The sequence below is a fragment of the Balaenoptera physalus genome (assembly GCF_965194825.1).
Source record: "Balaenoptera physalus genome assembly, chromosome: 11".
NCBI lineage: Eukaryota > Metazoa > Chordata > Mammalia > Artiodactyla > Balaenopteridae > Balaenoptera > Balaenoptera physalus.
In genome coordinates, this window is record NC_138896.1 from 71151407 (window position 1) to 71426603 (window position 275197).

General features: G+C 54.1%; 13 protein-coding genes and 1 long non-coding RNA gene across 85 annotated transcripts in view; 4 read left to right on the plus strand and 10 right to left on the minus strand.

Moving 5' to 3' along the window:
- Nucleotides 1-2837: 2837 nt before the first annotated feature.
- Nucleotides 2838-32054, minus strand: PLXNB1 (plexin B1). Of its 23 annotated transcripts, XM_082411936.1 has the most exons (38): nt 29863-30156; nt 24925-24977; nt 22746-23858; nt 21834-22016; nt 21427-21555; nt 21200-21300; nt 20772-20904; nt 20351-20507; nt 19936-20044; nt 19751-19859; nt 18656-19336; nt 18332-18451; nt 18018-18140; nt 17632-17725; nt 17374-17546; nt 17077-17228; nt 15165-15270; nt 14852-14988; nt 14366-14542; nt 13968-14139; nt 13539-13781; nt 12693-12869; nt 12467-12615; nt 11872-11972; nt 11558-11775; nt 11243-11421; nt 11024-11090; nt 10662-10808; nt 9662-9830; nt 9279-9382; nt 9120-9204; nt 8707-8879; nt 8402-8562; nt 8164-8311; nt 6204-6268; nt 5987-6062; nt 4896-4970; nt 2838-3580 (listed from the first exon to the last, which is right to left on the minus strand). In XM_082411936.1, exons 3-38 carry the CDS (start codon nt 23850-23852, stop codon nt 3476-3478), a joined length of 6405 nt encoding a protein of 2134 aa, XP_082268062.1. In that variant the 5' UTR covers nt 23853-23858; nt 24925-24977; nt 29863-30156; the 3' UTR covers nt 2838-3475. The 23 variants fall into 23 exon arrangements, 22 of the variants coding, with proteins under 22 accessions (XP_082268062.1, XP_082268071.1, XP_082268073.1 ...); XR_014250517.1 differs by lacking the exons at nt 24925-24977; nt 29863-30156 and adding exons at nt 4210-4332; nt 29236-29472 and having other exon boundaries at nt 8707-8891; nt 11558-11972; nt 22746-23681; XM_082411945.1 differs by adding an exon at nt 31924-32054 and having other exon boundaries at nt 8707-8891; nt 11558-11972; nt 18332-19336; nt 29863-30008.
- A 103-nt stretch (nt 32055-32157) lies between these two features.
- On the minus strand, nt 32158-60620 carry CCDC51 (coiled-coil domain containing 51). Of its 7 annotated transcripts, none has more exons than XM_082412002.1 (5): nt 60095-60620; nt 47926-48073; nt 34883-35202; nt 33673-33837; nt 32158-33131 (listed from the first exon to the last, which is right to left on the minus strand). In XM_082412002.1, the coding sequence occupies exons 3-5, from the start codon at nt 35192-35194 to the stop codon at nt 32376-32378; spliced, it is 1233 nt and encodes a 410-aa protein (XP_082268128.1). In that variant the 5' UTR covers nt 35195-35202; nt 47926-48073; nt 60095-60620; the 3' UTR covers nt 32158-32375. The 7 variants fall into 7 exon arrangements, with proteins under 7 accessions (XP_082268128.1, XP_082268125.1, XP_082268127.1 ...); XM_082411999.1 differs by lacking the exons at nt 47926-48073; nt 60095-60620 and adding exons at nt 40042-40099; nt 40446-40562; XM_082412001.1 differs by lacking the exons at nt 47926-48073; nt 60095-60620 and adding exons at nt 40042-40099; nt 40341-40469.
- On the plus strand, nt 40550-42702 carry TMA7 (translation machinery associated 7 homolog). The gene is made up of 4 exons (XM_082412030.1): nt 40550-40680; nt 40775-40830; nt 40913-41000; nt 42483-42702. The coding sequence occupies exons 1-4, from the start codon at nt 40665-40667 to the stop codon at nt 42515-42517; spliced, it is 195 nt and encodes a 64-aa protein (XP_082268156.1). The 5' UTR covers nt 40550-40664; the 3' UTR covers nt 42518-42702.
- On the plus strand, nt 45800-62590 carry ATRIP (ATR interacting protein). Of its 2 annotated transcripts, XM_082411982.1 has the most exons (13): nt 45800-46186; nt 48032-48162; nt 48844-49014; nt 50586-50704; nt 52093-52250; nt 53508-53603; nt 53921-54050; nt 54236-54925; nt 60615-60751; nt 60913-61004; nt 61460-61540; nt 61760-62012; nt 62424-62590. In XM_082411982.1, exons 1-13 carry the CDS (start codon nt 45940-45942, stop codon nt 62489-62491), a joined length of 2373 nt encoding a protein of 790 aa, XP_082268108.1. In that variant the 5' UTR covers nt 45800-45939; the 3' UTR covers nt 62492-62590. The 2 variants fall into 2 exon arrangements, with proteins under 2 accessions (XP_082268108.1, XP_082268109.1); XM_082411983.1 differs by lacking the exon at nt 61460-61540.
- A 155-nt stretch (nt 62591-62745) lies between these two features.
- Nucleotides 62746-64547, plus strand: TREX1 (three prime repair exonuclease 1). The gene is made up of 2 exons (XM_082412020.1): nt 62746-63228; nt 63541-64547. Exon 2 carries the CDS (start codon nt 63562-63564, stop codon nt 64504-64506), a length of 945 nt encoding a protein of 314 aa, XP_082268146.1. The 5' UTR covers nt 62746-63228; nt 63541-63561; the 3' UTR covers nt 64507-64547.
- A 242-nt stretch (nt 64548-64789) lies between these two features.
- SHISA5 (shisa family member 5) lies at nt 64790-86443 on the minus strand. 4 transcript variants are annotated; one of them, XM_082412023.1, is made up of 6 exons: nt 86256-86443; nt 82701-82857; nt 72742-72825; nt 66406-66521; nt 66042-66254; nt 64790-65131 (listed from the first exon to the last, which is right to left on the minus strand). In XM_082412023.1, exons 1-6 carry the CDS (start codon nt 86323-86325, stop codon nt 65061-65063), a joined length of 711 nt encoding a protein of 236 aa, XP_082268149.1. In that variant the 5' UTR covers nt 86326-86443; the 3' UTR covers nt 64790-65060. The 4 variants fall into 4 exon arrangements, with proteins under 4 accessions (XP_082268149.1, XP_082268148.1, XP_082268150.1 ...); XM_082412022.1 differs by having other exon boundaries at nt 64790-65960; nt 86256-86440; XM_082412024.1 differs by lacking the exon at nt 72742-72825 and having other exon boundaries at nt 64790-65960; nt 86256-86439.
- Nucleotides 86444-96521: 10078 nt separating this feature from the next.
- COL7A1 (collagen type VII alpha 1 chain) lies at nt 96522-171938 on the minus strand. Of its 16 annotated transcripts, XM_082413532.1 has the most exons (121): nt 171621-171938; nt 171365-171436; nt 170871-171020; nt 170495-170580; nt 169844-170024; nt 169036-169195; nt 168857-168950; nt 168603-168764; nt 168274-168437; nt 168067-168196; nt 167848-167964; nt 167599-167745; nt 167397-167513; nt 167172-167321; nt 166961-167089; nt 165810-165953; nt 165596-165721; nt 165351-165494; nt 164622-164741; nt 164323-164466; nt 163840-163965; nt 163593-163739; nt 163207-163332; nt 162709-162855; nt 162347-162481; nt 162115-162261; nt 161897-162033; nt 161493-161619; nt 161261-161407; nt 161001-161173; nt 160868-160903; nt 160757-160783; nt 160617-160661; nt 160481-160543; nt 159963-160034; nt 159832-159867; nt 159652-159687; nt 159398-159469; nt 159220-159297; nt 158945-158971; nt 158809-158862; nt 158605-158667; nt 158454-158513; nt 158301-158336; nt 158057-158101; nt 157942-157977; nt 157540-157584; nt 157423-157458; nt 157269-157301; nt 156886-156918; nt 156662-156715; nt 156526-156585; nt 156395-156430; nt 156217-156297; nt 156081-156116; nt 155839-155883; nt 155530-155601; nt 155241-155285; nt 154966-154992; nt 154750-154779; nt 154539-154619; nt 154427-154462; nt 154316-154351; nt 154145-154225; nt 153852-153887; nt 153381-153443; nt 153059-153103; nt 152401-152436; nt 152293-152328; nt 152086-152181; nt 151942-151977; nt 151820-151855; nt 151656-151703; nt 151289-151324; nt 151035-151157; nt 150756-150956; nt 150630-150665; nt 150496-150549; nt 150244-150312; nt 150124-150168; nt 149948-150010; nt 149755-149799; nt 149393-149428; nt 149222-149257; nt 149030-149074; nt 148779-148811; nt 148639-148701; nt 148513-148548; nt 148353-148433; nt 148148-148216; nt 147970-148005; nt 147848-147889; nt 147648-147692; nt 147514-147558; nt 146959-146994; nt 146816-146875; nt 146567-146674; nt 146318-146389; nt 146128-146163; nt 145852-145911; nt 145685-145729; nt 145418-145453; nt 145270-145305; nt 145139-145195; nt 144931-145002; nt 144301-144372; nt 144022-144057; nt 143649-143729; nt 143346-143399; nt 143204-143257; nt 143067-143129; nt 141951-142013; nt 141730-141846; nt 141470-141547; nt 141319-141372; nt 141100-141148; nt 140367-140399; nt 140132-140218; nt 139815-139904; nt 139529-139732; nt 135913-137042 (listed from the first exon to the last, which is right to left on the minus strand). In XM_082413532.1, the coding sequence occupies exons 4-121, from the start codon at nt 170577-170579 to the stop codon at nt 136852-136854; spliced, it is 8994 nt and encodes a 2997-aa protein (XP_082269658.1). In that variant the 5' UTR covers nt 170580; nt 170871-171020; nt 171365-171436; nt 171621-171938; the 3' UTR covers nt 135913-136851. The 16 variants fall into 16 exon arrangements, with proteins under 16 accessions (XP_082269660.1, XP_082269659.1, XP_082269673.1 ...); XM_082413540.1 differs by lacking the exons at nt 170871-171020; nt 171365-171436; nt 171621-171938 and adding exons at nt 126112-126208; nt 126368-126484 and having other exon boundaries at nt 136928-137042; nt 170495-170696; XM_082413542.1 differs by lacking the exons at nt 170871-171020; nt 171365-171436; nt 171621-171938 and adding an exon at nt 126931-127668 and having other exon boundaries at nt 136928-137042; nt 170495-170696.
- Nucleotides 121520-124707, plus strand: LOC309638072. Its single transcript, XR_014250995.1, has 2 exons — nt 121520-121730; nt 121823-124707. It is a non-coding gene; the product is annotated as an uncharacterized lncRNA (long non-coding RNA).
- A 2876-nt stretch (nt 171939-174814) lies between the features above and the next one.
- On the minus strand, nt 174815-184203 carry UQCRC1 (ubiquinol-cytochrome c reductase core protein 1). Of its 2 annotated transcripts, none has more exons than XM_082413580.1 (13): nt 184045-184203; nt 183651-183794; nt 182013-182099; nt 180776-180905; nt 180386-180584; nt 179725-179804; nt 177364-177479; nt 176982-177125; nt 176681-176841; nt 176473-176558; nt 175873-175961; nt 175451-175526; nt 174815-175007 (listed from the first exon to the last, which is right to left on the minus strand). In XM_082413580.1, exons 1-13 carry the CDS (start codon nt 184111-184113, stop codon nt 174943-174945), a joined length of 1446 nt encoding a protein of 481 aa, XP_082269706.1. In that variant the 5' UTR covers nt 184114-184203; the 3' UTR covers nt 174815-174942. The 2 variants fall into 2 exon arrangements, with proteins under 2 accessions (XP_082269706.1, XP_082269707.1); XM_082413581.1 differs by having other exon boundaries at nt 183651-183791; nt 184045-184202.
- A 44-nt stretch (nt 184204-184247) lies between these two features.
- TMEM89 (transmembrane protein 89) lies at nt 184248-192745 on the minus strand. Its single transcript, XM_082413595.1, has 3 exons — nt 191594-192745; nt 191035-191216; nt 184248-190454 (listed from the first exon to the last, which is right to left on the minus strand). The coding sequence occupies exons 1-3, from the start codon at nt 191885-191887 to the stop codon at nt 190334-190336; spliced, it is 597 nt and encodes a 198-aa protein (XP_082269721.1). The 5' UTR covers nt 191888-192745; the 3' UTR covers nt 184248-190333.
- Nucleotides 192746-192868: 123 nt separating this feature from the next.
- SLC26A6 (solute carrier family 26 member 6) lies at nt 192869-204334 on the minus strand. 15 transcript variants are annotated; one of them, XM_082413557.1, is made up of 21 exons: nt 204217-204333; nt 202205-202363; nt 201983-202122; nt 201629-201739; nt 200917-201080; nt 200555-200719; nt 200324-200476; nt 199925-200007; nt 199693-199840; nt 199307-199420; nt 199059-199136; nt 198630-198725; nt 198432-198538; nt 198194-198263; nt 197124-197216; nt 196934-197038; nt 196522-196614; nt 195542-195718; nt 195280-195334; nt 194888-195024; nt 192869-194666 (listed from the first exon to the last, which is right to left on the minus strand). In XM_082413557.1, exons 1-21 carry the CDS (start codon nt 204237-204239, stop codon nt 194652-194654), a joined length of 2286 nt encoding a protein of 761 aa, XP_082269683.1. In that variant the 5' UTR covers nt 204240-204333; the 3' UTR covers nt 192869-194651. The 15 variants fall into 15 exon arrangements, with proteins under 15 accessions (XP_082269683.1, XP_082269689.1, XP_082269687.1 ...); XM_082413558.1 differs by having other exon boundaries at nt 194408-194666; nt 202205-202326; nt 204217-204323; XM_082413563.1 differs by lacking the exon at nt 195280-195334 and having other exon boundaries at nt 199307-199372; nt 204217-204334.
- Nucleotides 204335-205330: 996 nt separating this feature from the next.
- On the minus strand, nt 205331-232778 carry CELSR3 (cadherin EGF LAG seven-pass G-type receptor 3). 4 transcript variants are annotated; one of them, XM_082413528.1, is made up of 36 exons: nt 228266-232778; nt 226060-226710; nt 225406-225631; nt 225058-225173; nt 224629-224717; nt 224364-224521; nt 223659-223822; nt 223279-223404; nt 223019-223188; nt 222392-222577; nt 221719-221835; nt 221163-221334; nt 220868-221009; nt 220649-220769; nt 220148-220331; nt 219736-219837; nt 219502-219516; nt 218303-218397; nt 217873-218082; nt 217439-217634; nt 217017-217172; nt 216519-216693; nt 215751-215918; nt 215400-215526; nt 215106-215312; nt 214725-214899; nt 214380-214492; nt 213502-213581; nt 212840-212963; nt 212288-212404; nt 212035-212183; nt 211649-211764; nt 211187-211345; nt 210439-210639; nt 208757-209645; nt 205331-207107 (listed from the first exon to the last, which is right to left on the minus strand). In XM_082413528.1, the coding sequence occupies exons 1-36, from the start codon at nt 232005-232007 to the stop codon at nt 207080-207082; spliced, it is 9966 nt and encodes a 3321-aa protein (XP_082269654.1). In that variant the 5' UTR covers nt 232008-232778; the 3' UTR covers nt 205331-207079. The 4 variants fall into 4 exon arrangements, with proteins under 4 accessions (XP_082269654.1, XP_082269655.1, XP_082269656.1 ...); XM_082413529.1 differs by lacking the exon at nt 219502-219516; XM_082413530.1 differs by lacking the exon at nt 212288-212404.
- Nucleotides 232779-241568: 8790 nt separating this feature from the next.
- Nucleotides 241569-252326, minus strand: NCKIPSD (NCK interacting protein with SH3 domain). Of its 2 annotated transcripts, XM_082413550.1 has the most exons (13): nt 252012-252197; nt 249330-249439; nt 248903-249107; nt 248640-248730; nt 247896-248386; nt 246462-246632; nt 246231-246317; nt 246004-246142; nt 245839-245919; nt 245519-245647; nt 245319-245411; nt 245020-245192; nt 241569-242475 (listed from the first exon to the last, which is right to left on the minus strand). In XM_082413550.1, the coding sequence occupies exons 1-13, from the start codon at nt 252180-252182 to the stop codon at nt 242272-242274; spliced, it is 2145 nt and encodes a 714-aa protein (XP_082269676.1). In that variant the 5' UTR covers nt 252183-252197; the 3' UTR covers nt 241569-242271. The 2 variants fall into 2 exon arrangements, with proteins under 2 accessions (XP_082269676.1, XP_082269677.1); XM_082413551.1 differs by lacking the exon at nt 245839-245919 and having other exon boundaries at nt 252012-252326.
- A 1887-nt stretch (nt 252327-254213) lies between these two features.
- Nucleotides 254214-275197, minus strand: part of IP6K2 (inositol hexakisphosphate kinase 2) — a 26637-nt gene continuing 5653 nt past the window's right edge. For 4 of the 6 annotated variants that reach the window (XM_082413585.1, XM_082413586.1, XM_082413588.1 and 1 more), the window contains 5 exons: nt 262764-263091; nt 260640-260862; nt 259115-259290; nt 255424-255614; nt 254214-254985 (listed from right to left, as the gene is read on the minus strand). In XM_082413585.1, the coding sequence (XP_082269711.1) occupies nt 254485-254985; nt 255424-255614; nt 259115-259290; nt 260640-260862; nt 262764-262965 (1293 nt within the window). In that variant the 5' untranslated portion in view covers nt 262966-263091 and the 3' untranslated portion in view covers nt 254214-254484. Of the gene's footprint in view, nt 254986-255423; nt 255615-259114; nt 259291-260639; nt 260863-260953; nt 261724-262763; nt 263092-275197 lie in introns of those variants that run through there. The other 2 variants (XM_082413589.1, XM_082413590.1) reach the window with 2 other exon arrangements.

Consider the following 275197-nt stretch of genomic DNA (forward strand, 5'->3'; position numbering starts at 1 on the left):
GCCCGCGTGCAGCAAACTACAGAACCCACATGCTCTGGAACCCACGCACCACAACTACAGAGCCCACACACCTTGGAGCCTGCACACCACAACTAGAGAAAACCCGCACGCCACAACTAGAGAAAAGCTCACGTGCCACATGATCCTGCATGCCTCAGTGAAGATCCCGTGTGCCACAACTAAGACCCAACACAGCCAAAAATAAAATAAATAAATAAATAATAAATCTTTTAAAAAAGTCTACAAATAATAAATGCTAGAGAGGGTGTGAGGAAAAGAGAACCCTCCTGTACTCTTGGTGGAAATGTAAATTGGTGCAGCCACTATGGGGAAAGGTATGAAGGTTCCTTAAAAAAGTAAAATAGAGTTACCATATTTTCCAGCAATCCCACTCCTAGGCATATATCCAGAAAAGATGAAAACTCTAATTCGAAAAGATAAACCCACCCCAATGTTCATAGCAGCACTATTTACAATAACCAAGAAATGTCCATGAACAGATGAATGGATAAAGAACATGTGGTATATATATACAATGGAATATTACTCAGCCATGAAAAAGAATAAAATAATGCCATTTGCAGCAACATGGATGGACCCAGAGATTATCATGCTGAGAGGAGTGAGTCAGACAAAGACAAATATCATATATCGCTTATATGTGGAATCTAAAAAAGTGATACAAATGAACTTATTTACAAAACTGAAATAGACTCTAGACATAGAAAACAAACTTACGGTTACCAAAGCGGAAAGGAGGGAGGGATAAATTAGGAATTGGGGATTAACAGATACATACTACTACATATAAAATAAACTAAAAGGACTTACTGTATAGCACAGGCAACTATATTTAGTATCTTGCAATAACCTATAATGGAAAGAATCTGAAAAAAATATATATATATATCAATCACTTTGCTGTACACCTGAAACACTGTAAGTCAACTATACTTCACTAAAAAAAAAAAAAGATATGGAGCTCCTGGTCCTCTAACTGGACAATTACTCTGATATTTAAGTTGGTGAAAGTTCACTTAATGAAGCAAGTCACTCCCTAATCTCCTTAAGGTGTCCCCAGTGATGAGAAACGAAGGTCCTTTGCATACTAACATGTTTATGGGTAATGTAGTAGGTGAGGGCACTTCTTGCAGTCTTGATCAGAATAAAGAGATTGATCAACCTGAATGACAAATGTCCTACACTGAAACTGTGGCCAAGACCCAATTAGAATCCTTAAGTTCTGTCAGGTTTAGAATCTCCACTTGCAGCTGTGGTGTTTGAATGAAGACTTAGAAGTTCCTATCTTATTGTGCAGGTTTGTGTTCTTTGTATCTTTTATTAGAACAACATTCTGTGAGGGCTGAGACATGAAAGTGAATTACTCAGAACATGTTCAATAGTCACAGCTGCCAGGTGTGCAGGTACATAGTTTTCCTCTCCCCAGAGCCCTCACCTACCCTGTTATAGGCCTCCTAGGACCTGTAGGGGCCTGAGCCCTGAACAGAGGCACGAGTCTGTCACGGCCCCTGTGGTGTCAACCAGGCTCCCTCCCTCTCCGGGCCTGCTTGACGTCCACCCCAAACTGAATTCCCCATCAGCCCTGCTCCCTGAGACTGTCACAATGGGGGATCAACTCCATGGTTTGGCCAGATGAAGGAGTCAGACCCATTCTGAGCCACTACAAAGACCTGGCAGGAGCACGCATTTGAAGCACTAAAGCTCACACACCAGAATGACTGACAGTGCCTGACTGCTGGCTGACCTGTCTCTGACTGTGGTCTGGACATCAGGCAGAAATGAGGAGGGAAGGACATTAGAGCAGAGAATAGCAGTGGTGACTACAGTGGGCATGGACATACCAATGTGGCTCCTGCCATCTTAGGGACGAGGACCTTGAGAAGGCACTATTTAGGGCCAATAAGAGGGAGGGAAGAGGACTCTTCCTGGACTCATATTAGCCTGTGTCTCTTCAAACCCCCAATGAAGACCCCTAAGTTGGGGGGTGGGGCCTCTGTGTCAGAGGGGAAGGAAGGCTAGGGGGTCTCTGGGCTATAAGCAGAGAGCCATGGGGGAGAACCTTGTGAGGACCTGAAGGCTGGGGGGCTATCGACTCACCTCTGTTCAGTAGGCTGCCTCGACTCACCTCTGTTCAGTAGGCTGGCCTCCTGTGGAGGCCAAGGGTGGTCTCAGTCAAGGGGGCATCAAGCCCCAGCCGTGCAGACCCAGCCAGCAATACAAGATCCAGCTGAGACAGTCTCGAAGCTCACCTCCAGCTACAAATCAGGAAACCCAAACAAGGTGGCCTTCACGCAGGCAGACAGTTGGGTTATCTGCACCCAAAATACCTTGACTTAGAAGACAACCCAGTAACCAGAAGCCCCTCAGAACAGCCCAGGCTACAGGGGTTCAGGGAGTCTAGAAGCTACCGACGAAAAGGGCCCCAAGATCCACTCCGCCTGGAGTTCACTACAGTGATGGCATCCTTTCCCAGTTCCTTTCAAAACAAATGCAACAGGAAAGGAGAAATTTGAACACTCAAATTGCTGATAAGGCAGACCTGCTTGAAGAAACCACAGACCCCTGCACCTTGGGTTTCAGGCCCCCCAGCCCCGTCCTGGATGGGGTTCTCACTTCCTTCACAGCAGCTCTGACTCCAGCAAGCCCTGCCCAGGAGTCAAGGAGAACCCAGCCAGCCCTGTGATCTGGAGCATTCTGTGGGTGCCATGAGACCTCCCGGAGGCTGCAGATCCCACCTCCCCATGGTGCCTGCCAGGCACAGCTGCCACCCTCCAGCTAAGGGAGGGCTGGGCCAAGCCCACATCTCAGACGCCAGACAGTGTGTGATCCTTTAATGAAGAGCCGGGTCAGTAGGGCCACCATTCTCCCCGAGGACCCCCTGCAACAGACACCCCTCACTCCTGGCTGCCCCAGTGGCAGGGTGGCCCTGAAGCAGCCAGCCCTGCTGAGAGGTCAGTTTGCAGCGGCCTAGGAAAGGCATTCATCTCTCCGACCTAGGAACGTGGCAGCAGCAACATGGCCAGAGGCAGCTAACGAGGTCAGGGATGGTGGAGGAGGAGGGCGGGGCAGGAAGTGGGGGCTCTCCTCCTTCCTCTCTGAATCCCCTGGGATAAAAGCCAGTGTTCAGGAGCAGTACAGTCTCCCCAGGGGCTGGAGGCCCTTCCAGCCACTCTCTGGAAGCCCTTAGTCCCCAGTTTCCCTCAGACTAACGTCACACAGAAAGTAGCCCGCAGGGTCACTGGCCTCAGGGTCACCACTCCATCAGCCTCAAGGCCCCAGGCCTGCGAGATGAGTCCAGTAGGGCCCAGGCCAGAGCCACCAGGAGACTTGGAGCCACCTTTCACTAACTCCACTGGGCAGGCACTACAGGCATCTAAGAAGGTGGTCTCTCCCTCGTGGTTCCGGGGCTGCCCAGGCGGGGCTGAGGCACAGCAGGCCAGGGCTCTCCAAGTCCCTACAGATCTGTGACCTTGTTTTCTACAGCCGCTGCGATCTGCTGGAGCCGATAGCCCAGCTGCATCTTCTGGGCCGTGCCATCTTCCTCCAGGGCAGTGATGATCTGAAACACAGAGACCAACTCAGCAGGGGGAGACAGCCAGCCTGCCGTCTGCCTTTGCCACAGACTTCAATAGGCCTCCACAGCTACCGCAGCAGGTGTGGGTAGGGACCCGAGAAACCCTGTGAGCCGCCGCACTCACTTCCTCAGGGCCCCCTCAGGGAGGGGATGATGACAGCAGAGTCACTGTGGGGTTTTAAGGATTAGTGAGGACCTAGCACTCACGGTAATGCATATCACCTCCCCGGTAAAAATCGTTTTGAGTGGAGGCCAACTTCACCCACCATGCTGGTCTTCTCCGCCACAAACCCCCCTGGAAGCCCTGCTCCACCCATCCTGGCTCCCCCGCCCACCAGGCAACAAGCAGTTCCTAAATTCCTACGTGCCGGGTGCTGGACAAGGAGCAGGGACCCGGCCGTGATGACAGGTACGATCCCTGCCCTCGTGGGGCTCACTGGAGGGGAGACAGGTATTGACCAAACACGGACAACTACAAAACCACAAGGGGGGCTGCCACAGAGGGAAGGGTGGGAACAGGAGGGGCTCGCCGGCCACTCCTCCACAAGGGGACAGCTGTGTCACGCGGCCCCGCCTCCCCCACACCGGCACCCACACTGCTTGGAGCAAGACACCTGGACTTCACGCTTGCGCATCACTCCTGGGTCAAATGCCTGCCCCCACTCCAGGCCTGAGCCGCGAGGCAGGGCCCTCATCTCTCAACAGCAACGGCCACATCCCTGGGGCCACGCAAACATCTGGGTAGATGATTCCAGCAGGCACTCAGTGGGTTGACCGGTGGATGCTCTGATCCTGAGGCCCAGCCCAGGAATCCCCCAGAAAGCCCCCTTACCGGTTCTGTTGTGCCCTCATCTGCCCCAGACCCTGTACCCAGACCCTCCTCTCTGGCAGCGCATGCAGCCCAGCCAGGCCCACACCCCCAGAGATGGCCTGCACAGCACACTGCCACATGTGGTCTCAGGTGGGGCTCTGAGTGAGCGTAAGGTCGGGGCACAGGTGGCCGCTGTGTGTCCCTCCCAGCACATCCTGCACACCATCTCCAGGCCCTGGTAGATCCCCAGCCATCCATCACCACCACCATGCCCAGGAGCCCGGCTGAGGAGCCCGGATGGGGAGGGCGGCAGCAGGTAAGAGCCGGGCCACTACCAGGAAGCACACCTGAAGAACAAACACTTCCCGAGCCCAGGGCCCAGCCCCCCACCACCACCCTGTGCCTGGGGGAGACCCGAAGGCCCCACACTTGCGTCACAGAGCCAGTCACCCTCTCACATCATCCTGACCATGCCCAGGTTCTGCCCACCTGGTCATAGTATTTGTTGATATACTTGTAGAGTTCGTGCAGGGCCACTCGCACCCCCAGGTCTCCAGAGTAGTTCTAGGGAGGAGAGACAAGAGGTTACAGAGATAGGGGGTGCTGCCAGCCACCAGAGGAGGCCCAGGACCCCAGGCAAGGGGAGTGGGGAAGAGGGCGCTGGGAGGTAGAGGAAGGAACAGGGCCCTGCATTGGGAAGCAGAGCCCCTCCACAGACAGGGGATGCCAGGCTAGACGTGCTAAGCTGGGGACAGGATAGGACCAAAGGGCCTCCTTGGTGGAGAGACCCTGGATCTGTAGTTTCACCATGGCCTGGGGTCTCCACTGGGGCTCGGTGTCTCTCCCCGTCCAGGCTCCAGCTGGGACCCTCTGGCGTCCCAGGCAATCGCAGAGCCAAGCAGAATAGGTGCTGCTCACAGGCTGTGACCCAGCATAGTTCTGCTCTGACCTCATTCAAGTCTTTCCTGAGGTCACACCCAGGCCCCTCCATGGGGACATCTCTGAGCTTCAACTTCCTCTTCAGGACAATGGAGTTGACATCACCTAACTTGTAGAGCTTTTATGGGAATCAAATGAGAAGTAATCAAAGCACCCCACACACGGCAACACCCCAAAACTGTAGCTGCTATTGTTATTGTGGTTGTGGTCATCATCATCATGGTTTCAGATTTACATTGTTTATAAATTCCCTGGACTGGACTGTTTGGAGGCTGTTTTAGGAGTAGGTGGGGGCATGTCTATAGTGCCAAGGAAAGCAGAGCAGTAGGAAGACGTGGACAGGCTGACCCAGGCAGTCCTGGGGCTGAATCCCCGCCACCTCGCTGCCTTGGAACTATGGTCCACAGGCCCCGAGCGGCTGCAGACATCTAAACACCTGGCTGAGTCAGGTTAGGTGGCAGCTGCTAGGATAAGGCCCCTGCTGCTCTCTGATGAGACACTGGGAGCCCTGGTCTTTTACAGAGGCAGCGGGAACACTGTGCTGAGGCCCCCAGGGCTTCCCTACAAAGGAGCAGTGTGAAGGGGGCAGGACCCTTGTGGCAGAAGGCCTGTGCCCAACCCAAGAAGCAGGAGGGCCATACCCGGGACAGCTCGGCCAGGATGGAGTTCATCTCTTGATCACTGGCGGGGATGGTCTGTCTGATGTCTGCGTAGTACCTGCCAGAGATCATGGGTCCGGCAGCCGCTGGGGAAACAAACCCCTCCTCACCCCACCAGGCCCACCCCTGGGCCTCAGCTGTAAACACCCACCAATCTGTCTACCCATTATCCCCCAGATGCAGTCCCTTTCCCTTGTACCTTTCCACCATCCGTTTGTACCGGGGAATATCCCGAGCATACAGAAGTTTGTTGATGGGAGAGTCCTGGGTGCCAGCAGGTGAACAGTGAAAGGAAAAGAAGGATGAGAGCTTCTGTTAGGGTGACCAGCTGTCCCAATTTTCCCAGCACTGTTTCAGTTTTAAAACTAAGTCCCGAATCGCAGGAAACCTCCTCAGTCCCAGACAACCCGGATGGTTGGTCACCCCACTTCATTCCTTCTGTCACCCCTCCCCCAATGTCCCATCTCTGCTGTCATCACCTTGAGCTTCCCCCCCATCTCACTCCAAGGTCATCTCTCAGCTCCACGTGCCTCCACCCGGACCTGGCAGGGAACTGGCATGCAGGGTGGGAAGGGTGCAGTGCCGTGTGGAGCCCTAATACTGCTTCTCCAAGTGCTGTTCATTCCCCATGTAATCATTTTAAAAATCAGGAAACTAACCCCGATATTTAATTAAATTGCCCCAGACCACCTCACTCCTGTGTGGCTGAGCTGGGATTTGAAGCAGGTCTCTCAGACCAGGGCCCACACTCTAACACAGCCAGACACATCCTCTACCACCGAACTGGGCTCCAATCCCAGCTCTGTCCCAGTGGCTGTGGGCAGCACACTTCCATTCTCTGGACCTGCTGCCTCATCCTACAGCTGCTGGGAGGGTGAGGCAAGACTGCACTGCCCCCTGTGAGCAAGGGCGTGAGCGCTGGGCCTGAGGCAGGATGCCTGCTTCTCAGCAACTCTCCATGGGTGGCCCTTGGCATCCTGGTTTGCACTATTCCTGAGCTACCTAGGAAGCATCTGCAGTGCTGCTGGGAAGGGGAAGCAGTGTGAAGATCAGGCAGAAGAACCCAGCTACCATACAGCACACACCCTGGAGGTGACCCCTGTGTCCTGGTGTGGCTTTGTGGTTCTCGGCTTATCGCAGGCAGAGTAATGAGAGCAGGCAGAGCAAAAATGGCTTTCAAAAGACAGCACTACAGAGTGGAACTTTCCATCTTGTTTCCCCATGGAGATCTAGAGCTAGATCTCTCAAGAGGTCCCAGGCCCAGGGGTCGAGGCTAAGCAGAGTCCGTTCTCATGCAGAGCCACGACAGCCCTGCCTGCTGGGTGCCTGAGCAGTCATGGTGGTGACCCCATATCTGTTACGGGACTCTCTGGGTCCTGACCACTGTGACAACATACCTCCCCCTCTCTGTGCCACCAGGCAACCCTGACCACCTCTCCTCCATGCTTCCCAGCTCCCCTGTCAGCACATCCCTCCTCGCCTGGCCCTCCCCTGGACTCTCCTCCCTGTACTGCACGGGCTGGCAGACACTTCCACTGCCCTCGGGAATCAAATCTCCGAGGCAGCCTGGAGCTGCTCTGCGATCGTAGAATCCATGGGCTCACCTCCTCCAAGTCTCAGCTCACCACCGCCAGAGGCCCAGGGCGCGTAAGGAACCCCTCCTTCTTCCTCACCCCCATATCCAACCCACAGCTTCTGCCTGCCCTGTACCCTCTAGTCCCAGCTTGAACCTGGCCACCACTCGTCCCAGGGACAACACAGCTTCCTCTCTGGACTCCAGGCTCCAGTCCATCCACTGCACGATTGCCAGGAGGCTCCAGCTAACTCTCAGGTCTGACCACCCCCATCGCCCTCGGGGTGAGCCCTAGCCAAGTGGCCCTGGCCTCCTGCCGCACCGCCAGCACTCTTTGCTCCACTTAACCCTGTGAATCAGCACACGTGCCCCCTTGCCCTTGCTCATCCCTGAAGGCTGAGGCACGGCCACCTCCTAGGGAGCCCAGGGACAAAGCCTGGCCCCGGGCCTGGGGTCAAAGGCCTCCCATATCCTCGTCCTTGACATCCTCAAGAAAGCCTGGAGTCTGTGCATGCACAGCACTCTCCATCCCCAGCCACACTGCCCCACCCCACCCATGCCCTCCCGGTCCACCCAACCAGCTCACCCGGCCCAGCTTGTGGTCAGCCAGGGTGCAGGCATCCATGAAGGTCTGTGCAATGACCAGGAACACCGCATCCATGTTGTCAGATGTCTGCACGTCGAACACAAACTGCGGGTTTTTTATTATATTGATCCAGAACCTCAGCGGCAAGCTGCGGGCGGGGCAGGTGTGGCCAGTGAGTGTGCTGGGGAGACAGGAGAGAAGACCCCGCACATGCTAAGCCCGCCCGCCCCACCCCCACCTGTTGGTCTTCCATATATGGACAGTGTCCTGGTCCGCGATGCCATGCTGCTGGGCCTGCTCGTCCAGCAGGTCAAAGAAGTACTTCACAGCGAGCGGCACGGGACGGCTGGTGCTGAGAATCACCTGGAACAGGTCATCCACAAACTTCTGCAGGGTGCCCTGCGGAGGAGGGGAAGCACGAGATGCAGTCAGCAAGGGGACCTCAGCCCAGCCCAGCCTCAGACGCCTTGTGACACCAGGCCTGTGCGAGCCCCCCACACCCCCAAATCCCACTACCTGTCTCGTCCCTGCCCCCAGCCCCACCTTCATGGACAGCAGGCGGGTCAGATAGATCTCAGGGATGGCCTTGGCTCGCTCCCGCTCCCCGCCCCGGAGGCTGCCCCTCCGAGGCCTGGGCGGCTCCGGCTCCTCGCTTGGCTTCACCAGGTGCCAGGGCCGGATGCCCCCCTCGTCCACATCCTCCAGCATTGGGGTCCCTGTACCAAGACCTTACAGCTTGTTACCCCTCATCAGGTGCCCCCTGCCCTAGACCCCCGGGGTCCTGCCAAAACCTAGGAGTGGGGGCACCTGGTTAAGGGCTTCTCTGGGTGGAAGGGAAGTAGACACAAGCCCACCCTGCGGTCTAGGGAACCTTCCCCCATTACTGGAGACTGGGCAAAGCAAGGGTAGAGGACTGCGATGGCAGGGGCAGGGCAGGGGGGAGGGTAAGTACTCACTCTCTCCAGGGACATAATCCTGGCTTTCCCGGAGGACATGCTTGGTGAGGCAGGGGACGAGGGCCACAGTTGCTCCGTCTGGGACCTGTTGACCACAGTTGGTGACCCCTCCACCAGCCCACCCCACCACAGCCCTCCCCCAACTCCCACCCCTCCCACCTTGTAATGCTGCAGGGTGTTCAGGCGCCTCCACAGACCCTGGACCTCAGAAGTCACGTCCTCGTCGGAAAGAATGAGATGCCCGGCCACCCCAGACCGCCATTCTGCAAGGACAAGGTGGGCTTGGTCCAGGGCTTTCAGAATACCCTCCCTGCAGTGGAACCTGTCCCCTTTTCTACAGGGACAGTGGCCCCTCCATCAGGGGCAACCTCACCCAACTTCTCTGAAGTCCAGAAACAGGGGCCCCTCACCAGGTGACAGGTCGTCCCTGTAGAGGTGTTCCAGAGCCCACTTCCCCTGGGTGATAAGCTGACCCTGCAGAGCTGGTCTAGGGCCAGCCTAGCCCTGGGGGTCCCCAGACCACCCTTCCCCTCTGCCCTCACCGACGTCCAGGGTGCGGGGGTCTGGCCGCTGAGCAAGAGGCACTCCTTTATAAAGCTGGTCCAACATCTTTTCCTTGGCCTGGGAGATGGTGTCACAGTCCAGGACCTTCACGGGCACGCCCTGGGCTTCTCCCGCTCCAGGCCCCACGGCCAGTAGTGCATTCAAGGTCTATGCACGATACATGGGAGCATTCAGGGCCCACGCCACATGTGGGATGACCAAGATGCAAGGCCAGGGCCAGGGACAACCCATAAGGAAGCCACTGCCTCTGACCTCCAAGCACCAAGCAATCACTCCTTCTTGTCTCTTCACCCGCCTGCCTCCCCAGGGACAGCAGCTCCCTCCACTCTGTGGCCCCAGCACCTGGCACAGTGCACTAGTGTCTGCTGGGTGAATGGCAGAAAAAATGGGAGAGCACAAGTCCCTCTGAACTCTGATCCTCAGGCTCCTGGCGCAGACAGTTAGGCTGAGGCACCTGAGGAAGCCCGCATAAGAAGTGGGGTCTCCACTAGCCAGAGGAGCAGGCCTGGCAGAGCCTGAGTGGGATTTTCCCAAAGGAACTCCACGTGGGCCACGAAGGGAAAAGTTCCCCAGAGGGAAACAATGGGCAGGTCTGCCAGGGTGACTCCCAGCTTGGTGGGCACAACCATGCCCCTGGCAGGATGCTGAGACCATGATCAGGCAGACACTCAGGCCCTGACACAGCAAGGACCCGGACGGGCCCTGGGCAGGGTGGGCTGCTCCCTAGACTCTGGCTGTGGCCACCCTGACCCCACCCCAAACCTGGGGAACCTCTGAGGCCCTGTCTTCAAGGTCTGGCCCTCAAGCCCCTATCCTGCAGCCAGCGAGAGGTTAGGCTGGCTCAAACCAGATGCAGACCCCCACACAATCATACGTGGTCACCCTCCTCACCTTCATGGGAGGCTGACTCACCAGCAGGTTCTCTCTCTCTCCCCCTCTCTCCCTCTATCCCTCTCTCCCTCTCTCTCCCCCCCTCACCAGGGGACGGTACTCCACGTCCTCTCGGAGCAGGCGGTTGTCATTCAGGGTGTATTTGGCTTTGCCAGTCACGCTGTCTACCGGCCCCTTGTCCACTTGATGCTTAATTCCACGGAAAAGCATGTACAGAGGCTCCCCTACCGAGTCCTGGGGGAGTGGCGGGCAGTTAGGACGCCTGGGGCAGGGGACAAGCATGGGACGGAGGTGCTGGGGAAGGGGACAGGATGCAGGCTGCAGAAGGCTTAAGGTGACTGAGGACATGCTGGGCAGGGGTGCCCAAGCTGTGCTGGGGCAAGAAGCTGCGTGGTTCGGAGTCCTGACTCTCCCTGGAGGGGAGCCCCACCCACCTCTGCCTCACTCACCCTCACGAAAGTGTAGAGGCAGATGGACATCCAGTTGGTGAGCAGCTTCTCCACCACGGTCTCTGTCCTGGGATGACAGGAAAGAGGGGGCAGAGTCAGCAGGTGGGGACCCAGGGCTTTCTATTCTTCAGACCCCAGGCCCCAGAGGGCCTGACTCAGGTCTTGGCTCCAGATGTCCACGGCTGCCTGGCCCCCGTGGTGTCTGACGGGCATACAGACCTGCGCAGCATCAGTTTGGGGTTCTTGGCCACGTACTGGGCCACCAGGTCACTGAGCAGGGTGCGCAGGATGTCAGTGAAGTACTCAAGCTTCCCATGCAGTGCCACGGTGAGCAGAGATGCCACATAGGCGCGGTCCCGAGCTGAGAAGGTGCGCTGGCTCTCCAGGGTGTGGATGAACTGGCGCCAGGGAGAGGGAACGGGTGGGCGGGGAGGGCAGATTCAGAAACGGAGGGACTGAGAAGGGATGGGGCTGGAGGGTAGGGGGGCCCCCTCCCCACCCCTGGAGGGCCCAGATAGGGGGCGGGGCCGGCACCTTGATGAGGAAGAGCTTGCTGTTAAGCAGGTTGGAGAGCTGCCCCAGCCCTTGTTCCACAGTGGGTCGCCTGCTCTCAGGCACGCCCAGGTCCCGGTGCAAGGGCGACTCCTGGTGCCCAGGGAAGAAGACCCTCTCGGCATACACCTTGTAGTCGAGGAAGGGGATGCCGCTGCCCAGAAGGTCACTGGTAAGATCGGTCATCTCGGTCATAAGGTCTGTTGAGCAGAAGAAGCCAGGTTTGGGCGCAGATCCCAAGGTGATGGGAGCAGGCTTGGGCAGAGTCCTGGAGCGTGGGGTCTTCGCAGCCTCACCTGTGAACTCCTTCTTGCAGCGGTCCCGCACGCTGCTCTCCAGATTCTCCAGCTGGATCTGCACCTTCTTATAGTCCCTCAGAGCCTGCTTGCTCTTCCTCCTGCTCAGCGCCAAGGTCAGGGCAGGGATGGCCAGAGGAGGCCCGAGCCCTTGCTAGGTCCCACCGGGCCCAGGCCTGCCCAGGCCAGCACAGTCTAACCCCGCCATGCCCAGCCAAGCGAGGGCCTAGTCAGAATAATTAAGCCTGTCCCATCCCACGCAGGTCACACCCACCCACAACTTGTCTAGCCCAGCCTAGCCCAGGGATCAGCAAACTATAACACGGCCAAATCTGGCCCCTGGCCTGTTTTTGTAAATAAAGATTTGTTGGAACACAGCCATGCTCATGTGTTTATATGTTGTCCGTGGCTGCCGCAGGGCTATAATAGCAGAGCTGAGTCACTGCCACCAAGACCGCCTGGCGCACAAAGCCTGAAATAGTTACTCTCCTGCCCTTTATAGGAAGTGTTTGCCTATCCCTGGTCTAGTCTGCCCCTTCCCAATCCAGCCACACCCTGCTACCTGCCCAACCCAGCCACACCTGGCTGCACCCACCTGTACATGAGGACAATGATGATGACACCCAGAGCCAGAAGAGAGGTGCCCACCCCCAAGCCCACCTGGGCTGCCATGGGAAAAGCCACAGGGCTCTCGCCATCGTACTGCACGTGGCCCAGAGAGAAGCGTAGGTTCCCCATCTGCACCTGCACAGGGAGCCACCTGTGAGCAAGAGATCAGCACACGCCCGATGCCTGCCCCGGCCCAGGGCCTGCCCACTGACCGTGAACTCAGGCAAAGCGTCAGGCACCTCCCGGAGGGCATGGTGCCAGGGTAGGGGCTGCTCCACGGGGGGCTCGCAGTACAGGTGGTGCCGGGTCAGCGTTTTCACCATGCAGGGGCCGTCCCCTATCATGGCCACCACCTCCTCCTTGGACATCGCAAGGTCCAGATTCTCCCCCTGGAACATGGGGTCACTGATCGATCATTCAGAACTCTTCCTTAAGGGGAGGAGCTGATGGTCACTCAGATCCTATCTCCCCAAATGTGGGACGGATGGTCCTGAGACCCACCCCCAGGAGCAGGGCTGATGGTGCCTCAGCACCTCTTTTCCTGCACACGGGGTGACAGCCCCATGGATGTTTCCCAAGCTGCCCCCTGACCCTTTTCTGCCCCTCCCTATCCTCCTTCCTTGAGTCTAACTTCTCCAGAGCTAAAAATCTGGAGACTATAAAGCTGTCCCCAAATCCTACCCAGTGACCTAACAAAGCAGAGCCCCTGCTACTGCGTGTGTCAGAACACACGCCAAGTATGTGTCCACATGAGACAGGCTGCCAAATGGGCATCAGCCCAGGCGCCTATTGTGTACCTCGCCGCCACTGCGTGTGCCAAACTATTTACATATCGTTATTCAGACACCTGCCATGGAGTGTGTCAGGACCCAGACCACAGGACCTAAGCCCCAGCCAGGTGTGTCAGGCTAGGCACCCCGCCACCAGCCCCCTCGGCACTCGCCATGTCCATCCACTGGCCCTTGCTTTGCTGTCATGCCCCCTCTGCCACACAGAGCAGTACCATCCAGCAAAGTGAAGGGTCTTGGGACCCTGCCAGGTCCCTCTAGGAGCAGTACCTCCACAGAGAGCACACTCCCAGGCTTGTGCCGGAAGGGTGCGGTGGGGTCCTCAGGGTTGAGGGGCTGCAGAGTGGGGTCGGCCTCATAGGAGAAGGGTGTGGGGTTCAGTGTTGCAAAGTCAAAGACCAAGTTGTCAAGGATGAATTCCACACGGACCCAGGGGTCCTCAGGCAGGCCTGGGAGGGCCGGCGTGCGGCACGTGATGAGCTGGGAGGAGTTCACGTGGCAAGGCTCCTCAAACTAGGGCAGAGGGAGGGAGGACAGGGAGGGTCCGCTGAGGGTGCACAAGGGGGGGTCCAGAAAAGATGGGGACATAGCCTCCACTGGTACCCGCCACCCACAGCTGTCTAGGGGGTGGGGGGGATGAGGGGCAAGGTGAGCGATGGCTAGCCCAGTGCAGGCAGGGGATGCCCATGGGGGTCCTACGTGAAGGCCACCACAGGAGGCTCCGGGGGAGCACGCCGTCTCCGGGACCACGCGGTGCCTCCGCCCAAGCCCCTGGCCTGGCTCTGGCGCTCTCATGGCCACAGTCACTCGGATTCTTGGTGTCTGTACCACGTCCAAATTCTGGCCACGGACCCATATCTCACGTCCTCCACTGAAAACACAGCCTGTGAGCCACTTATGGCTTATGTGAACAAGGCTTTAAAGCACAGCCCAGTCCCTGATGTTAGGTCAGCTCCAACCCAAAGCCCCACGGCCCCTCTCCCCACCAGCAGCATGGGAGTCGAAGCCCCCCACATAGAGCCCTACAAACCCCCATGTACTGGAGCTGCAAAGACCTCCCGACCACATGCCCTGCAGCCATGCCCTCGGCCCAGCACCTGAGGAAGCTCTTGGCGGGGCCAGCAGAGGTGACATTGGGGTCTGATGTGTACTCGAACTGGCTGTGATGAAGCCTCCGCTCAGCAGCCCCAAACCACACAGCCACGGGGAGCGTGGCAGGCGTGGGGTGTGGGCTGGTCTCACACCGCAGCTGCTCCGCCTGCTGCTCCAGCAGCCTGAGAAGGGAGGGAGAAGTGGCAGGCAGGCCCGACTGGGCTGGAGGGGCATAGGAAGGGGGAAGGGGTGATTCCAGGACACGGGACCCACTCGGGCCGCAGCTCACTTCCCTTCAGTGCTGATTGCAGTCTCCACAAGTGACCCTGGAGGCTGCACTCCCACGAAAGCCCCAGCTTCGAGAGGGGCTGGCCACTTTCTGATGGAGCAGACTCGGCCCTCTCCCCTGTTTCTGCTCTCCCTAGTATCCCACCCCTCCATCTTCTCCCCGGAGCTCAAGGATATTTGCAGAATGAGGAAGCGGCCCTCACAGGTGACAAGGCTGGTCTCCAACTACCACTCGGATGTCCTCCAGTCGCCCGGTCAGAAGCTTGGAGCCGTGCAGGGTGAGGCTGGTGCCCCCGGCTCTGGGGCCTCGGGCCGGGAAGACGGAATGCACCTTTGGGTCCTGTGGGAAGGGGACAGGGAGAAACAGACAGGCATCAGGCCAGGAACAGGGAGGCAGGGGGAGCAGACAAGGAGGCCCTGGGGTGGGGAGCCCCAGGGAGGCGAACCAATGGGCTGGGAGGAGCCACCTAAGGGGGTGGCCCATGGGTAGCTGGTGGGGACTCGACAGTCAGGCACCTGGTAGGCAAAGTCATGCTCTGAGACGCCGTGTCCTCTTCCTGGCACCTCCACCGTCACAGCGCCTGCCACCTCCTCCCCGCTGGCCCCAGTGATACACACAAGGCTGTGGGCACAGGGCAAGCTGGGGTGCTGGGCCACACTGAGGGCCCCTCAAACTGACCCGGCCGCCCCCTCCCTGCCCCACTACATCAGGTGTTCTCCCTGGCTCCCAAGATTGACAGAGATCCTCTTGCTTTGGAAGGAATTCCTTAACGACTCACCAGAAGGCTTTGGCCTCTGAGAATTAATATCTGTGGTTCAATCATTCAAGTCCAACCCCAGAGCCCCCTGACGAGGAGAATTTCTCTCTCTGAGGGGCACAAGCCCTGGTAAGGCTGGTGGCAGGGGTGGGTTGCTGAGCTAATGAGTGGGCCTAACCGGCCACCATCACCGTGGGCACAGCACCAGTTACAAGGTGGTGGAAACTTGATTTCCTCATGAAAAAATGTTCCTGAAAGCCTCTAGTCAGGTCTGGGGATAGACGTGAAGGGAAAGTGAGCACTCTAAGGAATACTGGTTCTTAGCCAGGAAACAGAAGCTTGGGGCAAATTAACCTCCAGAATGTGAAGCCTGCAGTGGTTCGACTCTGTGACATTGTCACGGTCACTGCAAACGCCCCCAGAAAACAGAACAAGCGAAGTGTGAACTACCCGGGAGAGGCTTCAGCTGGAATGTATTTTAATCACTTTATAAATCAGTTCAGAAAGTACTTTAGTCTCATGGTTCTAGAATCATTAACAGTCACCTAAAGTTTTCAGTCATAATACATTCAGGGGGTAAACAACATGCTCTAGCAGAGTCTTGTTGAAAATAAGACTGTGGGGTACTTGCCTGGTGGCACAGTGGTTAAGAATCCGCCTGCCAATGCAGGGAACATGGGTTCAAGACCTGGTCCGGGAAGATCCCACATGCCGCAGAGCAACTAAGCCTGTGCTGAGCCTGCACTCTAGAGCCCGCGAGCCACAACTACTGAGCCCGCATGCCACAACTACTGAAGCCCGCGCGCCTAGAGCCCGAGCTCCGCAACAAGAGAAGCCACCTCAATGAGAAGCACACGCACCAAAATGAAGAGTAGCCCCCGCTCGCCGCAACTAGAGAAAGCCCGCACGCAGCAACGAAGACCCAACACAGCCAAAAATAAATAAATAAATAAATAAATAAATACATTTTTTAAAAGAAAGACAATAAGACTGTGGGGCCCCAACACGGGCCTACAGATCCAGACCTCTGCAGGAAGTGGAGGGAGGTGGTCTAAGGATCTGCTCTGGGGGGTTTTGGACCAACTCTCCAGGTAACCCTGACATTCGGCGGGTTGGAGACCTGCTGCTTGTGGATGTCTCCTTCGCTGTGTTGTGTGTGTGCACATTTGGGGCCCTGCAACTACCAGCCTTGTAAGCCACAAGCCCTGGGAAGGTGGGAGGGGTCCCAGGGACTAGACAGAGTGGCCTGACGCTCAGCAGGTGTGTCACAAGTCTATCCCCGTGAGGAGCCTGCCCAGGGCAGTGCTTGGGGAAGAAGGGTCAGCAAGTGGGAAGGTCAGCCCCAGAGCACAGCTGTCTGGGATCCAAGGAGCTTGCTACCGCAACTATGCCCGTGGTCACTTGGAAAGCGGGTGAGCACACCTAGGCAGTGCCAGGAAGCAGAGCCGCCTGTCAGCTCTGAGCAGTGACTAGACCCAGGCCAGAAACCTGCAGGTCTGTGCACAAAGCCAAGGCCTTGATAGTAACCCCAGCCCTGAGACACTGTGATCAGAACCAAGGAAAGGGGGAGAGGGGAGGGCAGACAAGTAGTGGGTGGATGGCCCTAAGCAGGAAAGCCAGCCGTGAAGCCCGCGGGGTGCCCCCTGCTCCTGTTAGTCCAGCCCACTCACCTGCTGGACACCTCGTACTCCTGAGCGTCCACAGCACAGGGCACTCCAGCCACCCTGACCGTGTCCTGCACGTCCTGCACATGTTGGCCCAGGTTGGAGCCCCTGATGGTGACACGGGTGCCTCCGTCTACAGGCCCAGTCAGTGGCTCCACCTGTTCCAGGACAAGGACGGCTCACCTCCATTCACCTGTTGACCTTTGGCAGCCTGGAGAGACAGCCCCAGCCTCCCACCTTTCGGCCCCCTGAACCCACAGCACCCCGAACCCCTTGAAGGGATGCACCAGCATTTCAACACACCGAGTGGATGAGGGGTGCCGGGCACTGGGTGACCACAGCCTCAGCCTCGCCGCAGGCCTCCCGGGCCGCGCAGCGTGGATGCTCCCCCCTGCACCACACGCAGCCGTACTGGGGCATGGCAGCTTGGCAGCGGCTGCAGTCCTCGTGTCCCACGGAACAGTCATAAAGCACCACTGGGGGTGGAGAGTCAAATGTGAGAGGCAGGCCTGGAAGAGCCCTGTTGCCACCAGCCAGTCCCAGCAGCCCCAGGTCACTCACCGTGCAGCCCATCCACACTGTCCACACGCAGATGGCCAGCCCGACGCAGAAACAGCCCCACGCGGAGCTCTGGCTGCAGAGCCTCATAGCTGAGCTGGAGAAATGGGAGTGGGGTCAGAGCCCGGGGTTAGGGGAGGCGTCAGGCCTGGGGAGAGGGTGGTCAAAGAAAGGACCAAAATGACTCATGGGAACACAAAGCCAGAGGTCAGAGCTGGGATACAGGACCCCATGGGGCACAAGGTCAGAGGTCAGAGCCGGGGTACTAGGACTCCCTCGGGGTCACTCAGTCAGAGAATGGACTGGGATGAGTGTGGTGCAGCCAGCTAAGCTTGGTAGCCAGCCTGTGGCCAGCGCGCCCTTGCCCACCCAGGACTCGGGATCTGTACCTGGTGCTGCTGGCAGGTGACGTGGCACCGGGTATCTGGAGGCAGCTCACATTCGACCCGGGCCTCAACCACCACCTCGTGGCCCTCCAGCTCCATCACACACTCATGGTCTCCTGGGCTGTCCTGGGGACAGAGGACACGGCTACGGGGGCAGCTTCAGGAGCCAGGCCTGGTGAGCCCCGCAGGGCCCCAGCACAGTCCCCGGGTTGGGATTGAGACCTGAGGCCGTGCCCTTTCCTGCTCCCTGGGACTCGCGCATAGTTTGCCAACAGCCAAGGAGACCACAGCAACAGCTGCAAAGAGGACGCACTCACCTGGAAGAGATGCAGGTTCCTGCCCAGCAGTCGCACTTCTCGCTGCACGTGGACCGGCATCAGGCTGGAGCCCTGCACGCTCTCCACACAAGGGCAGGAGCCTGGCCCCAAGGTCGTCTCCTGCAGGCACCAAGCGCCAGGCAGTCTATGGAGCCCACCTGCCGCCTCAGCCCTTTCCCAGGCAGAACCCCGGGGCCAGGCCAGCGTGAGGCAGCGGACACCCCCCTCCCCTCCATCCTTCCCCTGCAGAATCGCGAGGTGGCCAAGAGGCTGCATCTGTCCCGATCCCCTCCCCTGAGGCCTCCTTCCTGGGCCGGGTCTCACCAGCTCCCAGAGCCCAGGGGTGTCGTACTGGTAGTCAAGGCTGGACAGGAGGATGAGGGGGGCGGGAGGGCCCTCGTGCTCAGCAGAGTCTCCATCACCTGAGAGGAGGGTGGAAGTGGAGAAGGCGGGCGTGTCACCCCCTGTCCACTCGTCCGCCTCGGGCAGCTCGCCGCCTTCTCTCATGAGCCAGTCCAGAGCGGGCTTCGTGGAGCCAGCGGCCCCTGGGAAAGTGGTGGCGCGAGCCGTGCCGGGGGGCTGGTCCAGGGGTACCGCAGAGGGGAGAGCCTCAGGGCCAGGCTCTGCAAGGGCGGGGGGCAGTGCTGCTGCGTCTGAGGGCGATGGGTGTGAGGCCAAGAGGTCCTCGGCGGTGGCTATGGGTCCGAAGGCCGTGGGGGCAGGGAGAGCGGTTCCAGGCCTCTGGCGGGGGCTGGGAGGAGGACGGGCCTCATGGAGAGGTGAGCCCATGGAAGCCGAGGCAGGTGTGGGGCCGGGACCTGCCCACGGCTCCCGGGGGCTGAGCAGGGAAGGCCTGGCCCCGGGGGGAACATCCAAGGCTGTGGCTGTGGAAGGAGTGTCCACGGGAAGGGCGTAAGGAACCGGGGTGACCGTGGCCCTGGGGGCTGTGGGTGGGAAGGAGGTGGGTGCGTCTCTTGCAGGAGGGGCTCGGGAGAGGGGCGGGCTCTGAAGGGGGAGGCAGAGAAAGACAGGAAGGGCCGCTCAGCAGGCAGGTGCGGGAGCAGGCGGCAGGCAGGCAAAGGGTGTGTTAAGAGGAAAGGAGACCAAGGAAAAGAGAAACAAAAACAGCCCGTTAATTCTCCAGAGGGGAAGGGGAGGGCGCGCTCTAGGGGCGTCTATGGCATCTGTGCCAAGGTGGGGCACGAGGCCAGACCTCCCCTCCTCTCAGCTACAAACGTCCTCTCCCGAAACAGGTGGGACGTTGACAGCCATCCTCCAGTGAGTCCGTCACACACAGCAGCTCAGGTGCTCACGACAGAGCACCCGGGGCAGGCAGACACACAGACCCCGGGCCATGAGAGAAACCCTCACAATGGGGAGCCCGAACCCCCCTGGGGCCCGGCCAGGAGTTGGGCTCACCTGTTGGCTGACCACCATGGGCCCAGCATCACACGAGGCCTTGTGTGTGCACAGGTGCTGCCAAACACACCAGTTACACCCCCAGAGGCTTCTCACGCAGGCCTGGCACCTGCACAGAGCACAGCCATGGGGTGGGGATCGCCACGGGGCAGCCCAGGGGCTGGGGGTCGGGGTGAGGAACTCACTGTGCAGATGGGCGGAGCAAGGTGACGGCCATGCAGTCATAGAAGGAGAGGGAAGCCTCGGCAATCACGACGGTGCCAAACCTGAGCTCCAGGCTCACGGAGACGTGGTCTGCAGAGGGAGGAGCGGGCTGGGCTGAGGAGCAGGGAGGGGCACTCAGACCCCGAGCTGACGTCCGAGACCACACAGGGTGGGTTTAGCACTCCGACCAGGAAGGGGTACCCAGGGTCGGGAACACAGGCCACAGGGTAGAAAACAGGGACTTTAGGGACTGGGGACCAGAGGGGGGCCTCAGAGAAAGGCATCGCTTCAGGACCCTTTGCCTGGATTCACACCTCATCCTGATCACACCCCTTGGAGCAAGATGGGAGGAGAGTGGGGCTCCCAGGCCCCGGGCTGGCTCCTTCTCTCACCCACCGGCTTCTCTCGGCAGCTCTGGAGCCTCACTAGGGTCTGGGGAGGGGCACATCACACCAGAACTGGTCAGCAGGGCAGGACTCTGGTATTCCCCAAAGTGGCAGGAATAAGACTCCCCTGGCCACAGGGGTGGCAGATCAGGTACTGACAAGAAAACCTGCGAAGAGAGGCCAGGACACGCTGTTGGAGCCACTGGGCAACAGATCAGGGCTCCATTTACAGGCTCCCAGTGTGGGCAGGCACCAGCGGCCACCAGCCCCCAGTGATCACAAATACCCTCCAGCCTGGGTTAGTAACAGATGGAGAAAGCGCAGCCCCCAGAGAAGCGACTTGGGCAAGGCCATATGGTATTTAAAATACAAGGTTTCGACCCATCACCAGAGCTCCCCCCAGCCAGGGTTCCGCCTGCTCTGGTCTTCACCTCCCTCCTCTCCTCACGGCTGATGTTAGCAGGACTCAAGGCTGCCACTCGCAGACAGCCCACCTCAGGCTGGAAGCTCCACAGCCACCGCTCTAAGCCCCGGCCCCGAGAGCACTCGGAACGGCGACTGCACCTGGGCAAGAATGACCAGTGTCCACCTGTGACCCTCACGGGGCCACTGGCAGTTCATGGGGCAGGGACACCTACAATCCTAGGGACCTGGGCAGGATCCTCAAGTCGGCCACGACATGCCTGGCAAGTCAGGGTGGAGAATAGGGGTGAGGGTAGGGCGTTGGGGCATCCAGGGGTCAAGGGTTGAGAGTCAAGGGCCAAGGACCAGGAACCCTGGACAGGGTAGGAGAATTGAGGGCATGAGGCTGGGGTTGGGGTGGGGCTGGGGAAGGGGCCAGGGTCGGGGGAGCGCTGACCTGCCGAGGAGCACACACCACCCACAGTATGGGTCCCTGTGAGCCAGGCAAGATGCACAGTCCAGGTGCTGAGCACAGGAGGCCACAGGAACCTTGAGAAGCTACAGCAGCGAAGAGGACTTGAGGTCAACAATCCAAGCACCAGTGGCTCCCCACATACAGGCCCCCAGCTCCCCCGAGGCCCCTCCCAGCAGTCATGCCCTCCCTGGCTGGCGCGTGGCACTCACCGTGCTCTGGGTCATGACATACAGGTGCTCGAAGGCCCCATCAAAGATGAGGTCTCTGCTCACCGCAGACCCCTGCTGGATGATCCGTGTGGAGTACGGGTGGCCATCACTCCCTGGGCCCAAGTAGACCTGAGATCAGAGACCACAGGGTCTGAGGCCCAAGGCCCTCCCCTCTCACCCCAATAAAATAATTTACAGGTAGAATTTCCTCCTAGAGAGTACAGGTCACACCACCTGGCCCCAGAAAGAGGAGCACAGGTCATCTCTCCCAGCCAGGGCCAGGGGCACATCACATATCTCACATTGCAGCCCCAGGGGTCTCAGGAGTAGCTCTGCCCAGCCTGGGTCCCCAGCAGCCTGTCGCCTCCAGATCCTGGGGCAGGGCCCAGTACCTCCTGTGGACTCACCTTATGCAGCTGCCCTTGACTGTCACCCAGGAAAGCAATGGTGTGTCCATCTTCCACAGTGATCGCCACGGCTGTTAGCTGAACCCCTGGCCACTCCAGAACTGGCGTGGCTTCCAGGGGGACACGGCTGGCCATGGGGCTGGGCGTGTGGTCTGAGCCACAAGGGTAAGCATCCAGGGTGTCCTGCAGGCAGCAAGAAGCACAAATAAGGCCCTGCCTGGATAATGTCCCCTGGCCCCTCCTCCCTGGACAACCCCACCCCTTCTCCCAGCGTCTCTGCCAGCTCTTGGCTCTCCCACAGCTGCATCCTTAGCCTTGCCCCAGTGGCTTACCTCCACAGTCTGCAGCGGCTCTGTCCCCCTCTTTTGATCCCCACATGTCTGGGGCCCCACTTTCTCCCATCCCTGGCCTGGGAGCTGCTTCCTCCAGTTCATGCCCTCAGCCTTCTCCTGGACCACTTTTCCAAAGCCTCTCCAGCTTGCATCCTCCTCTCCAGGTCTACTAACCTGGGTCCCCTCCCACCTCTCACTGACTCAGTCCCCCTATATGTGGCTTCTACCCTTTTCATCCATCCTGAGACTAGAGCCAAACAAGTCTCAACCTCACCTGCCTCTCTCGCTCAAGAACCTAAAACAATAGATTCCATCCCCCCTACATTCTGGGTCCCTGCCCCATTCCCTAGAACCTCAAATGCCCTCTCAGTCCACCTACACAAATGCCATCCCTTCAGCACCTGGTCCAAACCCACCCCTGCACAGCTGGCTCTCTGTCCCCCTGAATGCCACTCTTACCGTAAGGTACCCTTCCATCGCCCAGACACAAAGGAATCACTTAACATCCATTGACCTGATCAGTAAATGCCTGGCCAGTGGCCTCAGAGACAGGGAAGGGCTGGGCGGTGCCAGGACTCACCACGGGCAGCTGAGCACAGTCGGAATTGACATCATACTCAATGTAGGCCACCTCGGCCCCATCCTCAGCGCGGCCCTCCCGAGTGTAGCAGGCATCGCGTGTGCGATTAGCAAGGCGATCCACCTCATCCAGGGGGAAGGCACAGAGGGCAGAGGCTCCAGATGCCCCGGCAGCTGCCGACGGGGGCCGGCCCACAGTGGGGGGAGCGGCCGAGGAGAAGGCTGCAAACAGCACCTCCCCCCGGGCCACCTCCGCGGACATGGCCACAGCCGCAGCCTGGATCAGCCCGTAGCGGCCCCCCTGACAGGCCAGAGGCAACTCCACGTAGGAGTAGTAGTGCTGGTCCCGGAGGCACACACGGGACACATAGGCACGGAAAGCTCGAGACTGAGCCTGCAGGTCCCGCCGGAGAAACAGGAAGTAGGCACTGGCCCCACGTGCAAAGGCGCTCACAAAGTGGTGGCTGTACTCGGAGAGGCGGCCCACAGCTAGCTTGGCCGTCTCCTCGTAAGAGAAGGCGGCCTGGGGGTCCAGCGGCCTTAAGGCACGGGTAGTGATGGGAGGGATGCCACCCCCCACACCCCTGCTGGTGTAGCCCCGCCCCACAAAGAGGAGGGGCTCCCCAGCCAAGCCCTGGGCCACCAGTCCCACCGTGGTGACGGCAGGGTCGTTGGCGGCCACATACTGGGTGTCCCCAGGTCGCTCTGGCCGCAGCAACAGCTGCCCGAGCTGCCCCAGGCGCCGCTGCTCACAGACCCCCTGGTGCACACTGCCACACACCACCAGGGCCCCAGGGCTCACCAGGAGCAGCTGGTTCGGGTTGTTGGTGGGCTGGGCCTGAGGGCACTCATCAGGCATCACAGGTGGCAGACAGTCCCTGCTGTCTAGCACAGGGCCAGTGGACACAGTGGCCTCCAGCTGCAGTTGAGGGCTCAGCTGGAACAGGAAGTTGGTGGCCCCTAGGTAGAGGGTGCCTGAGGTGGGATCCCGCGCCAGGTGCTGCAGATGTGTACCATTGGGAGTGAAAGCAGTCGGTGGTGGGGGCTGGAGGGTGAGGACCCACCCGGCCCAGAGTGCCTGGAGAAGAGCTGGGCCGAGGGCAGGCATGGTCACCTGGTAGGGAGAGAGGTTGAGCGGGGCTCATGTGGCCACCTGAGCACCGTGGGACCACTGGTGAGGAGTAGGACTGTGACACTGCCAAGACGCCCCTCCTAACTCAGGGAGGGGGGAGCAGGGAAGACCAGGCTTAGACAGCACTGTGGTTAGGATGACCCCAGGACCACACACTAGCAAGGGGTCAGGAGACACTTCAACACTGCCCATTCTCTGTAAGCACTACTCTCTCACGAGACCTGCACCCCACACCCCTCACCCTGCCCTGCCCTGCCCTATGTCATAACAGGGTCCAAGGGTAAGAGGCTAAAGGGGCAGAGACATGGGAAACATCCCATTCCCAGGGACTAGGGCCTGGAAGGGGCAGGAGAGCATGGGATGGGAAGAAGGGACCCAGAACCCCAAAGAGAGAAAGGCACCCTCTGCATGGATGCCAGTTTCCTGGGCAGAAAAAGGGAGGGCAAGGCCTCATGGGCCACCTGCATGTTAGAGTAGGGTAAGAATTGGATGAAGGGCCTTTCAGGGTAGGAATCCAGAAGGGTAATAACCACAGAACCAACAGGCCAGAGAGATGAGGGGGGTTAAGGCTGCCAGGGAGGGCTTCCCTGGTGGCTCAGTGGTTAAGAATCCGCCTGCCAATGCAGGGGACGCGGGTTCAAGCCCTGGTACGGGAAGATCCCACATGCCGTGGAGCAACTAAGCCCGTGCGCCACAACTACTGAGCCTGCACTCTAGAGCCCGTGAGCCACAACTACTGAGCCCATGTGCCGAACTACTGAAGCCTGTGTGCCTAGAGCCCCTGCTCCGCAACAAGAGAAGCCACCGCAGTGAGAAGCCCGCACACCGCAACAAAGAGTAGCCCCCGCTCATTGCAACTAGAGAAAGCCCGCGTGCAGCAACAAAGACCAAACACAGCCAAAATAAATAAATAAAATAAATAATTTTTTTTAAAAAAAGGCTGCCAGGTATAGGGCCTAAAAGGCTAGCTAGACCCCACCTTGGAGAGCCCTCAGCAGAGGTGGGAGTCACACTGCTCCCAGACACCTAGGTGTGAGGTCAGGCTCACCTGGCAAGGCCAGCTGGATCAGGAGACAACAGCATGCCCCGTGTGAGAGTCACCTAGCCAGGGAGAAAGCAGAGCATGAAGCTGGGGGCTCGGATGCAGGCATGTGGGCTCCCCACCATGGAGGCAGCACAAAGGTACCTCTCCCGGCTGCCCAGTCTGCTGGTGGAGCTGGGCCCAGCCTGGCCCTCGGCCACCAAACACATTCCACAGGGACGCCTCCTCAGAGCCCACAGGGAGGGGGAGGGCAGCAGAACCAAGCACCCTCAGGGCCTGGGAAAGGGCAGCTAGGAAGGAGCTGCGCGGCTGGCAGGGCCTAGTCAGGCCCCCACTTTAGTCCTGTCTCCCCTGCAGCCCGTTCTCGGCACTCTCCCATCCTCACCCTCTGCCCAAACTCTGCCCCATCAGGGTACCCCGGTACATACCCTCCACACAGGCCCGGGGCTAGCCTAGCCCAAAACCACCACCAGCACATAAGCAGACACATGCTCGCACACACCAAGAAGCATACATACCACCCACCCTGCATGCACACACCCACACACAAACACATGGGTGCGAGCACACACACAGATGCATGCACATACAGCCTGTGCATACCGCACGGAGACACATACCCAGAAACACAGGCAAACATCCCACACAGACACGCTACCCACCTGCACTTAGACACCTGCACAAAGACACGTCCACAGAGACAAACTCCTGACACAAAGAAACATGCACTCCACACAGGCACATCACACGCACCCACCCACCCAAGACATACACACCACCACCCACTTTCAGACCCCACACACACACACTCACGCACACTTCCCTGGTTTGAGCCCTAAGTCCTAGAGGGCTGCAGAAGCCAGGCCATCTCTTGCTATCTCCTCTCCTGCAGGTCAGAGCAGAGCAGGGCTGGAGGGTGGGGGGCAGGGGGGGTTGTCCTAAAGGAAGTCACCATACTAGATGTGCCCCACATCCCCAGGACCCTCGCAGGCCTTGAGTGCCTGCTCTCCTCACAGACCCCTCCTTGCAGGCTCCACCTGAAGCCAAGTGAGACCAGGAAACCATGACACCACCTTTCCCAGACCTGGATGGTCTCCAGCCAGGAGCACCAAGATTGGTAAAGCGCAGGGGACAGGCCATGCATCCCAAGCTGAGACACTTCCCCTACTTGCCTGTGCCCAGGCGGCATGGCCCAGCCCCTCCCACCACCCAGCTGCCAGTCTGCCTGTTCACTCTGTTCCCAGAGCTTCCCAGGGTCCAGGATGGCTCCTTCCAGCCAAGTCTCCCGGCAGGGTGCTCCTGAGGCTGGCCCAGAGTGAGCAGGGCTGGGCGTAAGGCTTGGAGGAGGGTCCAGCAGCCCGGTGGAAGCAGAGTACTGTGGCCACGGCCCGGCTGGGCAGTGCTCCCAAAATAGCTTGGGGGTTTCCATTTTTAGTGTGCAGAGAACAGGGCAGCTCTATGGGAGCAGGAACAAGGCAGCCTCTGTTTGACACCGAGGGGGTAGGAGGAGGGGGGCGGCAGGGAGAGTCGTGAACCCGGCGAGAAGCCCAGGACTGTGGCAAGGCCAGGCTTCCCAGGAGCCCCCCACCTTGTTTCCAAGGGATGGGAGGAGAAAGTTTCTTCCTCTGGGAAGACAGGGTCTGCCTGAGGATGGGCAGAGGCCATCTCCCATGCCCAGCCACTGCTCAGTCCCTCCTACCACCTCCCGCCTAGGGATGCGCCTTGGCAGAGGGTCTGACCCATCATTCGCTTACAAATATTTGCTCAGCGCCTACTTCAAGCCAAAGTTCTCCAGCCCTCAAGGGGCAGCAACCAAGACAATCCCTAAATGTAAAACCACAGCTGGGTCAAGTGGCCCACAGGAAGCAGATGGGCAGGATCAGAACAGCTCCTGGCAAGGCCACATAGGATACTGGAGGCTGACCCACGCTGGGAAAAGTGTCAGGCTTCTTCAATCACTGCCACAGGGCAGAGCAACCCTCGCCCTTCCCCGCATACCATGGGTAGGAGGAGGACAAAAAGAAGGGCAGGGCTTCCCTGGTGGCGCAGTGGTTGAGAATCTGCCTCCCAATGCAGGGGACACGGGTTCGAGCCCTGGTCTGGGAAGATCCCACATGCCGCGGAGCAACTGGGCCCGTGAGCCACAACTACTGAGCCTGCGCGACTGGAGCCTGTGCTCCGCAACAAGAGAGGCCGCGATAGTGAGAGGCCCGCGCACTGCGATGAAGAGTGGCCCCCGCTTGCCACAACTAGAGAAAGCCCTCGCACAGAAACGAAGACCCAACACAGCCAAAAAATAAATAAATAAATAAATAAATAATAAAAGTGTTAAAAAAAAAAAAAAAGAAGGGCACATATTTCACTTAACCTCTGCCACCGGCCATAGAGCAGCTCCCGGCCCCTCCAGCTTACCCCCTCCCACCTCAGGGGAACTCCAAGCAGAATCGGAGTACATCCCTCCTTCCAGAGTCTTTGGGGCACCCCAGGGCCCGGAGTATAAAGGTCAGGCCCTCCAGTCCACACGCTCTCCTGTGAGATCCATGCCAGTGCTCCCCCGCACATGCTCTTCGTTCCTGCCAGCCTGAGGCTGTTTAACACTCCTCCATGCCCACTCCCTCTCTATCCCATTAACTCTGGTGCCCAACCATCTGGTGCCCAACCATCGTGCCCAACCCACGCCCCTCACCTGCCCCGCCTGTTCGCTAAGGCTTCCCAGGGAAGCCTTCCCTGTCCCCCTCCCAGGCTCCTGAGGAGCCCACTGCACATGGTCGGTGGACATCCCCAGCCACCACCCTGGTGTATATTGCAGCTCTGCCTTGGGCTCTCTAAGCTTCAGGTTTCCCATCTGGAGAATGGGAGGCGGGACTGCTCTAACCATTTAACGTGATATGGTGTGTGCCTGACATTAGTGGCACCAACCAAGGCCACTCTTCTCCTTCTTCCACGCTCCCACTCTTGAAGCTCCTTAAAGGCAGGGAATGTGACTTTTGATTCAGAGGCCCCAGTAACCAGGACAGACGTTAGCACAGAGCAGGTGCTCCTTACATATTGAAAGAACCCTCATTTCACAGCCAAGAAAACCCAGCCAGCAGGGGAGATATGGAGCCCACAACCCCCTCCAAGCCACTTGGCTTCTTGAAGGACGACACAGTGTCAGCCCCACTTTTATTAATGACCAGGCCAGAGCAGACTGAAAAGGCTGGTTTGGAGCTGGGCCTCAGGTCCCCAACTTACACAGCTAGGATCTCTTGCCCATTCCCCAGATCTCAAGCCCCAGCCAGAGTCACAGCCAAAGCCTAGCTCTTCTGGGCCCACCTTTCTCTGGACCGCTTCAGCAGGGCCCAAGGCTGCCTAACTTCTGTCTGCAAAGAGCAAGCACCTCTCCCCGCCCTCCTGGGGCTGTCCTCACCAACCAAGAGGGCTTATAAACTCTGCCCTTCAAACTGGGAGAGGGTTCATATCCCAGCCCTCATTTACCGAGTCGCGGGGATTAGTGGGAAACCGGCCTTTCCTTTCTGCCCTCGCTCTGCTCCCAGGGTCCACCCAAGAGAAGTTACTAATTGACAGCGCAGGAGGGCACAGTGCTTACCCTGTTGTTTGTGTTGAGGTGGGGTGGGGGTGAGGGTCCACCATTTACCGGTGAGGACTCAAGGAGTGCTCATCAATCACCCACCGTCCGTTTACGGGGGGGTGGGGGGCTGGGGCTTCCCCTCTGGGGGTGCGTGGCAGGGGGATTACAGGCTGCCTTTTGTCAGTCGCGCCGAGCGCAGCCTGGAAGGGCTGTTACTACGTAGGGGAAGCCTCGACCTCCCCATCGACTCTTCCCCGACCCTCCTCCCTCCTCCCCGACCAGGGCAAGGACCCCACCCGTGGTCCTGGGAGGGCGGGGAAGAGGCCGGCCGGTCCCGGGCTGAGGCGGCGGCGGCGGCGGCGGCGAGGAGGGGGCGCGGAGGAGCAGCTCCACCTCCTCTGTCTCCCAATCGCGTTACAGGCGGAGCCGCCAGAGTTTCCCTTCGCGCGGAGAAGTATGGTCCCAACTCTCAGGACCGAAGCCGCCCACCACTCACACGGGCTGCCCGGGCCCGGCGGCAACGAAGCTCCAGGCCCTTCCATCCCGGGGATGCGCCGCCTCGCCCCGGTCCCACCGCCCCGGCCCCGGGCCCCGCACTCACCACCCGGCCGGGCCCCGCAGGACTAGCACGCGGAGGCGGGCGCCGGCCGCTCCGGGCTCGAGATCTGCGCGCGCGGCGGCGGCCTCCCCCCCGCCCCCCCGCGCCCCACCCCCGGAGGTGGGTCTGGCGGAGCCGCAGCTGTTACCCGGAGACCGAGGGGCGGAAAACTGCGGCCGCTGCCCGCCCCTCCCGCCGCGGCGCTGCCACCGCTGGGAACAAAGGAGACAAAGCCGCGTCGGCCGGGCCCGGCTTCGTTCCTTCCCCCCCTCGCCCGCCGGGCCGCCCTCCCCCCGCCCGCCGCCCAGGCCAGGCCGGAAGCAGCCGGGAGAGCCAGGCGCGCGGCCCCGAGCCGCCCGGGACCCCGCATTCCAGCCCGCCCGGCTCTGCACTTGCCGAGGGCGGGGGACTACACCCCTCCTTAGAGGGGTCGCGGGGGGGGCGGCGGCGGGCTGCACCACGGCGGTAGCCAGGGCAACGCGGACGGCGGCGGGAGGAGGGTGAGGAGCGGAAGCCCCAAGGACCGGCTGCCCCACCCCGCCCAGTCCCGCCGGGCCTCACCTGCGCGCCGCGCTGGAACCGGAATTGGGAGCCCTCCGGGATGGGAGGTGCCGGACCGGGGGTCGCGCTCTGCACCCCAGGTGTGGTGGTACTGCGCCCCGGCCTCTGCCTGTCTACCTGCCTGCCAGCGCCGGGTGGGACCCACGCCCCTCACCTGCCCCGCCTGTTCGCCAACCACCACCCCCGCTGTGCGGCGCCGCGAGCTCCCTCTTACCTGTCCAATACCTGGCTCCTGTGGTCGTCCTCCTCCAACTTGAACTCCTAGGCGCCTTGTTTCTCCCCACCGCACCAAGTCTGCCCACCGGCCCTACTCCCAGGACTCCCAAACAGCCGACCTCTCCTTCCGGCCCCCACCTCTGGCTGTGCGGGAAGAGCGCAGGCTTTGGGGTTGGGCCTGGGTTTGCGCCATCACTAAGCCAAGTAACCTGACCCCTGCCCCCCAAACACACACGCCTATTTGCTGACCGCCAAGTGGAGGTGATACCACACCTAGCCCGGCTGTTAAAGGAGGGCACACCGCTGCAACAGTGCACAAGCAAGGGCACATTTCCTTCCAGACCCGTACCTGGGCCCGCCCCAAGCTGAGAAGCCTTGGGCAAGTCAGGACTCCCTCACCTGCAAATACTTGGGCCTTCCAAGGGAGGAACACTTGGGTTCTCTCCTGAGGCCCAGGTGTGCCCTCTGCTGGGCCTTTCACACCCTGCCCTGCCCACTGCAAAAACTCAGGAGCCAGGACCTAGCCCATCCTATTAGGACTTCTGGAGCGCTTTGGCTCATGGCCATTGGGACAGCCTCTTGGGAGGCAAAATTTGTCACACAGAGATCACTCTGGAAGCCCCCAGAGCCTCCACAGGCTTGGGGGAGCCTCAATCATAAGGTTCAGGTCATCCACACTGGCTGCTGTCAGAAGAGCTAAATCACAGGCACCCTCTCCCCACCTGCCACCCATCAAGAGTCTGTCATCATTCTCATATACCCGACTCTGCCTTCCAAATTCTCCCTCCCCAACTCCTCGGCTCGCTCCCTTCCCTCCACCCTCTCTTCCAACACCTGGGTCCAGGACTCAGCACCTTGTCCACACCAGGATGGCACCCCTTCCCTGGTTCCCTCGTCCCTGGCCTCTGGACATCAGAGTGGCCCTCTGGGTCCTCCACTTCATTCTCTAACTTTATGCTCCACAACTCCCCAACACCCATCACCACCTCAGCCAAGCTGGTGTGCCTCAAGGCCCTCACCCACCTTGCCTCTCCTGGCTGTGCAGCTTGTGGGGGGCCCCCTCCATGTGCCTGGAATCCTCCCCTCCCCAGACCCATTCACTCAAGTGCACAGCCTTTAGGACCTACCTCACCGCAGAGGGGGACCTAGGACTTCCAAACCCCACAACACCCCTCACCTATACACAGACAAGTCACCTCCTACCCATCAGGAGGGTGAACATCCCAAGTGCAGAGGTCATTTCATCCCACACCCTCCTGGGGAATCCATTACAAAAAGAAAACAATGCCGTGGATAGAGTGACCAAATGATCAAGGGACCAGGGGCTCAGAGGTTCACATCACCCATGGGGCTACTTGGGCCATGCCCACTGCCCAGGCTTGAGCACAGGCTCCCAAGAGGGAGGGCATCTCATGGAAGCACTTCTGGCTCCACAGGCCTCTGCTGTGAGTCAGCTCTGCCCAGCCCACAGAAGCCCCTATCTGCAGACCCTGCACACAACCTCAGTGCACCCTGAAAGGAGGGTGGGTTCTCCAGACCCATAGTGCAAGCCGAGTGCCTCCCCACTGCTCCTGTTTAGTCAAGGACACACAAGGCCACCCATGGCCATTTACCCAGGAGGTCAAAGGTTGCTGTTCTCCACTGAAAAGGAAGAGGTAAAGGGTTCTCAGGGCAGTCCACCTCCATGCCCCCCCAACTGCACCTCCCACCTCTGGGAGGTCCCTCCCCATCACTGCCTCACCATTCACACTGCTGGTGGGCTGAGCTCTGCCCAAGGCTGTAGAGGTCATCCCTAGGCTGTGTGTGGGACGACACCAGCCCGAGTGGTGCTGCCCAAAGCATTCTCTGCACCAGGGAACCAGACTGGCAGCCAATCCCTGTAACTATGTCCCCAGCAATATTTACCAACCATTCCCCCAATCTCTCTTCCCTGCTCTCCTCTGATCATTCCTCCAGTGTTAAACAGGAAGTTTTCCCCAACATGGCAGAGAAAGTGATCCAGAAGAGGGGCAGTAACCATGGTCACCAATGGGTGGGAAGCAGGCTAGGTTTTACTCACTGGAAATCATGGGCCACGTGACACAGGAGGTCTGGGCAAGTGGAGGACAGGCCAGGAAATCCAAAATGAAAATCCAGGCCTCAAGCGGTAAGTACATCCAAAATGGTCCTGAACTGGGGGCAAGACCAAGAGATGAGAGAGGAACTAAAAGGGGGCGATTACCCTACTTCCAAGCCCAACCCTCGAGTCCCAAATCTCAATTTTCAATGGACAAAACTCAGTCTAACAAATTACTTTAAATAGGACAAACTTAAAGACATTTTAATTGGACATTAGCACAAATTTTCAATAGTTAATGTAAATGAGTGTTGCCTAAAAAGCAAAGTATGTCTGCTGGTGAGCCACACAGACTCAGGCTGAGGTTGAGTGCACCCCTGAAGGCTCACTTCATTGCTTCATTCTCTAATTAAATCTACATCCATACCTCCTCCCTCTGGAGGTGGGTCCAGGGGCTAGCTGGCCCTGAACAGCATATACAGCACAGGCAGGATGGCCACAAATGTCACGCAGGTGACCAGTGTGCCATAGATGGTGTTCCTGTTGACCTGGGCTTCTAGCCTCTGCTCCATGTCCGACAGCCCCAAGATCATGCTCCCCTGTTCCAGCAAGGACCCAGACAGGGCCCCATCTGCCGGCTCCACCAGGCCTGGGTGCGCTGCAGCCTTTGCAAGCTGAAGCACCCCAGCCACTTGACTCAAAGTCTCTTCCAGGCCATCAAGCTGCTCTCGTAAACCCTCTAGACATGAATGGACCTGCCTGGAATGGCTGAGCTGCTCTTTCAAGGCAGCTGAAAGGACATCTGTGTCTCTGTCTCGGGTGGGGGAAGTACCTGCCTGGGACAAAGAGCTCTGCCCAGGCCCAGCTTGCACCAGGTCCCTCAGGTCTGCCATGAGGTCATGGAGGTCCCTCTGCTGGAGGGAGTAACTGGACGCCTGTTCTCGGATGGCTTCCTGGAGGCTCACAGGCCCCTTCTGAGCCTCCAGAAGCAAGACCTTCAGCTCCTGTAGCCGCACACGGTTCACGTAGGTGGAGCCAGCCACACCAATCAAGGCCCCCAGGACTGACCCAATGAGGGACCAGTTCTTGGTCCTCTCAGCCCGAGTGCGCTCCTTCTCATGACTTTCCCGCACAGCTGCAGAGAAGAGGGAGAACTTTTCTCGCTCGGAGTCTTCGGCACGCAGATAGGTCATACGAAGCCTCTTCTCCTCCTGCAGAAGCAAAGCTGTCATATAGCAGCAACCTGGCCCAGCAGCCACCAGCAGATGTCCCACTACCATGTCCTTGGGGCTCAGCTTCACGCCTGGCACAGATTACATGTTCCATAAACACACTGAATGATTAAAGGTAGCATAAGCCTGGTCAGGAGGGAGGAGCAAAGGAACTGGGGGTGGTCAAGGTGAGTGGCACTATCCTCCCCAAGCAGTCCTGGGTCTGGCCGGACATGCAGTGGTGTCTACAGAATGTGTCTAACAGAAGGGAAGTGTCCGGCGCTCTCTAGGCCAAACTCCTGCACGATGCTCCCTCCTCAGTAATCTGGGGTCCAGATTATACTGTCCTGGACCACTGATCCCAGTACTCCAGGACGAAGTGCGTGGAGAAGCTCTGGAAGCCTGGGGCCCAGTCCCTCCACAGGGGCTTCTGGTTTACCTCCTCACCAGGTGTCTGACCCCCTAACTAGTCAGGGATCCCACCCTGCCCCTCCATGGCCTGCCAGGCTAGGGTCCCTCTCCAGATGAGGAAGGTGCCCACCTGCAACATCCTGTGCTCCAGAGTAGCCAGTTCCAGGTACTGGTTATCGTCTCTGGAGATGCGGTCCAAGCGGTCCCTCACCTCCTTCAGCTTGGCCTGCTGACCTTCCAAGTCCTCCCGAGCCTCCCGGACAAGCCCTCGAGCCACCATGAACACTTTCTCTGCCTGCAGAGAGAACAACAGAGGCCATTTGCCCCTTCTCTCCATGCCCGCACAGACTCAGCTCCATTCCCAACCAGACTGGGCTGAGAAGAGGTCAGTGGGGTGTCAGTACAAAGGGTGGAAAGAGAGTCCCTCAGACACATAATCCTGGCTCACCCAGTGGTCCTCAAAGTGTAGCCCCGGGCCCCGCCCATCAGAATCACCGGATTTGTCCGTTCAAGTGGAAATAACATGCCCCTGAGAAACCTGAAAATAGCTAAAGATGCATATAATCTGTGTCCACCAAACCCAGCTGACTCTAGTCTGACAAACCACAGCAAGGCCCTTACGTTCTTAATCGGCTTCATGTGTGTTACCTTAGCTACACCTCCCAACAACGCCAAACGCCATGACAGGCATTGCCCTGGCCTCCATTCAAGAGACGGAGAAACCCCAGCTCAGCCAAAGTGATGGCCTCCAAGGGGAGAGACAGCACTGTGCCTCAAAACCTCCGGCTAAGCCCCAGGTTCTTCCCACCCCACTACACTGGTCTGTGCCTAGGTGGGAGTGGGAACAGAGATGGCGGAACGCATTTCCACTGCCACAAGGGACTTGACAACCACAGGCAGCTCTTCCCACCTCACAGTCTGATGTTTCCCAGTGCTTCTACTTTCACGAGGGATGCTTCAATCACACATGGGGCTTTGAGGACACTGTAATGCAGCAACCCTCCAGGTAACTCTCACCACCAACCCCCAAGCAGTCAATGAAGGAAGTGTTTGCTGTCCTAACAGAAAGGATGTTAATGGCCTGGGACTCACTGGTACATAGCATACACAACAACTTGTTTTCATGGGAGAGAGGAGGGCCCTTCACCCCGGTAGTATCAAACCCAGGCTGTCATGTGAGAAACGAGTCAGATCCTTCTCCTAGTGGTATGTGTTCAAGAAAAGGCAAATCTGGACGTGGCCTCCCAGCATCTGTGGCTGGTAATTTACTTGTCAGGAGCCTCCAGGCCACACTGCCCAGGTCAGAGGGCAGGGCCAACCACCCCAGCTACCCTCCTCACCTCAGTCACGTTTCCCTGGGCCTCTCGAACCTCACTGAGTCCAACAAACTCTTCATATCTGTCCCACCAAGTCTTGGCCATGGCGGACGCTCGTTGCTGAATGCTGTGCCCCAGGGCTCCTCCCAGCGCTGTGAGGCGGTGGTACAGCCCAAGGGCCACCTCCTCAGGTCTTTTCTCACTGGGCTGGCTGGGGCCTGGGCTGCAGAGAGTCCTGGTCATAATGAGGTCCCTTCCAAGGAGGCCTCTCCGCACCAGTACGGGAGACACACCCACGACGTGCCGCATGGCCAACACAGGGCTGCACCCTGTCATCGGGAGATCTGTGGGGGGATGCCAGAGAGATCAGCTCACAGCCAAGAAAGGCTGGGCTTAAGTCAGAGCTCAAGTCCTAGGGACAGTTCTGAACTGAACAGTTTCCATTAGAAAGTCCAAACTGCGCAGCACTCTGTTGGGCCCAGAGATGGCAGCCACCAGGGTCAGGCTTCACCAGGTGCTCCCGGACAAGGAAGCATGTCAGGGAAGAGCATATTTAGGAGCTCAGGCCTTCCACCTCTCTCCGTGACGCCACATGAACCAGATCCTCCCATTCCACCCACCTTCCCACAACCCCAGGTCTCTGTTGTGATCTGCATGAGAATCCTGGTGTCCAGTTTTCTGATAATCTCAAAGAAAATTCTTAAACCTGCGTTGTGTCCATGCTAACAGAGCCCCCACAAAGATTCACAAAGACTCCTAGGGAAACTGGAACTGACTGAGGGGATTTGGGGGAAAGATTTCTATAAATGACTATCAAAACCAGCTTCCCAGACTCCCTGAGGGCTGCCTCAACCCTGGGGAAGCAGTTTCGCTTCTGTTCTAGGACACAGGTCGTTCATGTCCCAAGGCAGAAAACTCTCTCCTCAGCTCTCCTCTGAAAAGACAATTCCGGGGGAAAACAAAGCAAAACAAAACAACCCAGATTTCTTCATAGAGGACAGCTTTTTTAGGTTCACACCAACTTTCCTTCTGCCCTTCAAGCCCAGACATTCCGGGTGACCAACTCCCAGTCTCACATTTCTCACTTTCCATAAGCTTTCTTCCTTCTTTCCAACCTCAGTAACTGCCCAACAGGTTAAGTTTCTTTCATCTTTCCCTTTTCAACCTTGCTTTGATGTTTGGGCCCCAACAGTCCTACTTCTCTGTTACCTGAACAGCACAGGGAGTCTCCCATTATCCAGTCAGGCCTGGCCTGAGCCCAGGAGCAGCAGTGAATTCTGAGGACCCCGAAGAGAGGGCCAGGTGACCCATGCTCCCGGGGCAAACCTGGGCCAGAGCACCCTGGTCTGGCCAAACCACCCCTGCCCCCAAATACTGACTCTGGCTGTGAGAGTGACACCTGGTAGCCAAAAGACCAGGCCAGAGAGAGAGGTAAGCAAAGGGAGCGGGGGACAGGAAGACAGGCTAGAAGAGCTCCAGTTACAAAGAAAGGACCGTCCCTGATGTAAGGCGATGAGCAGCCCAGCCTCCTCCCCACGGTGCCATGCTTGGAGAAGCTCAGACCCTCTTGAAAACAAAGTTGCTTGGGTAGGGGCATGCCTCCTGGCAAAAGCCTGAGCTGAGCGCCACAGAAGGGGACATCTCTGTGACAGTGGTTCCAAGCTGGTGCTGCACCCAAACCCCTGTGCCCCTTGCCTAAGGCCCAAGGGAGCACACGCCACCCATGGCCCAGCAGTTGGGCCAGCCTCCTAGGCCTCAAGGCCAGTGACCACTGCACACAAGCTGTGGCCTCACAACAATCCTGCAGGTGTACCCCTCATCAAAGCAGAGCACCCACCCTCCTCAGCAACGCTCAGCAGAAAGGTGTCCCCCTTGTCCATCACTACTTCTTCAGCCCTCTTCTCTCTTGATCCCGCTCGACCACCAAGGTTGCTCTCCTGAAGCCCTGCAAAACTTCCACCTTGTCAGATCCAGCAGGTGCTACTCAGATTTCTTCTCCAATACCTCTGCAGCTTTCAACACCCTCTCATTTTGAAATCACCACCCCCCTCAGATTCCTCCGACCTTCTCAGCCTCCTTTCCTGGCTCCTCCTCTATCAGCAGTCCAATCTTGGACCCCAGGAAGGTCACTCATCCCTGGCAGAGAAGACAGCTACAGCCTCCTACGCAGTCATGGCTTCCTCCCCTGCCCCTCACAGCCGTTCTTCACGTGGCAAACAGAGGCTCTGTTATCTCGTAAGTCAGATCACATCCCTCGGTGCAAAACCCCCTGACAGCTCCCCGGTCACGTGGCATGCACACCAGTCCTGCCATTGGCCAACAAGCCCCGGTCCTCTCAGCCCTCATCCCCTTCCTTCTCTCCATCCCTGTACATACTCCACTCCAGCATCCTCACCACGCTAAGCACAATCCTGCCACAGGGTCTGTGCCCTGCCATGTCCTCTGCCTGGACCGCTCTTCCTCCACAAGTCCAGTTACCTCACACTTACGTCTTTGTTCACATATCACCTCTTGATAAGGCCTTTCCTGACCACTCCCTCCTTGGCCACCTTACCTGCTTTCTTTTTCTCCATCAGACACATATATTGCCTTCTTCATGTATTGCCTCGTCCCTCACTAGAACATAAGCTTGGAGACAGCAGGGACTTGGCTTCCTGAGGGGACACACCAATGAATCCCAAGTTGTTCCCCCACTCTAGTCCCTCCTCTCAGCCGCCCACCCCAGCCTGTCTCCTGGCTCCTCCCCACTTAGATATCTCACAGGCCCATCAACCAGCAAAGGGAAGATGTTCCTGGCACAGAGACAAAGTGGAACAGTGCTTGAAGTTGTCTAAAATCTGAAGGGTGACCTGTGCAGCAGAGAGGAGAGTGGGTGGAGAGGCTGGACAGGTGGACAGAGGGCCAAATGAGCAGAGGCCCTGCGCCCAGTTCAGGACGCTGCCCCTCCACATCCATTCTCCTACTCCATCCAGATGACTATCTCCTACCAACTGCCCTTTCCTCAAACCTCCATCACCAGTACCTCATCCTCACTCGTATAGCTGATGGTTTGCTTCATTTTTCACCAAGAAAATATTTTAAACTTGGAAGAGAACTTCCATAAACTCCTACCACACCTTCCCACCTGCCAGTGTCTGTCTCATCCCCACCTTCTCTTGTTCCTCAGGATGAATAATTCCTGCTCTAGGAAAGGCGAAGTTGTGCCCCAGGTCCCATATCCTCTCCCCTCCTCAGTCACTAATTGATTTGACACTCCCTCCAGCAACTGCCCCACTTCTCTGCTCCTCTTTACTCCTTGGCAAAGTGCCTGCACTAGCTGTCTCCAGTTCCTCTTCTCCCATTCTCATTGAGCCCCCCTCTGATCTGGCCTTCACACCCACCAGGCCACTTGAACTGCTCCTGTCCAGGTCATGTCCACGTGGCTAAACCCAATGATCAGTTCCGTCCTCATCTTGCTTGCCTTGTCAGCAGCCTGAGCCTCGTGATAGCTCCCTCCTTCTTGAACCACCTTCTCCTCTTGCCTTCCAGTCCCCACTCCCTTCCACAACCCCTCCACACAGTGCCCCAGGGCCCTGTCCTCAGGCTCCTCTCTTATCCAGTCCTGTGGCTTGAAAAATCATCTACAAAAAAGTTCTAAACTTGATTGTAGGGATAGTTGCACAACACTGTAAATATACTAAAACCACTGAATGGTACACATTAAGTAGATGAATTGTGTGGTATGTAAATTATATCTCAATAAAGCTATTACTAAAAAACAAACAGACAGAATCCTCTGGCAGTCCAGTGGTTAAGACTTGGTGCTTTCACTGCCAGGGCCGGGTTCAATCCCTGGTAAGGGAACTAAGATCCTGCAAGCCACGTGGCGTGGCCAAAAATAAATAAATAAATAAAAACCAAACAAACTATAATCGGACCTCTCCAGCCCACACCTCTCCTCTGAATTCCAGGCTCATTTATCGAACTGCTCACTCCATGTCTCTGCTTGGAAGGCTGATGGGGATCTTATCTTCCTCTCCCAAACTTGCCTTTCCCACAGCCTTCTCCATCTTGGTTGATGGAAACCAATCAGGCCCAAACTCTCATATCATCCCTGACTCTGCTTTCTCTCCCTCCTCACATCCAATCCATTAACAAATGCCACCTCCACCTCTGAAACTAAATCCAGAATCCCTCTTCCTCTTGCCCCTGTCACTGCTATCACCTGGTCCCAACGACCGACATCTTTTGTCTGGATTATCCTAAGAGCCTCTGACAGGTCTCCCTGCTTCTACTCTAGCCCCTACTGTCAATAGAGCAGGCAGTGGTGCTTTCAAAACACGGTCAGACCATGTCTCTCTCTGCTCAAAGCCTGCAACGGTTCCCCATTTCTCTCAAGGTAAAAGCCAAAATCCTTTCCATGACCTACAGGGCATCCACCTCCTGGCTCTCATTCTTCTCTCCTCTCACCAGTCTCCTTTTCCTCACTCTGCTCCAGTCACATGGACGTTTTTCCCCTGGTTTTTTTGAGATAAAATTGACACACAACATTGTAAAAGTTTAAGGTGTACAATGTGATGATTTGACAAATGTATATACTGCTAAATGTTTACCATAACAAGGTTAGCTAACATATCTTTCACTTCACATAATTCCCATATAATTCCCAGTTTTTTTTTTGTTTTTTTTTTTTAATTTATTTTTGGCTGTGTTGGCTCCTCGTTTCTGTGCGAGGGCTTTCTCTAGTTGCGGCGAGCGGGGGCCACTCTTCATCGCAGTGCGCGGGCCTCTCACTGTCACAGTCTCTCTTGTTGCGGAGCACAGGCTCCAGACGCGCAGGCTCAGTAGTTGTGGCTCACGGGCCCAGTTGCTCCGCGGCATGTGGGATCCTCCCAGACCAGGGCCCGAACCCGTGTCCCCTGCACTGGCAGGCAGATTCTCAACCACTGCGCCACCAGGGACGCCCCCAGCTTCTTTTATGTTGCTAGAACATGCTAGGCTATTCCCACCTCAGGGGCTTCACACCACCTGTTATCTGTACTGCTTGCTCCCTTCTCTTTTTCAAGTCCTACTCAAATGTCATAGCTGTCCACTCCCACCCCAGGACTCCTTAACCACTTTCTCTGCTTTATTTTTCCCCAGGCACATATCACATGACCCGTGGTATGCATTTCACTTATTTACTGATAGTCTGTCTCACCCACCAGAACGGCAGCTCTGCCAGGGCCAGCACTGTTTTGTTCACTGCTGCATCCTCAGTGCCTAAAGTACATACATATAGTACACACTCAACAAAAATGTACTGGATGAATAAACAGAATTTGCAAAATATCGCACCCCGGGCTATATTATAAAACCCCAGCTCCTTCCGGTGGCCTCCAAAGCTCTAGAACCAGGTGGTCTAGCCCCCGCCCATTTCTGCTGCCTCCCTCGCATCTCCCACCAGCCACACTGTAAGGAATGCGCCGAGCTTCAAGGCCTTTGCACAAACCCTTCCCTCTACCTGCAGTCCTTTCCCCGTGCACGGTCCCAGGCTTAGCGCTTGCGGTTAAAAACCGTTCGCGGCTTCTGGATCCTCCCCGGGCAGGACACCCCACCTTCCCAGTACCTGGTGGGCTTTGCGCCGGAGCCGCAACCCCAAAGGTGCGCCCGTCACTCAGTTGATCCCTGACCCTTTAGTGCCCGCCTCCGGACCGCTTCCGGCAGCGGGAGCGCAACTTCCGAACCAGGAGCCAATCTGCGGACCCGCATGGAGGTATAGGCTCAGGGGGTGGGACGGGAAGCTCCGCATCCGGTGGCAGGGTCTGGGGAAGGGGCGGCAGGCGCCATGTCGGGCCGCGAAGGTAAGTGTGCGGGGACGATGGGGTGGGGCGGGGCGGGGCGGAGAGGGACGGGACCCGGCGGGGGCCAGGCTGAGCGTGCTCGTGTCGCACGCAGGTGGCAAGAAGAAGCCCCTGAAGCAGCCCAAGAAGCAAGCCAAGGAGATGGACGAGGTGAGGGCTGGCGCAGAGGCGTGGGCGGGCGCGGAGGGTCTGAGAAATCCGCCGGGAGTGAACCCGCTCTCCCTCTCCGTAGGAAGATAAGGCATTCAAGCAGAAACAGAAGGAGGAGCAAAAGAAACTCGAGGAGCTAAAAGCGAAGGCCGCGGGGAAAGGCCCCCTGGGTGAGTGAGGGCGGGGTAGAGCTCAAGCCGGACAAACGCCTGAGCATCAGTCTGGATACGGGCCCGAGCATGTCCGTGTCCTGCCTCGTTGGTGAGTTGCGAGGTCTCTGTTGCTGGTGTCCGCTGCAGTGGACGGCCCTAGCCAGGCTTGGTTTCGCAGCAGCGGGAGAGGGGGCGGGAGCCAGACCCAGTATGGGCTTCTCTTGCTTAGGGAAGTGGCAGAAATGGAAATAAAGAAATTTATATATCTCAGACACACGTTCGTACAGTTGAGTTTGCAGATATCCTCTACAGCTTCTTGCTCCAAATTCGTATTTCACTGCTTCTTTGTTGCTTGTAACATTTCTTAATTTACTAATCGTATTGTTAAAACTAGCAAAATACTTTTGCATCCTGAGTCTTTTCACTGCTGGATGCGCCTAGTCTAATGGATAAAGTCCAAGTCTGTTGGCATATTATTGTGCTATATGTTTTTTAACTTAATTCTCTACGATTCTGCCTTTTCTTTGCCTTTGTGTAAGAGGAATTGATTACATATCAAAAGTTTTTTTTAAACCCGTCAGTCATTGTACTTTGTGCTTCTTAAATCCTGTTTACATTCATCAAAATAGGATTATTTTCTCAACAGTTATCTATACCTTATTGGATCACTGAGCCACCCTAGGAACAATGAAGGCTGGAATGGTGGGAGTGTCATTCAGGGTTTCCCAAGACCTCTATTCTAGTGGGTTTGAGTCATTTTTGTGTACCCACACAGCGCTGAGATTCTAGATATTGAGATTCCTTTTTGGAATGATGTGAGGTATCTTGCACCTTCCCTTAATCTGTGATTATGTATGGGGAGAAGGCCAACCCTTAGTGAAATCCTGTACTACTTGTTTCTTATTGAGCATCATCTACTTTTTTTTTTGAGTTTTATTTTGTCATAGCTCTTTAGGACTTTCATTTCTATATTAGGCATACTTAATTCTATAACTGTTTGTTAAATTACCTACCGTGTGCCAAATACAGTCATTTGTAAATTGGGTAAAATAAAGGTAGTGAGTAAATCAGATCCCAGGATCATAATATAGAAGTTGATGTGGTGTGACGTGGCAAGAGTATGGACTTGGAAGTCAGGCTACCCAGGTTGGAATCCTGGCTTTGTCGCATACCAGTTTATAACTTTGAACAACACCTAACACTGAGACTTTGTTATCTGTAAAATGGGTTGATAGGGGATGAGGATTAAGTGAGCCCGTCTGAAATACACAACACACTTGAGATCCAGACCAGTGCGCAGCCATTACTCGTGCCCTGCCTTATTCTCATTCTACTTTTGCCCAGAATAGATAATACTGGGGAAGCCCTGTGCATGCTTGTGTCCAAAAAAATGCCCAGTACATAGAGCTGGGCCTTATTAGGATCCTTATCAGGCCCCTGGGGCTTCAACCATGGAGCGGTCTTTTTCCCTGGATGAGACTTTTTTTTTTCCTTTTGCAGCCACAGGTGGAATTAAGAAATCTGGCAAAAAGTAAGCCGTCCCTTGTGCCTGAGGCAATGATGATCCTTAGTTCCATTCCTGTTTAAACATCTGGATTAAACATCTGGATTCCCTGCCATAACATCTGTTGCCACCTATAGCTAGAATGAAGTGTTGTCTTGGAACCTATTGTACATTTAAGAATAAACTTTTGTAAAAAAATAAATAAATCACACAGTGGCTCGTCTTTAGTTCTTCTCAGCCGTTTCTACCTTAGCTATGAGATCTGCATAAACGCAGCCCAGAATCCTGCCAAAGTGTGTTCTTAAGTTCTTGTTCTGTCCTGAATTCTGTACCACCTGGAATTAAACCAACTCATTTGAAATGGCTGTTGTTTTCTGTGTGGTTGTATACCCAACAGAATATATTACATGAGATTAGTGGAAGAATTTGTACTTTGGGAAGAAAATCTATCTTTCTGTTATGACATCCACATTAGTATTTGTTTTAATGGGGTTGTTCATCTGTTCATGTAAGGAGTCTTGCTTGTGCAAGCCGGGCATGCACCAGTGAACAATTCCTCTTGTCAAGGAACTTCTCTATTGTTGGAGGGGAGCAGGACAAGTACATATGATACGTGTTATGAAGGGAAAAAAGACAGGAAAAAGGAGAGATTCCTAAAAGTCTGTAAGAACTAAGCTTACTCTGAAGCCCCCAGGTCTGCATTTCCACTAGGGCTTCAGAAAGGTCCTTGCTAGGTTCCCATCTCTTATACTCTACATTCAACCCATCAGCAAAATTAAATCTGAACCCTTCATATTTACTCTTATACCACCAGACCTTCATTCTGACCCTAAAATCCCTCACCTAAATTATTGTAGTCACATCCAAATTTGTCTTCCTGCCCCTACCCTTGCTTCCCTACAGTCTAATCCTTATTCAGGACCCAGAGTGATCTCTAAACCATAAAGTTACATTTTGTCTCTCCCTGGTTGAGAATTCTTCAGTGGCTTCTTAGTGCAAAAAAACCACAAGTCCCTACAATGACCAGTGAGGCACTAAGGGATCTGGATGCCACTCCCTACCCTCTGGTATCTAGCGTTCATCCTCCTGATCAATTGTGAGCCACAGTGGCCTACATTCCAATCAAGCTCCTGCCTCACTGTTATCACCAACTGGAAACTCCCTTCCTTTAGAGTACTGAAATGTCACAGTAGTGAGCTCTTTCCTGACTATAGTGGCCGTCCCAGTGTCTCTTAACCCTGTTTCCTTTTTCTCTCCTGACATTTGTTGATTATCTACCACTTTTGACTCCAGGAAGAGTAAATTCCTGGAGGACAGAGACCATAATGTGTGCTAAATGCATATGTATTGAAACCATTTAGAGGCACAAGTCTAGATTTCCTCTCTAGGCCCTTGATACAACTATGGGAATAATGCTAATAACACTTCGCTTTCTCTGAGAATGTGTTTTCAATAAGGGCTCTAGAACCAGTCTGAGATTTTGCTGAGTCAAAACTGGAAAAGGTTTTGATAGAGTGAAGCCTGTATTATCATTCTAATGTACTTGATATTAGTAGAAAAAGAAAAACAGCCCACTTTGCTTCTCTCCCGGAAAGTTGCACAGCCAGCAGCATCTTCTTTGGACTTCAGGGATTCCCTGTTGGACCTTGCCAGCTCACACCCATCCCTGTGCTACTGAGAATAACCCTTCAGAGAGCCAGTGCCAGCACACCACCCTTGAGATTAAGCTACTGCTCTTTTATTTGGTGGAACCTAATCAGCATAACAAATGGAAGTATAATCCTGTCTCTTTAGGGGACCAGAGTCTTGGAGCAATTAAGACAAGCATTCAACATTTGGGCAGCTGTCTGAGGGAACCTACCAATTACCTCAAAAAACTAAAGCCAGGTATTCAAGACCTTCTAGGCCCTGACAACCATCTCCCTTTCATTTACTGCCTTCACAAACATTCATAGGACACTCACAGGCCAAGTTTGGCACTGAGCATTCAAGTATGAAAAGTCTTGCCCCAGTTACTCTCCAACACCCTGTTCCTGCTAACTGTCCTGCACATGACTGCTGCCCAGTAAAATCCTGTCAGCCACTCAAGTCCAGCTTGAATCCTTGCTCCTCTCTAAAGCCTTACCTTCTCTCTCTGCCATCGATAATTCCTACCTGGCACTTGTGTGGCGTCCATTTCAGTGTTGTGTTCTTGTCTGAGTAGTCTTGGTGCCATCCTCCTTGGTAACTCATTTTTTTTTTTTTAATTATTTATTTATTTTTGGTTGCATCGGGTCTGTTGCTGCGCGCGGGCTTTCTCTAGTTGCAGCAAGCGGGGGCTACTCGTCGTTGCAGTGCACGGGCTTCTCATTGCGGTGGCTTCTCTTGTTGTGGAGCACAGGCTCTAGGTGCATGAGCTTCAGTAGTTGTGGCATGCAGGCTCAGTAGTTGTGGCTTGTGGGCTCTATAGAGCGCAGGCTCAGTTGCAGCACACGGGCTTAGTTGCTCCGCGGCATGTGGGATCTTCCCGGACCAGGGCTCGAACCCATGTCCCCTGCATTGGCAGGTGGGTTCTTAACCACTGCGCCACCAGGGAAGCCCTCCTTGGTAACTCTTGATAACTTCCACTCAACCTGTAGGACAGCCCAGGTGCTGCTTCCAGGGGGCCTTCCGTAACTTCCTGAGTTTAATTCATTTCTAACCTATGACCGTCGCTTGGGACAAAAACACTCAAGAGCTCTCAGAGAAATGAATGAATATTAACAGCCTGAGCAGTTAGTTCCCACCCCCTCCAACACAGGCACACCATTCTCAGGATCACCCCTTCTCAGACCTTTCTTTCTCCAGACCTACCTCAAAGGTACACATTCAAAACATTTACTGTTTTCAAAGATGTGTGCTCACAACAACTCTATTCATAACTCCTCGCCCAGTCCCACTCTCCCAGACTCCTCCCCAAGAGAGCCTTGGGGTATATGAGAAGTGGGTCTGGCTGGAGAACAGCGAGCTCACAAAGACCAAACCCGTGAAAGCTCCCTGCCTCGATTCACATGTGCACGTGTGAAAATCAGGGCGAACTCCTCCAAGCACAGCTGTGTACCCTAAGTGATGCCAGAGAGCGGGCGCAGAGCCACCTGCGCAGTGGGGCTGGTGAGTTAGCCCAGGTAACTCGGTTCTCTCCTCTTAGACCACCCACCTACTGGGGTCCCAGCCGTCGGTACGAAAGCGCCAGGCGGGATGGTGCCCAGAAGGGCGGGGAGCGACCGAACTCGGTATGCACCCAGTTGAGCACAGCGGCGCGGTCTGATTACGTCATCCCTCCGCGCCCACCGACTGGCAGGTGATTGGCCCGTTGGCGCGGGGGCGTGGCCCCAGCGGCTGAGGCGAGCTGCGGCGCGCGAGCGGTTGGTCCAGCCCTCCGGCCTCGAGGCTACAGGCCGGACTCGGTGCCTTTGTATACGGCCGGCGGCAAGCATGGCTGGAATCCCCGCGCCAGGCAGCAGGAGGCGGAGCGGGCCCCCGGCACCCAGTCGTGGCCCGCCGCCCAGCACCCAGCACCCTCCGAGCAAGCGGGCCCGGGGCTTCCTCGCGACCGCCCCCCCAGACCCAGAAGACCCATTCGGCGCGCACGGGGATTTCACCGCCGACGACCTGGAGGAGCTCGACACCCTCGCGTCACAGGCCCTGAGCCAGTGCCCGAACGCGGCTCCGGACGTGTCCAGTGAGTGCGCCTTTTCCCCGAGGGTGGTGCAGACCTCGCTAGACCCACTAGATGACTGTGGCTTAGGAACCCCACGACCGCTGTTCCGGTGTCTTGCACTCACACTGCCACTTCACCTTTTAAAAATATAGGAACAGTTTGATTTAAGCAGCGGCGTGTCCCAAAAGGTCCTTTGATTTGGGAGAGAAATGTATCAGGAGTGTCAAACAGCCGATTTGGAATACCGAAAGCTAGGTTAACATTTTACTTTAGTTTCTATACTTTGGACCACTAAAGTTCTTAGTTCTTAGCAGAGATCCTTGCAACACGACTACCACCACCATCAGAATCATCACTACCTACACATGGGGACCCATCCTTATGACAGGTTTGGGAGGCTTTAGATCTAATAAAGACCACCTTTTCCCTTGGGCCGCATGAGCATAAGAGGGGCCTGGCAGAGGCAAGAGATAAGAGACTCATTCTTTTATACAACCAATAAATCGTACTAGGTGCCCAAACTTTAGGAGCTGCAGACACTTAGCAATAAACAAAAGACAAAAGCCCCCTCCTTCATGGAGCTTACATTCATTCTAGTGAAGTCTTGTGGGGCTCCCAGGAAGAGAAATCTCTACTTGGATGTCTTACATGCATCTTATATTCCACACAATCATTTCCTGGAAACCCAGTCATCCACCAGCATCTCCAGCATGGTGCCCGGCAAAGCATTCAGAAAACACTCAGAACATTTGATGACCAAATGTTTTGCATGGCAATGACTAGCACCACTCTCCATCATGTAGCACAAGGCAGGCAACAGCTCCCTTTCCTTGACCATGCATCTGATTCCTTTCCAAATCCTGTAACTTTACCTTCTTCATCTATCTCTGGAATCCATCCTCTCTGCATCATCTCTGCCATCCCCCTGATCTGTGTTACCATCACCCCTCCCCGGACAATAGTCTGCTAAATTGTTCCCACATTTCCAGTTATGACTCAAGTCAGACTTTACACCACAGCCAGAGTGATCTTTTCAAAACTAGAATCTCTGTGTCACACACAGATACACGTGAACATCCCTACTGAAAGCCTTTAATGACTTCACACTACTTCTAGAATAAAGATCAAAATCCTTAACATGGCCAGCAAGGCCCAGCATGGCCTGTCCCTTTCCCTCTCCTTCTGTGGGTTCTAGCCACACTAACCTTCCTTCATTCCTTGAATTCTCCCTGCTTCCTTATAATACAGAAACTGCTCATTGCTGTTTCTTACACACTGAGCGTTCTTTCCATCCATTCCCCATCGCCACTCATCTGGTTAGTTCCTGCTTGTTCTTCAGCTCTCCATTCAGTCATCACTTACCTGGGGAAGCCTTCTATTCATCGCGTTGGATCAAATCCCCTATTATAGGCTTTCCTATATTTGCTCTTCTCTGCAGCTCTTATAACAGTTGAAATTTTACATTTATTCTTGTGTTTTTGAGTGCCATGTAAGCTCCATGAGTGAAAGGACTGTATCCATTTTGCTCACCATTGTACCTTTCTTTAGAGGCTAAATTGTGCCTGGCATATTGTAGGTGCTCAGTAAATATCATTGAATAATAGATCACTGAGTTCTGACCAGTGAGATTCCCACAGCACCTTTCATCCTTTAGATGAGACTCTTAAAACTGGGTGCAGAATGGGGAGAGGGTGGCAGGATCTGTTATTTCCTGAGGATTGATTCATGTTCTTACGATGGAAAATACCTATAGTACTTACTAGATCTTTCTCTAATTTGCTTTCAAAAGTGATTGTTTTCAGCATTGTCTGGCGAAAGTGGGAAAATGTTGGGTCCTAAAAAGTATATGGGAACTGTTTTCTACAGATGTTCGTAAGGTCCCCAGATTAGATGGGATGTCAAAAAATCCTGCAAGGAAAAACAGAGAAAGTGTTCCAGTTAAAGATAATTTCGAATTAGAGTTACTTCAGGCACAGTACAAAGAGCTTAAAGAAAAGGTAAGTGATTTAACTTGTGGCTTTTGTAGTTAATTCATTCACTTATGCATGTGTTATAAAGCATTATACAATAAAATATATAAAAGTTTTAAAACAAGAGTCCAGATTCATCCCCATGAATTGGGGGAAAGAAAGCCAGAAAATTTTGGTTGAAACTAAATCCTGAGATTCCTAACAACCAGGGCAAGAAAGGAAACACTGTAAACCATATACAAAAAGATACAAACTTTCTGTTATAGCACTGAGATAAATTTATAGCCTATGTCTTATATAAGAAACACAACATCATAATGGTTGCTATTTTCATTAGCAGTTTTGCAAAAAAGCAAATATTCTTCATATGACTATCTGTAGGTCCCTAGAAAAAACAAGAACATAATGTAGAATTTTAGTTCTGTGAAGTGTGTGACCCAGATTGTTTAATACCTCTTAGAGCCTATAGAATCTGCATGCAGAAGTGACAAGTGTGTCCTTAAGCTATCTTGCTGAATATCCACTGTCCCAGGAATGGGCCTAGCAGATCATGGTGATGTCTGGTTGGTACAGATATATTTTGAGCACTCATTGGTCTGTTGGACATGTTTTAAATGTGTTTCTTCATCTCCCCAGCTACATGTTGAAACAAGTACATATAAAATTTTCCCTTACAAACTTTTCACAACATCAATTTGGGATTTACAGATGAAGGCAATGGAAGAAGAAGCGCTCATTAAAAATGGAGAAATTAAAATTTTACGGGACTCACTGCATCAGACAGAATCCATTCTAGAGGAACAGAGAAGATCACATTTCCTTCTTGAGCAAGAGAAAACTCAAGCACTCAGTGACAAAGAAAAAGAATTCTCCAAAAAGGTGACCCAGAGCATTTGTTTTGCTTGTACGGACATCAGCTTTGCCTGCTCAATGAGTTCTTTAGAAGCAATGACTAAAGTTGCTTATAAATCTTCCAGGAAGATTTCAACAGTTGTTTGTCTTAAATACTTTCGCTACCAACTAATTGCATGTACTTTTCTCCAGGCTCTGAGGTTTGGAAAAGGACTTAGATGAAACTCTGCTTTGCTGTGGTAGTCTAAGTTACTAGCTCACACTTTGCAGAAACAGCTAAAATTAGTGGGGTTTTTGTTGGGTTTTTTTTGTTTTTTGGCAGATCAGAAACTCAGTTGACCTAGCTTAGGCCAAAAGAAAATGTATTGGCTTCCATAACTAAGTCTGGGAAAACAGGTGTGCTGGGGCCTCAAAAGACTCAAGATTTGCCATGACTCATCTTTATTCTCTGTACTATTGATAGGCTCCATCCTTATGGTAGAGGATGTGTTCTCCAGGGTCTCCTGGGCTCTTATTTCATAGCTCCAGAGCAGACTGAAGACTTAGGGTTCCTTATCTCCAAGTTTTAAAATTCTGGGGAAGGCTCTAATTGGTCTAACCTGAGTCAGGTGCCTGCCTCTGAACTAGTCACTGTAACCAAAGAGATAATAGCTCCCATTCAAATCACATATTCAAAGGTAGGAAAATGATGTTTCTTGAGAGAGGGAGATACTGTTCTGGGAAGAAAAACAGTGGGTGTCCAGTATATACCACTTTCCTTCACTTCCCAAGGCTTCAAACTCAAGGACATGGGCCTTATTCTGCCATTACTTCATTCAGCAAACTTGGCAATCTTTAAAGAAGCACTGACCTGTGCCCAAGACTAACAGCAGTAGTTGCCTTTCCATATACATGATGAAGAGCAAGGGGTTTGCAATCAGACAAACCAGAGTTTGAATCTAGGCTTTATCACATTCAAGCAGTGACCTCAGGGTGATGACTTATGCTCTATGACTCATTTCCCTTATCTGTTCCAGAAAATAACCAGAAGGGCTGTCGTGAGACTTAAATGGTCCTGCCCTTGTGTCTGGTGCTGTGCCTGGGGAATGGCAGCAGTTACCATTGGCCAGAACAGCAGGTCTCCCCACACTGTACAAGGTTTTGGTAAAACTCTTCTAAATACTCAGCCCAGACCTTCAGGAAGACTTGGATTGTGCACCACTGTATTCACTAAAAGGTCTACATGTTACCATGAGATATGGTACCTTGTCAAGCTCTGTGCTGGGCATTTTACATTCACCATTCTTACTTAATCCCCCCAACCAGAAGACAGGTATTTATGTTACAGATAAGCTGGAGTTCAGAGAGGCTGAGTAAATGGTGTTTGAACCCTCACAAACTACCCAGCTATAGTTCAGGTCAAAATATCTTTCTAGAATACCATGCCATCTTTCAGGAAGAAGGTTAAAGCTTGCTATTTCAGGACATTTATGTCACAGCAGACTTTTATACTATCTCTCATTGCTTGTTTTTCCTTTACTAGCTTGAGATTTTGAAGCCCAGAGCTGTTTCTGTATATGTGATGAGGCCTCTATAAGTATGCTTCTTTTGCCTTCCAGCTCCAGTCATTGCAGTCTGAACTCCAGTTTAAAGATGCAGAGATGAATGAATTGAGGACAAAGCTTCAAAGCAGTGAACGAGCTAATAAACTAGCTGCTCCCTCCATTTCCCATGTCAGGTAATGATGGTGCTAGAGGGAGAATACAGTTTTGTATCGTTTAGTAAAAAGTCTGAATAACAATGTCAGGCTAGTCCTGAACAAAGGTCGTTTAGACTCTGCCACTGGGGCATAGATGCTCTTTCCTGAAGGCCTCAGAGATGGTTTGGATGAGACTAGAATGGTTTGGGGCATCATAGCATAAAGGCCCCGCACTCTAGAAGTGCTTCCTCCCTGTAGACTTTATAAACACAATACAACTCCTCGGGATGGAAAGAGGCTGGAAAGATGCTCTCCAAACTTTTGGAGTGGACCAGTCTTCATTTTTATGTAATTTGTTTCAAATAAATGATTTTCCCCAACTGTATTTCAGTCCCAACTGCTTGGAATATTTTTTCTCATTTGCTGTCCAGCAGTCCCCACATTTGCTGCAGATGTGATCAGCTTGTTAATGGTCTGTCCCATCCCCTGCCTGCCAGAGAAGTCTGGCACACTGTCAGGATCAGCCTTGAAATTTGAACAGTGTGGGTCAGGTCGTCTTTTTCTGGCATTCAACATTCTGCTGCCTTTGCTTACTATGGGCAGGGTGTGAAATAGAACACTTCTTGCCTTGAGTAGCCCAGGTAAGACAGGAGAGCAGAGGGAGTCCATCCTCACCTCTTCACACTAACAGGAGGGCCTCAGCATTATCTGATCCAATCAGAGGGTTAAGACTGCTTCTCTAACATAAAGACCCTGGCACCAAGGCACTGGCTCAGTTTCCAAGTTGCAAGACAAAATACACCTTTTACTAGACCCTCTTTCTCCTGAAAATCTTTTCATTCAGTCCCTGACTATTATAAAAGAGGTTGTTCCAAACTAGTGGTTACCAGGGGGGAGAGGAAATGGGAAAGAGGCAATATAGAGGGATAGGGGAGTAAGAGGTATAAACTATTAAGTATAAAATAAACTACAAGGATATATTGTACAACAAAGGGAACATAGCCAATATTTTATAATAACTATAAATGGAGTATAACCTTTAAAAATTATGAATCACTACAGTATATGCTTATAACTTATATAACATTGTATAGCAACTGTATTTCAATTAAAAAAAAAAGAGGTTGCAAACTGAAAAGATGTTTTGGTGGAATTGGAAATAGTAATGGAATTATAGCCAATACTTTTGGGTGATTGGAAGAAGGTGGAAGCAAATGAAAAGATTTTTTTTTTCAACAATTTGAATCAAAATGCCTTGAATTTTGCATTGCTGTCCTGACAAAGAATAACAAACGTGTAATAGATAAAACTTTTGGTCAAATCACCTAGACAGGAAAAGTTTAAAGTTTGTTAGAAGTTTTATAACCAGGTATTTTACATGGTGTTAGCAGAATCATTACTTTGCTTTCATAGTTAACTTTTTCCAGTCCCAGGAAAAGCCCTTCTGTGGTTATAAAGCCAGAAGCATGTTCTCCACAACTTGGAAAACCATCTTTCCCTACAAAGGAGTCTTTTAGTGCTAACATGTCCCTTCCCCACCCCTGCCAGACCGATCCAGGATATAAGTCCCTGATGGGCAAAGAGGGTAAGTCAGTCTATCCATCATCTGTTGCTCTATATCAGACTACTCAGACTTGAGCCTTGAAACATTTGAGTATTTATTTTCTCCTCGTTTCTGTGGGTCAGCAGTTCTGACAGCACAGTGGGGATGGTTTGTCTCTGCGGGCACTGAAGGCTTGTAGGGGGCTGGAGGATCTATTTCAAGGTGGCTCACTCACATGTCTGGCAGTGGAATTCCTTTCCACATGTGGGTCTTTCCACAGGGCCACTTGGCTGATCTCATAACCTGGTAGATGGCTTTCTCTAGAGCTAGCAAACCCAGAGCGATAGGTGGAAGCTATCCTTTTTATGGCCTAGCCTTAAAAGTCACATAGCATCACTTCTGCCACATTCTGTTTGTTAGAAGTGAGTCATTGAGTCTGGGCCATGTTCAAGGGGAAGAAAACTAGGCTGCACCCCTTGAGGAGAAGTGTGTCAAAGAATTTGCAGGCATATTTTAAAACCTCCAGTCAGCATCCTTTGCCATCCCAGAAACACAGCTAGTATGCAGGAACATGTGCTCCTTTCATCGCCCAGCTGAGTCCAGACTGAGGGAATGCTACTGCTTTCTAGAGAGACAGTCTAGCATTAGTAGGTTTTCACTCTGAGACTGTGCTATGCCAGTTTATCTTACAATTCAGATACATTGCCTTTCTTCTACCATCAACCCTTTCAAGTCATTAGCATCACGCCACCCCTGAGAACTACAGCTACTCACATTTTTGACATTTAGCAACTTCAGGAGCGGTTATCGGGTAGTGTTATGAGCCCGCGGTGGAGCCCACTAGCCTGGCCGAGAGTCCCAGTCACATTGCTTACTGGCTTGTATGATTTGAGCAAGTCCCTTAACCTCTGTGCCTCAGTTTTCCCATTTGTACAAGAGAGCCAATGATAACACCTCCTGGTTGGGTTGCTGTGAGGAACAAGAGAGCTAGCATGTATAAAGCTCTTAGAACAGTGTCTGGCACATAATAAGAATCATATAAAATGCTTTTATGTTATTGCCTGATTTTGAAGTGGGGCAAACAATTTAATTTTCTTTTCCTTTCCTTTCCTTATGCAAGTTCCTGTTTTATATGAGGAAGGCAAAGATGTGAAGGTTCTTGAGTTGCTTTGGCTCTTATTTTGATCCAAAGTTGAAGAAGTAGAACAATGTATGTTTTAAACTCATTACATTTAAGAGTTTCTGATACACTTGTGCTTTTGTGTTCCAGTTTTGATTAACATATTATCTGTTATTCAGAGAATAAGACCCACAGTCTGGGAGATGACCCGATAAAGCAAGAACAGTCCCAGAAAAGTCCTGTTGACAGCTGGATGCAGAGATCAAACACTCAAGGTACCAGAATGCCTGCTCCTTCTGCAGGAGGCCTGCCTGGGTCCGATCATCCTCTGTGATGCTGCAGTGGAATTGCCTAGGGAACTGTCCTGGGCTCAATCAGCACCCCAGGCAGTGCTTTAGAGGGTCCAGGGGAGTAGGAGTCTGTGACTTAAGCAGAAGACTATAAAATAGAAGGGACCAAGAGCAAGTATGCCTCCGAGCCTTCAGTACCCACGGGCGTCTCAAGGGAACTTAGTGGCAGTTTAGAGGATAGTTGGCATCATAGAAAAGCACTCTCATGTCAGAACCTTCTACAGTCACCTTGTCTTCTGCAGGCTCCATTTTGATAAACCTTCTCCTGAAGCAGCCTTTGATCCCAGAGTCATCCCTAGGTCTGTGCCACCTCCTGAGCAGTTGTTCTGAGGCTCCTACCGGCACCCTGTTCCAGCTACCTGGGCTTGGCAGGTAAGCATAAGACTCCTAAAAAGCTTGTTTGGAAGAAGTTTCCAGGAAGCAAGTCCCTATCTGGTCCTGACCGGCCTAGGAGGTCTGCTCTGGGCAGGAAAACTAGAGAATTTAGCAGGCAGGTTGTTTGGGTCCCTTGACCTTATCTCCCTCTCACACTTGTTTTCTTTTGTGTCTGTTGCTAGTACCTTGACTGGGATTTCAAGCCTGAGGACCACAGGTTCTTGTGATGGGTCATTTCCCCTCTTGGCCCTGAGAGAAGCACAGAACCTGGCACTTACTGGACTGAATCTGGTGGCCAGGAATGAAGGCTCCTGTGACAGAGACCCAGCAGAGGGAGGTGGAAGGGCCTTCCCACTCTGCCAGCTTCCTGGAGCTGTGCACCTCCTCCCCCTGGTACAGTTCTTTATCGGCTTACACTGCCAGGCTCTGCAGGATTTGGCAGCAACCAAGAGAAGCGGAGCGCCTGCGGACTCACCAACACATCCCTCCTGCGTGAGCTCTGGGGTAGAGGCCAGCCCTGAGGACTCACTTTGCAACCTGGAAGCCTTCTCTGTGGCTTCACTAAGCGTTCTTCAGCACCTGGTGTGCCACAGCGGAGCAGTCATTTGCCTGTTACTATCAGGAGCAGGCGCGGATTCTGCTCCTAGGGAAGGAGACCAGAGCCTGGTTGACGGACATGGTCCTGGGGATGTGACCTCAGCCCCAGCGGGGCTTGCCGGTGACCAAGGCCAGCATCCACTATTGAAGATGCTTCTTCAACTTTTGGCTTTCTCTTCTGCAGCAACAGGTCACCTTAAAGCCAGTGTCCTCAGCCAGTGCCTTAAGGTTTTGGTGAAATTAGCTGAAAATGCTTCCTTTGATTTCCTGCCCAGGTATAACGCAGCATGGGAGTCATGATTCCTTGTGGGTCTTACCCGGCCTCTTGAGGTCTGTCCTGTGGCCCCTCTACTTGTTCCCATCTTGACTCGTCCATACTGCTCAGCTCTAAGCCTTGGTTTAGGTTCTTAGCTAGAGTTCTGAAGTGATGGGAAGTGGGGCCAGCAGTTAGAAGAACCAAGGCAGTGGTTTATTTGGCTTAGTTCTGCCTCTGGATAGTAGGTAAGCAAAAGACACATGTGATAAAAGAAGGCTGCTAGTCACTATGGAAGAGTGTCCTGCCCCCGAAACAGACAAAGGCTGAGCCAAGAGGCCTTTGAACCTGGGACATGGATCAGGTGAAGACCAGATTTCACAGCCCCATTGAAGTTTAGTTTGGTGGGATTCCCTGAAGAAGCAGAGGGTGTGCGGAGGGTCTGCAGCTACAAGCCGACCTTGCTGGGCATCTGCCCATCATCATGGTGTCCACCACTGGCATGAGCCACAGGTTACTTGCTCTTCTTTGAAGGTTTGTTGCAGAACACTGTTGTCATAAATTCCTAGCTTGGGATTCCAGACCCTCAACACTGGGAAGGTAAACACCACCCAGCCAGTCCCCTCGTCCTGTAATCCCATCTCCCCCTCAGCATTCCACCAAGAGGCCAGTTCCTCTGTTGGATGTATCTTAAGCCTTTTTGTCTCTGAACTCAGAATACCTGTTTGCTAAAAACACTTCTGGATCCTGGTTTCCATATGAATATATTCTGGCTTGTCTGGTGCATCCTAAAGGTGGTGCTCAGAGCTAGACACAGTGTACTGCAGAGCAGTGTGAGCATCAAGGTAGGCGCGTTACCATCACCCAGGTGACTGGCAGGGGACCCAGCTCATGGTGGCTGATTGCTTCTTTTATTTATTTATTTATTTTTTTTGAGTCTTCTCTTTCCTTTTATTTTTTTAAATTCCATAGTGCTTTACAATTTTCAAAAGTTTCACACATGATTTCATATAATCCCATAACAATGCTTTTTTTTAATCCCCTACCCCTATATTGCCCTCCCTCCCTTCCCTCTCCCCACTGGTAACCACTAGTTTGTTTTCTGTGTCTGTGAGCCTGTTTCTTTTTTGTTTTATTCACTAGTTTGCTGTATTTTTTAGATTCCACATACGATATCGTACAGTATTTGCCTGTCTGACGTATTTCACTTAGCATAATGCCCTCCAAGGCCATCCGTATTGCTGCAAATGGCAAAATTTTGTCTTTTTTATGGCTGAGTAGTATTCCAGTGTGTGTGTGTGTGTGTGTGTGTGTGTGTGTACACGTGTACCACATCTTCTTTATCCATTCATCTGTTAATGGACACTTAGGTTGCTTCCATAACTTGGCAATTGTAGGTGATGCTGCTATGAACATTGGGGTGCATGTTTCTTTTCAAAGTAGTGTTTTCGGTTTTTTTCAGATATATACCCAGGAGTAGAATTGCTGGGTCACATGGTACTTCTACTTTTAATTTTTTGAGAAACCCCTATACTGTTTTCCACAGTGGCTGCACCAATTTACATTCCGCCAACAGTGTAGGATGGTTCCCTTTTCTTCACATTTGTTATTTCTGTTCTTTTTGATGATAGCCATTCTGACTGGTGTGAGGTGATATCTCATTGTGGTTTTGATTTGCATTTCCCTGATGATGAGTGATATTGAGCATCTTTTCATGTGCCTATTGGCCATCTGGATGTCCTCTTTGGAAAAATGTCTTTTCAGTTCTGCCCATTTTTTGATTGGGTTGTTTGTTTGATGTTGAGTTGTATGAGCTGTTTGTATATGTTGGATATTAACCCCTTATCGGTCATATCATTTGCAGTTATCTTCTCCCATTCAACAGGTTGTGTTTTCATTTTGTCGATGGTTTCCTTTGTCGTGCAAAAGGTTTTAAATTTAATTAGGTCCCATTTGTTTATTTTTGCTTTTGTTTCCTTTGCTCTAGGAGATGGATCCAAAAAAAAAAAATTGCTGCTATTTATGTCAAAGAGTGTTCTGCCTATGTTTTCCTCTAGGAGTTTGATAGTATCTGGTCTTCCCTTTAGGTCTTTAATCCATTTTGAGTTTATTTCTGTATATGATGTTAGAGAATGTTCTAATTTCATTGTCTTACAAGTAGCTGTCCAGTTTTCCCAGCAGCACTTATTGAAGAGACTATCTTTTCTCCACTGTATAGTCTTGCCTCCTTTGTTACAGATTAAATGACCTTAGGTATGTAGGTTTATTTCTGGACTCTCTATTCTGTTCCATTGATCTATGTGTCTGTTTTTGCACCAGTACCATACTGGTTTTTTTTAGCTTGAGATTTTAATTTTATTTATTTATTTATGGTTGTGTTGGGTCTTCATCTCTGTGCGAGGGCTTTCTCTAGTTGCGGCAAGTGGGGGCCACTCTTCATCGCGGTGCGCGGGCCTCTCACTATCGTGGCCTCTCTTGTTGCGGAGCACAAGCTCCAGATGGCGCAGGCTCAGTAGTTGTGGCTCACGGGCCTAGTTGCTCCGCAGCATGTGGGATCTTCCCAGACCAGGGCTTGAACCCATGTCCCCTGCGTTAGCAGGCAGATTCTCAACCACTGCGCCACCAGGGAAGCCCTACCATACTGTTTTGACTACTGTAGCTTTGTAGTATAGTCTGAAGTTAGGGAGTATGATTCTTCCAGCTCTTTTCTTCTTTTTCAAGATTATTTTGGCTGTTTCAGGGTCTTTCATGTTTCCATATAAATTTAAAATTTTATTCTAGGTTCTGTGAAAAATGCCATTGATAACTTCATAACAATTGCACTGAATCTGTAGATTGCCTTGGGTAATATAGCCATTTTGACAGTATTGATTCTTTCAATCCAAGAACAGTGTATATCTTTCCATTTATGTCGTCTTCAATTTCTTTCATCAGTGTCCTATAGTTTTTGGAGTACAGGCCTTTTGCCTCCTTCGGTAGGTTTATTCTTAGGTGTTTTATTCTTTTTGATGCGATGGTAAATGGGATCGTTTCCTTAATTTCTCTTTCTGATAGCTCATTGCTAGTGTATAGAAATGCAACAGATTTCTGTATATTACTTTTGTATCCTGCAACTTTACCGAATTCATTGATGAGCTCTAGTAGTTTTCTGGTGGCATCTGTAGGATTTATGTATAGTAGTATAATGTCATATGCAGACAGTGACATTTTTATTTCTTCCTTGCCAATTTGGATTCCTTTTTATTTCTTTTTCTTCTGATTGCTGTGGTTAGAACTTCCAAAACTATGTTGAATAAAAGTGGTGAGAGTGGTCATCCTTGTCTTCTTCCTGATCTTCGAGGAAATGCTTTCAGCTTTTCACCAATGAGTATGATTTTTTTAATTTTATTTATTTATTTATTTGGGCTGCGTTGGGTCTTAGTTGTGGTATGTGGGATCTTCGTTGAGGCATGCGAGATCTTTAGTTGCAACGCATGGTCTCTTCATTGTGGCATGCGGGCTTCTCTCTAGTTGTGGCATGTGGGTTTTCTCTTCTCTAGTTGTGCGTGCAAGGTCCAGAGCTTGTGGACTCTGTAGTGTGGCGCACAGGCTCCAGAGTGTGTGGGCTCTGTACTTTGCAGCATGTGGGCTCTCTAGCTGAGGCGCAGGAGCTTAGTTGCCCTGAGGCACATGGGATCTTAGTTCCCCGACCAGGGATCGAACCTGCATCCCCTGCTTTGGAAGGCGGATTCTTTACCACTGGACCACAAGGAAAGTCCCTACCAATGAGTATGATGTTAGCTGTGGGTTTTTCATATATGGCCTTCATTATGTTGAGGTATGTTCCCTCTATGCCTGCGTTCTGGAGTTTTTCTCATAAATGGATGCTGAACTTTGTCAAAAGCTTTTTCTGCATCTATTGAGAAGATCACATGGTTTTTATTCTTCAGTTTGTTAATGTGGTGTATCACATTGATTGATATGTGGATATTGAAAAATCTTTGCATCCCTGTTTCTTATTTTTTAAATGAATGAATTCCAGGAACCACATTTTTAGCAGTTCTCTTGGTAGATATATCATCATTCTATTCCTGTTGAGCTTGTCCACAATAACATCAAAAAACAGCCATTTAATGGGTGCTTACTGCAGGCCAGACACAGATGCCTTCTGTTCACTAGCTTGGGTGGCACCCTCAGAGCCCTGTGTCTTCACGCCCAGCACAGAGCCTGGCTCACTGTGAGCACTCAGTGTTTGTTAAATGAATAAACCCCATGTTGGGGTAGGGAAACTTGTCTGAAACCCCAGAGGGAATGTGCTAGATCAGCCAGTTAGGCTCCTGAATCATTGTTCTTGATCACTGTCTGATGCCACATCCCACGCAGTGCTTCTCTGAATTCCTTCATGCTTGCAGGCTGAACCCCATTACCACACAGCTTCTTGTTCCCCTTGAAGTAAAAGCCAGGGACAGGTGCTACCAAGGCTCCATAGCAGTATGCGATACAACACGAGCAGCCAGGCAGGCTGTGATCTCCTATGAAAGGCACCACTGCCCACCCAGGCTTGAGGGCACATCATCCCCTCAGACTCTTGTCTTCCCACTGCATCTGTTTTAGGGGTAGGTCCAGCGTAGCTCCCCAGGTACTGGCATGGCAGGCGCTTTTGAACAAAAAGTTCTCATCCCCAGCTCAGCCAGGGCAGCATGACTTATTTATTGTGCATTTAAGGGCTGTGCCAAAAAAAAAAAATTTCATTTAAAAAGAAGGCTCCGATGCTATCAAAAATAATTTGGAAACCACTGTGTTGTATATAAAGATGGATTTTTTTAGTTTCAGGGGGCCACTTCTGGCCTAATAATGAAATTAGGTATTAACCGGTTAAACTCCAGTTTCCCACAAAGTTCCACACTCCCTGGTGACTAGAAACATTCAGCTTGTCTCTCATACAGAATTTGCTCTAAAATGAGTTCGCCCCAAATAGACCTTGCTTCCTAATGGTGTACAAGGAATATTCTTAGCCCTCGGTGCCGTGTGCATGAAAAGGGACATACCCGCAGAACTGCCCCTCCCCCCACCCACGAGGCTGTGTGGGTTGAGCAAAACGCAGTGCTTGTCTTGGGACTCGGTTCCTTGGTAATGAATGTGCCATCCCTTTGCCCACAAGACCAGGGGGAGAGTGCCCAAGCCCCTCACCATGCACACCCTGAGTGCGTACCTTCTCATACGTGGTGGCAGAGGAGCTGGTGTTTCCCGACAAGTGGGGAAAATTAAGTCTTCCTTGCCCAGCGAATGGTCTCGTAAGATCCAACCATAGCCAAGTCCATATTGTCACTGCTGACGCCTGGCCAGTCCTCTGGCAGTGGGCACAGGACATTTCTCTCACACTCAAGTTGAACCTGCCTCCCTGTTTGGGAGCAGAGGCAGGAAGGAGCCCAAGAGCAGTGTGGAGGCCGGCACCCGAGGTCCAGGGGGGCACCTCGTATTTGCTGGGTGGCACTGTGCCAGGTAAGGGCCTGTCATCTCTAAGCCACAGCAGTCCCACAGTGAAGGGTAGTACCCACTCATTCACCTGAAACAAGTATCAGCAAGTAGGGTGGCATTTGAACCCAGGTCTGTCTGAATCGAGTCTCCTTTTTACTGGCCTCTTCAATTTCCTGTTGCCTACCGTGAAAGGTGAGGGTGAGTTATGGGATTGGGTTGGAGGTGTCACGTCTCTCTGGGGTCCTGTGTTTCAGGTTCCAGTGCGTGTTCCGGGTGCTGCCACAGTGCCTGCGCCCAGAGACACCCCTGCCTAGTGTGCTGCTGACTATTGAGCTCCTGTCCCTCCTGGTGGACCATGAGAAGCTTGCACCTCAGCTCTGCTCCCACCGGGGTAAAGCAGGCCGGGGGCGCGCGTCTGGACTACGCCTGCAGCTTGGAGGGAAGGGTGGTGGCAGGGGCAGGTCCGGGGCCTCCTGAGGGCTTCTGCAGCTTGTACCTCAGGCACTGGGTGAGAAGGCGGATCCTGAGTGAGAGGTGGGGTGTCCTTTCCAGAACGCTGCCTCCTGCTGCTGCTGTACATGTACATCACATCGAGGCCTGACAAAGCCGCCTCGGAGACACAGTGGCTTCAGCTGGAACAAGAGGTAAAGACACAAGAGCCCCTTTTGTGCTGCTCACCACCCCACCCCACTCCACCCCACTCCATCCCACGTAAGAGCCACTCTTCTCCTTCCTCTGGGAATTAAAGGAAGCTTTAATTCATTTTGGTAACGTGTTGAGCCACTAGCAAGGTAAACTCATTTGGGGGGGCTCCATACTCCACAGATACAGTACAGTCGGAGCCCAGGGTATCCTGGGACTTGGCAAGGTTGCCTGGTGGCTGGATGTGGGCACGGAGGCAGGTGGGTCAGTGGTGAGACACAGGTGTTGGTCCTGAGTGTCTCCTGGGAAGGTCCCAAAACACTACCACCTCTTGGATCCCATTAGTGCAGACAAGCAGTTGCTGAGGCAACTGGAGCTCTTGTAGAAGCCTGAGAAAGCCCTTGCTGTGACCAGGGCCTCATTGTGCCATGGATGGGACAGTCTGTTCTTGTTCTAGGCTGTGTGGCTCCTGGCTAAGCTTGCTGTGCAGAGCCCCTCCTCCCCAGTCTCTGGTTCCAGCTGCCAGTGCAACGTGGAGGTGAGTGCCGGGGGCAGGCAGGGGCCGACAGCGGGCAGCTCTGTTGGCGGATGACAGGGCCCTGTGAAAGCATCCCATGCTCCTTCACCAGGGCTAGACCCTGGTGCCACTGCTCAGAACCTTCCTCACCCGGGTGGCTAGGAAAGATGCTGCCCAGCTAAGCAGGTTGTCAGGGTGCAGGGACCACCTGATCTGACCTCAGCCTGCGCCCTCCCCCAGGTGGTCAGAGCACTCACGGTGATGCTGCACAGACAGTGGCTGACAGTGCGGAGGGCAGGGGGGCCCCCGAGGACTGACCAGCAGAAGCGGACAGTGCGGTGTCTGCGGGATACAGTGCTGCTGCTGCACAGTCTGTCCCAAAAGGACAAGCTTTTCACTGTGCACTGCGTGGAGGTCCTGCATCAGTACGACCAGGTGATGCCAGGGGTCAGCATGCTGATTCGAGGGCTTCCTGACGTGACAGGCTGTGAAGGTGAGCCTGCAGGAGGGCCCCTCCCTGCCCCAGCCCACATGTGGAGTTTGCCCTGAAGTTCGTGGACAAATCAGACTACCTGGCCTTAGGTCAGCAGCGCTCCATCCACACAGCCTTTGCCAGCACTGGGGCCATTCTTTTCTTCCCGCTCCGGTTCTTCTCTCAGCATATCAGCCTGCCTTTTGCTCATATCTACTGAGTCGGCCTGGCAGAGCCACGGTTTTTCCAGAAACATCCCTGTCTGAATTGCCTTTGTATTATTTTGCTTGCAGTAGCTGAGGGAGCAAGGCCTGGGCATGGAAGGGACTGCTTAGTTCCTGTGGGCCTGGTGGGGAGGAGAGGTGGGACCTCCCCCAGTCCCAGCACCTTCAGGCAGGCCTTCACCCCAGAACCCTCTTGTTTTTGGCTCAGAGGCAGCCCTGGATGATCTCTGTACCGCGGAGGCCGATGTGGACGACCCCGAGATGGACTGTGGCTGAGGCCTGTGAGCATCGAGCCACATGGTGGCACCAGCACCACTACTTTCTTTACCTCATCCCCTGATTAAAAGCAATGACAGGCTGTTAGAGAACAGGCCAGCCTTATGTTTCCTGAGTCTGATCTGTGTCGGCTAAGTGGGAGGGACAGAGCAGGAGGGGGACCCAGGGAAGGCTGAGATCCTTCTTCCTGTTCCTGGCCGGCAGCCCCATGGTAATGAATCTGCTTTGAGGAAGGAGCCCTGCCTTGCCCTGCCCTGCCTGTGGAATTGTCCTGAGTCATCACTTTGCCAGAGGCCATGGGAAGAAACCATTGTGTGGCAGGGAAGAAGGTGGCCCTCAGCCCAGGCCTAAACCAGGGAGGCCTGGGAAAATGGGGCCAAGGGGTGGGTGCAAAATGGCCACAGCAGGGGTTCCCAGCAGGCTCGAGTCCTGGAGCTAGCCTGCCCCATAGCCCTGTCCTCCTGGTGTGAGGGCGTGAGGGCCCTGGTGCGTTGTGCCAGCCAGCAGGCCCACAGCGAGAGGTCTGAGAAGGCCTTTGGGGATAGCACTGTGGGTGCCTGGGGAGGACGGGTGTTGGCAGGAGGGACAGCCCAGGCAGGCTGACAAGCGGGGCGGGCCTTACTCACACCAGCCGCTGGGCGGGCTCAGGCTGAGTTTCACTTCCCGCCACTGCTGCCAGCAGCAAGAACCAGCTGGAGAGCGTGCACCCTGAGTCATTGCTGCCTGCCTGCTACTCGGTAAGTGAGGACCCCCGAGGGAAGGGGGTAGGGTGGGAGGGCCATGGGTACCTGCCCCACCAACCCCCACCGGACTAAGTGGGCACTAGAGGGAGGAGCCAGGCCTTCCCCTGAACAGAAAACAGTGTGCTGGTCCCACTAAGAAAGCCACCCCACCCTCTCTGGCTTCCTGCCCTGAAAATGGGTCCTGGAGCTCAGCAACAGTGCCTGCCCATGCAGGGAAGGCCAGAGGGGTGCTCCTGCCCACCCCACTTGCCTTACCCCTTATCACTGGGCACTCACACCCACCCCCCACCCCATGCTCCTCCCCAGGCTCAGCGGCAGATACCCACCATGGGCTCGCAGGCCTTGCCCCCGGGTCCTGTGCAGACCCTCATCTTCTTGGACCTGGAGGCCACTGGCCTGCCCTTCTCCCAGCCCAAGGTCACAGAGCTATGCCTGCTGGCCATCCACAGATGGGCCCTGGAGAGACTTCCCACCCCTCAGGGGCCTCCTTCAACAGTGCCCCCACCACCCCGGGTGCTGGACAAGCTCTCCCTGTGTGTGGCTCCGGGGAAGGCCTGTAGCCCTGCAGCCAGTGAGATCACAGGCCTGAGCACAGCTGTGCTGGCTGCACACGGGCGTCAATGCTTCGATGCCAACCTGGCCAACATGCTCCGAGCCTTCCTGGAGCGCCAGCCACAGCCCTGGTGCCTCGTGGCACACAACGGTGACCGCTACGACTTCCCCCTGCTCCAGGCAGAGCTGGCTGTGCTGGGCCTTGCCAGCGCTCTGGACGGCGCCTTCTGTGTGGATAGCATTGCTGCCCTGAAGGCCCTGGAGCAAGCTGGCAGCCCCTCAGAGCACGGCCCAAGGAAGAGCTACAGCCTGGGCAGCATCTACACGCGCCTGTACGGGCAGGCCCCACCAGACTCACACACAGCCGAGGGTGACGTCCTAGCCCTGCTCAGCATCTGTCAGTGGAGGCCACAGGCCCTGCTGCGGTGGGTAGATGCTCATGCCAGGCCCTTCAGCACCGTCAAGCCGATGTACATGGTCACAGCCTCAACTGGAACCAGCCCAAGGCCATCTGCTGCTACGGCCACTGTACCCCTGGCCAGAGCCAGGGACACCAGCCCCAACCATGGTGGAAACAGGAACCCTAAGCCCCTTTCCCCAGTGAAGAGCCCTGGAGCCCCACCCAGGGAGGGACTGCTGGCCCCACTGGGCCTGCTGGCCTTCCTGACCTTGGCAGTAGCCACGCTGTATAGGCTGTCTTTGGCCATACCCGGGCAGTAGGCCAAGAAAGAAATTCTGACTAATAAAGACCCTCCACAGCACCGAGTGATCACTCACCTCTACCCTCCGTGGCAGCCTGAGAGCCTCCCGCACTTCTGCCCACACTGAGACACCTGGGGCCGGGGGCACAGGAAGTGGCAGTCTTTGTCCGTCACCCTCCCTAGCAGGATGGTCAGACGTCTGAGCCCAATAAAAGTAGGGAAAACAAGGAACTTCAAATACTGGATGGAAATGATACCTAGCCTAAAACCCAATCCCAGCAGCCAAGAAAGGAGACAGCAGCTCCAAATAGTTGGATTTATTATAAACAAGGGTGCAGACCCTAGACTCTCCAAAACACATCAACAGGTACAAAGCTACTATGTGGTGAGACATTAACGGAGGAATAGGGAACACCGAGGTATGTGTCTGGGCCAGAGCAGCCACCAAGGGTCCCCTCCACCTTTGGTCCAGACGACACCTTGGCCCAGGCGTCCCCACTGCCAAGACAAACTGTGGCCTGGGGTACAGGAGCTGGAAAGCCTGTGAGGCTGGCGCTGGGGAGGCAAGGACTATCAGACATCAGAGTTCTCTGCTCTCTGGGGCAATTTTCCTCCAGGACCCAGGGGTTTCAGCCTCACAGCAACTATTACACACATTTTGAAACAGAAAACAGGCAAAATACTTAGCTAAAAGTAAAACAAAAACACTGCAGGGAGGACACCTGAGTGTGTAGGTGGACAGAGGCCACCCTGCCCACTTAAGGTGGCGGCCAGAGCCGAGGGTAAACGTGGCCCTCCAGGTGGTCCCAGGAAGGATGCAAGAACACAGCCCAGGCAGACAGCTCTCAGGGAGGGTGGGGCTCTGCCTGAGGTGTTTTGATATCAGGAGGCTGCCCACCCTCCACTGGGCATGGCACAGGCTCAGGAAGCTATGGGAAAGGGTCGAGACCCACCTGTAGCCAGTTCCCAAGCCTCACCCACCTGCCTGCATCATGGCTCGGGTTGTTCAAAGACAAGCCTGGGGACAAGCCAGGGCCTTGAGCAATGGCTAGCCATTCTGCAGAAACTGGAACACGAGTGCATCCTGCCTGCAAAAGTCTGTACTATCCTAGTGTTACAAGCCCCACTTGCTCTCCCTGGGGTGGTCTGGAAAAGAACTGTTCTTTGAATTTTGCTTGAGATTTCAGGAAGCATAATTTCGAGTGAGGAAGGCAACAAAGTGTGGTCCCAGCAACTCTGGCAAGGATTGTTCCCAACCCCTCATTGGCATCACAAGAAGCCTCATGTACAAACAGGACACACACACCACACACGGGGAGAAAAGGACCGTGCCTGCATACCCATTCACACACACATGACAGATCAAGTGGCAGCCAGAGATGCAAGGTTGTGCTCAGGGGGCTGCCTTCGGGGGGTCCATGTAGGCTGGATTGTAAGGAGGCTGGCTGGCAGGATAGGGCATGGCTGCACCTCCTGAAAACAGAGAGGACACTGGTTGGCTGTGGGCACAGCTGCAGGGGGTCAGGCACAGTTGGAGTCGGTAGGGGTACTCACCAGCCACTGTCTCATGGTAGGCGGGGGGGCCCATGGGCTGGGCCAGGTAGGGTGGTGGGTACTGCGTGGGGTAGGGCGCTGCTGGCATCCCTGGCTGGGGGGGCATGGAGTGGTAGCCCTGGTATGTTGGTCCGGGGTAGCTGGGCGGCACACTTGGAGCTTGCGAGTAAGGGGTGTGCACTACTGTGGTGGCCGTGGTGGTAGTCACGACCGCTGAAAAGAGAGTCCCAGTTAGGACCCCCAGGCCTGCCACCCCTCCCTCCAGCTCAGCTCCATCAGGCCCCTGGTAAACCACGCCCACCACCCGCGGTCGGCACCCTCACACAAGGGGTCACAGTGGGGCAGGTGGGGTGGGGGTGCTTACGACGTGGTCGGCGGCACATCTTGTACAAATAGCAGCAGGAGCAGGTGAAGCAGATGATGATGGTGACAACAGAGAGCACAAAGATGGTCAGTCCGACGGCCACGGTCGTTCCAAACCTGCCAAAAAGCCAGTCAAGGCCCAGGGCCTCTCTCCCCTACCCAGGACCAGCAGTACCCACTACACCCATTCCCAAGGTGCACCCCTCTTGCCGGAGGAGACTCTGGGCAACACAGATAGAGCAACCTCTGGGGTATGTAGCTTGAAACTGTTTCAGCCTCAGGTGTTTCCTCAAGTGTAAAATGGGGTTGACTGAGAGTCCATGTGAGGCCCCTCGCCCAGGGGGGGCCCCCTGGCCACACCCTCAGGAACATGGGAGAGAGTTCTTCAGGTGCCTCCCCCATACACACATCTTGTCTACCCCCACCGAGCCAGCGGCAGATGTCCATCGAGTACACGCCACAAGCCAGGCACTGTGTGGCTTGAACCAAAAACTCAGAGGTGGGCGAGACAGACCAACTCATGGCCTCTGGGAGCCCACAGATCATTAGAGGAGGCAGGTGTTGAAGGGAAAATGACTCAGGAAGCACAGGTAATGAAAACAGGGAGAAGTTCCAGGAAAGGGGAGGCTGGTGTGGCCAGGACAGTGAAGAGAGGCACGCAGCGAGCCCAGGGTAAGGGCTGCTGGCCCCGGAGTGACGGTGAGCTTGCTGGGTGCCAAGCACTGTGTCAGGTGTCCACATACACCCTCGCTCTGACCAGAAGGGCAGGTGGGTAAACTAAGAGCCGGGCGGGGCTGGAGGGGCCCTGCCTTCTGGAAGAGGCCGCCTCCCTGCCCACGCAGGCCCCTCAGCAAGGACCAGGACCAAGTGGAGAGCCCGCCCCCTGAGAACACAGGCCGTGGGTGGGAAGTTCACCAAAGCCGACCTTCAAGGGCACAGCCACAGCCCCAAGCTGTCCTCCCCTGTTCCCCGAGGCCAAGCAGTGTTCCAGTAAAAGGCAACTGCACCAAGCACATCAAAACATGGAAGGGGCTTGGTGAGCTTTAGGCATTCGCCTCCCCTGAGGCCTGGGGGAAGGCTGGGCACCCCCTTTGCCCCGCCTTGGGTGGAGGGTCTTCCATCTCACAGCCCAGATGGGCAGCACGAGCTCAGCAAGGCCCGGCGCACAGCTTTGGGACAGACCAAGCACAGACCCTTCACACTCCAGACTCAAAATACCTGACTGTGTTCGTAAAATAGGAGCCGTTGGCCACTGTGAGGCCCAGAACAAGGCCCCAAGACAGGACCATCAGGTACCCTTCCTGCCTAACCAGAGGAGCCTGTCACTGCTCCTCACCCACAAACTCCTCCCAGACCCTCCACTGACCCAGGGATGTAGACACGCACACCACGTTCACACGCAATCAATAGCACTCAACTGTAGGGCCACCACCACCGATCTCTAATCTCTCTTTCTCTCTCTTCTGTCTCTGTCTCTGACACACAGTATGGCGCCCAAGCTCACCCCATGTTAGCCTCCACCTTCACTCAGGGGCCTCCTGCACCCCCGGACTTCCCCCTTCCATCATGAGGCCACTCGGTTTCAATCTCCTCCCCTTTCCAGGAAAAGTAAAGCAAATCTCCTCGGCCCTCCCCTACCCCTGACGTCAGAGGCAGGAAGGAGAGATGCGAGGCCTCTTAAAGACACAGTGCGGCTGGCTGGCGGGCGCCCCAGCTGCTCCCAGCTGCGCTCCAAATTGGGGCCAGGAGTGGGGAGGGAAGTGCTCGTCTGTCTTCCCGGAGCTGCCTCCCCAGCCCTGCCTGCCCAGGCCCAGCTTCTCCACCCCACTGTCCAGGATAGCACTACCACGGGGTCCGAGACATGCCCCGCCTAGGGTCCCCAAACCACACTCCTGCTCCGCCCAGCTCAGCGGGCCAGCCCTGTTCCAGCGGTCCCCTCGATGGGCTCCTTCAGCCATCTAAGCCTACCAGCAGACCCGGGGGCCCACCGGCCCGTCTCCTCAGCTCCTCCTCTCCCACCAGCACATGCTCCAAGCCACAAACCTGCCTGAACCTGAACCTGCCTCCCCAAGTCCCCTTGGCCACCCTGTCAGGTCTTATCTTGTCACTCCTGCTCGAAAGCCTAGTATCGCTCCTGTAGCTCCTGGGGTCACACAGGAATTTGCTTTATAATTTACTTGTTAAACTTTGTGTGATGTGTGTGTGTATCTGTACTTTTCTCTCTCTCTCTCTGTATATATATATAAATACATATATAATAGTTGATAATAAAAGGAAAAAAATCTAGGATTTGTCTCATCAGATAGTAACACTTACAATAAGGCAAATGTTAATCTTAATTAAAAGTCTAAATAAGATAAAACCTGTGTGGCCTGGGACTCCCACCCTCCCTCCTGTGTGCTCCAGCCACATCACCCTCCTTTTCAGCTTTTGAAAGCACGATGCTGTGTCCTACCTCAGGGCCTTTGCACACGCATTTCCTCCCGCCCAACTGCCCAGTCTGCTCTTCTCTTCCTCCCACCCCTACACAATTAATTCTTGGTCACTTTTCAGACCTCAACTCAAAACATCACTTCCTCAGGGACACCTTCCCTGACCATGCAGATGAGGTCAGGCTCCTCGATAAGTGCTCTTACAAATCAAATTCTTGTCTACCTCAGTTTATAAACACACATTCCTTTGTGTGAGCGTTTGATTAATGTGCATCTTATCTCCAGCCTGTGGATTCATGGATGCACAGACTGCACCAGCTCTGGACCATCACTGTATCTCCAGTGCCTTGCCATACAGGAGGTGCTCAATAAGTATTTAACAAATGAATAAATTCACTCAGGGACCCCATGGGCAGCACCTAGTAGGACAGCAAGGCACATTGCCCTGAGGAACAGCAATATTTGAGGGATGGTTGCAGAGTGGGGCAGGGGCCTGTGGCCACAACAGGCCACGACACTAATGGAACCACATCTCTGTGAGGAAGGAATGGGGCTTCCCAAGGCTGAGGCTACCTCCCAGATCAAGGAGCCCAAAGGCCAAGTTCAGAAGGCAGAGTTGGCCTAGGCAGAAAGGGACAGAAGGCCAGGGGAACAAGAGCCCAGGCAAGGAGCTTGCAGCGGGGCTGAATGGGACGGTCCCTAGGAGGCCAAAGACTTCCAACGTCCAGACACCGAGAGGGCCGTCTCTGGAACTGGGACACCAGCACTCTCACTGCGACGCTGGCCAGGCAGCACGCAGCCGTGACACAGTGAGTGTGAGCTGCGGAAAGAGCGCAGTGAGGGCTGAGAACTGACACAGGTTGGCGATGTCCACACCTCACCTAGTGGACCTCCCTGCCCTCCCCCTGCACCATCACAGCAGAGTCAGCGCAGAGGGTCAGGAGTGACGAGCCTGGAGCCAGTGGTTCCACCACTTGGGTGCTTCAAAACACACCATTCCTGCCTGATCATCCTGTGAGTGAAAGGAGCTGGGAAGGGACAATGAAATCAGGACGGAAAAGAACTATGACAGGGAACCAAGGAAGCTCTGGGGAGGGAACCAGCCACTGACCATCAACAGGGCAGGACAGGAGTCACCTGCCAAAGTGGGGAGTGGGTGTAAGACCCACAGGTAACATGGCCACACCATGGGGAGCATGGAGCCCAGGCCATGACAGGCAGATGTGGTCTCGCATCGCTGTGCTCTGACCTGGTGGCTCGTTCTTGGAGGACCCAAGGAGTCACCCAGAGGAAGAGCGGGGGTATGGGGGTGAAGTCCAAGAATGAAGGGGGAGGGGTCGGAGGTGGGGAGGGGGGCAGAGCTGGCACAGGCCCCCTCAGCACATAGGGTCCTTCCCCTGTCGAGCGTCCCCCGAGCTTCCAACCAGGGCTGGACCCCACCAAGGAACCAATGCTCCAATGGACAAACAACGGTGCCCTTGGCCAAGGGGGCATCACACGAATGCTCACCCGAGAGGATGTCTCCTTGGGGCCCAGAGGGGCGGCCACCTGGGGGCATCCACAGGAGACGTGGCACTGATGACCCCATCCCTCCACCCTCCCAGCACCTGCTCCTGGAGCCCTAAACCTTTATAAGGCAGGTGCTGTGCGCCACGCTGGGGCTCTGCTCAGAAGCAGAGGAGAGATGGGACAGGATGGGGTGGGGGCCCAAGGGGGCTGAGCAGCATCTGCACTCCCAGCAGATGGGCAAGATGGCCTGGTGGGGAGGCAGCAGGGCACTCGCACCTCCGCACCTGCAGGAGGGGAGGGGAGATGCTCCTGAGCTGGCCCCGGGAAGCCACTTCTCCTCTGCCTCCTGGGGGACCTTGTTCTGTGGTGTGGAACCCACATTTCTCACACAGTGCTCAATACTCACTCACAAGCCAGGCCACCTTCCACTTTCCTTCCCCCCTCTGAACCCTCTTCATCCCCTCCTGCAGCTGATCCCCAAATGTCGCTGACCCTCAACACACTCAATCCCACCCAAATCCGAGGCCCTCACCCGAAACCCACTCCTCCTCTGTCCTGTATCCCCCCATGCAGGGCAGAGAGCAGGACACCACACCGCGGCCCCTTCCCTGGCCACCCTCCTAGCAGGCAGCCTCACCTCACCTCACCCCGCCAGCCCAGCCTCTCTCTGGCCTACAACACCTGGACCAGGAAGCCATGGTCCAGGCTCCCCGCCCGCTGCTGACATCCTCTGGGGAGCAGCCAGAGTGGTCTTCATCCTAAAACACCATTCAGACCCCAGCACTGCCCAGAGCCCTCCATGGTGCCTGCCCAGGACGAGGCCCACACTGGCTGGACATCGGACCCCCTGTGGGGCCAACTGAAAGCCCACAGCCTCGGGCCTCAGCAACGGGGTGCTCCCTGCTTTAGAGGGAGTGGCGCTTCCAGGTCTCAGTCTCTGACCAACACAGGGAACAGGATCAGCGGGCAGAACAGAGGGAGGAGGCCCAGCCACAGGCGCCTAGGAGCAAAGCAGCGCCTCTTCCCCTCCCCCACTCACAGGAGCCCTGCCCCAATTCCTCTGCAGCCAGAGAGTTCCACACTCACCCAGGCCCACAGGGCAAGATGGGACAGGACAAGAACCTGGACCCCACTACACAGCCCCAGAGCCCAAAGTCTCTTCCTCCAAAGGGGCAACCAGGCCTAGGTGGACCTTCTCAGAGGGGCTTCTAGACCCACCGAGGTAGGGGGCAGACGGCACGTGGAACAGACTCCGCCAGGAAAACACACAAGCAGCTGCACGCCCGTTCCATCCACGCGAAATGTGCATCTCAACACCCGTCACGGTGGCCACAAGACAGGGCAGGAACCTGGCCAAGGGGACTGAGTTTGGGCGATTGGGGTATTCCCCGGCCCCCTGAAGGGAAGGCCCTGACAATAACCATGACCCACAAACCCTCACACAGACTGTGCATCATCAGTTATTCTAGCATCTTTACCACACAATAATCACCCCATCACTATGCACCCTGTACCACCATTGCCCCCATCGCTTTCACCACTGCCACCATTACCCCAACACCAATACCCACCACCAGCATCCCTATCACATCTCCCTGCCACTGTCCCCCATCACCACCATCACCTCCTACCATCATACACCTGCCTGTCACTCCATTACATAGCCCCACCATAGCCCCCATTACCATCAGCCTCTACACCATCAACACGCACTACTCCCCCATTACCACACACCCACCATCATCTACCATCACCCTATCCCGGACCAGGAAGCCAGATGTGATAGGGATGCTGGTGGTAGGTACTGGTGTTGGGGTAATGGTGGCAGTGGTGACAGTGATGTGGGCAATGGTGGTGCGGGGTGCAGAGTGATGGGGTGATTATTATGGGGTAAAGATGCCGGGATAACTGATGATGCACCGTCTCTGTGTCAGGGTTTGTGGGTCGTGGTTATTGTCAGGGCCTCTCCCCACCACCACTGCGCCCAGCATCACCACTGTACCATCACCACACACTCAGCATTGTAGCCCCCATCATCTCATCTCTGCCACCACTGCCGCATCACTATCGCCTTTGCCACTATCGTCCCCATCACTGTCACCCCCTCCCCATCACCTACACCCATAGGTCACCTGTGCCCACACCATCACCTAGGTCAATATGAACGCCCACACCTGGCCTTTCCATTGTGAACCCCCAACCACAGTCTCCCCCAACCCTGGCACAATGATGAAGACACCCAACACAAGGATCAAAGGTCCTGGAGGTCAGATATGGTGACAGCTTCTCTGGGGCCCTAGCCCAAGGACTCTGTGCCATCCCAGTCCCCACAGCCCTCCTGAGCCCCCTTGTCACCTCTTCCAGGAAGATGTACCCAGCCTGCAGCTTTTATTTACCCGGACATGGGGTCGCTGTCCAGGCTAGAGCGGAACTTCAGTGTCGAGCCCAGCTGTTCCGGTGGCTCCACATTGGTGGGGACGCTGCAAAGAGGAAACCTCACAATTAACACGCCTGCGCCCCACCCAGCACACCAAGAACGAAAAAACACTACCTTAGCACACACACAGAACATGCACGAAAGCCAACCCCATACTGGGCCAGACAGGTAACCCTGGGGGCCTCTGGAGGACGGGTATCACACACACCAAGATCTCAGGCTACAAAGCCACACGTCCTTCTAAAGTGCACATGGGACGTTCTCTAGGACAGACCACATGTGAGGCCACAACACCAGTCTCAAGAGATTTGAAAAGACAGCTATCATACAAAGTATCTTCAACCACAATGGGATGAAGTTATAAATCAGTAACAAAAGACACATGCCACAAAGTTAAAGAAAAAAAATCCTAAAAGAAAAACCCCTCATACCTTGGGAAACTAACATATTACAGCAACAACAACAACAAAAAAACTGTGGCTTAAATAAGAAATCATAGAGGAAATTAAGAAATCTGTAAAACTGAATGATAATAAAAATACCATTGGTCAAAATTTGTGAAACACAGCTAAAGAGTTCTTAGAGGGAAATTACAGCTTTAATACTGAGATGGAAGTAAACTGAAGAAGATGGGAAAAACGTAATAGAACAAACCCCCCAAATAAGGAAAGAATTAATAAAGATAAGTGCAAAAATAAAAGAGAATAGCAGCCGTGGAAAATAATAGAGAAGATTAACAGAACCAAAGCTGGTGGACCTCTGGCAAGACTAATCAAGAAAAGGAGAAAAGACGCAAAAAGATAAAAATACAGAATGAAAAGGGGTAAACTATAGACACAACAGAGATTTTAAAAGTAATAACTGTCTGGGAATTCCCTGGTGGTCCAGTGATTAGGACTTGGCGCTCTCACTGCTGAGGCCTGGGTCCAATCCCTGGTCAGGGAACTAAGATCCCACAAGCCTCATGGTGCGGCCCCCCTCCCCAAAATAACAATAACTGTTTGAATTGAACAAACCACCTGTGAAAAGGCATTTTTGAAACAAGTGGAGGCAACTGAAGACAGACTAGTACAGAAAGCTTTTTTTTTTTTTCTAATATTTAAATTTATTTTTTAAAGTACAAAAGTAATATATAAATACAGGCTCGTTGTAAAAAGTATTCGAATAATTTTTAAGCATACAGAAAAGTAAATACAAATCCATTTCTTTACATAAGATGATCCTCAATACATGTCTTTATCTCTTCCCTTTCCTTAAAGTCTATTTTATCTGATATGAGTATAGCTACTCCAGCTTTCTTTTGATTTCCATTTGCATGGAATATCTTTTTCCATCCCCTCGCTTTCAGTCTGTATGTGTCCCTAGGTCTAAAGTGGGTCTCTTGTAGACAGCATATATATGGGTCTTGTTTTTGTATCCATTCAGCCCGTCTATGTCTTTTGGTTGGGGCATTTAATCCATTCACGTTTAAGGTAATTATCGATATGTATGTTCCTATGACCATTTTCTTGATTGTTTTGGGTTTGTTTTTGTAGGTCCTTTTCTTCTCTTGTGTTTCCCACTTAGAGAAGTTCCTTTAGCATTTGTTGTAGAGCTGGTTTGGTGGTGCTGAATTCTCTTAGCTTTTGCTTGTCTGTAAAGCTTTTGATTTCTCCATCAAATCTAAATGAGATCCTTGCCAGGTAGAGTAATCTTGGTTGTAGGTTCTTCCCTTTCATCACTTTAAGTATATCATGCCACTCCCTTCTGGCTTGCAGAGTTTCTGCTGAGAAATCAGCTGTTAACCTTATGGGAGTTCCCTTCTATGTTATTTGTCATTTTTCCCTTGCTGCTTTCAATAATTTTTCTTTGTCCTTAATTTTTGCCACTTTGATTACTATGTGTCTCGGCATGTTTCTCCTTGGGTTTATCCTGTATGGGACTCTCTGTGCTTCCTGGACTTGGGTGGCTATTTCCTTTCCCATGTTAGGGAAGTTTTCGACTATAATCTCTTCAAATATTTTCTCTGGTCCTTTCTCTCTCTCTTCTCCTTCTGGGACCCCTATAATGCGAATGTTGTTGCATTTAATGTTGTCCCAGAGGTCTCTTAGGCTGTCTTCATTTCTTTTCATTCTTTTTTCTTTAGTCTGTTCCACAGCAGTGAATTCCACCATTCTGTCTTCCACGTCACTTATCCGTTCTTCTGCCTCAGTTATTCTGCTATTGATTCCTTCTAGTGTAGTTTTCATTTCAGTTATTGTATTGTTCATCTCTGTTTGTTTGTTCTTTAAATCTTCTAGGTGTTTGTTAAACATTTCTTGCATCTTCTCGATCTTTGCCTCCATTCTTATTCCGAGGTCCTGGATCATCTTCACTATCATTATTCTGAATTCTTTTTCTGGAAGGTTGCCTATCTCCACTTCATTTAGTTGTTTTTCTGGGGTTTTTTCTTGTTCCTTCATCTGGTACATAGCCCTCTGCCTTTTCATCTTGTCTATCTTTCTGTAACTGTGGTTTTTGGTCCACAGGCTGCAGGATTGTAGTTTTTCTTGCTTCTGCTGTCTGCCCTCTGGTGGTTGAGGCTATCTAAGAGGCTTGATGGGAGGCTCTGGTGGTGGGTAGAGCTGACTGTTTTAGTATAGAAAGCTATTAATGAACTGCTGTTAATGTGCCAAGTGTGTTCCTGATATATGATTATATTTCTTTTTAAAGGACTCACTTGTGCAGATAACAACTAACATTTAAGGAGAAATTTTTATGCCTGGGAAGGGTTTTAAAATAATCCAGAAAACAAAAGTAGTGGGAGGTATATGGAACACTAATGTCAGAGTATTGATAACTATGGGAGCAGGTGATGGATATATGGATTTATTATTCTCTCTGCTTTTGTATATATTTGAAAATTCTCAAAATAAATTCTCAAAAAATTAACAAAATAAAATTCAAGAAACAAACAAACAAAACAAAAAAAATGCAAGAGCATTAGGAACAACTATACCATACTAAATTTGAAGGACAAGTAAAGCTGAGAAGAAAATATTTTTTAAAAATTCAGTGTGCGTGCTTTGGCAAGCAATAACAAGAGTAAAGCACACCAAGCTGGGATGCAGGGAGGGCGGGGGGAGTTTGTGGCTGGGAAGAGACCTCCATGGAGGTGGGCCTGGCATCTGAAGCCCCTTTTCTCCTGGGGGCATTAGCCTATTTCAGAGGGGCAGCTGAGAGCAGCATTTCTGAAAGCCTCAGGTGGTAGAAATTATATCCAGAGGCCAGCAGGTGGGCAAGCCCTGATGATTCCCACTTACTTGGGCTGGGTCCTGAAAAGCAAGGAGAAACTCAGCAAGAGTTTCTCAGCTCAGCTCTGCAATTAGGCCAAGGTGACCTTAGAGTGCTCAAGTCCCTGGCAAAAGCAATATCAATCCTCCCTGGAGGAAGTCCTAAGGTCCAAATGTCTACAATCAATTTTGCAAACGCAATGTTTGGCACACAACTGAAGATTTTCAGGAACACTAGGACACTAGACAACATGACTAGAAAACAACACAAACAACTGACAATAGAAATATCCACAGGGGCTTCAAATATTGAAGTTATCACACCCTGACATTAAAACAAAACATACTTTAAGATAACTAATAAGAACCTGCTTTATAAAAATAAAATTAAATTAAATTTAAAAAAAAATACTTTGGGACTTCCCTGGTGGCACAGTGGATAAGACTCCGTGCTCCCAATGCAGGGGGCCCAGGTTCAATCCCTCATGAGGGAACTAGATTCCACATGCATGCTACAACTAAGAGTTCACATGCCACAACTAAGGAGCCTATGTGCCGCAACTAAGAAGTCCACCTGCCACAACTAAGGAGCCCACCTGCTGCAACTAAGGAGCCGGTGAGCTGCAACTAAGTAGCCCACCTGCCACAACTAAGACCTGGTGCAACCAAATAAGTAAATGAATATCAAAAAACAAAACAGGGCTTCCCTGGTGGCGCAGTGGTTAAGAATCCGCCTGCCAACACAGGGGACAAGGGTTCGAGCCCTGGTCCGAGAAGATCCCACATGCCACGGAGCAACTACGCCCGTGTGCCACAACTACTGAGGCTGCGCTCTAGAGCTCGCGAGCCACAACTACTGAAGCCCATGTGCCACAACTACCGAAGCCCGCGTGCCTAAAGCCCGTGCTCCGCAACAAGAGAAGCCACTGCAATGAGAAGCCCGCACACTGCAACAAATAGTAGCCCCTGCTCGCCGCAACTAGAGAAAGCCCGCACGCAGCAACGAAGACCCAATGCAGCCAAAAATAAAAATAAAATTTAAATGAAATTTAAAAAAAAAAACCACAAAACAAAACAAAACATACTTTGTTCAAAGAGATGAAAGGAAAAAACAATCAAGCAGTTTAGGAGAACTTGAAATACAAAAAAGAAACAAATAAAAATTCTAGAACTAAAAAATTACACAAAAAGATAATAATTTATTAGACACAGTGCAAGATATAATTAATCAACTGGAGGATAGGCCCAAACAAATATACGTACACTAAAGCCTGGAGACAAAAAACGATGGTAAATGTAAATACAAAAGAGGAGTAGGTGAAATATGGAATACAGTGTACAAATGTCTTACATATGTGTAATTAGAGTCCTAGAGGGAGAAGTGTGAGAATGGAGCAGAAGCAATATTTAAAAAGATGATGGCTGGAGTTACTCAGTTTTCCTGGATATCTCCCATAAATGCAGGAGATATGCATGCTATTAAATTGTTTGTTTTTCTCCTAGCAAAAACAAAAATAAAAAAAACAAGCCAACAATTCCAGAAGTACTGTGAACCCCAAGCAGCAAAAATTCAAAGAAAACCACACTTAGGCACATCATAGTAAAACTGCTGAAAACCAAATACAAAGAGGAAAAACTTAAAAATTAGTCAGAGAAAAGCTTTGTTGCTTGCAAAGGAGCAATAATAAAGCCATCAGCTGATTTCTCAACAGAAACAACAGACATCAGGAGTTAATGGAATGAGGGAACTTCCCTTGCAGTCCAGTGGCTAAGACTCTGCCTTCCCAATGCAGGGTGCCCAGGTTTGATCCCTGGTCAGGGAACTACATCCCATATGCCACAACCAGAAGATCCCACACGCCACAATGAAGATCCGACGCAGCCAAATAAATAAATAAACATTAAAAAAAAAAAAAAGAAGACAATGGAATGAAAGCTTCAAAGTGCTGAACTTTGGGACTTCCCTGGTGGTGCAGTGGTTAAGAATCCGCCTGCCAATGCAGGGGACACAGGTTTGAGCCCTGGTCCGGGAAGATCCCACATGCTGCAGAGCAACTAAGCCTGTGTGCCACAACTACTGAGCCTGCGCTCTAGAGCTCACGAGCCACAACTACTGAGCCTGCACGCCTAGAGCTCATGCTCCACAACAAGAAAAGCCACCGTAATGAGAAGCCCACAGACCGCAACAAAGAGTAGCCCCCGCTCACCACAACTAGAGAAAGCCCGTGCACAGCAATGAAGACCCAACGCCGCCAAAAATAAATAAATAAATTTATAAAAAACAAATAAATAAATTGATCTTTAAAAAAAAAAGTGCTGAACTTTGATAACTTCAAAGTGCTGAAAGTTAATAACTGCCAACCTAGAAATCTATAACGAGGAAAAATATCCTTTAAGAAAGAATGTAGGACTTCTCTGGTGACGCAGTGATTAAGAATCTACCTGCCAGGGCTTCCTTGGTGGCGCAGTGGTTAAGAATCCGCCTGCCAATGCAGGGGACACGGGTTCGAGCCCTGGTCTGGGAAGATCCCACATGCTGCGGAGCAACTAAGCCTGGGCACCACAACTACTGAGCCTGAGCTTTAGAGTCCACGAGCCACAACTACTGAAGCTTGTACACCTAGAGCCTGTGCTCCGCAACAAGAGAAGCCACCGCAATGAGAAGCCCGCACACCGCAATGAAGAGTAGCCCCCGCTCGCCGCAACTAGAGAAAGCCCGAGCGCAGCAACGAAGACCCAACACAGTCAAAAATTAATTAATTAATTAATTAATTATTTTAAAAATCACTTAGACAATATTGAAGAATATCAAAGCTTATTATAAAGACACAGTAATTGAGTCTGCTTTAGCCCAGGGACAGACAAATAGACCAATGTAACATAATACAGAGCCTAGAGACAGCCACGCATATGTGGACACACAATCTGTAACAAACTTGGCACTGTAGAGTGATAGAAAAAAAGGATAGTTTTCTCAATAAGTGGTGCTGGGTCAACTGAATACCCATATTAAAAAATGAAATTTGATCTCTACTTACATGCACTACTACTACTATGCATACTTAAAAGAAATCCATATACATGTGCACCAAAAGATATGTACAAGGATGCTCAAAGCAGCATTATTTGTTACAGCAAAAGAAAGGAAGGAAGGAAGGAAGGAAGGAAGGAAGGAAGGGAGGGAGGGAGGGAGGGAGGGAAGAAACAATCCAAATGTCCATCAACATTAAAATGGATCAACTGTGGTATAAAACTTAACATACACCAATGGAAATGAGCAGACAACACAACATGGATGAACTCACATGTTGAGAGAAAGAAACCAGATAGGAAATAGATGTATGATGTCATGTGTATGTCTGTGTGTGTGTGTGTGTGTGTGTGTGTTTAACAGGTATAGCAGTTTAATGGTTACCTTTTGGGATAACAGAGGGAATACTGATTGGTAAGTAACATGAGGGGGCTTCTGGGATGCCATGATGTGCTAATTCTTGCCCTGGATAGGTGGTGGTTATGTGGGTGTGGATATGTTTACCCTGCAGTAATTCACTGAACTGTACACATTATATTTGTGTACTTTTATGTATGTATGATATATACTGCCCCCAACCCCAATAAAAAAGCTAAACTATAGAACTTAGGGATGCATGTTTGGGTATTACAGCTCTAAAGAAAAGCAAGGCTATGTAAAAGTTAGAATTATCACTATCTTAGTACGATGAGAGGAGAGACAGTGATTGGAGTAAGCTCAACAGGACTTCTGATGTCTTGACCTGTATAGTGGTTATGCAGATATTTGCTTTGTGATAAATCACTGAGTTGTACATTTATTTAATGCAGTTTTCTGTATGTGAATTATATGTTACAACATAACAGAATAAAAAACAATCTCAAGGAATGAGTTTAACAGCAGATTAGACACTTGAAGAATTGAATGAACTGAAAGGTTACAAGACATTATCCAGAATGCAGCACAGAGATGAAAACATGGAAGAGAGACTAGGAGATGTGGACACTGGAGGAGAACATGCAGCACGTATAAATGGAGTCCCAGAAGGAAAGGAGAAGGAGAAAGGGCAATACTTAAAGAATAGCAGAGTATTTTCTAGAACTGATGAAAGACACTAAACCACAGATTTAAGAAGCTCAAACATAACATCATAAATTAAAAAAAATCTATACCTAGATATATCATAGTGTAACTGAAGAACACCAAAGACAAGAAAAGAAAAATCTTAAAAAGCTGTCATAAGGAAAAAAAAAGATTTCTTTTAAATGATGGACAACTGACTATTGAGCTGATGTCTCAACAGAGATAATGGGAGTCAGAGAAAATAACCATCAACTTAAGTCCTGCTCAGATAAAATATTCTTTAAGAATGAAATCGATATAATTTACCATATTAACAGAATAAATAGAAAAATCATCTAATTATCTCTAAAGATGCAGGAAAAATATTTGACAAAATTCAAGATCCCTTCATGATTAAAACTCCAAGCAAACTAGGAACAGAAGGGAACTTCCTCAACCCAATAAAGGGCACCTATGAAAAAGCTACAGCTAACATCATACCTAATAGCGAATGCTTTCTCCCTAAAATTGAGAACAAGACAGGGATGTCTGTTCTCACCATTTCTATTCATCATTGTACTGGAGGTTCTGGCCAGTGTGATGAGACAAGAAAAAATAAAAGTATACAGATTGAAAAAGAAGTAAACATGGGACTTCCCTGGTGGCGCAGTAGTTAAGAATCTGCCTGCCAATGCACGGGACACGGGTTCAAGCCCTGGTCCAGGAAGATCCCACATGACGCAGAGCAACTAAGCCCGTGGGCCACAACTACTCAGCCTGCGGTCTAGAGCCCACAAGCCACAACTACTGAGCCCACATGCCACAACTACTGAAGCCCACGCGCCTAGAGCCCATGCTCCACAACAAGAGAATCCACCACAATGAGAAGCCCACGCACCTCAACGAAGAGCAGTGCCCACTCGCCACAACTAAAGAAAGCTCGCACGCAGCAACAAAGACCCAATGCAGCCAATAAATAAATAAATAAAAGAAAAAGAAGTAAACACTAGAAGAAAAAAATGGAATGAAAACAAACCAAAACAATACAGTAAGTGAAAAAGAAAGAAATATAGAACGAGACAAATATAAAGCACAAAACAAGAGAGCAAATATTGAATATAATCCCAGAAATACCAACAATTACATTAAACTTAAATGGAATAAATCCTCCTGTTTTTTAAAGGTACCAGAATAAATTTTTTAAAAAAAAGAAAGAAAGAAGACACTTATAAAATGTAAAGACAGCAAAAGGGTAGCAGTAAAACGGTAGAATATGATCCAACAGGTATGCAGCCTGGTGTCGCCATTCCCCAGAGAACTTTGCAACTCCTTAGTCAGTAACTACATTCACCTCTCTGACCTGGCAATTTGCTCCACTGTACTTGGCAAGAAATTCTCACATGGCTCTGTAAAGGAGGAAGTATATGAGGATGCCCATCGCAGTTATCTATGATAGCAAGTTTTGGACTCACACCACTCACACCACAAAGAATGACATGGCAGTGATGGGCACAGGCCAGATGTACAGCAATGTGGATAGGTCTTACAAACACTGCACTGACTGCAAAAAGTAAGAGGGTTGGGCTTCCCTGGTGGCGCAGTGGTTGAGAGTCTGCCTGCCAATGCAGGGGACACGGGTTCGAGCCCTGGTCTGGGAAGATCCCACATGCCGCGGAGCAACTAGGCCCGTGAGCCACAACTACTGAGCCTGCACTCCTCAACAAGAGAGGCCACAATAGTGAGAGGACCACGCACTGCGATGAAGAGTGGCCCCCGCTCGCCGCAACTGGAGAAAGCCCTCGCACAGAAACGAAGCCAAAAATAAATAAATAAGTAAAAAGTAAGAGGGTTCACTGTGCCCACAGAATATAAACTTTGCAACACAAATAATCGAAAGAATACAACAGACTGACTGGTTGCCTACAGAATAAGAGGGGAATGGAATGGTCATGGGAGACTAAAATAAGATGGTGTAAGATGGTGGAGGGTTGGTCTTGCCCAGACCAATGATGGTCACCTGCCATGAGCTGAGCAGTATGACTACCTCAACCCTCTATACCTGTGGCCAAACACAAACGAAACACACAATGTGGCAAAGGGAGACACACACAGGGTCCTAGAACCTTGGTTCCAGCCTATGAAACAGTTTAAACCCAAGATGCAGTGTAAATCCACGGGCCATGGCAAGAGGACACAGGCATGGCCCACAGTGGGCTACACGCCCATGCACTATGCCCTCCAGGGTCCACAAGATGATACCTGCACAAATCACATACAACCCCCCACCAGGTGCACACACACACTGCGGGGTACACTCACGCCAAGGTGTCCACCCTGAGGACACGTTGGTACAAGTACACACCCAGGGGTGAGCCACAGGGCCCGCTGAGGCCACCAACCCCTGAGAAACCTGCTCAGCCCTCGAGAGTGGGGGAGAGAGGAACAAGGGACTACCTGAGGAGGGTCTGGGGAGTCCAGCCCAGAACAAGGACTCCCCAATCCCCCACCCTCAGTGATCTGCCACCATCTCGAGAGGGCTGAGAGGAAAGAGGGGCAGGCTCAGGCCGCCTACCTTGTGACCTCCGATGCACCCACCTGGCCTCCGGAACACCACACTCTTCTCCATTCCACACAAATTTCTTCAGCACATCAGAGCAGCAGTACTGGTCATAACAGGTGCCACAGCAGAAATCAGGACAGAACTTGGGGAAGAGGTTGCGTCCAGGGGAAACCATACACACCTCACTGTGGGCTGGAACAGAGAAACACACTGTTCATCTGTGGCCATGGGGCCAGGCCTCAGCCCTGTCCCAGCCAATACAGCCCCTTCCCCAGCAAGGCCAGCAGGCCCCAGCATGCCAGGCCATCTCTGAGCCATCCCACTCATTGGCCACCTCTGGCCACTGCCCCAACCAGCCTTGCCCTCTCCCCTGGGCCACAGCAGAGGTGCCAACCTGGGCTCCCTCCCTCTCCAACCAGCCCACTTGCCCTCCAGATGGGACAGTGAACTTTCTACGTGTGAGTCTGACTGGGCCACTCCCCACTCTCAGGCCATGGGATCAAGCCCAGAGTCCACAAAGCAGGGTCCAGACTACAAAGGACCTTGAAGTTCACCCCATACTCTGCCTGTATTCTACCTGTTTCCCATCCTCCACCTTCAAATCTACCTACCCATCAAGGCCTTACTCCAGGCCCCCTCCTACAGAAGCCACCCAAGCCCAGCAGTCCCAGCTGCTGGGGACCAGGCACTGGACTGACCCGTTCTTTTGTTTTTTTTTTTTTTTTGGCCACACTGCGCGGCATGTGGCATCTTAGCTCCCCCCTGCACTGGAAGCTCGAAGTGGACTGACCCATTCTTTTTTTTTTTTAATATTTTTTTTATTAATTTATTTTATTTACTATTTTTTATTTTTGGTTGCGTTGGGTCTTTGTTGCTGTGCACAGGTTTTCTCTAGTTTCGGTGAGTGGGGGCTACTCTTCGTTGTGATGTGTGGGCTTACTGTGGTGTCTTCTCTTGTTGTGGAGCACAGGCTCTAGGAGCACGGGCTTCAGTAGTTGTTGATCGCGGGCTCTACACCGCAGGCTCAGTAGTTGTGGCGCACGGGCTTAGCTGCTCTGCGGCATGTGGGATCTCCCCGGACCAGGGCTCAAGGCCGTGTCCCCTGCATTGGCAGGTGGGCTCTTAACCACTGCGCCACCAGGGGAGCCCAGACTGACCCATTCTTAATCCTCACTCCCCGTCCCTACAGCTCAGCTGCAGCAGCCTCAGCCCCTGCTGGACACTACGACTTCAGGGGCTGCCCCTCACAGATTATAGCTTTACAGCAGGCTGCCTCCTGACCAATTCACCATTGGCCACAGTCACTCCCACCACAGAAGTGTCCATGCGGTACTTAGCCCTGGGCTGGGCCTGCAGTAGGCACCTAGGAAACGTTTGTGCCCTTAGAGGCCAGGGCTCTGAGGCAATGGCACCATGTGGAGCCCCAGAACCATCACAAGGCTCTTAGCCAGAGGTGGGATCTAAGTATACCTGGCTGACAAGTGTGGAAAATGACCACAAAGTTTGCAGACTTCCAGCAAGATGTTACAGCCAAATGTTCCCACGCATCTTTTGGCTACATTAGCACAGATCTAGTGCCCACCAGCAGGACAGAATGGTCCTGGATTCTGCCTGGACAGACCCCAGATGGAACACCCAGTCCAGCAAGGCCCAGATGACTATGGTAGGCTGGGGATAGTCCTGATAAACCCTGAGGTAGAAAGTCCTGGCACAGCACTGGGACTCTGAAGACCCAGCCTGGCTGGTATACTGAAAGGGAAAATTTGTCACCCCTAAATATTCCTCTTTGGGGACTTCCCTGGCAGTCCACTGTAAGACTTCGCCTTCCAATGCAGGGGGTGTGGGTTCGATCCCTGATCGGGGAGCTAAGATCCTACAGGCCTCGTGGCCAAAAAAACAAAACATAAAACAGAAGCAATATTGTAACAAATTCAATAAAGACTTTAAAATTGGTCCACATCCAAATAAATAAATAAATAAATATTCCTCTTTGGCCTAAGGATTATTTTAAGCAGATTATTTTTAAGAAACTGCAGACATAGGAGAAGCTCTGAAAACTAAGAAGTTACCCTTTTGTAATAGACATTTGTAAGTATAAAGGAAATCTCCATTTGTAAGGGTCTCTCCCTCGCTGTACTAGGAAGAGGGGGATGACCTTATCTCTAGAATCAATGCTGAAGGCATAGATTTAAATCTGCATAACAACCTTACCCTTGTTTACTGGTCTTTTCCTGGTAACTTCCCATAACCGACCCCCAGTATCCTCTTTTGCCTTTAGTTCAAGATGGTATTTAAGGTGAGGGCTTCCACCATTTGGGGGAGTTACTCAGTTTTCCTGTGTCTCTCTCATGTATACAGGAGGTATGCATGTTTTTAAACTTTTGTTTTTCTCCTGTTAATCTGTCTTACATCAATTTAATTATTAGACCAGTCAAAGAACCTAGATGGCAAGAAGGGAAAATTTTTCCTCCCCCACAGTATCATGCACCCTGGGGCCATTGGCAGAGCAAGGTCCAAAGACAGAGGCACTGACTGACCTCCTTGAGAAGGGACAACTAGGAATGGGGTGGTTGGTGGGGGAGATGCTTTATTCCTGGCAGCCCCAGGCAGAACCCTGCTCTGGGCAAAGCTGCAGGGCAGAGCATGGGACCACCAACAGGCCCAACGTAGCCAGCTGTCCACCTGCCAGCAGGTACACTCAGCATAGCCCATGCTACTGGGAGGCTCAGGCAACCTACCTCCAGCAGGGCCATTACAGCCTTTACAGCCACAGCCCAGCCCAAGCGTCTAAGCTGGGCCTGAAGACACACACAGGTGAGTCTGTTTGAGCCAAAAGCCCATGACACAAATGTTCTTCTGATGCCCAGACGCTCTGAACCAGGCTGTCCAGACCTCACTGGACCAGAGAACAGGGCTCTACCTTCTCACTTTCCCAGGTCCTCCAGATTCGTCCCAGTCCCAAGGAAATAAAGTCCTTCCCTTGGAGGAAACCACCCACCCCAGAAGCATTTTTGGCTTCCTATGGAGGCGGGTGGGGGCAGTACGCTCTTCCAATCCCTACCCATGAAAGGCCCCCAGCCTGGCTTCCGCCGTCTGTGATTCATCCGTCTACAATCAACACACACAGTTAGTGTGTCTCCTCCAACCCTGGGGGCCAGCTTCAGCAGTCTCCAGGAATACCAGGGCCATGGAGGCAGAGTGTGGAGGCTCCTAGCCAATAAACAGAAGCTGAGGGAAGGCCTCTGATGGAGGGGCCAGGCCTCCCTGCTGCCACCATGCCCCGCTAAGGCCAGGCAGGGAATCCTACCCACCCCCTTGGAACACTAGAGGACAGACACCTCCCCCTTCCCCATTCTACGACAGAACAATGATGGCAGCTGCCTGGGGTCTGGGCAGTGTCAGTGCAGACGGGAGGGAGGCTGGAGTGGAGGAGAGACCAGTCGTGGGGTCCGCTAACTGCCTCGGAATTATTAGGGCTCGTTTGGGGTCACTGCGGGGACGGCGCTGTCCGGGCTCCTACCAGGGACGGCGCGGACGTGGCCACCCCCCATGCCTGCCCGGGATAAACTCCCCCACCCGCCAAGACTCACCACCCGGAGGCGCTGGTAGCAGCAACAGCAACAGCAGCAGGATCCGAGGCGCTGGGGCCGGCGCGGCCATGGCTGGGCGGGTGGGCAGACGGGCGGACGGACTGACGGTCGTAGCGCGGCCACAGCCTCAGCGACCCGCTCGGCCACCCGCTTCCTCGCCTCGCCCCGCCCCGACCCGCCCCGGCCCGGCCCGGCCCGGCCCGGCCCGGCCCGGCCCCGCCCGGCCGTTCCGGGAACCCCGCCCGGGAGGGAGAGGAGGGGAGGAGGAGGGCGAGGGAGGGAGGGGAAGTGGACGCCCCTCCCAGCCTCGGGATTAGGCAAGGTCCGGTGTGGGCCCCTCGGGAGCGGCTCTCAGACCCAGGCGACCACCGAAGCTGCCTTCGGCTCTCGGGGTCCTGTCCACCCCCAACCCCAGTCCCCACCCTGGGGCCCGGAGGGGGTCTCCGAGGGGATCTGCTTCCTAGCACTTGAGTGCCTGTTGGGTCCTGCTGGCAGGCCGGACACAGCCCCTCCCCGCTCCTGGGGTTCCTCACTTGCCCCGGGCATCCTCGCTCCCCGGGAGGTACCTGAGGACCAAGTGGGGTGGCTCGGGGACAGCGCCCAGAGCAGACCTCCACACACAGTAGGACCCTAACAGACGCTGGTTCCCTTCTGAAAGCCTAGTTCGGAGGCTTCTGGGGACCCCATCTCTGAGGACACGCCATCACCCTGCCTCCTGCTGTGACACCCCTACCCCGTGGTTACTCTACCCTGAGTCCAGGCAGGCTCACCCCTGCCTTAGGGCAAGCCTGGCTCCCATGGCCTGGTCTGAGGGAAAGGAACTGGCAGTTCCCAGACACACATTATACCATCACCTGCCTCAGGATTGGACCAGCAGAATTGGGCCGTCCTTGTCTGCTGCCAGAGCAGGGCTCTCACAAGGCACCCTGAGAAGCGGCCATGGCTAACAGGCCTCCACTGCCCCCTCACTGTGGGTCAGGGCATAAGGGAGCAGGACCCTACGGGGACTTGCCCGGATAGACCCCCTCCCCCATATCCTCTGCTGTAGCTCCTCTCAGAAGTACCTAATCAGAAGTATCTGATGCACATTTCCTGAGTTGTTTTATAGATGCTAAAACTACCACCAAATGGAAGAAATTAACTACTTGATGATCATGAGCACCTAGCCCCAGGATTGATAATGTTAACACCTGTGACATGGCCCTGTTACTTCACCATCAACCAATCAGAGAATTGTGTACATGCTGATCACATACCCTGTGACTCCCCTCCTTCACCTGGCCTTTAAAAACACTTTGTCGAAACCCATGGGGAGTTGGGGCGTTTTTTTTAAAACAGTTTTTTTTTTAATTATTTATTTATTTATTTTTGGCTGCATTGTGTCTTAGTTGTGGCACACAGGCTTCTCTCTAGTTGTGGTGTGGGCTCAGTAGTTGTGGCGCATGGGCTTAATTGCTCTGTGGCATGTGGGATCTTAGTTCCCCAATCAGGGATTGAACCCATGTCCCCTGCATTGGAGGGTGGATTCTTAACCATTGGACCACCAGGGAAGTCCCACTGGGGGTGTTTTGAGCACTAACTGCCCTGGACTCCTTGCTTGGCACCCTGCAATAAACGCTGCACTTTCCTTCACCACAGCCTAGTGTCAGTAGATTGGCTTTACTGCACTCAAGTCAGCAGACCCAAGTTTGGGTCTCAGTAACGAGTCCCCGCAGAGTCAGGGATAGGGAGCTGGACTACTGTCTTAGTCCCTTGGGGCGGCTATAACAAAACATCATAGATTCAGTTATAAATGACAAACATTTATTTCTCACAGTTCTGTAGATTGGGAATTCCAAAATCAGGGTATCAGCTCATCTGTGTCCATTTAGAGCCTACTTCCTACCTAGTTCACAGATGACTTCTTTTCCCTGTGTTCTCAGGTGGCAGAAGAGGCAAAGGAGCTCACTGGGGCCTCTTTTATGAGTGCACCAATCCCATTCATGAGGGCTCCACCCTCATGGTCTAGTCACTTCCCAAAGGCACCACCTCCAAATACCATCACCTTGGGAGTCAGCAGTTAAACATGTGAATCTGAGGGGACACAAACATCCAGTCTATGGCAAGCATTCTTTTTTTGCCCAGGGTTTCTGACCTGCTGCCCACTCTGCACCTGCCACAGTTAAACTCATTACACTCAAGGCAGAAAACATGAAATATCACACTAACCAGGCCCCTGAGCCAGTGTGTACATCCGGCGTGCCACCACGTTTCTCACCTGAGCGCGGGGGCTTCACGTAACAAGGCGTGAGGCCCGAGGAGACAACTCGGGATGCCCTCAGTGCAGTTCCCCAGACCTAGGAGGCTAGGGTCCTCCTCTGGACCTGGTTCCTCCATGGTCCCCCTCACCACTGGTCAGAGGGACTCAAGACTCAGCATGCTGTGCTGGGCACACTGTGGGGGCAGAGGGGTGACTGCCCCCAGGCAGGATGAGGGGCCCTCCCTGACACAGCCCAGCCTCATCCCAACCAGCTGCCTCTGCCCCCTCAGCTCCACAGTCTGAAGCTGAGCACCGCCCAGGTCCCCCTTCCCCACGCACAGTGGCCACCACACACTCCCCTCCATGTCCACCTCGCCAGCCACCTTCTGAGGCCTGTTTCACACCATGGGTGCCCCGCCTTGCGCCTCCCACAGACTTGGTTTCTCTTCATAACTTAGTCCCTGCCCCCAGTCAAACTCCTAAGAGTTGTCCTTTTTTTTTTTCTAATTTTTGCTGGGGGACTTCCCTGGCTGTCCAATGGTTAAGACTCCATGCTTCCACCACAGGGGGTGCGGGTTCAATCCCTGGTCAGGGAACTAGGATGCCGCATGCCACGTGGCCAAAATAAATAAATAAATAAATAAATAAATAAATAAATTTGTATTGGAGTTGATTTACAATGTTGTGTTAGTTTCAGGTGTACAGCATAGTGATTCAGTTATACATATGTCCACTTTTTTTTAGATTCTTTTCCCATATAGGCCATTACAGCTAAGAGTTGTCCTTTCTCACCTCCCATCGCCTGCCTTTGGCCTCTCATCCCCATCTAGGGGCTTCTCTCCTGGCCTAGTCCTCCCTGACCTTTTCACTATTGGGTTCCCTCATGCCCCCTCATCTTCCCACACCTCAAAGACACCCGTGTTAAACCTTCATGGTTGAGCATAGTGGCGGCTCCAGGACCCACCCAGAGCTGTGCATGGGCAGGAGGGAGTGAGGCCAGGAACACCCAGCGGCTTGGAAGTCACAGCCACGCACCCAGCATGCATGTGCCCATGTGTGTGTTCCGGGGGGGTGAGAGGGAGCGGGAACGGGCAGGGGTACCTGTGAACAAGGCCTATGAAGCTGGAAACTGTCACTTCCACAGGTTGCCTGAGGAAATCTGCTTCTCCCGGACAGAAACCAAGCTCCCTGTGCCAAACTTCGGGGTCTCAACAAGACTGAGGAGTCCCATGTCCATGTAAGGACCCAGACCAGCTGGACTAGCTCAGCAAAACAATGCCAGGCCACAGGTGAGGGGCCGGCAGCTGCGGACCTTTGTGCTTGGCTCCGCCCCCTCAGACAACCTTTCTTATCAGGCCCCGCCCCACCCCCTTTCATTCCAGTAGGTGCCCTCCCCTCCTGCTTGAGGCAGACCCTACCTTAAATTCTGCCCCTTCCCCATCTGGCCTACCTGAAAGGCTCACACTTTATCTCAGGGCACAGCCCCCTGTGCCTCTTGTCGTCCTGTCCCAGGCTGGTGGCACCTCAGGCCCTCCCCTATGTCCTCACCCTCTCCCTCTGTATTTCTCCCTCACACTGCCTGCTGATGTCCTGGACCATCTGTTTGTCACCTTCCTTACCTCCCACCCACACCTCTCCTCTGGCCCTCCCCACTGCTCATATGCTCACCACCCACCAGCATCCCAAGGCACAGTGGACCCTGCCCTGCCCTCCCTCCCAGCCCTTTTGGCCTCCTGTGCCCATCCACCACCATCCTTGCCCTGAGGACTCCCAGAACTCCATCTCCAAAGACCTCCTCGGCTTCCATGGGCAACTCATTGTCCCCAAACCTCTGTCCCCATCTCTGCCTGGTCACCCAGGCATGCTGCCCAACTCTCTCCACGCTCTGCCACTTTCACCTCCAGAACATTCTTTTGCCCACCACTGACCCAGCTCTGAACTCACCTGCTCCCCTCAATGCTTCCTGTGTGGATCTCCCTAAACTACAAGTCAGTCACACACCCTCGCTCTAAACCCTGCAATGGTTCCCTGTATCTCTTAAGACAAAGTCCTGATTTCAGTCCCACAGCACTGAATGGGGCTCCTTGTGCTTCCTTGCTCTCAGCACCCACCACGTGCATTCCACCATCTTCTCTGGCTCCCAACTTAAACACCTCCTCCTCCAGGAAGCCTCTCGAGATGCCAAGTCTGGGTTAGGGCTCCCCTCAGTGTTCCCACAGCCCTTGTGACCCCCCAGCCCAGCACCAAACCTTGGGTTATGTGGGTGTCTTCTGCTACTTTGCGGGCTAAGTGAGGCTGGGACTATGTTTTCTGTATCCAACACAGGGCCATGCACACGGCAGGTGTTGGGTAACAACTGGAAAAGGAAATAAAGGATCTCCTTTAGCCCATTGACCACTTTCCCCTGAGCACCAGCCCGGAAACCGCTCCCCCTGGGAGATGGGCTGCCTCAGCCTCCCCAGTCCCCTCTGTGGGTTCCACCCAACCCCACTCCCACCGCCCTAGCACGCATCATGCTGGACTATAGCTGTCTGTGCATCTACCTCCCTACCAACCACATCAACCTCAGTGCTGATGCCCATAGTAGATGCCTGTCCAGGCCCGTCTTCTACTTTTCCCTCCACATCCACCCCCTATCCCACCCTGTCCTGGGGTGCCCTCTTTCTCTTTCTCTCTTCTCGTAGTCAGTCGTCAGGCTTAGGCAACAGAAGGCAGTTAAGTTGCAGGAGATCCATCAGAGGGTGGGAGGAGAGTGCATGAATGGCGCTGTTCCTTCCCTACTCCTTCCCCAAAGCTCCTGTGGGCCTTCAGACACACCACACCCCACCACCAACACCACTCGCTCCACCCTCACAGCCACAGCTCGTGCGTCCCTCCATTCAGGGCCATAATGCTGAGAAATTGAGATTTTTATCTTGAGAGCCCCAGGGAGTGACTGATTTAAGAGATCCCTCTGGTAGACAGATTACAGTAGAAACTGAACAGGAGTGGGGGTCGGGTGTTGGCTCCCACCAGGTTCCACTAACCCTTCCCCTCCTGGGCCTTGACCCTGTGGGTTGTGGACAGGGAATGTTGCCTGACTTTCCTGTAAACAAAGAATGTTGCCCACTATCCCAGTTCTACAAGAATCAAGCCATTAGCCACTGCAGCAACCCACGGATGGTGCACCTGAGGGGAATTCAGGATGGAGAAAAACAGGAAGCGTTCTGTGCTTTGGATACTGACCCTAGATAGTTAAGATGCATATCAAAGGAATAATTTCAATGAACCCAGGTCCTTGCATGTTCCCATACATAGAAAAACATTAACTTGAGATGTCTGTTCTTTGTGACTAGTAATCTTGATGTTCAACTACATATTTTTGTTTTTGTTCTTCCCACAAAAAAACTCCTGTAGATCCTGGCTCCTCCCTTATCTCTTCAGAGCAATTCCTCAGAGCTTTCTGAGAGGCTGTCTTCTGGGCTTTAGTCCTCAGTAAGGTCCCACACAACTTTTAGGTTGTGCATTTTTCTTCAGTCCACAAGGCCTAGGGAAGGAAAGTGCTCCCAATGCTAGCCCCAGGTGCTGCCAACCGAATTCACCCACAGCTCCGTAAACGGCCCTTTTATTGGACTCTCCTCAAATACGCACAGTGTTAAGAATGACTATTTTCTGGGACTTCCCTGGTGGCTCAGTGGATAAGACTCTGCGCTCCCAGTGCAGGGGTCCCAGGTTCGATCCTTGGTCAGGGAACTAGATCCCACATGCATGCCGCAACTAAGGAGCCAGCGAGCCACAACTAAGGAGCCCACCTGCCACAACTAAGACCCAGTGCAACCAAATAAATAAATAAATATTTTTTAAAAAGACTATTTTCTGCTGGGACTTTTATGTGGCAGTCAAGCTGCATATGGGAACTCTGCATGGGGCCAAATCAATACCCAATGATGCTCAGAAAGCCCAGTGGCCGGGTGTGGGTGGCATCAGCCTAGGACTGACCCACAGGGCCAGGAGTGTGAGAGTTAAGTAGAGCACAGCTCTCCTGCCATTCCTCTTCACCAGCACCTGGGCTCCCTTCCTCCATTTCAGAAGGCAGAAATGCCAGACATCCACTTCCCAGCTTCCTTTGCCCGAGGCCCAGCCAACCAGATGTACCCTCCTTGGAATCAGATGTACCTTCCCTAGAGTCAGACGTACCTTCCCTGGAGTGTGCCTAGTGGGCTGGTGACCAGAGCCTCTGCAGTGGTGGGGGTCACGGCAGCCAGGTAGCAGCATGCAGTGTCTGCCAAAGCAGAACTGTGCCCTGGGCATGGCCTCTTCGTCTTGTCCTCCTGTGCCCTTGGTGGTTCTGGGAGCCACACAAGTTCATTTTCATAAATTCCATTTCTGATTATGTTGGGCAGAGTCAGTTTCCTCCAACTGATAAAGTTGTCAGCAGGTGACCAGGGAAATGGGGGTGCATCCGGAGTGGACATTTGCCTGGCTGGAGCTAAAGGCCGTGGAAATCCAGCCAGGATGAAAGGAAAGCCTTTGGCAACCCCAGCAGGCTGAGGAGACAGAGCTAGTACAGCCGTCACCAGTGGTGTGGTACAGATCTTCCACGACTTACGATGGGGTTACTGATAAACCCACTGTAAGCTGAAAATGTATTTAATACATCCAGGACATTGGTCGCCTCCTCAGTGAGGACTTCATACAACCCTGAACCATGCCCTCGGCTCTGTCCCAGCACCCTCTAATACACTACTTACCTCTTTACTGTGTCTTCCACCACTAGAATGTCAGCTCTGTGAGGGAGGGAGTTTGCCCCTGTGCTTAATGCTATATTCCTACTGCTTAGCACATGGTAGGCGCTTAATGCGTTAAGTTAATGAATTAAGTGAAATGAAGATGCATATGAAAGAATTAGAGGAATCAGATTGCAACCAACCTCCAGCCCTTCTCCACCTCCCTTGCCCACTGAAGCAAGGTGTCCTCCCCTGAGACCTCATGAGGGAGTTACTTTGCAAGGGGAGTCAATTCTTCTCATGCCCCTCTTCCCCAACTCCTTAAACTAGAGATGGATACCAGCATGTCTGGAGACCTTATTACAAAGTCAGACCCAGAGGGGATGGCTTATGTATCAAAAGAATTTAAGACTTTGGTATTTTACATTAGCTAAAATATACACACTATGCAGGGGTGGGGGGTGGGGGGGGGCAGGGAAAGACCGAGGCCCTAGACCATGGAGATAAGAACATCAGCTTAGATAGGGTGGACTTTATCAATGCAGGTGAGCTTGCCAGGAACTTTGGATTCAATGTGCAGTCTTAAGCTACTGGGGGTTGTTCTGCCTGTCTATTTGGTTGGTTGAAATGAAAACAGGGTCTCACTAAATGCAAATGAGATGCCAAATGCTCCCTGGTGTAACGTAGAGGAAAGAACCCAAGGCCTCAGGAAGATTCACTCATTCATTCAAAATAAGTGTTGGACTGAATTTATCAGGGACAACTCACCTTTTCCCTGAGTCCCTGGAGACGACCCAGAAGATACTCCCTTCACCAAGGCCCTAGGAAGTTCATCGCTGAGAAGTTTCCATTTGCCAGGGCTGCTGTAACAAAGTACCACACCCTGAGTGTCTCAAACAACAGAAACTTACTGTCTCATAGTTCTGGAGGCTGGAAGTTTGAAGCCAGGATGTCAGCAGGATCCACGCTGTCTCTGAAGTTGCTGGGGAATTTTGGATTAGGGGCGCACCCTACTCCAGTATGACTTCATCTTAATTTATGACACCTGCAACCACCCTATTTCCACGTAAGGTCACATTATGAGGTATCGGGGGTTAGGTCTTCACTGGATTAATTTGGGGGACACAATTTTGACCCATAAGTACCATATAATTTGGGGGACACAGTTTTGACCCATAAGTACCATAGTCACGGCTGTCCATGGGTCAGAGATTCTGGTTGGACACTATAGTTGAAATGCCTCCTTGATTTCAATGCAGATACCAGGATCTTTGGCAGGATCACCAGGCCCCTAGGACAAAAACTGATGGGGAGGTCAGTAGAGCCCTACTGGATGTGTATGACAAAAGGACTAGAGGGCTGACCACCAGAGACCTGACTGCAGAGGATAGGATCTCTCACCAATTTTCCAGATAAGATCAGTTCACAAACCCAGGGGCCCTTGAAGGAAGTGGGGTGGGTGCCCTTTAAGGTGGGCCCTGTGAAGACAGCCCAGCTTCATGCTGGTACTTTCCCCACAACCCTTCCTAAAGAGACCTGTAGCCATTAGCCAGAGTTTGGCAGATACCACTTCTGGTCTATCCCATTTTCCACTTTTAATAGAACAGTTTTTGTTTAAACAACAATGTGTCCAGTCCCAGGGGATGAATAATGATTGGTCTAAACCAAACATGGCAACTCGCCTTTACAGGTGATAATTATATTTTATTAATATATAATATACAATCATAGTATAAATATAATTCAAATGTTGCTGAAACCTATGTCTTTGTAACAATATTTCATTCTATCCAAATATCCTCTGATCCTACCTGATGGCCACTGTTTCCCAGCAACCCAAAATGCTACAAAATTCTTCAACCTAACCATATATAATCGCTCTTCCTAGGTTGTGGTAGAACAGTGAACCTGAAGAAAAATTCTGATAGTGTTATATTTCATTCCTTCTGTTGTTGCTTTGCTGTTAAAATCTTCAAAACCTTCAGAAAGTGCAAGGAAGCCTCTACGGAGGTCAGGTATCCACTTCAGGAACTCTGTGCCCGGAGACAGGGTGGGGACCATTCAGCGGTCCCCCAACCTCACCTACCTGGAAGACAGTCATGGCTGATATCCCTCTGAGCCTGGGGATGAAGCCCAGGGGTTCCTGTCATCCACTGTGACACAGCCGCCCTCTGCCCTGACACACTAGGAAAGGCAAATGCCCAGCATTGTTATGTCCATGGAGGAAGACCCCTGCAACACCCCAGCCCCAGGGCAGAAGGTGTAGAAAGTCCAACAAGATTCTGAGGCATGGGGAGGAGGAGGGATAAATTAGAAGCTTGGGATTTACATATACATACTACTATATATAAAATAGATGACAAGGACCTACTGTATAGCACAGGGAACTCTACTCAATATTCTGTGATCACCTATATGGGAAAAGAATCTGAAAAAGAATGAATACATGTATACGTATAACTGAATCACTATGCTGTACACCTGAAACTAACCCAACATTGTAAATCAACTATACTCCAATAGGACACGGGTTTGAGCCCTGGTCCGGAAAGATCCCACATGCCACAGAGCAACTAAGCCCGTGCACCACAACTACTGAGCCTGTGCTCTAGAGCCCGCAAGCCACACTACTGAGCCCACATGCCACAACTACTGAAGCCCGCGTGCCTAGAGCCTGTGCTCCGCACCAAGAGAAGCCACGGCAATGAGAAGCCCACACACCGCAAGGAAGAGTAGCCCCCGCTCGCCACAACTAGAGAAAGCCTGCACGTAGCAACAAAGACCCAACGCAGCCAAAATTAAAAATAAATAAATAAATTTATTAAAAAAAAACAACTATACTTCAATAAAATTTTTTTTTAAATGCAAAAGGAAAAAAAAAATTCTGAGGCATAGGAAAGGGTGCCCCTTGTCATCATCTTCCCCACGCCAGAAGTGACAGAAGTGACAAAGAACACCAGAGAATCAGCCAGCGTGCTCCACCCACAGCCTTGTGCAGGCCCTCCATCCTCGACCAAGCCTCTGGTTCCCCTCTCCAGGGATGCCAGTATTTGGGACCCACATTTCCAGGGACCCTACGTCTGTTTCTGTCTCAGTGGTGAGGGCCCAGCAACCTAGGTCAGCCCAGAGAAAACCCGGGCCCTGCCCAGGGCTCACTCCAGGGCAAGACGGTTTCCGCTCCAGGGATGGGTAGTCATGGGGGTGGGAGGTGGACCAAGGATCCCATACAGACCTGTTGGGAGGGTGCACAGCACAGGGGTTTGCAGAGCTGCTGGAAAGAACTTCACCAGTGGCGAGCTGGCCACACGACACAACCTTAGATTGTTCTTTTTTTAAAAAGCATTTATTGCAAAGAATGTTGGACACAGTGTGATGTGTGGCTGAGATTCAACAACATCCATTCCAGGGCGAGCAGGAAACATGTCTGCAACAGGAGCACATCAACCGTCCTGGCTACAACCGGGCAGCCAGCCAGGTGGACGGCTGCCCAGGCAGAGCCGGCCCAGGGTGAGCCCCGCTGGGATCCCAGACTTCCCTCTGCCCCATCCCAGTCCTTGTGACACGTCTCCAGTAGCTCCTGGCTGCCCTCTGGACAGAGAGAAAGGGCCTCGCTGGTCTCTCCTCAGCCAGCCTGAGGTCTTGGAGAGGTGGTGACATCTAGATGTACATGCCGCTGACCAAAGGGACCTGCTATGGCCAACAACTGAGCATGACCAAAAGTCACCAATACTCTGGCGGACATGGAAGCAAAGGCTGCAGTCCCCACATCCCAAAGGCAGTGGTGTGGTCCTCTGGCCCTGGGTCTAAGGGGCCTGGGGCTCTGACAGGAGATAAGTCCAGAAGGAGGGCCCTGCCACGGCTCTGTCCTGGACATCTCTCCACCCATGTCTGTCCATAGCTGCTGTGGCACTCGAGGCCGAGAGACCATCAGCCTGGGCCCGGGACACAGGATCCTGGGGCCTGACTTCACCAAGGACTGCCACCTGTGGACAGCAGCGCATCCAACTACAAATCCACACACTTCCTCACCCAGCCTCACAACTTGCTGGCCAGCCTGTTCTCCCAGCTACAAAATGGGAGCTGGAACCCGCGGCCCAGCCCAACTCCCTGGGCCCAAAAGAACTCAGGGGCGTGACAGGTGGCAGGCTTCCCGAGGTCGTTTTCATCAGGCTCCTGTGTACAAGAATCAGAAGCTGGGAAAATCCTGCCCTGGCCGGGGGCTGCCTCCAGCTCTGGGCTTTCCTGTGCTTAGTCCCGCGGGTAGAGGTCAACAAACGCCAGGACGGGCTTTGCAGGACCATGAAAGCTTTTCCGAATCCTTCACAGCAAATGCAGGTCCCTGCCACCAGTGTACACTCTTGTGTGGACACAGGCAGCAGTGGGCAAGGTAGCCCAGTGGCATGGCTGGGAGAGGAAGATGAGAGGGCAGCCTCTCCCTCGAGCACTGGGAAGGGCGACTCATACAACTGTCCCGTCTTCACATCTTTCTTTACGTGTTGCACCATGAGAGCAGTTGGAGAGGGGTGGCCTTGGCTACCAGCTCCCACGAGTATTCCAGTGTAGGCATAATTGGGAACGGGTAATTGCAAACACCCCGATGCCTGCATGTTTCTGTGCATTCCCATGTGCTGAAGTGAACACACTGCTTTCCTGAGCGTCCACAAATGCAGACGCACGGACCCAAGGGTCTGGCCAGTGGAGGTGGCTGCCTTGGCGGAAGCTCTTCAGTTCCTGGCGAGGCAGGATGGGGAGGGCTCTTTCCCGCTTACTGAGGCAGCAGCAGCTCATGAACACCTTACCTCTGGCTCAGGAAGTGGCCAAAGAGAGGGCAGCAGAGCCCTGGCAGGGGTCCCCAGGTCTACCCAGGCAGCTCGGCCTCAGTGGGTGGAAACATCACAGCAAGTGCTTTCCGTTTCACATTTTTGGGTTTCACACTTCACAAAGCCCACCCGGCCGGTGAGAGAGAACAGAAGGATCAGGGGCTGGGAAACCTCTCACCAGCCCGGTGCAGACGCAGTCAGGCCAAGTGGTTTTTAGCAGCAGGTTGGGCACCGCATACAACCCTGTCGCTGTCAACAAGGAAACAGGTGGGCTGGGGCAGGGATTCTGGGTGCCACCAGCCATGCATGGCTTTGAGGGTGTTCCTGTGTGGTGACTGTCACACAGAGCAGAGGGCCTGGAATGACCTCGTCCACAGAGATCAACACCTGCCCGTGGGTTGCAGTGGACGACACACGGTCACTGGTGAGCAGGGACCGTGACAAGGGCTTCCTCCGGAGGCCGAGAGATGTCTACATTCTGCACAAAATTAAACACACAGAACACTGACCCTCTGCCAAGGACACACAGTCACCACTATCTGCTTTGCTCATCGCTATGGCCGCTGGACTCACATTCTCACCCCGAGGAGCCCCGGCCACAGGACTTAGACCCCGACCTTTCCTAAGAGCCAGGGGTCAAGAGCCTCTTGACACGTGGTGGGTGACAAACACCAGAACAAAGGTGGGGGATGAAGGACACCTCCAGTTCCTGCTTGCTCCTTGCAGGCAGGTCAGGCATTACCCAGGGTGAGGCCATCCCCGCCTCCTGCTGCAGGTCTGGGTCAGGTGGGGAGAAACAGCTGGCTGGGAAGGGGACCAGCTCCTGAGGGTGCCCTCCTCCAGGCTATGTCAGTGTGTCGGTGGACAGGTGTCAGATATGGCCCCAGCAGCCTGCGGACATCTCCTGTTCTACAGCCTGGTCTGTCCCCTGAGAGCTGGGGCACAGGGCCCCCTGCACCTCCTGAACAGCCCCCCTCCCCTGCCTCAGCTGCAGAGCCCAGTTCTGTCCACAGCCGGCTGAGTTCAGGGCATCTCAGGCCTAAGGGATGGGGGTCAGAGACTTCCCTCAACTCTGTAAGACTACGTGATCCTATGTGATCGCTGATCTTGGTGGCCCAACGGAGCAGGTCACCAATGACCTGGGCCACAGCCCAGATCTGCAGGGAGGGAAACATGGCCCCTTTGGCCATACTCCTGAGTTCACAGGGCTGGCCACTGGAATTGTAGGGGCAGGTGCAATTCTCACTGGGGGCAGGCTTCCCAAGGGCCCCTTTCTCACCACAACCTGCCCCCAAGGATGGGCCAGGACCTGGAGATCCTGCCCACCTTAAAAGGAACCATCCCAGAACCTGTGGCCAACAGAAGTTTGCCTCTCAGAAGCGCCTACCCAGAGGCAAGCAGGGTGCCTGCCAACTACCCCATGGCCATGTTGACTCCTGCAAATGGACCGGGGCACCAGCCCCTGATGCTTGCTGGGTCCAGGGGCCTCTTTCACCATCACCCTGTCAGTGCTGGGGGCCCAACGCCTTCTGGGCTTTCCTCAGCACGAGGGGCCTGTTGGGACATCTTCCCCTGAGACCTGTGTGTGCCAGACTGGGCCTGCATCGGACTCTCAGAGCAAACAGGGAAGAGGTTTACACAATGACTGGGTCTGGTGAGAGGAAGCAGCCTTAGGAAGTAGGAGGACACGTCCACACACCTCAGCCTGCGGGGCCCAAGGCCTGCACCCTGGGCAGGGACCCAAGGCCCAGCACGTCCCATTGTGGGTGGCAGCAGGCATGACTAAGGCCCCAGGAGCCTTCCTGGTGCAACAGACTCTGGGAATGGGGCCCAGAGGGGCGGTCCTGCTCTTGGCCTCAGTGGGAGAGGAAACCAACATGGCAGAAGGATCCCACACGGGCATGAAGTGCTTCTGGGCAACACTTCAAGGAGCTTCTATCTTTAACGCTGGGGGAACACAGAACAGAGACGTGTCCTTCCGCAGGAAGGTCTCTACGCAGCACCGAGACACCCTCAGCCTCTGCATGGCCCTTTCCGCAACAAAGCAGGACATTTTTCACTTTTACTTTTTAAAGGTGCTCAAGTTGGACAGGTGCTCATGAGGCCTGGGCTGGTGGGACATGGAAGCGCCTGCCCCCTGTAGGCCTCTAGCCTCTATTCTGGCCACAGCGTCACCCTGACAGAGAACTCAGGCTCACTCAGTAGATGCCCCAGCTGGGCCTGGCCCTGGGTTGCTGTGTCTGGACCCCCAGGAACGTGCCCACCACCCCAGCAGTGACCCGGCTGCTACCTGAGGCCTGTCCCGGTGCGTGTTCACGGCCGCCACATTCAGGAATATGGACTCCACTTTACAACCTGCCAAAGGGAAGATGCAAATCCATTCCCCCTCCTGAAAGGCAGCTGAGCCACAGGGGTAGAAGCTTCTCCCGGGAGGACGCCTCAGCCTCACTCCAGTCCTCCCACCTGAGGCAGCCGCGGAGGCCCCGTGAGGAAGCACTAGGCGGCGTGTCAGGCCCGAGCCTCTGGGCCACTGGCCGGCGCCGGCTCGCCGAGGAGCCCGGGCACCAGGCGCGGCCACGGTGAGGATGAGCGGCCCACCTCGGGGGCTGAGGGCGGTCTGAGAAGCAACAAGCCTAGCTCAGTGAGGGGCCACTACGCTGAGCAGACCCGCACCCAGCCCCGTCTCACACACGAGGCGGGATCACCACGGTGCCAGGTGCTCAGTGCAAAGGGGGACGAGGCGATTAACACGCACTGGGATGACTTCAGCTGCCACTGAGCTTTACAGTGATTGTCCCGAGGGCACAACCACGTGAGAGTGCCTCGTCCAGTGTTGAAGGGGAGGAGCCGGGACCCAGGAGGTTAGGAAGTTGCGTGAGGCCTCTGCCGGCAGAGCCCAAGGCAGAGGCGCATATTTTCAGGTCCGGGTCCTGGGGGCCGTGGGGCTTTCTGGGGGATTTTGGAGAAACCAGTAGAAAAGCCCTTCATGTGGGTGGGTAATGGTTAAGGAAGGATCATTGGGGAGGCTTCCTGTGGCCGCAGGAATTAAAACAAAAAAAATTAAAAAGCAAATTGGGAAAGGTGGTGGGGTGGAAGGAGGAGGAATGAGCATCTAATGAATTTTCAAGGGAGGGGTTTTACAGAAAACCACGGAACCCTGCAGAGAGCCAGTCTGGCAACCAGGTCAGCATGCAGGAAGCTTCTTTACCATAAGCCACAGGGGTCAGCTTCAGGACCGTGTGCAGCGGACACTTGAGGTAGGGCAGCTGTTCTGTGGACACAGACGGAGAGGGCTGGCACCAGGGATGCCCAGGTGACAGTCCCCTTCAATCTCTCTCACACACACACATCCCACCTCCCCAGGGGCAGCGTCCGCACCTGCCGCCTTGTCAAGGAAGTAGGCCAGGAGGCAGCGCATCACAGCCTGGTGGCAGATGACCAGCACATTCTCTTGCCGCTCCAGCTCCATGATGACAGGCTCGAGTCGCTGGACCAGGTCCTCATAGGACTGCAAGGGCAAGTAGGAAGCGTCCCTCAACCCAGCTCCAGGGGTAGGGATGGAGATGTTCTGGGTAGTGGGCTACCTTCTCCTGAACTCCTCACCATTCTGGCAGTCTGACAAAGGGGTCACCTCCCCTATCCCAGGGCCAGGTCCCAGTAGGACCGAGAGGGCAGGGCTGGGGCTTAGGCTGCGTCCAAGGGGCCACCTCCGTGCCCATCCTGGGGCCCTTTGCTGAACCCTCAGCTGCTGGAATTCACATGCTGGCAACTGATGACAGGTGGAGAAGACACGGCTCCCTTCCTACCCAGCGCACGTGGAGTACACAGAACGAGGCTTGTGGGGAGGGGAAGCAAAACCCTCCCAAACTTGCCAGAGTGCAACCTGTCAGAATGCCTGAGCTCCCAGGAAGGACCCTCACAGTCTGCCTGCCCTGTACCTGCCCTGGGTGCCGTGAGGGAGCCCTTGGACCAACCCCGGTGACTGGCAGGTCTAGAGCTTTTCACTGGGAGACCCTGCCCTGGGGGTTCACCCCTGTTTGCACACAGTGAGCCGTCCTTCAGAAAAAGAAAAGGCCTCAAGCTTGGAGCTGAGTTTGCCCCACGATTTGATTGGGAGTAATACCAACTTGTGCCAGCCCCTGGTATTTCTGGGGAAATCCTAGATTGCTTCTTTCAGCAACTAACTTCCCTACCAATTTCCCCCCTGTATTCTCAACTTTGAGCAGCCAGCTGCTTTGTTTCTTTTTACTGTTATCTGGTTTGGTTCTAAATCTGGGCTCTCCCTCACAGTATGATGTGGGGAAATATTAATGCTACCCGAAGCTGTCCTATTCCCGAGGACAGCACAGCATAGGCACCTGTGAGCCTGGCATTTGGGCGGGGGGGTTTCTGCATGTGTACATGTATGTGTGTACACAAACCTGTGTGTCTGTGGGAGGTATTTTTATTTGGCCACTGCCCCAGGTCACGTCCTAGAAGTGGGAGATACATGAGTCAAAGGTGACACTGTTTCTACCCGGGGCCTGGGCTGAGGCGAGAGCCAGTCTGAGGGGAGGGGACAGTGCAGGTGACTTATGGTAGCCACGACTCACCAGGGGAAAATGAATCCCTAGGTCTGGATTCAGGGCTAGGGGTGGTGTCTGGAGCTGCAGGGAGGATGGGGTCACCCTATGACACTTCCAGGGATGGGGAAAGTAAAGATGGGGAGTGACGGGGAACAGGGCTCCAGGAGGCCTCAGGGCTGGGATTCCTGGGCAGCACTGCTCACCCACCACCCAAGGAGGGGCCTGCAGCCTGGGCCACGGCTGAGAAGTGGTGGAGGTGACACACACACCCAGGCTGCCTACCTCTGAGGCCAGGCCCCTCCTGCTGCCCACGGAGCCTCTGCAGAGCCCCTCGGGGCGGGGCCCTCAGTCACAGGCGGTCCTCCCAGGCAGGCAGCAGGTGGCTGGGACTAAGCCCCCATATCTCACCTACCTCCCCCTTGGGGTACCGGTACCGGTACTTGTCCTGGTCTCGCAGGGCAAATTCCAGTGGATAATGATCCTGAATTTCCTCGTAGGTCATCTCCTCGCAGACGCCCTAGGGAGACACCGCATTCATCACACCGCCCACACCAGGCCCAGGGATCAGCCCTGTGTCGGGGGGAGGGCATTTCCTGGGCCACAGGGCCTCTCCCAGCTGGGAAGAGCAGGCACCCTGGGAACACTAAGCAGGGGCAGCCTCACATTTGGAAAAAGCTATCACACGTCTTTTCCACCCACCCATCGTCCATCCATCCAGTTTATGCCATAAAGATAAACACAGAAATGTTAACTATGTGTCTTTTCTAATGTGTCTTTTTGTCTTCTGTGCTGTGGAAATACTACAGCAGAGCATGGGTTATTGCACAGGCTATAAAGTAAGATTTCCCTCGTGTCATTCAGGATACACACACACGCACAGCATAGAGTATCGTATACAAATGCCATTTTAAAACAAAACAAAAGAGCCCAGGAAAATGTGTGGACTGACCAGTGTCAGTCCTTCTAAGGCTCAAGCCAAGAACCAGCACACAGGAGGTGCCCAGAGAGGAAGCAATAAAACGCCCGTAATAAAAAGCTGCTGGACTATTTACAATAGCCAGGTCATGGAAGCAACCGAAATGCCCATCGACAGACGAATGGATAAAGAAGATGTGGTACATGTATACAATGGAATATTACTCAGCCATAAAAAGGAACGAAATTGGGGCATTTGTAGAGACGTGGATGGATCTAGAGACTGTCATACAGAGTGAAGTAAGTCAGAAAGAGAAAAACAAATATCGTATATTAACGCATATATGTGGAACCTAGAAAATGGTACAGATGAACCGGTTTGCAGGGCAGAACTTGAGACACAGATGTAGAGAACAAACATATGGACACCAAGGGGGGAAAGTGGCGGGGGGGGTGGTGGTGGTGGTGTGATGAATTGGGTGATCGGGATTGACATGTATACACTGATGTGTATAAAACTGATGACTAATAAGGACCTGCTGTATAAAAAAATAAATAAAATAAAATTCAAAATAAATATGTGAGAAACTATAAAGTGGGGGTCGGGAGAACAAACTGTGACACTACAATTCATAACACACACAATAAACAAATTATTCTGAAAAATAAAAAATAAAATCAAATAAAAAATAAAAAGCTGCTGGTTTCTACCTTTGTCCTCGGGGTTTTTTTCCTAGACAAAGCCTTGGGGGCAAAGTTGTCTATTAAAAAGGAAAGACGATAAGGAAAAATTTTTTTTTTAATTAATTATTTATTTATTTATTTTTGGCTGTGTTGGGTCTTTGTTTCTGTGCGAGGGCTTTCTCTAGTTGGGCAAGCGGGGGCCACTCTTCATCACAGTGCGCGGGCCTCTCACTATCGTGGCCTCTCTTGTTGCGGAGCACAGGCTCCAGACACGCAGGCTCAGTAATTGTGGCTCACAGGCCCAGTTGCTCCGCGGCATGTGGGATCTTCCCGGACCAGGGTTTGAACCCGTGTCCCCTGCATTGGCAGGTGGATTCTCAACCACTGCACCACCAGGGAAGCCCGATGAGGAAAATTTAAACATATAAATGCCTATATCAAAAAAGAAAGATCTCATATCACTAATCTAATCTTCTACCTTAAGATATTGGAGGGACTTCCCTGGTGGCACAGTGGTTAAGAATCCGCCTGCCAATGCAGGGGACACGGGTTCAAGCCCTGGTCTGGGAAGATCCCACATGCCGCAAAGCAACTAAGCCCGTGTGCCACAGCTACTGAAGCCCATGCGTGCCTAGAGCCCGTGCTCCGCAGCAAGAGAAGCCACCACAATGAGAAGGCCACACACTGCAATGAGGAGTAGCCCCCACTTGTCACAGCTAGAGAAAAGCCTGTGCGCAGCAATGAAGACCCAACGCAGCCAAAAATAAATAAATTAATTAAAAAAAAAAAAGATTGGGGGATTCCCTGGCGGTCCAGTGGTTAGGACCCCATGCTTTCACTGCTGAGGGCCCGGGTTCAATCCCTGGTCGGGGAACTAAGAACCCACAGGCCACAGTGTGGCCAAAAAAAAAGTGATTAGGGTGATGGCTCAGAAGGAAGTGAGAAAGCCTCTATTGCCTTAGAGAATACGTATATTATCATGAACAGAATGTTGCTAGAAATATGAATGTTTAGGGATTCCTCCGGAGGTCCAGTGGTTAGGACTCTGTGCTTTCACTGCCGTGGCCCCAGGTTCAATCCTTGGTCGGGGAACTAAGATCACGCAGCTGTGTGGTGCGGCCAAAAAAAAAAGAGAGAGGGAGAGAAAAAAGGCAATCTTTATCATAAAGCAGCAGAGAACTTGGCTGAACTGTGTTCTAGTGTGGGCAGCTATAACAAAAAAGGCAGATAATGACAAGTGATAAGGAGGATGCAGAGAAATCAGAACCCTCATACACTGCTGGTGGGAATGTAAAATGGTGCGGCCACTTTGGAAAACAGCCTGGCAGTTTCTAACAAGCTTAAACGGAGTTAACATGGGGGACTCCCTGGCATCCCAGTGGTTGGGACTCTGTGCTTTCACTGCCAAGGGCCTGGGTTCAATCCCTGGTCAGGGAGCTAAGATCCCACAGGTCACACAGCACAGCCAAAATAAAAAAATAAAACAAACAAAAAAACATAGAGTTAACATATGACCTAGCAATTCCACTCCTGGCTATCTACCCAAGAGAAATGAAAACATGTCCACACAAAAACTTGTACGTTCAGAGCAACATCATTCCTAAAGCCAAAAAATGGAAACTATCCAAATGCCCATCGACTGGTGAATGGATAAATAACATGTGGTATATCCATACAATGGGATATTATTCGGCAATATACAGGAACAAAATACTGATACATTCTACCACAGGAGGAATGAAATGTCCAGAATAGGCCAATCTACAGAGACAGAAAACAGATTAGTGGTAGCCTAGGACTGGGGGGAAGGACTGGAAGGAAATGGGGGTATGGGTACAGGGTTGCTTTTTGGAACAACAAAAATGTTCTAAAATTGATTGTGGTGATGGTTGCATAACTCTGTGAATATACTAAAAACGAATGAATTGTACAATTTAAATAGGTGAACTATATCATATGGGAATCATATCTCGATAAAGCTGTTGTTTTTAAAAAAGGAAAAATAAGACAGTAAATTGTGGATTGGGCTAAGAAAAAAATCACAACATTAAAACAGAAGACTAGCCCAAGGCTGTTTACCAGAACAGAGGAAAGAACAAAGATAAACATGGAAAGATGACTAACAGATCATAGATACTAGAATAGTTTCCAAACTAAAGATAAAGAAGGGAATCCAGTGTATCTAGGAAAATAATCAGATTAACCTCAAAGAAAAAAAGATCAGGGCTGCTAAGGCTTCTCTGAAAAACCAAATGCTACAGCCATATCCGTGCCCTTGGAAGGCAGACACCAGACCCCTAACCTGCATCAGGGAGCTGCTATTTGCACGAGAAAGAAATCAGGGCTGGAAACCTCCTGTAACGCCCACCAGCCACAGCTGATGAAAGCCCACAAAATGGGTTAAATGAGCTATAAAATGGGTCACAGAAATTGCTTACTCTTTTGAAAGAGTTCATCAATTCTAAAGAAGAGCTACAACAGATAAAAAAAAAACAACCTTGACGCTATACTCTGCCCAATTACAGTAAAAAAAAAAAAAAAAAAAGGGCAGAAAGGAAACAAATGGAAATAACACATCCTCATAATTCCCAACAGAGTCAAGAATTATTTTCCTGTTACTAATTTTGATAAGTATATTTTAGTTATTCCTTTATTTACAAGCATTCTGCTTAAGAATGTTTTGGAAAAGCTGTAAAGTAATGACTACTGGAATAAAAACACTGCTTGCCTTCCAAATCACAGAAAAGATGATGTTTATACAGAAAAAAAAAAAAAAAAGAGATGAAGAGAAATCTGCAAGGTACTGGGGAAAAAAAAGGACAAAGATAGCAATTGTAATAATAAATATGAATGGGTTTAGATTCCTAAATGAAAAAAGCTCTCAGCCCAAAAAATAAACCAAAGATATGTTCCTTTCATCTAAAGAAATGACAGAAAAAGGTTAAAAATAAAAGGGAGTAGGCATAACAAAAAAAAACATGGACAAAAAGCAAGGATGGCAAATTAAAACCAAAGTGAGATACCACCTCACACTCATTAGAATGGCTACTGTAAAAAAAAAAAAATAGAAAAATAACAAGTGTTGACACAGATGTGGAGAAATAAGAACACTCGTGCACTGTTGGTAGGAAAGTATAATGGTGCAGTTGCTATGGAAAAAAGTATAGCGGTTCCTCAAAAAAATAAAAATAGAATTACCATATGATCCAACAATTCCACTTCTACATATGTACCAAAAAGAAATGAAAGCAGTGTTTCAAAGAGATACTTATATACCCATGTTCATAGCAGCCCTATGCACAATAGCTAAAAGGTGGAAGCAACCCAAATGTCCATAGATAAATGAATGGATAAGCAAAATGTGGTATATACATACAATGGAACCATATTCAAGCTTAAAAATGTGATTCTGACATATGCTACAACATGGATGGACCTTGAGGACATTATGATAAGTGAAATAAACCAGTCACAAAAGGACAAATACTACATGATTCCATTTATGTGACATACTTGGAGACAGAAAAATCATACAGACAGAATCAAAGAGACAGAAAGTAAAATGCTAGTTGTCAGAGAAATGGGGGTTATTGTTTAATGGGTATAGAGTTTCCATTTTATAAGGCGAAAAGAGTTCTAGAGATGGGGACTTCCCTGGTGGTCCAGTGGGTAAGACTCCGCACCTCCAATGCAGGGGGCCCAGGTTCAATCCCTGGTCAGGGAACTAGATCCCTCATGCATGATGCAACGAAGATCCCACGTGCCACAACTAAGACCCCACACAGCCAAAAATAAAATAAATAAATAAATAAATAAATAAATGCGCATGCCACAACTAAAGATCCTGCATGCCGCAACAAAGATCCCACATGCCGCAACAAAGATCCCACATGCCGCAACTAAGACCCGGTGCAACCTAAATAAATAAATAAATATTTAAAAAGTAAATAAATTTATAAACATTAACATGGTGACAAAAATAAAACTATTAAAAAAAAGAGTTCTGGAGATGGATGGTGGTGATGACTGCACATTATGAATGTATTTAATACCACTGAACTGTGCACGTAAAAATGGTCGTTAAGATGATAAATTTTATGTTATGTGCATTTTACCAAAAAAAAAAAAAAATTGGAAAAAGAAAAGCAGGGATGATAATATTCAAATTAGTCAAAGTATAAATCCATGCAAAAAGTGTTTTATATTGAAACAGGAACCATCCAAAATGAAGGCTGAGCCACAGTGGAGTAACTGGTACCAGATTTGCTCTTGGCCCAACATAAACAATTCAAAAAAACTGGACAAAATGTATGCAACAATTGTTTGTAGACACTAGACAACAGGCAGAGCAGGGTTGTGATCCTTCAGAAGGGACACAAGGAGCCTACGACTGCAGCAATTTACTGCAGGCACTTCCTGGACTGCAGAGCATCACAAGAAAAGAAGAAGACACAAAAAAGAACAAAACTGAACTCCTAGAGCTTAAAAACATAACACCTGAAATATAAAGTTCACTGGATGCTAGATGAGTTTAACAAAAACAGCAGTAAAGATAAGTGAGCTTGAAGATATAGCAACAGAAACTATCCAAACAGAAACTTGGAAAGAACAAAAGACTGAGAAACAATGAACAGAAGCTCAGTGACCTGTGGGATTATCCCATAGGTTCTACATACTATACTAAATGGTCTAACATACAAGAAGTTGGAGTCCAGGGTAGGAGACAGGGTAGCAGAAAATATATTTAAAGAAATGATATCTTAAATTTTTTTTCAAATTCATATTTAGAAACCTAGAAATCCAAGAATCTCAATGAACTCTAAGCAGGATAAACATAAAGTAAAACATACCAAAGCACATCATAATCCAATTGCTTAAAATCAATAATAAAGAGAAAATAGAGTAAAAGAAGATACATTATATACAAAACGAAGATAAGAATGACAGCAAACTTCTTGCTAGAAAACAGTGTGACCCAGAAGACAATAGAGGTGGTCCATTGGTAGTCCAGTGGTTAAGAATCTGCCTTCCAATGCAGCGGACAAGGGTTTGATCCCTTGTTGGGGAACGAAGATCCCACATGCCACGGGGCAACTAAGCCCGTGCACCACAACTAGAGAGAAGCCCACGCACCACAACTACTGAGCCCGTGCCCTCTAGAGCCCGCGTGCCACAACTAGAGAAGCCCACACACCGAAACTAGAGAAAAGCCCGCACGCTGAAACGAAGAGCCTGCGCGCCGCAGTGAAGACCCAGGGCAGCCAAAAAAAAAAAAAAGAAGAAGAAGAAGAAGAAGAAGAAGACAACAATGGAACAGCATCTTTTAAATGCTGAAATAGAAGGAAGTCTGTGCTGTTTCCTCTCATTTGCCCCTCCATATCCTTCTGCTTCTCCACCTGCTCTCTGCCCCAGGAGGCTGACCTTTGTGCACGCATCTACAAGGCTCCCATGGCCACTAATGTCTTGTTGGGCTAGGCCATGAGGAACACTGGCAGGAGGTCACAGGGAGGGAGGAGAGTGAGGCTGAGATGTTTACTCTGATTCCCTCCTGAAGAAGTTGCTTTCAGCGGTCTAGGCCCTCACCCAAGGTTCCATCCCACCAGGCTGCCCTTTCCTCACTGCTCCCTGTCCCCAGGTTCCTATATCCTCTCTCTCCTCTGCCCAAGGGAAGCAATGGTCCCTGTTGTTACGAGGTCCCTATATCCTGCCCATTATCTTTGAAAAAGGGTCCTTTTATAAATCCTCATTGAATTAACCTAATTGGAGTGGCCATCTGTTTCCTTTTATGTCCCACAAATTCCTAAGTCATGAACTTTACTTTATAATAAAACATCAAAATATGTGAAGAAAAAAAGGTAAAATAATGCAAAATTCTTGAAAATGCAAGAAAAATCAACAAAATTATAATTAGAGTATAATTAACATTCAACATGATCAAATAGAAAAAAAAAAGACAGAAAATTTGAATGATATAATTAAAGTTGAAATTAATGAGATACACAAACTTTTTCTTTTGAAAATTTTCAACCATATAGAAAAGTACAGGGCTTCCCTCATGGTGCAGTGGTTGAGAATCCACCTGCCAATGCAGGGGACACAGGTTTGAGCCCTGGTCAGGGAAGACCCCACATGCTGTGGAGCAACTAAGCCCGTGCGCCACAACAACTGAGCCTGTGCTCTAGAGCCCATGAGCCACAACTACTGAGCCCACGTGCCACAACCACTGAAGCCTGCGCTCCTAGAGCCTGTGCTCCACAACAAGAGAAGCCACCGTAATGAGAAGCCCACGCACCGCAAGGAAGAGTAGCCCCCACTCGCCGCAACTAGAGAAAGCCCACGCATAGCAACGAAGACCCAACACAGCCAAAAATAAATTAATTAATTAAAAAAAAAATTCCAAAAGGCTGAACTGCAGGTCACATTCTTGGACTTCAACACAATAAAATCCATCAGAAAATCATTTTAAATGCTTTCATTATTAAAGAAGAAAGAATGACTATAAATGCCTCAGTCAATAAACTCTAGAAGCTTTTTTAAAAACTGAAAGAAAGTAAAAGGAAAATAACATAAAAGCAAAAAAATAAATGAATTCGGAAATAGAAAAACAATAGAATTGATACAATCTGAGATCTGGTTCTTTGGGGAAAAAATTCAATGAGTGACTAATCTCTGACATATCTAATTAAGAAGAAAAACCCCACAATATCAAAAGATGGGAACAGAGGTAATAGTTGATACTGAGATACAACTACATGAATATACTCTACTGTTACGTACTAATAACTTATTCTCATGAACAAATAAATTTTGAATAAAATAAACTATCAAGATAACTCAGGGATGGAGAGATAAATAGCAAGTGATAAAGCAGGTATTAGGACTTCCCTGGTGGCGCAGTGGTTAAGAATCCGCCTGCCAACGCAGGGGACATGGGTTCAAGCCCTGGTCCGGGAAGATCCCACATGCCGCGGAGCAACTAAGCCTGTACACCACAACTAGTGAGCCTGTGCTCTAGAGCCTGCGTGCCACAACTACTGAGCCCACACGCTTAGAGCCCATGCTCCACAACAAGAGAAGCCATTGCAATGAGAAGCCCGCATACCGCAACGAGGAGTAGCCACCGCTCGCCACAACTAGAGAAAGCCCACGCGCAGCAACAAGGACCCAACGCAGCCAAAAAATAATAATAACTAATAAATAAATAAATAATAAATAGACTTTCTAAAAAAGAAAAGAATATACAACAGAAACACAAGGCACTTAAACTGGGAAGGTAACAACTGGATTATCCTTATTTCAGAAGATATGACAGCTCCCTGAGATAAAGCTAAGATAATCAACTGAAAAAGTACTAGAACAAATAAAAGAATGGTCACAGGTTTTCTGTGGACCAGCAATAACCAGACGGGGGACAAGATCTTATTCACAAAGAGGCTTCCTCCATGAGGCCAGGTGGCCCAAGCTGCCAAGGGACCCTCTGGAGATGTCCCTGGTTAACAGCCCACTGTCAGCCTTCTTGGCCTGGCTCCCTACATGAATGCTGTGCCTGTGGCCACTCCAATCTCATAATGCCATGGATGCCCCCTTTCCCTTCCCCAATCTTTTCCAGCGGGGATGGATTCCATGGCATGTGGCTTCATCACCTTCCTCCCTACTCCTCACCTCCTCTGTCCAACTTGCTTCCATCTCATCCATAGGGACACAACTGAACAAGCTCATGAGCTGAATGAGTGTCTGCCTTTTCCACAGCTGCATCCATCTGCTAGGGGTGAAGGATCGCCCCCAGAACACAGACAAGGGGGCCACAGAAGACTCCTGGTCTCCAGACAAGCCAACTCTTCCCCTTGGCTAACGCCCACTGGAAACTCCTCCTTCCTTTCACTCTTGAGTGAAACCTCCATGAAGTTCTGAGACACGGTACTCTATGGCCACCTGCACCCCTCTCCTCTCCTGATACCCTGGAATCTGGGCCTCCGCCACCACTCAGGGCCTCCTGTCATCTCATTCTCTCCCTTTCTACCAGACCCTCACCATCAGCTTACACACGGCCAAGTCTCCCTTGACTCTGAGTCCCTTGCCCCTCACTCACTTCCCCACCCATTCCCATTGGGCACCAACCCAGTAGGCTCATGCCAAGAATCCCACTGGTCTTATGACATCCCAATGGTCAGTTTGGAGCCTGGCCTCACTCCGCCTCCCTATGGTATCTCACCCCACTGACCACTGCCTCCTCCTCTCTGCCTTGACTCCCATGACCCCATCAGCCTGGTTTCCCTTCCACCTCACCAGACACCTGTCCATAGCTTCCTCCACAGCCCCTTAAATGCCAGGGCTCCCCTGGGCTCTGTCCTGGGTCCTACTTCGCCTCCCTCAGCCACCCGATCCATTCCACAGTTTCAAGCACCATGTCTGTGGGGGAGATGCCCAAGCCCCAACTCTCTTTGGAGATCGGATTGGCTCCTGGGTACCTGCTCTTGAACATCTCCCAGGAACACCTTCCTTTCATTCACTACATATTTACTGAGCACCTACGATGCAGTGAACAAAGTAGATTAGTTCCTGCCCTCAGGTGAGCTCATCACCTTCCTTGCCCCAGAACCCTTCCCAGTGGCTGGAAATCTGGAGCCACCCTAGATCCTTTTTAGACCCCTGCTTGGGCATCATCAGCCTCTATCCTTTCATTAGGATCTTGGTCCCCAGCACCTGGCCCAGTTCCTAGCACAGAGTAGCCTCACATAAATATGTGATAAATAAATGAATAAACATCCCTCAAGTCCATCTACTCCTCTTTCACTGCCGCCACCCAAGTTCCAGATGTCACCACCTCACCAGGCTACTTCAAGTACCTCTAACTAGTCTCCCTTCTCCAGCTTGTCCCCCCACCTCATCCCAACAAAACAATTCTATCAGTTGGGGTGATCTTTGTAGGATTCAAATCTGATCTCGAGACTTCCATATCAGGCAATAGTAGACTAGCTTGTTTTAGACTAACACTCCACTGAGAGCTACTAGAAAAGCCAAACAGAAATAAATAAATAAATAAATAAATAAATAAATCTGTTTGATATCACCCTAGAGCCACAAGGCAGAGAAGACCTGAGGGGCCAAGATCCTGAAGTGAAGGGAAGCCCAAAGAGGTGAACCTGGTATATGGCATCATTTTTCCCTTTGAGGTTTTGTTGATTTGAAAGTGGCAGTTAAAAGCATGACAAGCCAGCTGGTAGGCAAAATGGCTGAAGAGGGTCAAAAGGTATAAACTTCCAGTTATAAGATAAATAAGCCCTGGGGATGTAATGTACAGCATGGTGATTATAATTAACAATATGTATCATATATTTGAAAATTGCTAAGAGAGTATGTCTTGAAAGTTCTCCTCACAAGAAAAATAAAATGTGTAACTGTGTGGTGATGGATGTTAACTAAACTTATTGTGATAATTATTTCACAATACATACATACATCAAATCATCACTCTGTATACCTAGATAGTTATATACAAAAGAAGGGAAGGAGGGAGGGATGCATCAGAACCCTAAACAATAATGAAATGTTAAAGAAAAAGCTCTCCCTGACCCCCTTCAACACTGTCACCCTGGGTGAGCGCAGCTGTGCCCAGAGCTGGGCAGTGGAGGGAAGAGATGGTGATTACCGCATCAATCTCGTTGAGAACTTTCCACTGCTCATAAGGCACACCCAGGGCCTCAGCCGTCTGGATTGTCCTCTTCATCTGGCTTGTCCAAACCTTTAGGTCCTTGATGTTCTGATCCCTGATGAACTGGGCCAGACTCCTGGCAAACTGAAACACATCACAAGCAAATTCAGATGCACAGGTCCTGGGCTGCCCTCAAAGGGTCCACGGGGCCCAGCCTTAGAGAAAACAGGTTTGGCAAAAAACACGAACTAACTCTCGATGACACTGACACCCACACCCACAAGTGCTGTCCTTGTGCATTCTTCCGAGACCCTCAGTGTAGTTCCAGCTGTGGCTCATCAGGTCCCCTGCCAGTGCTCACCCCCCAACCATGTGTCCTAGGCTGTGTGACCTTCCCACTGAGGTTTCAGTGTCTCCCCTGGACTGTAGCACAGCATCAGCTGCACTGTAGCGACTCAGCTCCCTCCCAGAATGGCATGCCTCTCCAGGGAAAGGGAATCAGCTGGTGACAGCTCGCGTGCAAGCCAGAGATCCAGGCATCTGCTTGGTGACCTTCCCTATACAATGGGAACATTCCAGACTGAATGAGGTCATCCACCTGGATTGCATGTTAGCTGGAGTCCAGCACCAGCACACGCACATGCACACAGAAATAAACACACGCACACACACACACACACACACACACACACACACACACACACACACACACACACACACACACACACACTGACCTCCCTGCCCCGGGTGGACAGTCCTGGGTCCCCGCCAATCCGGCCCTTGAGGTTGAGCTCGCTTTCCCCATGCCGGCAGAGGTAGATGGAGCGGGGCGTCACATGGATGTTCATGAGGTAATACACAATGCGGCTCTGGATGTGGTCAGCCACGCGGTTCACGATGTAGCTCTGCCCCACGTCCATGATCTTGATGTAGGACAGATCCCTTTCCAGAGAAGGTAGAGAGAAGCCTGTGAGTGTGACCGGGGTCCTTGAGGCCACGCCCTGCCAGCTCCAGGAACCAGCCTCAGAGCCTTGCATCTCTGACCCCACCAGGCTTGAAACCACAACACACAGGACTGCCAGCTGGTACGCGAGTGATGGGGGTGAGGTGGGAGCAACACGACACGCATGACATACAGACAAACCCCGTGAGAGGTGCTCCACACTCATCATGCTCCCAAAAGGTGACATTCAAAGCGAGGGGTCAGTCCTACCACATCGGGACCTTCATCGCTGTGCTATGTCCCCCGGGCCCCTCTTGCCTACCTATGAGCTCTCAACGTACTATCTGTAAGGTGAACAAGAGACAGTTTTTTCCAGGATTGACCTGGGAGTAGTTGGCAAACGCGCTTCCCCTCCAGTCTTCCTGGTCAGCCATCCATGGGCCTGGCCTTTCCTTCCCCCAGCGAACCCTCCCCCGAGAACCCAGCCCGGGTCATGTGTGTGTGCCGAGTGGCCGCCATGTTCCACGCCAGGCAGCAGGTAGACGAGACAAGAAGCACAGGAGGATGGTGCTGGTGGCAGCAGCCAATAAGCCCAGCTCTGCCGCTTTCCCTGCTTTGGACCAGTGCAGCCCTGCAGCGTGGAGAACAGAGCCACAAGGAGCAATGCCATGCTGCAGGGAGACCAGGAGAAACACAGAGGCCGGGGCAGCAGCACTGGATCAGCGCCAGCCTCACTGAGGGGACTCAGTCCAGGGACTGTCCCGCAAACATCCCAGAAAACATCCCCCCAGCAGTCACTTGACTTCTTTGGTTCATAATTATATATTCATATGTAATTATAAACAACCCAAGTACAAGTTCATATTCCACCCTTTTCACTTAATGCTACATAACATACACTTTCCCATGTCTCTTCAGCATGATTTATAAGGACTGCGTAATACTTTATTCAGTTATTAAAGTTAACTTAATTCCTTAAGTGTTATTCACTTAACCACTGCCCCCATTTCTGCTATAATACAGGAGTTGGCAAACTATGGCCAGCAAGTCAAACTCAGCCTGGTTTTGTAAATACAGTTTTATGGGAACACAGTCATGCCCATTTATTTACGTATCATCTATGTTCCTTTAGTACTAAACGGCAGAGTTAAGTAGCTGCAACAGAGACTGTATGTCCTCAAAGCCTAAAATATCTACCACCTGAGCCTTTACGGAAAGAGCTTGCCGGTGGCTGGCTGCTGTCCCCACCCAGCACTCAGTCCCACAGATCCCTGTTCCAGAGGGCGGCGGGCGGGGCTCGCAAGCACTGGTTACTGCCAGCTGTTCGTAGGCAGGGTCTGGGCACCCCTTCCGCTTCTCAAAACACAGACCACCCACTGAAAGAAGACCGTGTACTGTTTGCAAAAGCCTTGTGGGAAGACCCTCTGCATAGAAAACAGGCTTGATTTTCTGATGGAATAGCAGAAAACTGTGACTCACAGAGCTCCAGATAAAGCAGCTACGGTTCTGCAAGTCACCTCTGGGCCATGATTTCCACCCCAAGGAAAGAAACAAAAAAGGACAGACCATCTCTGCCCGCGGAGGTGGTCCCTCAGCCCCACCACCTTGAGGAGTCACAGGAGGCAGCCGAGTGGACCCCACCTACCACCCACCGCAGCCGAGGACACAGCGCTGCCCTGCCTCACCTGTCCAGGTCCTCGTCCAGCGACTCATACGAATTCTCATAGCACTCGATGCGCCTCATGAAATCTTCCGTGGCCTCATCGCTATCGTGGTTGACGTAGTCAGGGCTGCCCAGTTTCACTTGCTGCCGGGGTCAGGCACAGAGCAAGGACACATCAGGGCCGGAGACCAGGCAGGTCGGAGACCAAGGAGGATGCTGGGTGGAGGGGAGGCTGGGCAGGAGGACTGGCCTCCCAGGGGGCCTGGTCCCATTCGGAAGCGTCCAGTGGCTCCCTGGTCCCAGCTCCCACACCAGTGCTAAGAGTATTACTGGACACCCTGTGATCACAGTCCCCACCCGACCCAGAGATCTACCGCCTTCCCCCCTGCCCACAATGTTCAAGAAGACCAAGTTAAGGTCGGCCCAGGCACCAGCCTAACCTGGAGATGGACCTCACTGTCACAGGCCATCTTGGCTGTATTACTGCTCCCACAGGGTCAGATGCACCACTCACCACGATGTTGGCAGCTATGACCTCAGGATCCACACAGATGGACTCAACAAAAAAGGTCTGCAGCAAAGACCAGGGTGGGCAGGAGGGAAGGAACCAGAGACACATTTAGGGCCCTGAGCCTGGCTCCCCGGAGCTCCCTACCCACTGAGGGCCATGCTGCCCAGAGGCCCTTCTTCAGGGGGTGGGGTCAGGTCAAGGAGCACAGAACCAGAGCAGGTGCCGCCCTATGAAGGACTCTCCCACCAAGACCCCCACTTCCTCAGAAAGATAACTCCAGGTGGAGAGAAAATCAATATCCCAAATCCACTCAGGAGCCCACCTGCCTGAGGCCGGTGGGCCTCAGGAGGCCGAGAAAGTGGCCCCAGAGGGCCCGAACGTGCCACAGCCCAACCAAGGTAAGCCAAGGAGGCCTCACCTTGTAGCCGTTCTGTTCCCCAAAATTAAAGATGGTCGCTCTCCGTTCTCGGGTCGTATTTGTTGCATCAAAAACCTAGGCCCAAAATGGGGTTAACTCAGCCTCTGTCCCTGGAGAAGGTGGGGGGGCCACCCGACAGCTGTAGCACAGGGACCAGATTTCTCATCAGGACCAGCTGCCGTCCGGCCATCCGCCTGGCCAGTCTTCTTCAGACCTGCGATGGCTGCGCTGGTCCTCCCCTTCCTTGGGGAGCACCCCAAGGAAGTTGGAAGCAGGGCAGCAGGCACTCACTCACAAGACTTCCAGTGAAACTAGTTAAACTCGGAGAACTAAACCCATGTTTACTTCCACTCCATCCTGTCACCCCAGTAAAATGGGAACAGGAGAGGAGAAGAGATAGGAAATGTCAACACAGTTTTTTAAGATAGACACATGGTAACTGGCTCAGAGAAACACAGAAGACCAAACACAAGCCTATACCAACCAGAGCACACCTGCTTGTGCAGAACCACGGTAGTCAGGAACAGGGCACAGGCATCTCTGAAAAAAGGGACAAGTGTGCAGAAGAAACAGGAGGACTGGCTGGTGGTGCAAGTGGAGCCCCAGGCCCCCTCCTTGCCTCCTCCAGGCAGTCTGTGACCCCCCCCTGGGGCCTGCCCAGCACTCAGGTGCAGCCCACCCAAGCAGCTTTTAGAGCGTAACTTTTTACAAAGGGCATTTGACCAGGGCTCACTGGATGCTCCAGCAAAACCTCTAACATGAAAAACAAAGACTAAATCAAACAGAATAAAAGGAACTTCAAGAAATGAGGACAGGGAGGGACTTCCCTGGTGGCGCAGTGGTTAAGAATCCACCTGCCAATGCAGGGGACACGGGTTCGATCCCTGGTCCGGGAAGATCCCACAGGCCACGGAGCAACTAAGCCCGTGAGCCACAACTACTGAAGCCTGCGCGCTTAGAGCCCGTGCTGCACAACAAGAGAAGCCACCGCAGTGAGAAGCATGTGCACCAAAATGAAGAGTAGCCCCCGCTCACCACAACTAGAGAAAGTCCGCGTGCAGCAACAAAGACCCAACGCAGCCAAAAATAAATAAATAATAAATAAATAAATTCATTAAAAAAAAAAAAGAAGAAGATGGGAGGGGAGTGGGGACTCAGTTGTGAGAAAGCGGCAGGGGTGGTTTAACAAAGTAAAATATATGACATTTCTCTGAGCTGCTGGAGAAGAGTTCCCTGATGGAAAGGGTCCCCCCCAAGGACCCAGCATTGTGGAGAAGACCCACCATAAAGCACATCACCTTGAAGACCCTAAAAGCTTCCCCAGAGGAAGGGGCATGAGAAGCCCCCAGTTTCCTCTAGGAAATAAAACTTTTTTTTTTTTTTTTAACTTCTTTTTGGCCGCAACGTGCGGCTTGTGGGATCTTAGTTCCCTGACCAGGGATTGAACCTAGGCCCTCAGCAGAAAGAGCATGGAGTCCTAACCACTGGACTGCCAGGGAATTCCCTAGGGAAAAAAAACTTTTAAGGAGGATCAGCAAATCAGAATGACATCAGACTTTCCCACAGCCATTCTAGAAGCCACAATACAATGGAGCAATGTCATGAAAATTCTAAAGGAAACGTTCTTCCCACCCATCCATCAAATGTGAGGATAAAGAAAAGACATTCCTAGACATGCAAGGTCTCACAAAATTTACTTCCCAAGTACCTTTCCCAGAAAGCTATTAGAGGATGTGCTCCAACAAAACAAGTCAGTAAAGCAAGGAAAAGCAAGACATGGGATCCAGGAGCAGGGCATTCAACTGAGGAGGGAAGAGAAGGAAATTCCCAGGGTGACAGCTGTGCCACAGACAGACCTAGAGGGCAAATGATCTAGATGGGGCTGGGGGACAGAGCTCCAGGATGCATGCCTTCAAGAGGAAAAAGGAAGGAAAAAATAGCCCGTGTTTGACTACATAGGGTTGGGGTAGGGCCCTTTCCTGCAGACACCCTTGCTCAGCCTTGTCCCGCCTGTCCATCTGACTGGAGGGGCCAACACAGAGGGGGAATTCCCTTATCCAGCATTCAACTGATTCCTGGAATAGCCACCAAATGTTGGGCTGGATGCTCTCCACACCAGGAGAAATCACATTTGCTAAAGACTTAGGTAACATGACACCTCTAACTTGTGGAGTGGCCAAGAATGTGAGTATTCAGAGGGAAGTCCTGCAGGGTCAAACACAACCACAAGCCCAGAGGGAAATTCCTGGCCCACATCTGGCCTCTGGCTTCTTCCAGCACAGCAGCTGCAGACTTCTTCCCAGGGGCTGGTACCCAGGGGTATCTAGGGCCACATACACCCTGCCTTCCCCTCCAGATGCCTGAAAAGTAAAGGGGTAGAAGTATGTGGGCTCCCACATGTCACTCCCAGATACCACCAGGGTGTTATACTCACCGCCACATGCCCCCCCTCCTCACTAAGGAACCGCCGAACGTCTCGGAGGGCTGCCAGGGCACACTGCCTTCAGAAGAGAAAACACAGGTCAGCCAAGCACCTGACTGGTTGCTGCAGGGCAGTAGGTTAGGGATATATCCTATGCCAGACAGGAGAGGGGGCAGCCCCTGAGGCCCCTACTCTCTTTTCAAGGTTTCTCTTTCCTTGGGAAGATTTTCAGTGTTTGGTAACCCTGCTCCTGTAGGTGGAAGGCTATGTGTTCCTGGCCATCAGGAATACTTTTTTCTTTTTTTAAATTGGAGTATAGTTGCTTTACAACATTGTGTTAGTTTATACTGTACAGCAAAGTGAATCATCTATACATATACATATATCACCTCTTTTTGGATTTCCTTCTCATTTAGGTCACCACAGAGCACTGAGTAGAGTCCCCTGTGCTATACAGTAGGTTCTCATTAGTTACCTATTTTATACATAGTATCAATAGTGTATATATGTCAATCCCAGTCTCCCAATTCATCCCACCATCCCCTTTCCCCCTTGGTATCCATACAGGAATACTTTTTGAAATACCACTTTTCTGTACTTTCCTTCTTCATCTCATCATGTACAAATCCAGCCTGCCATTTTGCCATATTCATGATTTCTAAGTGTCATGCATTTCCCCTATCAAAATAAGCACTTTTAAAACCAGACACTCCCTTGTGTGTGTGTTGGGGGCAGGGCAGGCGGGTGCCGGTGGTGGGAAAGGAGAGACAGTACTGCTGGCCCCAAAGGCAGCATTAAGCTTAATGTTCAATTTTCCTTTCTAGAAGGGAGATGTGGACTAAGAATGCCACCTGGTGTATCAGCAAACAAAGGGTGTTGCAGCCATCAAGCCAGCAGCCACTGCAGCTGCCCCCAAAGGTGCCCCCTCAGGGGACTCAGAATGGGAAAGAACAGGACACTGGCCCCAGAGAGCTGAGGTGCATATCAAAGGAATGAGCCCACACATGGCACCTACCTTATCTCTGCAGAGCAGTCCCTCAGTTATCTGAGAGGCTGTCTTCTAGGCTTAAGTCCTCAGTTTTGTCCACGGAATAAAACATAAGTCTCAGCTTTTAGGCTGTTCATTTCTTTCAGTGGACCAAGAAGGCCCTACATGATCCCTTCTGGAGGAGGGTGCCGTGTCTCTGCCTCTCGCACCCAGGTCCACAGGTGCTCTGGAAGGGCAAAACCCTCACCATGACTGACCACTGACTACACTGTCTGTCCTCAGACACCTCAGCCTTTCTGTTTATTGCTGCAAAATGGATTGCCACATATAAGGATCTTTCTGACTTTATCCATTTCTCCTATAAGGTCCGAAGATAGATAAATCACTTTGACTTTTTATCTATGCAGGGGAGCAGAATTTGCCACCCCAAAATATGTCTCTTTGGCATAAGGATTATTTTAGGCTGATTATTTTTATGACACTGCAGACACGGGAGAAGCTCTGAAAACATGAGTAGAAGTTACCCTTTTTTGAGAGACATTTACAAGTATAAGGGAAATCTCCATTTGTAAGGGGGTCTCCCTCGCTGTACCAGGAGGAGGGAGATGACCTTATCTCTAGAAACTATTATCAATGCTGAAGAAACAGACTGAGTGATTGATTGATTTAGGCCACGCCAGACGGCTTGCAGGATCTTAGTTCCCCGACCAGCGACCAGCGACCAGCGACCAGCGACCAGCGATTGAACCCAGGCCCCAGACAGTGGAAGCTCCGAGTCCACAGCCAGGGAATTCCCTGAAGGCACAGATTTAAATCTGCATAACAACCTTACCCTCGTTTACTGAGCTTTTCCTGTAAATTCCCCTGACTCCTCACCCACAACATCTTCTTTTCTCTTCAGCTGAAGATGGTGTTTAAGGAGAGGGCTTCCCAGGTCTCTCACATGTATGTAGGAGGTATACGTGCTATTAAACTTTTTTTCTGTCCTGTTAATCTGTGTCATGTCAATTTAATTATCAGATCAGCCAAAGAACCTAGAAGGCAAGAAGGGAAAATTTTTCCTCCCAAACACTATTACCTGTACTTTTTTGATGTAAGAGTAAAGTTAGATCTCCCATTTGTTTGATCTTGGGATTTTGTGTGTAAACCCCTAGTGCATCAAAGGACTGTGCCAGGCCAAGCCAGGCCAGTGTGCCCAAGCACGGAAACAGAGGCCGAGCAGACTGCTGGGGTCACGAGGAAACCGGGGGCAGGGCTGAGTCCAGGTCACCGGAAGGAGCGCTGCTCTTATGCCTCCTTGTGACCTTTCTGTGCCCTATTAGGCCTTTCAGTTAAAACCCCAAAGTGCTTTCTTCTGCCAAAAAACCTGAATTCTGAGAGTCCAGGAAGCTGGCATTGATAAGGACAGAGTAAAGGGACAAAGTAGGTGATTAGTTAATCCCACTAAGGGATCAGAAGTAAAGGAAAAAGTATGGGAGACATCTGTAAGAAAATGATCACTCGGGAAAGCAGGTTTGCTTAACCACAAAACCAAGCAGGCCTTGCTTAACAACAAAACCACGCAACAGAAGCATGAGACATGCCCCCAGACAATAAAACAATGGTGGAATGAGACCCACATCCTGCCCAGTGGTAAGTTAATGATTCTTAGGACATGCTCCTTTGTGCTCACTAAAAACAAAAGCATAAGGAAAGGGTGACATTATACTGAAACCTGAGCTGATTTACCATATTTTAGTATACGTTACCACCGTTTTGCTCATTTCCATTGCGCCATGACAGTCCCAGTTTGACCACGTAGGGACAAGAAAACTCCCCCCCTACCCCCATGTGGAGGAGGAGGAGCTGATAATGGAAACTTGATGTCTACTCAAGGATGAGGAAGAAGGTGGTCTTCTCCCCCTCCTCACTTTTCATTTGATTATAAAACTGTAGCCCACTAAGTTCTGGGCATGGTGCCCTCCTGCCCACCCGCTTGTAAACCTCACAAGTGTCCTATTCTAATAAATCACTTATCAGTTTGTCTCTCGCTGAATTCTTTCTGCACTGAGACATAAAGAACCAGAGCTTCTCAGCGCCCCCCACATCCCCGAGACACATTTCTACAGTTTCAGCATGGCTGGGGCCATTTCTTGCCACCCACATTTAGAGCCTCATGTTCTGGGCTAAGATCTCTGTGGACTGCTCTGGCTGAGGCTGCACCAAGTAGGAGGGATCTCAGGGCCCAGGTGGAGATGCTGGGGGAACAGCCTGGGAGCCTGCGCACGTGTGGGTTTGAGCGTGGATGGGCACGCACGCACATGCATGGGGGGATATGTGTATGTGTAAGTCTGTGAGTGAGCATCTGTGAGCATTCCTTGGGCCCCTGTGGAAGTGCAGCTGTGCACATACGAGAGGGTGTGTGTGGTTTGATAAATACATTTGGTCTTTGTCCTGGGTTCTTGGCAGAGCTCCTAAGACCCTTGGAATTTCTTAAGTGATAGGAGTGATTTTTTTTTTTTTTTTTTGTAATTCACAAAGAGCCCCTTCCAATCACACCTGAGTTGATGTTAATGTAGTGACTCAGGCTGGGGCCCCTAGACAGCCTCAGCAAGGGGCTGATCACCAGAAAGTGATGAAAGGGTTGGAACATTCAGCCCTGCCACCATCCTCCAGGAAGGGAGGTGGGGGCTGAAGATGAATTGAACGATGAGAGTTGAAGAGCTTCCAGGTTGAAGAGATGAGGTGCTGGGAGGGTGCCAGACCCCGAGATGGCTGGAAGTTCCCCGCACTGCCCCCTTCCTTGCCTGTGCACCTCTTCCACTTGGCTGCTCCCGAGTTGTATCCTTTATAATAAACCAGTAAACACAACTCAAGTATGTTCCTGAGCTCTGTGAGCTGGAACAGTAATCTGCTGAAGAGGGGGTTGTGGGAACCCCCAATTTATAGCCAGTTAGAAATACGGGTGCCCCCCGCCGAGACTTGTGACTGGTGTGTGAAGTGGGGTCAGTCTTGAGGGACTGAGTCCTTAACCTGTGGGAACTGATGCTAACTGCAGGTAGAGAGGGTCAGAATTGAAATGAATTGAACTGTTGGACACCAGTTGGTATCAGAGAAAACACCTCAGTGTCCCCAAGCCCGTGCATAGTATGTGACTGAAAAGGCATAGGTATGATTGACTGTGTTCACATGCACATGGGGTATTGCACACCTGTGTGCACGATTATAAGTTTTTATATGTGTCCAAACATGCACACAGAGGATACGCACGTGTGTGAACACCCATGTGTGTACATACGGTATGTGTACACACCTTCCTGCGGTGACTGTGTGCACATATATGAGCGTGCCTGGTGTGTATTTACACACATACCCATGTGTACATAAAAAGGGAGCACCTGCACATGTACACATGGCTGTACGTGCCCTCTTCTAGATCTTCCACTGTGCCCAGTGTTAGGGACAGACCTCCACATCGTGCAACTCTAGGAAGCTCACCAATGTGTACGTACCTGGGCCTCTGGGAAATGCAGGCTTCTCTTCCCAGGTTTCCCATTTTTAAAAAGTCTGATCTTTCTATTTTGCCAATTATCTGTGAGACATTTTGGGCTGGTTAATGGGAAATGGCCCCACGGCCCAGGGGCCAGACCCAGGCTTTGGATACACGAGGGAGAGTTTCTAGGAACAGCCAGAGGATGTGCCTACAGAGAGGCACACGTGAATCTGCCCCCAGCTTCTACTGCTGGGGCCTCTGTTCCAGCTGGGTGACCCTGGACCAGTTTCCTTACCTCTTCTGAGTCTGGGTTTCGCCATGAGAATTAATCCCAATGTTCCTACCTTCATTGGGCAGTCTGAGCAGAATGACCAGCGAGCTCTGGGAATGCCAGCTTCCTTATTCACCCCACAAACACTCTGGATTCAGACAGGCCTGGCTTCAAATCAAACCCTGAGGGATCCCAGACAATACCACCACTTCCTGACCTCAGTCTCAGCATCTAGGGGAGTGAGGCACCACAGCCCACTGTAGGGAAGATCAAAGCAGCTAATGAGTGCCCACAGCTTGAGGTTGTTGCAGAATTTGCATTTGATGCAACCTTTGATCTACAAATTGAGTACTTCCGGAATGATGGACAGGACAGTTTTTAGTGGTACATGGGGTTAGATTTAAGTCTGGACTCTGTGAAGTTACTTGGGATCTTGTGTGAGACTGCTAAGCCTCAATTTCCTCATCTTTAAATTGGGGGGCGGGGGGCGGCAATGGGCATCACACACGCAGCACACAGTAGGTTCAAGTATCAGTACCCTCACTTTTGTCTGTCTGGGTCGTTATCACAGAGGGTCCACCCTTGAGTTTTACCCACAATTCACAGTTCGGCCCCAGAGGCCTGAATGTCAGACTCCACTTCCCTTCTTGGTGCAGCAGCCCGCCCAGCCCCATTGACCCAACAGCAGAGGCACAGAAGGGCCAAGCCCCACGATGGGGAACTCCTGCCCCCTGGTGGCCAGAGAGGGAGCAGGCCAACCATGGCCATAACCAGGGGCTTCTGGCCTGGGGCTTGATTTGGGAAGGTCACTAGAGCTGGGCCAACCTCTGCTCAAAGCCCTCCCACAATGGCTGGGCCCAGAACAAGGGCAGGAAGCTTCCTGATCCCTCAGTTGACACATGCCGAGAACAGCATAGCATAGTTCCTCAGACCACAACTGGTACTCAGTTTTTCTGGAGAAAGCAATCAATTCAAGTCTGAATAGAGAGGGGGAGTGGTATCATATGCAAATTTCCATCTCGTCACCCAGCAACACTGAGGCAACTTCAAAGGAAAGCCAAGGCCTACCCAACACATGCCAAGAACATGACAAGCATCCTCCAGATATCAGTAGGAGACTTATCCTGGGGCAAGGGAGGAAACGCCCCAGTTCTGGGTCTGATCCTTCTGGCTTTTCGAGAAGGTGTCAGGAGGTAGTCCCACTCCCACTCTGCCGCACCCCTGAGGCCTGTATCTCTGCTTCACCTCGGGCTCCCCTCCCTATCAGAGCCCATCCCCATGGATGGCCTGGGGTAAGCCCTGGCCCTGGCTAAGCCTCCACCATCTCCCTGAAGCTCCATGCTCCCCTCCCACAGATATCCCACAGGGCAGGGCAGGGCGAGCCACCAAGGGGCCACATACCCACTCCCTTTGTCCCCAAACCCATCACATCCTCACCCCCACCACATCCTGAGAGGTCAAGAAACCAGCCCTGTTACAGCCCACAGGGTAGGGCAAGGCCAGGGCTCAAGAACAGGTTGGTCATCACTAGCAACTGGGCTCCAGGGCCTTCTTCATAAACAAACACACATACGCACACAAACTCACTTCCTGATTTTCAGGCCCTCTTCATTGTCTGGAAGGAAAAACTCAAAAGACTTGTATGTCTTGACCATGTTCCGGCGATACTGGCCAACGTTGAATTCTGGGGGAAGGGAGAGGCTCAGTTTTCACACAACAGCATCCCTCCCCAACCCCTGACCTTGACCCACCCCCGGGCCCTGTGGCAGTCCTGCCTTCTCGCTCCTCCCCGCTCCCCCACAAAGTCCCAAAGCCCCCTTGGAAAGCCAAGGCTGAGTCTCACCCCGTGTGGGCACGCCAATCCAGTTCAGGTAGCGGGTCAGCTTCTTAGAGATGTAGGTCTTGCCCCTGGCAGGCAGCCCCACCATGACAATGAGCGTTGGGCAGTTGGTCATGCAAACTGAAAGGCAAGGAGCAGTGTCTGAGGAGGCCGGACCCCTACCAGTGGGTCCCTCCCTCCAGGTCCGGCATCAGATGTGCCTTCCCAGGCTCCTGGCAGCAGAGAGCTCCCTGGGCACCCCCAGACCCTGGTCTCTAACCAGCGCTGGCATGCCCAGTTCCCCAGGCCTGTCAGTGCTCAGGGAGACGCCGCGGGATCTCGCCAGCATTTACCCTGATGTGCACCATCAGATATAAAGCTGGAGCTGCCACGGCCCTGGCCAAACTCTGCGGGGGAATTCCCCTGGCAGGTGGGACAGAGCCAAAACCCAGTGGGGTATTCAATGCCTGCCTGTCATCCAGGAACCCGTCATTCAGCATTCCTGCTCACACAGCACCACTGCTTCCGCTCCCCAGGGGGAATTTCTCTTCATCCACAAAGCCCGGAAGCTGCTTCTGCAGTGAGTCCTTCCTCCAAGGCACCTGCAAGCCCACCTGCTGCGCTCTCTCCCTCAACCCAGTCATCTCGCCAATGAGTCTGCTCTCCACAACTGATCACTTGGGGTGGAAGCATCCCGGCAGTGTCTGAGCCATTCGGGATCCTGAGGCCTGGCAGAGTTGGTGCTCAAAAATTGTGGGCAGGGAAGGAGACGGAGGCACCTCAAAACCCACCAGGGTGAGGGCCACAAGGGGCTGACACCAGGGACCCAGGCCAACGCCACAAGGGCGGTCCCTCTGATAGCCAGCCACCGCCATCCCATGTGCCACGAGGTCGGTGTGCCAAAAAGAGAAGCTGCCAAGGCTAGAGGTGGGGAAGAGTCTGTACCCAGCCCCCCAATCCATGGCCCACTAAGACAGACACCAAGGCAGCAGAATTGCCAGACTATGGGATCCAGCTCCGCTTTCAGCGTGGTCTCACCTCAGAAGCCTCAGGAAGCTTCCCTTTCATCGTCCTCAGGACCTGGGCCAGGTAAAACCACAGCAGACAGATGGACAGAGGTGGGGACCTGTCACTACCCCTCCTTTGCCCACATAGCTCTGCAAGTGCTTTCACCTGGTAGCCCTCCTCAGACAGACTGCTGGACCCCACCCTTCACCTGTCTCCCTCACTGGAGATGGAGTGCAGAGGTGGTCAGAGTCAGTCAGGTCTGGGTTCCTATCTTGACTCTGACACTTACTGGCAACTCTAAGCCTTGGTGTCCTCACCTGTAAAATGGGATGATAATCCCTCCGCGACGCCTAGCAATATCCCCATGTAAGAGCTGGAACACTTTCAGGAAGCTGTGCCCTCTGCCTGGACTTGGCAGCCCACCTGGCTAAGGGCACAGATGTATCTCAGGACTGCCCTTGGGACTTGGGGTGCAGACGCAACTGTCTGTCTCCAGGCAGGCCCCGAAGAGAAGTAAAAGACCCTGCTTGCCAGTGGGGGCTCTGTCGCTCCTGTGCATGACCTATGGGCAAATGTGACCCATTCTGTGAGCCCCAGGGGAGAGAAGGAGGGGATCCTACAGACACAGCCTGACGGTGAGTAAGAGTGAGGAAACTAGCAGAAAAACCTCAGCATTGGGACTTCCCTGGTGGCGCAGTGGTTAAGAATCCGCCTGCCAACGCAGGAGACACGGGTTCAAGCCCTGGCCTGGGAAGATCCCACATGCCGCGGAGCAACTAAGCCCATGCGCCACAACTACTGAGCCTGCGCCATAGAGCCCGCGTGCCACAACTACTGAAGCCCGTGCGACTAGAGCCCGTGCTCCACAACAAGAGAAGCCAGCACAATGAGAAGCCTGCACATCCCAACGAAGAGTAGCCCCCGCTCACTGCAACTAGAGAGAGCCTACACGCAGCAACAAAGACCCAACGCAGACAAAAATAAATAAATAAATTTATTTTAAAAAACCCAAAAACCTAAAACAAAAACCTCAGCATTGGCTAAGCTGAGAGCAAAACAAGTTAGGCAAGGCCCTGCATCCTGAGGGCCAGGCCAGTGCTGCTGAGTCCTGGGCTGTTTGCACAATTTCTGGCCGGTTGGCCAGAGCTCCCAAGCAACCACAGCGCAGTGCATCAGCTACTCACTGTGGGGAAAACCTGCACCCAGCCTGCTCCCTCTGATGAGGCCACCCCTTCCCACTGCTCCCTGAAGGGCTCTCCCACGACCCCAGGGCTGAGGTTCTGCATCACCTCTTCACAGTTTCCATCTTCCCAGAGACGCCCCTGGCCTCCTCCCACAGCGTTTGGTGACAGCATCCCCCCGCCCCATGCACAGCCATGGTGGGCAGGCAGGGCAGCAAATCAGGTCTGGGCACAAAACGAGAGCAATAAATTACCTATCACCTCTGTTCCTCAAGATAAGATCCCAAGTCAATGACACAAAAGAAAATTCAAAGTACAAGTATATTCACACCAGCCCTGCTTGCAACAGCAAAACACTGGGGAAGTCCCAGCAATGGAGAAATTGCAAACCGAGGCCCACACGGAGGGAACACACTTGAACCAAGGGCGAGTGGACCAGGTGAGTGGGGGCATGCAGTTGGAGCTGCAGCTCTGGGCCCTCAGGACCTCAACATTGAGCAACAGGACAGCAGAACACACAGTTCAGAACATGGGGCATGTGCAGAAGGAAATCTGAAGACATGTCAACTCAGCTTTTCTCACTAGTTCCTGTAAATTATCTGTAAATTTGCTCAAGGCCACAGGAGCCCAAGGAGTCGAGAGGCTGAGACAAGCCTGGTGCTGGTGACTACTTTCTGGTGGTACCTCCGCAGGGGCAGCCACAAGTCCCTGGAGTGGGTTCCAGAACTGAGTCTTGAACTGCACCTGCCCCGACTTCCTTGGGCCGGGCTGGGGAAGGGAGAGTACTTTAAAATAAAGCAAACTGGAATCACTGTCCTGTTCAGAGGGGACAGAAAGTTGTCTCTCCTACTGTCGTGTGCACACACCAGTCGTGTCCTTACCCAGGCAGTCTTGCCACCTTTTGGCTAAGAAAAGCTATCAAATACTGTCCTTTCTGCCATGTTCCCCGAGTCCCCTCTCCATCTCCTACCCCATCTACCCCCAGAGCTCCTCCAGGTCAATGACCAGAAAGGTAACAGCTTCCAGGCCCTCTGTGTAGCCCTGAATTTTATCAAAAGGAGGAAGAATTGCTCATGAAGAGTGGGGGAGGAGAAGGCAGGGAACATCCCTCAGCCAACCAGCCTCTGTTGCCCTGAGGAGCTCGGACTAGACCCCAAAAACAACCCACCACACAGCACAGACTAGGGCCCCTCATCCTCTTCTCTATAAAGCCCTGCGATCAAGTCAACTTCCACTCACCCTGACCCTCAGGTTCCCACCTGTCCTTGTGGTCCTCCAATCTAGTTAGAAGCCCACTATGCAGAGGGTAAAATGCTGCATGAATACGGGCTTGGGACCTGGGGTGCTGGTTCCTTGTTCATTCCCTGCTCACTCCCTCCTTGCTGTGAACTGTGAGACCCTAGCCTGGTGTCCAAACCCCCACACAATTTTCAGGTCTCATCTTTAGCCTCTTGGGTGCTACCTCCTCCTCCAGGAAGCCCTCCTGTGCCAGGCCAGCTCACAGTCCCACCCACTGCAACACCCTGAGGCAGTGCCATGGCACGAGCCCCTCTGCTCAGGCCAGAGCCACATTTCAGTTGCATACCTGGAGCTTGGAGAAACACAGGCCTGCCCCAGGGGCAGTGAGACCTGGGCAAGTCCCCTCTCATTGGGCCTCAACTCCTTTGCCACCTGAAAGGGGGTTGGCTTGGAGCTTCAATCCCTGACTTTGAGATATGGAGAAGCAAAGAAACAACAGTGATGATAAATTACAAAATTACCTGCTACCATTTATCAAGCACTTATCAAGAGGCTCACAGGACTTCCCTGGTGGCGCAGTGGTTAAGAATCCACCTGCCAATGCAGGGGACACGGGTTCGAGCCCTGGGCCAGGAAGATCCCACATGCCGTGGAGCAACTAAGCCCGTGTGCCACAACTACTGAGCCTGCATGCTGCAACTACTGAAGACCGCACGCCTAGAGCCTGTGCTCCACAAGAGAAGCCACTGCAATGAGAAGCCCGTGCACCGCAACGAAGAGTAAATCCCGCTCGCCGCAACTAGAGAAAGCCCGCGAGCAGCATCAAAGACCCAATGCAGTCATAAATAAATAAATAAATTAATTAATTAATTAATTAATTTTAAAAAACTTTAAAAAAAGAGGCTCACGGCAGCTTCATAGTGCAAGGATGATGACTGTCTCAGTCTCACAGATAAGGAACCTGAGACCTAGAGGGTCAGCTCTTTGCCCAAGGTCACCCAGCTGAGCGACGACGCAGCTTGAGTGCTCCTGCCTCTAAAGTCCACGTTCTCACTCCTTCTCCTTTATGTAACAACGGAGGCCACCCCCTAGTTAGGACAATACAGCCCTAACACGGACTGACTAGAAGCAAAAGAGAAAGGGGCCTAGCCCTCCACACCTCTGGAAGTCTGGAAGGAAAACTGGCTAGGGTGTAGCCGTAGTCCCTTAGGACTGAATACTGACTGGAAAGCCATGGCCCCAGGGCTAAAAGCAGGATCACAGTTTCAGCAGCCCACCAGGACCTACATTATGGTCAGAGTCACGACCCACCAGAATGTCTGGTCAAAGCCACAGCCACCCCTACCAGGTTCCACAGTGTGCTAAGAGATGCACACACTCCTCCCCTAGGACTCACATCCTGGTCAAAGCCAAGGCCCCCAGGCTAGCCTCAAAGCAAGACAAGCACCAAGCACTCTCTCCTCTCCTATCATGCCCAAGCAGAGGTCAGGAGTGCAGAGAGACCACAGCATGTAACACAATCTCCTGACCTCCATTTCCAAATCTGTATCAGAAGCTGGACTAGATGTTCTCTGAGGACCTTGCCAACTTGCAAATTTATTACAACGTTTCAGTTACTCCTAAAATAAATCTTTGTTTTTCTTGGTAATAAAAAAGTTGCAGACTCATTTAAGGACAAGCAGAAAATCAGTGAAGTGGGTTTAACACCTAGGATCACAGGAAAAGTAAGCCTCTTAATGATTCCTTGAATTTCAGCATATGTTCTAGATGTTTCCACCCTCCAGTTTTACCACTCACCCACAACCCCACCTGGATGCTTACACACCCATGGACACAAAGACAGGCCCATATAACAAAGTGGTCTCACTGTCTCTATCCTGAACACATCTGCACACTTCCCTGAAATTCCTCCCAAAACTCGATTTCAGGCCCAGAGATGGGCCTTCCTCCCCGCCTTGGGCCTTTGAAAGTTCTGGGCTCAGAGAGACCAGGCGAATCTCCTAGGGCCAACACAGCTCAGACCGCGGCCTGACTACCCGGCCCACGCTCTCTGGCCAGCTGAGACGGCAGGACCGAGGCTCCAAGTCCTCCCCTGACCTGAGGCGGTGGGGACAGAGTGGTGTGGGAAGGGTCCTGCGCCCTCCCCTAGGTGATGGCGGCCAGACCTAGCTCCCGCCGAGCCGAGACGTCGCCACACACCTGTCCCCGCCTCCCGCTCTGCCACACCTGTCCCCGGTTCCCCACCTGTTCCCGGCTCCCTTTCCCTGTAAGACCAATACCCATGCCCATGCACCGCCCTCCGCCTTCCCCGCGGACCCCGCCTCACCACCGCGCTGGCAGGCGTGCAGAGCAGGCCGCCCATTGCTGTACGGCATCCAGATCTTCTTCAGGGGGTTCTGGGTCAGTTCCCGTGGGGACGCCATCCTGGGGCTCGGAGGAGTCGGACTGCGCTGCTTCCAACCCAGCGGCCGGGCCACCTCGGGCCACTCGATGCCCCGCCCCTCAGCCCTGCCCCTCAGCCCCGCCCCTCCTGTAGCCGCGTTGACACCCGTCCAACTCCCCGCAGGCCCCGCCCCGGAACGAGTAGGCTCCACCCCCACTGAAGAGCGCCTGGCCTCCTACCACGCATGCCCAGCTCGCCTACTAGCGCGCTTTGGACCAAGCGGGCCCGCCCCGCCTGCCAGGATGGGGGACGCGCATGCCCAGCTCCCCAGTTTCCAGACTTGGATGGTGCAGGCCCCGCCCTGGATGCCGGAGCCCAGCACACCCAACGCGACCCTGATGATTTGCATAGACCTCACCCACGGCTTCGCCCTAGGCGTGTCAGGCTTGCCCCCAGGACACCCGAGGTCCCGCTTCCCGCTCTGCGTGACCTCAGGGCCCCCAGGAGGAGGGGTTTGCATGCGTTGGGGTAGGCCTGCGTGACGCGCAGAGCTTGGTTGGTCAGGACCAGCCTGGCGGCCCCTGCGCAACTCTCATCACTGGCCCGGTTGTCAACTCCGCCGCGCCCCACCGGCCTTGTGCCCCGACCCTCTCTTCTGCTCCGAGTCCCGGGACTCTCCACTGCCCACAGGAGAAACCTGCTCAACCACGCTGAAAAAGCTCCTTTATCTCATGGACAGGGACAGAGAACAAATCTCAAAATTAATTGTGTTTCTCTCTTTGCCTTAGCTGCTGGGGAGCTCGGGCTAAACCCCAGCCCACCTGGAGCACGTGAGTGGTACCTAGTAACCAAGCTCCCTGGGGACTCACTGAACCCTGACAGTATCTTACTTCTCCTTCCAGGATTTCATTTTTACCAATTAAATTTTAAATCATAAGTTTACACATTTTTTTCTTTAATGAGCCTCTGTCTCTTCATCAGGAAAATGAAATACACACTGTCATGGATCTTACAAGATTCTGGTATGCGTTAAAAGTGTCAGTGTCTGAGAAATCCATTCTAAAGCACATTAATGTTATCATTTATTATGTTATTTATCTTCCTCCTGTCTCTAAAAATGCAATGGAGGCAAGGGGCAAGGGAGAGAGCCTGAGTTCGGGAACACGTGGCCTACCTCCTCTCTGTCTCCTCAGCCCAGCCTCTTAAGCTTTGTACACTTTCTGCCCCCGACCTTAGCTGACACTGCTCGAGCCTGGGTCACACTGCCCTCTAGCGATGTCCTCCACCACATCCCCTGGCAGGATCACTGCGTTCCCAAGTTCTCTCTGCTTAATGTGTGCCCAGCCAGGATCCAGGGGTTGGGGCACGGAGAGAAGTCTCCACCCAGTGTTCCACAGGGGCAGCACCCCTCCCTCTGCCCTCCTTGCCACACCCCTGCCTTGAGTCAGTCCTCCAAGTCACAGCCCAGCCCTTCAGAGCCTGGCAAGGACCCTTAAGATGACTGATACAGATGTTTTGCCCACTTCACAGGAAACGAAGGTTAAGGAGGTCCACGTGCTAGAAGCCCACGCAGACCTTCCCTGGAAGCAGCTCAAGCTGCCTCCCCAGGAAATGCCCTGCCTCAGACAGAGTCGACCACTTCCTCCTTCTTCAGCCTCCCTCTTCAGTGTCCACCGTCCACCTCCTTCCCCACCTCATGCCCAGCAGCTGGCACACCCATGGGCAGCTCCTGATGAGCAGGATGCCCCTAGTGACCTTCCGCCCACTTCCTACTTCTCCAAAGCCACTCATTCTGTTCCTGACAAGTCAGACAGACAGTGTATGTCTCCTGGCCACTACCAAGGCCATCCTGGGGCCACCCTAGCCTCAGAGACCTTGTCACCACATACCCACACCCTGTCCAACCCCCAGCAGTCATTGCAAAGTCTACCTCATCTAACATCCACAGACACACTGCACCTTCTCAGGCCTGCCATTCTCCTCTCCAACCCTCTTGGAATGTTAGTCAAAGGCTGGGGGTAGGGGACAGCCAGGGCAGGGCAGGAGGCCAGGGCCATGTCTGGGAAGCCATCCTCACCTCCAGAAGTCTGAGTCTGGCTTCCCAGGAAAAGCAGTGGCTCTGTACCTCCCACTCTTCCCCAGTCTGACCCTAGGCTGACCCAGACATACCTTCCCAAGTCTCTATATCCAGTGCGAGGCCACATGTCAACAGCAGGAGGAGCCTGGAGCCCCTCCCCAAGGCCAGGGTCTACATCTGCTCTGAGGATACTCCCCTCCCATGGCCCCATTTCTCAGGTAGGAAACTGAGGAAGGGGAGAAGGGCCCAGTGTCACAGAACCGCCAGCCCACAGTGCAGGATGGACTCAGCTCAGCTCCCAGCCCTTCAGAACCTCACCTCCCACACCTTGTACTATAACCACACATCCCACCTCCACACTTGGACTCTTGCATGTTCACTCCATTGAAATGCTCTCCTGGCTTTCTGCTCCCTCAGCGTCAATAGATGTCCGATAGAATAACTGGCCCTCATGGCTTTCCCTCCTTGGGGCCACCCCAGAGCGAGCCAGCTCTCCTGGCCCAAGGGTGGGAGGTGTGCTAGGATGTCAGTGTGCACTTGTGTGTGAACACATCCTGCTCAGCTTTTCCTCGCTGTGAACCTGCCTGGCCTGGCTCCTGTGGTGCCCTCTGCACTGACCACTGGACCTCCTCCCAGTGTCCCAGACTACAAGCTGCGGGGTGTCCTCAGTCTTCAGTCCTCAATGCTCAAACTCTTCCCAGTCCACGTATCTGCTGGCCAGACCTGGCCAAACCGACAGCCACCCTTTGCAGCTTATGGGCCCAGGGACCTCAGTACATCCCACACAGACCCACACACCAGTGCACGAAAGCATGGTGTGCACACAGCCACTGGTGCACACACACTAACAGGCCCTGCACCCAGGCTGATGCAGAGACAGGCCAGCTGCAGTGAGGCCTGCTGCTCTCTGCTGTCTCCCTTCCCCTTTATTCCCTCCTCCTCTCCCCTCTGCTGTCACTGGGAGGTTGGGGAGTTCCTAGGAGTTCCAGCTTCCTCTGGCCATTTCTAGCCAAGGATCATCCTGTGTCTCCCTGGGTCCAGAGCTCACACAGGGTGTGAGGTTCCAACTTGGGGGTAGAGAGCCATGTAACCAAGCAGCCCGTGAACCCTGGTCTGCACTTGCTGATTCCAGCCTGGCACAGGGCACACAGTAGGTGCTCAAAGTGACTCAGGACCAGCCAGAGCACACAGTAAGGTGCTCAGAGAGGTTCCTGACTGGGACAGAGCACACAGTAGGTGCTTAGAGCAGCTCAGAACCGGCACAAGGCACACAGTAGTTGCCCTAGAAATGCTGGTTTAAGGGCTAAAGTAACATCACATGAAAAACTTCCCAAATGAGCCTCTGGACCTCCCCGAACTGGTATGACCCCTGAGGGGAGACCTGGATAAACATGACCCGTTGGAGGCCAGCAAAGGGCAGAGCAGGAGGCCCCCTGGGAAGCTCCAGCTGACTGTCCCTCCCCCTGGGCTGGAGGAAGAAGCTATTTATAGTTCCCCCTTGGCCCAGCTCCTTCTCCCCGGCAAGGCGCCAGTGTTCCCCCTCCTCCACGCCACTGACAGGCTGATGCCCCTAAGAGCACCCCTGTTCCTGGAGAGACCCCCAACACTCTCACACCCCTTCTAGCACCACCTCCACTTTGCCCAGGTCTTTCCCCAATCCCTCCACCCTCTCCACCCTGCCCCGTGCCTACCCTGCCTGCTGCTCCCTGACCCGGGGTCCGTCAGGGAGCTGCCTCCTTCCTTGCCTCTGTTCATCCTGCAACCGAACTGGCCTGGGCCGCCGCCCCCTGCAGCTCGGAGTCGGGCAGCCCCCCCCGCCAGGCTCCGGAGAGAGCCCAGCTGGCCGGCTGGCCCCGCCTCTCCAGCCCCGCCTTGGGCCCGCCCCCCCAGGGCTGCTGACAACTGTGAGATCTCCGTCAGTGTCCCCAGCCCTGGGCAGCCACACTTCCGACAGTGCTACCTCTTTCTCCAGCCCTCGTCTCCAGCTGGAGTTGTCTACACTACCCAGAATACCTGCCCCATCTGCAGGCAAGCCTGACCACACTCTCCAGAAGGTCAGTCCCATCCCCGGCACAGCAATGGAGTCGGGGTTGTGAGATTAGGCAAAACATATGCCCTGCACACCAAGGGACAGGTCAGTGAAATTGGGGCGGGGGGAGTGGGGAGAGGAGCAACGTAGCCAACTATGACTCCGCCCTCGTGTGTCACTGCCTGGGTGCACACGACTGTGTGATTCTTGTCTATCCCATTCTCCGGTCACTACATGTATTGAGCGCTCTCTGGGTGCCAGAACCTTCATGTACATTACATCACTCTGTACTCACAAGAAGCTTGGTGGCATCACTCTGCTTTACAGAGGAGAAAACAGGCTTGGAAAGGTGAGGAGGTTTGCTCAGGACAATTCGATGAAGGAGGGGCAGTTGGGCCAGAGCCCCAGCAGCCTGAGCTCCTTCTCCCCTGAGCCATGTGCATCCAAGGGCAGAGGCTGGGTATGCAGGGGTGTGGGTAAGACAATGACTGGCTATGTGTTGAGCGTGCTTCATGTAGGTTTGGGGGACAAGCTCCTGTTCCTCCCAGCCCCCTCACATGGCCTCACCTTGCTCACATGCACTCACAGCTGTTAGATACACAGAGATGCAGCCACACATGCGTACACACCCCCACACACACAGGGCAAGGCTGCCACGGCCACAGACCTCCCACGTACGACCATCTCACTGTGCCTGGAGATGCCCCTGATGGCCCCATCCATCTGGGGTGGGTGCTGCCTCATGCATGTGACCCTCCGCCAGCATTTCTCTGTGTGGTGACCTGTGGAAAGACAGGGCAGACCTGTGGGTCTGGTCTTAGGTGGGCTGGTCTCCGATGCAGTGATGGTCTCTTGTGTTGAGGTGCCTGAAAGTGGCATTACAGTGACCACATGTGATGGTGTCCAGATGCTCTGTGACTGGACACAAGTGGGACCCAGACATGATAAGACTCCATGCGGTAGTGACCTTCAATGGTAGTGTCCAAGCTGTCCAGACATACTGTAAGCCTGTGGGGCTCCTAGGAGTGGCAAGACTCCACCTGGCAACCTGACACAGCAACATCCAGGCTGTCCAGACACACTGTGACTCTGTGAGGCACTCTGATATGACACCACATGGCAGTGACCCCACGTGGCGGAGTCCTGATGCACCGTGCCCGATGTAGCACCGTCCAGCTCTGCCGCTGCCTTCCAGGTCTCCCCATCCACGCTGGCTCCATCATTGTGATCCCCTCCCTCAGGCTCAGCGGCGGCCAACGTGGGCCAAGACGTAGGCATTGGCAGCAGCCTGCTCCAGTAAGATCTGCAGGAGGCCAAGGGGGACATCCAGCAAGAGGGTGATGCGGGGCCCAGGGCCAGGGTGGCCCCAAACAGTGGAGGGGCCTGTGGTGCTGGCTAAAGGGCTCTCCGAGGTCACAGGGCAGGGAGTGCCCTGGGGAAAGTTCTGAGGGAGGAGCCGGAAGCCTGGGATAGGGGTTGCTGGGACAAGCAGAGTCCTGCCCAATGTCAGGACCATCAGCACCAGCAGAGCCCACCTGGTCATCGTGTGGTCAGGCTGTGAGGAGAAAACAGGTTCAGGGCAGGGGCCCTGGTCAGCTATGGCCCATGGACAGAGACAGATGGGGAAAGCAGAGAGACAGCAGCCAGGCCAGGGACAGAGAGAGACAGAAACAGAGATGAAGGGACAAGAAGAGAGCCAGAGTGAGACAGAGAAAACAGACAGAGCCAGGCAGAGAAGGGGTCAGAGGGACAGAAAGAGTGAGAAAGCAAGTGAGAGAGACAGAGATAGACAAAGTGATGGAGAAACCCAGAGACAGAGAGCCACAGGTACATCTAGATATGGATATATTTTATAGAGAGAGAGATGGGGGGGAGGGAGGAAGAACAAGAACAAGAAGAAGAAAGGGAGGGAGGGAGGAGAGAGGGAGAGGGAGAAAGAGATGGAAATGCATGAGAGGGAGGCGGAGCAAATGGAGAGTGGAAGAAAAAAGAGACAGAAACTGCCCCAGAGACAGTGCGATGGAAATAAGGATGCAAAGAGAGAGAAACACAGAGGGACCAAAGGGGAGCCTGAGGTCTGAGCAAGAAAGCTTGTAGTAGATCCAGGGCACAGAAAGGCAGGAATGGGGATCCTTGAGGCAGAGAAGCAGCCAGAGGTCCCAGGGCGCCTCAAGTTCAGAGACCTCCACTGACCCAAATCCCAGATCCATTCAACCCCAAAGGCCCTGCCCATCCCCCTTGACCCCAGTCCTACCAGTAGCAGCCTCCTCTAGGGTAAGCTGGGGCCAGGCAGTGCTGTGCTGTGGTCTGCCTCTCTGCCCCCTTCAGGGCCCATTTATCTCCCTCAGCCCCTGGGCTGAGAGCTGGGGCCTGTCTCCTGGCTTGAGGCAGCCCCCCACCTATGATTCATCCCCTCCTGGGGAGCAGTGAGGACATATCCTCAGCCCCTACCCTGTCTTCTTTCTGGGGACAAGTTGGGGACTGAGGGTCACAGGACAGTGACCAGGGCTGGACAGAGGGACTCTGTACCCACTCGGGATGGTACTGCCCTCCCAGGGAAAACCTGCCCCGCTGACACCCACACCTCCCCAAAGAGTCACAACAGGGGCCTTTAAACAGCAGCTTTAATGCCCCCCAGAATCAGCACCATGTCGTCACAGGCTTGGGTCAAGGGGCAGGTCAGATGCGGTCAGATTCAGTCACATCCGCTCACTGCCCACAGCCATCCCCACACTGAGTCATCTGCCGGGGAGGCAGGAGCCACAGTGGGGGTTTGTCCACAAGGGGGAAGGCTAGACCCATGGAACAAGTCACTGAAATTAACGGACATGCTCATGCACGCTCACGTGCACGCAGGCCTCTAGCACCAAGGGGAGGGACAGCAGGGTCCAGCTGAGACACCGACTCCTCCAGGGGATGCTGAACTTCAGCTCATCATCTGCCTAAGCTCCGGGCAGCACCTGGGTGGGGCAGGTTGGGTTCAGCCATCTGACTTACCCATCACATCGGCCACAGAGAATGGGGAAGCTGGGGGCATAGGGTGTGGAGGCTCTGCCCGCAGAGAGGGATGCTCCCTCAGGTCTTTAAGGGAGGGAGCACTGAGGGGGGCCATACTGGGGACTCCACATAGAGCTGGGGTTCTCTCCTCAGCTCTTTGGTCTCGGGTGTCTGTCCCAGGTCCCCCAGTCTGAGGGGGCTTCTGACCCAGGACCCTGACCCTGGACATGATCTGGGTAGGCCCCTAATGGGATGGGAGGTACGCCCATACCTGTCCCCTGGCTCTGAGCCACCCGGGGCGGGCAGCGGCGCTCACAGGCCTCACGGGTCCCAAAACGGTTGGCATTCCCTCCGCAGCCACCATAGACAAAGGGGTGACAGGCCTCTATACCACCTGCCACAGCCCGATGATACCAGCGCAGGGTGTAGGCAGTACAGGAGCCCTCGTCCAGTGGAAGCGAGCAGGGGTCTGGGGCTGATGGAGGTCAGAGAGGTCAGCAGGGATGGGCTCTGTCTGCCCCTCCCCAAACCCCTCTGGGCCCAGCCCCCTTTCTCACCATCGCCATCCCAAGGAGCCTCAGGGTCCTGGTATTCCTCCACGGAATACTCAGAGTATTCGTACTCATCGTCCTCGGGAGGCACCTGGCCTGCACGCATGGTGGGGTGTGCTGTGAGCAGGGCCCCGGCAGGGCCAGGTTCATGCTGCCCAACCCTGGCCCTTGGATGGGGTGGGCAGCACTGGTCTCCCACGTGTACACAAGAGTGTTCCCTGCACGTGGACCCTACACGCGTGGTGTGGGCCCTGCACACATGAGCAGCCCCGTGTGTGTCTGTGATCCCACCCCACACGCCCCATGGCTCCAGCCGTCCTCACCTTCCTCCTCTGCATGGGAGACGCGGAGAACGGGCACGGCGTGGAGCTGGGGGCCAGCGGTGTCTGCACCATAACTAGGGAGGGGTCCTAGAGCCAGAAGCAGGGGCACAGGGCCCTGGGGTCAGCATGGTGGCCACCCCAGCCAAGCCCCTGCTTAGAGGACCCAGGTGATGGGCACAGCAGGGCCTGGGGTGAGGAAAGTTCCGGGAGCAGAAAATACCAGAAAACTACTCACGTGATCCAGATGTGATAAACTGGCCCTGGCAGGCTGGAGGGGTCAGAGAGGGGGCAGGGAGAGAGACAATAACAGAGCAGGAGACAAAGATGGAAAGAGGCAGGGAGAGAGACGCACACGGGGGCAGAGACATACAGAGGGGGACAGCAGGAGAGAGTGACAGGCAGGAGAGAGTGGCAGACAGGAGAGAGAGGAAGGGAAGCAGATGCAGAGAGAGAGAGAAAGAGAAAGAAAGGAAGGGGAGAAGCAGACAAAGGGCGAGAGTGAAGTTGGGAACAGGCCAACAAAGGGCAAGAGAGGGAGGGAGAGACAGCCAGTCAGGAGCCAGCAGGCACGGAGACAGAGGGAAAGCAGCCACAGAGAGAGGCGGAAGGAGACGAGCTTCACTCTCTGACGCCCCCCAGGGCCACCAGAGCCCTCCACCCAAAGCCTGGCTCCACATCAGGCCCTGAGGAACTGGCTCTGCTCACACCTTCACCCCCTCCACACGCCACCATCCTGGGCACCCAGGAACACTACGTGTCCCTCCACCTCTGCCTGGGTCTCCATTTGGGGAAGTCCTGTCAGCATGTCTGTCCTGAAACACCTGTGTGCTTTTTGTATCCATCTGTCTCCACCCATCTCCTTGACTGCTTGCCCCTTGGAAGTTCTGGGGATGCTGCCTGCCCCTGTCTAGGGGTACGGGGATGGAGAGGGGTGGTACCCAAGAGACTGTGGGCTGGGCCCCACTCACCACAATGCTGACTCATCTCCTGACGCACAAGGCCCCGAATGTCATCCTCCTAGGAGCCCAAGACCACAAGGGTCATGAAGAACCAATGGATCACAGAAGGCCAAAGGGTACATGATGCAGGGATCATGGAGGGACAGCGCTGAGTCAGGGTCCAGGGTTCAGGGGGTCAGGGGTTGGGTGCAGGAGGCAGAGCCCACAACCCCCATACCCCACACTCACTGTCAGTGCAGCTTCTCCCTTCTCACCGCGGGGCCCCGCAGGTCCTGGCCGCCCCTATGTGCAATGGATAGGACCAGGCTGTGACCTCTGATCTCACAGACACCAGAGGTCACCCCAACCTTTGACCCCAAGACCAGGAATCCCCACTCACCTGCTCCCCTCTCTCTCCAGGGGTTCCAGGGACCCCAGGGGCCCCCACCACACTCTCTCCAGGGGGACCTCGTTCACCCTGTCAGACAGGACCAAGTAAGCAGGGTCAGAGGCAGTGGGCGTCAGAAGTAGGACAAATTGGGATCATAAGTTCAGAGGTTGGGGCAAAGATATTGGGGGAATGGGTTGCAGAGCCAGAGGTCAATGAGGTGTGAAGGGTCAGTGAGGCTCAGGGGTCTGGAGTCAGTCAGGGCCCCTCACCTTCTGGCCCTGAAGTCCTTCAGGGCCTTTGGGACCAATACTGCCAGGTGGCCCGGGGGGACCACTAGAGCCATCACTGCCCCTGGGACCTGGGAAGCCCCCAATTCCTGGAGGCCCCTGAGGAGAGATAGGTCAGAGTCAGTGATGAGAGCTTCCAAAGATGGACCCACTTCCAGAGAGTACAATCTCCTCAATTCACCATGACCTTAGCCTCAACTTACCCGCTCCCCTTTCTCGCCCTGGTCACCCTTGGGTCCTGGCTGCCCATCAAAACCGCGGTCGCCCTGGGAACAGAAAGAAGCATGAGAGTCCCTCTGCCTTGGCCTACCTCAGCTCAACCCCCATAAGCCCCCAGGCCCAATGGCCATAACCTCAAGTACCTGTGGCCCTACCAGCCGGAGACCCTCAATCTGCCATGATACCCATGACCCTGACCCCACTGTGATGCCCCTTGCCCTGACTCCACCTATTTCCCCTACACTGACACTCCAACCTCCCCACTGACCTCCACCCACCGTAACCCCTCAGCCCTGAGGCATGTGCTGCTCCACCTCCCATCCCTTAATCCTAAATGTGCATTGTGGGGACTTCCCTGCCAGTCCAGTGGTTAAGACTCCACGCTTCGGAATTTCCCTGGTGGTCCAGTGGTAAAGGATCTGCCTTACGATGCAAGGGACGTGGGTTTGATCCCTGGTCAGGGAACTAAGATCCCACATGCTGCGGGGCAACTAAGCCCACGAGCCACAACTACTGAGCTTGCGCGCCTCAACTAGAGAGACTGCATGCCACAAACTACAGAGCCCACGCGCTCTGGAACCCGTGCGCCACAACTACAGAGCCCACGTGCCCTGGAGCCTGCGTGCCACAACTAGAGAAGAGAAAACCCGCATGCCGCAGCTAGAGAGAAGCCCGTGCGCCGCAACATAGAGCCCGCACACTGCAACGAAAGATCCCGCATGCCTCAATGAAGATCCCACGTGCCGCAACTAAGACCCAACGCAGCCAAAGAGAAATAAAAATAAAATAAATAAATAATAACTCAATCTTAAAAGAAAAAAAAAAAAAGACTCTGCGCTGCCACGGAGGGGGCACGGATTCAATCCCTGGTCGGAGAACTAAGATCCCGCATGCCACACAGTGCGGCCAAAGAAAAAAAAAAAAGCACATTGTGACCCCAACCCACCCTGAAACCTTAAGACCAGCCCCACTCCACGTCCCAATGTCCCAACCTTTCACGACCCAAAACCTTCCTTGACCCAAAACCTTCACGACCCAACCATGCCCTTCCCTGCCCAATCCCAAACCCCCGATGTCCACTGTTGAGAGAGACCCCATACCTTGGGACCGATCAGGCCCTCCTTCCCAGGGGCCCCTGACTGGCCTGGAACACCTGGCTCCCCCTGGAGAAGAGAAGACATTAGCCAGGCCCTGGTCCACCCATCCACTCCTCATTCTGGGGGTGCCCCACTCTCACCAACTCTCCTTTGCGTCCTGCCAGCCCTGGGCGGCCTAGGGCACCAGCTTCTCCCTGCAGGGATCAGGTGGAGGGATCAGCCTTAGGGCCCAGGCCTCACAACCCCCCACATCCCCACGCATATGCCCCATCACCCCTGTACCTTATCTCCCTTCTCTCCATCAAGGCCACAGGCTCCCTTAAGCCCCCGTTCGCCCTGCGGGAGAAAAGAAGTGAAAAATGACTTCCAGATACCTCACCCTGTAACCCCTTGACCCTGAAACTACTCTCCAAACTGGCCTTAGATACTCCAACCTCTGACCTTCCAACCTCTAACCTAACACCTCACATTCAACCCCGGATACCCCCACATCTGACCCCAGATACCTGACCTCTGACCCCAGATACCTCACCCTCCAACATCAGGTTCTCCTGATTAGGGTGAAAAAAACAGTCCCCTTCCCACCTTGAGGCCCCGGGGACCCATGAAGCCAACATCTCCTTTGTCTCCTCGGACACCAGGGGCTCCATCTTTTCCTCGGGATCCCTGGGGGGAAAGGGGTCAATGTGAGGCCAGGGGAGGTCAGTGAGGGATCAGAGGGAATCACTTTGGATGTAATGGACAGGGAACACCATAGGGGTGAGAATCATCATTAGGGGCCAGAGCCACTGGAAGGGCAGGGTTTTCCATGGGGATGAGGGCCACCATGGGCAGGGGTCACTATGTGGGTGGAACCATCATGGGGGCTACTGTGAAGGTAGGGGGGTGCCTGGACAACATGAGAGCACTGGTTCACTGTAAGGTCAAAGGCCACTACATGGGCACGGGGGCATCTTACCGGCTCACCAGGGATCCCTGCAGCACCAGGCTCACCCTGTGGGAAACACAGATGGGGGAGGGCAGCCCTTCAGTGTGACTGTCCCCTATGCTGGCCTGTCTGCTGCACATGCAGCCACTCGGTGACTGCAGCCAGGGCCCAGGCTGCACAAGGAGCCCGTGTGAGCACATATGGGGCCAACAGCAAGGGAGGCAGGAAACCCTCCAATGCTCAGAGGACACCCCTGGGACAGGGGTGTGTGATGCATGGCTCTGGGTCTGTACCTGGGGCTGGACTTGCCTTGGGTCCTGTGAGTCCACGCACCCCCAGCAACCCGGCTGAGCCCTTGTCTCCAGGCTGTCCCTTGGCGCCCTGTGGGAGTGACCAGGAGAGGGACACAATCAGGACCAGACCAGGCTGCATGCTCAGAGAATGACTGGAACCTGCTGGCTGGGGCGGAGCTGGCCAGTGCTGCTCCCACGCACTTCCCCACGGCCCCTTCCCTTCCAGCCCACGCCCCAGCAGGGTGGAGCTGGGGACTGTGGCTTGTGGGGTGGCTCATTTCTCACCCCAGGACCCCCAGATTCCTGCCACTCCTCTTACCACTGGGCCCCTACCCTTACCCCTACCTGGAGTACCCCTAACAGCCAAGGACCCCCCTTCCCATTCCCACAGGCACTCTCATAGAGCCACAGGCCACAGACTCCCCTTCTCACCTCATATCCAGGCCCTTGAGCCCCTCCCATAGAGCCCTCAAGCTCTCAGCTACCCCACAGAGTTGCTACAGCTGACAGAACCCCCTCCCCTCTGACGCCCAGAAAGCCCCCTCCCATCCTCCCCTCCTGTCCTCACAGACCCTCCATGGAGCCCCCCAGCCTGTAGGACCCCCCTCCTCACCCTGTATAGAATATCCCAACCTCATCCCCATACCTTTTCTCCAGCATCCCCACTGTCTCCCCGAGGTCCTTTGTCACCATCTATGCCCCGAGGCCCTCGTTCACCCTGGGTCAGGGTCAGAAATCAGGGTCAGGGGCTAAAAGTCCCTTACCCTCTGAGGGTTTCAGCTCTCAGATCCCCTGGCCCAGCCCACACAGAAGCCCCTCTCACACCCATCTGCACATGGACCAGACCCACTCACCATGTCCCCCTTGGCACCCTGTGGCCCCGGAGGCCCCATAATCACAGCTGAGTCACCCTGAGTGGACAGGGGGCAGTCAGAGGAGTCAGGGGCACCCTTAGTCCCCTGCCCTCCCCCATGCGCACACTCACCTTGTCACCCTTTAGCCCTGAGGTTCCAGTGTCACCCTATTGGGTGGAAGAGTGTGAGTCTCACCCAAATAGAGAAGTCCCAAATCCTGAGTTGCAAGATCCATCCCCACCCACACTGACCCCAGGGGCCTCTTCCCCATATCCTTACCTTCTCCCCACGCTCCCCCCGGCTGCCTGGGGGACCCTGTATGAGAGAAGAAAATGGTGAGCTAAGGGAATTTGTGGGGACTACTGGGGAGATAGCTCAGGGGGCAGGGGAGGACTGGGGTGCCCGGGGGAATGGGGGAGACAAAGGACCAGAGAGTAGCCAAGGAGAACCAGAGGGCTGCAGAAGGCTGCAGAGTGTCACAAGGGCACAGAGGGCACAGGCAGGGGACTGAGTCACATCACTGGCTCTTTCCCCAGGGGGACCCACCACGAGTCCTCGGGGTCCCTCCAGGCCGGGGCGGCCATCTTCACCCTGGATGGTGACAATAGATTCAGTGACTCGGTAAGTTGGAAATCAGAGGCGAGAGCTGTGATGAAGGGAGTCCCAGGGTGGCTCCCTGGAATGGCCATGGCTGCAGAGCAGGACATACGCACCCGGACACCTGGCTCCCCACGCTCGCCTCGGGCCCCAGGCGGCCCTGCTCCAGGGTCTCCCTGGAGATCAATAGGACACCAGGGATCAGTGAGGGGAATTGGTGGAGGACAGAGGGTCATGGGAGGTCGGTGGAGGTTGGAGGGAGTGACAGGGGTCAGTGGAGATTGGAGGAGGTGACAGGGGTCAGTGGAGATTAGAGGGGGTGACAGGGGTTAGTGGAAGCTGGAGGGGGTGGCAGGGGTGAAAGAGAGAGCCAGCAGCATTGTCCCATCTACCTTGTCTCCTTTGAGTCCAGGGGCCCCAGGTGCTCCCTGTGGGCAGAGTGAGGTGAGGCTTCTGTGCCCCTCAAAAGCACACACACATCTAGCCACACAGTGTGCCATAGTCCCCAGCCTAAGTCCCCACATGGACAGACTCCAACACACAGCAATCAGAGACATGGGGCGTTGGGGCACTTCTACTCACCGCTAACCCAAGGGGTCCAGGTGGCCCCAAGGGACCTGGGGCTCCCTCTCTCCCTGGGGGGCCTGCCAGACCCTACAGTGAAAATGAGGCGAGAGGCAAAGGGTGACTTGGGAACCTTCCTCCCGTGCTATCCCCCCAAGACCAGGAGCCCCCTCGGCAGGGTTGGGCCCCCTTCTCCTCCTCACCCAGTACCAGATTCAGAGGTCCTGAAGTCACCGAGTCCCCACATGCAGCCCTTAGCGCCCTTACCCGCTCTCCACTGGGGCCCGGCTGACCCATCTCTCCTCGAGGGCCTGTCTGACCGGGGAACCCCGCAATACCAGGAGCACCAGGGGTGCCAGGGGGGCCCAAGTCTCCCTGGAACAAAAATAGCAAAGGGAGGAATGGCTCCAGCAGGACCCCTTCCCAGGACTAGCCCCAGAATACCCTCTTCCTCCCACCTCCAGGCCCCCCACCCCACCTGCTGCCCCCACTACTAGTGATGGGGCATTGTTTTACCTTTAGACCTGGAGGACCAATTGGCCCAGGGGGCCCCTGGACCCCAACTCCTGGGTCACCCTTCAAGGGAAAGAAGAGTCAGATCAGGCTCAGGGAGTCTCAGGACCATGACCCCCAGCAGGGATGCTTTAGGGCACACATACCTTGTGACCTTTGAGTCCTGGAGCCCCTTTCTGACCCTAAAAAAAACAAAGTAAACAGCATTTGAGAGTAGGAACATGAACCCAGAGCTCAGGTATGGCCCCAAAACATTCCCAGGGGAGCCCAGAGGTGACCACAGCCATTTGGGACCGAGGATGTGAGTGCAGGTACATGGGAGTGCAGACAGGAGCAGGAACTCAGACATGTCCCATCCCAGGGAGCTTAGACATGACCGCAGGCATGAGCTCAGATACGGGAGCGCAGACAGGGTGGGGAAAGGGGCAGCACCAATACATGGCGAAGGAGAGGCCCACAAGAACTCCCATGCGTCCTGAGACCTGGGAGATCAGACAGGAGCACACGTGCTCAGACACAGGGGGGAACAGGCACGTGGAAGCCAGGAGGCGTGACCCCCGCACGCTCCCAGAGCAGGACCCTGAATGCTGGAATGTTCAGCCAGGCTCGGGTTCAGATGTGCCCAGGCCCAGGAACGGTGCCTCACATCCACAACTGCACTCCTCAACCCAGACTCAGACTCGCCCAGACCCCAGACTCACATCTTCACCAGGATCTCCAGGCTCCCCGGCACGGCCGGCTTCACCCTGCATAGAAAGGGTGGTGAGGGTGTCTAGCCACCCAACCGTACCCCTCCCTGCCCAATGCACAGGCCCTGGGGCCAGGCCCACCTCACCTTTTCGCCTCGCGGCCCCGGCAGTCCTCGGTCACCTTTGGCTCCCTGTGGATACAGGGGTCAGGAGGACACATGGGTGTCAAGGGCACAGACAGCTGAGACTCAAAGAGGGAGCATGAGGCCCGGACCACGTAGGGCATATTATGGAAGGTGAGGGTCACGGGGGTGGAGGAACTATGCTGTGGAGGTTCCACACTCACCGGCTCTCCCACCAGGTCTCCAGCAAGGCCTCCAGGGGCGCCCTGATGAGGGAAAGGGGTCAGTGGGGTTCCTCAGCCCCTAACCCTTGTCCCCCCCAAACCGGGGCCTCCCACACACTCACCTTCTCTCCCTTTGCTCCAGGGGGCCCGACCACAGCCTGCAGGGAACTCCTGGTGAGTTACCTCGCCTCCTGCCACCTCCCCATCCCCACCCCGCTGTCCATATGGAAGGGACAAACTAGGCTTGGAGGTGAGGCAGAGGAGCAGATGCAGAAGGTGGGGGTCAGGATCAAAGATCACCTGTCCAGGGGTGCCCATGGGTCCAGGCTCTCCTTTAGGTCCGACAGGGCCAGGCAGACCTGGTGACCCCTATGGCAGAACGGCAGGTGGAACTCAGTGCCTCTCCACCCCCTGCCCCTGCTGCCCAGCCCTCCTCTTCCTCCAGGCACACGGCTGGCACAGGTCCCATCACATGCCCACAGCGAGCTCCCCTCAGAACACACACCGGCACGCCAGGGGCTCCTCTGTCTCCGTCCTTCCCACTGGCACCATCACGACCTGGCACTCCCGGCTTCCCCGTCTCCCCCTGAGAAGGGAGAGCTCTGTCAGGGGCCTGTCCCCTGACTCCTGACCCGCGGAGTCCAGCCCTGATTCCCAGGACTCACCACTTGTCCAGGCAAACCTGGTGCCCCCTGAGGACCCTGAAGGAAACAAGTCAGATGTGAGAGGGACATGGAGAGCACGGGACCCAGAGGGCAGGGCCATGCTATCCCTGCAGGGGCCTCACTCACCACAAGGCCTGACGTGCCAGGGGGGCCAGGAAGTCCCACAGCTCCAGTGGGTCCAGGCAGGCCCTGGAGGAAGAAAAAGTTCAGGGCAGTGCCAACCCCACCCAGCTCCCTGTGACTAACCCATGGGCTGGGTCACTCACCCGTCCTGGTGGTCCTGTCTCTCCGGGCTCCCCCTGCCAAAACCCCAGAGACTGCATGACCCCACAGATGAACGAGAGGCCCTTCAGCTCCCATCCACAAGCAAAGCCCACATGGACGGGGCACCTTGGTGCTCAGTCGCATTACAGGGCAGTGACATTCCCAGAGGTTGGCAGATGTTATCCTGGTGCAGACAGGCTGCTCCAAGCCACCACCTCCTTCCAGCCACACACCCATACATGCCTATACTCACCTTCAGGCCAGAAGGTCCCTGGGGTCCCGCAGGGCCAGCAAGACCCTAGAAAAGAGTATCAAGGGCAGGAAACTGGGGTCAGAGTCATCCACCTGGACTCATGGACTAACACAAACAAGTTATCCAACTGAGTCATCAGTGGGGACCAATGCCTGTCCCACCCCCACCAGGCAGTGCTTCCCCATCACTCACCGGGGCACCGGGTGGTCCAGGGTCTCCATGGCCACCCTGTTGGAGAGAGAAAGAGCCAGATGAGTGGGAGCCAATCCCACCCTCCCAGGGAAACTGAGGCAGTACTGCCCATTGTAGGGGTTGCCCACTGTAGGATGGGAACAGGAGGGAGCAGGATTCTGGGGTACTCACCATTGGGCCAGGGGCCCCCCTCGGACCTTGCAGACCCTGGATAGAGAAGGGGGCTGCTGAGCCTCAGTCTGGCCTCACTTGGGCCTGTTCCTGCCCTCTGGAGACCTTTGCCTGGGGGCCCCACTTCTGCACCTCCACCCCTCCCAGGCATAAATCACCCCGTACCCACAGACTGCCCTACATGGACAATACACATGGGCCTGTACGCATACACAGCCATCATGCATCTGCACTCAGACCTGGGCACCCAGTCACCACACCCCGGCACTGGTCACTGGTGACATGTGCATACGGCAGCCAGCACACAGCAAAGGGTAGCTGTTCCCCAGAATGTCGGCCAGGCTGTTCCTGCCATCACTCACCGGCTTCCCCTCAGGCCCAGCCACACCACGCTCTCCTGGCAGACCCTAGAGAGAACACGTTTAAGGCCACACTGTCCTCGTTCCCCATCCCAGCTTCCCCCTAGACAGTCCCAGGCAGAGCAGACTCCAGAGCGGACAACACAAGTGAGAGCCGTGTACTTGTACACACACGGCCCGTGGGGCAAGGACTCACCGGGTTGCCATTTTGACCCCTCTGTCCAGGCTCTCCCCAGTCTCCCTTGATGCCTGGCTCACCCTGCAAGCAGAGTGTCATGCCCTGAGCCCCCATCACTGCCAGGTGCCCACAGACATGCCACCCCGGCATGCCCTCCCGCAGGGGAGGGGAAACATGGTGGGGGGAGGCCTTACCCTGTCTCCTTTGGGGCCTCGGTTGCCGTCACTGCCTGGCTCCCCCTGTGTGGATGACATGTCAAGCCAGGCGCTGGCGCCATGGCAAGGGTGGCCCCCAGGTTGATCCCACACACTGACCTTAGCACCCTTGAGTCCAGGGGGTCCTGGTTCTCTAGAGAGTCCAGAACCTGGCTCATCCATGGCCACCTACAAGCACAAGGTCACAGTGGAGAGATGTGTCTGTCACAGAGGCATGGAGGGGTCATCCCAGATCACAGGGTGCCAGAGGGTTGTAGGGTCAGAGTCACCACATGGAATTTCTGGGGCTCAAGCCAATGGTGGCCTCTTGGTGACAGCAGTCACAGGTTTGGGCAGAGCTGGGGTGATCACCTTGGGGCCAGGGGGGCCAGGGGGTCCAGGGAGGCCAGGAGGGCCGTCTCTGCCCTGCAGAAAAGAAGGAAATGGGTGGCCACCCCAACACAGCCCATAGGCAGTCCCGCCCGGTAAAGCCCCTGCCAGCTCACCTGTTCTCCACGTTCTCCTTTCTCTCCCCGTTCTCCCTGAAGTGCAAATCGCAAGGTGGGGGCTATGCCCGTGGGGAGTCAAGCTCCTCCTGAGCCCACCTCCCCGGCCGTCCCAGCCAGGCTCACCCTCTCTCCTGGTCTCCCTGCCTCTCCCACACTCCCAGCCGGGCCTGGGAGCCCAGGGATACCAGGCTTTCCAGGTTCCCCAGCAAGGCCAGGAGGTCCAGGGGGGCCCCTCTCCCCAAGGGCCAGGCCAGGTGGCCCCTGAGGGCCAGGGTCTCCACGATCTCCCTTCGGCCCGCGTTCTCCAGAAAAGCCAGTGGGGCCCTAGAGGAACAGAAGAGTAAATGCTGGTGTCAAGCACACCGTCCACAGGACATGCCCCCCTGAGCAGCCAACACACACCTCCTTGCCTGGGGGGCCCCGCTCTCCTGGGTCCCCCTTGGGGCCACGACGCCGTTCAGGCACAGGCAGGAAGCTGCCAGAGCTCTCTTCCCAGCTCTCCACGATCTCCCGCAGGGCAGACGTCTGAGTGACAGTGAGGGGTCAGAAGAGCAGGGCCATTACTGAAGCCTCCCACGCCCTGGCCTGGCCCCGCGGGCATTACTTTTCCCATGGGGTTCCCACCAGCCCCCATGCCCAGCCCCCAAACAACCTACCTTGATGCCAATATTTTCCAGCAACCGCTCCACATTCTGGGGACACAAACTGGGTGAGGGGCTGCCCAAAGAGGAGAAGGCCCCACACTGCCCCCCAAAACAGCCTCCATACCCTCTTCCCCAGGCCTCTTGCCCAGAGGACCCTTTAGCCCTTGGTTGAGGTGGCTCGAGGTCACTGGAAGCCCCTCCCTGACATGTCCCCACTGCCCAGGTTCCCCTCAGTGTAGGCTACAGGAATCCCAACAGGGCAGGGGGCTGAGCACACAGCACAGCTCCAGTGGGGCCTCACGGCAAGCAGAAGGGGACAGAGGTGGCCGCTACAGGCGTGCACATAACAGTCAAGGGCCAGGTTCCAGGCTTCACTCACCGCCGTGCTCCCAGGCTCTCCTCTCAGGCCACGCTCTCCTGGGAGGCCCTGGAGACACCAAGAGACAAGCTGCTGGACCCAGCTTGGGGTTGGGGCTGGGGGCGTGTGCGCGCATGCGCAGGTGCTATGGCTACCGGGGCAAGTGAAAAAGATGGGGGCCTCACCTGTTCCCCTTTAGGTCCAGTCTCCCCACGGTCACCCTGAGAAAAAGAATGATCAGTGGGGAAAATGCCCTCACTCTGGGCAGCCCCTGACCATACCTCCCACCCAGCATCTGCACACTCACCTTGGAGCCCGAACCTCCCGGAACACCAGGGAAACCCTGAGATATGTCAGAATACAAAGAAGTCACACAGGATCATGGCCTCCCAGGGTGACAACATAATGGCCCCTGTTGCTCCCAAGTCCTGGAACTACCCTGGACACTCACCTGGCCAGGAGGGCCGATCTGCCCTGGGAGGCCCGGGGGGCCCTGGAGTCCAGGGCTACCAGGAGCTCCTCGCTCACCCTTGGGGCCATCATGACCCTGTGGAGGATGCAGCCAGCATCAGGACCCTGAGACCCCAGAAAGGAGTGGAGCCACATATTACAGGGTCAGGGTCAGGGGTCAGAGGTTGCAGAAGACTCCAACACTCACTTCTCTCCCAGGAGCGCCCGAATTTCCCTTCTCTCCCTAAGGAAGACAAGGGCGCTTCAGACATGGCCCCAATCTGAGCCAGAGCAGACTCCAAGTGAGGGGACTCACCTTCCTCCCATCTTCTCCAGGGTGCCCAGGTCCTCCCTGCGGACAGAGGACTCACATCAGACCCAAAAGAATTAAGAATTAAGAATTGTCTGTGTGTCTTGGTATCTGTCTGCAAGTCCTGTGTCTACCTCACTATGTGTGGCCGTATGTATACAAGTGACTGTGGATACAAGTGCATATGTCGGTCTGTCCCCACATGTATCACACGTCAGAGCCTTGGATGTGTGTCTCACCACACCTCCACAGAGGTACACGTGCAGCCCTGGGGCCAAGTCATAGCACGTGTATGGGTGGAAGTGTTTGTGTGTCAACATGTCTTCAGTATCCCTGAATAGGGGCTTCACACCTGTGTGTTGGCACCTCTCCATCTGTGTCTGAGGCTCTTTGCCTGTGCCCGTGGCTGTGGTTATATTAGGTTGTGTTGGCCCATCCAGGCACAGGTCGGCATGTCGACTTAACTCACTGTGTCTGTGAGGCTGCCTGTGTGTGCACATGGACGTGTGCTTCAGGATGTATCTGTATGTGTGGGCTACGTACTCGGGTGTTGGCACATGTCAGCATGTGTCTGTGTGTGTGCCCCATGTGTATGGCACATCTGGGCCATGTCCATGTGCTAGCATTTTTTGGAGGTTTCACTGTGTCTACCCTGGACACTCACGTTTTTCCCATTCAGGCCAGGCTTGCCATCCTCGCCTGGCTTTCCCTGTGGGAACAGATCATTGGTCAGAAGTCAGGGTTGGGGTGAGGGCAGTAAGGGGGCAAAAGGGTACCAGGAGGGGACTTCCCTGGTGGCACAGTGGATAAGACTCTGAGCTCCCAATGCAGGGGGCCTGGGTTTGATCCCTGGTCAGAGAACTAGATCCCACATGCCTGCCACAACTAAGGAGCCCGCCTGCTGCAACGAAGACCCCGTGCAACCAAATAAATAAATAATTTTTTTTTTTTTTTTAATAAAAGGGTACCATGAAAGTGGGACTCACCGGTGCTCCAAGGGGACCAGAGGGGCCAGGGGGGCCCTGTTCTCCTCGAAGGCCAGGAAGTCCCTGGAAAAAGTCTTTGCTAAGATTGAGAAGGCCACTGATACATCTCTTGGGGCACATCCATGGACTTGGAGAACCCCACTAAGAACTTCCTCCAGTGTAGAGTCCCCCCAGAATTGGGAGGAGCCATGGAGGTCCCGAGGCTGAGACCCGACAGGGTAGGGGGCCCCTGCTGAAACTCCCAAGGGAAGAACCCTCAGGATTTGGGGGTCCTACTGTAGCACCCAAGGCAGAGACGGTCAGAAAGCAGGACTCTGCTCAAACCTGCCTGCCAGGGACTGGGACCCTCCCAAGGACAGGGCTGGACCAACTCCCCCTACTCCCGCTGATACTGTGACTATGAAGACCGGGCTACACAGTTCATGCTGGACCCCTGAGCTGCCCTCCACCCTAATATCTCCCCATACTTACGTCTCTCCCTGGGTCCCCAGCCTTGCCTATAGCACCCTGAGGAGAGACTCAAGTCAGGGAGTCCGCAGTGGTCATGGGGTCAGGGGCACTGCCCACTGACAGGGCCACTAGCTCCTGTGAACCCAAGGCCTGTCAGGCAGTAACATCCCCCACCCAGGCAGGGTACTAGGAGAAGACACAGATAACCCATCTGGCCCCAGAGTTCATCAAGACCCAGAAGACTCCAGTGAGTCTGGAGCCATACAAAGGGGCAAGGGAAGGGGCGTGACCAGGCAGTGACCACCACGACTCACAGGCAGCCCAGGGGGACCAGGGGTTCCTGGTTTCCCATCCAGTCCACTGCGGCCATCCAGGCCAGGGGGGCCCCGGTCACCCTGAGGAGAACAGAGTGGTAAGAGGCCTCGAAGGATGAGACGGATCTGAGAGCCCAGGCTCACAGTCGGAAAACCTCCATGCCCTCTCACCTTTTCTCCTGCTGGGCCTCGAACACCTGGGTCCCCCTGAAGGGAACAAGGTCAGTGAGAGGTGAGGGCACAATGGGAACTTAGGCTGATGGGGCAAAGTGTGTCACTCACCTGTGGGCCGGGGGGCCCCCGAAGTCCACTGATGCCCTGAGGACAGGGGGAGGAAGAAATCAGAGCAGGCTTTCCCAGGCCCGTACGTTCCCACGGGATAAGCCACACTCACTCTCTCCCCAGAAGCTCCAGGGGGGCCGGGGTCACCCTTGGGTCCTCGAGGACCCTCCTGTCCACGGTCCCCAGACTCTCCCTATGGTAGAGACAAACGTGTTGAGGGAATAGCACTAGGGCCACAGGCATGCCCGAGGCAGAGCCTGTCATGGGGGTGCTGGGATGCTTTCTTATGCTCACAGCTTCACTCCACCCACGGAACATGATACCTTCTCTCTGACTCCAAGTCCAGTGTCCACCTGTGGGGTGAATGGCCAGTGAGAAGAATAGTTCAAGTAGGGGAAGAGGAGTTGGTGAGGATCAATGAAGACATCAGGGGGCAGTGGGGGAAGTGGGAGTCAGTGGAAGGGATGAAGGGACACGGTGTGGGGCCAACAGGGGCAGGTGAGGGAGATGACAGAGAATCAGACCCAGTCAACCCTTACCAGCCGTCCAGGGGGTCCTGGGGGACCCTAGGAAAGGAAAGAATTGTAGTCAACAGGAGCCCTGCGGCCCCACGGTATGGCTCAGGTTTGCCTCAAGCTCAGCTCTGCTCCCAGATTCCCTGCACCCCAGTGCCAAACCCCAGAAGCCAGGTCAGGCCTGCAGGTGGCCACCAGGGCTCCCGACCTTGACCTCCAGGCCCTTAATGGAGGTGCTGACCAGACTGAGCACCGGAACCCTGTGTCCCTCCCGAGCCCAGAACACCAGCACTACTCACTGGCTCCCCACGGTCACCCTTGGGTCCAGATGGTCCAGGGCTTCCCTGCAGAAAGTCAGAGGGTCAGGGTCAGTGAGGAGAGGCAGCAGTTTGGGGGAGCTTTGGAAACACCTTAAGGATTCATGGGGATCCTGGTGGCCTTTGGGGGTTGTGATGAAGGGGTCAAAGGAAATGAGGATTGTGAGGGTTTAGCACTGCAGGGTCGGGGTGGCAGGGTCAGAGGCTGGGAGTTGGATGGTTGGAGATTGAAGCTGAGGTTAGAGTTCAGGGGTCAGAGGTCAGGACTCACATTTCGTCCATCCTCTCCAGGATCTCCCTGGTCTCCCTTCTCACCCACAGGCCCCCGAGTTCCAGGTGCCCCCTGAGAAGAGCAGCTGGTGTGAGACAGACCCTCCCAGCATTTTGCAGATTCCCCCATGACCCCCATACTGCCCCCATTCTCCATCATCCTGAAAACCATGTCAGAGTTTCCCATCACCACATGCCTCCCTCCAGACTCTCCCATCGCCCTTTCTCCCCTCAGAGTTTCCCACAGCTTCATGCCCACCTCCTATAAGTTCTCTCATCACCCCCCTTACTTCTCCCCGCAAAGCCTCACCCGAAGGCCACGCTCGCCAGCTTTTCCAGGCAAACCTGGTTCACCCTGGTGGTGGAGAGAACACCACATCAAACAGGTGAGTTAGGCTCAAACTAACTCAGGGAGTGGCGACAGAGAAGGGCCTGGGAACCAACTGGACCAGAGGCAGGGGGGTGGACTGGATAACCTGGTAGAGCCCCAGCCCGCCAGGGGTCACAGTTCAAGGGTAAAGGATCAGAAACCACAGTGGGAAGGAATCTCACCGGGGGACCCTCGTCACCTTTCTCTCCAACTTCACCCTGTGAGACATGAGAGTCAGCCTTGGTCCCCAAACCCCCAGGGAGGCCAGCAGTACCCTACTCCCCATCCCCCAGCACTCCCCCAGTCCAGTCCTCTTACATCTCGTCCTCGGGGGCCGATGGGTCCTGGGGAACCAGGACGCCCAGGGTCTCCCGTCTCTCCGGGAGGCCCTGAGTCACCCTGTGGAGGAGGCAAGAGTGATGCAGCACGTATAGCCAGCCCTTGAGGGGAGGTGACCCCAGAAACCTTGATGCTACCCAAGGTCACAGGCACTCACCGGGGGTCCTGCTCTGCCAGTGAGGCCAATGGGACCCTGCAGGGCATGGGGAGGGAGGTAGGACTTAGTTGGGGCTCCCAGGCACCACTTCATCTCCTTCTGTCACACTCCCCATCCCCACATTTACTCACCCGGACTCCAGGGTCTCCCTTGGGGCCAGGGTCCCCAGGAATAACCAAGCCAGGTGGGCCCTGGGGGAGGAAGGATCAGAGGTCAGGGGACACAACCGTCACCTGCCCTAACCCCTAAACACTTCCCCACACTTACCCGTTCCCCTTTGACTCCAGTAGCTCCTTTGGGCCCAGAGAGCCCTACGTCTCCCTGGAGGTGACAAAGACCATCAGCATCAGCCACAGGCTCCATGAACCCCACCACCCAGCGACCATGCCACAACTGTCATGACTTCCGGGCCTCCAGGAAGACCCAGAGGCAGGCCCTATGACCTTGATCTCAACCCTGTAACAGCTTCCCTTCACTCTTACCAGACTTACCTTCTCTCCTTTAGCTCCAGCACCCCCAGGTCCCTGAAAACAAACAGGACGGACACGGCTTGGCCCTGCCTAGGGATCACACTACTACAGCCTTGGTTGGAGTTGGGGTTATATACAATCAGAAGTCTCTGCCCAGAGGTCACAGGGTCACCACTGGGAGCAGGGCAGGGGTTACACAGGGCTCACGACCTGTATGGTGGTCATGGGGTCACAGGATCACAGCCAGGAGTCGGAAGGCATGTTACAGCATTAGAGTCACAGAGCTCTGAGCCAGTCCAGGGTCCCAAGGTTATGGGGTCATAGCCTGGAACGCTGGTTTCCAGGCGGGTCACACTGCTCAAGGGCCTGTGCAGTGATCGGAAACACACCCTCCCTTCACTCACCACTGCGGGGTCCCCAGGGCGGCCAGGCTCCCCCTGTAGAGAAAGGATAGGGACAGGGATGGGTCAGGGACCCACCTAGGAACTCAAGGCCCCAGTATCCCACCTGCCACAATCCCTGGTATCGGGGGCACTTGACTCCCAGCCCATGACCCACCTTCTCTCCTCGGCGGCCAGTGGGTCCTGGTGGCCCCTGCACATGGAGAAAGCATGAGCCCAGGATGGGGAGGAACACATGAAAGCCCTACTCCTGATCCCACAGTCACATACTTACTTCAGGACCCTCAAGTCCAGGACGTCCAGCAACTCCTGGTGGACCCTGGGGAAGAGGAGCAGAAATGCTGACCCAGGTGGGTGGGGGCAGAGGGATTATGGCAGATAAGGGCTAGAGGTTCAGGATGGGGGTCACAGAAGATCAGGATTTAGGTCAGCAGGGGTCAAACTCGGCAGGAAGACAGAGACAAGGTCAGTGGAAGTCAAGGTCAGTTCAGTAGGGTCAGAAAGCTAAAAGCGGGTCCCTGGGGTTGAGGGTTAGAGCCTGCATCAGCAGAGATGAGGAGTCATGTGAGGAGGGGTGGAGGGCCAGGGGCAGTGGAGATCAAGGGCAAGAAGTCAGTACCAGGAGGGGTACAGAGCCAAGGTCTGCTGGCACCGGCAGTGGGGTCAGTGGGCTTACCTGTGGTCCTGCTGGGCCAGGGGATCCACGTTCGCCCTGATGGAGCAGAATGGGTCAGAGCTGAGTCTGGCCCCAGATCCTCCGGGGCCCTGAGAGCCCCCCAGGCTGCACTTACCTTTTCTCCAGTCTCACCCATGGCCCCTGTTAGTCCTCGGTCACCCTGAGGGGAGAGAGATAGGAGAGGGGCCTTTACTGTCGAACCCCAGACAAAGTGTCTCAAACTCCAATCATCTGTCTCTGAAATCACAGCCTCTGACCTGGGGAGAACCCTTATCTCTTGATCCTCCTGCCTCCCCTAATCCTATAGGGGTCCCAGTGTGTCACCTCTCATACCTGACCCCTCACAAAATGGCACTTACTTTGGGGCCAGTGTCTCCAGGAAGTCCCCGTAGGCCCTGAAAGGGGTTCAGAGATTTGGGTTTGGGAATAAGGATGGAGTAGAGGGTTGATGGCTGAGGGTGGGGGCTGGAGCTATGCCCACCACGCTCAGAATCCCTGGCCTCCACACTTACCGGCTCACCCGGGGTCCCAGGTTGTCCTGGGAGGCCTGGGGCTCCATCTTCACAGTCACCCTGAAGGAGAAACAGGTGGGTAGAAGACCCTGCTCCCAACACCCAGAGGCCTCACCCCAGAACTGGGACACCAAGAGGTCAGGTCTCCCACCTTTTCTCCTTTTTCTCCAGGGGGGCCAACTGAGCCTTGGGGTCCACGGCTTCCAGGAAGACCCTAGGAGGAAATGAGTAAAAATGTGAGCCCCAAACTGAGGTCCAGCACCCACCCACTGCCCCAGCAGAGCCCCCAGCTCCTCTATCCACACCCCAGAGCATGGCCCACAGGGTCCCCAGCAGAGCCTCAAGGCTCCCTCACCGGCAGCCCAGGCTCCCCTAAAGCAACGCTGCCGTCACCTGGTCCAGGGGGGCCCTGGGAAAGAACAACAGGTCAGGGGATGGCCGGGGGGAATCAGACTCCAAGCCACCCCCAGCATAACTTGCCCCTCACTTACCCGCTCCCCACGATCACCTTTCTCACCCTGGAAGAGAGATCATGACACATGACCCTGGACTACACCTCCACACCCCAAGATACCAGGAGGAATGAGAGTCTTGGGGTCAAACTGGATTACAAAGTTCATGGAGGAAATGAGGAGTCATGGGTGGGGGTGATCAAGAGGTCACATGAGCTCAGAGTGACCAGTAGGGGTTGTGTGGGCTCGAATGAGGTCACCAGGTCACTGGATCACATGGAGGTGATGAGATCATATGGTGGTCATGCCCTCACCTTCACAGCTGTTCCAGAAAATCCTGGGGGACCACGGGGTCCTGGGTCTCCCAATGGGCCACGAGATCCAGGGGGACCCTGATGGAAGAGACAAAATATAAAGTACAACCCCATAGACCCACCCCATTGGTTCCCCCATCACACATCACTCCCCCCCCAACCATATTCTAGAACTTACTGGAGGTCCAGGGTCCCCTTTCTGCCCAGGAAGCCCTGGGCCCTCGCCTCCAATGACTCGTCCAGGCTCTCCCTGCAGGACAGAGAACAGCAGGAAGGATTCAGGGTATGGGAGCCTTGAGGTAGGAGAAGCCCCTAGAGGTCCCCAGCTATTCCTCATCATGCCTTAGGCCCCACACAGTGTCTGTCCTGGGGCAACCCTGTTCCTCCCTGGGACATCCCGGCTTGGTTCCCTCCCCTCCCTCCTTCACCTACCGGCTCCCCCTTTGGGCCTCGAGGCCCTCGCTCTCCCTGAGGAAAAAACAGAGCAAAGGGTGATGCTTGGTCTCAGCGCATTTCAGGGTGGGCCCCTACAAGCCAACCCCGCTCCACCACCCCAGCTCCCCACCCTGCAGAAAGGGCTCTGGGAAGACACTGGGAGGCAGAGCAACTTACTGGTTCTCCACGAGGACTGGGCCACCCTGGGGAGCCCTGTAAATGGAGGCCAGAGTCAGACCAGTCAGACCACCCCACCCGCTCAAGCAAAGCATCCCACCATGTGAACTGCGAGGGCAAGGCTTGCTCACCTTCGGGCCAGGGGTTCCAGGAGTTCCAGGGTGGCCAGGGCTGCCTGGAGGCCCATCTGCCCCAGGGAAGCCCTAAGGAGGCAAAGAGGTTAGGGCAGGAAGGGACCCTCCCTCAGTGTCCCTGGTTCGCTGGAGGAGCCCCGACTGACTATCCTTCACCTGAAGCTCTCACCCCACAGGCCCCTGAGCGTTGTTGGGGGTACAGCAGTGGGGCAGGGAAGCTGCCCCGCTGAGCTGAATGGAGCCGAACACCAGGCACAAGGGCAGTGATGAGGCCAGGGCCTTCCCTGCCTCTTGGACTTGGAACTTCCACCCGGGCTCTCCAGGGGATCTCAAAACCCCACTGGTCCCCCCTAATTCAGATCCTTCCCCAAAGTCTCTGCTATGGTTGATAATGTCCACTTAGGCTTCTAGTAATACTCTGTGTTTCTAACTCTGTTTTTTCATTCCCTCTTGTAAAAACCCTGAGGAAGCTTCGAGGATTGTCTTAGGGGAACCTCAATGGTCTCTACACTCACCCTCTCACCCTTCGCAATGGTACTTCCAGGAGGTCCCTGGGGGCCAGGAACGCCCATCCTGCCCTGAGAGGAGACAGCAGGTGAGGAGGCAGTACGCCGGTCAGGGGACAGAGGACAGGTGTGGGGAGGCACTCACCGGGAGGCCGGGGGGGCCAGGAGACCCGGCTTGTCCTTTCAGCCCCTAGGAAGGATGATCGGTGAGCCCTGTGCTGCTGACCTCCCCCTGACCCACTGAGCCCCCCAACCCATTCTCTACCCTCCACCAGAGCCACTCACCATCTCTCCGGGTTCCCCCTTCTGGCCCTGGGGAAAGATGTGTTGGGCGACGGTCAGAGTGGCAAGTTCCAAGAGTGGCCCTCACCTACACTCTCAACCCTGGACACTTACCTTTGGACAATGCACCGAGCAAGGCTCTGGCTGTAGCTGTGGACACAGGGTCTCCTTGAGGTCAGCAGTTCTACCAAGAGCCCCCAGACCCGCTCTTTTTCACCACCTAGTCCCCCAGAGGCCCCTTCCAAACCTGGGTGGTCAAAGCCGTCTGACACAGGGCTGTTGCCAGACTACTGACTGCCTGGTCCAAGCTTGGACCATCATCCACGGTGAAGAAGGTCTGGGCAGAGTCCATGCCCGGCACCAAGCGACGCAGCTGTTCTGGGTCAGCTCCTGCCAGGCCCAGCATCATCACTTTGAGCCCTAAGGAGGGGTCCAGCAGCCTGCATGACGACCCTGCTGGGGCCAACCCTATTCCCAGGCCCCATTCCCACCAGCCCTGCTCCTCACCAGCAGCCTGGGCCTCACGGATAGAGCTGAAGATGTCACCTCTCAAGGGCTCATCCACCAGTAGAACCATCACCCCCGGCACGTGCCGGCGTCGTCCAGGGGCATCTGGTGCCAACAGGTATCTGTGAGCTGTAAGCACAGCTGTGCCTGGGAGAGAGGTCATGTCAGAACTCAGGGGCACCAAGTTCCCAATGGGAAAGCCCCAAGAATCCATGTCCACTGTAGTCCTTACCCAGGTTGTTCCCACTTGGGTCCGTGTAGGGGATGTCGCGGATCTTCTGCCGGATGACACCGAGGTCATGGGAGCTGTTCAGCGAGAACAGTGGGGAGGGCCGGTGACTGTAGGACAGGAGGCCAACCTAGGGTGGGGAGACCACAGAGCCTGGGGAGGATGACACAGCAGGGACAGGGGACACAGAGCCTGGTGGAAGACACAGAGCCCAAGGTGTGTAACTAAACCTGAACTATTAGGGGGTCAGTAGTGATGGTAGGATACGGAGCCAACCAGCAAGTGAGGCGATCTGGAGCCTGGGGAAGGGCGGGGAGAAAGCCTGGACCAGTAGTGGGACAGGGAAATGGTGTGGGACCAGGGGTGGGCAGGGACAGGTAGGAGTCTGGCTGCCTCTGGGGCCAAACCTGGACGGCCTGTGGCCCAAGAGGCCCAAGTGCAGACACCAGATGCTCCAGGGCTCGCTTCACAGCCTCTGCGCGATGAGCATTGTCTCGAGTGGTATGCAGCAGGAACACCACGTCCATCAGGCCGTGGGGACACACTGCAGGAAGGGGGCTGAGTTACTGAAGCAGTCGGCGCACCTAGCTACTCTCTTGGGCTCCTCCCACTGGGCCCACCATACCTGGGGTCTGTGTGACAGAGGCCTCAGGACCCTGTACACCCTCCCGGACAGGTGTCAGGGAGAATATGTAGGAGATGCCAGGCTCTAGCCCTGTCACCCGCTGGGAGCTTGAGAGCCCCGGAAGTGTCTGTGAGGCCCCAGGCAATTCTGCAGAGGACAGAGCTCAGTTAAACAGGAGGCCCTCCATGGAGCCCCCACTGCCAGCCCACCCTAACACTGGCCTCCCCGTCACCTTGGCCAGGGCCTCTGAGTGGCTGCCAGGATAGGATGTAGCTGGATACCCCAGACACTGGGGTCCAGGCCAGAGTCACTGAGTCGACTGAGGTGTCTACAACACGCAGTTCAGTGCTTGGGACACGAGGTGACTCTGAAGGAGGAATCAAAGACTAGGGATCCGAGTATGTGTCCCGAGAACCCAGAGGAGAGAGATCTAAGGAGATCCTGGGGCAGATTCATCTTAGTGAAGGAAGTGTCACCGGAGGTCAGGCTGGGATCATCCCGGGTCAGGAATGGTAGGGGGGCTACAGGAGGAGTCACTCAGGGTCATGGGGTACAGGAAATCAGGGTGGGTCTTCGGTAGGGGTAAGAGCACACCAGTGTATGCAGTTACTTCTGAGGGGGGCCCTTCTCCAGCTGTCCCCAAGAAACTCAGCCATAGACGGTAGTGGGTCGCTGGCTCCAGCCCGTCCAGTTCGTAGCTGCTGAGTTCCGGCCCCAGGACCCGGGACTGTTCCTGGCCACCTGGGGCAGGCATGAGAGCGGGGCAGGGGCACGTAGGAGGATACTACAGACCGGCATTAATGGACACGCCCACCTCACTGACCCCCTCGTACCTTACTGACAATGACGCTGCCAGCCTCACTGACTGACCCTGCTGATGGGGACCACCCTCCTGACTGATCTCCTCATTCTCGCTGACCCTGCCCGACTGACCCTCATTGATCCCACGCACCTAGGTGACTGATACCAGGTACCTTCAGCGATCCCGCAGACCCCCACTGACAGACCCTGCCCACTCTCACTGATTTCGCCGACCCCACCCCCAGCCCCACCCCATTGGTCCCTAACCTCCCTACCGGGGGCACCTCTCACCATCAGGTCGCCAACGCAGACGGAAGCCTCGTGCCCCAGGCACCGGCTGCCAGCGCAGCCTCAGCGAGTGCTCCCCTCGCTGCACTACGCGAAGTGTCTCCAGGGCTGGTGGAGCCTCCTCAGGCGCTAGAGAGAAAGCACAAGAATCAGGGAGGCTCCGCCCCCCCACTGATCTCTGTGCCAATCCCAGACCAACCCTGGAACACGCACAGCCCCCAACCGGCCCCACTGCCTATCCCAGGCTACATCCCTCCTCCCCCCGAAGACCCCGCCCCCACAGGTTCACTACCAATCCCTGGCCCCTTTTCCATTCCCGAGCACAAACCCCGCCCCCAAACCGTCCAAGGCACCAATCCAAGGCTCGCGCCAGCCCGAGCTCTGCCTACGCGTGGTGACGACAATGGAGACAGGTGCGCCCTCACGGTCCCCCACAAGTGCAGTCACTCTCACTGAGTAGCTGACTCCGCCTTCGAGGCCCCGTATCTCAGCGGAGTCCGTGTTTGCTGGGAGCATCTCCTGTCTCGTGGGGCCACCTGGCCAGGCGAGCATAGGGCAACGGTCAGGGATAGGGATGGCTGACCAAAGGGGCCAATCCCAGCCAGGAAGGGCAAGGGCAGGGTCAGGGAACCATACCCTCGCTCCGGCCCCAGGCCAGTCTGTAAGCTGTGGCTCCAGTGACCCCCACCCAGGTGACCCGCAGAACATCACTGGAAGCATTGAGGATCTGCAGCTTCGAGACACTGCCCACGGGCTGAGGGTCTGGAGGAAGACGCAGGGAAAAGGATCAGGGGCCACTGGATGGCTGGCAGAGAACAGGGTGGCAGAACAGGCATGCTCAATGCAGGGAGGTCTATCTGAAGGTCAGTATGAGGTTACTGTGGACGGGCCAGTGTAGGCAACTCCTGAGTGGGAGAAGATCAGTGCCTCAGAGCGGGCAGTGTGGAGCAGCCAGGAGGTCACTGTGGGTGGACTCCTAGTCAATGTGGGGTACGTCAGTGTGGGGAGAGAAGTCATGAGAAGAGCTGTGATGGAGCGGGCAGCTGGAGCAGTCAGGAATACGCAGCAGGACAGGGTAGCCAATGAGATGTGGTTGGCAGATGGCCAGGGTCCACTTACCAGTCCTTACAACCACAGAGGCAGGGGTCCCATCCACACCAGCCACACGGGCCCACACATGCACTGTGTACTCGGTATCTGGCTCCAGCCCATCCAGCTCAGCCACTGTGGCCTCCCCAGAAACCAACTGGGATTTCTCTGGGCCTAGGAGTGAGAATGAAGGTAGCTCTAGGACTAGCCAGACGCTGCCCCCCAATGTCCCACCTGGACCCCGAAGAAACCCCTTCTCCCATTCCACCCAGACCTGCCCCCGACAATCTCCAAAACCTCTGGTCCCTTCCCAAACCCCTGGTGCCCACCGTGGCCTGAGTGCCAGGAGACCCTGTATCCTGTGGCACCAGGAACCCTGTTCCAGGTGATGGTGACAGATGAGCTGCTGACTTGAGTCACACGGACTGTCTTCATTGGGCCCAGTGGGTCTGGTGGGGAGAGGCAGTGGGGAGTCTGATGGAAGAGCCAGTGGAGGGTCTGGTGGGGGAGGGTTTGGGGGGGGACATCTAATAGAGGAAGGCAATGGGAATCTAAAGGGAGGCAAGGATTTGATAGCGGATACAGTGAATGGGTCAGATGGGGAAGGAGTGGGGGTTCTGACAGAGGGGATAGTAGAAATCTGAGGTGGCAGGTGACAGAAATCTGGGAAACCAGAGGGTCTGACAGAGAAGGTAATAGGGTTCCAACGGAGGCACTAGGAGGCAGTGAGGGGGTCTGACAAAGAAGAAAAGTGTAAGTCTAAGAGGATGGTCAAGTCCGGCAGAAAAGGCAATGGGGTCTGAGAGATGAGGTGGTGGAAATCTGAGGGCAAGAAGAGCGGGGTGTTAGGGGACAGGCAGAGGAATCTGAAGAAGGCAGGGGCTTAAAAGGAGGCAAGGGAGACTGAAGGGGGAAGCAGGGCCTCTGAGGGAGGAGGCAGTGGGGATCTAAAGGGGGAGACTGGAGTTCTGTGGAGAAGCAAGGGTCTGAAAGGGAAGGCATGGGGGTCTGAAGGGCCACTGGAGAGAGAGAGCCAAGGCGCTGGGTCAGGCCCTGACCAGTTCGAGCCACGGTGATCGCAGGTGGGCCCTCCTCTCTCCCTCGCAATGCCGACACAGCCACCTGGTAGGAGGTTCCAGGTCTCAGCCCCATGATATCTGTGGCAGTAGACTCTGAGGGCAATGTCTGGCTGGACCCCAGACCTAACGTCAGAGAGAAATGTTGGCACGGCTCCTGCCTGCCCCTTGGTCCCCCATACCCTGATTGTTCCCCTCAGCAACCCTCCCGCACATCCCACACTGACCATTGTCTGTCCTCCAGCTAACCCGAAATCCACTGGCTCCAGGCACAGGTCCCCAGGCCACCCTCACTCGCGTTGCGTCTGACGCCACTACCCGCAGCCCTGGGATGGCAAGTGGGGTTTCTGGCTCTGGGGATTAAAGATAGAGGTCAGGGATCAAAACCAGGACCAGAGTGAGTCAGGCAGCTGTCCCCCACAGCCCTCCTGCAGTGCTCACCCCGGCGGACAGTGAGGACGCTGGCATCACCCTCTCGGGTGCCTACTCGAGCTGACACCCGCACTGTGTAGCTCAGCCCAGCCCGGACGTCATCCAAGTCAAAAGCTGTCTGACTCCCGGGAAGCACCAGGCTCCGCTCGACCCCTATGGGAGAAGGTAGGATAGGCAGGCAGGGGTCAGTGAGAGATGGGAATGTGGGATGAAGGTGCTCAGTGATGGACAGAGATAAAAGATGAAAAGGGTCAGTGGGGGCAGGACAGGAATACAGACTCAGACGTAGAGAATGGACTTAAGGACACGGGGAGGGGAAAGGGTAAGCTGGGACCAAGTGAGAGAGTGGCATGGACATATATACACTACCAAACGTAAAATAGATAGCTAGTGGGAAGCAGCTGTATAGCACAGGGAGATCAGCTCGGTGCTTTGTGACCACCTAGTGGGGTGGGATAGGGAGGATGGGAGGGAGACGCAAGAGGGAGGAGATATGGGGATATATGTATATGTATAGCTGATTCACTTTGTTATAAAGCAGAAACTAACACACCATTGTAAAGCAATTAAACCCCAATAAAGATGTTAAAAAAAAAAAAAAGAAAAGGGTCAGTGAGGGATGGGACATGGGACGGGAAGGTGTGAGAGATCAGGACAAGGGATAAAAGGAGTCAGTGATGGATAGCGACACAGGATAATGGGCCAGTGATGAATGGGGACACATAATGACAGAAGTCAGTGGACAAGGACATAAGATGTACAATGTCAGAAGTCAGCGGACAGTGACATGAGTTGACAGGTCATCGACAGACAGTGAGGTGGAGTCAGTATTGGATGGGGACATGGGAGGACAGTAGTCACAGCTAAGGTTATAGAAGGGCGGGGGTTGAGCTTGTGGTTGTGGAGAAGGGTGAAAGCCATGGCCAGGGAGGTGGGGCAGGGAGTGGAGACAGATCCAGGTGAAAAGACAGGCAGGGGCAGGGCAGGGAGCAGACAGACCCTGTGACAGGGTCTGGTTCAGTGCCATCTTGGGAGGTGGATGGACAAGGAGAGAGGAGGAGGCTGTAGAGACCTCGGAGTGGAGAAAGGCTGGAAAGGCTGGAATGGTTGGAAAGGCTGGAACTTTAGTGTGTGTACGGGTCTGGCTGTGTCCCCCTCACCCTGGATGCTGCGCACGGTGATCCGATACTCAGTGGCGCTGGGAACTGGGCTCCAGGACACTCGCACCCGCTGCCCAGGCAGCTCGGTGGCCTGTAGGTCTTTCACAGGGCCCACGGGCAGCTCTGGCCCTGTTGGACAGCACAGCCTGAGAGGCAGCCTGGGGCCCCTGTACCTTCCCCTCTCACTTGGCCGGGCCCACAGAGCCCTCACCAGGGGGGACCACAGTTGCAGGCGTGGCCACCTCGCGGCCCTCTAGCAGCGTGTAGAGTGTGAGGCGATACTCAGTGCCTGGCTGCAGCCCATCCAACTGGTAGCGGGTCACGTCAGAGGGTAGCACCACCTTCTGTGGCACCTCCAAACCTGCAAGATGACAGGGTCAGGCCAGCTGAGGCCAGGTCCAGACCCAGCCTGCCCACCCCGCCCTCCCGCACGGACCACTCTCACGCCGCCACTCCAGCCGGTAGCCACGGGCCTCAGGCACCAAGTTCCAGGAAAGAAGGATGGATGTGGGGCCCAGGATGATGGGACGCAGGGTCTGCTCAACAGAAGTGTCTGCCCAGGGCACATGGGAGGTCAGTGGCCTCTGTGCCCTGCCGGCCTGCCCACCCAGCCTGAAGAAAGCACCCAGCCCTCTCACCGGTGCGGGCAGTCAGGGAGGTGGCAGGCCCCACGCTCCGGCCAAGCAGGGCGCTCACGGTCACCTCATAGTCTGTGCCAGGCTCCAGGTCACGCAGCAACACTGACCCCTGCCCAGGGCCCAGCTCCTGCTGCTGCGTGGCCCCACCTGCACGGGGGGCACAGAGGGGTCAGTGGGTCTTGCAGACTCAGGACCCTACAGTCCTGTCTGAGGTGCAGGGACTTCCTTCAGCCCACACCTCTCACTCACCACTGAAGACCCGCCATGTCACGCGGTAGCCAGTGGCGCTTGGCACACTCCGCCAGGCCACCAGGAGGCTGTGGGCTGTGGTGTTCTGGATGGTCAGCTCCAGTGCCTCCAGAGCAGCTAGGGGAAGGTCCCACCAGGGATTAGTGAGTCCAGAGTGGGGAGGGGTTACTGGGATGGGTGGTTAGGTGAGCGGGGTCAGAGGTTAGCAGAACTGCTCACTCGTCCGAGCTGTCCCGCTCACGGCCTCCCCGATGCTGTTGGCGTAGAGGGCAACCACCGTCACTTGGTACTCAGTCAGTGGCCGGAGACCCTGCAGCCTCACGCTGGTCTCACCCGCTGGGACGCTCACCTGCCCAGGGTCAGTGGTCACTTCATCTTGGCCAGCTAAGTCCCCAGCCCTCCACCTACCACTGCTGACATCCTTACCTCCCGCCGCTCACTCGACAGTGGCTGTCCCAGCCCCGTCAGGGGGGTGTACTGGACCTTGTAGCCAGTCACAGGGCCACTGGCCGCTGTCCACTGTACTCTCAAGGATTGACTGCCTGGCTCAGACAGCACCAGGTCTCGTGGACCAGAGGTTGAGTCATCGGCTGGGAAAGGGGCAGTCAGGCAACCAGGCAAGAGGATCAGGGGTCAGCACTTATGGTACAGCACTGGGCTCAAGGGCCAGGAGCACATGGGATGGAATCAGCACTCCCAGGTTGGGGTTCGGGTCAGGGTCCAGGTCAGGGCACACAGGGTGGGCAGGAACTCACAGGGCAGGGCCACAGGCACGCCACCTGCAGTTGTGCACACCCTCCGGGAAACAAGAGGCAGTAGCGTCCTCAAGATGTTGAAGTCGTTGACGAAGAAGAAGAAATCGCTGGTCGGCTGCGAGGCGATTCGCTTCAGCTCCTCAGGGTCGGCATTCTTGATCCCTGAGGTGATGCCCAATCAGGGCTCAGCTGCCCACATGCCCTCTGACTCATCCCTGCCCCAGCTGACCTGTCACCCCAGCTTGGTAACTCACCCACAGCAAACAGCTTGACTCCCTGCCCCTTCAGCCTCTGGGCAGCTGTGTCCACCAGGTCCTGGGACTTCCCATCTGTGATGAGGATGCAGACCTGGGGCAGGTGCAGGGTCAAGTCAGGACCGCCTCAGACACTTACTTGGGGTCACCTTGGAAGGCATGGTAGGGTGAGAGATCACCTTGGGAACACCAGGTCGGGCCAGCTGGGGCAGAAAGACACGGTCAGCCACGTGGAAAATTGCAGCTCCTGTGCGCGTGTTGCCTCCCTTGTAGCTGAGCTCTCGGATGGCACGGATCACGTCACCTCCTGAGCCAAGCGCATCCAGGCCAAATTCTGTCCTGTGGGGAGGGGGGTGGCAGCAGGCTAGGAGCAAGGACTTCTTCTGGTCCTGGCCTCTAAGAGGCCTCTAGAATGAGGGTTGTATCAGGCCCCCTTGAGGGTCCACTTGGTTCTGTGATTCCTACCTTCCATCTCTGAAGCTCCCAAGCTAACAAACTCCTTAGGTACCTGTCTGTGTCGTGCCTGTGGCTGGGCCTGGGCAGGCCTGGACCCCTTGGGGCTCCCAGGCTCAGGTACCAGGATGTCTGGTTAATTAAATAATGGTAGGAGGAAGGGCCCAGTTATAAGGAGGTGGACACTGGCCAGACAGGGAGGCCCTCTGCTGAGAGAGGCTGAAGGCATCAGGAGGCCAGAACATGGAGAGTCCAGCAGGCACAGGGCATCTCAAGCCATTGGGTCCCCTTCTAGGCCTCTCCATCTCTAGATCAGAAAACACAGTTCCTGTCTTTGGCAGGGCACTATTCAGGAGGGGTCTCAGATGTCCGGGCTGTACCTAGGAGATCCCTGCTTCTATCTTAAGAAGATGTCCTGGCTGGTGGGAGGGGGGATCCTCTGGGTTCCCTAAAGCCTGACCTAGGGGTTTGGGGGCTCTCTGCTTCTTTCTGGGGGTGGGGTCCTGGTGGGTCCAGCTGTGGGGAGCCACTCACCGTGGGTCATCGCTGTACTGCACGGCAGCGAAGCGCACACCCTGTGCACTGGCTGCCCCGGAGAAGGGCAGCACCAGCCCCTCAAGGAAACCCCTCACTTCGCGGAAGTTGCTTCGGCCAATGGACGAGGAGCCGTCGAGTAGGAACACGATGTCAGCGGCGTAAAGGCGCGTGCAGCTCACTGGGGCGGGGAAGAGCGATCACGATTTCTTCTTGGGGCCCACCCACCCCCTCCCCTCACTGTGGTCCCCTGGGGCTGGGGAGGGGGAGTTGGCCTCAACCACTGTGCAAACCGGCCCAGGCTGGCTTGGGCCTGGGAGCGGTGGAGGCAGCAGAGGTGGGGCCTGGAGCGGACTCTCCTGCGGAGGACTAGTGGGGAGGGAGAGTCGCCGGAGCGGGTGTGGATCTGGGACTGAGGTTGGCGTCCGGGGACCAGCGCGGAGTGACATAGGGTAGGGGACCCACGCACAACTGGATGCAGTTTGGGAGACGCAGTGTGGGTCGCGGAGGGTTTGGGGAGTCCAGGGAGAGTTAGGAGAAATGCATGAGGAGTCGAGAAGGGTGGGAGGCGGGATCCAGGATGAAGGTCGAGTGGAGTCGCGGGTGGCAGGGTGCAGTGCCCTGGATGGGGTCCTTCCCTGCCGTACCCACCTCTCTCCCTGTGCTGGGCCCACACTCGGGGCGCCCCTGCCAGGATCCCCGCACAGAGCGCAGCCACCAGGAGCCGCAGTCTCATCCTGGGTGAGGGAAACGGTCAGCCAGGACCCCGCCTCTGTCCCTCGGCCTTGGCGGGTCCGAGCCCAGCGCTCTCCCACCCCCAGTCCCGGTCTTGCCTGCCAGTCCGCTGGCTCCGGTCGCCAGCTGCTGCCGCAGTCCCACCGCCACGGCAGAGAAAAGTCCCTGATCCCGGGGGCGGAGCAGCGGGCGGGGACCCAGGCGGCCCGCCCCCACCCATCGTCCCAGAAGTCGCCGCCCCTGCCACCCCTCCCCTGGACAGATGATCTGACTCAAGTGTAAAGACCCCCACCTCCCGTGGCTTCTGGGATTTCCCCAGGAGGTTCTCTACAGACAGATGTTGTGGGATCCCTCTCCAACCCCATCTAGGGTCAGAGATCTTGGCTGCTTTAGGTCAAACAGACTAGAAGTGATTGCTGGAGACCAGACTTCAGACAGGTTCCTGGGGATGAAAGACGCAGCAGGATGTTGGTGGGGTAGAAGATGCAGCTGGAGATGACTCACCACCCCCCTTCCCCCACCCCCACCCACGACAGGGCTACCCAGACAAGCCCTCAGGCCATGAGTTCCACTGGCCTCTCCTGTGATTCAGCCATCCCTCTGTCTGTTGGGTCTCCTGTGTCCCACCCCAATCCCCTCAACGGGCAGAGCAGCCCCCAGCAAATGAGGGGTTCTAGGCTCATGCCAGGGAAAGCAAGGCACCACTGGGCTGCATCCAAGTAATGCCTACCCCCACTTCGGAAGGGGAAGCCAGGAGGAGAAAATCTGTATTGTACTTATGCATACTTGTCCATTCCGGTGTCCTGGACCCCCTACTGTGCCCTGAACCAGCCCCAGGCAGATGCCATCCAGCTGTGCCTGCAGGGAGGGGTTATCCATGTGTGGAGGGTGGACCACCCACAGTGACAGCTCATCTCTCAGGAATCCACCCCCCCCCCCCCCCCCGCCTGTGCCCCCACTGGTGCGCCTGTCCTGCTCCAGCCAGGCCCCCCTACCCACACATTCTCATTTTGGCCCCTCAGAGTCCCCTCCTCCAACCTACTCTTCTTCTGCATTGGGTCTTCGTTGTTGCACGCGGGCTTTTCTTTAGTTGCGGTGAGCGGGGGCTACTCTTCGCTGCAGTGTGTAGGCTTCGCATTGCGGTGGCTTCTCTTGTTGCAGAGCTCGGGCTCTAGGTGCGCGGGCTTCAGTAGTTGTGGCACGCGGGCTCAGTAGTTGTGGCTCGCGGGCTCTAGAGCGCAGGCTCAGTAGTTGTGGCACACGGGCTTAGTTGCTCCGTGGCATGTGGGATCTTCCCGGACCAGGGCTCGAACCCGTGTCCCCTGCATCAGCAGGCGGATTCTTAACCACTGCGCCACCAGGGAAGTCCCCAACTTACTCTTCTTGAAGACCCCCTTCCACCCATCATCTCTGCCAGGCCCAGAGGTCACCCTGGGCTCCTCCCTCCCTTCCTCACTGCCCTCAATGTCCACCTGTGGTGTCCACCTTCATAACTACCCTTTCCTCACTCCTCTTCCCTTAACCAGGCTGAGTTCCCGCCCGTCTCCCTCAGCTGGCTTCTGTGATTATGGACAGTCCCCTCAACACACCTGCAGGCCAGGGACACTCTTTGTAATATACGTATGTGTTCATTATAGGGGTTGATACCGAGGCAGAGAGATACTCCCAAGAGCAGGTCCCCTGTTACTTTTTTAAGCCTGGAGAATACTTCTACACTCACCACTGCCATAGGGCCCCTTCCAACGTGCCTGGCCCCCCAGCCTCTCCTGGGGCTCCACAGGCTAATGGGGGACAGAAGGGGACAGCACTTCTGTTGAACTTGTCTGCCTTGACCTCCTCTAGGGCCTGAGGTCTCTGGTATGGCCAGAGCTGGGGGCAGTGAGGACCATCCACACTGCCTGTTTTCCTATTGTCCAGAAGGCTTGAGCTACAGGGGACAGCCCCAAATTATCATGAGGTACAGCACTGTGATCCATAGGGCCCAGAACCTTTTCCCTAGGTCAAGGTCTCTTCAGCCATGTCCCAGGACCCCCCAACCCTTTGAAATCTGTCCTACAGGTGAGGGCTGCAGAGAACCAGTCGTGCTCTCATTCCAGAGGCAGCCCCTGCCCGCAAGACCCTCACCTCTTCTTGTACAGCAAGGGTGGGTGAGAGCAGGGCAGAGCTGGCACATACAGTGTAGACATACATACACATTTGGGTCTAGCCTTTAGGGGACACCAGAGGCTCAGCTGAGAGGGTGTTCAGGCAAACCTCATCAGAACCATGAGGGGTCCCCCAAAAGAAATGGCTGCCTGCTGTGAGGGGGGTCACTCAAAGCATGCTAGGAGAGGCTGTTGGAGGCAGAAGCAAGGTTGAGGATGAGCACAGGTCTGGCGCTCGGGGGAGGCTCATGAGCAGGGGTGTGGCCTCCTGGCAGGCACAGCCTAGGGCCCAACCCCAGAAACCAGCTCCCTCCATAAACACACTGGGGGCCTAGAGTTTTCTTTCTCCCTCCCACACTCCCCTGGACATTTCCTCCTCTGGCTTCGGTCACCACCTCTGCTGGATGGCACCATGTCTCCAACTGGGGCCTCTTTTGGGGATTCCAGCCCCACACATCCCACTGTCTTGAACACCTCCAAATTTCTCAGAACCGTGGCCAAAACTGGGCAGGTCATCCTCCTCCGACCTGCCCCTCCCCTGTGGTACCCCAGCCCTGCTGGGGATGCTGCCCTGCTTGTGTCCCCCAAAGCCCACTCCAGCTCTTACTATTGCTGTGGTATCTGCTCTGCCACAGCGCTGCTCACCGGGACCACACAGAAACCCACCCTGAGTCCCCAGGCTAACTCTCAGCTGACCAAGTCACTTCTCTTCCCATTAACTTCCAACACACCTCCCCCAACATGCCTCCAAAGTAAAGATCAAATTCCCTGGCTAGGCATGCAAGGTCTGTTAGGACCAGATCACCTGCTCGAGCACTCTGTGTCCAGCACACCTGTAGCCTTTGAGAGTCAGGCCTGGGCTTAGCAGAGAAATCAAGCCCCATCCTCCAGGAGCTCAAACTTGGGACAACACGCTTGGCACCTGCTGTTCCCCAGCCTGGATATGCTGTGTCTATAACCATCCAGGGGAGGGCCTGTCAGGGTTCTACACTGTCCAGCAGCTTCTCTCCAGCTGTTCACAAAGTAGGATGACCTGAGTCCCCCAGCCTTGGGTTCTAGAAAGCACTTGACAGTTATTTCCTAATTGACAACTTGTGGCAACAAACAGGGCTGAAGGGAAAAGCACTGGGGTGGGGTGGGAGCAAACTGAGGGCTGTTTTGGCCACTGCAAGGCTGGGATGCTGGGGCACTTCTGAATAGTCATCTCTCAAGAAACCATGTCCCAGAGCCCTGTCCACAAGTGCCAGCAGCACCTCCCTCACAGCAAAATTGGGCCCCACACTTCCATGCCCCCACTGGGATCCCAGGGAACCTGACTGTGGAAGGGTTGGGGGGCACAGGAAGAGGGGCCTACCTGCCCACCTGCCTTGGGGACCAGAGCCCAAAGGTGGCAGGGGGACTAGACAGTTGAGAGCTCCACCAGGTCCTCAGGGAGGTGGGGAGGGGACTGCCGGGCCAGCAGCTCAGGACTTGCCTGGGACAGACCGAGTCTAGGGAGGGGGCTCAGGCCCCACTGAGCTCAGGGATATTCTTGGAGCCTGAGTCAGCGGCAAATCAAGGCAAAGGATTCTTGCCTTGCCTGTCCAGGCAACAGTTAGAAACCAAATGGGAACACTATGCCCCAGGCTCTCCTCCTCCCAGAATCCAGAGTAAACATATGAAGGAGGCTTCCTCAGGGACATTCCTTGGCCTCTCCTGGTCCGTCTGGGGGACCAGAGTCCGCCGGACGGTGACCGCACGGGACCCACAGCAAGGGGCTTCCCACCTGAGCCCCCTGAGTTCCCAGGCTGGGACCTCTACCAGGGCAAAGTCTGGGGCTGCAGTTCCCATGGCCTCCCACACCTCACTCTTGGGACAGGCTGGCTACGAGCATCGCCCATGCAGCTAAGTGGAAACAGCTGGCCTCAGCTCCCTGCAGGCATCAAAGGCTTCCGGCCTCTGTGCTGCAGCCCCACGCTTGCCCCTGGCTAAGGACACATCAGCACGTGGGAAGGCAGAAGGATCTAGGAGATGCAGAACCGGGAGGAAGTCCCTGCTCCCCAGTCCAATGCCCAGTGGACTCCATGCCAATGCCAAGAGAGGGACGAGGCAGTTCTCAACACAGGACTTTATTGGTTGGTGGTTATCTGCAGCACAGGTTTGAAGGACTGAGGTGGTATGCTTGTGGCTGGGGGGACCACAGACCTTGGCCCCGCCCTCTTGCCTGCACAGGCTTCCTGCCTAGAAGCGCAGCCAGAACATGCCGCTACGGATCCGGTTATAATCTGGAAGCTGTTCAATGGGGCCTGTGGGGATAGGGTGGGGCATCAGGGTGAGGTACCTGGCCTGTACAGGGACACCTGGCCCTGCGCCGCACCCCATCCAGAGCTGCCCAGAGCAGCACAAGACAGGCTTGGAGTGGAAAGAGGGAAGAGAACATTCCTCCAGGGGGTGCTGAGCCTGTCCCTTCATGCTCTGGCCTTTGGAGCTCCACCCCACACACGGAGGTGTCCGTTACCCAGCAGGTGTGGGGTACTGATGGAGGCACCTTGGCAGGGAGTCAGGGAGCTGCTAGGACAGGTTTTCTGAGCAGGAACTCCCTAGCAGCCAGGCTATTGAGCAGAGCCTCTTAGGGGCCTCAACGTGCTGCTCCCCGGGAAAGCTGGGGGATGGGGGAGCAGAGGCAGAGGGGAGGCCAAGACAACGGCCTGAGGAGAAGGACAAAGAGCAGACTTTCTAGGCCACTCACCCAATCCAGCCACTGCTGGACACTGGTCATAGAAGTACTTGGAGCAGACCTCACGCACGATACTGGCATCCACCTCCTGCAGGATGAAGCAGAGGGCACACTGAGTGACAGGCACCTGGGGACCACCTCTGCCAGTCAACATTATCCAGCCGCCCAAGATCTTCCACACGTACCATGGAGCTGCCCCTCAACCAAAAGGGGAAATGCAGCAGGGCTCTCCCTGCTGTAGATTTCCACGGGCCCCACCCATGCCTACAGCCATCAGTGCCTCTGCCCTGCCCTCCAATTACACCACCGAGGCAGGTGACGCTGCCTAGGACACCAGGGTTGCCTATAGGAGCAGTCTGCACTGCCTCAACTCTCCACTCTCTGGGAGTCTGCCAGGCCAAGACTCCAGAACCTCTCCCAGGGGCCCCTGTTACCGCAATCCGGCTTTCCCACTCAGCCAGGGGGATGCGGCGGCCATACGTCAGAAGACTACGTCCAATGTCCTCACACACAGGAGTGGTGCCTGCAAGGGTTGGGGGAAGTTTACAGGTCCACATGCTCCAATCCACATGGGTCCAAGCCACGCATGCGAGGGTGCCCCCAAGAGGCCCCGGCTGAGAGCACTACCCCCGCCCGAGAGCACTACCCCCGCCCACCAAGCAGCCCACCTCGCTGCCAGTGAAACGGCAGGGAGTGAGAGTGGGCACAGCGTCCTCGGCATATGTCCCAGAGAGGCTGCCGAAGTGCTTCATGGTACACACAGAACCTCCAGCGTTCTGGGCTGACCTGGACCCTGGTCTGACCTAGACCACAACCCTCACTTGTACAACCACCTGTCACTGTATCCATGGGCTGTTGATCTAGCCTACCCACACCTGTACCTAAAACCCCAGGCCCCTCTGAGAGGGGTAGCGGTGGGGTATGGTGTGACCTCCAAAGTTTTCATTTCCAACCTTGGTTAGGAACGGTGGCCACACTGGGACTGTCACTGCCAGTATGCACTCTACCCCTTGCCACAGGGCTGCAGGACTCACCATCCAGATGAGACACCAGAGCATTTCTGAGAATGTTTTTGCCCCGGACCACCTCGCTCTCTGTGGCACTGGTGCAAAGGCGCATCCTAGAGCAGGGGTGGGGTGGGATTCATCCTGAGAGACGGTGCTGTCTCTGAGCCTCCCACGGTCCTGCTCAAAGGGCCCTATTCCCTCCCCACCTCCCTGGCAGCACTAGGCCGCCACTCACCACTGGCCCTGTAGGAAGAACATCATGTCGTCGATGCTCATGTGGTCGCAGACAAAGTGTGCGCCCAGTAACCCCGTCTCTGCGTAGCAGATGTTGAAGGTCTGGAAACTCTGGCACAGCTTCTTGGTTGCAGCAACTGCAGCCAGTGGGCTGGACAGGTGCTACCAGGGATGAGGGTGGTCAGCACCCACCCTCCTGTCTGCGGTCCACACCCCAAACCCCACAGTACAAGCGCCCACAGCCCAGCTCCCTCTCTTCCCTGAAGACAAGGTCCCATCACATGCCCACCCCTGGGACTCACCGTGCCACCACCGTAAGTGCAGTCATAGTGGCCAATGATGGCATTGGCCACCTGGAGGGCCACATTGTCCGGGTTGGCCCAGCCAGGCCCCTCCACTGCAATGGCCACATGGGCCAAAGGCAGGGCATCATCACGGTGGCGGATCTGAAACAGTACATGGCAAAGCTGAGGGACAGCCAGACTTCCCAGGCGACCAGCAAAGGTGCCAAGTGTGGGTGGAGAGTGTGCATCCAAGTGTGAACACGTGTGCCTGTGAGGCAGCAGCCACAGGACACCTGCCCAACTCGAGGCATCTCCGGAGTCATGAAGATAGCCATGCACGCGAGGGTGCCCCCAAGAGGTCCCGGCTGAGGGCACTACCCCCGCCCACCAAGCAGCCCACCTCGCTGCCAGTGAAGCGGCAGGGAGTGAGAGTGGGCACAGCGTCTTCAGCGTATGTCCCAGAGAGGCTGCAGAAGTGCTTCTGGGCGAGGTCTAGCAGCTGCCGGTGCTCCACCCCTGCTGAGACAGACAGCAGAGTTACTGGCCAGCCAGGGCCCAAGGCACAGGGTAGAGGAGATCACACACAAGCAGAGGACCCCATGTCCTGCCTTGATGGGAAACACCAAAAGGAAGACGTGACATCAGGACAAGGTGAGGGAAGAGGACCCTTCACAGACACACTCTATCTCATGGGCGGGGCAGGCACCTCAGGGTCAAACAGCTTCCATCACCTCAGCCACAGGGAAGCAGAAGCATGCTGAGCTTCAAAATGGGTTCCCCTGGGCGTCCCTGGTGGCGCAGTGGTTAAGAATCCGCCTGCCAATGCAGGGGACACGGGCTCGAGCCCTGCACCTGGAAGATCCCACATGCCCCAGAGCAACTAAGCCCGTGTGCCACAACTACTCAGCCTGAGCTCTAGAGCCCACGAGTCACAACTACTGAGTCCACGCACCACAACTATTGAAGCCCGCGTGCCTAGAGCCCGTGCTCCGCAACAAGAGAGGCCACCGTGATGAGAAGCCCGCGCACCGCAACGAAGAGCAGCCCCCGCTGGCTGCAACTAGAGAAAGCCCGCGGGCAGCAACGAAGACCCAACGCAGCCAAAAATAAATAAATAAATCTAAAAAAAAAAAAAAAAAAAAGGATTCCCATGTGACACATTCCCACCAGCACCAAGGACAAGACTGGTGCTCCCTGGGCATAAGGCCACCTGCCCTGCCTTCTCCCTCTGGCCCTTCCTCAAGCAGATCCTGTGGGGGCTGGCAGGTGAGAGGGCACAAAGAGGTGCTATGCAGGGCTGTGACTAGCTCCGGGGTCCCCTGAGAGCTGGGGACGTTTACCAGTAACGTTACAAACTCACGCCTCAGGACCCCTGCTGGACCTCACCTCTGCAAGAGGAGGCCTTTGCTGCCATAGCGCCTTGACCAGTGGGCGCTGTGGTAGTAAGCAGCCTCCCCCAGGTACAGCCTGCTAGTTGCCTCTGCCTCTTATTCTTTCCTTCCCTGAGCTCAGATCCTGTTGGACTCAACAAAGTCTGATGTGTCAGTAGCTCAGACTGCTCTTGGTCCCGAGGTTCACTGGCCCCAAGGCCACCAATCATGTTCTTCCTATCAATCTTTCTTGCCCAGTCAGCTGTCACGACCTAAGCTGGGAAAGCACCCTGGGCCTGCTCCCGTCCCCTCCCCGCCACATTCCCTCCTCTGTCAGGTGTCTACCTACAAAGCCACCCTGAGTCCCCGCACTTCTCTCCCAGCTCCTACCGTTCCCCACCAGGCACCTGCCACAAGCACTCCCTGCGCCTGCCCACTTCCGCTCTGGCCCCTACACGGCAGCAGAGCGAGCCTCAAAACACACACCAGGGCTTCCCTGGTGGCGCAGTGGTTGAGAATCTGCCTGCCAATGCAGGGGACACGGGTTCGAGCCCTGGTCTGGGAAGATCCCACATGCCGCGGAGCAGCTGGGCCCGTGAGCCACGATTACTGAGCCTGCGCGTCTGGAGCCTGTGCGCTACAACAAGAGAGGCCGCGACAGTGAAAGGCCCGCGCACCGCGATGAAGAGTGGCCCCCGCTCGCCGCAACTAGAGAAAGCCCTAGCACAGAAACGAAGACCCAACATAGCAATCAATCAATCAATAAATCAATAAATAAATCTTTAAAAAAAAAAAAAAAAAAAAAAAAACACACACCAGCCCGTGACACTGCTCTTCCCCTCCGCACAGACCTCCCACTCCCGACCGAATTAAGTCCCACCTCTCTTCAAGCCTCTGTTCAAACGACACATGCTTCAAAAGCACCTCCCTACCCTTTAACTCTGAGTCCCCCATTAAAGTCCCCCTACCACTCTATGCCTTCCTTTCAAGGCACTTCCCACCTGTCATGCAATGTCTGGTTTGCCCACTGACAAGGCCAAGAGAAACAAGCCTGAGGGCTTAAATCCCCCACCAGCCTACAACCTGGGTCTCCTACGACCAGGTGGGGTTGAGAAAACCCTGAGGCCTGGAGGGGCCAACAGCCCAACTGAGGCCTGTACTAAAGAGGGGTGTAGCATCCCTGGGCGGCCAGTTTCAGTGGTGGCGGCAAAGGAGAATCCGACCCCACCTCAAAGAGCATGGAAGAGTGGTCACTCCCCTCGGACAGGGTGGGAACAGTGTCCCCAGGCGTGGAAGATCCCTATGGTCAGAACCGGGAGACTTGGCCCTGGTAACCAAGGCCACAGTCCACCCCCCTATTACCACAGGGCTTCAACGAGCCCATCGCTCACCTCCAGCTGCTGCTAAAACCATTCGAGAGGCCTTGTAATGCCGACTGAGGTACTCAGTCAGGTCTGCCCGAGACAGCTTCCTGCAAGACATACAGCCAACTGGTCAACACCGCTCCCAAACCAGAATGATCTGGGTCACACAAAACGGGGCTGAGGAGACAGACCAGGAGACATGGCTTCTCTGGAGAGCAGGACCCCACACACCAATTGGTCCTTGCCCCATTTCTGCCACCCACCACCCTGGGGCCCAGAGGGCAGCCCTCATTGGGCCCCCCTCACATCCCACCTCAGGACAGTCTTGTAGTCCCCTCTGAGGAGGGTGTGAACTGACAGTGGGGGCTCTTGAGGGGCAGCAGCAGAGCTCATCCCACCAGAGGACAAGAAGCCACGTGGAGGGATACCCAGAGCACCCTCCCTCAGACTGGCAGGACATGCATGGAAACGTACCCTACAGCAAAGCCCGAAATTCAAGTGAAAACCACACAAGTGTTAAAAAAGAATCACAGGGACCATGTGGCAACATAGAAAATGTCTCCACTTGTGTGAATTAGGAAAATAAACAGCACAGACAGTAGATCAACTAAAGACAAACTCATGTGGACATGGCCTGGCCATGCCAGAATGAGGGGACGAATTCCACCCCAGACCAGCCAACGCTCACCTGACATTCTCACTGGACCCCTCCACGGCCTGGGCTAGAGGTGTGCCCTGGAATGCCGTGGCATGCAGGTAGTCAAAGACCACGTCCTGCATAGATGCATCGTTCTCCTGCAGCTCCTGCAGGATCACATCACGCTCCTTCTCAACCTGGGAGTCTTCTAGGCTGCAGTTCTGCACAATGTCGGCCAGGAGCTCCACAGCTGGATGCAAGAAGGACAGGTTTGGAGACCAGTAACAGGATAAAACCCCAGGCCTGACACCACTGGTTGCTTTGTTGCAAGGCCATACTCTAAGGGTAACCCCATTCTTCAGCCAGGCCAGGGGCTCCTGAGTGCCTGTCCTCTGCACTCCTGGAGTCCTACCAGTGTCCCGGTCCCATCCTCCAGCGTACCTTTTGGCAGGTCCTTAGACAGTGCCTTGATGTAGTAAGCTGTGTGCTCCCGGGTGCTGTAGGCATTAAGATGGGCCCCCATGCTCTCCACCTCCTTCTCCAAGGCACTGCCAGGCCGATTCTTTGTTCCCTGGAACCACACACCAACAGGACAAATCAGGAGCCACATGGGAGCCCAGGACCCCCATCCTCATAGGCTAAAGTCCCAGCAGGACCACTGGTCCACAGGTATCTCCCTCAGCAAAGACTCTGGGGTTACACGGCCCAGAGGCTGTGCTCACCAAGTGCTTAGCAGGCCTTAAGCCAATCAACATCACAGCATCGTGGACCAAGAGAATGAAGACATCCAGGGGCCAGGAAAGAAGGGCATGGCCAAAGCAAGTGTTACCTGAAATCCAGAGCTCCCATACCAAGAGGGGGTATAGCATTTGACTGAGAGCTCCCATACCAGCCTGACCTTACCAGCACTCCCTCTCCTCTTATTGACAGTCATGGTCAGGTAAGCTCACACCTGTGCTCAGGTGATGCTACCACTACCCACTCTCCCTCATACCATTTATATGACTCTGTGTGTGTGCTATGGCCTCTGTAGGACTCAACCTTAGTCCAGTGTGTGTGTACGTATGCGTGCACGTGTATGGCAGTGCTGCTGTCCAATGATACACACACGTATCAATGTGTTGAGACTGACACACACAACTGTGATGATGGACCTGGCTAGCTGCCCATTCCTGCTCCACAACACCACCTATCCTGTATCTTCTCCATTTTTTTCATTCATTTAAGAACTCAGTCTCTACTCCATGCGAACACGAGGTGGCTTAGGAGCTGTTCCCATCCTCAAGAAAGCTCCTACTCACTTCTACAAACAAGAGATGCACAGCATTTTACAAAAACTAAATCTGTGGGTTTGTTACAATGCACGTGTACATCCACAATTCTACATCCATGCATGCACACAACACAGGCCTGGCCTCTGGTGAAGAGCAGGGCTCCTATGGCTCCCTGGGGTTTTTCTGGCTCTGGGGGCCTTGTGCAGGGGTTCACCAGATAGGCGCTCACTCAGAAGAGGCCAAGTCCACATGACTCCTCCCAGAAAAGTCATCCAGAGATCTCTTTCCCCCGCTACCCTGCTAAAACCCATAATTGAGGAGGCTGACTTTTCTGACCTGCATCCTCAGGAGGGACAGCAGGAAGCCCTAAGCCCAGGGCAGATGCAGGACTTTAGGAGCCTCACCTTGAAAGCCAGATGCTCCACAAAGTAGCCTGCCCCGTTGTTCTTCTCAGTCTCATAACGGCTGCCAGCATCAATCCACACCCCCACCTGGACAAGAAACCACCAACAAAGGTAACACACAAACCACCTCAGCCCCCCCTTACACCCCACCCTGCATGACCCAGCACAAGCCCCAGACAGGGGCTCACAGTCCCACGCTGGGGAAGAGCTTCTCAGCAGGACCCCTGTGCTTAGAGGTACAGGGCACCAGCTGAATGACTAGTCACACTGCATCACCTCTCCTCCCTGCTCTATTTCCTGACTGGTTATCAAGACTCGCAGGGAAGCTTCAAACCAGGCACGTTCACCTGTCCCATCACCACAAGAAATTCTTAAATTCAACCTCACTTTTCAGTTGATTTTTTGTTTCTTCTAGGCAAGCAACTAATCATTTGAAAACAACTTCTTTTCTCCTTCCTAAAAATTATACCCTGCCTTTGTTCTGGTGATTGTGTCCTTTCGCCATTAAAGAAGAGACTATTGGCTTAAACACTGAACATTTTATCATCATAAGTAGCCTTCATTCGCACTTAAAAAAAAGTTTTAAACAGAGCTGGACACCTAACACTGCAAAGTGTCTCCTTGGCACCCAACGAGAGAATCTTAAAATTTTCTTAATAGCCTCCTGGTGTGCTGTGAAACACAAACCACACTACTCACCCCCATGGTGACATAGACCTAATCTTTTAATTTACTATTTGTTTCACAGCTGACTTAAAATGTTCACATCTACTTTCCTAAGAGATGTTGATATACGTACTATGTGTCATAAATTCTTTACACGAACATCTATTACACATCTAACATCTTCGAGAGATACGTTTTACAATCCATGGCATCCTTTGATTATAATTGGCAGCATTCTTTTCCTGCCACTAGAGCACAGTGATGCTCCTTACAATCTAGAGCATCTTAGTGTCCACGAAATACAGCATTCTCTACCAAGCTTCAACAGACCGTGGTTCGGCTTATACAGGTGCCATGTAATAAGGAAACTGCCCATCACCTTTTGCTGTGTTCAGTAACAACTTATATCACAGGACATTATTCGTTCCTGGAAAACTGAAAGAATTTACCAATAAAACCACTTGAAGTTTGGGGTGGGGAGGAGACGGTTCGCTTCTTGAGAATCTTCTCTGTTTATCTGGCCAAGATTTCTATCTTTGAGTGAATTTTGAGGAAAATTATCTACCTAACTGGAATTTTCTAGTTGATTTCTTCTGCAATACATTTCCAGTCTAGGCAAGGGATTATGATTTGGGGCCGTGAGGCTGGCAGTCACCTAATGTCTCTGAACCCCATTTTCCTCATTGAAGGATCACTTCTCTCATATGGGCTGCTGAAGAAAAAGCTGACAAAAGACTTGGCCTCCTGATTGGCAAGCATCACACGCTAAGTAAGTGTTGGTTACGGTGAGGATTGCCCCCAAGAAGTCAAGGCGTGGCTAGGGTAGGGATTGAGGTAGGAGGGTCAATCCTGAGGTGGCTGAGTGGAGTCTGATCCAAACCACAGAGCACTTGAGCCCAAGGTCACACCACGACTTGGGAAAAGAGACCATGCCCAATATGGACGTGCAATCCCGACAGCGGACCCACTCACCGTGCAGGTAGGCTGGGAGGACTGCTCCGAGGCCACTCGCAGCCCATTGTCCAGCTGGCTGACCTGCGTCTCCGGCACGCTCTGCAGGGCCTGGGCGTAGGTGGCGATGCCCCGCAAGACAGGCGACCTCAGCAGGGCCGGCTGCTGGAAAGGGAAGACCAGGACTGAGGACTAGATTGGAGGATCGCTCCTTAGCTCTCAGGCCTGCAGTGGGATCCCCGTCCCCGCCCCCAGGCCAGCCGCGAGACTCCCATGCGTGCCCTCGGCCGTGACCTTCCCACGGCCCTGACCCCGCGACCTCCCCATTCTCGACCCGCCGCCGCTAACAGCCCGCTCCCGGTCTGCGTTCCAAAGACCCGTTCCCCATAGCTCTGCGCTCTCGCTGACACCTCACCGAGCGGCAGCTGCGCACCAGCACTCGCGTCCCGGCGCTGGCCGCCCGGCAAACCGCGGAAGCCGCCATCTTCTGGCGCCAGTGGACGCTGAGCCGCGCCACGCATGCGTAGAGTGGACGCAGCGGCGCGCGAGGCGCAGGCGCAGTACCGCAGACTTGGCGCTCGGCTGCTCCCTGGCGGAGGACGCCGCGGATATTCATTCTCTGCTGGTCGTTAGTTCTTGTCTTCGCGTCCCTGGGTACCAGTGCGCATTAATCCATCTGGCTAGTCATCGTCCTGCGCGGGTCTGTTCTGGATCCAGTCCATCTTCCCTCTTCACCCGTGGTGGTGGCGTGGGGGGCAGAGTGCGCGATGTTTCTCGCCAACAGTGGGCGCCTCGACTCCACTGAGTGCTCAGAGCGGCCGGGCGGGCGGGGAGCGCAGCCACAGCATGTTTGCGAATCGCAACCCCAGGGCTAAACCACCAGGGTGGAACCTGGGACTATGAGGCTGCTGCTGAAAGTCACGGTTTTCTCTTTAAAGGAATGGAGAAAGTTCAGACGGTTGACGTGGAAAGAATTTAGCAATATATTGCTAAGAAAAAAACAACAGTTTTAGAGACTAATTTGTGAAAAGGATTCCTTGTTTGGAAAACAAAACACACACAAAACAAAACGAAGTGCTTTTTCTAATAGGCTACATAGAAAAAAATCCAGAGGAACTCACTCTAAACTCTCATTCAGGTGACTTACAGAAAGTGAATTCAGGGGAAGGGAGAAGAGGCTACCATTTTTGCACTTCTGTATTATTTTAATACATAATTTTAAATTTTTAGGGAATTCCTTGGCGGTCCAGTGGTTAGGACTCTGCGCTTTCACTGCAGTGGCCCGGTTTCAATCCCTGATTGGGGAACTAAGATCCTGCAAGCCGCGGGTCTCAGCCAAAAATAAAAAAGTAAAATAAAAATAAATTTTTTACAAAAAATGTTTGTTGCTTTTGAAATAATAGCATATTTCTGAACTGTACTTCCTTTTACGGGTATATGAGGTTTTCTGTGATCTTCAAAATATCACTCAAAACTTTCTTTTATAAAAATCAGACAGAAGATGCTTAAGTGTGCACTGATAAATATTTTGTGAGCTAAAATTATGTTATGATCTTGACATGAAAAAATAAAGTGAAATAGAATCTCCTAATTAGTTTTTTAAAAACTAGTTTTTAGAACCGTTTTATATTTACAGAATAATTGAGCAGATGGTACAGAATTTCCCATATATCCCTGCCCACATACAGGCATGCACAGTTATTCCTATTAATAGCTTACCTTATTGTGATACATTTGTTACAATTAATGAACCAATATTGACATATTATTATTAACTAAAGTCCATAGTTTATTCAGATTCCCTTAGTTTTAGTTTTTACCTAATATCCTTTTTCGTTCTAGGATCCTATCCAGGATACCACATTCCATTTCGTTGTCATGTCTCCTTAGACTCCTCTTGCCTGTGACACAACCTCTTCCAGTGACCAGCGTATTGTGCACCTTCCTTCTAGCAGAGCTCCCCCAAAGAGCTCACTGCCTCCAATTCCTCTCCTCCCACTCTTTCCCAAACCCACTCCAATCCCACCCCCAATTAATTCCTCCAAAACCACACTTGTAAAGGTAAACAATGAGCTCCATGTTGCTAAATCTAATGGCCAGTGCTCAGACTTGTTTAAAGTGATTGGCCACTTTTTCCCCTTTAGAGCCTCATCCCTTCTCCACCTTTAGTTTCCCATGCTCTCCTGTTCTTGTCCTACCTCCCTGTACATCTCAGTTAAACATGCTAAAGGGCTTCCCTGGTGGCGCAATGGTTGAGAATCTGCCTGCCAGTGCAGGGGACACGGGTTCGAGCCCTGGTCTGGGAGGATCCCACATGCCGCGGAGCAACTGGGCCCGTGAGCCACAACTACTGAGCCTGCGCGTCTGGAACCTGTGCTCCGCAACAAGAGAGGCTGCGATAGTGAGAGGCCCGCGCACCGCGATGAAGAGTGGCCCCCACTTGCCACAACTAGAGAAAGCCCTCATACAGAAACGAAGACCCAACACAGCCATAAATAAATAAATAAATAATTTTAAAAAAAACAAAAATAGCCAAGAAGTTTATTAAAAAAAAAAAAAAAAAAAACATGCTAAAGCTGGGACTTCCCTGGCGGTCCAGTGGTTTGGACTCCGCACTTCCACTGCAGGGGGCGCGGGTTCGATCCCTGGTTGGGGAACTAAGATCCTGAATGCCGTGCAGCGCAGCCGGAAAAAAAAAATGCTAAACTTGAACTCTTTACTTTCCCTCCCAAACCTGTTCCCCCCATAATTGTCTTCATCTCAGTAAATGACACTTCCATTAACCAAGTTGCTCAGGCTAAAAATCTAGGAGTCATCCTTGACTCTTCTCTCTCAAAATCCACACCCAATCTTTTAGCAAATCCAATAATTTCTAATCCAGTTACCTACCCCCACCTTTCCCCCCCCACCACCACTGCTACCCTGGGGTGAGAAGGGAAGGACAATGAGACAACCAGGAAGTGTGATGTGGTAGACGCCCAGGGAAGGATATGTTTCAAGAGATTGGTCAAAAAGGAAATGCTGCTAAAAAGTCAAGTACAAGCAGTGGTCATTGCAATGATTTGGCAAGAGTCTTTGATGACTCATTGATCTTCTGGAATTTACTTGGCCTATGGGGTGAGGTGAGACCAAAATACCCTTTTTCCCCCTAATTTGCAAACTGAATTTTGTAACAATTCTTGACCAGGCCTCATTTCTCTATCCATCTCTGAGACTCCCTTTATTCCCCCCAGAGAGTCTCAAAACTGTAAAAGCAGGTCCATGCGGGCTGCCTGAGAGGGCTCTGGCACTCACCTTACTCTGCTCACTCAATATTTGATATACACTTCAGTTTATTCTTCTAGATTTTTTCTTTTTCTTTTAATTTTAGTTTTTAAATTGTGCTAACATATACATAACATTTAGCACCTTAACCATTATTACATCTTAACATTATACAGTTCGGTGGTATTAATTACATTCAAAATGTTGTGTAGGGAATTCCCTGGCAGTCCAGTGGTTAGGACTCAGCACTTTCACTGCTGGGGCCCGGGTTCGATCCCTGGCCAGGGAACTAAGATCCCGCAAGCCGCATAGTGCAGCCAAAAAAAAAAAAAAAAAAAGTTGTGCAACCATTATCACTATCTAGTCTGCTTTCCAAACTTTTTCCTCATCCCAAACAGAAATTCTATATCCATTAAGCAATAACTCGCCATTTCCCCCTTCCTCAAATCTCTGACAACCTCTATTCTACTTTCTGTCTCTATGAACTTGACTGTTCTAGGTACCTCATATAACTGGGATCATAGAGTTTTGTTGTTAAAAAGATAACAGGCCCAAAATAGAGTCGCTTATGCTAAGCCCCAGGCCACCAAACCAAGTCTTAGTTTTAGTTGGGCTTTCCCAGAAATGGAATCTTAAACCAGTCAATCAGGAATCTCCTGATAAACACTATTTGATCAGGTCATCTGCCTGTTATACTATGACATCCCCTAAAGGAAAGTAACTTTGCAATAACCAACCTGCTTTTTTTGCCTGCTATAGTATCCTTGTTCCCACTCCCTTTTGCCTATCAAAATCTTTCATTTTTGTTCAGCACCTTGGAGCTCTTTTCTACCTGCTAGATTGGATGTGCCTGATTTGAATCAATTTTTGCTCAAATAAACTCTTAAATTTTTTAAACGTGCCTCAGTTTATCTTTCAACATTGTCCTTTTATCGTTGGTTTATTTCACTTAGCATGATGTTTATCTATTTATCTGTTGGTGGACATGGGCTGTTTCTACCTTTTGGCTATTGTGAATAATGCTACAATGAACACTCACTGGCATACAAGCATCTGTTTGAGATGCTGCTTTCAATTATTTTGTTATTTACCTAGGAGGGGAATTGCTGGATCATATGGTAATTATATTTTTAGCTTTTTGAGCAACCACCAAGCAGTTTTCTGTAGTGGCTGTACCATTTTACATTCCTGCCAGCAATGCAAAAGTGTTCTAATTTCTCTACATTCTCACCAATATTTGTTATTCTCCAGTAGCCATCCTAATGGGGGTGACATGATATCTCGTGGTTTTGATTTGTATTTCCATAATGACTAGTGATGTTAAGCATCTTTTCATGTGGTTATTGGCCATTTGTATATCTTCTTTAGACAATGTCTATTCAAGTCCTTTGCCCATTTTTGAATTTGTTTGTTTTTTGTTGTTGAGTTGTAGGAATTCTTTAGGTATTCTGGATATTAGTCCCTCCTTAGATATATGATTTGCAAATATTTTCTCCCATTTCGTGAGCTGTCTTTTTACTCTCTTAATAGTGTTCTTTGATGCACAAATTTTTTATTTTGATGAAGTCCAATTTATCTATTTTTTCTTTTGTTACCTGTTCTTTTAATGTCATACTTAAGAAATCATTGCCTTCTCCAAGATTATGAAGATTTCCATCTATGTTTTCTTCTAAAAGTTTTATAGTTTTAACTTTTAAATTTAAATCTTTGATCCTTTTTACTTAATTTTGTATATGATGTAAGGTAAGGGTCCAACTTCATTCTTTTGCATGTGGATATTCAGTTTTCTCAGCACCATTTTTTGAAAAGACTATCTTTTCCCCATTAAATGGTCTTTGCATTCTTGTTGAAAATCAACTGAATATATATGTGAAGGTGTATTTCTGGGCTTTCTATTCTATTTCATTGGTCTATATGTCTATTCTTATGCCAGCACCACACTGTTTTGATTACAGTACCTTTGTAGTACATTTTGGAAATCAGAAAGTTTGAGTCCTCCAACTTTGTTCTTCTTTTCCAAGATCGTTTTGGCTATTCAGGGTCCCTTGAGATTCCATATAAATTTTAGGATGGGTTTTTCTATTTCTCTTATAAAATACCGTTGAGATTTTCACTGGGATTACACTGAATCTGTAGAACACTTTGGGTAGTATTGCCATTTTCACAGTATTAAGTCCTCCAATCAAAGAACATGGAATGTCTTTCTATTTATTTAGGTCTTTTAAATTTCTTTCAGCAATGTTTTTCAGCAAGAAGAAATCAGGTGGCACCTTCAGCACTTCACTTGGAAATTTTTTCTGCTAAATATTACAGTTCATCATTTACAAGTTCTGCTTTCCATCCAAATACGGGTTATGATTCCACTAAGCTTCCCACAACTATTTAACAAAGATTCCTTTTACTCCTGGTTTCCAATAACATGTTCCTAATTTTCTTCTGAGCCCTCAATAGCAGCATTCTTAATGTCCAAATTTCTGCTAACACTTGTTTGAAGGTAGTTTTGGCTTTTTCTATTATGCTCCCTGACATTCTTCCAGCCTTTGCTCACTGCCCAATTCCAAAGCCATTTCCACATTTTTAGGATTTGTTACAGCAGTACCTCTCACTCTTGATACCAATATTTAGTAGTTTTCTATTGCTGCCATAACAAATCACCACAGACTTAATGGCTTAGAACAAAACAAATTTATTATCTCACAGTTCTGTAGGCCCAAAATCCAACATGGATGTCATTGGGCTAAAATCAAGGCATTAGCAGGGCTGTGTTCCTTTCTGGACACTCTAGGGGAGAATGTGTCCTTGGTCATTCAGGTTATTGGCAGAAGTTAGATCATAGTGGTTGAAGGACTGAGGTTTCTGTTTTCTTGCTGGCTATCACCCAAGGGTCATTCCCAGCTTCTAGAGGCCATCTGAATTCCTTGGATCTTTGGGTGGTGGAAGATCTCTTCCACCACCTTCAAAGCCAGCAGCAGAGGATTAGTACCTCTCACACTTTGAATCCGACCAACTCTCCTGCCCTCCTCTTCCACTTTTAAGAGCTCATGCAATTACACTTGGCCCACCAAAATAATCCAGAATAATCTTCCCATTTTAATGTCTTTAACTTAATTCCATCTGCAAAATCCTCTTTGCCATGTACTGTAAAATATTCACAGATTCCAAGGACATCTTGAGGGCCATTATCCTGCCTACCACAGCCTCCCTAGGAGACACCAACTCCTGTCCCTTCCCAGCCTGCCCTCTCCTGTGCTCCAGAATTCCTTCTTTCCCCTGAAATCCTGACCATCTTATAGTTCGTGGAACAGGTCAAGGTCTCTTTCCCCACCTGGCCCTTGTATGTGCTTATCCTTCTGACTGGAGCACTCTCCCCGTCCTCTCATCACCCCACTCACCCTTCAGGTCCCAGCAGTCAGCCCCACACCAGCCCTACTCCAACTGGCTCAGCACAACTCTCTGCAGAGGAATTGAGTTTTTGAGTCTGCTTCATCACCACCTCTACCCTCCCCTATTTGTGAGTGGGTGAGGGAGGAGCCTGTTCTGTTCATCAGCAGATCCTGATGCCTATGGTAGAAGGAAGGGAGGAAGCAGGTGAGGGCCCCTTTGGGGAGGTTCAGCCCTCATCCCACTTCCAGGAGCTTTAGAGCAAGGGCCACTTAGGTGCCAGAGCATGTTTGAGATGTCACAAAGATGAAGGCAGCCAGGGCCCTCCCTCTACCCCCAGCCCCAGCTCAGGCCCTGCAGGCTCAACCAGGAGCCCTAGCTGACTCAGCCAGGTGGTCACCTCTGGGCTGCCCTCTCTGGACCACCCACATCTGCCCTGATGGCCAAGTCTTCTCCCAACACACTGGGGGCCCCTGAGGAGCCCCAGAAGAGCAGTTGTATTTATGAGTGGGATCCCTAGAGAGGAGGGGTCAGTTGGTGTGGGCAATGGAGCAGTGTGAGCCAGCCTGGGGCCCACCTGCCCAGCCATCAATGGGCACCGAGGCCTCGATGGGTGTGCTGGCTCTAAAAGTAGAAAAGGGGCACAGGGTCCAGACAGGCCTGGAGAGAGTAAGACACACAGGCCTGAGCCTGGCCCAGAGCCTCAGGCCATCCCCGCCCCAACAGGCCACCAGGCAAAGAGAGCAGTATGTTGGGTCACCCGCTCTGGGCAGGAGTCTCCTTTATTTGGGTTCGCTGCTGGGTGGCTAGACGCTGCAGATGGCCCTCAATATGGACCAGGAGGGCATCCAGCATGTGCAGGACCCCAAGGAGTAGGGCACGGTCTGAGATCGGGGCCCGTCGTTTCCAGGGTGCACAGGGGTTAGCCGTCGCCTGCGGATGCTGAGGATAGGACCAAGAGGCAGGAGTGAGAACAGAGGAACGGGACAGAGGTGTGGTGGGAAGGGGGACTTAGGGTGATGGAGGATCGTGGAGGGTCTGTTGTGGCCTAGTATGGTCATGGGGCCCATGGAGGCTGGATGAGGAATAGCGATAATAAAGAGGGAGGATGGGGCCGGGTACTACCCATGGGAAATGGCCAGGGACTGTTGGGTGCGGACAGATGTAGGGACCCTGGGGTGTGAGTGATGGGGGAGGGGCAGGGGGAGGGGCAGCAGGAGGCCCACAAGACATGAGTGGGAGGATGGGTAGAGAATTATGACCTCATTGGGTAGGAACAGAGGTAGGAGGCTGTGGGGACAGAGCAGTGCCACGCTCACCTCACTCTTAGTGGCCTGTGAGCGCCGCCGTTGCATCACCGCACGGCTGAGCATCAGCATCATGGTAGTGGCGACGGTGACCCCAGCCACTGGGTAGATGCGGTTCACCCCCAGGCCCATCCAATGGCCAGGACAGCCCAGGCTGCCCTTGCAACCCTCCAGGCTGTTTGGCTGGCACCCCCAGGGCTGTAAGTCCAGCCCCACCTGGTACCACAGGGGCCGTGACCAGGTGTGGGTGCGGACAGGCATCGCTAGCAGAAGCAGCCATGGCAGGAAGGCCTGTGCGTGCAGCATGGCTGCTGCAAGTACTAGGGGCCGGAACCTGGGCGCCTGGCAACGGACAAACACTCCTCCCCCAGGGGCAGGTGAGGCAGTAGGTTCCAGCTGGGCCCATGGCTTTCAGGAGGGGCGGCCTGGCCAGAAAATATGGGGCGGGGGGTGGGGGGCGGGATTCCAGGGCCGGGGAGGAGGGCAGGCTTGGGGCCCAGGAATGAAAGAATGCCTCCTTCCCCCTCTCCTTCCTCCTCACCTAACATACAAACCCTAAAATTCTAACACCCACAGCTCCTAATGCTGCTCTCCACCAGTGGCAGCACCAACCACAGGCCAACCAAGCTAAGCACACAGAGCTGCTCCCTGCTCCCCTATGCCCAGACTCAGCCCCATGGTCCACATCGCAGCAGAGTGAGCACTCAGAAATGTGGGCGCGCACTCTCTGAATAAAGCCTGAAGGCTCACCCTGGCCTATGAGGTGCTCAGTGCTCTGGTCTCCCCTCCTGCCTCTTGTAGGCCTCCCTGGTGTTCCTTGAACACACCTGCTGTTCCCTACACTAGGAGCACTGTCCTAGAAAGAGAACTCTCACGGCTGGATTTCAGCTCAAGTGTCACCTGCTCCCTGAGTCTCCCTCCCATGACCATCCTGGGTAACACAGTCCCTTCTCTTTCACGTGACCCTGTTTTATTTATTTATTTGGCCACACTGTGGCATGTGGGATCTTAGTTCCCCAACCAGGGATTGAACCCGTGCGCCCTGCAATGGAAGCGCAGAGTCTTAACCACTGGACTGCCAGGGAATTCCTGACCCTGTTTCATTTTCTTCAAAGCATTTCCAAGTACAGGTATACCTTGGAGATACTGTGCTTCGGTTCTAGACCACCACAATAAAGCGAGTTGCACAAATTTTTCAGTTTCCCGGTGCATATAAAAGTTATGTTTACACTACACTATAGTCTATTAAGCATGCAATAGCATTATGTCTAAAAAAAAGTACATACCTTAATTTAAAAAAACACTTTATTGCTAAAAATTGCTAACCATCATCTGAGCCTTCAGCGAGTCACAGTAGTAACATCAAAGATCACTGATCACAGATCCTCCTAACAAATATAATAATAATGAAAAAGTTTGAAATACTTCGAGAATTACCACAATGTGACAGTGACATGCGGTGAGCAAATGATGCTGGAAAAATGGCACCAAAAGACTTGATTGACTCAGGGTTGCCATAAACTTTCAATTTGTAAAAAACACAGTATCGGCGAAGTGCAATAAAACAAGGTCTGCCTGTATCTGCAAGTTCATGTTTGAGGTTTACCTTCCACTCCAGTACATAGGTTCACTTAACCAGTATTTACCAAGCACTTCCTTGTGCCCGGCGCTGTTCCTGGTGCCTGGAGGCAGTGTGACAAAGGGCCCTGACTTCCTGGGCAGGGTTTGGGGGTGGGGAAAGGACAGATGATTTGTGAACACAGAGCAGGGCACTAACATAGGCCAGGATAGAAACAGCCAGGCAAGGGGTGCCTCTGTGACTTGCAGGGCAGGGCAGCCTCTGTCCACTGGTCCAGCACAGAGCCCAGGGCCTGGTCGGGACCTGCGAACGGCAGGCTCACTTGTTTTGGCAGGTGACGTGAGCCCAGCACTGTTGCAAGCTGTTTGTGGCATTTACTCATTTAATACTCATTGAGGAACCCGTGAAGTGGGTACTATTACCATTTCTGCTCTCCTGATGAGGATACTGAGGCCCAGAAAGGTTCGATCCCCCCCACCCTGGCCCCCAGTCACTCAGTATCAGCTGGCCTGAAGGCCCATTGCTGCCCACTGGGCCACATGCCCAGATGTTGGTGTTTTATGGCAGAAATCAACACGTGGTTCTTGGCTGACGGTGACCTGCAAAGCCCAGGTGATCTAATTATACAAATAAGCATTTTCCCCAGGTAAATCAATCATGCACATTCTTTCCTTTCTTTTCTTTTCTTTTGGCTGCACCATGCTGCTTGTGGGATCTTAGTTCCCCAACCAGGGATCGATCGAACCCTCACCCTTGACAGTGAAAGCATTGAGTCCTAACCACTAGACTGCCAGGGAATTCCCACATTCTTACTTCTCAATGCAGACTGGCAACACCTGTGAATACCCTGTGCTTCCTCGGCTGGTTGCTCAGGTGTTCACACCACACCCTCCAGGGGCTGCCCAGTAGCGCCAGGCCTGCTCTGCACCTTATCAGGGGTCCCTGAGAACAGGTCATTCCTGAGAAGCAGCTCTGATTCCAACCATTTTACAGCCGAGGACACAGGTGCCGAGGGCTGCGCGTGGCTGGGGAGGAACTTGGACCTGGGACGCCCCCATCCTGGGCCTAGCCCCGCAGCTCTCCCTCCTGCTCCACACTCCCCCTGCCTGACCCTGCCCTCCCCGAACTTTCCCCCCAACTTCCGACCCCAATTCCCACTTTGGGGCATAAGAAGGGTCAGGAGCCAGGGCTGTGGATTATACCCTTGCCCCTGCCAAGCCCCCACCAAGCCACAGCAGAGCCTGGCATTGGGCAAACAAATCTTTATTCCTGAGGCTAAAAACATGCATGCTCCTCCAACTCGGCCAGTGCCTTATCCCAGGCCTAGAGCACTGAACTTGGAGTCCCAGGACCTCCATCCCTGAGTTATGTGCGTGCGTACGGAGGGGACTCCTGGGTGACATCTGGAGGCAGCCCAGGGGTAGGGGGTCCTCACGGGTACCCTGTCGCAACCTCCAGAGGTGGGCAGTCTCAGGCAGGGTGGCAGCACGGTCAGAGTTTGGTAACCTGGGCAGGGAGAGGAAGAGAGGCTCCTGTCAGTTTCCGAAGGACATACTACCCCCTCCCCCGGGAGCAGCTTCCTCTAAAGGCAGGAGGGGAAGGCAGTGGATCCACTGGGGGCAGACCTAATCAGAGCCATCGAGGAAGGGTGGACTTCCTGGAAATGGGGTCAGGATGGGACAAGCAGTAGATAAACAGAAAGAGCTCAGCAACAGAGGTCAGCTCACCAAAACAGGGTTGACAGGGCTGGACCTCGGGTGTTGGAGTGCAAAGATGACAGCATCGTGAACAGAGGCAAAGAGATGCTGCTTGGTGATAGATGCATCGAAGAAGTGTCCCACCTCAAGTTGCGTGACCACGGGAGCTGTAGGCAAGGAGTTGGTCTCCCCTGACCCGCAGAACCCCCAGGAACCTCCAGGCACTGGCGGAATGTCATCCTGACCACCACCCCTGAGGCTTATAGCTAAACCCCAACTCTTGACCCTTGACCCCTCCCTCCCAGGACACCTCTGACCTCCAGTTTCAGAGAAAGACTTTTTCCTTGTGCTGCCTGGCAGATTCCTTGGCCAGAATCCCCACCCCCTCCCCGGACCGTTCTTCCTGTCTGCACCCCACGCACAGTGGCAGGCGGCCATGTACACCTCCACCTCGATCTCCCGGAAGTCACGGAAAATCTGTGGCAGAAAAGGGGGCCAGACTCAGAGGGAGGCTCAGGGGCTCCGAGGGGGGACTTGGGCAGGCTTGGGGGGAGGGAGTTCAGAGGGGGAGCTCAGAGGGTTGGGGGTTAGGCTCAGAGGGCTCTTGGAGTTAGTTATGGGGTCAGGGTTGAAGGGCCTTGTCCTCCCCCAAGGCCCTTCTTAGGGGTGCCCCCAGCCCCTTACATTCTTCAGGCTCTTGAGACACACAGTGTCCACGAAGGAAAGGGAGCTTAGGTCCAGGATGAGGCTGTGGAAATCTGGCTGAGGCAGGCCCAGGGTCTTCAGTGAGGACATGTCTGGGGCCTTGGCATCTTCTTGACCCCTGGCTGCTGTATCCTCTAGCTCAGTCCCTGCGCTCACCTGCTGGGAAACCAGACACACTGTAAGGGCCGCCCACGGGGGGTAAAGGCAGGGAACATACACAGACGTGCAGAGACACACAGGATCAGACGTGTAAACGGCCACGTATATGGGACATGCAGTGGACACATGAGGATATGGAGACAGGGAGCCTGTACGTAAAGACAGGAGGGACACATGGGGACACACAGGAGAGGGTGCCCAGACTCCGGGAGCACACACAGATATGCATCTACTGCTCTGTTACCTCCTGGGCCCATACTTAACAGGGACACTTAAGAAGGAAGGGCATCAGAGACCACGCCCCATCCTCAGTCAGCCAGAGTGACTGACTGAGGACGGGGACAAACCAGAAGAGACACATGGACACACGCGCACACACAGATATCCTGGCACCCTGCCGGAGTCTTTTTTTGGGGGAGGGGGGCGCTGCACAGCATGTGGAACTTCCCTGACCAGGGATGGAACCCATGGCCCCTGCACTGGGAGCGTAGAGTCTTAACCACTGGCCTGCCAGGGAAGTCCTGCCTGAGCCTCTAATTGAGATTCGTGTCCCCTTTGATCCCAGATTTTTCCCACATGCCCAATCCCTTCCCTCTGCCCATGAACACAGTCTTGTAGAATTCACAAATTCAAGGTCTTTGGCTAGGCCTCAGATTACAGATCAGAGAGCCACAAGCAGAATTCTATGGCATATCACTAGAGACCTCCCTGCAGAGCATCTGATCCATCACTCCACTCCACACATGGGCACTCTCATCCCTGCAGCTCATGGTTGGCCGCTCTCCCACCTCCAGCCTCACCTTGGCCTTGGAGCCCTCCACATCGCTGCTCTCGATGTCTGTGACACTGGTGTTGACATTGATGGAAATGGAAGTGCCCTTGGAGGCGGCAGCCTAGGCCAGGAAAGAGGGGGACCAGGAAAGAGGTGTCCCATCTGTCATATGACAACCAGGCCAGGCAGGTGGACCAGGAGCTGAAGCTTGGGACCAGGGCAGCCAGGCTGAAGGCTGTGGGGTTTTGACCTACTTTGGGAAGAGGACTGTGATGGTTCACGCCATCATTGGCTTAGGAGGCGGGAGAAAAACAAAACTGCCCCCAGAACCCTGACCTGCAGGGTCGCTGGGGGCATCAGGGAGAGAGGAGGGATGAAGAATGAGGGTGAGAAGCCAGGAGGCTGGGAGCAAGGACGGGTGGGGTCAGAAGGGCCCCTGCCTGTTTCGGGAGCTTATTCTCTTTCTGAAGTCGCTTCAGCTTTAGCTCCTGCTTCCTGAGCAGTTTCTTCTTCTGGGAGATGAGGTGGTCCACGTTCACACCGCACTAGAGCAAAGGGCAGGGCAGGGGATGTGGACACTGGGGAGGTGAGAGACTCTCTGCCCCTCCCGCTGTGGACCCCAGGCCTCACCCTCTGCTTCAGCGTGTCACTGTAGAGCTCAGCGTTGGCAAAGTACATGGTGGCCGAGGAGCGGAAGACCTTCACGCCGGGGACCTCCCTGGCCTGGGGATGGGTCAGGTTGGGGGTGGCTGAGCCCTCGTCTCTCCTAGCTGCATCTTGTTCTCTTTCTTTCCTCCCCTGTGTACCCCAGTACCTGCCATCACCAACCCTCTGCTTCCCAGCCAACAGAGGCCCGGCCTGCGGCCCGTGCCCTCCCAGGAGCTGGTGGGGTCATCCTGACCCCTCAGGTGGGCCTGTCAGAGCTGCTGCTTCTTCCTCCAGGGCATCCTGAACCTCTCCCACCCCATCTCCCCTGTCCTTCTGCCAATACCCAGGCCAGGTTTCAATGGCTCTTAGCTTCCGCTTGGGTCTCCAACCCCAGCACTGGGGTCTGTTTTCTGTATGTGGACAGAGAGACCCTCCTCAGCTGCCAGCCCAGCCAAGCCTTCCCCGGCTCCCACCCCGCTCAGGACACTCCAGGTCTCTGCTCAGCCTCTGGGCCTGAACGATGTCCCTGCGCCACCCCCCACCTCCCTTTCCATCCAGCTGAGCTTCTCCCCTCATGTCCTTCCCTCACTCTGCCTCATCATACTATGCTCAGCCTTCAAGGCTCCATCAGGGAAAATGAGCTTGTTTTATTCCAGAGCCCCCACCTTTGTTCCCAGGGCTTGACGTGAGACTTCTCAGGAGGTAAAGGACAGAGATTCAGTAACCCCACTGATGAGGTCAGCAAACAGCCTCCCCTACATCCTCGTGCCCCAGATCCTGCCCCTCTACATTCCTGACCCAGGGCTACTCTGCAGGATGGGGCTTGTACCGCGGCCTCTAAGACAGACTCCTCCCCCAGGCCCTAAGGCCCCTACTCTGAGTATGGGGGTCAGAGACCCAAATTCCTCCCTCGAAATTCCAAGGACCAAAGCACCCTTAGCGCCCCACCCCCGTGTCCTTGCCAAGTACGCAAGGACCTGATAAGGGATGGCCCAGTCTGCCTCTGTCCCACCCCATCCACGCCATCCTCTGGCTTAGCCCCTGCCACTCACTTCTGAGTACTCTGCCACGTCTCTGTAAATATCTGTGTCTGGCACCTGCCCCAGGACAGAGTAGTGGGGCCTGTGAAAGAGAGAGTGTGAGAAGAGAGGGGCATTAGGAGAGGGGGCAATGAGGGGGTTCTAAGGAGCCTTGGGTCACCCCCCAAGATGTGGGAAAGCTGGGGGAAACCAGCGTGGACGTCACTCCCTCACCAGCTGGAATGAGGGGGGAACCAAAGGGGTGACTCACAGCTGTGTGCGGACCACCACGAGCAGCAGGGAGAAGACTACCGCAACTGCCAGGCCAAGGTCCAGGTTTAGCAGGATGGTGGCCACAAAGGTCACCAGCCAGATGAGCTAAAAACAGAAGGGTAGTAGTCAACAGGGTCTAGAAGGGTCACTGGGGCTGAAGGCCCTGACCCCACCCCTGGGCTCCCAGGCCTCTCACCAGATCCACTCGATTTGCCTTCCAGAGGGAGCGTATGTCGGTGAACTGCATCAACATGCCCTTCAGGTTCACAATGATGGCAGCAGCCAGGACTGCCTGAGGGAGGGGGAGGGTCACCAGGAGCTACTGAGGGGTGCGGGATGCTGACAGCCCTGACCAGCCGGCATGAGCCAGACTGTCCTCAAGCACCTGGGTATGACCCCGAATGACACTAGCCACCTCCTGCCCCCGGACCTAACAACTTGGGTCTGACTCTCAAAGATTCTTACCCCTGACTGTCGACTCCAAATCTCAACCCAGAGATCTCAAGCTTGAAAAACAGGGCATGACCCTGTATCCCTCCCCCTCACCCAGGCCCTGACTGACTGATCTGAGTCCCTGGCCTGGCCAAGGCCCTCAAGCCTGGCTGGGTGCGGGATGGCGGCTCACCTTGGGCAGGTCTTGGAAGAGTTCTCCAAGTTTGACGATGATAATGAGGATGAAGAGGGAGGAGATGGCTCCAGCCACCTGTACAGTGGGAGTGAGCGGGCAGATGGGTGGGCGGGAGTGTAGGGGAGAAGGAGGCGAGAGCAGGGGGAAAGGGGGAGAAGCGGGGAGGGAGGAGAGCAGGGGGTGGGACCACCCAGGCAAAGCCGTGTGCGTGCAGATGCACACCCAAGCCCACACCTGCAGCCCACCTGTGTGTTGCCCCCGGTGCTCTCCTGTACCAGGCTCCGAGACATAGAGCAGCTCACAGGGAAGCACTGAAAGATGCCCCCGATGAGGTTACTGAGGCCAAGTGCCACCAGCTCCTGATGGGGGTAGTGCAGGTGTGAGGACACATCACTAGCAGTGCGTGGTCACTGTGTCCAGGCCTACGCATCCCCAACCTCCATCCCCACTCGGTAGCCCCCAAAGACTTCGCCGCTGTCCCATGTGTCCTGCTCTCCCACCCTCAGTCCCCCATGTGGCCCCAGCACATCTGTTTGCTGTTTCCCTGTCTCCCACCTGATACTCCAGCCCCCCAGGCCCTGGGGTCTCTGTACACCCGCCCCCTCCGTGTCTCACATCCCATTCCCCAGACCTGGTTGCTGTCCACCCGGTAGCCATGCCTCAGGGCGAAGATCTTCCCCAGCGAGATGGCAATGGCGAACCCAACCACAGCGATGGCGAAGGCATTTCCCACAAGCCTGGCGAACAGCTGGGGGCTGGGGGCCACTGGGGGCACCAGCCTGTGAGGGGCATCTGTGAGGCCAAAGGAACGTTGTGGCCCTGGCCACCCAACCCTCCCTGACCTGACAGGGGCCGGAGCTCACCCTGCAGGGATTTTGCCCACGACATCCACCCCAAATCTGTGCTGCAGTCCCACGCCGTAGGAGATGCCTGTGGCCCCGATGAGCTGCAGGGAGAGGACAGAGTCAGGGGAGGTAGGTGCTGGCACCACCGTTAAGGGGGATGGAGAAATCACTTTGGGCGTAAAGAGAGAGGACTGAAGCGAAACCTTCAGAGGGGTGGGCAGAAGTCAGCGATAGGGTAAGAGATGGACACCACCATTTTGGGGAAAGGGAGATGCTGTCAGGGGCTGTCGGCTGTGGTCCCCCCAGTCCTCAGTGCCCACGCCAACTGGTCTTTAACTATCTGAGGGACGCCCACACAGCAGGGACTCCTCACTTGCCCTTCCCCCTGCCCCCCCTCCCCCCCACCAGAATTCGAACCGTGAGCAGCTCCCCGGGGAGCGGCATGGGCAGTTGTTGCCGCAGCTTGTCATTCAACAGCTTCACCAGCACGAGCACCACCCCTGCCACAACTGCGGTGACCATGGTGCCGACCACAGTCTGGGGCAGCTTCCAGCAGACCTCCAGTACTGTCTGAGGGGAGGGGGGGGTCACAGTCAGCACTCAAGGTCCTGGGCCCACCCACCCTTCCCTCCTCCCACCCTCACTCACATAGATGAGGGACAGTGGCCCAGAGCGGCTGCTCAGATGGAGGCCAAACACATACTTGAGCTGTGAGACGAAGACCTGCACAGACGCGGCTGTGGTATAGGCTCGGACCAGAGGCTCTGACAGATAGGTGACCACGAAGCCAAAATGGACCAGGCCCAACCCCACCTGTGGGGTGCACAGGGCAGTCAGGGGAGGAGAGGGTCCTGGGGGTGGCCAGGGCAGAGCCCAGGGCAGGTGGGATCAGAGGGGGATGAGTGATGAGGAGGAGGAAGATGGTGATGGCCAGACACTCAGGGGACCTGGCAGATGGGGTGAGGGGTGGGTCTGGCAGTCAGGGGCCTGTACTCCTGACTGCTCCGCACCTGGAAGAGGCCAACAAGGACACTGAGTGTGGAGGCCACCTGCACCCGAGCAGCATCTCTGGCCGCCACATCGACAGTGGAGTTCGAGGCCTGCAGGAAGGCTTCATCTGGAGCCAGTGATTCTGTCACACTGCCCACCATCACGGACATGACAGCAAAGGTGCCTGCGGGGGCAGATCAGGGTGGTCTGAAGGGGAGGGGGCACTGCCCTGCCCTGGAGTCCTGGTCTTAAGGGAGAGGCCAGGAGACACCCAGTTCTAGACCAATATCCTCAGACTTGCTGTGCAAATAGAGGCAGCGCTGGCAGTCAGGTATGAACTCTAAGTTCAAAGGCTCTTGAGTGTGGCTAGAAATGTTGGCCCTGTATCATCTACCTTGTCCCACCTGTGTCCACTGGCTCAGGACCACTCCCCCTGTGAAAAGTGGAATGGGGAAGGGGACATGGCCTGCCTCAGGCTCTCAGGTCTATGCCAAGTCTGGGCCCCTTGAGTTGCTTCACCCACCCATATCCTCCTGGGCCAGGGCCTCTAGGTAATCTGAATCTGTCTCCACGGTCAGAGGCCCAGTCCTGCCTGGAATAACTCTTGGGCCAGTCTCCCACTGGCCTGGCATCAATGCCTCCCTCCCTCTTCCCTGAGTTTCCTTGCCCTGCTCAGCCCTCCCTCACCCTGTCCTCCGTGGGGAATGTGGGCATCCTCCTGGCTCCACTCACCCACGGAGATGTGCCGGGAAGTGCCGAACAGGAAATAGATAAAGACAGGATAGAAGGAGCTGTAGAGGCCAAACACGGGGGGCAGTCCAGCCAGGAGGGCATAGGCCAGGCCTGGAGGTGGAATGGTAGCAATGTAGACTTGGAGGCCAGGGTCTTGAAAGGATGAGGAAATCCCAGCCCTGGGTCATGCGCCATAGTTGCAGGGGCAGGGGTCATGCTTCTGGCTTTTGGCAGAGGGGTGGGGGGAGGCGGGGGCAGGCAGTGGTTCACAGATTACTACAGGCCAGGGCCTTGAAGGGTCGGGGTCACCATCCAAGGGCTGAGGGGACAGTCTCGAGGTCAAGGGTGGCTCACCCTGTGGTAGCTGCATAATGGCCACACTCAGGCCAGACAACAAGTCACCCAGAAGCCAGTCACGCACAGGATACTGGGGTAGCCAGGCCAAAACTGGGAAGTACTGGAGCAGAAGGGCTTGGGCCCGAGCATGGGAGCACCTGGGGACACAAGGGTAGGTATCACAGACAGGGGCTACCTGAGTCCTGCCAGTGCCCCCAGTACCCCCCACCTCAGCCTCACCGAAACCAGGTTCGCCACTGGAGGGTCCCAGTTCCTGAGCTCTGGCTCCCCAGCTCCTCCAGCTGTTCTTGGTTCAGCAGTGGCCGCTCCACATGGTAATCTCGCCTCCTCAGCTCCATTGCCTGCGTTGTGGACAGCAGTGCCTGTGTGTCCCTCTGTCTGGGTGGTGAGGCCAGAGACACAGTGAGGGCACTCCTGGCCCAACCTCCCCTAGACCTCCACCTGGGACCACAGAGTCGCCCACCTGACTTTTCTAGATCCCAAGATCTAGGTAGGTCCAACCCCCCAGCTGGCTCCTGCAGGCCCTATGCCCAGGCCCAGGCAGGGGCAGTACCTGAACTTTGGCTGGTGGAAGACTCTTGCTGGGCCAAAGTCCCCCACAAAGAGGCAGCAGGATGAACACAAGCCACACTTCAGTCCAGCCCTGAGTGTTCACCAATCTAGGTTCCAGGCTGACTGTCCCTCCCAGCCCCCTCCTCCCAGCCCCAACTCTTCTCCAGCCAATCCCAGTCCAGTCCGAGTCCTTATCCAGCTGCCCCACGAGCCCAGCGCATGCTGTCTGAGAGCACACGCAAGGAAGGAATCCAGCAAACCAGGCAAGTCTCTCTTCACATGAGAAGCCTCTACGAGAAGGAAAGTGTTGGGGCTAAGATTGCCCCCGGGCCTCCAGCCACAGGGTCCAGGTTGTAGACCTGGACAAGCTCAGGCCTAATCTGGGAAAGCCAGGGGATGGCTCTCACCGGGAGGGAGAGTTTTCCCCCTGGAAAGAGAAGTCCCCATTTCAAGGGGGGACAATCTCACCTGGGAATAGATCTCCGGGAGGATCTCGCCTAAGGAGAAGCTCTCACCTGACAGGAAAGTTTTCACCAGCTAGGTAAGTTCTGTCCTGAGGTGAATCTCTGATCTGCCCAGTGGCTACCACCTGATTAAGGGAAACGATCTCACTTGGGAATAGGAGATCTGGGGGGGAAGGGGGGCAGTTCTTACCTGGGGGAAGCTGTCTCAAAAACAGTTCTCACTTGGGAATAGGAGCTCTTGGAGGGGGAGCGCTTACCTGGGGGAAAGCTTTCACTAGCAGGGAAAGGTTTCACCTGCCAGGAAAGTTCTGATCTGGAGGGTATTCTCACCTAAGGGAAGCTATGACCTGGGGGGGTTCCCACCTGTAATGGGAGAAAACTCTCACCTGGGAATGGATCTCAGAGGGGGGAATCTTACCTGGAGGGAAGCTCTCCCCTGCTGGGAAAGGCTTCACCTGTCAGGAAAGTTCTGATCTGTGAGAAGCTCTGACCTACGGTGAGGTTCCCACCCGAGGGGCAGGAGCTCACCTGGAAAGGGCCCCTAACCTGGATGTCCCCGTTGGAGGATGCAGTGGAATGGGTGCGAGGACGATCCTCAGAGACTCTTGGCATTGCCGGCTCACAGAGATCTTCAAGCCCCGTGGCCCCTCCTCTGTGAGTCACTCGAGGTCTTTTAAGGGCTCCCACTCCCGCCACCCCTCCCCCTCCCCGTCGAACCCGTGCTTGGAGGGAGGGGCTTAGATCCTTGACCCCTCCCTCTAGGAGGGCCCAGCGGCCAGAAGGGCCGGAGCGCACAATCCCGGACCAGTTGCATCCCTGGGTGGACCCAGGCCCTAGCTACGGACACTCTTGCAGCCACGTCCCGGGCCCAAACGCGCCGTACCGGCGCACCTCCTGGGCCGGGGCTCCTCCGCACACAGCCGCCGGGAGGCGGCCCCCGGCTAGCCCTCGGACGGCGCTCGAGCGGCTTTCCGCACAGCCCGCAGGGGCTGGGGTCGCGCCGGCTCCCGCCCCATCCCTCGCTACGGTTGGGCAGCCGCCTGCAGAAAATCGACAAAGCGGTAAACCGAGGCGCGGCAGGCGGGAAATGCCTGCTCCGGACTCGGCGGTACCCTTTCCGAGCTAACCCAAGCCGGGCGCCTGCTCGGGGGCCAAGGGGTGGCCCGCGCCTCGCGGACTCGAACACTGGGAACCGGGGCCGCGCCCTGCACTCACCCCGGCGCTTCCGACAGCCCCATGGCGGGTGGGCAAACCGAGAGGCGGTAGTCCCCACAGCTCGAGCGAGAGGCCGCAGCGGCCCGAAAGGCGGGGCCGGGACGGGGGCTAAGCCTGAGGCGCGCTCCCAGGGGCCAATCCCCGGGCAGGACGGGGAAGGCTTGGGCCAGTCAGCGTGCTGGGGCGGAGCCTAAGGGGCGGTCTCCCGGCGCCGCGAACCCTGAGGAGGGAGATTTAACCCCTTCCTCCCCCTGGGCCTTGGCCTTGGCTTGTGCTCCCCCTCGTGGCCCGCCTAGCTCTCCTCCCTGAGCCGGTTGTTATCGCAGAAGTGGGACTAAGGACCCGAGCTGGCCTGGCCGTAGCCGCGGCCCCAGGTCCCTGAGTAGGGTGGGGCCGATACCACCAGGTCCCGGCTTCTTGCGGAGGGTCCCCGCGGGACGCGGAGCAGGATGTCTAGGGTTGCGGTTGGTGACCAGAGCCTTATCTCTCCGTGGGGTATCCGGGTCCATGGGGCCTCTCATGCCTCCAGTTGAGGGTGCCACCCTCACTCAGGCCTTCCCCCTGAGACCTGGCATGTCTCTGAGACCGAAGGGGCTCAAAGGCCTCCCTTCAACGCTGGGCACGCAGACCTTAAAGGCTGCGAGGTTCCCCTCCCCCGCACATAACACTGGCCCGGCAACAGGCCCGTTCTGCCTGAGTTCTTGTGGAACGCGGTGTCCTGGCAGCTCTATGTCTGAGAGGCTGGCCGGGGGTCAGTGCTGTCAACGGGCTGAGGGCAGTTCCTAGGGTCGGTTTGAAGGCCAGGGCAAATGCCAGGTCAGGGCTGCAGGCCCTGCGGACCGAGGAAGCCATCATGTTGCTGCCTTGACCAGGCCTTACTCTCAGCACCTGTGCTCATACTTCAGGCCCAACCTCAAGGCGAAGGGACAGAATTCAGGATGAAAGAGAAAAAAACCTGGTCCAAATCTCCAATGAAATGAGATAAAAATAGCCGAATATTCTTGGGGAGGGGGGAGGGGGCAGTGCTCAGATTTCTCCCAAAGGTCAGCCCAGCCTGAATCATTCATAGCCACCCTCCTACCCCCCACCCCCAAACAGAATGAGGCAATAACCATTTTCTATAGAAGTTTATTCCCAAAACAGAGCGCGGCTTCACGGAACAATTTACACAGACAGGAAAAGGAGCCACTGGGCTGGGGGGGGGGGGGTGGGACCCTCAGAGAGGGGCATCTACAGAACCTAGGACATAGCAAGGACAGCCCCCTCTCCCCACAGCAGGCCCCTCAACTCTTCAAGGGCTGGGGTCACTCTGGGTAAGGACAGCTGGGGTCCTGGCTGGCGGGATTTGGCACCAGTCAGTAAAGTAGAACTTTTAATCTCCTTGGAAACTGCCTCCCAAGAGTATGCATGAAGGAGGTGGGTGTCTTCAGGGACCCTCCACAACCCTGCATGGCCACTGTTCCCAGTGGGAAGAGGATGCCTACTCTCGAGGCCTTCTGGGCCTGCTGTTCAGCAGGGGACTCAGGGCTGACCTTTGGCCTGGGAGGGCTAGGGGTTAGAAACCCCTCAAGATGGCCAGGCTCAGGGTCCTCACAGGTGGGTCCTCCAAGCCCCTCTCCCACTTTCTCTACCTTTCACTTGTAAACAAAGGGAAAAAAACATTCTCAACTGTAAACAAAGTGTAAAAGTTCAAAGTTTTAAATTGTAAACAAAGTTGAAGAATGTTTTAAGTCTTGACCTGTAAACAAAGTAACAAAATTTAAAAGTCCCCAGTTCTGGACATCAGACGAAGTAATAAAAGTGAGAGTTTGTGAACAGGGTCCTAACAGTCATTTTTCCCTTTACAAGGGAATAAAGGAGGGATGGAAGAGTCACTTCCTGCAGCCCGGGTGCCTAGGGCCAGGGAGGCTCCTGTAAACATGGGAGGCAGTGGCACCTACATTCTGAGTCTTTAATTCCCTTGTTTTTGCTCCCCTTGCTCCCCCTCCTACCCCAGCCTTCAGAATAAATTCTAGCAGGGGGCAGTGTCAGGGAATTAAATGGCACCACAGACAACTTTTGTTCACAGCAGGGGCAGGGGCTGTGACCCCTCCATCCACCCTCTGCAGGAATGTCTGAATAGAGGCCTGAGCCCCTCCCCACGGGAGAAAGGGAAGCCTTGATCTGTAAACATGACATCTGCTGCTCCACCAACGCTCCACAGCATCAGTCCTGGGTCATAAGGCAGTAAGTGGCAGGGACTCCACATAATAAACACACACATCCACGGGGAGGGGCGGCATGAGCGAGCCCCTGTGAGGAGGTCAGAGGACCCCTGTTTCCAAGACCAACCCCCAGTCCCAAAAGTTTGGCCTGTGGGACATCCAAGAAAAAGCAAAGACTAATTCTGCACTTTGGGCCCTGACAATATTCAGATCAACCGGGGAATGGGGCGGGGGGAGCATTTACCCCTCCTGTCTGAATCCACCCCAGTAAGATGAGAGGAAAGAACAATTAAATTGCCAGGGACCCAAATGGGGCAAAACTCTGCACCTCTTTCCCTCTGTCCGCCTCCCCCTCCCAGCCCAGCCTCAGAACCCCGGGAGACAGAAAAGCTGAAAAATAACATAAGCATATTTCTCTGGTTACAAAGGTACAAAACGTATAAAAGTCCTCCCTTCAGCTCCCTCATTCCGTGCACCTGTTACACGCTTGCTCACATGCTCACAGACGGGCATGGGCAGCCAGCACTGCAGCAACAGAGAGAGCTGGGGGGCGGGGGTATAGGAGGCTGCCATGGGGTCAGCCCCCAACTCCTGGAGTCTCTTCTGTTAGCCCAAATCCTCCACCGCCCTCGGCTGGTCCTCATCTGCACGTCTGCCCCTCAGGAGTGACCCTCACTTCTGGGAACTCTGCAGAGATGAATGTGGAGATCGAAGGTGGTTGCTGAGAGTCAGGTGCCTCTGGACTCCCCCACCAAACCGGACCTGGGCCACCTCCCCCATCACCTTCGCCTCTCAGTCCCTAGCGTGCTTATGCCCATTCTGGGGTTCTCAGAGCCCTTCACCCATTCTGGACCCCCAGACTCACCAGCAAGGCCCCTTGGCTGGCCACCTATGTCTTTCCTCTAAGCACTTAGTGAGCACCTACTATGTACAGACTCTGTTAAGCACCTGACAGATTTTGTCTCAAAAATCTCCACACGGGGCTTCCCTGGTGGTGCAGTGGTTGAGAATCTGCCTGCCAATGCAGGGGACACAGGTTCGAGCCCTGGTCTGGGAAGATCCCACATGCCGCGGAGCAACTAGGCCCATGAGCCACAACTACTGAGCCTGCGCGTCTGGAGCCTGTGCTCCGCAACAAGAGAGGCCGCGATAGTGAGAGGCCCGTGCACCGCGATGAAGAGTGGCCCCCGCTTGCCACAACTAGAGAAAGCCCTCGCAAAGAAACGAAGACGCAACACAGCCAAAAAAAAAAAAAAAAAAAAAAAAAACACCTCCACACCTCAAAGAGTTTGCTACCATAGACATACTTTGCAGATGAGGAAACTGAAGCTCAGAGAGGTCAAGTGTGAGTCCAGAGCCTGAACCACTGCTCAGTTACCCCAGCCCTCCCCCAACAGTCGGACCCTAAGGCTAGGCTGCAGGAGGACCCAGGTGGTGCTCACAGCTCCCTCTCATCCCCACCTCAGCATCGTTCCAGAGCCCTGGGTACCAGGCCCCAAAATCTCCTGCCCCTCTCTCCTTCCTGTCTTCTCCCCCATCTCTGCTCAGGTTTTTTGTTGGTCTCCTGCCCCAATCCCAGGGTCTCCTTCCCTCCACCTACAGAAAGCCTTCTCTAACCCTACAGACCTCCACAGAGCCTGACCTAGCTGTTCCTCCTTCTTAAAACTCAACTCTGCTTTTGGCTTCCAAGACCTGGTAATTCCTGGTTCCTCCCCACTCCGTCTCTGACTCCTGTACCCAGCTGCTTCCCAGGTATGTCTGCCATCCCCTACTCTGAGATGCACCAGGTCCCAACTCAATTCCTGTGTGTCCCACCCCACAGTGCCCACAGGCAGGAGGAACTTAACATTGACTGAAGGAGTAGGTGAATGAATGATTTACTCTCAAAGTAAGTTCTTCAGCCTGGCATGTAAGGCATCTACATCCTGGCACTACTTCTGGTCCCTCCTTATCCCATACTACACCCTAAGCAAAGCCTCCCAAGCAAAGCCTTCTCACCTCCCTGCCCCTTCCACATACCAGGCTACCTCCCGCTTCTAGGCCTTGGCTCCTGCCTTCCCCCCTCCACTAGCTCAAGCCCTTTGGAAGGCACCTCACTCTCCTCCTTAGTCCAGGAGGTGCAGGCCCCAATCATACAGCCAGCAAGTTCTTGCTAATCACCCCATTCGCTGCCAGATTTCTGCCCTCAGGCTGTGGCGCCCTGGCTGCGCAGTGCCTGGGGTAGCCCAGGCTCTCTGCCAAACCCCACCCCATTCTGTGGCAGAATACAGGGCACGGTGCATGGGAGGTTGCCCTAAACTGATGGGGGTCTGAGCAGGTGGCCAGACCCTGCTTACTCTGAGTCGGGTGACAGCTCCGAGATGCTGTGGGATGTGGCAGAGCGTGGCGTGGAGGGCCCAAGCGCAGAGGCTGTGGCAGAAAGTGTGGCGGTAGTATGAGGGCCCGAGGGTGTGCTTGAGGACTGCACGGTGGAGGAGAGAGCTGAGGAGTTGAAGGAGGCGAGGATGGAGGAGAGAATGTCCAGCTGTTCTGTGGAGGGGCCGTGGCTAGGGCCACTGGCTGGGTCTCCCCTAACTCTGAGCAGCTGCGGGGGTGGCCCAAGGCCTTCTCGCGAGGGGTGCCGGCTAGGCACGTGGTCCAGCCGCTCCCCTGAGTTCGAGCTCCTGGACAGAGAGTCCAGGGGCCGGGATGGCAAGAGGGGGTCCCTTGAGAGTTGCCGCTGGGGAGACAGGGGCAGAGGTGGGGGCTGTGGGTCAAGGTCCTGGGCACCACGGGGCGGGGGCAACGTGCTCAACCACTCGCAGGGCGCCCCTAGGTCCAGAGCATCGCGTGACCCAAAGCGGCCAGCCACGGCACCAGGGTAGTCCCTGGGTGGCTGCCTCCGTGGTAGGGTGCTGCCCCGATCCCTGGGCTCCAGGCGGCCTGGCATGGCATCCAGGCGTTCCTGGGAACCTGGCCGACTCAGGGGACGCAAAACAGGGGCAGGGGCCTCCTCCAGTCGTTCACGGCTCAGCTGCCGCCTGAGGAGCAAGTCCAGCTGTTCTCGGGAGGAGTAGCGGCTGGCTGGCTGCGAAAGGCTGCCAGTGCCCCCTCCGGCATAGATGCGACCATAGGAGGCAGCTGGTACAGCACGGTGGCCCAAGGTGGCTGCACGGCACCAGGACAATTCAGGGGTGCCCCGGGTCTGTGGCACCAGCGGGTACTGCAATCGGTTCTTCAGGATGCCTGTGGGAGGAACAAACGGGGGACAGTGTGTGTATGGGGGCCAGGAACTCCCTGGGTCTAGGGATGCAGCAGCCTCTGGAATCCCTGTGACACAGGGTTGGGGGCAGAAACCCTCTGGGGAGGGGGTACAGAGGCCGTTCCTGGGAATCCCAGAGAGGCTGCGGGAAAGGGGTAAGAGTGAGGCAGTAATCCCTGGGGTCAGGACAGAGGCAGTCCCCGTGGTGCAGGGGTAGGGGCAAACCTCTCCCCAAGGTCAGAGGAAGGGCAGCCTGCAGGTCCTGGTAATGCAGCCCAGGGTCAAAGAGGCAGGAATCCCCAGGGTTGGGGCAAGAGCAGTCCCTGGGGTCCCTGTGATGCAGGGGTGAAGGGAGAAACCCCTTGAGTTGGGACAGGGACAACCCCTTGGGGCCCCTGTAAAGCAGGATAAGGCGGCAGAAACCTTCCAGGTTAGAGCAAAAGTTCTGAGATCTGGGGCAGAGCAGCCCCTATGGTCCCTGCAAAGCAGACTGGGGTTGGGGGAGGGGGAGGAATCCCCTGGGTTGAGGCAGGAGTGGCCTCTGGGGTCTCCGTGGTGCAGGCCAGGGTATGCGGGGCAGGCAATTCTCAGGTCAGGATGAGGCAGTCCCCTGGGACTGTGAAGCAGCGTAGAGGAACAGAAACCCCCATAACAGAGCGAGAGAAGCTCTCAGGATCCCTGTGAGGCTATTTGGATTAGGAGGATGAAATCCCCTGGCTCAGGGCATGGGCAGTCCCCAGGGTCCTTGAGGCACAGGCCAAAGTCAGGGATCCATACCTTTTCTCTGGCGCTGGGCCCGACCCAAGGAGGTTTCATCTCCACTGGTCAGGGCCAGGTCCGGCTGGTTGTTGTTGGCTGCGTCCTTGCTGGTGTCCAGTCCCAAGCGCCTTTCAGAGCCCCAGGTCTGCAGAGCACAGGGAGCAGCCTCACATTCCCCCAGGGCTGGCCAGTAGGACAAGAGATCATTGCCATCCACATCTGTGGAGCCAGGGCAGATAATAGGAGTCACCCCAGTGACTCACAACCCCTGTGAACCAGACTCAGTGGCCCCCTAACCCTAACGACTCCTGAAATCTGGGTCTTTCTCATGGAGCAGAGGTAGGAATAGGAGAGTGTCTCTCAGAGATCAATGGAATCATCCATTGAGGGCGATACTGATAAGCTCCCCCTACTCTTGACTGGAGGTGGATAGAGCCTGGAGGTGGGGGAACCTGACGGCTGAGGGGTCAGGAAGACCAGGCTGAACCACAGCCCTCAGGGAAGAGGAGGGGCTGGAGAGATGACATGTCACCCTGTAACATCCCTGACCTTGTTCTTCTGTTGCCTGGGCCGCTCCTGGGTCTCTAGCCAGCAGAACTCTGCTGGGAGGCTGGATGGGGAGAGGTATGTGGGGGCCCAATGATGACCCCAGGTTCCCAATAAGTCGGTCCCAGGAATCTTCAGGGGGATAGCAGGCTTTCTGAGTCACACCAAATGGAATATGGGGTATCTCTTGGTCGCCCATGGGGTCAGAGGGCCCCATCACCTTTGGGGTGTGTAAGGAGCCTCTCACTCTGGGCTGCCCGGCGGAGTGGACGCTGGAAACGCCCCCGTGTCCGGCCATTGTCCTCACTTTCTGAGGATGGGATGGACAGACTTCTCTCCTCCTCCAAGGACAGGTCACTGTCAGAGTCAGAGTCTGCGCCTGGAGTTGGGAGATCAGGAGGAAGACACAGTGGTGGCCAGGGGAGGTGAGGGACTTGGGGGTCTTGAGGAAGGCTATGGCAAGGGGGCTGGGGCCTTGGGGAGAGAGCTTGGAGTAGGGGTAGGGACAGAAGGGCTGGGACTTGCCAGGAGAACCAGGCCTGGGCGGGTAGATGCTTCCTGGGGCCGTGACCTCGGGGGAGCTCACCCCAGCATAGTCAGCTGCTGCTCCCAATTTGGGGCAGAAGAATGAGGAATGGGGGAGAGACCCTCTACCTCCCTCCTCCCTGGGCCAGGCTCCCACCTCCACCAGCATCTCGATGGAACATGGCCACGTCCAGGTCAGTGGGGCCAGCGTGAGCCTGGAGGCCGTGGTCAGTGTGGTCGGCAGCCGAGCCATGTCGAACCAGGACATTGTCCCTGGAAATGCAGGAGCCCCCCCATCAAAGAGGGATGTGATGGGGTGCTTTGGAGGCAGGTGTGTCCGTGAGTAAACAGTCAGGTGCATGTGGAACGGCTCTGAAGGCACCCCTGGGTGTGTGGCAGGAGGTATCTGGGGCAGAGGCAGCAGCAGAGGCCCAGATGGCCGAGATGCGTGGACCCACCCCGAGGACCTGGTAATGCCAACCCCTGGTAAAGTGGGGCTGGTCTGAGCTGTGTGCCCCGTCACGAGGAGGCCCCTCCCCTCACCTGAGGTAGCTGCGGCCCCGCTGGCTGTCTTGGTCCTGGGTCCGGCCAGAGCGGGCACTGCTCACTGAGGAGATGGTGGAGGCGCCGAGAGTGATGCGGATGAGGCCGCTCTCCTCGAAGAGGGCCGTGTTGTTGTAGGCCCCGGGGCCCTGGGGAGGTGGTGAGGACAGGAGTGTGAGCCAGCCTGGAGAAGCCTCAAACCCTGGCCTCCCGGGGCCCCCACCCTGACTCCCTGGCCCTGAGAGCCCCTCACCGTCCCAGGCGCTGGCCTGGCCTCCTCGGGCGCTGCCTTCCTGCCCAGACAGGCTGGTGTCCAGGCAGCCCGAGCATCTGTGTTCAGGACACAGAAGAGTAGCAGCACTGCCAGGCCCTGCGGGTCAGCAAGGATCATTGAGGGGATAGTAAAGGTCAGTGAGAGGTCAGAAATGAGGCAGAGGTCAGAGTAGGGCCACAAGGGGGTCAGCTAGGGCTGGTGTAAGTCACTGTGGGTCAGCAAGTGGGATCGGTCATTGCAGATTAGAGTGAGGCAGTGAGAAGCCCAAGGGGGGACCCAGTAAGGGAATCAGGGAAAGTCAGCAGAGGCAGTGAGAGGTCAGAGTGGCATGAGTGACCGGGGTCAGTGAAGGTCAATGTGGACCAGCAAGCGGCCAGGAGCCTCAGCACTGGTGAAGGTCAATCCAGGATCAGCAGTCGTCTGGTGTCAGTCATCAGGTGGGAGTCAGCTCTAGGCCTGGGGTCAAGGCCCTGGGCCCCACCCTACTGAAGCCCCACCTGGTCCAGGGTGAGGGAGGGGCACCAGAGTTACCTGGAGCCCACAGAGTCCGGCGTGGAGGTAGTGGAAGGCCAGGATGCTGTGGTTGACCGCCAGGAGGCCAAAGAGCCAGGAGGCACTGACCAGTAGAAGGAGCAGAAATGAGCTGCGAAGGGTCCTGCCGCGGGAACGTGAAAGGATACAGGACATGTGTGGGTCACACAGGGCTCACACGGGAGACATGGGAGGACACGCAGGGTCACGAAGAGGACACACAGGGGACGTGGAGGGAAGGAAACTCCCACAGAAACATGGAGGTCTCAGGAGGGCACTAGGGGAGTCTGGAGGTCACAGAAAGAACCAGGAGAGTACTCAGGGAACCATGAGGGGACATGGGGAAAGCAGACTGGAAGCGGGGGGTGGGGCATAAGAGAAAGCATGGAAGGTAGGTGGAAACGCACGGGGCAAAGGGCAAAGTGAGCCACCCAGGCCTTGGGAGATACTGGAGAGACAGCAGGGCACAGACAGACCTGTGGGGCCAGAGTAAGGCAAGGGTGCCAGAGAGGGACTGCAGGCCAGGGCAGATGTGACTTCATCCCCCTACCCAGAATCTGGGGCCCAGCCTGCACCAGGGACGCTCTGGGAACCCCCAAACCCCACCCAGGAGAGGGCTGCCATTCTGAGAATCCCCCACTTCCTCCAGCCAGCCAACTCACAACGCAGAGGTCTTCTTGGCCTCCCTCTGTCCAGTGGAGCAGGATGTTCGGGCAGCAAGGAGAAACATGGTCCCATTCATCTGGACCCGTGGCCAGACATGTGGAACAGGGGCAGGGCAGAGAGAGACAGAGATAGTGAGAGAGACAGAGAGACAGGGACAGAGAGACACTAAGACTCACAGAGAGAGAGGCAGAACCAGTGAGAAACATACGCAGACACACAGACACACAGACACACACACACACACACACACACACACACACATACAAAATACATAGATCAAAAACAAAGAGAAACAGAAGAGGGGGACTTCCCTGGTGGCGCAGTGGTTAAGACTCCGTGCTCCCAATGCAGGGGGCCTGGGTTCAATCCCTGATCAGAGAACTAGATCCCACATGCATGCCGCAACTAAGAGTTAGCATGCCACAACTAAGGAGCCGGTGAGCCAAAATGAAGGAGCCTGCTAGCCGCAACTAAGGAGCCCATGTGCCACAACTAAAGGAGCCGGGGAGCTGCAACTAAGGAGCCCGCCTGCTGCAACTAAGACCCAGTGCAAATAAACAAATATATTAAAAAAAAAAAAAAGAAACAGAGGAGCTTAGAATCATAGAAAAAGTCAGAGATAGGGAACCAGAGAGGGACTGAAAGATGGAGGTGGAGAGAGAGACAGAGGTAGGGAGAGGAAGCCGAGTCTCTGACCCCACACCTCCCATCTCCATGCCAGTTGGGCAGGAACAGAAATGGAGGCCAAGCCCAGGAAGCCTGCAGACTGCCACCTGGCACCCCTCAGCTGATACCACCACACCTGCTGCAGGGCCACCTCCCGCTCCCCCCCACCAAGGGGAGCGCAAGGTGGCACTGAGTGGAGGGCACTCACCACGATGACAAGGACGACAGGGCCTGCAAAACTCCAGATGAGGGGCTCGTGGATCGAGATCCAGCAGAAGTCAGGGTTCCCGTAGCCCTCGGGATCCAGGCCGACAGCCAGGCCTGTGGGGGAGAAGAGATAGGACAGAGGGGATGTATTCTAGAGCTGCTGACGCTCTCACGTATGGGGAGAAGCTGGGGTGGGGGCAGAGCAGGCTCCTCCCTGAGCAAATGGCAAGGGGGATTGAGGTTGGGGTCATGATCAGGATTGGGGGCAGGGGCGGGGGTCAGGCCATGTGATAGATGGAGGTCAGGGGTCACAGGCCTGGATGAGGCCAGTGAGCAGGGCCCTCACCCAGCAGCACAGCAGGGACGCCCCAGCCCAGGGCGTGGTAGAAGCGCATGGCGCCGCGGTCCACATTGCGTGGCTCGACCTGCATGCGGTAGAGGTGCAGCCCCTGCACGAGGAGCCACGCGAAGGTGCTGAGGAAGAAGTAGTGCAGGAGGATGGCAACCGCGGTGCACAGCAGCTGAAGGCAGGGTTGGGGGGCGTCAGGACCTCTCCTGCCACGCCCCACCTCTGACCCCTAAACCACTGCACCTTACCCCAGCTTCCTGTCCCAAACCCTGGCCCCAACCTGAGCACCCCTGATCTCTGACCCTGAACTCTGGCCCCAGGCCTTCCTGGGCCAGGTGAGGTCATCAGGACACAGGTCCCCTGGCCCTGACCCTGCACCTGGTTTTGGGTCCTGTGGATCCCCAGCAGGAAGAGGAGCTCTGCCACTCCCAGGGCAGCAGCCACATTGGCATGGATCCCACGCATGTTGGACTTGAGGCTGCGCAGGCTCAGCAAGACGGCCGCGGTCAGCAGCAGTGCGGCCACAGACACTGCTATGACCACGTGGGTGAACACAGCCAGCAGCTCCAGGTCACCCTCCAGCCGCTGTGGGGACAGGGATGGTCAGTGGGGAATTGGGCACTCCTGCCCTTTGACCCTCCCACTTCCTCAGGACTCTGAACACAGCCCCACCTCACGGGGAGAGGCATCCATGAGGACCCCGAAGGTGCCCGTCCGGCTGCAGCGACATCGTGCGTGGGACCCGTTCCTGTGCACCAGCTCACAATCCCGTGCTGTCCACATGCCGTGCTGGTCCGCCCTGTGGCCACAGGGCAGTCAGAACTACCATCCCCTCTGGGGAGTGCCCCATCGCCAGGCAGGGGTTTGTGAGAGGCAGTGGGAGGGGCCGAGGGTGCCTGGAGTTGGGGAGCAGCATTCCTCATGGGTCTGGGTGCACAGGGGATTGGTGGGGGCCCCAGGGGCAGGCTGGGCCTCCCACGGGCTACCAGGGGGACCAAGGGTTTCCAGAGTGGAGGTCCTCACGGGCCAGGCGGGTCCCACTGCACGCAGATGGCCTTGCTGCGATTCGCTGTCTGTAGCAGGCGGAACTCCAGGCTGATCGGGGACTCTAGGACACCCCTTAGGAAGTTGCGTCCATGGAACACAGCCACACTGACCACCGGGGAGTTCATAACAGGGTTCTGGGGAAGCCTGAGGAGACAGCCCACCTGGGCTTGGGCACTGCTGACCTCCCCAAGCTCTGGCTGCCCACCTCACTGTCTTCATGTCACTTGCCATGGCCCACCCAGAGTCTGAGATGCCCTAGAGTGGATGCTGTTTCTGAGAACCCTTTTAGCCTCTGCTGGGCTGCTTCAAGACCAGGAGTCCATGGCCTGGTTCTGCAGAAATGCAGCTGAGAGGCTTCGGACCCACTGCCCACACTGGAGTCTGAAGCCCAAGCAGCTACAGACTTTGCCTCTCAGTGCCCTCCCTTCCACCCCCGGCTGACCTCCTTCAGTCAGCCCGGCTTTGCCTATCTCCATCGGCCAGTTTGCCTGTCTGTCTGGCTCCTGTATCCTTTATGTGCCTGGCCCCAGCTGTGGCTCTGTGTCTAACTCCTCATTTGCACAACTGCCCAGAACATGATTCACATGGAGCCCAGCATGGACAAGGCTCCCAGAGTCATGGGCAGGAGCCTCTCTGTATGATTGTGAACCTGCTCATTTGTCCACCAAAAAAGGGGGTGCTAGGCTGGGGAGAAGCTTGCAGGAAGCCCAAGGGTGAGGAGCCTGGGAGTAACTCTACTCATACCTGGTGCCCCGGCGCTCGGCCTGGAACTGGGCAGGGAGCAGCCCCCCTAAGGTGCGGTAAACCAGGAGGATGACGATGGAGATCCCAGGCTCAGGCTCGGGCTCTGGGGGGGCCGGTGGGGGGGCCACACTCGAGGTAGTGGAGTTCTCCATGCTGCTGCCACTTGTGGACAGAACTGCCAGAGGAGGGGGAGGAGTCACTGCCAGTGACCTCTGACCCCAAGCACCCACAAACGCAGCTCTGAACCCAACCCAGCATCAAGCATGGGAATCTCTTCCCTTTGCAGGTCCAGAACCAGGGTGGGTGCAGAGAGCAGGAGCCCATGAAGGACACATGGGTCCCCCCAGCGCTGGATCCTGACTATCAAGGCCTGGGCGAGGTCACCTGTGGTGAGGGGGAGGGTCTGGCAAGGGGAGGATTGACAGGAGGGCGACATGGCATCTGGCTTGGGGGGCAAGGAAACAGGATCTGGCCCAGGGGTCACCCCAGGGCTCTGACCTTCAGGTGGGGACGGCCGTGGGGCCTGGGAAGGCAGCAGCACGTGCGTGTGAGGATCCCAGGCATCCTGGCCCCGGAAAAGGTTGCTGTGGTAACGAGGGTAGCGACGGGTCCCCCGGCTGGGACTGGGGTGCTCCACGCGGTCAATGCTGAGCACTGCCCGGGAGGAAGAGGGGTGAGACCCATCAAGGATCTCCTCCCTGTGCTGAGGGTCCCACTCCCTCCTCCTCCTATCCTGTACCCAAGTTCCACAACCCATAGCCTCCTTGCTACCAGCGCAGAGCCTATCCCTGCAAAGCGCTGAGTGTGGCAGCACAGCCTCCTGCCACTAATGTTGACATCAATAGCCCCCAACCCCTCAGACCTCCAGGTCCTTGCCCTTTCACGGCCCCCTGCCCCACCCCACCCTACCCTCCACATACTGATGTTGGGTGTCACCAGCCCCACGGGATTCAGGTACGTGAGTTCCATATTCCTCGCGAGCGTGGCTGCGTACTCCTCCAGGTGCTGCACCAGCCCGGCGCTGCCTGGGGAACCCCCGGGGGCCCGCTGCCCCAGCACTGCCCACAAGTCCCCGGTCTCTGGAGCAAGCAGTGCAGAGCCGGCCCACAGCAGATTCTGGGAGGAGGGAGGTGAAAGTGGGCCCAGCCAGGTGAGGATGTGTGAGGGGACAGGGCATGCCTGAGGGGTCTGGCCAGGTGCTCAGAGAGGTCCCAGTAGGTAAGGGTATGGCTCTGGAGGGGACAAGGGGAGAGAGAGAGAATCCAGGGCCTTCACTTCCCCGGGGTCGGGAGGGGCCTGAGCAGAGGGGCGGGGGTCAGGGCCAGGGGATAGGGAGCCCAAGGTGTAGCCCCACCTCATTGAAGTGGGCGTCTTGTGTGGCTGTCAGCCCGAAGCCCTGCTGGTGACTCTCAAAGGCCAACAGGTGGGCCAGCAGGCGGGCAGTGACTCGGACATCTTGGCTGAAGTAGTGGTCAGTGTGGCCAGTCACCTCCCGTAGCCTCTGAGCCAGCTTCTTAGCCTCCACAGTATCCAGGACTGTCTTGTTCAGCTCTAGGCCATCCAGCTGCCAGGACAAAGATGGGGATGGTCGCTCTGTGGTCCCTTAGGCCTTTCTCAAAAGCCTCACAAGAAGAAGGGTTTGGATTAAAGGGCAACTGGGAAAAGCCCAGGAGGTCAAGGGCTGGGGCATGATGTCTGGGGCCCAGCACAGGCCTGGGGAGACTGAGGCCAGGGCCAGAGCCAGGGCTGGTCTTGAGTGCAGGGCAAGGTCTGGGCAGTCTCACCAGCAGATTGAGTTCTCGAAAGGCAGGGGAGGTACAGTTGAAGAGGTCAGGCTCCAGCCAACCCTGGTCCTCGTCGCATAGCCGCACGGCAGCTCCTGAAGGCAGTTGACCCCTTGTCAGGCCTGGGGCCTGGACACCTTCATTGAGGAGGTGACCACAGCACCCTCCCCTACCCCAGGGGGAGCTCTGAAGCAGAGACCAGGTAGTAGGCATCCACGGCTGGACCCCTGGATAGAAAAGCCCCAGCCCCCAGCCCAGACGGGCCCCAGGCGCTTGTCAGTCAATTCCTGAGGGGTCTGTGGACCATTTCGAACCACCATGACATAAAGAAGAACACAAGGGCAGGACTGTGTGTGTGCATGTGCACCCAGACACACACACACAGGCCAGGACAGCTTCACAGACGTGTGGCCCAGGGCAAGAACACAAACCAATGCTCACACCTGCACACGAGTAGATGTGTGGCCCAGGACAAACACACAGATACACAGTGCGCCCCCAAGAGAATTTTGTGACCAAAATGAGGTGGGGGTGAAAGTTCTCACACAAATTTTAACTGCCCCAGTGGTGACTTTGCTGCCATCTCTCCCTTATCTGTGAGATTGGAACTAGAGTTGAATGAGAATTGACCTGGGCCTTAAGAGAGCTTGTAGCCACCAGCAAGAGGCCCCCTGACTTAAACACAGAACCCCCTCCCCAAAGACAGACACAGACGCGTGCACAGGCACAGAAAGACACACACAAGAGCATGCACACGCAGACAGTCTCTGTCCAGCCACTGCAGAGACCTCAAGCAGCGGGAAGGGTTCTGTGAGGACCTCAGGCAACAGAGAGGAGTCTGTGGGGTCCTCAAACAGAGGGCAGGGGTCTTTCAGGACCTCAGGTAGTAGGGAGAGGCCTGCAGGAACCTCAGGAACTGAGAAGGGGTCTACAAGGACCTTAGGAAGTGTGCGTGTGGGGAGGGGGTGTCCTCAGGCAGTGGGGAGTGGTTTCTGAGGACTTCAGGCATCAGAGAAGGGCCCCCAGGGTCCTCAGACAGTAGGAAGGGGCCTCCAGGGGCTTCAAGAAGTTGGGAGTAGCTTTTTAGAGACCTCAGGCAGTGGGGAGGGGTCTGCAGGGACTTCAGGCAGCAAGAGGGATCTGCAAAAGCTCTGGCAGTGGGAGGGGGCAGCGCACCTGAGCAAACACGTACCCCTTACCTGCACCCCGCAATCCTGCCCAGAAGCCAAGAGAAACAGATGGAGGCTCAATGAGGATGTGGGGAGGGACCCAGAGCCCCTAAGAGGTAGGGAGGGGCCCACATCGACCCCTACCCCACTCCCACCTCTTTGTAGGAACAAGGCCGACCAACTCAGGAAAAGAGGTGGCTCTAGCAAGTCAGAGGTCAGGCCTACCCCGACCCTCAGCTATTTGCCTGTCCCCCAGGTACTCACCCAGAGCCCCCCGAGGACAGGGCACTGAGGCCAAGACACCAAACTTGGTCTGAGGCCACCACACACCAGATCTCAGGGACTTGGGGCAGGCGTCATAGAGCACTAGGGAGGAAGGAGGCACTGAGCCAGGCAGCCAGAGGCTGGAGCAAGGGACAGCTACATCCACTGCCCCCCACCTACCCCAGGCCCACTGCCTACCACTCTGCTGCTGGCCTCATGGGAGCTGGCCCATCAGATTCTGTGACAGGTCCTCAAAATACTTGGGGCAAATGTGGGAGTGCCTGGGTGTAAGTGGTCTCCCTCAGAGAAGCCTCCCGGAGCCCCTACCCAAGAAGCCAAGCATGCCATGGGACTTGGTGACAGCGTGCCAGAGCCAGCCCTCTATATGTGGAGCTGGGTGGAGCCTGCTCACCCCGGCAGCCGCTGGCTGTCACTTCTGCAAAAGGACTGTCACAGCTGTTGCACTGGCGGCCAAGGGCTCCTGGGCGACAGGGGCACTGCCCGCTGTGGGGGGCGCATGAACGTGAGGTGGAGCCCACAGGGTAGCAGTCACATGGGAGGCATGAGTCGCTGCCCCGCGGTCGGTAATGGAATTCCTGTTTGAGAACGGGTCAGGGGCCTGAGGTCAGAGGTCAGGGCTTAAGATAGGGGTCTCAGGTCAGGGCTTGGGGAATGAGTGGAATCAAGGGCAAAGGGTCAGGAGAACAGTGCTCACAGGCCAGAAGGAAGACTGGCCTCAAATGAAACATAAGAGAGGGGTTAGATGTCAAGGACAAGAGATGGCAGTTAGGTCACAGCATAGGGGTAAGAGGTCAGGGGCTGAATCAGGTGGCAGAGGTCAGCAAGCTGGATAAGAATCACAAAACATGTCTACAGAAGAGTTAAAAGGTCAGGGGACAGGGGACAGGCGCACCTTGCAGTGACACTGCCCATTTGTCTTGTTGCAGTTGGGGTCAAAGCCCTTATGAACGTCGCAGTTGCAGGGGCCACACGTTGGGCTCCCCCACCAGCCCCGTGGGCACTGTTGGTCCATCCTGGGGTGGACAGCCACGTGAGACGCCTACACCACATCTCAGTGACCCTCCCTAACTCCCACCAGCTCTTTCCATCATCTCAGCCCCCAGCCCCTTACCTGTGCTCACAGTGGTGCCCAAAATAGCCACCTACACAGTCGCAGGTATAGCCATGGGGGGCCCCAGGGAGGTGCCGGCATGACCCCTGATTCTGACAGGGGTTCAAGAGGCAGGCGTCCACACAGCCCGGGCCATAGTAACCTGCAGGTTGGGTCAGGGAGCTCAGGACACTGGCCACAGAGCATGGGAGGAAGCAGGCACCTGTCCTTCTCAGTCCCTGCCTCCTCCAGGCTCTCCAGGTCCCCCAGTCTTCACCACGAGCCCCAGATCACCCTGCTCCCACCCAGGCCCCACCTGGCCAGCAGGTACAGGAAAAGGTCTGCCAGAGGTCTCGGCAGTCAGCATGGGGTGGGCAGGGCCCAGATGCACAGGCGTTGGTCACGACACAGCCAGGTTCCACGTTCACTCGGTGGCTCGGGGGAAGCAGGGCTGGGGAGCCCGAAGGCGTGGAACCAAGCCATACTCCCTATGGACACAGCCAGCAAGGGGTGAGACCCATGCCAAAGCACCTTAGTCCCAAGTCCAGCAGAGCCAGCCACCTGGTCTGATGACCCCTGACATGCAATTTCCCTACAAACCGTAGACCCTGACCCAATGGTCCCAATTCAGTGGCCCCATGGGACCCCTAATCATGCTGTCCCTGACACAGGCCTCTAATGACCCTTGATAATCTAAGCTAGACTCTCACCTCCAACAGCACAGAGAGGCTTGACCTGTCTCTGATGGCTCTGGGTCACCACTACCCCTATGCCAACCCCCATGTGAATGCAGCATTTCAGGTCCCAAGGCACCTCTGATCTCTGACCACTCACCCTACTGCCCCATATCATGTTCGCATGCTGACCCTCACCTGGATACAGCCAACCAGACCCTTAGGAGCCTCCTCTTCACTGCTGGGGGGCAGGCCTCCCACATGGAGTCGCTTTACCTTCAGGCCCTGCAGCTCACTCCCCACCGCCAAGGTGTCCTGGAGGAAGGGGACAGTCAGCACTGGGGGTGTGGGGGGGACCTGATGGACCCCTGCCCTACCCCAGTGTCAGTCTTGGCCTTATCCTAGGCCTTATCTTGCACCACCATGCTCTGTCCCTCTGGCCCAGAGGACTGGTCTGGAAATGAGATGCTCCCGAGTATGGAGGACCTGCTGGAGCATGGGGGACGGGTGACAGAATGTTTTCAGTCAAGAGCTGGGCTCAGACTAGCCCTTCTCTCCTGGACCCAGAACAGACCCTAAGATTCCATGACTTTGAGTTGGGAAGATCAGGAGACCAGAAGAGGCTTCCAGAAGTTTGGCAAAGTGCTAGCTGCAGAGGTACCCCAAGAGCAGGCCAGAAATCTGCGTAGCCTCCCTGACGTGAGGAGGGTGTAGCAGAGTGGGCTCAGAGCGAGGACATGAGGAGGGGGACTCGGGGGAGAATATCAGACTATGTGCAGTGGAGGGAAGTGAGAGGACTAGAGGTGGGGTCAAATGAGGTGGGTCTAGTCTGAAGGCTGAGAATGGACCACCCCAGGGTTAGAGGTCAGACCTGGAAGAGGCTAAAGTCCAATGAGACCATGAGGACATGGTGGCCCCGCCGGCCACCTGGTTCCTCCTGCAACTCCAGCCGCAGATCATGCCATCGGCCATCACTGACAGTCACCTGGTCCAGGAGGAGGTGGGCAGCACGGCCCGAGCCCCTGGTCACTGTCACAGACAGCAACCCCCGATCCAGCTGCGGGTAGAGAGGCACAGCCCTGGGGTCAGAGCCCCAAGTTTGGCTGGGGCTAGGAGTATCAGGAGGTGAGATCAAAGGGCTCAGAGGTCAAGAATATCAGAGGTCAGTACAGCAGGGACAAGGCTATATTTGGCACATAGGGCACTGTGCCCAGGGACACTATGCAGCAGAGAGTGAAGTTAGGGGGCAGAGGTCAGGACGAGGGGTCATGGATTAGTGCAGGTGGCACAAGAGAGCTATGCTGGTATGCTGCACCTGCAGAGGATATGATAGTGGGGAAGAGGGTCAAGGGCCCGGGTCCAGAGCAGGGTTAAGTATAGTCAGTACACCTGGCAGAGAAGTATGCTGTGTGACCAGGCCTGAAACCACAGGAATGTTGCTGGTGCATTAGAGGTTGAGAGCTGAGGGTCTAGGGAGGGATCAGGAGGACAGACACACCTGACAGAGGAGTGTGCTATGTGGCCCAGCCTGGACTTGCATCAGGACCCCCTGCTTCGCCCGTGTCCGAAATGCCAGCCCCAGGTACCATGGCACAGACACAGCCATGTCATTTCCAAAGTCCCAGCTCAGTGTGCCGTTGCCACGGAAATGGTGGGGATGGGCCATAGCTGGTGGGATAAAAGGAGGAGGGTCACAGGCCTCACCTCAAGAACAGAATTTACCCTGCAGGCTCCTCCTGCCCCAGGCTGCCCACTCACTGAGCCGACAGTCTTTGCCTCCGAAGCCCACAGGGCAGTCACAGCTGAAGCCACCCCAGCGCTCTGAGCAGAAGCCGCTGTTCTTGCAGGGGCCTGAGTCACAAAAGTGCAGCTTGGCCTGGCAGCCTGGGAGAGGAAGGTACATAGAGGATGTAAGAACACAAGGTGGTGGGGGGGGCAAAACACAGAGGTCCAGGGGGGCTGAAAGTGGCCATGATCTTAGCCCCATGTTCTCTCGGAGGGTAGAATTGGTAGGACTCAGGTCCTCAAGGCTAGGCTGCAGCATTCTGCTTGCCAGGAAAGGAGACAAGTAGGAGGTCAGATTTTGAGTTAATCCATATAGCCTTCCACCCTTTCCCTATGATGAGGACATGGCCTACCTGCCATGGTGCCGTTGTTTGCGACAAAGGATGCCATGTCCACTCGGCGGCCATCAATATGCAGGTCCCGCATGCAGCCAACAAAGTCCTTGTGGGACACGGGGAAGTTCTCGGGAAGGTTGGGGACACCCCCCAGGAGCAGAGGGCCTGTCAGGTCCAGGGACCTGGGGGTCAGGGGTCCAGGTCATTGGTGGGACTGGGGCCAGGGTAGGTTTGCTCCTGGTGGGGGGCATAGGAAATGGAGGGGGTAGGACTCAGAGGGTATGGTGATTGAGCGGGGAGGGTAAGATCAGGCTGAGGAAGGAACTGGAGACTTACTTCTGTTGCGGGGGTGCAAAGGAGAGTTTATGATGGGCAGATGGTCTGGGGAAAGGTGGAAGAGGCTGGGGTTGAGGATGAGGGTGAAAAAGGGAGGCATTTGGGTGGCTGGGGGAGGGGATGGGGGTCAGGTGGGCTGTGGGACATTAGAGAGACCAGGGGAGTGGAAACTTTGGGGGAGTGGGTGCCTGGGGACTGTGTGGGAGTGGGCAGTCTGGGCAGAACACAGAGAGGGAGGTTAAGGTGAGGTGGGGTTTCAGCATCCTAGTGGGGAGAGGGAAATACGGTGGTTTGGGGAAGGATGGGGAGTTTGGTAGGCAGTATTGGAAGGCTTGGAGTGGGCTTTGGCAGGCAGAGGGCTTGAGGATCAGGGGCTGGGGGCCTCACTTCTTGGAGCTTGTTTGTGTGCCAGCAGCCGCGCATGAGTAGTTGCCAATCTCAGCACCAAACTGCAGAGCCACAGCCATGTCGCAGTCATCCACGCTCAGCACAGCCACCTTGTCCTTGGAGGGGCCCTGAGCACCTCCCAGGGCATCTGTCCGGGGCTAGAGACCCAGGCACACCACTCAACAGGACCCCCAGGGTGACCCCTGAGGGGCAGAACCTGGCATCCCAGCTCCCCCCATACTCCCATGCCAAGGGTGGTGCCCACCTTGTTGTAGTATCTCAGATGCACTGTGTGCCACTGCCCGTCATTCAGGCCCCCTGGAACTGTGGGGCTGACCACTGTGTTGGACTCACCTGTGGGGTGGATGTGTGTGGAGGCTTGTCTGGAGCTGCTAAGTCCCCCTCTTCCTCCCACCCAGTCATGCAGGCACAGCTACTCCCAGGGTGACCCTGGATGCATCAGATAACTCCCCCCACTGGTGGCCACACTGGCTGGACCAGAATGCCTTTGGACAGGTAGGAGAAGCACACACTTCGTGGAGAGATGGGCTTTCCCATAGGGAAAGTGGTCCTCACTGTTGTCTGTTGGGCGTGGAGGTGTGTGTTCAGGTGTGCCCGTGGGGCTTGCACCCCTCAGCCATCTCACCCATACCTGCACCCACTCGCGCCCACACTAGTCCGCGGGGGCACCCACCGGTGGAATATGTGAGTCTCACTTGCCCAGCCACGAGCTCCAGGGCCAGGAAGTCATGCTTCTCGTTCAGGCGCCCGTTGTAGAAGAGCAGCCCACTGGGCTGCACCGTGGCGAACCTGAGGGGGGGGGGTGCCGCGTCACAAGCCGGACCCCTCCTCACACCCACCATCCCTGTGACAAGAAGGTTTGAGGGAGCCCACCCAGGAGGCTAGGGTGAGAGAGGAAGTGGTGAGAGAGGGAGAGGAGGGAGCGGTGTCCTATGGGACGCCAGGGTGGGGCAGTCAGGAATCTGGGTCTTGAAGGTAGTGGGGACCGCGTGCAGGTGCGCAGATGCGGGCGGGCACCTACGAGAGGGACAGCGTGAGGTGGAAGCGCTGCCGCAGGCCGCGGAACATGACGAAAGAACTGGGCGGGAAGGAGCGAGCCGCCACTTCGCAGCGCTGACCCTCGAAGGCGCCGCCCGCCGGGCACTGGCAGCGAAAGCCGCCGTCGGGCCCGTTGGCGCAGGTGCCCCCGTTGCGGCAGACGCCGGGCACGCAGCGTCCGGCCTCCGTGTCTAGCTCGCAGTCTTCGCCTAGGGGTCAAGCCGCGGTCAGAGGCGGTCAAGACCGCGCCCGCCAAAGCGCCAGCGGGCCCCGCCCCTCCGAAGGCCACGCGCTCCAGGCGAGCGCCAAGACCTCTGAAAAGTCCGGCTCCCTCAAGTGGGCAGCCCCTCGTTATACCTGACCCCGCCCTCCCTCCCCGCCTGGCTGCGACCAAGCCCCTCCCATGGTCCCGCCCTGTCCACTACCGCGGACCTCAGGGCCCCGCCTCTGCCCAGGGCCACGCCTCCTTCGCTACCTCGGCTCCACCAAAGCCTCTATTTCTTCGCGGCCTTAGGCTCCCTCTGGGCCAGGTTCTACCGCTTCTGGACTAACGGCGCCCAAATCGACCCCGGTTGGGTCAAGTGATGCCCAATCCTCACTTGCACTGCAGGTTCACCCAGCCCCGCGCCCCGCTCACCTGTGAAGCGCGGGCGGCAGACGCAGGTGTAGCCGCCCTCGCGCCGCGCGCAAGCGCCGCCATTGCGGCAAGGGTTGGAGTAGCAGAGATCGAGCTCCGTCTCGCAGAAGTCTCCCGTGAAGCCTGGGGGGCAGCGGCAGCGCAGGCCTGCGATGGGCTGGATGGGTCTGAAGAGCGTGGAGGCGGAGGCCAGGAAGGGCGCAGAGGAGTCAAAGCGCAGCACGGACACACATTTCATGTAGTTCTCACAGGGCTCGCGCAGGCACACGTTGTCGTCGAAGGGCAACACGTCCAGGAGAGAGCGGGCGGCAAGTGCGGCTCGGCGCACGTACAGCTGCTCCTGCAGCTCCTCGGAGCTGAACCAGGGACCTGCAGATCCAGCCCCGGCCCCGCGTGGCGCCAGCGCTGAGAAGCTCACGTTGAGCACGGTGCCCCCCACGTCTGTGTCGTTCTGGATGTTGAAGATGAAGACGTCCTCGGCAGGTGTGGCAAGTACTGCGGCCACGCCTTCCAGGAAGTGGCCCAGCAGTGGCGAAAGGAAGCGTTCCTGCCACATGTTCTCAAGGCGCACGGTCAGGCTGTTGGCCAGCAACTCCTCCGTGATGATGATCACGCGCAGCACACACTGAGCCGTCACACTATGTAGCCCATCTGCAGGCGGAAGTGGGGGAAGTGGTCAGTCTGGGGTCAGCGGCTTCTCCTCCCTGGGACATAAGAGGGCTGGGGCCAGTGACTGCTCAGTCCCCCAGCACCTCTGTGTTAGCAGGCTGACCGTGCCAGGACACAAGGAGGTCTGAAGCTTGTGATCACCAACTCTCTCAGCATCAAGGTGTCAACAAGTTGCTGTTTCCTCTTGCCTCCCTCCAACACAGGGAAGGGCCTGAGCCAGGGATCAACCAACCCCCTCTCTGCCCCAACAGTGCCCATGGGTCAGCAAGTCATTCCTCCAAAAGCACACAAGAAGGTCCCTAAGTGGTCAGTAACCCACCCTTCCCCAGGTTATCATGGTCAGCAGGCCAATCAGGACAGAAAGAGGAACCAAGGCCACTGACCACTGACTTTCCTTCCCCTCATCCCCCAGCATTGCAGAACCAGCAAAACATGCCCTCCAAAAGTATCCCTCTAGGTCAGGGATCACCCATCCCCTATATCTGGTCAGTCAACTGCTTTCCCAGGGCACTAGAAGGGTCCCTAATCCTGTGACCACTCAACCTCATCCCCCAGAACCCTGGGTCAGCAAGCTCCTTCTCTCCAGGAGGGCCTTGGACTCTGACCTCCTCCTCAGCATCCTTGAATCAGCAAGCTGCCCATCACCCCAGACCTGGGTCCTGCCATTTAAGTGCCCACCCTCAGAAATGAGCATGAGGTGCTTATATGCCTTGTCTCCAGACCCTAGTACACACTGGGTGGCCAACAGGGTTGGTTGTCCAGTGAATTGAGGGATGAATGTGCCTTCATTGGCAGTGCCAGGAGTCCATGCTCCAGAATTGGGGAATAAGCACTGGTAAAGTCTCTCCCAACCCCTTCAGCCTCCAGTATTCAGGACTGCAAGAGCTTCTCCTGCCTGCGCTCTCCTATGAGGGAACAGCTTGTGAAGGCCTGGGGACATGGCTGCAGAAAAGAGGCAGGTGGACCTTTGGACATTTCCCCAAAGGGCAGGGGCTTAGTCAGCCCCTTCAACAGCAGCCAGGTCTGCTCTCTGCCTGAGGCTGCCAGAGTAAACTGCTGTTCCCAGCCACTAAACTACTGGCCTCCCTCTCCTCCACAGATGGGCTGAGGGTCATACCAGACCCAAAGTAACCCTTCATCTGAACAGGGATGTGGTGTGGGCTGACTGGCCTATGCTGGCTTTTCCTGGGACCTCCAGAGCATTACCCCAGGACCTCTAGCCTTTCAGAGGGAGGGGAGCTATCCCTAGATTAACAAGCAGACAGTTCTTTACAGTCAGCAGACAGTTCTTTACAGTCTTTATGGGGTCTGCTAATGCCCTAGAATCTTTGGGGTTCTGTGGAGACTGCCCAAGACCCTAAACAGAGACTATATGACCCTAACCTGTGAGGCAGATCCTGTGGGGTGCAGGAACCCAGAGCTTAAGGGATTCTTGGAAGGCTTGAAAATCCCTCGTTGGTTTGAAGTGCCTTGTGGGGCCCCTGAGGACCTAACAGGCTGAGGTCACTGGCTCACTTGATTAACCCCCGCCCCTCACCTGTGACAGTCACCAACATGGAGGCCACCAGTGGGCGGTTGTTGTCTAGCTTGCGGCTGAGTCGAAGCTCCCCGCTGGTCTGGTTGACCACCAGCAGCTGCAGCTCATTGCCTCGCTCAAAGGAGTAGAAGAGGTGGTCAGAGACATCAGGATCGTAAGCAGGGATGCGCCCAATGATGCCTGAGGGGAAAGTGTCTGAGCGGTTGGATACATAGTTGTTGAAGAGGATCTGGAAGTTGTTGAGCACAGGGCTGTTGTCATTCTGGTCAACCAGGCGGACGTGCACAGTGGCCCGACTGACCAGAGGGGCTGATGTGGCCTGCACAACAATCACATATTCCTGGCGAGCTTCATAGTCCAGGTCAATGAGTGCTGTCAACTCTCCAGAGAAGATATCCATTTGGAACAGCTCAGGGATGTTCCCCTCCACAATCTGGTACATTATATGAGCATTGGGGCCTTCATCAGGGTCCACTGCAGTGATCTGGGCTACCACCGAGCCCACAATGCTGTTCTCCTTCACTCGCACCTCAAACTCCTCAGCTGGGAAGACCGGTGCATTGTCATTAACATCCTGCACCGTCACCTGGATGCTGACTGGAGTCCGAAGCGGGGGCACACCTCGGTCCACTGCGTAAGCAGTCAGTTCATACACTGGCACCGCCTCCCGATCTAGCCGCCTCACTGTGCGGACAATGCCAGAGGTGGGCTCAATGGTAAAATCTCCATCCCCATCTTCCCCATTCTGGAAAGTGTACTGGACCCGGCCATTGGCATGAGCATCCCGGTCAGTGGCTGAGATCTGCAGGACACTGGTGAAAGGTGGGGCATCCTCAGAAACCAGCCCTGTGTAGTGGGAGGCCACAAACTGTGGAGGGTTATCATTCACATCATTGACCATCACCTCCACGTAAGTAGTGTCTGCCTTCTGTGGGATGCCATTGTCCCGAGCTGTAATAGCCAGTGTGTAGGTCATCTGGTCTTCATAGTCCAGTGAGGCCTGCAGTGTAATGGCCCCTGAGTCTGCATCAATGCGGAACTGGGGCAGGTTGTCCTCCAGGAGATAAGTGATACGAGCATTCTCACCCACATCATCGTCAGAGGCACTGATGACCACCACGGTGCTACCCACTGGCCGATCCTCATTCACACTCACTGAGTAGTGGGCACTTTGAAAGACAGGCCGGTGAGTGTTGGCATCTGTAATGTTGATGTGCACATAGCAGTGATCATGAAGGGCACGGTCAGATGCAGTTAGCACCAACTTGAAGTACCGTTCCTGCTTGTAGTCCAGTGGCAGAGCCAGTGTCACCAGACCTACACCCCCCTGGGAGCTGATGGCAAAGCGATTCCGAGTGTTGCCTCCTGTGATCTGGTAGCTGATGGCACTGTTGGCATCACGATCTACAGCAGTCACGCTCACCACACTGGTGCCCACGGTCGCATCCTCATTCAGTCGTAGGTGGTACTCCTTCATAGTGAACTCAGGGCGATTGTCATTAACATCCAGCACAGTCACTGTGACGCTGGCTGAAGCTGAGAGTGGGGGTGAGCCATGGTCTCGGGCCTCCACACCAAAGAAGTAATGCTCCACAGACTCACGGTCCAGGGGACCACTCACAGAGACCCAGCCAGTGGCACTGTTTATCACAAAGGGTGTATCAGATGCCACACCAGTTAGGGAATACTCCAATCTGGCATTCTCTCCATGGTCTGCATCCACTGCCTGAATGTGGATGACTGAGTGGCCCAGGGGCGCGTTTTCCAGGACAGAGACCTGGAAGGGCGTGCTGACAAAGATAGGAGTATGGTCATTGATGTCGACCACCTGGATGCTGGCCAGGCCTGTGTTGTTGGACAGCGGTGGGCGGCCTGCATCCTGAGCCCGGATGCGCAAGGCATACTCTCGCTCTGCCTCAAAGTCCAGAGGTGCCACCACCTGGATCTCGCCCGTGAGGCTGTCGATGGCAAAGTGGCCGCGGCTGTTGCCACTGATGATGTTGTAGTGCACCAGTCCGTTGGCGTCCTTGTCCCTGTCGGTAGCCGAGACGCGTAGCACCACCGTATGGGGGCGCACATCCTCGCGCACCTGCGCCACGTAGCGTTTCTCGCTAAACTGGGGCGCGTTGTCGTTCTCGTCCAGCACGGTTATGTGCACACGCACAGTGGCAGAGCGCGGCCCGGGCTCTTGTCCTTGGTCGCTGGCCTCCACCACCAGCTCGTAACTTTCCATGTGCTCGCGGTCCACGCGACCGCTGGTGCTGATGAGCCCCGAGCGCGGATCAATTTCGAAGGCGGCAGAGGCGGCGGCGCGCTCAGCTGGCGGCCCCACAAAGCGGTAACGCAGGTTGGCGTTGGGGGGCGCGTCACCGTCTGTGGCACGCAACTGCAGGATGGGGTAGCCCTCCTCCACGTTCTCGCGAAGCGTCTCCCGGTATTGCGCCTGCTCAAATACCGGCGCGTGGTCGTTGCGGTCGGCCACTGTCACGGCCACCATGGTGGTGGCCGAGAGGCGCGGCGAGCCATGATCCTGCGCCGTCACGCGCAGGTAGTGGCGATCCATGCTCTCGCGGTCCAGAGCAGCCTCTGTGCGAATAAGGCCGCTCTGCGGGTCGATGCTGAACAGTTCCAGCGAGCGGCTGTTCATGAGCGCAGCCAGCGAGTAGACTAGGCGTCCGGCCTCGCCGATGTCCGAATCCTGCGCCACTACGCGTAGCACCGCTGTCCCCGCCGCCTCATTCTCGGGCACCAGTGCCTGGTAGTTGTACTGAGGAAACTGTGGGTGGCGGTTCGCGGCGCGACGGGGGCGGACCCGGCTCGCTGCGGGTATTCTCCAGGCTCCATGCTCCGTCGGGCCCCCAGGGGGGCGCGGCCCCGGGCGCTGCGGAAGGAAGCGGCGGCGGAAGAGGACGCGGGAGCGCATGCGCTCGGGCGTTGGCTCGGGAGCTGTCCGGGACTCTCGCAGTGCTGAACCAGATGCGGGAGCTGTCCTCTCCTTGCGAGGTGCTGAATCCAGCCCGGGGCCGGATCCCACGGCCCCGGGAGGGCGGTCCGGCCGGGGCCCTGTCCTCCTCGCTTGGGATGTCTTGGTTCTCTCGCTCTGACCCCTGCGCCCCGGCGCCCACAATTCCCCGCAGCAGCGCGTGGTTCCCACTTTTTGGAGGGCGCCTCTCCCAGTATTCCTCTGAGAGAACACCGGCTGGGAACCACAGGGCCGAATCCGAAGGTCCGAAGGGAAGGGAGAGCTGTTCTCTGGGCCCGGGACCCCTGGGGAAAGACGTTCTGGCAACAGACTATCTCTTTGCAACGGCCCTGTCCGCCCGCAAGAGGAGACCTCTGGACGCCAGCATAACAGAGACCCTGGTCCTTGTCCTGTCTCCTGCCCGCGGCTGCCAAATGTCTTGACTCCATATTCCGCTCCCAACCCCGGCTGCTCAGGGGGCCCTCGACCGCTTTGGTCGCTTTGCCTTCCCCCTCGGAGCCCCACGAAGACAGGTTCCCTGACTCCCAGGCCAGGCTTTCCATCCTCTCGGACCCCAGGTGACTCGGGACAAAGAGCTAAGGCTCCGCCGCCGATCCGCGCCCCTGGCCCCGTAGCAGCAGCTACCCCCGGGTCCCAACCTTGGCCCCCGCCGCCCCCCAGCTCCTCCCGGCTAGGAGGGAACAAAGAGAGGAGGAGAAGGAGCAGGAGTAGCGGGGTGGTCGGCCCTCTGAGACCCCACCACGGCTGCCGCCTCGCCATCACCCCCTACTTCCCCACACGGCCTCCACTGTCCTCCGCCTGGGTCCAGGCCTTGGGCCCGCGTCGCTGCTCGGGCCCCCACCCGGGGCCCTGCCACCGCCCTGGTCCCCCGCCTCTAGGCCTGTCGCTCCGCGCCGCCGCCACCCTCTGGGCACCATCTACTCCGCGGCCAGAGTCCCTTTGGCGAGCGGCCCCGGCTTTTGCCGCCCGCACCACAGCATCCCCGACGCTGCCGCCGCCTCCCGCCGCTCCAACATGGCTCCCGGTCGCTGCGATGGTTCGTTCCACCTCCGCCCCGAAGTCCCAAATCCGATGGTACAGGCTGTCGCGCATGACAGCTCTGGATATCGAAGTTACTGCCGCCATCTTTATTGAGGGCGGAGCATAAGTGCTGCCCACGGTCCTGAACCGGGCTTGGCGCTTCACTGCCCCTGCTTCCACCCTCCTCGTGGCCACCGCCCTCACCAGCATCCCTCCCCCTAGGGCGCTGTCTCAGCTCCGTCTTCCAGCTTTCTGCTTGCGGATCTCTTGCCCCCTTCCTGAGCACTAGTTTCGAACCCTGTCCCGGATCTTGGTCTGAAAATTTGGTGCCCATGATGTGCAGAGAAAGCGTTCTCATGACTCTTGGGCGAGGATACCATATGGAATCCTGGGGTCGGAGGGGACGATGGCTGGACGGGGCCTGTGGTGCCAGCAGGCCAAACAACAGCCTTAACTGTTCGATCAAAACTTTGCTTTGTTTGTTTTTTGTTTTTGTGTTTTTGGCTGCGCTGGCATAGCGGGATCTTAGTTCCCCGACCAGGGATCGAACTCGTGCCCCCTGCAGTGGAAGCGCGGAGTACTAAACCACTGGACCACCAGGGAGGTCCCGATCAGCGAGTTTTAACTCATGAAACATGTCGCGACCATCTGTTTGTTTGGAGCGCCCCAACGGAGCCAACTTCCCTGCCTTGCTGGCCGCCAGCAGTCTTCCGGGTTGGGGGCTCTTCCACTGGAAGCTACACTCCCGTCTCCAGGCCGCGGGTCTCTGGAGTGCCTTGGAATGCCACGTGGAACCCGGCATTGCTGCACGGCTGCGGTCCGGCCTCCTAGGGTCCCCGCCCCTCGCCCGCTAAGACTGCGTCCCTTAACCCCTTGTAGGGACTAACGGAAGCTCAGTTTTGCCCGCGCTATGCTACTCAGCGCAAGTCGACCCAGGCTGGCCAATGGGCAGACGCCGCGGAACAGACGTCACAGAGGACGGGCGGGGGCGGGGGAGTGGTGAACGAGGAGCGTTCCAATCAGAAAGCCACTGTTTCTATTGGCACAATGGGTGGCTCCGCCCCCATGGCAGACTCATTGTCTGGGGGAGGAGGCTCCTCCGGTTCCAGAATAGCCCGGAGAGACAATTCAGGAGGTGCTCTACGGGCCAGCCTGCAAAGGCAGCAGCGACAGTGGGCTGCAGCGCCACGAGCAGAGGACGCAGGCGTCCCTGGACCGAGGAGGGGTTTAGGTCTGGGACACGGAACGCTCCAAGGGGTGCGGTTCCTGCTTGGAACCAGCGGAGATCCCCCGGCTAAGACCCCTGGCCCGCCCCAACCGGTACCTATGACATCACCACCAACCAATCAAATGGCGCATTCCTAGCCACCCCCCCCCCCTTGACTTATTCGCTTCCAGGAGGCGGGGTTCCCGTGGGTTCCTCCTTCAAGCGCCTCAAGTGACTACGGAGAGCCGGTGGGTGGGTTCCAGTGGTGCCCTCTGGTTTTTCTGAATCTGAGGACCACCTAAGGTCAGAGCCGGATGTACGGTCTGGTTCCTATGGGCGTGAAGATGAAGCATCTGCAGAGGCGCCGAAGGCGGAACTCGGTTGGATGGGGGCTCAGTCGGAGTAGGGCCTGGAGGAGGGAAGCCAAAGACATGGTTTTGATCGCACACCCACCCTCCGGGCCCACAATCTAGCGAATGGAGGGCAGAAAACTTTAACGAAGGAGGGAGACAGGTGGAACGCTAGGGAGAGGGATGCTGGGGTCCCAGAAGAGGCACCTGAGCCAACGTAGCGATCTGGGAAAGCTATCTGCAGAAGATGCCCGTGCAGAGCTCTGAATAACCAAGAGATGGAGGAGCCACCCTAGGTCATGGAGGCAGTGTGGACAAATGTGCTGAGGCTTAAAGGGACCATGGCCAAAGGAAGTTACGCCCTGCTCCCTCCGCTAGGGTTAGCACTGCCCTCAACTGATGCTCCTTGTGGAGAGCAAGACCTAGAGCTCTCCTTGACACCTCTGTTGACTGCAGATGACTCTCCGTGTCACTCCCTGCTGTTCTGCCTCCACCATAGTCCTCTTTGTGGCTGCTGTTCCATGAAAGCCTCTCCCTCTCCATCTGCACTCACCTCTATGCCCCACCCCAAATGGCAGCTTCTGATGCTCCCTGTAAAGACAAACCAAGTGTAGTTCCTTTTTCCAAGTTCTCTTTCCACTGCCCTCTAGGACATCTCAACCCCTCTCCTCGTGCCTTTTCCTCCCTGTGTTTGCCCCCTCCTTCCTCCCAGTCAAGTCAGGGGTACCTTGCTGGGAGAGCAGACCAGAAGACCTGGCCAACCCATCCAGTTCAATTAGCCAACAGTTCTTTCATCTCACTAAGACCTCCAATCTGCCATTCCTCACCTCCTCTCAGCTCCTTACCTTAACCATTAGCCAGTCTTATAACAACTCTCCTGCCCTGCTCTTCTTAGACAAACTCACTGGGCTAAAATCTAACTCCTTATAATAGATTACTTGGGTGGGGGGGGGGTGTCTTGCTCTTGCACGCCTGGCTCTTGCCTAGGTTATTGGCGTAAGTGCAAGATCGGTGGGCTCCTAAGGTTTTTGCTTGAAAACTGGATGATCTTCTAGCCTGAGACTATTCCTTATCAGAGCCTAGGGCCGCTGGGCCCCTTCACTCAGTACCTGCTGGAGCAACATCACACCCTGGTACACAGTTGGTATTGGCTTGCCTGGCTGCTTCGCGTGGGAGAGTCCTTGTATGCCATTGTATTGTTCAAGTGTAAAGGCATCACGAATAGTTGGACTCAACTACTCTGGTTCCTGCAAACATTCCTTTTTGGGATGGCATCTATTACTTGATTGCTTACAGACCAAGACGCCAAAAACAAACTTAAAAAAAGATATCCAAAAAAACTGAATCACTATTTTATACACCTGAAACTAATATTGTAAACCAACTATACTTCAATTTTAAAAAGAGAGAAAATACAGCACATAAAGTTCCTAGGAGAAAAAAAAAAGATGTTCAAAAGCTTCCTCTACACTTTGACATTCAGCCTCACCTTTTTTGGGGGGTGCTGTGTTTACTTGATCTTTCTAGAAAGTTACGACCCTCTAGTTATTCATTATTTCTTCATCTGCTCTGGTTAAACTTGAGTAGATAGTAGGAAAAGATTTTAGCTTTCCAGTTCTGCAGACTAACCTATTCGGCAGAGGGCTTCCAGCTACCTTCTTGCGGTCCTTGGCTGTGTTGGCGTTCTGTCACCTGGTTTAAGCCACATACTAAGTTTGCTTGTTGGGATATCGTTGCTCCCACCTTCTGATTATAACACCTTACCCTTACCACCACCATCTTATCAGCTCTCCTTTCCCCAAATTTTTTCCCACCCACCTGGACCAAAATAGAGGGACACTTCCGTAACACATCAATTCCACCCACATTTGTTAGACACCTGTGAGGCGGGACCTTCTCCTCTCAGGCTTCCATTTCACATTATGGAGAAAGATAAGGAAGACAAGCAAGTGCCTGGAATGGGGCAGGCCAAGTGGTGACACAGAGGCACAGAGGACATCCCGGGAACCAAGAAGGAACGACTGGGGAATGCTTTCTCTGCTGCTGCCAGCCAGAAGTGATGCTTCCCTCCACTCGGACCCTCCGACATAGTGCTCTGTACGTGCAGGGTCTGATGGCCACCTTCAAGTCAGGACCACGTCTTAAGACAGCTTCATTTTTTTCCTCTAGCCCCTGTCCCATTGCCTCACACACAGGTGTTCTATCAGTGTTTACCAAACAAAGGAGGGAAACTCTGATTTCACTTTGCACTTGTTCAGCATCATTCCAATTTTTATCTGAAAACTGCAGAACCCATTCAGTGTAACCTTGTGTCAGAGAAAAGCACAGGACTGCCCTTGACTGGTACCACCATCTTTCTGTGGGTCCCCTGGTGGGAAACCTGTATGTTTTTCACACTTTCCTATTCTTGGTCACTTTTTTCCAGACACTGTAGATGTCTCCCTCCAGTTTTGACTCACTCAGCCATTCCTGTTCTAGAGAGGCTAGACCATGGGTTCTCCAGCTAGTTACTACCTCTCTCATTCACCTGGTTATAACTTACTACTGACTGGTTGGGGCAGGAGGGCTCAAGGAGCCTTTAGGGCTCCCTTCTTGGAGGACCCCCTGCTTGTTCACTAGGGACTAGACCTTATTTTCCTTCCATGTAGGTCATGTTATTTGTTTTAAGCAAACACTTATGAGAAACAGCCCCCTCGCCCCAAAAAAGAGGCCTCAAGTAAAAGCACAACCATGACAGATGATGGACTATGAATTAGTTTTGGTGGAGATCAACTTCTACACATAAATCTCAGTCCTTCCTTCTGTTTCTCTTGTGATTAAGGGGTTATTAATGGTGCCAAGGATAATATGGCTGATTACTGAATGAAATGTATTAACTTGAATAAAATGTTGTGAATTGTGAAAAAAAAATAGACTACTTGTGAATTCCTCACCTCTGGAGCAGCAGAGCATTGCTAAAGAAAAACACTTCACATTCTTGACAACAAGCCTTAATATTATATTGGAGGGCTTCACCAGCACAGTAAGGCAAGAAAAACAGTAAAAAGTTACAAGGATTGGAAAGGAAAAAAGAAAACTTATTCACAGCCAACAGGAATGTGTATGTAAAAAATCCAAAAGAACTTATAGGTAAGTTGTTAGAGTTTAGCAAAGTCATTGGATGCAAGGTCAATATATAAAAATCAGTTGTCATTTCTATATATCAACAAGTGAGAAAAATTTTTTTCATGATGTGATTTACAGTAGCATCATGTAACGTAAAATGCTGGAATAAATATAATGAAATATGTGCAATGACTCTTCACACACACATACACACACACACAATAAAACATTATTGACACTAAACACTGTGATAATCATTTCATGATGTCTGTAAGTCAAATCATTACATTGTATACCTTAAACCTATATAGTGCTATATGTCAATTATATCTCAAGAAACACTGGAAGAAAAAACCATTGAGAGAAATAAAGACATAAATGGAGTGGAAAACTATGTTCCAAGATGGAAAGATTCAATACAGGCATACCTCAGAGATATTGTGGGTTCAGTTTCAGACCACCGCAATAAAGCAAATATCACAATAAAGTGAGTTACACACATTTTCTGGTTTCCCAGGGCATATAAAAATTATGTTTAGAGTCTATTAAGTGTGCAATAATAGCATTATGCCTAAAAAAAATGTACATACCTTAATTAAAAATACCTTATTGCTAGGACTTCCCTGGTGGCACAGTGGTTAAGACTCCGCGCTCCCAATACAGGGGGGCCGGGGTCAATCCCTGGCCAGGGAACTAGATCCCACATGCGTGCGGCAACTAAGAGTTCGCATGCCACAACTAAGGAGGCTGCCTGCCGCAATTAAGGAGCCCATGAGCCACAACTAAGGAGCCCACCTGCCGCAACTAAGACCCAGTGCAACCAAATAAATAAATAAATATTTTTTTAAAAAAGAGAAAATCAAAACCTAAGAAGGTGGGGGGAGCACAAAATTTAAAAAAAAATACCTTATTGCTAAAAAATGCTAACCATCACCTGAGCCTTCAGTGAGTTGTAATCTTTTTGAAAAGTAACACCAGGGAATTCCCTGGTGGTCCAGTGGTTAGGACTCAGCACTTCCACTGCAGGGGGTACGGGTTCGATCCCTGGTGGGGGAACTAAGATCCCACATGCTGCATGGCATGGCCAAAAAAAAAAAAGAAAAACAACATTAAAGATCACTGATCACAGATCATCATAACAAATATAATAATGATAAAGTCTGAAGTATTATGAGAATTACCAAAATGTCACACAGAGACATGAAGTGAGCAAATCCTGTTGGAAAATTGGCAACAATTAGACTTGCTTGACACAGGGTTTGCCACAAACCTTCAATACCTTTCAATTTGTAACAGATGCAGTTTATCTGTGAAGTGCAACAAAAATGAGGTATGCCTGTATTGCACACATGCTAATTCTTCCCAAAGAATGGATTCAATGCAACTCCGATAGAAGTCCCAGCAGATACTGTGTAGTGTGTGTGTGTGTGTGTGTGTGTGTGTGTGTATGTAAACTGACAAACTGGATTCTAAAACGTATGAGGGCCAGGAATATCCAAGACAGTCCGAAGAAAACCCAAGTAGGAGAACAGCTTCGTCTATAGGAGATCAAGAAAGCTACAGCTACAGAAACCAAGACTGTATGGTGCTGGTGCAGGAATAGACAGATGAATGGAACAAAATCCAGAGAGGGGCCTAAAGATGTGTGGAGACTTGAATTTTGACAAGGGTGGCTCTTAAGAGCCAAACACAAAGGATGGGCTTTCCAATAAATGGTGCTGGGTCAATTGGATATCCATGCAGAAAAAAATTAAATGAGACTCCTACTTCATACTACCTTCATAATCAATTCCAGATTTGACATGTGAATATGAAAAGAAAGACAATACAGCTTTTAGAAGAGAACACAGAAGTTCATGACTTTAAGCAAATATATTTTTTTTAAATAGGATACAAAATGTACTAACCATAAAGGAAAATACTGAAAAATTAGATTACATTATAATTAAGAACTTCCTTTCATCAAAAGATGTTAAGAATGGGAGACGATACTGTAAGATATACAACCCAAGGACTCATATCCTGAATACATACTACAAACCAACAAAAGATAGACAACCCAGTCAATGAATGTGCAAGAGATGTGAACAGGTGCTTCACAAGAGAAGATCCAAATAGCCAGTAAACTAATGAAAAGGTGCTCAACCTCTTTAGCCGTCAGGGAAACGCAAGTGTAAAAGTAACTACTACTACACTGCACCAGAATGACTAAAATGAAAATGACTGACAATACCAGGTTTTGGGAAAGATATAGAGCAGTTGGAACTCAGGCACCAGTGGAGGAGAGTACACTGGTACAACTACTTTGGGAAACTATTTGGCAGTTTCTGCCTGTGACCCTGCAATTCCACTCTTGAGAATATATCTCCCAGTCCAAGCATATGAGCAACAAGAAGACATGTACAACAGTGCTCCTGACAGCATGATTAGTAATAGACAAAAATTGGAAACTGCAATTGAGGGTGTAACCCATACAACACTGGGCATGAACAAACTACAACCACATACTATGACACAGACAAACCTCAAAAACTTGGTGAGTGCAGAAGCCAGTGTCTATATGACTATTTATATAAAGTGCAAAAACAGGCAAAACTTATCAGTAATTACCTCTAGGGAAGAGGCCTGGGGAGAAGGAAGGAGTTGGTGATTGAGAGGGGTGCACAGTGGGCTTTGGGAACTGGTGACACTGGGTGGTGACTATATTAGCATCTTCTGTCATAATTCATTAAGCTGTACTCTTTGCATACTGTAGTTTTCATAGTATGCTATTCTTCCATGAAATAAGAGAAAAAAAGAAAAGGTTATCCTCACATACTTGGAGCCTCAGTCTGTATCTTTTGGGGACTGAGCAGGCAGGTGGTCTTCACCCAACCCCTTACCCTGGAGTTGCCTTATGCACGTGTAGCATGTTGTCCTCAATCATGTCCCACAGACGTGGTGCCACACCTGTAGGGACCCACTTCTAGCCCAGAGGTTGGCCCAAATGCCCAGCCCTCACTGTCCCTCAAAATTTGAGTTTTCCTCAGCCCCACCCTATCACTCCCCTTTCTTTGAGTGCCTTAGTTCTCCCTCTCTTTGCCCTTTCCCCTGCCTAACCACATCCACGTCTACCATCCTTCCAAGCAGTCAGAGGTATTCTCTCAGACAGTTCCTTCCCTGAGGAATTCTCTGGCTAGTCATTGTCCTTGGTAGTTTTAATTCTGTGCGGTGAGACACCATCAAGGTGTTTATTGATGGTCCTGGAATCCTGGCCCCTCTGAGTGTCTCCTTACAAACACATGCAAGGGCCCGTTGGACAATCACGCAGAAGCGGGCAGGGGCTCTGATCTTCCGGCCACGGCGCTGCACTTTGTTTCTCACGGGGGCCAGCACTAGGACAGATGGCACAGCACGGCCCTGCTTTTCCCACGAGGTCAGTGTGTGCAGCCTAACAGCAAACAGAGCAAGGCACAGAGGCTATCGAATGTTCCTGCCTCAGCTTCCTGAGGACCTGTACTTATCACTGAGTTACTCTCTCTCAGGAGAAGAACCATGGCTCTCCGCCTTCAGCACTCCAATGAGAAAGGAGCTGTACCTGGAAGTCAGCGTTGTTGATTCCGCCTGTGGAAGGGAGGCAGAGGCCTCCAGGATGAAGTGACCAGGTTGTACCACACAGAGCTTTCCTGCAGACAACTGTGTCAGCTCCTCCTCAGGTCCAGGTGAGCCTGTGCACTTAAACTTCTGGAAGAGTCAACAGGTCAGGAAGGACATCTCCCTGCTGGCCTCCTGTGCTTTGCTCCCATGGACCTGTTTCCCTGGGACCCCACCCCTAGACTGGCCTTGCTGGGCTTCTTGCCGCATTCCGTTCTGCTGGTAGAGTAACAGCCCTCTGCCTTCAGCACCCCATTAAGAAAGGAAAAGTCGTGGCCAGAAGTCACAGTATCAGTGATTCTGGATGTGTGGAATCTGATGAGAATCGTCTTGGGTAACAAAATGAAGGGAACTGATGGAAACCGCTACTGCCTGGTGTCTGCCTACAGGTTCTGACTCTCTTCCCCAACTTATGGTGACAGCCTTCGTTAACTAGGGAGCCCACGAGGAAAAAGTTTTTTGCCCAACGTTGGCCTCTGATTCTCCTCAAACAGTAGTGCACAACTAACCCCACACTTGTTGAGATATTCTTTTTGTCCTACCGTAGTTACCAAATCTCCGCTAAGGCTGCAAAATGAGGGAACCTCGCTGGATCCAGTGGAAGACAAATAAGGAAGGGAAACAGCTGGGCAGGCCTAGGAGTTCAGGGAGGCCAGGGCTTGGACAGGAGACGCTTCATTTGAGAACAGGTGTAAAGGATATAGGGTTTCAACACGGGAGACAGACACGGCATTCAAGGCAAAGAAAGATGTAAGTGAAGCCTGGAGGGGCAGTCACCTGCAAATGGACCACGGGGCTCTCAGTGGCTGTGGCCGTGGCCCAGAAGTGGGAACCCAGGGAAGAGAGGCTGGAACAGGGCTCAAGGGACCTCGATGGAGAGGCCTGTCAGGGACCATCACCTCCTCAGGCTGGAGAGGACAGGGCAAGCTAGTGATGAGGTCCTGAGGCCCCAGCGCCCCCACCCATCCTCTCCCACCACCACTCAGGATCATACAGGGAAGCCTGTTTCCAGATGCCTGTGATTTATTTCCAAGCTGAGCTGCAGCACATAGGAAAATACACATGGCTTTTCGGTCTACGTTTTTACAGAGAAAATAGATTCTGTCATTGGCTTTATCAGTGCCATCACCTCGTTCTGTGAGGTTCCAGGGTGGATGGCCTGTCTCTAAGACTCTGCTTTCAAAGCAGCAGCTTGGCCAAGACCTCTGGGGGCTGGAGTGAGGGGCAGAGACCCCCCACGGGGTGGCAGCTGGGGGGACAGAGCACATGAGCAGCACTCACTGCGAAGCTAAGGCAAAGAACGGAGCTGGCGGAAGGTGCCTCCTCTCACCCCAGGGACACGGCTTGCTGAAGCCCAGGACACAGACCAGGTGGGCGCGGGGGATGAGGGCTCTGGCCCAGCCTGGAGCAGCAGCAGGACTCTGAGTGTGCATGTGTGTGGGGTGGGGAGGCATGCTGAAGAGGCAGCCCAGCAGGAGATGGAGGGGCTTCAGTTCACACTCCCCCTGCCCCAGCATAGCTCCCAGCGCGTGGTCCCTAATCCTGCGCTTGGCCCCTCTCATTAGCTCTGTTTCAGGTAGGGGTCCCTGCTTAGGTCCCTTCCACCATCACCTCCCCTCAAACTGTCAGTGCAAAACATTCTTAGGGCCAAGCCTCCGAGTCCCCTACACCCTACCCAGGGCTGCAGGGAAGGGAGGAAAAGAAGGTGCTAGCTGGGGGCCTCGCCCAGCACCGGGAATTCCTTGCACATCTCTTGGACAATCATGCGGTCCATCTGGCACTGAGGCGAGGCTTCCTCCTCGGTTAGGATGCGTCGCAGTGTGGCCTGCAGGTCGGGGAGCCGGTGGCGGTGCTGTAGGTAGGGTGTGGAGCGGACCACAGCGTGCATCAGGGAGAGGTACTCCATGCGAAGCTGTGGGGAGAGCAGGCAAGCTCAGGGACCCCAGGGAGGCACTGAGACTGCCACCAGACAGGGACAGGCCACTACTGCCTCCTGGCAGCCACACAGACCCCAGGGCTGTGGACCACCTCACACCACTGAAGATCAGGGTTGCATCCCCAGCGCCCAGAGTGGACCTGGCACAGAACTGGCCTTTGATAGTCGTTGAATAAGTAAGTGAATAAATGAATCATCTGAGACACACACAGTCCCAGAATGCGGCCGGCCCAGGGAAGTCCTGCCTCAGAGAGGTGGCGAGGGGAAGCAGCGAGCCCGCACCCCTCCTGTAATGCTGGGCCCCTGTGGGGCTGCTGTCTGTCTGTTGGAGGCCCTCTGCTTCTCACTCTATCCTCTCACCCTGTAAGATCTCATTCACACGCACAGCTTCAAATAGTGACCCCCACTCAAACCTCTTGCAGAGACTCTCCGGTGAGCTGCAGATGAGAAAATCCAACTGCCCACTTGTCACCTCCTGCTTATCTCAGAGAGAACTCAAACTCACATAACAACCATCAAACTCGTGATCTTCCCCATCTTCCCAAAGCTGAAGGCTTTCTCATGCTCTTTATTTTAATAAAGAGCACTGCTGTCCATTCAAGTGCTCGAGCCAAAACTGTACGTGTCCCCTCCGGTTCCTTTCTCCCCACACCCCAAGTCCAATCCGTCCCAGTAAAACCCGGCCGTCTTACCTTCTACGTGTGCCCTGAATCCATCTCCAACACCCCCCGCCAACCCACCCTCGCAGCACCTCTGGCTTTAACGGCTCCAAGAACCACTCCAGTCTGACACCCCAGCTGCTCCTTATCCTCACTGAGACCCTGATCCATTGACCTGGCGCCAGCATTTTTTCCTCCATTTGCCTGCCTCACCATCCCTCATTTCTCTCTTTACCTCTGATTAGAGGAGTCAATACTCAAACCTTCTTTAGGCAGCATCACCCTGCTAACTCCCAACCCTGGTCAAACCAAAAAGCACCTGTTTATCAAATCCTAGTAGCTAAGCAGCAGACAATTACAGAGCCTTGCGCAGGCTTGAACGGCATTCCCCACCACAAACCTCACTGCCTGGCACCCCTGCCACTTTCCTCTGCCACGTTCACTGCTCCTGAAAGGACCACTGCCCACCTTCTCTCCATTTCCCAAACCTAAACTGCCTGATCAGTTGGCTTTGTGCTTCATGCAGAAAACAAGCAAACTTTCAGAAACGCCTGGTCTTCCCCCAGCACCCACACCTCACCTGTCCCCAGTGAATGAACTGCCCCGGCTCCTGCCAGAGGCCATCCCTCCACGGGGGCCTGGACCCTCCCCCGCTGCCTGACCTACTTGACACCCGCAGTGGCTGACTCTCCCAACACATCAGCCGTTTCTCCACAATTGGCTTGCTGGATCATTCCCTCTGGCTCAGACATGCACCAGCATCTCCCACCTTTAAAAGACTTTCCCTGACCCCATGTCTCCCTCCAGTGATCCCCCACCTTTTTCTGCTCCCCTTCACTTAAAAACACACGAAGCTTGTCTCCATTCACTGCTCCCGCCTTCCCCCTTTCCACTCCCCTCCAACTTCAAATCCTCTCTTCAACTTCCCACTCGAACTCTCTTCCCTCCACTCCATGGACTCTGCTTGTGAATCATGCCTCATCTCCATGTGGCGAATCCCGTGGCTCATTCTCAGGCCTCATCTCACTCGGGCTCCTAACTGTGGAGACGGCTCATCCCCCTCCTCCTCCATACACGTGGCTCTGGGCTCCTGCTCTCTTGGTTTTCCTCCTGGGTGTCTCCCTACATGCCCTGACTGTGCCCTGGGCTGAGGCCTGTGCTTCCCTCTGTCCCATCCATCCCACACCCTAGGTGACCGCACTGTCACAGGCTTCCCAGCACATCTATGCACAGCCAACTCCAAAGTGTCTCTTTCCAGTCCCAACTCACACCCCAGTGCCTCCCTGACATCCTCTGTACCTGGATGTCCAGCAGGTATCTTCTCAGTCTTGACACATCAAAACACAACTCTATTCAAAAGTTCTTCCCCACCTGAGCAATCAGCACTTCATCCACCCGGTTGCTCCAGACCAATCCAGCAGCAAGCCCTGCCAACCCACTTCCAACACACCCCGGCCTGACCTCCTCTCCCACCCTATCCGTGCCACTTGGGCTGTAGCCGCCTCCTCACCGGCCTCCCGCTTCTGCTGTGCTCTCACAGTCTCTGTTTCATTCAGGATGGTAATTGGATCACTTCCCCTGCCCCAGAGAAGAGGTGACAACCTCCCGCTGCAGCCTCCAAGGCTTTGTGTAAACTCCACTTCCTCCTCCTCACCTCCCACCACTCCCTCCACTCTTGCTTTCTTCGGACAGCCCACCCCTGATCACCTCATGGCGGGCTCCCTTGGGTCTTGGCACATCTGTCATGGTTGAGCAGCCTCCCACACTTACCCGGCTCCAGCAGTGCCCCTCGCCCTCGTCTCCATTCAGTGTCAGGTCCCCCCCTTTTGTTAGTTTCTACACAGCTGCCATCCCCAGGCACCTTATCTCCAGGCGACAGGTCCGCGATGTGCCGCACGGTGATGTCGATGAGCGCCATCATATCCGTGTGGTAGAAGATGGCAGCTGTGGCGGGGCTGGCGAACACGTCCTGCAGGAACTTGAGGACGGAGTGTGGCGGCTGAGGCTCATGCTTAAAGATGCGCACGGGGTCATCTAGAAGGCAGGGGGAAGAGGCGTCAGGGCAGTCCTCGAGGGGGCCCAGAGTCACCCCAGCGAGTTACAGGGGTCATGGAGTCAAAGGACATCGAAGGGGCCCCGCACAGATTCCTGGGCCCTCACCCCCTCTGTTCAGGAGCAACAGTAGCTTCTCGGAGAAGATCTTGACATTGGCGTGTTTGCTCAGGGCGGCCATGATGAAGTTCTGGTCAGGGGCTGAGGAAGGACACGGGGGTAGACAACAGCACAGGTGCTAAGCCTGGAGAGCGCCCCTCCTCCCCCCTACGGCGGAGTCAGCCACCCCCGTCAGGCCCTGCCCCCACCTGGCAGGTGCAAATTGAGAGCCAGAAGTAGATTCATGCAGAGATCCGGCAGTTGCTCAGTGGTGTCCAAGGGCAGTCCGTCCTCAACGATGCTCAGCAGGAACTGGGCGAAGGGTGTGCCTAGGTGCTCTGGGAGAGGGGCACGTGGAAGTCTGCAGCCCCCCCATCACACACCCCACACCACCCAGCCTCCCTGGGTTTCTGTGAGCCCTGGGGACATTCAGTCAGACTATGGTCAGTGGGCCCCTCGGGCCATGGGGCCCACCTCCAGTGGGCTGTGGGCTCTCTGTGATTAGCTGGTCAGTGACCTGCCTTCTTACCATAGTGTGCATAGGGCACTGCCTCCCCCATGGAGAAGACCATGGCCAGAATGAGGGCGGAGTAACAGAGTTTCTGATGGTCTGTGGGGGAGCAAAGCAGCGGTCAGAGCCTCCCCCCAGATGGCGGGAACCTCCCTAGATGGCAGGAAGCTGCCCCTCGCTCACCCTGCGTGTCTGTCTGCATGTCCCGCGCCAGCTCCACAGGCAGCACAGATGACACTAGTGTGGAGATGATGGCTGCGTCCAGGCTGCACATGGCGCCGAAGCACTTGAGGAGCAGCAGCCGCAGTGACACCCGGTGCTCCTGGCAGGGGACCCTGTGTGCTCAGTGCCCGGAACCCCCACCTCTACCCAGGTCCCTCTGTACCCCCTCCCCTCTGTTTCGCACACACCATTTGGTAATAGGCCACCAAGGCCAGGACAGACTCGAACTCATTCCTCTTGCACATTTTCTTGCAAACTTCAGGGTCTGCATCCGTCTGTGGGGAGGACGAAGTGTGATGGAGTCACTCAGTGTGAGGTGGCCACATGTTGAGTGAGCTGAGGACAAGTAGGGGAGACTCCCGAGCACTGGGGAGGGATGGGGCAGGGGTGGGGGACACGTGGGGGCCCTCAGCCCGCACCAGAATGTGCAGCAGCTCCTCCAGGTAGCAGCGGATGACACCCTCGTCCTCATACAGGGCCCAGCTGCGCTGCTGGGCGTCATCCTTCCGCCGGGCCAGGTCTGCAAAGATCACTTCCAGCCTCTGCTGGTCGTGGCAGACCTGCCCTGAGGGCAGGGCAGTGCTCAGGTCCTGGAGGAAGAGGTCTGGCTCAGCACACTTGCCCCTCACCATCTCCAGGAGGCCCACAAGGCCTGGAGTTCAACCTAGACCCTGAGGTCATGGCATGAGCTCCAGGCCAGTGTCAGGCAGGGGGCCCCAGCCTCACCTACCAGAGCTGCCTGGAGCCAGCGTCGTCCCAGGAAGGGTGAGGGGACCAGCTCCCGGTTCTCTTCCCTCCTCCCCGCTGCTCCCATCAAGCTCCCACAAAAGACCTGCTCCCACAGCCCATCCCTCAACATCGAGGCCCCCACGGGCACTGACCCAGTTCTGTACCCCCTCCCCAAGTAATTCCACTGCCCCCAAGTCTTAACAACCGTCTGGGACAGGATTCTGCATGAGACACATCTGTGGGGTGTTTTCCAACCACTTGCCTCCTGTCCCAGACCTGGATAAACATCCTCCATGAGGAAGGCCACCGACTCCTCACCGCCTGAATGTGACTGAGACTCCACCCCCTGATTCTACACAAAGTGGGACAGGCCTGTCATCCACCCACCTCCCGTGTTCCTCTTGACCCTGCCATCCAGTGTCCCAGCACAGGCAAGCCCACTGACTCACTGCTCCCCACACCCCAAACTAGAGCTGCAGGAGCCATGGAGCCCTAAGGAGAGACCTCTGGCCCATCTGGCCCCCACCGTGTAGACTGGGCTCATGCCCCCCAGTCCTGCTCCCTGACCAGTGCCCCAAACTTGGCAAAGGATCCCACCCGCCTATGATGCACACACACCTCATTCACATCTCAGTCAGCACTCAGGCCTCCATCATAGCTCTCGAAGCACCCATTGCTCTCCACTGCCAAGACCAGCATGGCACTGCCCTCTCTCATGCCTTATGTCCATTCCTTCCCTGCAGCCTGAGAGAACTCCTGGCCACCCACAGCTGTCTCAACTGTCACCTGCCCCAGGTCTCACCTCCAACCACACCACTTGCTCCCTCCCTCACTCCCTGTGTTCCAGCCATGCTGGCCTTGTTCCACTTCTTCCTGCGAGCCAAGCTCGGTCCTGCCTCAAGGCCCTCGTCCAGCCTGAGCCTCTGCCTGGAATACTCTTCCATCCTTTCTCCTTCAGGGATCAGCCCAAATGTCCCCAGCACCCAGCACAAGGAAGCCAAGAGCTAGAGCTCAACAAAGACCTGTCAGGTAAAGGCTGGACACAGTGTGAGGATGGGGAAGGGGCAGAGGCTGTAGGGCGGCCCCAGGATGGGGAGGCCCCTGACCCTGTAGCCCACCCTCACCTTGCCCTCTACCAGTGAGAGGAGGACCTGCTCCATGATAGGTGAGCTGGCCGGCACAGAGGCCTGGATGTGACCCACCACGACGCCAATGGCCACTCGGCACAGCTCGTGGCTCAGGCCAGTGTTCCTCCGCACGAGCTCCATCAGCTCTGCCCCGATGGTCCTGGGCACAGCAGTCTCAGCCAGCGCCTTCTCTTCTGTGGTCCCCAGGCTCAGCGCACCCAGGGCTTCCAGCTCATCAGGGGCTGGGGCTGTATCAACCGCTACCTCCTCTTTAGGGGGCTCCGAGTTTGGCACCTTGGAGGGAGGGGGCTGGGCTTGGGACACAGTGGTATGCGTGCCTCGGCGGGGCACAGGTGGGGGCGTGGGTGAGCAGCTGGGGCCTGGCTCCGATGAGCTGGAGCCGGTATAGAGTGTGTCAAGGGAGGTGCTGCCGACAGAGGAGCTGCTGGACACAGAACTGCCCCCAGAGGGCGTGGCGTTGCGGCCGCCTGTGGGCAGAGAGGGGATGCTGTGCTAGGGCAGCCCCCTGGGGGCCCCAACCCCTCCAAGCCCAGAGCCCCCGCCCCCCACTACAGGGCCTAGTTCCTATGCCAGACCGTCCCACCAAGCCCAGAACCCCCAATTGCCCCAACACGTGCCCTGTCTTCCCCCCAAGCCTGGAGCCCCCAGTTCCCTGACATAGGCAGAGTAACCATTCCAAGCACAGGGTGCCCCCCCAGTCCCCCAACCCCGCCTTCTCACCACTCCCCAAGGCCACTAGGGCCTCACGGTCTCGGCGCTTCACGGGTGGGGGTGGCGTGGCGGGTGCTGCTCGGCGAGGCTGTGGTGGGATCTGGGAGGACAGAAGTGGGATCTGAGGGTACGACCTGGCTAGCGCCCTGAGCTTGGCATGGGCAGGACTATGGCTCCAGGCGGCACCGCTGACCCCAGTGGACCCCTGGAGCCTCTGGACAAAGCCTTAAGCTCCACCCACCTCCCTTCCCCAGGATGTTCTCACCATGTACCTGGTAGAGGCCTCCATCTGCCCCAAGATACTCAGAACTGGGCAGGCTGTGCTGCCGCTCGAACCCAGCTCTACACACCCCATTGGGCTGCCTGGCAGCAGCAGCATCCAGGTGGTGGTCACTGGTGGATGGGGTCATAGTTGCAGGGTTGGGGGCTGAGGGGCCTCTGCGGGACAGGGTCTCTTTCCGGTGGTGGATCAGCTTCCTGAGGGAGGGACAGGGAGGTTATTGGGGGAGTTACCTTACGACTCCCCAAGTCGTCACATGCTCCTCGTGGGATGCGGCCCACCCTAGCCCAGGCTCCCCAACCTCCCACTGCCCTCATGCTCCGCCCCACTCTGCACTACCAACACTGCTGGCATCCCCAGTACTCACTGAAGGACCCCACCCCACGGTGCTTATTGGGAGGTTCTCCCGCCCCACTCACTGGAGGATCCCGCGCTGCTCCAGGCTGTACTTGCCACCATCCCGCATGGCTGCATTGTGCACAGCCTCAATGGCCCTGTCAATGGCTTGGAGGACATCCTGCTCCAGGCCCTGTGGGGGCAGGGGTGGGCAGTTAGGCCTGGGGGCCAAGTGAGGTACTGAGCCCAGAGCCAGCCCAGGATGGAGCCCGGGGCAGACAAAGGACCACTACAGCTAAAGCCTGTAATGCCAGATGTGAACACAGCAAGCCGAACTAGAATATGAAATGGGCTTCTCAAACTGCGTCACTCAGGGAGCTGGGCCACGGGGAGGGCCCATGCTGCTGCTTTATATATTGGGGCCCCGCTCAGGATTTTACCTCACAGTGAGGCTCTCAGCTAAGATGTCGCCGAAAACCTGGGGTCTAGAGCAAAACCACAGCCCACGGACCCTCGGTTTGAGGCCAGGAGTACACACTTCGTCTATCCCCAGGCTTGGCTCAGATCCCAGGCTGAGATGCCAAGCAGGGAGCCTCTAGTGTCTGAAAGTCTTAACAAATCACTCTGGATCTTGCTGATCCTTCACAAAACCAAGGTCACACTCCAGAACGGCCCTGTTCTCAGAGAGCCTTCTGCAGGCCCTGGTAGCTGAAGACAGGCCAAAGGGATCTCCTCTCTCCACCCCTGCTGCCAGCCCCCATCCCCTCAAGCTGTTCCAGGAATCCTCCAGACCTGCACTGGGAAGCAGCAGTTCTGTGTCTGTGGCAAAAGACAGACATGAGCGCAGGACCTGGCCCCTGCCCCAGATTCTGTGTTGCCATCCGCAGCAACTCAGGGGTCCAATCTACCCAGCCTGGCTGGCATGGAGTACAGAGTAGGGGGTGGCAGCTGTGGGACCAGCCACTCCCACCCTTCGCTGCCCCTGGCACACATGGTCCATCAGGCATAGGAGCCTCAGAACTAAGGTGACATCACACCAGAGTGGGTTTGAGAAGCTTCTCTGATGGGGACAGACAGATGGACTCAGAGGTCAGCAAAGCCCTCCAGATAGCATGGGGCGTGTCAGAGTGCAGGAGACAGCAGACAGAAAGGGGGACAGAGAGAGAAAGACAGATGATACACAGAAAGCAAGAAAGATGGAGAGATAGAGGGAGGGAGGGAGAGAGAGAGGGAGAGAGAGAAGCAGAGGGAGACAACGCAGAAAGAAATTGAGATTTGGAGACAGAGAAGGGGAGAGAGTCAGAGGAAGAAACACACACAAGTGGAGAGTCAGAATGACACCGAGATACAGAGAGAGCCACGGAGACGAAGACAGAGGGAGATATGCAGCAAGAAACCAACAGATAGACAAGATGGTAGCCTCTCTGCCCTCCCCAAACACCCAGCCCCAGTGGCCCAGGCAGGGGAGGGGCCTCTTGGGCCCTCGGGGAAGAGGCAAGACTTTCCTCAGAGGCCTCCAACAAGCTCCCAGCTCCGGAGAGGCTGGGTCTGACATGCTCACCCTGGACCCAGCAGCCCTGGTGTCCAGGGCTCTCACTCTTACCCAGACACTCCTAGATGCCATGAGGCCAAGGGTTTAGGGACGAGGGCCCATCCCCTCTGGTAAGACCAGATGACATCTCCAAATTTATCCTGTTATTTCTGTCCTAAACTGGGTTGGGACAGGATGTTTCCTAAAGGCTATGGACTAGGATGGGGCGGGGGTGTCTGGCACAGGGCAGACCTGGAGGCTCCAGGCCCTCCTTCCCCCTGTGATCAGAATAGACCAGCTGGAGACAACACATCCCAGCCTTCATACCAGGACTATTCTTGGGGAAACAGGAACTGGGGCTGCAGACTCCACTGGAAGGAAATGGGGCCAAAGCCAGACCAGGGGACGCCATGGGGAGGTCTCACTTCCTTGCAATGGGAGCAGCCCCCACCCCAGGCTGGGGGCCAAGGACGGATGGAGCTCCCTCATCTTCAGAGAAAGGAAGTCTGAAAAGTCAGGGCCTGAGGCTTGTGAAAGAGGTTAGGGAGAGTAGTGTCAGGGAGTGTCGGCAGGGCCTGGGATCCCTGGTTCAAAGTGAACTGACGAAGGTGTCTTAGGAAGGGCTTCGGGGGTGACTGAGTACAGGAGAGTAAAAGATACTGAGGTCTCAGGGCTTGGGGGGTCATTTAGGGGAGGGGGGTGTCCATGGCTCTCAGTTCCAAATGGGGGAGGGGGTGTGAAGGCATGGAAGATGGTGGGGAAACAGGCAGTGTCCAGAGTTGCCCGGGTCTCAGTGGTGGAAGCTGAGGAAAAGGAGGCAAAAGTGTGGGATCCTGGTGATCCAGGGAAGGGGCCAATTAATTCTGGGGTCTCAGTGATCTGGGGAACTGCTCAGAATTTGGTGTGCTGGAATCTCAGGACTGACTCTTGAATTCTATTCGGATGGGGGTTCAGATGTTGGGGCCCAATGGCTCTGGGATCCCGAGGAGTCTCAGTCCCAGAGTTGGGCTTTTGGTAGATCTGAGTCCTCAGAGTTGGCTGTCAAGGCCCTGGTCTTGGGTGGGGGCGCGGGCTCTTAGGGTCCCAGTCCTCCTGGGGTTTCACGGTCAGGTTCTCAAACTCCTTATCTGCTGGAGGTCCCGGCGGGCCTGGGGTGCCGGCGTCTGTCCTGCGAGCCTATGTTGGAGCTCAGTCTAGGGGCGGCTGAGGCCGGGCCGGGGAGGGGCACACTCACCTGCAGGCGGCGCAGGTAGGCGGGCGGCACGTAGCCCGTCTCGCCACTGCGCGCCCGCGCCGCCAGCCACCAGTGCGCGCTGCTGCGCTCCAGAACCAGGAAGGTCTCGCCCGCGGCGAACGCCAGCGCGTTGGGCTCCGCCGAGCGGAACGCGTACAGCGCGCGGTACATGAGGGTGAGCCGGGCCGGGGCAGGAGAGACAGCAGGGTCTGCGGAACCAGGACGCCAGGCCAGGAGCGCCTCACCGCGCTCGCCCTGCCCCGTGACACACGGCGCGTGCGCGCGCGCGCCCGCCCGCCCGCCGCAGCCCCGCCCCGGGATGTGTCGGCTCCTGCGCAGAAGCGCGGCGCCCCCTAGTGTCCACAGGCTGCGCGGCCCGGCGCGGCCCACGAGAATCTGCTGTCTTTTCCGCCCCTTCCGTGGACTTCTGCGTCTCCAAGCTCCCGACTCCCCGCCCCAGCACCCTCCCTAGAGCCCCAGACCCAGCTTTCCCGCCCGGCCCTCCACTCCCTTTACCCGCCCAAGCCCTAGTGCTGCGGCCCATCCTACTTCCCGAAGGAGCGCTCCGCCCGCAGCCCAAAGACAGAGCCTCTGTCCTGTGCTGACAGTCCCATGCGTCCTTGCCACCCCAGGGGAGTGGGACCTGACCTACTAACATAAGAACGGCGACCCCGTGAGGGTAGTCCCGTTGCTGGATCTTGAGGCACTTGGAGGCGCCCGCGGGGCCCGGGTCTGCTCGCTGTCTCTAGGCCTCCGGACCCCGCTTACCGCCCCAGTGGTGGGCAACGGGGAGCAAGAGTGAGGGGGGCGGTAAAAACAAAAACCACGGCGGGCCATTTCTCTGTCCAAAGTCCTCCCATCCTTGCTCCCCACCCCACCTCCTCTTTTCGGCCACTAGCTTCTCTCGTCCTCTGTAACGTGGGTCTTTGCATAGTTTCCTCTGCCTGGGACACACTTCCCTTCCTCACAATACAAGGTCCGCAGGCTCCCACCCCTATCAATCGCTATCACATCACTCTGTTCTGTTGTCTTTGGGGACTTACAACGCCAGGTTATCTTATTTCTCATGCTTCCTTCTGAGAGCAGACAGAAGGGCTGGTGGAGGATGGGGAGTGGGGCACCATGTGGCCTTAAGAGCTTGTTTGGCCCACCTTCCCGTCAGCCCTGACCTGGTGAGGTCTTTGAAGTCCTAGGAGGGAAGGGGGAAACCCCGGGGAGAGATCTTAAGGGTCCTGGGGACCTCCCATTCCTGTTCAGGGGCTGGTCTAGCCACATGCCCCTCTGGAAGACTGGGCCCAGGGAGCAGGGGCTGTAGGCACAACCAGGCCAGTATATGCAGTTGGCCTGTTTTTGGACGTAGTGGATACAGGCATAGTGGACCTTGGAGAGGAGGTGCTAGGAGGTTCACGCAAGGCAACAGGTGGGGCTGCTAAAACTGGACATCCAGACCCTACCTTCTTGGCACTGGTTCTGTGTCCTTCTCCCTGGTGTTTGGGTCTGCAGTTCAAGACCTCCTGCCACACCTCTCCCTGAAACCCTCCTAGCACAGAGTAGAAGTAGCTCTCTTAGGGGCTGCCCTGGCTGGAGCCACATGAAGGATGACACTGGCGTGGTTGCAGTGGGGTCCAGGGATGAGTAGGAGTGGTGACAGGTGGTGTGGCCAAGAGGACCACACTGCCCAGAACAACCCCTCCCATCAAGCCACTCACCTTCTGGGACCTCCTAAGACCTTGACCACAGAGCCAATGGCTGCCAACAGATCAAAGCCTGGTGGCTACCTGAGGCCCCAGTATTGGCTCCAGGATGTCTATGACATCACAATGTCCAGCCAATTAGCTGCTGCCAATGGCACAGGAGCTGGACCCAAGGTTTGGCACACCTGCTGCCCAACTTTGGCTTAAGCTACATGAGGGCAGGGAAAGACCTGTATCAAGAGTCAAGTGTAGTTCTCTGCATAAGGGGTGCTGGGACAGACCAGCACAGATCCCAGAGGGACCCATTTAAGGTTATGTGTGTGGGTGCTCGGTTAAGGGACTGAGGACTAAGCCAAGAGGCTATGGTGACTTTAGGGTCCATGGGATGGGGTCACTGGAAGGAATACATTGCTGGGCCAGGGTGGAGGTCATGGCATATGTGATGTTTCTGAGGTTTGGGAGGGGGGCTGGCTGCCTATCCCTGGGCAAGAACAACAGCAGCACTGTGTACAATTAACAAAAAGATTTGTATTAGAACATTTACACTCAGGGAAGAAAGAGGTATCTGCATCATCAAATGTGGAATGTTGAAGAGAGAGTTAAAATAAATAAAGACTCCGAGAGCAGTTGGGGCTGGCTCAGGCTGGGACTCACAGAGGCCTCTGCGCATCAGCTCCAGGCTGCAGGGGCCACCGCCTGGCCATACTGGCCTCCTCCCCGACGCAGCACAGCTGTGCCTGGGAGAGAGAGTCTCTCAGGTACTGCTGCAGCCAGCAAGCTCACTCCCCACTTTCCTCACTTATCTCTGTGACAATGTCTATCAGGCTCTGGAGCCCAAAGATATAGCCAGCATCCTGGCCCTCGTGTACCACACTGTCCTCACCATACAGCCTGCAAGTGGTGTGTGCGAAATCGATCATGCGCACGTCCACCGAACTGGTGCCGATGGGCTTGTAGGCATAAGCACCAGCCGACTCGTCGGCTGACTCCTCTGACAGGTCCTCCAAGTCCTCAGCATCTGAGTCCAGGGCCACTTCAGGCCGCTCCTTGCCATCATAAATGACCAGCAGGGAGCTTGAGTAGAAGCGGTAGGATTCTTGTCGCTCCAACACGGACTTGAGTTCAGTCAGCTTCCTAAGCACAGGGCCCAGGAGCTCCCGGCGCAGGTACCGCCCGTTGTGGAAAAACTGGAAAAGTGCCTCCTTGAAGCCCTGCACGGACAGCTTCCGTCCGTGGTACTTGTTCATGAACATGAGCTGCCCACTGCCTGCCTGGTACACCTGTGGGAGGGAGACCAGCAGGTGAGGTGCTGACAGCCAACTCAGGGCCTAGACCCTGGGGAGTGGCAGCGATATGACAGCCCTGGATCAGATCCTTTAACTTGTTAAGTACACCAGTCACAAGAGACACCGTCCTTGACAATCAACACCCACTCAGGATGCAGCCCTCTGACCTGGGTTCCATCACCAGCCCCCTGCTCAAGTGTATGTGTTGGTGGAGAGGGCCTAACTTTCTTGCCTTTCTCCCCCTCCTGTCCACAGCCTCTGGACTCAGCCAGCCAGGCCAACCCCAGAGACGATTACCCATGCATGCATGCTTCCTTTTCTAACCAGAAAGTGACAGGTTCATTCAAATCTGGAATCTTTTGAGAAAACGGGACTGTGCCACGGTGGGAGAATGGCAGCTCCTGGATGCCCCAGCCAGCCCACTCCACGCACCTGCACTCCTCTCACCTGCATGCCACACACGCGCACACCAATGACTGCAGATGTGCTCTGCTGGCATTTGCGGATCTGGTTGGCTGCCTTCTCCTCTGAAGCATCGTCACCATGCTGGCGCGTACCCATCTTGAGGTCCAGGACACAAGGCACCTCATAACGGGAAGTCAGGTTCTCCAGTAAGATAAATTCTGAGTGGTTAAGGACAATGCCCCTCTAATGAAAAGGTGCTGCTCCACGGGGCCTTGGCACTCCCAGGGTACAAGGCCTGCACCCAGTGCCCCAGAGATCCTGCTATATCTCCCATGCAGGCAGCCCAGGCTGAAAGGCACCTTCAATTCTTGTCAGGGAACTGGCCTGAGAACAGCCTGGGAGACACACACATCATTTCCTGAACTCAGCAAGATGTGGGACCACGGTCCAAAAATACACTGTCCTAGGGACTTCCCCGGTGGTCCAGTGGCTAAGACTCTGCGCTCCCAATGCAGGGGGCCCAGGTTCGATCCCCGGTCAGTGAACTAGATCCCACATGCCGCAACTAAGAGTTCACGTGCCACAACTAAAAAGATCCCACATGCTGCAACTAAAAGATCCCGCATGCCGCAATGAAGATCCCGTGTGCTGCAACTAAGACCCAAAGCACCCATAAATAAATAAATATTTTTTTAAAGTGACACAAATAGCAAAACAAAAATAGAAACATACTGTCCTAAATTACAAACAGAACATCAAATAAATTCAGTAAATCCTAGTCTTAAATATGAACTAGAAATATCAATATGAACTCATGAAAAGTTTTCTAAAATAAATATGTATTTCCCAGACGTGGGCACTGAAAAGATCTAGAAACAATGACTGGATGTATGAGCTCCCCTAGTACCCAGACCAGTGCTCCTAGAGCAGGGACCAGTGAACCATGACCCCCTGCTCACCCAGTGTTGTATAACCTGTAAGCTAGGAATGAATGGTTCTTACATTTTTTTGGCTGTGTTGGGTCTTCGCTGCTGCGCTCAGGCTTTCTCTAGTTGCGGCGAGCGGGGGCTACTCTTTGTTGCGGCGCGTGGGCTTCTCATTGCAGTGGCTTCTCTTGTTGCGGAGCACAGGCTCTAGGCGCACGGGCTTTAGTTATTGTGGCGCAAGGGCTCAGTAGTTGTGCCTCACAGGCTCTAAACCACAGGCTCAGTAGTTCTGGTGCACAGGCTTAGTTGCTCCATGCTATGTGGCATCTTCCCGGACCAGGGCTCGAACCCGTGCCCCCTGCATCGGCAGGCAGATTCTTAACCACTGCACCACCAGGGAGGTCCACTGGTTCTTATATATTTTTATTTTTTATTCATTCATTCATTCATTCACTTATTTATTTATGGCTGTGTTGGGTCTTTGTTGCTGTGCGCAGGCTTTCTCTAGTTGTGGCGAGTGGGGGCTACTTTTCATTGTGGTGCACCAGCTTCTCACTGCAGTGGCTTCTCTTGTTGCGGAGCACGGGCTCTAGGTGCGTGGGCTTTGGTAGTTGCGGCATGCAGGCTCAGTAGTTGTGGCTCGTGGGCTCTAGAGCGCAGGCTCAGTAGTTGTAGCGCACGGGCTTAGTTGCTCCGTGGCATGCGGGATCTTCCCAGACCAGGGCTTGAACCTGTGTCCCCTGCATTGGCAGGCGGATTCTTAACCACTGCACCACCAGGGAAGCCCTATTCTTATATTTTTAAGAGGTCAAAAACTGTATGGGGTGGGATAGGGAGGGTGGGAGGGAGACGCAAGAGAGAGGAGATACGGGGATATATGTATATGTATAGCTGATTCACTCTGTTATAAAGCAAAAACTAACACACCATTGTAAAGCAATTATACTCCAATAAAGACGTTAAAAAAAATCATAGTAAAAATAAGAACTAAAAAAAAAAACTATATGTAATGCTTCATGACACATGAAAATTGAATGAAATTCAAATCTCAGTGACCATAAATAGAGTTTTATTGGAATACAGCCACATTCATTCATTTACATTATTATCTATGGCTGCTTTCAGGCTACAAATGGCAGAGTTGTGATACAGTCAGTGTATGGTCTGCAAAGCCTAAAATATTCACTGGCCGTTTACTGAAAAAGTTTGCAACCCCTGGCGTAGAAGAATGACTGAATTCACATCTGGAGTATGAAACATACATGAGCCTGTACCAGTTCTTCATACCGGAAAGAAAGACAGCCATCAGAGACTACTGTGATTGTGTCAAAATGACTCAGGAGCCTATTTTGAAAGGCTCCCACTTGCCAAGCATGGGACAATTTGAGCATCAGTAAAGATAACTGCAATGGACTAAAACACGTCAAATATGTTTAAATTCATGGGTTCATAACGATGCTGAAAACCTCACTGGTCACCTTTGGAGGGTGTTAAGAAACCATCTCATTATTCTAAATCTAGTAAACAAAGGAAAATAAACTCTTAACCTGCCTTTCCTATATGAACTATACCTCAGGATAAGCATATAGTTGATGAGGAAGAGTTTCTCTTTACAGAAGGATTCCAGCTAATGAATGAAAAAGGAATGACAAAATGAGAAAATCACCTAATGAAAAAACGGCTCTAAGGCAACGGCAATACAAAAGAGAAAGACAACAAAACACTGTGCTTCCCTATGGACAGCTACAATACCATCTCTGAAGGATTCCTGCCCCCACACCCCCAAAACTGAACCTGAATCTGATCAAGCTTGTAGATCAAATTATCAACTCAATGGAAACAGAGGGGAAAGAGTAACGTGTAAAAGACACCACAGGATGTAATCAGTAAAATCCAGATGGTGGGCAACTCTAGAAGACCCAGTTTCTTTGACAAGAAATTTCCAAGAAGAAAAACCAGAAAGGGTATTTTAAAAGACTTAAACATTTCAACCAAATGCAATGTGTGAACCTCATTTAGATCCCCATTCAAGCAAATCATCAACAAAAATATTTATGAGACAATTAGGAAAATGGGGTCACAAATTAGACACTTGATAGTAAGGAATTACTGCCCACTTTTCAAGGAGTAATAATGGTATTAATGTTTTAAAATATCTTTATCTTTCAGAGATACATTCTGAGGTGTATACAGATAAAATGAAATATCTGACACTTGCTTCAGAGAGTGTTCAGCTGGGGGCTGCTGGGTGTATAGAGACAGTCATGACAGGAGACTGACATGACTGGGTTAACCAACTGCTGAACATTGGTGACTGGTACTTCGAGGTTCAATGCATTATTCTATCTGGTACATCCAGGTTCCCTGACTCCAAAAAAAAGAAAGGACCCTGTGTTTTCTTCATGTGCTAACCTGGTGAACCAGACTGAAAGGTCAGTCCTACCCCACCTCAGACCCTGGCAGTTAAGCACTATTTGGGGACTTCCGTAGGAGTCTGAAAACACGAACCAGGTCCTTGCACTCCAGGCTAAAGCCCCCCGGGTGCAGGTTGGTCCCTCCATGAGGTGACCCTAACCCCCAGGAACCCATCAGACTCCCTCCCCAGCGCTTGCACTCCCAGACCAGCCTTCAGCCCCGAGGGAAGTAATATCTGCCCACAGTTACCACGTAGGGTGTCCTAGCACAACCATGACTAAAAAAAAATCCAATTTCTCTCTCCAAGCTCGTTAGGGTCTCCTCTCACTTGCCCTCCCTTCTCCCCAAGGCAGAGATGCCCTATGAACAAAGGATACTGTACTGGTTCCGATGTTTTGCATTCTCCTTCATTCTCTGTAACTGTTGCTGGTGACACTTCATGCTCCAAGGGTTGTAGTGTTTAAGCTGGGAACTGACATTCCCCTTTTTCTCTACACTGTAGTACAAGACTTCAGATTTCTTCAGCCACTCAAATTCTTCTTCTAACTTATGGCTATAAAGAGACAAGGAGCCAATAAATCATAATATCTGATCAAAACTCAGGGGCAAAGAGGCATGAAGGAACTTTCTGGAGTGATAGGAAGTTTGATACTTTGATGTGGTGGTTGTTTTAGTGTACACATTAAACACTTCATTTACCGTAGTATATTATACCTCGACAGTTGATTCATTATTTAGAAACTTTAATTTTTATTTATTTATTTTCTTTTTTTTTTGTTTTAGGCTGCGCAGCATGCAGAATCTTAGTTCCCCAACCAGGGATCGAACCCGTGCCCTGTGCATTGGGAGTGCGGAGTCTTAACCACTGAACCTCCAGAGAAGTCCCAAGACAGCTGATTTAAAAAAAAGGGGGGGGGGTCAGCTCGCTGTTTTTCTACAGTTGTTTTTCTACAGTAAGGAAAACCTTCGATGAAAGAACAACCTCTGCCTCCAGCCTGCACCCTGCAAGGCAGCCTTCACTGCCCTCTTCTTCTAGGCAGTACACCCCCTGGCTTCTGGTACATCCAGGTTCCCTGACTCAGAATGCTGGAGACTGAAATTCCACGAGAATAAGTCAACCTACTTAGCTACGTTTTTTTTTTTTTTTTTTACAGTTAACATTATTTATTTATTTATTTATTTATTTATTTATTTATGGCTGTGTTGGGTCTTCGTTTCTGTGCGAGGGCCTTCCCCAGTTGCGGCAAGCGGGGGCCACCCTTCATCGCGGTGCGCGGGCCTCTCTTGTTGCCCAGCACAGGCTCCAGATGCGCAAGCTCAGCAACCGCGGCTCACGGGCCCAGCCGCTCCGCGGCATGTGGGATCTTCCCAGACCAGGGCTCGAACCCGTGTGCCCTGCATTGGCAGACAGATTCTCAATCACTGCGCCACCAGGGAAGCCCAGCTACGTTTTTAATATATATATAATTTATCTTTTCACAAGCTCTGCCAAGGTGTGGCACTTGGAGTGCTCTGCCTACGGGGAACCCCAAGATCTGGTTATGCCCAACTGACCATTCTGTCTCCCACTATCAGTGAACAACCTGAGGTGATGGGATGGCTTCTGTCTGGGTCACTGCTACATCCCCAAGATGCCACATAGGGCCTGGCACAGGGCAGATGCAGAAGGAGTGAGTGACTGAAACTTTTTTACAGCTGCCACTAGTTGTTTTACCCGAAATGGCATGATATAACTCAGAGTCAATTAAAGAGAAGCTGGGCACGCCATGTGGGAACTGACCACTGAGTGACGAGGTACCTACTAATAAGTCCATAGTGTGAGTCCTTAGCCCCAGGGGACTGGGCTGTAACTGAGATCCCTCCTCTCCCACGGAGTCCAGTCTCCTCTCAGTCTATACCCACCTCTTCATCTTCTCCTCCTTCCGGTGCTGCCGCACCCAGTCCTTAGGGATCTTTTCCGTTTCTAGGACATGATGTTTTTTGTTCGTCCACCTTAGCAGCTTACTTTTTGGTTCACAGTCTGAGTTATCTACACTGTCCATAGTTCCATGGTCCCCTTTTAATGGATATGCTATTAAACACAAGTTCCTGTCTTCATCTTCTTCAAAGCGCACAGATACCACACCTGGAAGAAGGGTGAGGAACAAAGAGGACTTTTAATTCCACAGGAAGATGTGTTACAAATAACATGATTGTAACATTTATTTTTTTCTTACCCTGTTCCTTAGTCTCTATGTTGCCAGAGGCCCCAAACTCATCTGCAAACCTAACAAATATCAAAACATCTAGAAAAGATGACACCATACAAGACAAGCAATTAGGGAGCAAACATGGCTGAGAGTTTTCCTCTCTGATGCACTCAACAAGGCAAGAGCCAAAGAATTACAAGACACATTTTTCCATCATTGAAAATGTTTATTAATTTTTATGTAATTCCTCTAATCCTAAGAGAGACGTAAAAACATTTGCTCTTTATATCTTGTGGGAATTTTTAAGGCCCTAAACAGTAACTCCAACAGCCTTGAGGCTTGCTTTAAAGCAGAGCCTGAACAGAGATTTGCCTGAGGGGTAAGAAGCATCCAACAGTAAGGGAAGACTGGGCAAGCAAAACAAAATAAAGGAGCAAACGAAACAAACCACACAGCACAAAAGACACCCTAGCAAAGGCTTCTTGCAGCGCCCCGCCACTGGGCACCCCAAGCCTTTTGCCCTTCTTGAATATATTGCTTTATTGGTCTTTGCAGTCTCATGTCACAAAAGAACAAAATGAACACAAGGCAAATAGGGTTGGGCTGGGAGCACAGACGCGTAGTGGCCTTGAAAGCAGCTCTCCCCGAGTCTCTAGAACCTGCCATGTGTAATTAGACAGTCTTTGAGGAGGGGGCTGTCAGGTGGGAGTGTTTCAGCAGGTGCCGACGAGTGCCTTACAGCCGACTGGCTGAACACCTTTCCTCCCAGGCCTCTGTGGCCTGGGATCACTCAATTTGCTCAGTCCTTGCTGCAGGGGAATGCGTGCTCAGAGAGACGACACTTCTGAGGTGGTACCTGGCTCTGGGCGCAGAGGAGCCGGGGTGGGGAATTCAGGGGACCACATTTTCCTGTGGCCATGGGAAAAGAACCAGGGAAAAAATGGGGGCAGGGGCAGCCAGCTAACAAGGGGCCTTTGGCTTTGTCCTGGAAAAAACAACAGAGAAGGACCAAGTGAGGGCCCCCAACTCCCCCACCCCAACCGCAACACACATGCATATTCAGAGTACAAAGAGAGACGCCCAGTACATTGTCTTCAAAGAGCATGTTTCAACAGTTCCAGAAGAACCCAAGTTGTTCAAGAGTCTTCTGCATAACCAGGCAATGCAACTTTAAAATTAATTTCCTTAATGGATTCTTCCTGATTTACAAAGGATCTCCGCCCTCCCCAGGAAAGACCACACCATGCTGTTGGCTGCTGATTCCCCCCACCCCCACCAAAATGCATTATAAAAAGGAAGAAAGAGTCACCATATGTGAATCAAAGGGTTGCCGTAATATAGCCATTTCGGGGACATTCCGTAATAGCAAAGGGCTTCAGCTAATCAGCACAAGCCTCCCACTCCTGCATTCCATCTGACTCAACTCTGCTCCCAGCCTACCTAATCAACAGGGCTTCTGGTTTCCTGGAGGACAAAAAGCAGGCGGCAAGCATTCTGGGTAAAATCCTCCCAAAGTCTTCCCCGGATGTCTCCTCATGGGGGATTATGGGTTACCGAGATAAAGAGACACCTGAACATAAAACACAACTACACTTCCACCAAAAATAAACTCAAAACAAACCCACAAAACAAAACAGAATTGAGCAATCTTACCGGGACTTGAAAACTGAGGGTGTGAGGTGCTGGGCGGAGGGCCAAGAGGAGAAGGAGGAGGGAGAAAACAGAGTGAGTGGGAGGGGTGAGGGCTCCGGGGATGGCTGCCTGGGCCTTCCTTGGCCGCGACGCCTTGCATGTCCTTGCCAGGCGCTGGCGACCCCTACAGCAGCTGGGGGCTCACCTTTGTACTGGGGAGTGAATTTGCGCATCTCCGCAGGGAGGGTCTCGTAGAACTGGTGCTCCCTCGGGACCAGGGGCTTGCACAGGGTCGTCTCATTGAAGCGGAGCACGCACGAGTGACCCCCGACCTGGTGGACAAAGGGCTCCAGCAGGATGCCCTTGGCGCGGGGCTCCACGTCCATGGCCCTGAAGGCTGGGCTCATCCTCCAGGTGCAGGCAGCAGGGAGAAGGGGGAGGCAGCGGGGTCCAGCGGCCAGGGCGTCCTCTGTCGTCTGTCCGTGCGTCCGTCTGTCTGGCCTCAGCTCCTCGGTTGTGTGGGCCAGGACGCTCTGCCGGAAGCAAAGAGTGACAACGGAGTTGGAAAGGGACAGGAACCGCCTTAGAGGTGCTAGCCCTCCTCTTCCAGCAGAAAGACAAAAACAGCCTGAGCTCCCGCGGGGTCCCGCCCACGCCGCCCACTTCGGCCCCGCCTCCTCCCACAGAAACAAGCAGCCAGAGCTCTCCCCCGCCGGCCCAAGCCGACTGGCAGGGACAGGTTGCGGGACCATTAAACAGCCCCAATCACCCCACCAGGCGTTAGAAAGTCACTACCGCGAAGCCACGACGACGAAATTGTGATTTTAGGTAAAATCACAATTTCAAACCTAATATTCTGATTAAATCTTACCATTTTCTAATAAAATTGTTAAACTTACAGAAATTGACATCCAAGTCCCTCCGTTAATTATATATTTTAATGGACTTTATTTTTTTAGAGCAGTTTTAGGTTCACGGCAAAATTGAGAAAATACTGAGATTTCCCATCTGCCCCGCATATGCATGGATAGCCTCCTCCATTATCAATATCCCCCATCAGAGTGGTACACTTGTTACATATGATGATGAATCTATACTGATACAGCACCATAGTCTACATTAGGGTTCACTCTTGGTTGTTAATTATGTTTTTATAAAATGCATTTAAAGGGAAAACCTACTTATGCACCATCTAGTAAGATTTACTCCCCCAGGGTGCGCACACTGCCCTGCTCAAGGCCAAAGACAAGCCCCATTAACCTTATTAGCAGTGGAGCTTGGGCCTAGCTTTAATGATTAACGTCTGTATCGAAAAACAACTGATCGAGGCTGGCTAACTCCTTTTAAAAAGATACACAGTATTCTAGGTCACCAACTATTTTTATCCGTTCTATCCCCATCTCCAAAAGCTGGGGCTCAACCTTTAAACCAAAGTTGCATTCTTGGGGCACTCAGGTGTCTCATTCACTGAGATCCAGGAACTTAGACCTGACTTCAGATCCCCAAGCACAATGGATCTCAGCAAAGCACACCTCTATGCGCCTGTGGACCGTTTCAGGGTATGTCAACCTCATTCTGTTTTCTGTCTATAATTTACAGACTACACAGTTGCTACTAGCACTACTAACGGGGCTTGGGCTACATTTCAGTATCTGTACAGGTTTCTTACTGGGAACTCCTCCAACTCCCATGACTCCAACTGAGATGGTGGTGGTGAGAATGGGTTGGTTGGAGATTTGCCCACTGTCCTGTAAGGTGGGTAAAGCACCCCAGTCTATGCTAGGCTCACTATAGGAACTTACTTCATATGGTCCTCGGGATACTTTCTATGAGGTAGACACCTCTCTCCCTATTGGAAACAATGAAGCTGATTCTGGGAGCTGAGGAAACTCATCCAGGGCTAGGGACAAGAAGCCACAGTTTCCAAATGAACCTCAACCTTTTGGATGCCCCCACACGGCTGCCACTGGGGCCCAAGGTCTCTGGCACATCTGCCTTGGTATAGCACTTAAAAGTATATGGGACATTTACCTTGTCCTGTGACAGTGCTTTCACCGTGTATTTATATTTTCTGTTTATAAAGCAGCCTCTTTTAAAGAGTTTAGGGACTTCACTGGTGGCGCAGTGGTAAAGAATCTACCTGCCAATGCAGGGGACAGGGGTTCGAGCCCTGGTCTGGGAAGATCCCACATGCCATGGAGCAACTAAGCCCGTGCTCCACAACTACTGAGCCTGCACTCTAGGGCCTGAGAGCCACATCTACTGAGCCCATGCACCGCAACTACTGAAGCCCACGCGCTCTAGAGCCTGTGCTCCACCACAGGAGAAGCCACCGCGATGAGAAGCCCATGCACTACAACGAAGAGTAGCCCCCGCTCACAGCAACTAGAGAAAGCCCACGCGTAGCAACAAAGACCCAACGCAGCCAAAAAATAAATTAAGTAATTTTAAAAGTAAATAAATAAAGAGTTTAGCTGGTGTTAATCTCTTCCTTTCAGAGAGAACCGACAGTGGGCGCCCATCGGACTCAAGGATTAGGAATCAATAAGCTTTCCTACATGCAAAGAGCAGAATACCAAAGGTTCTGATTTCTCACCTGGCACTACCTTCTCATTACAGAAGCCCTCAGGAGGGCATGTACTGTGAGGAGTCCCAAGACACAACACAGGCAATCAGCTCGAAGGATGAGTACCTCCCAGCCATTCCAGGCTCTCTCCGGAAGGTGGAGCTCTGAGATGCTTGGCCACGCAAGCCCTTTAGGTTTATAGAGACCAGTTCACACCAGTTTTTCAGTAGTGAAAAAGACCTCTTGAGTAAGAGCAACACAAAAGGAAAGCTACTGACTCATGATCGGTCTACCAGTACCCAAGCAAGAACCAGGTACCATAATTATGAAACCGTGAAAGCACAAGATGCTCCCCATGGGCCAGGCTTTAGAAACACAATTCAAACCTTTCATAAACGTGTAAAACTCCTTTTGTTACTACAGCAATGCCGACACCAATGCAATCCCTTTCCAATTCTGTTCAAGATTCCTTAAATGTATTCAATTAAGTAGAAAAAAAATCTCTCTCCAGGCATCTCTCTTACCCATTCCCCACCTCCAGCGAAAAATCCAAAACAAAAACTGGTCCTTCATGGCAGCTCTCTGGAGTATGGTTCGTGGGTGTGGCTGGAGGCTGAAAAGCCCAGTGAGGGTCTATACCTCCTTCTCCCAGGTCTCCCATGTGTTCATTAGCTGCTGGAACTTTGACACAGAACCTTGCCAACCCTCCCGCCAGCACCCAACTCTGGCAGTCCACAGGACATTGCTCCCCAGAGAAGAATCATCATCTTAGGTAGAGAGGCAAGGAAAATAAGGCCCTTTCTCGCCTGTGCCAAGCCTGATGACAGAGGAAACTCCTAAATGGTAGAATTAGGGAGAAAATTGATCCTGTAGTGAGGTGGATCCAGATTCTAGTCCCAGTTCTGCCATTCAATTGCTTGGAGGAAGATTCCAAGTCCCTGCTCCCTTTGGGTTCCAGTTTTCTGGCCTGTAAAATGAGGAGGAGAGGCCTGGGGTAGATCTCTACTCTGTGGGTAGTATAATCAAATTAGTGAGTGGTAATCAGCAGTTTGTTTTAATCAAATAGGAAAAAAACAGTAAAAATCATTGCATTGCACATAATAAGGTAAGTCCTGTTTTGTGATTCTTTGATTTCAATTATGTTCAATCTCTCAATATGAAGATAACTATGGCTTCTCTATACAACATACTTCTTACATTTGGGGCTTCAGACAAAGAAATGGAGCTTTTGTTCTAGGGTCCCTTACAGACCCTGTCCCTGTGGGAAAATGAAGGATCAACTTCCCAAGGATTACACCCCAGATCAGCTTCTTCTCTAGTGGCTTCAGCCTGGTCAGAAGAAAGAAAAATGCCCAAAGCACCTGCTCTGTTTCACTGCTACTCTTTTTCTGTTCCACATGTGGTTTGAGCAGTTGGATCTCTTAAAGGTTTTTAAACATCTGAGGTCTAAGGCCCAGTTTCCCAGGAATCCTAGAATATTAATGGTTACTGAGAAGTCCATGTGATGTGTGGACCCTGTATCTAGTGAGATAGGGAATAACCATAAAACACTGGCTTCAGATTTAGCATCTATTTTAGCTTTCCACATTGCCTCACGTTTGTCCATGAAACTATCGATAGGTAAGAAACACAGAACATGATTCATCCTAGGACAGGACATAGATTTCCCCCACAGCCCATCTCCCTAAATCTATCAAATTAGTTTAAGGATCTGCTGGAAACAATGCCTTAATAGTCTTAACTTATAAAATATTGCAAATAAAACAACTATGACTCATGAAAACCCCCTGGGCCCTTAGCTCACACATCTAGAATGTGGTTAATGAGGCTACAAATGGGATCTGCTGGGGCCACTTACTCCGCCTCAAGAAAAGCCCCAGGGTTGGGCAGTCACAGGAGACGGTGTGAAGCACACTAGCCCAATGGTGGAAGAATAATCTTCACCATCTGCACCTCCTCTCCATGAGCCCAGAGCCACTGCCCACATCTGCACACATCCATACACAACCCATGACTATACCACCAGGGTCAGTCACTGGAATTCTCAAACGTTGCTGGTGGGAATAAAAGAAGTACAGCCACCTTGGAAGACAGTTTGGCAGTTTCTTATTAAGTTAGACATATACTTATTATATGACCCAGTAATCCTACTCATAGGTATTTACCTAAAAGAAATGAAAATGAACGTCCACATAAAGACTTGTACACGAATGTTCACAGCAGCACTATTCACAATAGCCAAAAGGTGGGAACAACCCAAATGTCCATCAAATGGGTGAATGAATAAACAAACTGTGGTGTATCCATATAATGGAATATTATTCAGCAATAAAAGGAATGTATTGATATATGCAACAACAAAGATTAATCACAAAAGCATTATGTTAACTGAAAAAAGCCAATCGCAAAAGACTATATACTGTGTGATTCCATTTTTACGACATTCAAGAAAAAGCAAAACTGTAATAGCAGAAAGTAGATAAGCAGTTGCCAGGGGGCAGAGGTAGGGGAATAGGACTGACTGCAAAGAGGTCCAAGAGAACTTTTAGGGGTAATGAAGATGTTCTATGCTGTGACTGGAACAGTGATTACATGGCTGCATAAATTTGTCAAAACTCATCAAATTATAGACTTAAAAATCAATGAATCTTGGGGCTTCCCTGGTAGCGCAGTGGTTAAGAAGCCACCTGCCAATGCAAGGGACACGGGTTTGAGCCCTGGCCTGGGAAGATCCCACATGTCGCAGAGCAACTAAGCCCGTGTGCCACAACTACTGAGCCTGTGCTCTAGAGCCCGCAAGCCACAACTACTGAGCCCGCAAGCCACAACTACTGAGCCCACGTGCCACAACTACTAAAGCCCGCACGCCTGGAGCCCATGCTCCGCAACAAGAGAAGCCACGACAATGAGAAGCCTGCGCACCGCAACGAAGAGTAACCCCCGCTCACAGCAATGACGACGCAACACAGCCAGAAATTTTTTAAAAAATTAATTAATTAAAATAAATAAATAAAATCAATGAATCTTATTGTATATAAATTATATTTCAATAAACAGCTTGAATTTTTTCTTTTTTAATTTACAAAACTTTCATAAGTACAAATTATTTTAATAATCAGAAAAGACTGTAATTAAAAGATCATATTAGCTGTTAAATAGTTTTTTTTTAAATAAATTTAATTTATTTATTTTTGGCTGTGTTGGGTCTTCATTCCTGCACGCGGGTTTTCTCTAGTTGTGGTGAGCGGGGGCTACTCTGCGTTGTGGTGTGCGGGCTTCTCATTGCGATGGCTTCTATTGTTGCAGAGCACGGGCTCTAGGCACGCAGGCTTCAGTAGTTGTGGCACGCGGACTCAGCAGTTGTGGCCTGAGGGCTTATTTGCTCCGCGGCATGTGGGATCTTCCCAGACCAGGGCTCGAACCCGTGTCCCCTGCATTGGCAGGCAGATTCTTAACCACTGCGCCACAAGGGAAGTTCCAGTTGTCTTTTTTAATTCTTGTAAAGCCAAAGCAAAAGCATACTTTACACATAAATGGGCAGAACAGAAGCATAACGGTCCAATAAGCCTTTCAGTAAAACACCCATGACAAAAGAAAAATCAACAGCAAATCCGCTCCAATTATACTGGCTTTCTTGTTATTTCTCAAACATGCTTGATACATACCTACCTCAGGGTCTCTGTCCTTGCCATTCCCTCTGCTTGGTGCACTTTTCCCCAGATATCTCCCTGGCTCACTCTCGTACCTCCTTCAGCTCTTTATGCAAATATCACCTCTTTAATGAAGTCTTCCTTAGCCACCCCATCTAAAAGTGCCATATCTCCCCACCCACATTCCTTACACAACCGTGCTTTATTTTCTCCTCAGCACTTATCACCACCTAACATACTATATGTTTTATTTGTCCTGTTTATTTTCTGTCTCCTCCACTCTGCCCCACCAGAAAATAAAGTCCATGGCATGTGGGATCTTCCCAGACCAGGGCTCGAACCCCTGTCCCCTGCATTGGCAGGTAGATTCTCAACCACTGAGCCACCAGGGAAGCCCTTTTTTTAAAAAAAATTTTTATTGGAGTATAGTTGATTTACAATGTTGTGTTAGTTTCAGGTGTACAGCAAAGTGAATCAGTTATACATATACATATATTCACTCTTTTTTTTAGATTCTTTTCCCATATAGACCATTACAGAGTATTGAGTACAGTTCCCTGTGCTATACAGTTGGTCTTTATTAGTTATTTATTTTATATATAGAAGTATATATATGTCAATCCCAATCTCCCAATTTATCGCTCCCCTCCCCTTTCCCCTGGTAACCGTAAGTTTGTTTTCTACATCTGTAACTCTATTTCTGTTTTGTAGATAAGTTCACTTTCTTACCTTATTGTTTTCACAATTGTAAATTCTTTTGTTTAAAGACGGTACTTATAATTATATATTTATATAAATCAATTATATATATTTGTTACACTATATAAACTTCAGCCACCACAAAAGCTGGATCTGCCCAGTACTAAGTGGTAAGATTGTTATTCCCATCTCTTCAGTTTTCTGAATGTTCCAAACTTCTTGAAATTTTCTCGAACTCAGAGCATGTGTTTGTTACCTTTATAATTGGGAGTGAAAATATTAGGGGGAAAAATAATTCACTACAACTGAAATAAGAAACCCAGATGGCTGCTCAGCTCTTGAAGGTTTTAAACTCATCTGCCAAAAAACCCCGATGCAACCCACACTGCATGCTCAGAGCTCCACTCCATGATGGAGATCCTGGGAGACCGACCACATGTAAACAAGGGAGGATAATAACCCCAACACATCCTGTCCCTAAAATGTGTACAAGGTGCTGAAAGGTCAGAGGAGGAAGTGACCAACTCAATCTTCAGTGACAATGGGATACAACCATGTCAGAGAAAAGAGTTACCGTTTACCAAGCTGTTAGTCTGTTCTGTAACTCCCTCCCTCCTATGACAGCCTTCTGGAGTAGATACTAAGATCACTCCCACTACAGATGGGTGCACTGAGGCACCAGATCACCTAGGCCTCATCATGGAAAATGACAGGTACTTTGAGATGAAAGAGTCACTGCTAAGAAGGCTGGAAGGGTCACCCCCATGTCATAGCAGGCGCTGGTTCCACCAAAGAATGCAGCAGGGCCAGAGAGACAAGACACAGAAGCCTTGTATTAACTTGACACAAATGCCTGGGGTCCAACACCAGGTGTTCATTTCCCCCCTCATCAGCATTTTATTCTTGTTTTTTTTTTGTTTTTTTTTTTTAATTTATTTGGCTGCGCCAGATCTTAGTTGCAGCACGCAGGATGGGATCTTCATTGCCGCGTGCAGGCTCTTCCTTGCAGCATGTGGGATCTTTTTTAGTTGCAGCATGCAAACTCTTAGTTGAGGCGTGTGGGATCTAGCTCCCTGACTGGGGATGGAACCCGGGCCCCCTGCACTGGGAGCATGGAATCTTAGCCACAGGACCACAGGGAAGTCCCTTTATTCTAGTTTTAATAAAGGAGAAACTACAAGTTGCAAGTTGTAAGTGGAAGTATTTCACGAAAAGTCACAACAATGCAGATCCTTCCACCAATTCTGAGGGACAAATGAAACAGCAGATTCTGTTCCAAAAATCCGGACAAGCTTTTCCATAAGGGAAACAGCAGCCTCTCAGAGGTTTCTCTGTCGAACCAGCAGCATGATCACACTGCCCCATCTCTTTGCCTCATCAGACCAGATTTCTGGAATGAAAGACTAGAGGGTCCCAATATGGAGGGGGACAGGGAGAAGGAGCTTTCAGCCTACCTAGAAATATGTTCCTCAGTTACAATGCTTGAATTACAGAGTTTTGGCAATTTAAAAAGTTTTTCTAGCTAAAACTGGAGCACTACTCCTTCAAGAAAATCTAAATTATTGATTCTAAGGTGTCACATGTCCCCTTTATCAGAATATCAAATTTACTTATAAATACCTACATGTATTCCATACACACACCAAGAATTATCAGTCCTCCTTAAAAAGCCTGTTTCCCCTCTTCAAGGGCAATTTTCCATCTCCAGTCTCCTCCTCCTTGATGCAGACTACAACTCCCACCACCATGTGGGAAACATACACAACAGGAACATGCAGAAGTGACCCTTGAAGACTATGGCCAAAATTGTTCTGAGGTCTCGATCTATGGGGGACTTTCCTACCTTAGTCATGGTTCTTTCATGTGCCAGTTAAGTAACAGTCCATTAGCTTCAGGCAAGATTATATGCTCCCTGCCTGTGGTCAATGTTTACCCCTGCTCATTTCTCAGCCAGTTCCCAAACCAGATGACACATGAACTCATCCTCTGAAACTAGTGGTGCCAAAAATGATTCAGTCCTCATGGCCAGCCACAGAACCCAGGCAGCCCCGACCCGCCCAGGCCAGCACAATGAGGGCTGTACCTGCTGGTGGAGGGACACGTGTGACCTGTGCTACACCAGATCCTGTGCCCAGAGGGCACAACTTCCTCTGGGTCCTCACAACACCTCACTCAGGTAAATACTCCCCTCAAGGGTCTGCTAAGCATCCCAGGCTAACAGCATCAACATGGCAGCTTTGATCACCCAACTACTCTAAGTACAGTCAGTGCTCCTCCATGATCAGCCAGGAAAAGAACGAGATATGGGAGTGGGAAAATTCCTGACACCGCATAGGTCACAGCACTATATCTTAACACATGACCATTTGTCAATCATCTTCTATGAGTCCTGAGATTTCTTTCCACAATAAGGCACAGCAAAATATTAAAAACTTCTTTAGGGAAATCAAGTTCAACTGCACCCATAGTTCTGAAGCAAATTACACACTGACTCCTTTGGAATCACCCAGCTTGTGAGAAGGGCAATGACTTCAGTCAGTCAACAGACATGAGGATTGGGAGGGAAGGCCAAAGGGGCACTTCCACTTTTGATATTTTACCACTATTCCCTTTCTTTGGTTCTATGCAAAGAGCCTAAGGTATTTTCAAAGTAAAAACACTCTTTGAGAGCGAGATAAATCATTCCCGGGAGAGGGGTAGCCTGTTCCTTCCTTTCCCAGCCCTCATCTGCCCCAGATGTGTTGGCCACATCCATCAGTTTTTCAGGGCCCAGAGTCTGTCAGGTGGCAGCTGGCACCTCTGCAGCATGTAGGTGCAGCATCCCAAGCCACCCATAAAACCTAGCACAGGTTCTACAAAGGGCAGGAGCATCTCAAAGAACCTAAGGGAGAGATATGTGTGTTCTCATGCTCCGATAAGGACACAGAGCAAGAAAAACCCACACCTTCAGCAGGGGGTTGGCAAGCACCTCAGCTGTCTCTCTAGAGGCACTCACCTTGGAGAATAGACACTGTTCGTGAAAGGACAACTTTCACTGCCTTATATGTAAAACCTCTATTCATAACAGAAGAAAAACTGAAAATGTTCAACAAGAACCAACTAACTGGGCTTCCCTGGTGGTGCAGTGGTTAAGAATCCGCCTGCCTGCCAATGCAGGGGACATGGGTTCGAGCCCTGGTCTGGGAAGATCCCACGTGCCGTGGAGCAACTAAGCCCGTGAGCCACAACTACTGAGCCTGCGCTCTAGAGCCCGTGAGCCACAACTACGGAAACCCGCGCGCCTAGAGCCTGTGCTCCGCAGCAAGAGAAGCCACCGCAATGAGAAGCTGGCGCACAAGGAAGAGTAGCCCCCGCTCGCCGCAACTAGAGAAAGCCTGCGTGCAGCAACAAAGACCCAATGCAGCCAAAAATAAAAATAAATAAAATAAATTTAAAAGAAAAAAAAACCTAACTTAGGTAGACAGTAATCTCGGCAATGTGCAAGTAAGTGCTTTAACAGTTATTGGTGTATGTTTTTCCTGTCAGGTTGCTCAAGCTCATAAAAACATACATTCTTTGGCCAAGTATACTTCATCCATCTCTCTTCTTCCTTTGTTGCTTACTCGGGCAATCTCTCAAGGAAACAGTATGATTATGTTTAGCACTAGAGCCAACAGATATGGGGTCCACACACCTCCATGGGCACCCTGTAAAAGAAGCTGAACTGTGAACTCTCGCTCATGAGAGGGGAAGGAGGAGTAAGGCACAGTCCACATATACCAAGTTTAAAGCACATTAAGCAAATGGGTATCAAAGTGAAAGCCGGCAGGCTTGGACTTAGGTTAATCCCAAGACAAATGTTGCTGCAGCCTCAGCAAAAACACTGAATTTGTATAGACATGACCTGGGATCTCAATCAGAGACTGGGACAGATGAGAAGGTGGGAAGGTTTTAGTAAAAATGCATATCCAATGTTAGTTTTATACTTGTAAAACAAAAATAGTCTATTACTCCTATAAAACAAACATTGCAGGGCGATTCAAGATTTCTGCATTCCCCAAGAGAGTATGACAAGCACACCCAGCCCATGGGGTCACCTCATTTCTGAGTGTGCAGCTGTGGACAGGAAAGCCCTGTGGCCCTGGAGCAGCCCATCTTAAAGATGAACAAGGCTCAAGGCAAGGGGCTGTGGTGGGGTTAAGACAGACTGATGTGGCTCGGGGGGTTTGCCTTTGGGATCCAGCTCAGGTACTGAGCGGGCACATTCTTGAAAACTACGTGCAGAAATAACACTAGAGCCAAGTGTTCTGCTTCCTGGTCTCTAACACATCTTATTCCATTAAAAGAAAAGTTCTACTCTTCCTTAGGCTTGGGATTGGCCACTCAATTTCTACAACAAGTATTTGTCTCAAGTAAGGTAAACAGATGGATACACAGAGAATACAGGTAATACTAAATGATCTCCCATTTGATCAATTATGAGTTTCAGTTAAATACATTCACAAGACGAGTTAAAAAAAATCCAGCAGTGCAAAGAAAGCTTTGTGAATTTGCCACGACAGAGAGCAAGCAGAAGAGGCCCAGGCTGACTCCAGTTGCCCAAAGGGGCTTGTGAAAGCAGGTACTGGAGCTCTGTCTCCAAGTCAGAAAGGTTTCAAGAAAACCCAAAGCCTGAAATCCTTCCGTCCAGAGTGGGATGAGACTTCTGACCACCTTGCAGAGTGGCCAGGAATGAAAAGAACACAGGTAAAAGACGTAGCACAGTGAGGGTGTTAGGCAAGGCAGCCGTAGCTGCTATCATTTTTACTTTTTGTGGGTGGGAGCTGTAGGTGTTGACCACATCACTTCTATAACAGCTACATTTCACTAGCACAAAATCAAATCAAGGCATGACTTTTCTGTTGTTACCAGGTGCTTATTTTGCTACCTGTTCTGACCTGGATACCACATTTAGAAGTTATCATACTCCCAACCATTTCAGTCTTAACCAAGGGGCATCTTGTTGGCATAAAGAACAAAAACTCTTGGATTTCCCTGGTGGTCCAGTGGTTAAGACTGTGTGCTTCCAATGCAGGGGGCATGGGTTCGATCCCTAGATGGGGAAGTTCCACATGCCGCGGCCAAACAAACAAACAAACAAACAGAACAAAAACTCTTTCTTGGCACTAGAATATTAACTTTTGGTCGTCATATACCAATAATGCTGGGGAGAGATGTTACTACTTGTTTTCCATAGCTTAATCCTTACTTATAAGAGTGAATTAGCATAACTTCAATTGGAAGAGAACACTATTAATGAAAATTTCTCCAAAGAGATTGGAGAAAATATCTGCAAACAACAAAAAAAAATGAACCCAAGGTGCACCTGAGCAGTATGTGAGGCATGCTCAGGGCCAACAAATTCTTGTAAGCTGAGTAAGTCAAAGTCCTAAACCTCCAATCTCCCATGTAGAAAATGGCAAAATGATAAAGTGCTACAGCCTCCCTGGTCACAAAGCAACTACCTTTGGAACATACCACCACATCTGACAATAGGATCAGCTGGGCAGCACCGACTTGCTTTCTCTCTCCAGTCCTGAAGTGTAACACAGTGCAGTAGTGTCCTTTCAAACATGTCAGTGTGAGAGGACTTTCAGGAAGACTGACGGGCCAGTGGGGAGGGGGGCTACAATGGGAATGAGGGATACAGGATTTCTTTGGGAGGAATTATATGGTATGTGAACTATATCTCAATAAAGCTGTCAT

What these genes read in the sequence shown, in the direction of transcription:
- PLXNB1 (XM_082411945.1), bottom strand. Translation starts at nt 23,852, where the DNA reads ATGCCTGCCCTCGGCCCAGCTCTTCTCCAGGCACTCTGGGCCGGGTGG. An exon ending in CCCGCCAAGAGCTTCCTCAG is followed by an intron (nt 14,140 to 14,365) that starts GTGCTGGGCCGA and finishes CTGTGTTTTCAG; the next exon opens with TGGAGGACGTGAGATATGGG. An exon ending in CATATATGGAAGACCAACAG is followed by an intron (nt 8,312 to 8,401) that starts GTGGGGGTGGGG and finishes CCCCGCCCGCAG; the next exon opens with CTTGCCGCTGAGGTTCTGGA.
- TMA7 (XM_082412030.1), top strand. An exon ending in AAGCCAAGGAGATGGACGAG is followed by an intron (nt 40,831 to 40,912) that starts GTGAGGGCTGGC and finishes CCCTCTCCGTAG; the next exon opens with GAAGATAAGGCATTCAAGCA. An exon ending in CGCGGGGAAAGGCCCCCTGG is followed by an intron (nt 41,001 to 42,482) that starts GTGAGTGAGGGC and finishes TTCCTTTTGCAG; the next exon opens with CCACAGGTGGAATTAAGAAA.
- CCDC51 (XM_082411998.1), bottom strand. Translation starts at nt 44,701, where the DNA reads ATGGCACCAAGACTACTCAGACAAGAACACAACACTGAAATGGACGCC. An exon ending in CCCAGGGAAACGTGACTGAG is followed by an intron (nt 33,838 to 34,882) that starts GTGAGGAGGGTA and finishes TTCTCTCTGCAG; the next exon opens with GCAGAGAAAGTGTTCATGGT. An exon ending in TGGAGCACAGGATGTTGCAG is followed by an intron (nt 33,132 to 33,672) that starts GTGGGCACCTTC and finishes TTGCTTCTGCAG; the next exon opens with GAGGAGAAGAGGCTTCGTAT.
- ATRIP (XM_082411982.1), top strand. Translation starts at nt 45,940, where the DNA reads ATGGCTGGAATCCCCGCGCCAGGCAGCAGGAGGCGGAGCGGGCCCCCG. An exon ending in GTCCCTGATGGGCAAAGAGG is followed by an intron (nt 52,251 to 53,507) that starts GTAAGTCAGTCT and finishes TCTGTTATTCAG; the next exon opens with AGAATAAGACCCACAGTCTG. An exon ending in CAGCTACCTGGGCTTGGCAG is followed by an intron (nt 54,051 to 54,235) that starts GTAAGCATAAGA and finishes GTCTGTTGCTAG; the next exon opens with TACCTTGACTGGGATTTCAA.
- TREX1 (XM_082412020.1), top strand. Translation starts at nt 63,562, where the DNA reads ATGGGCTCGCAGGCCTTGCCCCCGGGTCCTGTGCAGACCCTCATCTTC.
- SHISA5 (XM_082412022.1), bottom strand. Translation starts at nt 86,325, where the DNA reads ATGGCCGCGCCGGCCCCAGCGCCTCGGATCCTGCTGCTGTTGCTGTTG. An exon ending in GCTACCAGCGCCTCCGGGTG is followed by an intron (nt 82,858 to 86,255) that starts GTGAGTCTTGGC and finishes TCTCTGTTCCAG; the next exon opens with CCCACAGTGAGGTGTGTATG. An exon ending in GACAGCGACCCCATGTCCGG is followed by an intron (nt 66,522 to 72,741) that starts GTAAATAAAAGC and finishes GCTTTTTGGCAG; the next exon opens with GTTTGGAACGACCGTGGCCG.
- COL7A1 (XM_082413532.1), bottom strand. Translation starts at nt 170,579, where the DNA reads ATGAGACTGCGGCTCCTGGTGGCTGCGCTCTGTGCGGGGATCCTGGCA. An exon ending in GAGGCCCCAAAGGAGACAGG is followed by an intron (nt 150,011 to 150,123) that starts GTAAGGCCTCCC and finishes CTCTGCTTGCAG; the next exon opens with GGTGAGCCAGGCATCAAGGG. An exon ending in GGCTCAGAGCCAGGGGACAG is followed by an intron (nt 137,043 to 139,528) that starts GTATGGGCGTAC and finishes GTCTTTCCACAG; the next exon opens with GTCACCACACAGAGAAATGC.
- UQCRC1 (XM_082413580.1), bottom strand. Translation starts at nt 184,113, where the DNA reads ATGGCGGCTTCCGCGGTTTGCCGGGCGGCCAGCGCCGGGACGCGAGTG. An exon ending in GTCTAAGGACCTGCCAAAAG is followed by an intron (nt 180,585 to 180,775) that starts GTACGCTGGAGG and finishes TCTTGCATCCAG; the next exon opens with CTGTGGAGCTCCTGGCCGAC. An exon ending in GCACTTACGGTGGTGGCACG is followed by an intron (nt 176,842 to 176,981) that starts GTGAGTCCCAGG and finishes CATCCCTGGTAG; the next exon opens with CACCTGTCCAGCCCACTGGC.
- TMEM89 (XM_082413595.1), bottom strand. Translation starts at nt 191,887, where the DNA reads ATGCTGCACGCACAGGCCTTCCTGCCATGGCTGCTTCTGCTAGCGATG. An exon ending in CACAGGCCACTAAGAGTGAG is followed by an intron (nt 191,217 to 191,593) that starts GTGAGCGTGGCA and finishes TCCTATCCTCAG; the next exon opens with CATCCGCAGGCGACGGCTAA. An exon ending in GAGACTCCTGCCCAGAGCGG is followed by an intron (nt 190,455 to 191,034) that starts GTGACCCAACAT and finishes CTTCTACCATAG; the next exon opens with GCATCAGGATCTGCTGATGA.
- SLC26A6 (XM_082413552.1), bottom strand. Translation starts at nt 203,613, where the DNA reads ATGCCAAGAGTCTCTGAGGATCGTCCTCGCACCCATTCCACTGCATCC. An exon ending in TTCCCGGCACATCTCCGTGG is followed by an intron (nt 201,081 to 201,628) that starts GTGAGTGGAGCC and finishes CTGCCCCCGCAG; the next exon opens with GCACCTTTGCTGTCATGTCC. An exon ending in TCCCCGGGGAGCTGCTCACG is followed by an intron (nt 200,008 to 200,323) that starts GTTCGAATTCTG and finishes CTCTCCCTGCAG; the next exon opens with CTCATCGGGGCCACAGGCAT.
- CELSR3 (XM_082413528.1), bottom strand. Translation starts at nt 232,007, where the DNA reads ATGGCGAGGCGGCAGCCGTGGTGGGGTCTCAGAGGGCCGACCACCCCG. An exon ending in GAGACTCACATATTCCACCG is followed by an intron (nt 224,718 to 225,057) that starts GTGGGTGCCCCC and finishes TCCACCCCACAG; the next exon opens with GTGAGTCCAACACAGTGGTC. An exon ending in TCCACAGGACCCAAAACCAG is followed by an intron (nt 214,900 to 215,105) that starts GTGCAGGGTCAG and finishes CCCTGCCTTCAG; the next exon opens with CTGCTGTGCACCGCGGTTGC.
- NCKIPSD (XM_082413550.1), bottom strand. Translation starts at nt 252,182, where the DNA reads ATGTACCGCGCGCTGTACGCGTTCCGCTCGGCGGAGCCCAACGCGCTG. An exon ending in CATGCAGACAGACACGCAGG is followed by an intron (nt 245,920 to 246,003) that starts GTGAGCGAGGGG and finishes GCTCCCCCACAG; the next exon opens with ACCATCAGAAACTCTGTTAC. An exon ending in ACCTGTCGCCTGGAGATAAG is followed by an intron (nt 242,476 to 245,019) that starts GTGCCTGGGGAT and finishes CTCTCCCCACAG; the next exon opens with CTTCGCATGGAGTACCTCTC.